The sequence below is a fragment of the Ursus arctos genome, unplaced genomic scaffold (genome assembly GCF_023065955.2).
Source record: "Ursus arctos isolate Adak ecotype North America unplaced genomic scaffold, UrsArc2.0 scaffold_7, whole genome shotgun sequence".
In the NCBI taxonomy this organism is placed as follows: domain Eukaryota; kingdom Metazoa; phylum Chordata; class Mammalia; order Carnivora; family Ursidae; genus Ursus; species Ursus arctos.
In genome coordinates, this window is record NW_026623089.1 from 19,310,181 (window position 1) to 19,598,538 (window position 288,358).

The 288,358-nt window shown below is 41.8% G+C and overlaps 2 protein-coding genes across 25 annotated transcripts; one reads left to right on the forward strand and one right to left on the reverse strand.

Annotated features, from left to right (window-relative positions):
- Window positions 1-24,511: 24,511 nt before the first annotated feature.
- On the reverse strand, window positions 24,512-150,606 carry ADD3 (adducin 3). 20 transcript variants are annotated; one of them, XM_057308902.1, is made up of 17 exons: window positions 150,282-150,488; window positions 148,744-148,841; window positions 148,112-148,339; window positions 63,762-63,984; window positions 50,596-50,734; window positions 46,353-46,504; window positions 45,324-45,404; window positions 44,332-44,481; window positions 43,705-43,848; window positions 43,499-43,597; window positions 42,196-42,378; window positions 41,366-41,623; window positions 39,726-39,845; window positions 39,175-39,261; window positions 37,170-37,293; window positions 30,525-30,642; window positions 24,512-29,811 (listed from the first exon to the last, which is right to left on the reverse strand). In XM_057308902.1, exons 4-17 carry the CDS (start codon window positions 63,954-63,956, stop codon window positions 29,526-29,528), a joined length of 2,136 nt encoding a protein of 711 aa, XP_057164885.1. In that variant the 5' UTR covers window positions 63,957-63,984; window positions 148,112-148,339; window positions 148,744-148,841; window positions 150,282-150,488; the 3' UTR covers window positions 24,512-29,525. The 20 variants fall into 20 exon arrangements, with proteins under 20 accessions (XP_057164885.1, XP_057164887.1, XP_057164888.1 ...); XM_026494079.4 differs by lacking the exons at window positions 24,512-29,811; window positions 30,525-30,642 and adding exons at window positions 32,576-34,820; window positions 35,477-35,572; XM_048218753.2 differs by lacking the exons at window positions 24,512-29,811; window positions 30,525-30,642 and adding exons at window positions 32,576-34,820; window positions 115,397-115,542 and having other exon boundaries at window positions 150,282-150,481.
- Window positions 150,607-223,165: 72,559 nt separating this feature from the next.
- Window positions 223,166-274,710, forward strand: XPNPEP1 (X-prolyl aminopeptidase 1). Of its 5 annotated transcripts, none has more exons than XM_057308408.1 (22): window positions 223,224-223,321; window positions 223,532-223,714; window positions 230,084-230,172; window positions 237,212-237,336; window positions 248,114-248,177; window positions 249,634-249,738; window positions 252,022-252,114; window positions 252,436-252,579; window positions 254,254-254,349; window positions 256,557-256,638; window positions 258,140-258,230; window positions 259,939-260,028; window positions 260,617-260,667; window positions 262,016-262,074; window positions 262,210-262,287; window positions 264,181-264,252; window positions 265,796-265,856; window positions 267,358-267,427; window positions 268,327-268,500; window positions 269,179-269,255; window positions 270,679-270,777; window positions 274,157-274,710. In XM_057308408.1, the coding sequence occupies exons 1-22, from the start codon at window positions 223,290-223,292 to the stop codon at window positions 274,283-274,285; spliced, it is 2,064 nt and encodes a 687-aa protein (XP_057164391.1). In that variant the 5' UTR covers window positions 223,224-223,289; the 3' UTR covers window positions 274,286-274,710. The 5 variants fall into 5 exon arrangements, with proteins under 5 accessions (XP_026349855.1, XP_026349856.1, XP_057164391.1 ...); XM_057308407.1 differs by having other exon boundaries at window positions 223,226-223,321; window positions 258,140-258,350; XM_026494070.4 differs by lacking the exon at window positions 223,532-223,714 and having other exon boundaries at window positions 223,166-223,321; window positions 258,140-258,350.
- The last annotated feature ends 13,648 nt before the right edge of the window (window positions 274,711-288,358 follow it).

Below are 288,358 nucleotides of genomic sequence, written 5' to 3' on the forward strand. Positions count from 1 at the left end.
CAGGGTCTCTCTCCCTCTGCCCTTCCCTCCACTTGAGTGTGTGCTCTCTCTCTCTCTCTAAAATGAATAAATCTTAAAAAAAAAAAAAAAAAAAGATCATCTACTTCTTTTAGGAAGGACAGTAGAAAAGACAGGGCTACTTTCTTTCCTCCCCGCAAAGTCAGAGAGCACATGCAGACACCTTCCAACGGACAGATTTCTGTCTGGGGTGAGATCAGGGGTTGAGAGGTAAGCACGGGGGATACAAAATGTCAGTGAAGCAGTAAGCGCAGTTCTTGACTTCTAGGAGCCCAAATCCAAATGGGTCCTGGAAAACGCCCTTCTGGGAAGCCATCTCCAGGAAACTGGTCAAAAGTTAAAAAGCCATTTGTATAAAGATATTTATAACAGTGTGATTCAGAGTGATGCAAATCTGGAACTTGCCCAAATGCCCAACAAAGGAGGATTGGTTAAGCAAACTTTGCTTTATCAAATTGATGAGATATTACTTCACCATTAAGAAGGATAATAGTGAAATTTAAGCGAATCCATGAAAAAGTGCATAGGAAAGAATATCAGGTAAACGAAGAATGCAGAAAGAGCCTCCAAGCCTTGGTGACATCTGTATAAAATCTTACATGCACAGTGATAACGACTGTAGAGAAACATTATGGAATAAAAATGGTTGTCTTAACATAAATGGGCATGACAGTAATTTTTTGGTCATGTTAGCTTCATATACAACGAAAAACCTGGAAAGTGGCATGAGAGAGACAGGTCATCTGGCTTTCAGAACTCTATGCAAAACACCAAATGTAGATGAGAAGAAAAGGAGCACTGCGGGGGCTGGAGAATGAGGAGAAGCTGTGGATGTCATTATGAGTAGCCCAACGATGGGTCACGGCCGAGTTGGCATTGCTACGGACATTTCTGGGGACCCCGAAACCACAAAGCTGTACCCAAAGAACACTAGCAGTACCCCTGGTGGAGCTTCAGACACAGGGCCAGCATGTGGGGAGAGTTTTGGAGTGCAGGGAGGTCTCTTGGTGCCTTTCAAATCACATCAGTAACTTAGCTGCTCGCTCATCGTGGGGAAGGCTGGTCCTCAATCTGCGTTCAAGTTTTTGTTTTGTTTTGTTTTTAAATATAAACAGCAAACACTACATAGTGAAGAGAACAGAGGTGACCTGGGCATCCCATTTGCTTCAAAGAAGCCAAGTTTTATTATCAGGATGTTCAGTGTCAGGTGTTTCTGGGGGCTAAAGGGAGGCCGGTGCCTCTATCCCCAGTAAATTCTTTCTCGAGCCTGTGATTAGTCCCCCAAAATGTACAGCCTGAGACTCAATCCATCTGTTCTCAAACTTCCGCCTGAGATGTACTTTGGATGGATAAACACACAGAGTCCAGGTCCTTGCCACCTGATTCTGATTCAAACTACAAGCTATTCACCAGTAAGCCTGTCAGGTAGTGCTAATGCATGTGGTCCTGGGACTATACTTTGGGAAGCACTCGGCTAAAACGTTTCAATTTGTTTAAAAGTTCTAATCCTAACCTAGCCCTTACCACCCTGTTTGTCTCCTTAAAGCTTTGTGGGTCATTTTCATGTTTTAATGGGGGAACAAGAGGGTAGCAGGAAGAACAGAAGAGCCCAGGATGCTGAGGAAAAGGGGGCAGGTCTCACCCTCCCAGGGGAGAGGCCAAGACCAGAAAGCCAAGGACTTTGTACACAACTTTCCTGATACCATCTCTGCCCCCACTGGCCAACGGTGTATGACGTCTGCCATTTTGTTAAGAATGGATGGGGGTATGTGTGCATGGGCACTCGTGTGTGTGAGTTTGGGGACTCATGCTGGGACAGGAGCAGAAATAGAATGGGGGTTTGATCTAACTCTAAAGGTGCTCACAGTTAGAGACGAAGAGACAGACTTAAATAAATTATTATAATAAAATAATCAAAATCGCCCCAAGAGAGAGAAACACAAGTATTGTGGGAACCAGGCAGAGAAGGGAATGACTAATAACTCTGTGTGGGGGTTTGGGGAGGGTGGGGCTCGCAGGATGATTAGTCGATGACTTACCACAGACCAGGCACGGTAAATAGTAATTTCATCGTCACAACGACCTTGCAAAAGGAGGTGTTCTTTTATATGGATGAACGTGTATCTCAGAAAGGTTGGTCGTATGTCCGGCATCGTGCAGCGTGATCTGGACACAGCTCTGTCCAACTCTGCAATGCGAGGTGTGATTTCCTCCTAGGATTCATTTGGCTGTAATCTGGGGTGAGTCATTTCCCCTCAGGTTCCCCTTCTATAAAAGTAGGGCCGGGCCCTCTGCGTGATGCCGAGTTCCTCCCCAGCCCAGAGCCCGGAGCCCAGAGGAGCCTACCAAGACCTCCAGTGTGGAATCCCGGGACCTGAAAGAAAGGAGGCCCCTGCTCCCCAAGAGGGACCGCCAGCTCCCCTCTAGCAGCTCTCATGAGACAGGACACTCCCTACCCCCTGCGGGGCTTCAGCGGCCTGCTCCCCACCCGAACAGGAGGGGAGCATGGACATCTGGAAGCCGGGAACACTTCAGCAAGTCCCAGCAAACCCACCGGGGAAGCACGATGAGATTCCTTTTTCTGATTTCCTATTTTGACTTCTGATCTCCCATCTCCGTCGGAAAGTTCACTGATCCTCAGCGCAGTGTGGGATAGAGGAAGTCTTCTTTGTTAGAAGTTAAAAAAATTTTTTTTGGCCACTGGTGGCCCCAGCAGCCCACAGCGGCTACACACACAATACATGGGCTGGGAGGAAGGCAGCGAGGCGGGGGTCCTCTCTGGGAAGCCCTGGGAGGACCACACAGCAGGCCTAACCTCCCATAGTGTGAATGCAAACACAAGGAAAATCGGCCCTGGCTGGTGTCAGATCCCTGGCTCAAGGCTGTTCCAGGAAGAGAAAAGATACCCCTTCACTTCCCTGGAAGCTACCAGGCCATGTTCCCCCCAATTCCTGCCCCAGGAACAGGCCTGCACATGGGCCCCGAAAGTCTCCCACCGCCAGCACAGAGCAAAGCAAAGGACACGGAGACCGATCGCCCTCTCCCTGGGGCAGCAGCCGTGGACAGAGCCCAGGGTCACACGGGCTCAAGGGGGCAAGTCCAGCAATAGCCCCAGGTGTCCCCACTTCAGTGCCTCACCGGAGCAGCTGCTCGGGGTTGGGAACCTTGTGGCCGAGCCCTGGGCTTGGGTCCAGAATGATTTTTCTCTCTCTGTGGACAAACATCCTCTCCGGTCTTCCCAGCCAGCCTGCTGGCTCTAGGGAACACTGTGCGATGCTTTGATACCCAGAATGACCAAATATTTCCCAACTGTGGATAATAGTCTGGCTGGTCCAAACACGGGGAGCAAAGCAAAATACACCTCCCATTTGTTCCCTTCTCCACGTAGGTCAGGCTAGCTTTGGCTTCTACCAGCAGGAACAGTAGCAAAGCCTTGCTAGATACTCTTACGTGGGTTGTCTTATTTATTTCCTACAGTAACCAGGTGAGGTGGACACTAATTATGATTCCCTTTTTGCAGACGAACAAACTGAGGCTGGAGTGGAAAGTGGTGAAGGCACTGATTAGCTCCAAGGCCATCTGGCTTCAGAGCCTGGGCTCTCAACCACCACACCGAGGGGCAGATACAGTTGTGAAAAATCCACCATGCCTTCCATCCGATGGTGATGACCAGTCAGTGCGAAGTTTCCAGGGGCCTCACTCCCTCTTGGGGAAAGAGGAAGCAGTTACTCCAGAGGTCACGGGGCACCTGTTGACGCCATGTGGGAGCGTGGGCATGGGCGGGGGAGGGGAGGGCTCATGCTTAGCGCCAGGAGGCCACTCGGGATCCAGCCACCTTGGCTTGGAAGCCACGGTAGCCCCCTCGGACACTGATCCCAGGCAGAGGGGCCTTCTAGAAGCAAAGATGTGGAGGGTTGGGGATTTGTGGCACCACAGGACGTCTGAGGGAAGATCTCAAGTTGAACCCGGGAGGTTGCTACCCAGCCTTGATAATCCTCACATTCAAGGGGCAGAAAAAACCCTGTGGAGGGGAAGGGAAGGAAGTGGGGTGTGGCCAAGGTATGGAAACAACCTAAGTGTTGTCGACAGAGTAAAGAAAGCGCGTTGTATTTTGTGTGTGCATGTATAAAACATATATATATATAATTATTATATGTATATTATTTGTATGTATGCATGCACACATACAGAATGGAATCTCATTTAGCCTTCAAAAAGAAGGAAATCCTGCCATTTGAGACAATGTGGATGAACCTGGGGGACATGATGCTAAACTGAAATAAGCCAGACACAGAAAGACTCATGATCTCACTTATATGTGGAATCTTACAAAAAGTCAGATGCATAGGAATGGAGAGTAGAATGGCGGTCATCAGGGCTAGAGCGGGCACGGGGGGAGGGGGAGATTCAGCCCAGCAGGCACTAACTTTCAGCTATAAAATGAGTACGTTCTGGGGGCGCCTGGGTGGCACAGCGGTTAAGCGTCTGCCTTCGGCTCAGGGCGTGATCCCGGTGTTATGGGACTGAGCCCCACATCAGGCTCCTCTGCTATGAGCCTGCTTCTTCCTCTCCCACTCCCCCTGCTTGTGTTCCCTCTCTCGCTGGCTGTCTCTATCTCTGTCGAATAAATAAATAAAATCTTTAAAAAAAAAAAATGAGTACGTTCTGGAGACCTGATGTGCAGCACGGTGATTATAGTTGATAATACTGAACTGTACACTTGAAACTGTTAAGAGAGTAGAGCTCAAGTGTTCTCATCACACTCACACATCCCACACAGAGATCACTACGTGAAGTGATGGGACATGTTAATTAGCTCGATCATGGTAACCATTTCACAGTGTACGTGTGGATCAAAACATTGAGTTGTACACCCGAAATGCATACAATTTACATTTGTCCATCATCTCTCAATAACGCTGGAAAGAAAAAAGATAGCATCTGCCTGAAGAGTGATCCCAAGGAAGAGAGCAGGAAGCGGGACTTCAGAGGGCGGAGAGGGATGGGATGTCAGCCCAACCTAAGAAAGCACGGAAGATTACTTTCTTGTTGTTGATGGTATTAATATTCTCACAGAGGCCGGGTACGGAGGCTAGTGTCGAGCACTGTGCATAGCGCTTTCATCTGCACGGGCTAACGTACCCCTCCTGAGCCCCTGGAAGGAGATACCTGCAGTTCATTAGTGTCCCTACACCACGCATGAGAAATTAAGCTCAGTCAAGTTAAGTAACTGGTTGAATGTGGCCGAGTTCGCATTCGGGAAAGCTGAGGTTCCTACCCACATCAGGCTGCGAGGTCCACACGCTTTAACCATTAAGTCCGTCATCCTCTCCCCCACCCTTGAGAGGGGTGGGTGAGTTTCCCATTCCCAGAGGTATTCAAGGGATGCTGTAATGTGCCTGATCATAGGAATCCCCCGAGAGCCTCCTCGACATCCAGCTGCCCAGGCCTAACCGCAGCTGAATCTCTGGGAGGGGTCCCAGAGTCTGTTTCGGGGAAGCACTAAGCAAGATGTGGAAGCCTGGCCTTCGGGAGTCCTGCACTCAAAGGAAGCTGGGCCAGATGCTCTTTTAGGGTTCCCAACTTCTGTGAGGCCTGAGCGTTTGTGATTCTATTTTTAGGCAGGTCCTTCCTGACTCCATGTGTCAGACTTTCTGGCACCTTCTGATGGCTCCGGGGCACCTGAGCTGTCTTCAGAGCTGCCCTGATGCCCCAGAGATAGGTGGAGTGGGCTGGGAAGAGCCCTGGAGAAAGAGGAGGGAAGTCAGATTCACTGACTGGAAGGGGAGGGGTGGGGAGAGGAAGAAGGTCTTTCATTGTCGACTCTGAGGGGCATTCTCTGATTCTCAGCACCCCGAGGTCAACAGCCGGGAGGCTGGTCCTTGTTGCACCCCTCCCTTGCAGAAAAGTTATCCCTTATCAGAGAGTGTGGAGGGACAGGAGAAGGTTTCCATGGGACATTTCCCCCACCGCTTTGGAGGGATGGAAGACGGCTTCTGGGGGGGCTGGTAGAGGAGATGCTGGAGAGAACCCCCACAGTTCCAAAATGGTGGGAGTGGCTGCTGAGCCTTCAGGAGTGCTCCTCCTTCCTCGGTGGGGCACTATGCTGAGCACCTTGCATGCCGCCTCTCGGGTAATCCTCACAAGATCTCACGAAATCAGTACGACTGCTCCCGATTACACAGAGGAGGGGTGCCTAAGCTGAGGCAGAGAGGTTACTTGTCTCCAGCCCCACCGTGACTGGCAGAGCCTTCAGAGCCTCCACGGTGAGGCCACACTACTAACCAGCCCCCACAGGACTTCACTGTTTCTTAACTTCATTTCGGATCATAGACTTTTGAAGATGTGCCCAGAGCTCTTATCTCGTCCTGACAGCTAATGATCAGTGACGCTCACCACTTCCCGGGTCCGCTCTAGGGGCTGTACCTGTACTGATTCACTGAGGCCTGGCAACCACCCAAGAGCGTGTTACCCCCATTTAGCAGATGAGAAAACAGATCCTTGAAAAGGTTGAGTAACTTGTGCCAAAGGTTGTAAACTGGTATAACCAGGCTTCAAATTCAGTGCGTTTGACTCCGATGTCTACACGATTGACCATTATTCTACACGGCTTATCCCAGAGCTGCACCTACTCTACACCCCCACCCCACCCCCTACAACCGTGTATTCTACCAGGGGATTTGGGGCTCTCCTGAAATCCACTTTTGGGGCTCAGCTCTAGGTTAACAATACCTAAGGATCAATTTTTTTCAACAAATCAAAACTCAAAGCAAAGATCTGGCTTTATGCTTCCAGGAAGACCAGCTACTGGGAGAGGGGAGCACAGGCCTGGGGCCTTTGGCCAGGCTGGGCTGAAGCTTGCTTTTCCCTCTTCACCAATTCTAGATTCTGGGGTCTTCCCCAAGGCTGGGGCAGAGATCAGTTCCGGCCATGCCTTTCTTCCTTCCTTCCTTCCTTCCTTCCTTCCTTCCTTCCTTCCTTCCTTCCTTCCTTCCTTCCTTCCTTCCTTCCAGATTTTATTTATTTATTTGACAGAGAGACAGCCAGCGAGAGAGGGAACACAAGCAGGGGGAGTGGGAGAGGAAGAAGCAGGCTCCCAGCAGGGAGCCCGATGCTGGGCTCCATCCCAGGACTCAGGGATCACTCCCTGAGCCGAAGGCAGGCGCTTAACGACTGAACCTCCCAGGCGCCCCTGCTTTGCTTTCTGAGTGACCATGCTACTCGGCAACTCCATCTCATACCTGCCGCCTTGCCCCAAAGTTACTGGGCCTGCATTTGCCTTTCTGGTGGGGAGTGAGCCAGGGGTCCAGTCCAGGAGGGCATCAGGGAGTGGGGCAGGTGAAGGAAGTGCTACAGCCAGATCACAGGTGGCTGAAATTTTCATTGACATCAGAATCACCTGTTCAAAAGCAGATCCCTGGGCCCCACCCCCAAGGACTCTGATTAAGTTGGTCTGAGGTGTTTTTAATACAGGCCTCAAGTGTTTAATAAATGCCCACTGACAAAGACTGATCAAGGTCAGAGTCCACATTATCCGCCCTGTCGGCAGTCATAATCAAGAGAGACAGGGCAGGGGCTCCTCGATTTGTATGCTGAGCAGAAAGAAAGGAGAGGTAGTTCCTGGAACTTCTTTCCAGCTGCTGCTGCCCTGACTCCTAGTGGTGGCCCGCCCCTCCTCTCTCCCCTGCCTCCACTCACCGGCCTTTACCCAGCCTCCTTCCGAGTCTCTGCTCTGAGCTAGGAGAGCTGCTGGGGGATATGAGACTGAATTTGTTAGGGCAAGACACAGTTCCTGGCCTCAAAGGACCCAGAGACGAGTTGAGAAGGTGGACAGGTCAAGTGAGAAATGCCAGTGAACCTGGGGCATTGAACCCAGGGGACCGTAGGAGACAGAGCGACAGCCCAGGGGGCCGGAAGGCAGGGTGCTGGGGAGGAGAAGGGTTTGAGTGAAAGGCTACAACGAAAGAGCGTTGGGGGCGTAGAGGCCACTGGAGGGGAAGCTGCCAGGTAGGGTGACTAACCCACCAGTTTGCCAGCGATGGAGGGGGGTTTCACTTTCAGGGGGCAGACCTTGCAGGGCAGGCAGGTTGAGGTCACCTTCAGAAGGGTCAGAAAGCTCCCCCAAAGCACAGAAGAGCCCACAGAAGAATCCTCAAGACTCCGGACTCTCTCCACCAGGCAGGAGGTGAAAAACAGCTGGGGAGTCTGGAGGGTAGGGGACCCACTTCTGGGCTCTTTCACAAACCTTGAAAAGGCCATTGAAAGACACAGAGGGCTGGACCAGATCACCTCAAGTTTCAAGGAAACAGATGAATTACACTCCAAGAAGCTGTGGGAGGAGTGGTGACTAAATTCGTTCTTAACTGAGCTCTTACTGAGCATTGGGACTGCGATAAGCGTCTGATAGAGGCGGTCTTACTTACTCCTCATACCATCCCTTCGAGGCAGATTTTATTACTCCCACCGGACGGATGAGGAGACAGAGGCATGGAGGGAGCAGGTCACCTGCCTGGTCACACAGCTGGTCACTGGCTGAGCTGGGGCTCCTACGAAGCACACCTTAATTGAGGAATAAATATAGAGCCACGGGATGAGTTTCTCTAATTGGTCGATGTGAAACTCCCCGAAGTTTTAAACAATACTCACCTGTCACAGAGAATTTAGAACCAGAATGAGGAAATGACTTAGGTCATGGCACAGCATTAAAAAAAAAAAAAAAAAAAAAGAAAGAAAGAAAAATTCCAGCCGAGAGCAGGTCAAAATGAATCTCCGTGTTTCAGCTGCACTGGGACTGTCTACGGGGACCCAAGAAGCCAGCACCTCAGCCCGCCTGTTTTCCAGGCAGACAGGTGCTTTCTGATTGGGAAGGATAAGCAGCATTTGAAAAAGGAACGAAAGATGAGTTGGATTTCTGGAACACGGTTAATAACAAAGGGGGCCTCTGTCGTTCTCCGGGTCCAGCAAGGTGACACTGCTAATCCTAAAATCTATCCCACAATCACCCGGCCGGGGAGAGGCCTCTGTCCCCAAAGCCCTCACCAGACAGTCACACAGCTTCAATCGGAAGACGGGGGTGAACCCTCCCTGGTAGTTGCCCTTCTGTCTGGAAGGGACGCTTGACAGCAGCGTTTTCCAAAAGTAAGAAATACATTTTCTGTCACAACCCAGCATGGATCTGCGTGTATACATGTGTCAGAAAACAATGCTTACCTGTGTTAAGTGCAGTGCATTCTGTTGTTCTCCATTCTACCCAAATTCATTTGTTTTAAAGCTGGTTGTGACCAGCTAAATTGATTTCACTAATGGTTTATGATCTGCAGTTTAAAAAACATCTAGCACTGTGAGAAGGGCCAGGGAAACCGAGTAGGAGGTGTTAATGACAGGAATTTATACTGCAATCACTATCGCTACCCTTGGGCCTTTGAACAATGTTTTGTGTTTACCCTACATTCACCTAATTGGCATTTCTCAAACCGTTGTTCCATGGATTACCTTTATTCTGAGAGATTTTTAACAGATATTTTCCTCCAAAATGGTTCTGTGCTCAGACAAGTTTGGGAAATGATACATACTATAGCCACACCTGACATGCCACAATGCACTTAGCCTGTTCAAGGCTCTGAGAAGGTCTGTAGTGAAGGCCCAGCTTAACTCTGTTTATCTAGCCTTTCCCAGACTCTTTTGACCACAGAGCCACTTATTCCTTTATGGGAACACTGGTACTCTCTAGAAACCAGCCAGGGCCTGGCTGCTTCACATGTTCCTCTGTGAGCTTTAACCCTGTCCCTGTGAGGGAGGCGAGGCAGGTGTTATGAGATTGCTGTTGGAACACAGTTCACCTACTTGTCTGATTCCCTACACGGAGTCAGGGCCGGAGCTAGGCCAGAGCCAGGCCTCCTGACTCTCAATCAGATGGGGGAGCCCTCGGGCAGTCCCATGATCCTGAAGGGCTAGTTTCCAGAAGGGCTGAGAAAATCCTGTCCACCCTGACACGCATGCAGGGGCAGTGGAAGGGTGCTGAGTGTCCCAGCAGTTCAAAGCTCAGCCCAAAGGCCGTTTAGTTCTTCAATCTCTCTGGAGGCAAGAAGGAGACAGAGCCTTGTCATCGCCTCCCCTCCTGAACAGGGGTTAATGCCTCCCAGCCACTGTGCAGACGGAATAGCCACCTGCTCCCCTGACTTCCAGCTCCTGCTACGGTTCAGCTCAGCCTTGGCTGAGGAACCCGTGTTCAGATTTGTGAAACAGCTCTGCTGTTTCTTTTATTAATTATTTTGGAATATGTCATGTGTTTCTTTGGATACAAAGGAAACATGGGGATATATAATAAAATTTTTTCTCCTAAAAAATGAAGAAATTTCTTCTTTGTCCTGGTTGTCTAATCACCCAGTTCCTCCCTAGAGCCAGCCAACTGACTGGTTTCTGGTATCTGCGCATCTACAAAGAAAGATATATAGGGGCGCCTGGGTGGCTCAGTTGGTTAAGTGACTGACTCTTGGTTTAGGCCCAAGTCATGATCTCAGGGTCCTGGGATCGAGCACAGAGTCAGCTTGAGGCTTCTTTCTATCCCTCTCTCTCTGCACCACCCCCCGCTCATGTGAGCTCTCTCTAAAAATAAATAAATATATATTTAAAAAAGAAAGAAAGATATATCCTATGTCCCCTGTACATACATTAGGGGTTTAGAAAAAAATTTTTTAAGATTTTATTTATTTATTTGGCAGAGAAAGAGAGAAAGATAGTGAGAGCACGCACAAGCTGGGGGAGCGGCAGGCAGAGGGAGAGGGAGAAGCGGGCGACACCGGGCTCAATCTGGGCTCGCCACCGAGCTGAAGGCAGACGCTAAACTGACTGAGCCACCCAGGCAGCCCACACATTAGAGGTTAAACACAGATTAACACCCTGCACACGCTGTCTGCACCTTACTTTTAAACTTAATGATGGATTTTGGAAATTGTTCCCTATTACTACACAAGCGTTCTTACTCTTTTTTATGGCTCTCTCTTATAGCCCTTGATGGATGCATCATAATGTATTTAACTAGCCTCCCACTGATGGCCATGGATTACTTCCAGTGCTTTCTATTAGAAATGGTGCTGCTGTGGATAATCACGCACACAGGAATCGGGGGAGGGGATAAAGTCCTAGACGTGGAACCGCTGGGTCAAGGCACCAACACTGCTCTAGGTGGTTGGGGGCTGCCTGGCGGCTCTGCTCTGGCTCAGGGATCCCAGGAAGAGATGCGGGGTTTCCGTTTCTCCTTAGAAGTGTTATCCATCCAGTTTCATGCTTTGACACTGGCCTCGGGAAACATGGGGTGTGGTTCTGCCCCGTCTTCAACCAGCTCTGTGACCTTAGGTACGGTACGTTCCTAACCCAGATGTTTTCCCGCCTTTGTGAAATTGGGTGTTGGAGCACAAGCCATGGGGACGCACTAGCTTCTTATCCTCCATGGTTCTTATGTGTGTTCTGGGTGGGTCTTCCAGGGGTGGGTAAGGGCAGCACTAAACTGTCCTTGCTCCCTTGTCTCCATTCTGGAGACACTTCTCATGTAGGACCGGGTCGTTGGTCCAGTTCTTTAGGAGAAGCCGGGGGAGCTGCGTGCTTGCTTCTGTTATCTCCTTCCACAAAAGTCGGGTCTCCACGTGGGCTGGGATCTAGCACGCCCCCTCACTGCTGCACCCCAGCTTCTAGAATGGCACCATTCGATGGAAATAGAATGCGATACAACAACAATAACACGCCATGACACACTTATTAAAATCGTGCAGATCCGGAGCCCTGACGGCGCCGACCGCTGGCACGGCCGTGGAGCAACAGGAGCTCGCACTCGCGGCTGGTGAGAACGAGAAATGCCACGGCCACCCTGGGAGACGGTGGGCAGCTTCTTACGAGACTACACGTCCTCTTACCAGGCTCATTATTTACCCAAATGAACTGAAAATCTATGCTCATAAAAAACCCCTCACATGGGTGTTCACCGAGGAGCTTCTTTCATAATTGCCAAAGCCTGGAAGCAACCAAGATGTTCTTTAGTCGGTGAATGGATTCATAAACCGTGGTCATCTGGGCAATGGAATAACATTCAGCCCTGAAAAGCAAGACCTAGCAAGCCATGAAAAGACAGGAAAGAAACTTAAATGCGTATTAGAAAGTGGAAGAAGCTAATTTGAAAAGGCTCCGTTTTGCAGGATTGCAACTATCTGGCGTTCCGGAGAAGGCGAAACGACGGTGACAGTGAAAAGAGCGGTCGCTGGGGGGCCGGCGGGAAGGAGGGGATGAAAGGGCAGAGCACAGAGGATTTTTAAAGCAGTGAAATCACGCTGGATGACACTGTGATGGTGGATACCTGTCATTGTCCATTGGTCCCAACCAGCAGAACGTACAAACCCTGAAATGAACTAGGGACTCCAGGCCGTCATAATGACTCGTCCGCGTGGGTTCTCAAGCCTGATGAACGCCGCACTCCGGTGCGGGCTGTCGGTAGCGGCGAGGCTGTGCGAGGCTGGTGGCCGCGACTCTGTGGGGAAGGCTGTCCCTTCCATTAGGTTTTGCTGTGAACCTAAAACTGCTCTAAAAAATAAAGTCTATTAAAAAATAGACCTTAAAAATTTGAGCCACATGCGTATTTTTCCATTAAAAAATGGAGATAAAATTCACCCGTTTAAAAGGTAAATTCAGTGGTTTACAGTATATTCAAAAGGTTGTGCATCGCTCACCATTATCTAATTCTAGAACGTTTTTATCACCCTGTAAGGAAGCCCCATATCCGCCAGCAGTTGCTCTCCGTCCCTGCCTTCCCCCAGCGCTCTGGCGCCCAGTAGCCTGCTTCCATTGCGGCAGACTGCTCGGGCTTCCCTTCGTCTCGGGGCTGTACCTAGGAGTGGCTTTGCTGGGTCATAGGTAGCTCTGTGTTTAACTTCTGGAGTACCCATCACACTGTTTTCCACGGTGGCTGCGCCGTGTTCCATTCCCGCCAGCAGGGCACAGGGGTCCAGTTTCTCCACATCCTCACCAACACCCGGTACTGTCTTTTTGTTTACAATCATCCCAAGGGGTGTGAAGTGGCCCAGAGCCTAAACTCTTAACTACTATTCTACGCAGGAGGCATTCAATGACCATTTTTTGAATGAATGAAAAAATAAACACATGTTGTCATTGTCAATGATGAGATCTGAATAATGGACAAATGACACGAAGCTTACTAACCAGGAGCTTTAATAGAAGAGAAGGCTGTGGGGCTCAGTCGGTTAAGCATCTGTCTTCGGCTCAGGTCATGATCCTGGGGTTCCGGGGATGAGCCTCGCATCCCATCAGCCTACAAATAGGCGGAGCAGGGAGCCCGGTTTCTCCCTCTGCCCCTCCCCCTGCTTGTGCTCTCTCTCACTCTCTCTCTCTCAAATAAATAAATAAAGTCTTTAAAGAAAGAGAGAAGAGAAGGCTGTTTTCCTCTCAACAGTGATTTCCTGGTGGTATCCAAGTCATCTGCTATGTTTTATTTTTTATTTTTATTTTTAAAGATCTATTTATTTTTAGAGAGAGAGAGAGCACATGTGCCAGTGAGGGGAGGGGCAGAGGGAGAGGGGCAGAGAGAAGAATCTCCAGCAGGCTCCCTGCAGACTGTGGAGTCCAAGACCCTGAGATCATGACCTCAGCCGAAATCAAGAGTCTGACGCTTCACCGACTGAGCCACCCAGGCCCCTCACCTGCAGACTGTTTTGAAAGTGCAGATTCCCAGGCCCCATTCCCAGAGTTTGGTGTAGTAAGACGTGAGCTTGGGGTTATTTCCCCAGGTGATTCTGCCGGGTGGCCATGTTTGGAACCCAGAACTCTAGAAAGGGCTCGCATTTGCCACAAGCCAGCTGTCGGAGTGCCCTTTAGAAATGCAGAGCGCGTGGAAAGGGTGGGAGTGAGACCGGGCGGAATTTCGGAGCCGAGGCCCGCTCAGCGCTGCATCCCCAAAGAAGACAATAGCCGAGACTCAACGAGAGCTCAGCTCGGTCCAGCTCTGTACATGCAGCACCTCCTTTCAGCTTCGAAACAAGATCCGATGAGGCAGGCACTCTCAGTGACTCCTCCTTTGCAGATGACAACACCGAGGCTCGGAGGGATGGAGTCACCAAGCTCTCACAACTCCGTAGAGCCAGGCTTCCAGCGAGGTCTGTCTGGCTCCACTCCGCCTGTTTTCCTCCCGGGCCATTTCTCTACCCGTGACGTACTCACAGCATTCCGGAGGGTCAGGACACACATTAATACAGGGGGGAGCCAGACAGGCCCACAAGGAAGGAGCAAGATGCTGAGTGGGCGGGGCGCATGGCGTGGTTCTGGGTAAAATGTCGGTGGGGGAAGGCAGGAGGGGGACCAAAAGAGGAAACAGAAGCGGTTCTTTGTGGCAGTGCCTTAGCACTCTTTCTGGCCCTCTAGCTGCCCCAATTACTCCCTGCCGCCTGCATGCCTGCCTCATTTGCCCCAGATGGCCCCCCACCCTGTCCAGAGAGACTCGCATACAGCAAATATTCCTTGGCACCGAAGAATCAGGAGGAGATGCTTCCAGCTGCGATAGCTCATTTAGACATCATTTCCAGATGAGAAAACCAAGGCCCAGAGGCAGCAAATAACTTGCCTAAAATCACACAGCACCTATGTCGCAAGGCAACTCCAAATTCATTTTTGACTCCCAGTCCAGTGCTCTTTTCCTCCTAGTCGTGATTCTTGAGGTGGATTGTGGGTCCCTTTGAGAATCTGACAAAAGCCACCTACCTCACGCTATGCATGACCATCCTGTGTGTGTGCGTTAGGGCTCGTTCCCAATGCCATGATTTTAGGGCGATGCCCAGACTCTGGTTAACCTGCTCTGGTTGGCTCGTGCGTTGAGGGACCCCTCACAGGAGCAGCGGTTTCACAAGAACATATTAACAGCCCCTCAAAGACAAAAGCAACTTAAAAGGGCTGGTTCATCACAGAGCCGGGTCCCTTCTTTGCAGGCCCAAGCGGGCCCGGAAACCATCAAAAGCTGAGTCTGGGAAACCCAGCTTCCTGCTTCTGGCCTCAATTCCCCACCACCATCACCACCAAGACCACTAAAAATAAGACCAAACCCAACACATGTCCCCCCCCAAGTCGTTCCCCTCGTGGTTGATCTCTGCTTCCTGTTGATCTTGAAGTTTGTTTTACTTCACAGCGTCTGACTTCTGTGTACAGCCCGTGGGCACTCCCCCAGCTTGAGAGGAAATAGCGTTTAAAAAAGACCAAGAGAAGATGGCAGGTGGGAAACAGCGTGTACTGAGGGGCGATGTCCTGCCTTTCTTCACCCACTTCGCTGGGAGGGTGGGGACTCCCCTTCCACCCAGCGGTGTGGCAGCCCCAGGGAACTCTGGTCCAGAGCCTACCGAACACTGCCAGGGTCAACCTAGACGAATCTTGGTTTTGGGGTTTGACAAATGGACCCACACTCCCACCAGTGGTTGTGGGGCCCTGGAAGGCATAATTGCTATCTGGACTCACTCAGCGAGAATGGGTGGAGGACAGAGTCACAGGACACAGGATCTTTGGGGACAGTTTATGAGAAGTGCCCCTGGCCTCTCTCCATCTGTCCCTTGGAAAACCAAGGGTCATTGCCCATTTTTCTGATTTACCCCTCAAAAGCTTCTTTCAGCCATAATTTCAAACTCGAGCCCCTCAGTGAGACTTCACTTCACCTTCACCCAATCTCTCAGCCTCCCTTTGCAGCTACAATCACCCGTCTTCCCTTGCTAGATTGTGAGCCCTCAGAGGGGAATGGATGACCACTGAATCATTCTTTTTAGAAATTACACAACTAATATATGTTTGCCATTTGGAAATAGAAAATTCAGAGAGCTCTCCTCTCCCCTCCCCAAAAAAGGATAAAATGTACCCACGATGCCCAGTGGGACTTGTAACACTCTAGCGATCTTTCCATTTTCCTGGGCAGACACAAGCACTGCACACACCACATTCACTTAGAGTGGACCCTATTCTACTTAGAGTTCCGTACCTCCTTATACGCCCGCTCAATAATCTTAAGATATTTTCATTTCGACGTCGTGTGTCATTGGAAGTCACTGCGGAGAGTCCTGTGACAGCTGTATCATGGTTTTCTCAGTCTCCTGTTGCCGGGCCTTTAGGTTGTATCGAGTTCTTTCTTAAAAGACAGCTTTATTAGGAAATAATTCACATACCATAAAATTCATCCTTTTAAGGTGACTATTCCAGGGTTTTTAGTGTATTTAGAGCTCTGCTATCATCCTCACTGTCCAATTTTAGAAAATTCTCAACACTCCCAAAAGAAAGCCCAGAGCCATGAACAGTCATCACACTCCCTAGTTCCTAGAAACCTAATCTCCATTCATTATGGACTTTACTTTTTTAAACTCTTCACATTTCATATAAGTGGAATCGTACGGTGTGTGGCTTCTTTCACTTGTAACGTCGTGTATCAGTACTTCTGTGCTGCTGGATGATGGGCCGTTGTGTGGATAATACCACATTTTGTTTATACGTTCATCAGTTGATGGACACTTGTGTTGTTTCCACTTTTTGGCTGTTATGAATAATACTGGTGTGAACATCTCTGTGTAAGTTTTTATGTGAACACACGTTTGCAGTTCTTTTGGGTCTGAGCCTCGGAGCGGAATTGCCGCATCATAGGGTAACTTGATGTTTAACGTCTCTGAAGAACTGCCGAACTGTTCCAAAGTGGTTGTACCATTTTACGTCCCATGAGCGAAGTAGGGGTCCTCCAATTTCTCCATCCTGGCCATCATTTGCTTTTGTTCACCAATTGGACTTTAACCCCAGACCTGTCCCTTGAATATTGGAACTGCTGAGTCCATGTTTGCTGGATGGATCATGTGCTTTCCCCAAACAGAAAGTTTTTGCTTTTCTGAAGCTCATCTCTACAATCCATTCCCTCAAACACCAAGCCAGATCCAGCCTTTGTACTTGGAGCAAGGGAAGGCTTTATGGAGGAGGAAGCGTTTGGGCTGGGAGACGGTTATAACAGCAGAGTGTGGCTTTGGGGACGCCATCAACCCCTTAAGACTTTGGTTTCATCTCCCACAAAGCAGGGCTGAGAACAGTACCTGCCTCCTGACGTAAGGCAAGGAAACCGCATGGCACAGTGCCGGGCACACAGCGGGGCCTCTTCTCCTTCCCTGTGAGAAGGATGAAGGGTTGGCTCTCCGATGAGCTGGGGAAGGACATGCCCTTTGAGGAAGTAGCACGTGCCAGGACACGGGTGTGAAAGCACGTGGCCAGAGTGAGGGGAGAGGGTGGAGCATGGAAATAAAGCCAGGAGCCCACGGGCCAGACCCTCCTAGGGGCTCCTTGTGCGGGAAGGAAGTTCCATCGTTCCTTGAAGTCACAGACTCCAGGCTAGGAGGGACAGGACCATGGTGTGTTTAAAGGGCTCCCTTTTCAGCAGGGTGAGGCTGGACTGAGAGGCTGGGCCAGGAGCAGCCAGCCCAGCAAGGGGCCTGTTAAAATGAACCTGGATGGGGGTGCCTGGGTGGCACAGCGGTTAAGCGTCTGCCTTCGGCTCAGGGCGTGATCCCGGCGTTATGGGATCGAGCCCCACATCAGGCTCCTCTGCTATGAGCCTGCTTCTTCCTCTCCCACTCCCCCTGCTTGTGTTCCCTCTCTCGCTGGCTGTCTCTATCTCTGTCAAATAAATAAATAAAACTTAAAAAAAAAAAACAACAAATGAACCTGAATGAAAAGTGAGGAGTTGAGGCCGGAGCCGTGAGGACAGGCATCGTGAGAGGGGCCCACAGGGAGAGAGATTCAGGAGGTGGCCTCAGTGGGATGTGACGGCTGTGTGGCCTCTGTGATGGCAGGCTGCCCTAGAGATCTCATCTTTTTGAATTCTCACAACTCTGCAAGGAGGTGCCGGCTTTTCCAGTTCTAGGTTCTCAAACTGAGGCTCAAAGGAAGTTAAGAGATTTGCCCAAAGTCCTCACAGAGGGATAACATTTGCCCCCGGGTCTGCCTGCTTTCCTAGCTCTGCAGCCAAGCCTGGGAGGGAAGGGGGAGAGAGGGAGAGCGGCCAGGGGAGGGCTAGTCCTCTCTCAGTGGGGAGGCTGGCTTGGCAGGTAGCCTGGAGCTCAGGTGGGTCAGTCAGGCTGAGGGCGGCAAGGCCTCTCTGAGGAACAAGGCACACAGTGAAACAAGAGAATTTGCCCAACAGGAGCTGGACTGTCTCTGATCCCCTCTCTTCCTCAGGGCGGATGGGCACCACGCGAAACCTTGGAAACAGAAGTGTGTTGAATGGAGACCATGACCCAGCCAGCCCTGTTTGGAGTGAGGCTGGCCCATGGGCCCAGGCAGAGAACAGGCAGCTCCCCACCTCTTCCCTCATTCAGAACCCCATCCTTGGCCAGAAGCCTAGATCCTCTGGATTCGGGGCCATGCTGGGGAAGGGAGGTGTCACTGGGCTAGTCGCTGAGGCTGAATCTCCCAAGCAGCCTCAGGCCTTTCCCTGAGCATTCCCCCTGGCAGGGCTAAGAGACTCCAACCCCTTGCTGGAAAAATCCACACTCACAGCGTGGGGAAGTGATCCAGGCCTGCCTGGGAGACCCACATGGGAGCAGGTGAGCTGAGGGGCCGTGTGGAGATGGTACAAGGTCCCCCCACAGAGGAGAATGGGGGAGGGGGCACCGAGACGGGAGTCCTAAGCTGCTAGGCCTCACACGGAGGGGGAACCCCTTGCTTCCACTTTCCCCCACGCACTCCCCATGGCTCCCTTTCTGTGCCCATCAGCCTTTGTCCACGAAGCCCTGCTCACTCAGTTTAAAGTTAGCAGAGGCCCAGATGGGGACATGGCAGGGAGCCATCTGGTCTTCTCCCAAGACCCTCAAACCTCCCCCGTTGTCCCCAGGGCCCGGACTGTCTCAGCCCAACTACCCTCTCTTCTCTGCCCTAGAGTCTTTATCCATGTTTACTATCTGCCAATTAGGCGGCCTCAATCCCCTGCGCACAGAAAGCCAGCCAGCCAAGCGTGGAGATCCCTGGGCTCCCTCCCCATGCCTCTCTTTCCTCTGGGTTGGAGAAATGGGGGGTGGGGAAGGAGAAAGGCAGTCTGCAATCTCCCCTTTAGCTGAAAGTGACCGTGGCCATGGTGTCTTTGCAGTCAGCTGTTCCTCACAGACCATAGTTGGAATGCCTGGGGTGGAAGTCCCGGGTGAGGAGGGATGGTGGCCAGCGGGTACCTGTGAGTGAGGGGGTGGGTGGGCAGGTCAGAGGCACGGGTGTGGCTGTCATGGGACACATGTTCCCTGATTGACTCTGGCCTGGCTCAGTCAACCTTTTTCATTGAGGGTTGTTCTAGGCCACCACAAGGTGTGGCCAGCGACCCCTCCCTGAGTGTCTCTGGACACTTGGTCTCATCTCTCTGACCACTCTGAGGCCTCCAACCACGAAGGAGGAAGAGGGAGAGAAAAGGTGGAAGAAGAGGAAGGAGACAGGAGCAGAGGGCAGTGGGGGTGGGGCCAGGGAGGCGCCAGGAGGGGCCTCACGTGTGCTTCAGTGACAATGTCTGGATGCCTGGAGTGGGCCAGCTCAGGGCCACGCACTTGACTCGCACTTGTTTCATCCCCAGCACCACCTCTACGAGGCAAATATGCTCATCCTCACTTTACGGCTGAGATAACAGAGCTCAGAGAAGACACTTGCCCAAGGTCTCTCGGTGGGTCTGTGGGAGAGCCTCTGGCTCCATGCGTGCTCTCTTCCCGGCCACTCAGTGTCTGCTTCTCCTCATTGCCTTGTCCTGGAGTAGAGTCCGTGGGCCCTGAGCACAGCCTTCTGTCCTCTCACCAAACTGGACTCTGCCTTCTGGAGGGATGCATGCCACCTGGTTTTGGGCCTCAGATGTGTTCTGGAAAAGCCTGTCTCACAGCATGGATCACTTGAGTGCCCGACAGCTTCTCAGGGTGAGAGGGCCCAGCTTCATCCTTGGAGGGGGCTGGAATAGGCAGAGGCATAGGAGAGGCAAGAACTGGGGTTCCCAAGCACTGAAGAAACTTCTCCCAGGGGAGACTCAGTGGCTCAGAGATACCAGCCTTTGAATCCATATCCCCACTTACTGATCACCACCTTGGGCAAGTAGTTTGGCCATTATGGGCCTGAGGTTCCTCACTCCTAAGACAGGGTGAGTAATGTCGGAGCCTGTCCCCCCAGCCCCTGGGTAGGGGACATCATTGGAAATTCCATTTTCCAGGTAAAGCACCCAGCTCATTGCCTTAGACATGGCAGGGCCACCGTGCCTACTACTGGAGTTTATCATTCCTGTACTTTCTATGTCTAGGCTGCTCTCCCAGGGCAACATCGCCGTTGGTCAAGGCTGTAGGCCACTATGCAGGAGTTTCACTCACCTGCACGGAATATGACTGGCCCTGGCTCATGGCTGCCCTCCTGGTGGAACTGTGAGTTCACCCTGCTTTGTTCAATGTTGGATGTCCCGGGGACTTTCAAGTGAAGGATCAGCCCCAGCTACGAGGAAAGGGGAAACTCAGTCCCAACTGCAGACCAGTAAGCCAAAAGGAGATCTGAGAGGAAGGTGGACAGCAAGCAGCTGGCTTATGGGTCCAGTCCCTCCCAGGGTCTCCCTCCGTCCCAGCGAGCGGCAGAGCTGATCCACCCCAGAGAACGTGCTCGGAGGGCAGCCTGCCCCATGCACACCCCGGTCCCACCAGGGCAGACAAGCCCCGGGTCCTGTGCGAGCTAACAGCCTGGTGGTGGCTCCGGCTGATAACCTCTCAATATTTGTTACTCCTTTTCTTAAAGAGGAGGCTGAGCACAGACAGAAGGGTGGAGGACCGAGTGGGGAGAGGTGGGAGCAGTAAAGGTCTTTGAATGCACAGACCACACCCAGAAAAAGAAGCCCTGATGTCAACCAGATCTTCCCCTCTGGCAACACAGTGATACAGGAGTAGGTCTCAATGCCTTCCCTCACCTCGAAATAGCTCGTCATCGTGCTCTGCTAATCCCTAACGGGTGAAAGCTACTTCCTAAGAGGAATTCTGGTAAATCGATGTTCTGCATTCTTTTCACCTTTATCAGGACGGTTTTTAGTGTCCGTATAGACTGGGCTCCTGGTGACTGCCCATTTGGCCTACTTCCTCCAGCTCTGGCTCTGACAATAGCACCGGTTCCTCAAACTTCCAACCCAAGGAAAATTCTCTGCACGAGCAAATGTGTCTTAATTGCTGAGAGTACCAGTGGAGCAGAGTTCCAGGGATTCTCCAGGCATAAGTTCTAAAAGAGAGGACAGTGTTGGCTAGAGAATCCACCAGAAAAGTTTGTGTCCTAAGAGGAATGGAGTGGCCAGTGCTGAGAAGGGAAGTGGGGGCAGAGGAAGTAAGAATTCACAGTGTTTCCTCCACAGCCCGTGGCTAAGAGAGCTGGTCCTGCCCTGGATTGGATCCCATCTCATGGTGACAAAGACCACCAGCTACCTTTGGAGGAAAGTACCCATGTGGCCAGGAGGGCGGTGTTGGGAGAAGTCTATATTTGGAAGAGGACGCTAATTTGGGCGGGTGGTTCCCTGGCCTTATCAGGGCCCTGCAGTCCAGCATGGCTCCAGGGCAGATGGGCTGTCGAATCTCCACCATATCAGACTTGGCTCAGTCCCCGTAAGAGGGAGGGGCTTTGTCCTCACACAACCCTGTGCTTAGGGTCACCCTACTCTGTTGACCTCACTGGCCTCCATGTCACAGCCAGCTGCAATGGGAAGAGAAGTGGGTTGTTTTTCCAAGTCAGGGGGGAGCAGAGGCATGGACCTACCTGGACTGGGCAAATCCTGGCAATGGCAGAAGGCAGGGGAGGGGCTTCGGAAGGAGAATGAACACCTGTTTGATTCCAGAGGCTTTAGAAACGAGTTAAACAGCTCCGTCAGAATTCATTCAACTGCAAGTATTAATCATATTTTTCCCTGGTGGCAAAATGGTCATGGCTTAGATGAGTCCAGGCAGCAAGTAAGCAAGAATGCTTTCCATTTCCCACTGAGGTAGGGTGATGGCACAGCTGTGACCTCAGGCTGACACGGATGTCACTGTGTGACCTTGGACAAGTTGTCTTCTTAGAGTCTCACTTTCCTCACCTGTAAAACTGAGAATACTTTTTTTTTAAATTAAGCACAATAATGTGGGTTCAGTACAGAACATCGGATGGTAGGTGTTCAGTAGGTGTTCCCTCCTCCTAAAACCCCCTGTCCTTCATTTCTCATTGTCTTTACCTTCTCGTTTGAGTGATTTGATATTAGTTGACTAATTCTGACTAATTCTGGTGCCCTGTGGTGGTTTTTAAATATGACTACAAGTTCTTTGACATTCCCCTATTCAGAAGGTGGAAACGAATATCCCTCCCCTTGAAGACTGGCTGGACCTCGTGACTTGCTTTTTGCATGAGGACATGGCTGAAGTGAAGGTGACGTCTGAGGCCAGGTCATAAAAGGCACGGTGGTTTCCGCCTTGTGCTCGCCTGGATTGTCTGCTCTTTGGGCCATCCTGTCACTGAGGACACTCAAGCAGCCCATGTAGGAAAGGCCTGGTGGGGAAGATGGAAGGTGTCCCCCCAACAGCAAGTCCCACCAACCAAGCCAGTCAAGCCCTCCGATGATTGCAGTTCTGGCTGACATCTTCATTGCAAACTCTTGAAAGACCCCCAAGCCAGAATGCTCCTGAATTTCTGACCCAAAGGAACTATGAGATATAATAAATGCATATTGTTGTGTGAAGCCTCTGCATTTTAGAGTGACTTGCCACACAGCAATATATTAATATGTATCTACTGAATTCCAAAAAAGCTCTGAAACTGCATCTAGGTAAAGGCAAAGCTGTAACAACATGGAGAGCTAGCGGAACAAGATTTGACGGCTGGAGTGAAGCAATAAACGGGGTGGGTGTGGGGAAGAGTCTGTTTCTTTCAATTAGAAAATCTGATTAAAGACAAGAGTTTTAAGGCTTCTTTCAAGCCAAGGTAAAAACGGGAACTTCATGGGTCACAGTAAAACTATCTTCTTTCTTTTGGCTTTGCATAATGACGCACATGGGACACGTGGGATCTTAAATAGCACCGCTGCGTGGCGAGCGGTAGCTCCGTGTCTTGCAGACACTCGACCTACTGCAGATCATACCGAGCGGGTTTGAAATGGCGAACACACAGTTCACTTACGATGATGCACTTTCTGACGGTTTCCAGAAACTCTTGGCATCACAAAAGTAGGGAAAAATGCACACTGTATTTTGTAAACTTTTTACATAGGTACTAGATAAAAAATGAAGTATAATGTGGTTTATAGGAAAAGTCTCCATCCCACCCCTGTCCCCCACAGGCTAGTTTCCTTTCCCATGGTCAACCCTCTGTGACTGATTTCTGGTTTAATTTCCCAGAGATATTTTATATTCACACAAATAGTATATATTGTTTGCTCCCTTTATTACACAAACGGGAGCATGCGAAAGGCGTGGTTCTGTACTGTGCCTTTTACTATTCAATATTGATATAGGATTTAAAGATAACATTTCCCTTAATTATTCTAATTTTTGATTTTCTGAGCTTTTGATATTTTATTAGTCAAACTTCAGAAATGTAAAAAAGTCAAGAAAATAAAAAGCACTTGTAATCCCACCATCAAGAAGTCACTGGTGTTCAATGCATGCTGTTTGCGTGTACTCTTTCCTGTCTTTCCCTTAGGAATAGGACATGGGTAATATGTGTAATTTTTGTAAACCGTGGGAAGAATTTCACATTTTGGGGCTTTCCTCCCATTTACTTTTACATACTCCCATTCCCTCTCCCTTATCGCTACCATTCTACTCTAAGTATATTCAGGTTTTTCTTAAGAGGCAGATTTATTTTCTCGATAATGCTCTGCCCAGTGCAGGACTGGGGTGAACCTGCCTTCTCTGGGTCTTCTCCAGGCTGCCGTGAGAACAGCGCAGACTAGCCTCTGTCACCGGAGCATCTGTGAGATGAGCAGCTGAGCTCGTGAAGCACCCCTGAAGCGCGGTCATAAAGGGCGTTCTCAGACCGCCAATGTGAGACTGTTGGGGCCACAAAGCCCGAGATGGCCAACTCCTTATGTGATGGCACTCAGCTCCCAAGGAGCACAGAGAGCTAGGAAAGGTCAACCTTGCCAGCCAGAGCTCCAAACTTGGTTGTTCCCCTGAACACGACTTAGAATTACAGTGATTGGCCGAGTCCTATGGGATTCTCCATGAAGCTGCCCTCGGTCCAGGCATCCCCACCGATCTCGAAGGAAGTTGCTGCTCCTTGCCTGGGAACAACTGACATAGTAATTTCCTCATCAAGCACTTTCCGGGGCACAAACCACATCTTCCAGGGAGATTTCTTACTGGAAAAGGGCAAGTTATACAGGGTTATCTACTCATTCCTTCTCATCTTCTGAACTTCTTTTTCAAAGACTAGACATCTGGTCACAGTTGTACAAAGAATTCTGGAAAGAACAGGAATGACCACCTTTTTTTTTTTTTTTTAAAGATTTTATTTATTTGAGAGAGAGAGCACAAGCAGGGGAAGCTGCAGAGGGAGAAGGGGAAGCAGGCTCCCTGCTGAGTAGGGAGCCCAACGTGGGGCTCGATCCTAGGACCCTGGGATCATGACCTGAGCCGAAGGCAGAAGCTTAACCGACTGAGCCATCCAGGCGTCCCATGAATGACAACATTCAAATGGGTAACAGTGGAAGGGGTAAACCAGATGTAGTTTACTCCTTTATCTTTTCCCTAATATGCATTTTCTTCCAGCAGGTAAAGGAGACCAAACAAGTGATAACACTATAACAATACCAACATTAATTCAGGGCTTACAGATACTGGGCTAAGTTTTGTGTATATTATAATCTTAATTTTTATGACCACCCAAAAAGGTTAGTGCAATTATATTATACCCATTTTATAAAAAAGTGAAGCGGTAGGAAACAAAGGTCTCTAAGACCCCAGGGCATAAACTCGTAATTTTAAACTGCAATGCTTTACTGTTGGACAAAGAAAAAAATGCTACAATGTCAGAAGTGGAAATTTTAGGGTATTAGCATAATTGTTCAATAAGATATGTAACATGTCATATGCAAAATGACTTGAGAAAGAAAACGAGAACCCAGTACAATGTAAGTTTACTTAATTGATGTCTGCTGTCTCTAGAGATTCATGTAAATTAAGAAGATAAGATAGCAGTTATCTTTCGGAAATAAAGACAGTAGAAGTATAACCTCTTAAGCCTGATTACGCAGGTTTGGAACCCCAGTTTTGCCACTTACTAATTATGTGACCTTGGGCAACTGCTTTAAACTGTAGTTTCTTATCTGTGAAACAGGGTAATACCATCTACCTCAGGGGTTTGTGGAATTAAATTAATGAATCCATGTATAGCACTTGGTGTTCGGTAAATTCTAGGTATTACATTTAACCCATAGAGTTATGTGCCAATGACGTCTATCAATGACAGCAGCCTTCAGTTAAATAAATAATTGCTTAAGAGCCAATGGACAACACAGAATTGAAAAGCCACACTGGAGATCAGGATGTAGTGGCTAGATCACTGTTCATTTAAAAGCATACCTGTAGTAGGGTTTGCTAAGGCTAGACCAATATGCTCTGTAGATGCCCCAATTTGTCCTTGGATTCCTAACCAAAACCTCACTGTATCCTAGCACAGGAAGCCCCTCCCCACCCTGGATTAGCGAACACCAGCGGGGCTACCCAGGCACTCTGCCCTGGGGTAAAACTCTACCTCACCTAGAAGCCACTTTACCATGGAAGAGACAGGGTGGGGAAGGCTTGTCCAACATTGCGTCAACCTCTAACACTTGATGTTCCTACCAGCTGATAAGCAGGCTGCTTTTGGTGAATAACCTGTCAGGACAGTAAGAAACAGACTTGAGTCTGAATCTCAGATCTACCACTTACTAGGTGCGAATGTAGGATAAGTTACCTGGCTTCTTTCTAAACCTTGGTCCCCCTCAGTGGAGTTAGCCCTGCAGTGCAGGATTGGGGATTAAATGAGATAATGTAATTTAAACATGCAATACAATGCTTACCCAATGCCTAAACTGTAGTAATTATTTGCCTTATAGATCAGACTAGAAACTCCAACTAGGATTTGTATCCCAAGCTACTCCCTGACTTTCACTATTGAAGATATAGGAGAACACCTTTTTGCTACGTACCTATTATTCACCATGTAATCAACACGAACAGTATTGTCTATCATGAGCAACGAAAATGCAGATTCGACTTTGGTCAAACGTGGTGGAGGACAAACGGGTGAGCAATGTACAGTCTCTGCACTCCGGAGCTCACAAGCTTTTAGGGGAGATGGATACGTGATCAATACTGTTAATTTAAGACAGGCTGAGAGAGGTAGGATTCGGAAGCGCTACTGGAGTTTGGCAAAGGAAGAACATCATGCGAGAAACATCGTCGGTGGGACCAGGTGGTACAGGGTGCCTGGGGAGCTAGGAAAGCCTCCGAGAGGTGCGAGCCCTCTGGCCAGGCGTGTAGGACAGGGAGAGGGGTGTGAAGAGGGTCTGCTTGCCAGGGAGTACTCTGTGGACAACTGCTGGCTCCGAGGACCGGGTGATTCAAGCCAATGCTGATGACAGATCTGGGCTTCTACAAGTAAGGGCCCGGGAAGCCATTCTCTCTCTAGTAGCAGGCCGGAGGAGGCCACGGAGAGGTCATTATTTGGGCAAGTGTGGCAAGACGAATCAGAGAGGCCTTCCGACTCAGTGGCAAAAGGTAATTACCACAACCAGAGGGTTATGGAGGATGTACCTTGTAGAATCAAAGCTGTTTTGCTCGTCTAAACGTACAGCCTCATTTAGTCCAGTCGGGGGAAGAAACACAGACCACTCATTCTCTTCAACCCATCTTCTAGTGACTCTCAGGAGGGAGGCCAGAGTCATCACTGGAGCTCATTATCCTGTGGTGAACTGTACTTTCAGATAGGGCAAATGAGTTCACAAGGAACATCTGGCCGTCTTCACAGCTAGTGTGTCGGTAGCACTCGGCCCCTGCTCACTGATCGTTGCTAGTCCTCCCAGGCAGGTTCCGGTGGGAGACAGTAACAGCCCATTCCTGCTGCCCTGCAGCGCTCTTACATGCCGAGGCTGCTGTCACAGAGGGCTGCTGTCACAGAGGGCTGCTTCCACGGTGAGAGTCAGGTCAGGCCCCTTCCTGGCTCTATAGCACTCCTCTCCCCTCCACGGCTGGAGCCCCTGGACCCCCTCACCTGGCTGTGGCCTCCAGGACTAGTCCTGATGAGGCAACTCCACATTAAGCTACGCCTGTCTGTAGGCCAGTCGTGACCTGTGGCTTGGCTACAGCACTGCCTTGCTTTTGGAATTCTGAGTGGTGTCATGTACTTCAAGTCTGATAACAGGATCCCCATCTGTCATTCTCCTTACGTCTGAGTTCCTGTCCTGAGGAACTATCCCCAGGCCCCTTAGGCCTGAGATCCCGCCTTGATCTTGCCATTGCCCCACAGGAAGCAGAGGAAGCGCTGCTCTCGAAGCCTGTGGCTGGGGCTCCTACCCAGGCTAGGAGACTTGCAGTCCCTGCTTTCCTGCTCCGGATACCTGACTGGGACGTACACTTCCCTGATGGAGACCACTTTACCACATTGTGCTTTTGGTTGATTGCCATGTCCTCCAGATTCCATGTTTCACCTGCTGGGCTGGGCTTCCTACTAGCTGCTTCAGCGCAAGCTGTTCTCCCCATGCCTGACTTTGCTCAGTGAGTGGGTAGAATTCCAGAGCTTGCCCCACCCAGTCCGCCCTGTTCCTCTGCAGTTAATTGAGCCATGCTCAGCTTGACTTTAGCAAGGGTATGTGCACGTACTCTTGCTCAATATTAACCTAAAGGTCAAAATGGAGACAGGAGACCACACTTATACAAGATCATTTCACATACATGGTTTTAAGACAGAAAACGATTTAACAGATATTTTAAAAATGAAAAGTCTCAATTACCACAATGTATTTTAAAAGGCTTAACATGATGCAGTGGGAGCCTCTCCCCCCCCCCCCCCCCCGCCCCCGTGGATTGGTAGCTAATATTTGGAAAACATTTTTGGTTGTCTGAATAGCCCCAGATTACCTTTACTTAAGTCGAAATAATTGAAGTCGACATTTTTAAAATAGAAATCAGGTAGGAAGTAATCTTTAACCTTAACTTGTGAGCCTAGTAAACACCCATCAAGAATATGTCTGTGCCTACCAACAAGTTGGCCGTATCTACCTGCTTCTCCTAAAACTGAGTGGGTCACCTGTTCTGAAGTCTAAGTCTACCAAGCCAGCCACCACTGAAATCCAGCCCCTAGAGCATTACTCAACAGGAAAGGGTGAGTTCTAGAATGCAACAACGACTTCCCCCACAGCTCCTGCTCAGTGAGAATCTTCAGAAGCTGTTGCTTTTGGAAAAACCAATTCGAAAATGCTCTTATGTTAAGGACAGACACTAGACTGGCAAATCATTGAAGAGGGTCGAGCAGCACTACAGCTCTAGGTCTGGGCTGGGACAGTCACTACCAACATTTTTTTTTTTTAACCCAGAAGAGTACCAGTGGGAAATCCACAAAACTCTACCTCTTAACTCCTGCATTTTATAATCATTTTATAATCATAGACCCTTTACTCACTTCCAACCAATCTGTTAGAATAATACTGCTGTGGGAAATCCAAGTTTTTCTTAAAATTTCCAGTCTAAATATCAACCTGAGAGGATACTGTTTTGTCTAAGAAGTCCAATTAAATAATAGTCCAGACTGGTCTTTCCATAGGGCTCATATATTTACTGGCTCTTTGAGGGGCAGCCTCCTGCAAGTAGACAAACAATGAGGACAAAGTCTTGTCTATAGGACACAAGACCGTAGATAAGATTTTGCCCTATGTATTCTGTCATTTTAAAAGCGCAGCTAAAAAGTTTTGGAATGATTTCTTAGAAACTTAATATTTATCAGTGCACATCCAAATTAGATTAGTAATACTATCCTGGTTCCTCTTTCACCTTTTACCAAATTAGATTAATAAAATCAATGTTATTGATTTTAAGGTATGGAATTTAGCAAGGAACTAGTATTTTGTCTAGTGATGGGAGTTACCTGGGACTGAAAATAAGGGATTTTCTTTTTTTTTTTTTACACTATTGTACGCAAGATCAAAGCTGGCCTCGGAGAATGACAAAACCTAAAGCAGTCTGTGTAGGAATAAAACAAAAGGTAGCTTAATTAGAAACACTCACCATTGCTTCGGTATCAAGACTTACCTAACCAGAAATTATATAGGGCTGTGAAAAAATTATGGACTGGATATATACCCATCTATCTTTCTGCTAGATAAAACATATGACTTTTTTGCTATGGAAGGAATATCAAAAGGTACCAGTTTGTCATTTAAGGTATAAATGACATTTAAAATATTACAGGTCGCAGTAATAAAAGCAGCATCTTGATTAATTTGAGAGAATGCACAAAACTCTCTATAGACTTGACACTTTAGAAAAACAATTACTGATAACATAATATACAGGCTCAATCCTGCAATAGGTTTCTCTTAGCGATTTCTGTAACAACATATTAAACATTAATTTGCCGGGAACTTTAGAAAACCGTGTATTTGTTCCTAGGTTACGACCTGATGAGCTTCCAGGGGAGACCATGGCACAGTAGAAAAGCAGGAGATGCAGACCTGAAGCCCTCCTGGCTTCGCTGCCTCTGAGTTGCCTGGTGTTAGGCAAGCACAGCTTCTCTGAAGGACTGATCCTTCTTAAGTCAGAACAAGAAAATAATGCTGAAGGAATAAATGAAGTAATATGGTATCTTTAAACTTTCCTCAACCATAAATTACATCTAGCAATGCATAATCAGAATAAAGTCCTAAATGGAAGCTCAAAGATATTTTGAAAAGCTCTCACAATTAATTAAACCTAAATTTAGACCCAGGATTGCCCTCTAATGGTCATCTCTTAAAAATGAAATCCCTTTGAAAACTACTGAATTTGCAAGTTATTTTTTTCTAACAAAAGTTCCCCAAAAGGCTTATCCTTGTTCTGATCTCCAGCATGTATGCTAGATTTTTCTCCAAGAAAGATCATCTCCAAGTATATTTATTTAAATCAAGTTGTAAGTAAATAAAAGTATACTTCCGATATTTAAAACTACTTGTATAGCTAGGGGCACCTAGCTGGCTCAGTGGGTAGAGCATAAGACTCTTGATTTCAGGGTTGGGAGTTCAAGCACCACACTGGGCCTCGGGCTTACTTAGAAAATAAAATTTAAAAAATAAAATGTCAAGGTTTAATTAAAAAAAGTAAAACTACTTCTCTAATTGAACAGTCTTTTCAGGTTTTTAAAATAACACTTTCCTTGGAATATCTCTTCTTGTCCCCAACACTGAAAATCAAAAAGGAAAAACAAGGAAAAGATAAAGGGCTTTTACCAAAATCTTTTCTGTATCTTAAGCAAAGGTATAGAGATACCTTGTCTTCCAGGTGTCATGGTGAAGATTCAAGGCCTGCTCCTTATATGAAAGGACAGTATCACCACAAGTCACTCCTACTTCGTAGGTATCCATCAACTTCTTCATTCTTGGGGTGACTTGTTGAGAAAAAGAAAAGTCTTCCAAATCAAAAGTTAATGTTTTATCCTAAATCTATATCCCATCTTATATCAAAACGTGAATCCAGCATGGTTGGACTTATAATCCAAACTAAGGAAACTGCCTTAAAAAAACCTCACAAGAACGTACACTGGAACCACACTGGGCCTGGCACACAGGTGTCACTAGTACTTTTAGACATCTGAATTTTGATGGGTGAAATGCTAGTACCCCCTTTTCATTTTCTGTAAGCCTTAGTCTCATTATCTACAAAATGGGGATAATATCTATTTTGTTGGGATGTTGGGAAGACCAAATGAGGTAATACATGAAAAGCACTTAGCATAATTTTTGATAACAGAAGGCATTAAAAAACAAGAGATATTATCGATTAATCTCTCCAGTCAAAACATGCCAATTTTTGAAGAAGGCATTATGTTGCCACTCACAGGCACAAGGAGTCATTTTCTACCATGGTTTCTTCCTGAGACCTCACTTCAAATATTGTTTCAATGTGTTCTCCACCACAGGCATTAGAGTCCTTGCTGGTGGTGTCTGTCTTCGTGAAATGGGACAACAAAGTTGAGAAAAGTCTAGTGAAGAGACTGATAAGCAACAAAGGAAATGTCTTCTAAGTTCTGGGTATATCACAACAAACATGGTGCCTACCAACTAACAGGGAAGTTAAGTGCACATAGAGGATTGTTAGGTCTCTTACACCCTCTAGTGGCCAAAAAGAAGATTATGCTTTTAAAAATCTTCGTTTGGTCAAGATGGCAATTTGGACGTGTGTATATGGATCACCCTTGAGTTTAAAAAATAACCAGCTTGCCTTTATGTGTTTTTTGCCTATGTCAAAAAAAAAAAAAAAAAACCTAAAGCTAATGTTAAGAGAAACCAATGCTGTCACAACTGGATCCATTCGGTTCTCTTCATTCCCTGAATGAAAATACTGAACACTAGAGGAAATGGCCCAGGCAGCACACCTTTCATGCCATATTGACTCTCAAACGTAACTAAAGTTAATGGTCTTTGTTGCTTTATGGAAGGGAATCTTGAAATGAGTATCTTTCTAAAGCAGCAATTTTTCACCACAGGGTTATTTACAAGTCAAGGTAATAATTAAATATGCCCAAGACTATGAATCTATTCTTCTCTGCCCAAACCCTTCATTTTTATAATGGGTAATTATAGTAAAAACTTCAATTAACCAGAACCCTCAGTTAACATGATTTCCCCTCCTGCACTCTATTTTTAGGACAAAGTGGAAAAAAAATCACAATAAGTCATTCCTACGAAGGATTGAGTTTGAAAATCTTATAGGATAAATTATGCTAAGGAGAAAAAAACCAGAATAAAATCACATTCACACCATGATAAGCAATATATATGTGATGTATCTATAAATCATCAAGATTTGGAAGGGAACAGATTTATTTTGAATGTTAATGTGCTGGAATCGTAACCTATTTCCTATTCTTTTTATTGTCACGCTGTCACATGAAGACATACAAGGGTAAGTATATACTAAACTCAGCACATATTCTGCAACATTTTCTATTCTACATCCATAGATCTGAACAGTAGAACTGAGACTGAGAATCAGAATTCTAAATCCTTCCAAGATCTTGAGATCCTGAAGATATAGTTAATGTCACCATACACTATCAAGACAGAAAATAGGTCACTTGGGAACATTTCTTCTAATATGAGCTTAAACAAGAAGGGTTTTTATATAGTGAGTTTTCAACTAATTTGAAAATAAATTTACCAGGACATCAGTTATTCAGAACCAACAGTCCTACTCAAAATCTCACTGCAGTAAAAACGAAACACAACACAACACAACAAACAAACAAAAAAAAAACATTCCACAAGGTAATTCAGGCTAAGCAACCACCCCTGAATTCAAAGTTCATGATATCAAATCCATCTATTTAAAATACTGTTTATTTGTGATTTAACATTAATTAGCATTACATCTAAGAGCAATATCAGATAACATTTATACATTTTCCACAGGACACAGAGGCTCATTGGCTCATTCTTTATGCCAAAGCAAGTAAATAGAGGCATTAGCAAAAGGTGCAAATAGTTCACTGTTGCGTTTAAAAAATATTTATGCACATTGCATTCATTTAAGATATATATATATTTAAAAAGTTATGGAGAAGCATAGTTCACAGGTTACTGTTTCTACATACGTTGTAATACAACATAAATGATGTAGAACATAAAAAATCCTCAGATACAGAATTAAGCAACTGAAAGTTTCCACTAAGAGATTAAAACACTGATTCCAGTAGTTAGTGAGATCTAGAATGAAATTTCCAGGCTCTGTTTCAACTTTGCATCATCATACACATACAGTCAAACAGAACCAGCCCCAAAACACACTGTAATCAATGTGATTTTTTACATGTCAACTCACCCTCCAGAAACACTTTGGATTATTTTTATCCACTGATCATTTCGGATCATTGATTTTACATTGATTCGTGCATCACTTGGGTGAAGGGGGGAAAAACTATATTAAGTCTAGGTTTAAATTTGTATTTACATTAGAAAGTTAACTGAAACAAGGTAAGAAAATTTTGTAAAAATCAAGAAGTGGTAGGTTTTCTCACTGGGGGATCAGACCCACTGATTTCTTCTAGTGCTTCCTTCTAAAGATAAAGAAATTAAAAAGAACTGACCCTTTTAAAACTCAAATATCAACCAAGAAATACGATGATTTTGGCAAAGCAAAATTTTAGCAATTTGGGACATGTTTCAAATAAACTATGCTTCAAATCCTATCGTGACTATGAGTCTTTATCAAACTAGAATTCTTTGCATGACACCACTTTTGTTCCCTTCATTTTTCACTTTCTCTCTTCCTTTTCATTTGGTTACCGTATGAGAGCTTCTTCATTTGTTAGCAATACTAGGAGAAAAATACATGATAAGGTTCAAATATGAATCTAGTTATACCTTGAAATGCTCTAATCCCCTTTTGATACCAAGTCCCTGGATTCTTGAATTATATTTAAGTATACTTAGTACCAAGCAGCCTCAAATATAGCTCTACTGTTACATGATTGGCTAATATGCTTATGATGCTTTTATATTGAATGGTATACAAAGATCTCAACATACAAAAATCGTTTTTGCCAGAGTTAAACTAAATAACCCATGTTATGTATACAAAATCCCCTTTGTTGAAAAATAAGGGGCTTTCTAAACTAATAAAAAAGGAAGTTTTCAAAAATTATAGTCTACTAAAATGATTTTTTTTTTTTTTGGCAAAGAAAGTTACTTCAGGTGAGGAAATTTTATACTATGAATAAAATTCCAAATGAATGTTTTCTTAAACTTTTTTTTTTTAAAAATTATGTGCCAGTGTATACTAATGCTATAGATTCTTAGAAGCTTTTAAAGCATTCTGTTAATGCCCACTGAAACAATGGGAACCCAAAAGGTACAGTCAATAATCGTGGTAAAAAATTATAATCTGATTACCCAGTGAAGCAGGCGTTGAGAAATAAAAATTCTCTTGTTTGTTCACTGGTAATTTGTTTCCAACAGATATTATGAAGAAGGCTTGAAGTAATTCAGATATCTGTTTGTGGTGAATTATAGTAATACTTTATGAGGGCAGAGCTAACTAAAACTAGCAAGTGTTTAAAAATTTAAAACTTTTTTTGGACATATAAAATGAGAGATGAATTTGAAATTTTCTTCATAATGTTTTTCTTTTAGTAAAATCTCTTTCCAGTTCTTAAAGTCCAGTTTGCTACATACCCCCAATCTTATCTACCACTGCATATTAATGATCAACTTAAATGTGCTATTTAAATGTGCAATGTCACACTGTAATAATAATAATTATAAAAAGACTTTAGTTAGGCTTCAACTTTCTCCTTTTTTTTGTTCTTTTTCAGAAAAGAAGGAGTACGGAATTTCTTCTTTTTCTTGGATGGTGATTTTGAAGGTGAGCCTTCAGGTGACAGGACTTCTTCAATTTTTTCTGGAGACTTAATGGTAATCTCGATGTTCTCTATGGTCGTGCTTGTCGATAACCTACTCACTTGCTTAGCAAGCTCATCTTCAACATCGTGCATATCATCCTTGCCATTCACTACCATGATAGGCACTTCCATGGAGATGAAGCTCTTGGAAAATAGCTCATGGTTTTCTACAAAAGGGGAGGGTTTTTTTTGGGTTATTTTATATAGTTAACACCTTTGCTTTATTTCACAAAACTGAAATGTTTCGGCAATGTACCAAGGCATTACTTTAATTTCAATAAAGATAAATCATTATGTTAATAGACTATGGATCTATTAGCATGAAGCTAATTTTCTCACATGGTATAAAGGGGAAGGGGACAAAGTTATTAGACCAGGGGATGAAGGATAGATAAGTCTGGTTTGATGATTTGACAGTTTCACTGTAAAATCAAGTCCGTATAAATGAGGAAGACAACATGTGTTTTTCTTTAATTTTGGGGTCATTTGGCAATCAAAACTGAAAAAGATTTCATGCTTCTGATTGGAAGATGTAGGACAAACCACTTTAATTTCACAAATTCTTAAGAACTACCAGTTGCCAAAATCCAGATTAAGGTAAATCAATATAAACTCTGAACAAAAGTAGCACACCATTTAATAAAAAAATATATATATATATTTACATATATATATATATATATAAAATTACTGGGAGCTTTAAGTAAAATCCATGGCAAGCTTATTGCAATCAGGTGTTTGCTTTCTTCACATGAAAACAAATGACAGAAGACAGACTCTTAAGACTAACGCAGTGAATGCTATGGGAAGTTACAGTGAATACCTTCTAATTTTTCAGGGATATTTTGCGGTGACTGAGTTTGAGACTGAATTTGTGAAACAGATGAAGCGTCATCTGAGAGGAATTCCTGCTCAGCATCTGCTGGATGAGAGTTTGGTTAAAAGCCATGCAAACCAAAGAAGCCTAAGACCTCAGGGAGGTTAGCGCATACATCCAACCCCTGCGGACATAGGATAAACTCCTCAGCAATGAGCTGAGCGTGCTAACAGCTATCCCATATAGCAAGAATTATGCATTAAGAGGAGGTTAATGTGTTAACATTTCTGGCTGCTAATAATAAGTTTACATACATGCTTAGTAAGGAAGCATGGCTACGCACAGCACAGGCAAATAATACGTATGCATTTAGCTTTTGCTAGGGCGTTAGAAAACCAAAATATATTGAGCAGCCAGGTGAAAAGAATGATGAAGTCTCACCAATGATGCTACATTCATGAGGCAGAAAGCCTCACTGAATTTTTGAACAATATCCAATTAGTGATTCCTGTCAGAGCAATATTAGTGAGCTAATTCAGAAGGCCATAATGAACGTGGAAGAAACTACTTATTTAAAAAAAAAAATATATATATATATATAAAAGGTGACGATTCTAGAGTGCAGTATTTATTACCTGGCATCTTTAGGCTTTCAAAAAATCAGAGATTAAAGAGGGACATTTTACAAAATAGAAAAACAGAAACTTTCCAATCTTAGGTTAGAATAAATAAATTCAGTAATACCACTTAGAATATTTGGTATAATCACATTAATGAGTCAGGATGACTCCCTCTTGTGACAAAGGCACCAACTAACACACTGATAAAAATCGTTCCCTTGCTGATCCAGTTGTCAATTCTTTCCACACGATACCTAACGTGGACAAAAATTCTTTATCTATTGGTTCTGTTCTGCTTTGGGCAAAATTTCAACTGTATGTTGTAGATGCTCTAAAGCAGATGCTTTTACCCTTTTTTGGGGTCACAGACTTCTGTCCCTTACCCTGAGTGCCCCATTTCCCCAAATGTATATTGTGCAAAATTAAGCACATATTTTTCAGATGGCTCATGGACTGCCTGGAGCTTATCCAAAGACCCAAGATTGAGAACCCCTGCTATAAAGAATTTATTTTTGAGAAGAAAGGGGCTAGTATTTAATTAGCTGGGGTTTCATGAACAACTTTTAAATATAATCCTTACTTAGGGTTCTGAAGTCAGAAAAACTCAACCTCATGAGAGTGCCTACGTGCTTAAAGAAAGCCACATCAAAACTTTGGCAGTTTGCCAAAGATATTGGCACCTTGTGACACCCCAAAACAAGAGATTTTACGAAATATTATAGACACATAATACATGCTGTAATGTTTAAATCTATTACTATATCTGTATTTATTTTAGCTGATAATTCTTTTCTTATCTGTGGATTTCACTTTACTATGGAAGACTTTTTGCTAGCCATCAGATTGCTTTCCGAGGAAAACTGTTTCCTCTACATGTTAACATGCATGGACTACGGTGGCTCTTTGCATTTTAGCTCCACCCACACTCAGTAAGGTCTGGGAGAGATAACAGAACAATCGATTGCAGAAGGAACATTAGAAAAAACACCAACGAAACACTGACTGCCTTCTGCCATTCAACTCAAGGTGTTCTGCTCTTAGTAAAATGGTTATCAGGCTTAATCTGAAAATGAACCAACCTTCCAGGCCTTGCTGTTTACGTTCGACTGTCTTCTTATACTCTTCAAGCTCTCCCTCTGTGAGATGACTGAAGGGGTTGGGAGGGGCGGGCGGGGCCTGATCGTCATCTTCAAATTGCATGGTCTTGCAGAGAAAAACATGGACAGGTCAGAGGTTATTCTTCAGAACTGGGTTGGGGGGAACAAAACACAGCTGAGGGCTCCCAGAATGATGGTGGGAGAACGGTAGGAGACTGAAGAATTCTCCAGATAAATGGCCTCAGATAAAAGAACTACAGATACTAACATTTGGGGATTCCCCCGAGAAACAACCAATGACCCTACAGCGAAGCTCACCAGTTCTGAAGCCCTGCACGCACCCAGAGCATCTGACCGGCTTTCTGAGGCCCATTCTTAAATATCAACAGACTACCGTGTATTACTAGACACCCGAGGAACGCTTCCAACACGGAAGGGAGAAACCAGGGAAGAAAAAAAAGAGAACTCAGAAGAAACCGGGAAAATAAAGGTAGCTGAAGAAAATTTAAAATTGATTCCCTTAGAGCAATAAGAGAAAATGCTGTATCCATGAAAGAGTAGGATGGTATCTAAAAAAGAAACATTCAGGGAATAAGAAGTCTTAAAAATTTTTAAAAATATATCAAAACAGAAAATTAAACAGAAGGATAAGAAATAAAGCCAAGCCAATCTCCCAGAAAGCAGGAAAAAAAGACAAAGGTATGGAAAACGGGAAAGAGAAAAATCAGAGGCTCACAGAGGTTCAACTAACGGCAAATCTTGATAGAAAAAGAGATTGGAGGGAAAAAAACTACTGAAGAAATACATTTAAAAAATTCCCAGAACTGAAGGATAGGACTTTGCAGATTGAAAAGGGTTAATGAATGCCAAGAACAAAGACTAAAAGAAATCTACTACAGAGCACATCATCGTAAAACTTCAGAACAGCAGGGATGTTGAAGAGGTCTAAAAGAATAAAAAAAGGGCCCTACACAAAGTCCCACGAATCATGGTGCTCCTCTCCTACTCCTCAACAGTAACATGCAGTTAGGTGACAACAGAGTGATGTTTCCCATATTTTTAAGGTAAATTATTCTGAACTAGAATTCTATGTCTATGAACATGTGAGGGTAGGACACAGGATTTCAAGCTGTTACCTCCCGTGTATCCCTTCTCAGAAAGGGAGTAAGAGGACATGCTCAATGATAAAGGAATAAATCAAGAAACTGGAAAACACGATGTAGGGAACGGGACACTACACAGTCAAGAATCAGAGGAATCCTCAGGATGAGACTGTGCAGCTGGCCTGAAGAGCACCCAGTCCACATCTGGACGGCAATGACAGTAATGAGAGATCACCTGTTACCTGTGACCCTTTGGAAAACAGTAAGAAGGGCTTTAAAATTCCTCTGAAAAGTTTGGGAAGAACTAAGCCAATGTACCTAAAATACTAAGCCAATGAGAAAAGGAGGCACTTATTAACTCCAGGGGTCAGAGAGTCGTGTAAGAAACGATCTGTAATCATGGGATACTACATGGCTCAGCAGTAAACACTGAACAATGTAAACACTGAAAGCTGATTTAACAAGAAATCTGTAATATAATCTTCCCCCCACATTTTCTCATCTCTGAAATCAGGAATCATCTAATGATGGATGGCTTCCTACAATTATAATTGTGAGGGTTTTTTCTCTTTTAGTGATATACAAAACAACGGTACTTCTTACAGTTGACGACACAGATTCGATGAACTCAACTGAGATCTAAAATTAATAGGCCAAGAAAAAGCAGAACAAAGAAGCTCTTTAGAAACGTGGAGGTAAATGCGAGAAGAAAGTCCTTACCGCTGGAAACTGGGAGTTGAAGGTGGTATTTTAAGTCTTGCAATTATTTGACTTTTTAACTTGTGCTTATATTAACTTTAGTAAAAATAAATATTCATATATAAAAAGCAAAGAAATTCATGTGGTAGATCAAAACCAAAGATTGTACTGCTTCTTGGACTTACAGAAGGAGGTTTATCCACAACGATTCCAGCAAGCAATTGAGATTGCGGTCCTGCTGTTTTCAAGTCATATCGGTTTTGTTCTCGAATCTGAATTGAAATACAATAACAAGTTCTTGGGGGCAACTATACAGATGACCTTTACTCTCTCTTTTCCCACAGGCTTGCTATTTGGCCACCCAGAGCCTATGTCGCTCCTGTCTCCACAAAGCCCTCTCTGACCATCCCAACAACTCACATTCGTCTCCTCCACTCTTCTCAATGTGTGATTTCCTATTGTCTTACGTGGTTAGAGCATTACATTTCCACTAATGCCAGGGATCACTTTCACTAATACAGCAGCAATACGTCAAATATTTCTTCCCTGTGTAGTCTGCTCACCAGTGACTAACACAGAGCTGGAGGTATTCAATACAAGCTAAAATTATACTGAGTTTCAAATTCTTCTTTATTCAAACCCCGAAGCTTGGTATTAATCAGATTTTATTACTAGTGATTTGAACATAAAACGGTATAAAAAATGCCTCCCCTGGCCACAGAAGACCACATCTTACCTTATTTCTCTTTTCTAGTACCTCATTCGGGTTTGTGTTTAAAGGAACAAACTGATTTGGATCTTCAATTTTGATAGGTGTCCCACTACTAACTTTAGAAGAGTCCTCTGCTTTCATCCACTAAAAAATAAAAAATTTTATAGAACGAAGCTTTGTGTTAAGGAAAAAAGGGTAGGTTCTTGGTAACTTTATTGACTCAAGGAGAGGGAGCATATACTGCCAATATTTTAAAGAATTTTACTAAGCAGCATTTAGTGGTCAATTACTGTATATCTCACACTAGTCAGAAAAAGGCTCATGATCAGCACTACTTAAAAAAATGTGATTACTCTTTACATGAATACTCATTTATAGGAGTACTTAAATTTTCCTTTTGGCATTTTCAAACATGATGCTCAAAACATTCCAAGCACAGATACAGAGCTTGATCTTGTATTAACTCACATTCAGAGATGGCACCTGCATTGAAGTTTCTTCAACTGATGACGGCTACGTCACCAAAGCACTCAAGGAATCCCTTAAGACTTAGTTTTCCAGACTTCATTTTTTATTTTTGGCTGCCAGAAAGGGCCAACCCTCTGACCAGCATGTTACAAAGAGGGTAATCTGGTAGTGATCCATAATATAACAGAACGACAGGGGTGGAAGAGCCTTACAGAATTCTTCTTCACCCTGTATTGTATCCCTAAAAAGCTAATATTCATCAAGATTAATAACGGTTGCCCATCAGTCTCTGTCAATAAAATTAATTCTGGCAAACTAAGGAGTTTAATTACGTTCTTTTTCTAGGAGATAAGATATCTTTTTTAAAAATTTTATTTATTTATTTGATAGAAAGTGAGCAAGAAAGAGAGAGAGCGAGCACGAGCAGGGTCAGAGGGAGAAGCAGACTCCCTGATGAGCAGGGAGCCCGATGCGGGGCTCAATCCCAGAACCCTGGGATCATGACCTGAGCTGAAGGCAGACGCTTAACCGACTGAGCCACCCAGGCGCCCAGGAGATAAGAAATCTTATAGACTAGGGAGAAACACTTTGATGCCTAGGCACTTCCATATTGAATGCCACTGATTTATATGACGGGATGAACAATTTTGAGTATTTAGAGGATATTTGGTGATAAGCACTCTAAAACTAAACCAATCTGAAGCAAAATGTTGAAAAAGATAAGACAACCCATTTCTCTCTCTACAAGATCTTGCCTAAGGATAACTATGTGCAGTAATTCATGAAACTTTGGCACCATTATGCTTCCATAACTTTTATAGCTCTGATTCACTGGCATAATATAAAACTGCAAAGCAGTATCAAATAGTGGATTCAGAAGAGGGCTCCAGAGTCATTTTTGTATGCATTCAAATCCTGACTTTCCTACTCACAAATGATTAGTTAAACCCTCTGTGCCTCAGTTTTCACATCTATAAAATGGGGGAGAAAAACAGCATCCTCTTCATATTAAGAAAATTAAATGAGAATTGACTTATGGCCCATAAAACAAGTATCTTATACAAAGTTATACCTGATAAATGACACGTTATTATTATTATATTCTGCTTTCCCAGTATTTTTAACATAGAACATTCAATTCATGAGTAACTAGGCAAAATATTTAGTAAAGGCAAACCACATAAATAGTGACATACTGTGATTTTGGTCCTGGGACTGGTTTCACCATTCCGAGACTCCTCAGGCACATTCACTTTCATGTAAGTGTTTGGGGAGTTCAGCCATCTTGTTTTTTCACGCTGCTGTCTCTGTGCCATGTACTTGAGAGGAGAGAGTGGCACTGTGTCATCCTCAAAGGAAAAAGCAGTCACAGTTGCTGGGATTTCCACATCACTCTTGTGCCTGGGCTTCTCTCGAATGAGAGGATGCCTGTAAGCATAGCCTGTTCTATACCCCTAAGGAAGAAAAAAACCAATTTGAAGCAATCAAACATGTACCAAACACAGCATTTGTTCTTTAAACAAATGATCAAAAAGACTCCTCTGTTGCAAAACAAAGGGGAAAATATCTTTCAAACCCCACATAACCTCCACATAACACTAGAGTTGATATTAAGCAAATTTCAAGATCTGGTTAAAACAGATTCTAGCTGACAATGCAATTTCTACTCACACAACTGTTCCTGACAAAGGTAATTTCAAAACTGCTGACCAGAAACATTTTCCTAGCTATTTTCTAGTTTTCTGGAAGCCAAATCTCAGTGTTCATTTACGTCTTTGTTCCTGGGTATGAAGGCAATCTATCTTCTGACCCTTAGCGGAAGAGGGTAAAATCTCAAGATGACATTTGCATGTTTCACCATTTGATTCTTAAAAATGTGGCAAAATTACACTGGAATGTCTCCCTAGGGTCAAACTCAGCTCCCAGAGGCGTAAGGAGGGTCCCAGAGAGTCCAAAGGGAGATGGAGGCATTTGCTCTTGAATCTGAAGACACAGAATCCAAATTTACGTACAATTTTTCACCTACCAAATTATCCAGAGTCCTCATCAGCCCTTCAAACTCAATCTCGCCAACCTTCCATTTTTGATGGGAACCCATATTCACTCCTCCTCCTCCAGAAGCTGCTACAGTATAGGTGAAAGCTTTATACTTCTGAGGATCCAGCACAAGCAGATTGTCCACTCCACCTGCCCCTGCTAATGCCTGCACCTGTAATCAATGGCAAAACAGAGAGGCACAAGACTGTAAAGATTATAATGAGTATTTTACCTTTAAAAAGGTATAATTTTAATTCAGCAAATACCTATAACACTTGTTCAGGCTACTAAACAACAAAAATAAGGCAATATACTTGTGAAAATTGGCAGCTGAAGTATCTTTTCCATCTATCTGAAAAAGATACTTTCCAGGATTCTGACCCTCCTTGATGGAAAACACATTTAGAGCCATTCCTTTTAACATATTTCAAGAAACTGAATTCTCTTGCCAAATTTTAAAGTTATCTTGCAGTTTTCCCATGGTCATCCTTTTTTTTTTTTTTTTTGCTGAAGTTATAATTTTAAAGGAATATAGACACTGTACTGTGAATTTAAGGATATTTAGGCAGAAGAAGTCAGCTCATTATCTTAAGCTTTTTATAGCTCATTTGAGAAGAGGAGGAGGTACTGCTAAAGCAAAAAAGAAAAAAAAAGTTAAGACATTAAAACTGACAGAAAAGTTTCTTCCCCTTTTTTGTGGCCCTTCCAATAAATTAAGATTATTACCATTTGCTTCAAAAGAATCTTCTTGAAGATGGAAATTAGGTCTGTAAAAAATACATTGAGCTTCTCTGAGGAAAAAAGTGGCTAATAACTATCCAACCCATTATAATAAATCTGAGGCTGTGCAGTTGTTAGAAACTGCACAAGCTCATAAGGCTTCTGGCCCTGCTCTTACACTGTTCATAAAAGTGGCTACAGTACATCTGATCTTTGAGGATTGACAATTGCCTCTGCTTCTCAATTAGCACCACACCACTTCAGGGTAAAAACAGATATGTACAATTACACTCTCTTAAAAGGCAGGATTATGGGGAAAATGATGTTTATGAGGCACTCAGATTTGTGTGTGTGCATCTATATGTGACATTTTCCCCCTCCTATTTTCCAGTCAAGAGATAACGGAGCTGACCCTTTTTATTCACGTAAAACAGAACTTCTCTTAAAAGACAAACAAAACAAAAAGACAACAGGACTTTGAAAATACGTAAACACAAAACCCATCTCAATAAGCAAATTACAAAGCAATAATAAAAAAAAATGTGTGTGTGTGGGAGGATAATTTTTCCTACCTGAATCTCACAGGCTATCTGCACATTAAATATATAATGAAAAGCCTCCTCAACTGTTTCTCCAAGGGCTACCACACCATGATTTCTGAGTACCAGCACCTAAAATAGAATCCCAAAGCAATCACTTTAAATAACTGGCATAGCTCGCACTGTTTTCAGCAACAGCAACAAAAATAGCTCCTTTGATAGAAACTCTACTGACATACCTTACAACTTGGCCCCAGAACTTTCTGCAGTTGAATTCTCTCCTCCTGTTCGTCAAGTGACCCTTGATAGTCATAATAGGCGATATCTCCCAGGATGAGGGACTCTTGAGAAATTGGAAGGATTCCGCACTTCATGGAGGATACCTATTTGATTGGGCCCATGTCAAGAGGACACATTTAGTTACTAATTACACTCTCCTAGGAACCTGATTCTTTAGCCAGCTCAGGAAGCACTGGCCTATTCACTGTGTTCACCATTCCAGACCATCTCCCACTTCAGTTCTTCACTTCTTCCAGGCAAAAAAAAAAAAAAGATTTCAGGGATACAAGTCAATTTAAATGTTGTGCCAAATATTACGAAAGAAACTTTGCTCCAAAGAACTCAGTACTCAATTATTAGCTGATTAGTTAAAAACGCCAAAGCTATCTCTCCACTTGTTTCCTACAATGTCAGCATTTGGTCCAAAGGAACTTTTGCTTTCCGGCTACTCAGAGGGTTAATATTTTGAATATGATTCTGAATGATGGGGTGTGAAAGCGTGCAAGTAGTAAAGCATCACGTAAGAAGAACCATGAAAACAGTATGCTTCCCGGAGCCATTGCTGGCTTTAGCCTTCAGTGACTTACAGCTGCTGTTGCAAGAGTATGGATGTGTATCACACACTTAACGTCAGGACGTGTAGAATAGATTGCAGCATGGGGACTGAAGCCTGTGTGGTCAATTTTCAAATTAGTACTTCCCTGATCAACCACTTCTCCTATTATATTGACTTTCACCTGGAAAAAATCAGAGAGACATATTTAATTGGTATCAGTGTATCGAAGACATGTATCAAAGTCTGCCTGGGGTCCACCAGCTAAACCAGCGGCAAACTTGTTTGTCAAGGACCAAACAGTAAATATTTTAGACTTTGTGGGCCTCTGATGCAACTATTCAACTCTGCCACTTTATGTAGAGCCATAAAGGACTGCAAAAAAAATGAGTGTGGTTTTGTTCCCATTAAACTTTATTTACAAAAAACAGGCAGTCTGCAACAAAACTTAGAATTTAGTAAGAAGTAGTTTCTAAAAAGCCAAATAACTTAAAACTCTTCACTGAAGGCTGGACAAGGTCTGGCGTTTACTAAACTGGCTGGAAAATTTCCATTTGTTAACACTACAGCACCCAGAACCAATGTAGTTCCTACCATTCTAGAAGCCAGTGACACGGGCTATGAGCACCATCACGGAAAAATAAAATGCTACACGGTGAGCCCCTCTGCTCACACCAACTGAACTTTGCTGAAATCTGTCTATAAAATACACATAGACTTTGGGTGTGGGTTTTTAAAAAATTCCAGAGTGTACAGGGTGGAAAAAAAATTCAAAAGATCCCCTTCAAAGCATGGATGGGCTCACTGATAAGACCAACTTCTTTATTAGTCTCTTCAACTACCTTGTTTTTCTTGACCCCTAAAGCTTTTCTTAAAAACCAACATAACCTTCCAAACTCTTTCCTGTTCATTAGCAAATGTTTTCCCATCCATACCTTCTCTTATTCGGTCCTGTACTAAAAACTAAAAGCTGTCAGAAAAGCACAAAGAAGGACAGAAAAAGTAACATAGGAATGAAAATTATACCAAATTGGAGGCTGTGGCTTCAGAAAAAGACAGGCCTCTAGGAATTATTATTATGTGGTCTTGCTCCTTACTTATTCTCACCTGGGAGAAAGAAAAAAAAAATTGGGAATTACTGTGAGGTGTTCATATTTTGCAGTGTAAATACAACTGGATATATTTACAGTGAATAACTGTAAGAGATCGGGGTGGGGAGGGGATGACAGGAAGCAAAGAAGCAGAAATTAAAGGTGTGCAACAGGAAACTTTCCTTGAAAAGTTTTCTTCCCTCAACACTCAAGCAGGTGCTAAAAATTTCTGACATTAGTTTCTCATCTACTGAACTTACCTGAAGTGTTATCCTGGGAGTTCTAAGCTTGCTTGGGGTCAGCTACATTCATGAGAAAATATTAACTGAATGGGGTAAAGACTTTACTCTCGATTTACAACATGGAAATTAAGGGGAAAGGAGCAAAGGAAAGAGAACAGAGTCTCCTCCCAGACAGGAGTTGAGGTGGAGATGGAAGGGGAAACTAAGGAGTGGCTGGGGGGCAAGCAGAGCTGTAAGACTGCACCTGGGCCACTTCCACCACAAAAGTTTCCTATTTTTTAGCTTCCAAATATTGTCTGGCTTTCAAGGGTGACAACATGAAAACAGATGATAATGGAAAAAATATACTTAAAAAATAAAGCCCAGGGAGGAAACTGCCCTGACCCCCTCTTATTTTTCCTGCTCCAAGTGCTTTTTAGTGAGACTCATGCTCAAATATAATTAATATGGAGAGAGAAAATTCTGCCAGAAGAATTTCTTCTTGGATAGGTTCTACAGCTGGTTTGAAGTAGAGGGACACCAGAGACGGAAAATGGAGAAGAAAGCTAGGTTAACTGCAGCCTCTCCCTTGGAGATAAGGTTTAAATCAGGAGTTGGCTGTGACCCAGCATGCTAGGTTCAGAGAATGAAGTCTGACTGGACTTATGAGTAAAGGTGAGAAGAGTACAGCTGCCTTTTAGTTGGGACTTTTTAGAAAAGGAATCAAAAGCCAAAGAACTCACGGAGATATATGTATTTGCCAGCTGTGCCCATCCAAACAAGTCCACGAGTCTGTACAGGCTGGCAAGCTTACAGCGCGTAAGTTTCTCTCCCTTCACGTATGAGGATGTATCTGCCCCAGGAAGGTCATTGATAGGTGTGACCATGCCGAGACCTAAAAGGAAAAGTTGTGGAGAGAGATTCACGTCAAGTAATGCGGTACCTGGAAGCAGCCTGAGTCTGGGACTGTTCTAGCCTGGTAAATAACGATGTGAAACTTCTCAGCCCACACAATGTTTCCTTAGCTTATCTTCTTTCTCAGAAGTACACGGAGAGTTAAAATGAGCATCAGCAATCTTTGCTATTTGTCTAGTACTGAACTTGTGAGGGAGGGGACTTGGTAGGGAGTCAGGCTCACGCCAATGGGGGGACATGGTCACATGATCCTAATGGCGAACGTGTTATTAATACTGAGGTTATGGCTTATTTTATGATGAAAAGATCTCAGCAGAATGCTACTTTTCTAATAGCCCTTTTGACATTTATTTTTTAAAAATTTATTTAAGATGGAGAAGAATACATTCAAACTGCAGTCTGCCTTCAGCCGTCACTAAGCAACAGAACCCAGTCTTGGGCTTTAGTGACCCAACTGCTAACTTCAACTGTGACCAAGTTCCACTTCTTCTCAGCCTTCGTTCTCCTTGACACCATTTACCACCTCTTCCCTGGAATTCTTGTGCAAGCCTGTGTGACACCACCTGGACCTCTCATTCCCCTTTCACCTGCTGCTTCTTTCTCCTTCAACAAGTACTCTTTCCTTCTCCCACCTGTGGCTCCTTCCCAAAGCTCAGTTCTCCACTGTGCTCCCTTCTCATTTTACTTTTTCCCAGGAAAACACTACAGACTCTTGAATTTCCAGTTGTCTCTTCCATGCAGAAGACACCCTGATCTTTATCTGTGACCAGGGCCTCCTGCCCACCCTTCAGCCTGCTGCTTCTAATAGCCTGCAACACAACAACATACAAATTCAAAAGGTCTAAAAGTGATTTTTCTCTCCCCACTTTTTCTTACCTTCTCATTCCTCCTCAGTCTTCTGATACTGCTGGTACTATAATTCCCACAGGCTCCCACCGGAAGTAACCTTCTCTGGGCCCCCACATGTAATTCATCACCATGTTCCACCATCCTTTTCCTTACAAGTTTCCTCATTTTCCATCCTTGAGTTCAGGCCTCGCCTCACATGCAATGCTTGCAATAAGCCTTCTCATTTTCGTCCTTGCCTGTACCCCTCTCTTTGTAAATCCATTCCACATAAAGTTACCTTTTGCCTCACTACTCCCCTGCTCAAAGTTTTGCAAAAGCCCAACATGAAGGCCTACAAGAGGCCTGGAAATTCATGTAAGTGCTTAAACTGGGCCTATAGGCTACTAGCGAGATCACAAGCCTGGGCTGAAGGGGCAGCTACCACTCCGCAATCAGCTGCTAACCTGTGAGAATCTGAGTTCAGGGCTATCAGAACATTTAAACAGAAGTCCCAAGTCAACACTCTAATGTGAGGTCTTCTCATTGTGAAATGTTCTGAACTAATTCAAAGAAATAGTTTCAATATGTAAGCCGTACAAAACAGTATTATTTCTAACAAAATTTCAGAGGAAGCCGTGAATTGATCTCCCACTTTCCTGCCAACTTTAACTTCTACTTTCCACAACACAACATAAACTTTCCAGCCAAACTGGCTGATTTCTATTCCCTGACCTCTGACCCACGGCACATAAATTCCTGCTGCCATGCCTCTGCATATTCCAGCCAGCAACCTTGGCAGCTCAGCTCCCTTTCCTGCTATGGAACCTAGGACACTCACGGTATAGCTCCTCTTACTATTTTGGTCTTCCCTGACCAGTCCTCCTCTTCCAATTTTTGAAATTTTCTCTTTAGACTCTTTTCTTTTCTGCTTATACCCTCCTGAATGATTAGTCAACATACACAACTTTGAGTAACACTTCTCTATGTCCATCTGCCAAGCCACTCCCTTAAGCTCTAGGACTGTATTTCCAACTACTGCCATGACTTGGCAGCTCTTGGCAACTTTGGCATGCCTAAAGTTGAACTTCCTCCATTTTCCAAGCCAAAAAGATCCCCAACTCTGGACATTCCTATTTTTGTCTAATAATACCACGAAATTTCCCAGTTACTTCTTCACACAGAAACTACAGAGGTCTTTCTACATCACCCTCCTGCTTAAAATGGCTTTTCAAAGTTAGAATAGAATCCAAACTTCCAACTCTGGCTGGGAAACCCTGCATAATTCAGCCTCTGCCTACGTTTCTGACTCACTTTGTTCTACTTGTCCCCCCAAAACCATGCTTTCCAGACATAATCTTTAATTTTTGTTCCTTGAAAAGACCACCAAATTCATTCTCATGTCCACCTGACACTTGTACTTATTCCTTCTACCTGGAATGTTTTCTCTCAATCTTGGTACGGTTTGCTCCTTATTACAATTCAGATTTCAGCTTAAATGTCACCTTCTCAGAGAGATTCTCTCTCATCATCCAATCTAAAGTAGTTACCTAGTTCCTCCTATCAAATCGCCAACTATTATTTGCCTAGCACTTCTATTATCTGACCATTTTATTTATTTAGTGTATTTTCTGTCTCCACAAGCACAGGAAACTTTGCCCGTCTTGTTTATCACTGTATTCCCTATCTCTAACAGGGTGCTTGGAACATAATGGATACTCAATATTACAGAAAGAGCAAAACAAACTAGCTCAACCTTCGAATTTCTCTGTTTCTTCTGATAGAGTGTTTCTCCCAAGCTAGAAGAGTGATTTTGGAACTCATAGTTCTTCTCCCATCCATCCCCACAATACCACATCAAACCTGTCGCTAACTCTTCTCTAGTCTTCCTTGGCGATGCCTTGCTCATTGATCTCTTCCTTTTTGTACCCACACTCCTATTGTAGTTCAAGCACTTACACATCACACTGGGACTCTCAAAAAGTTTTTTTTAACCAATGCGTACGTGCCAACATGCTGGTCCACTGTGCATTCTATAAACACACCCTAACCTCAGCATGTTTCCATCATCATGTCTCTTTTTATGCCATTCCTCTATTTGGAAAGTACTTGAATTCATTGACTCCTACTTATATATCTTTAACCAAAAAAAAAAAAAAACAAAGAAAGGAAGAAATGAAGGAAGAGAAGGAAAATGAAAGAAAAGAAAAAGACAATCCTTTGACTCTGACATGAAGCAGTCCCTGAGAGTACCTTCTGGCACTCCGTATCTGTTCTGGCATTGCAGTGAGTTCTGTACGTATCTTGCTGAGATATAAAGTGCTTACAGTGTTCAGCTCACCAAACTGGTGCTCTTACCAAAGAGCTATTATTAAATGAATAAAATGTTTTCACTCCTCTTTTATACCAAATTCTAACTACTCTATCCTCTAAAGCCTGGTTAGTTCAGGCCTCTTTTTCCATAAAGTTTTTCCAGTCTACTTCAGCCAATAATCAATCCCAACTCTGAATTCATAGCATGATGCCTTTTAAAAGGTCATTAGACAATTTCTTATGAACTGCTTTGTAATTTTTTCTTCTATAGTTATCTTGCAGTTTTAATCATTTTTGCATTCATGGAATGTCTCAACTAAAATTACACATTTATTCAGGACAAGGCCCTTGTCTTATAACTATTTTATAATCTTACAAAATCTAGTAAATGCCTGGTTGATAAGAAAAGGTAAGAGATTTTAACACTATGTTACTCTAAGTATTAGATGTTATAAACACAGAATATGCTGCCAGAGATGTACAGTGTTCAAAGTACAGATAAAATTATAATTTTTTAAACTTTCCAAAACTATCTGCAACGACGTGGATGGAACTAGAGGGTGTTATGCTGAGCGAAATAAGCCAATCTGAGAAAGACAATTATCATACAATCTTGCTGATATGTGGAATTTAAGAAACAAGGCAGAGGATCATAGGGGAAAAGAGAAAAAAACGAAACAAGACGAAACCAGAGAGGGACAAAAACCATAAGAGACCCTTCATCTTAGGAAACAAACTGAGGGTTGCTGGAGTGGAGGGGGATGGGAGGGATGGGGTAACTGGGTGATGGACATCAAGGAGGGCCCTTGAGCACTGGGTATTACATAAGACCGATGAATCACTGACCCCTACCTCTGAAACCAATAATACATTATATGTTAATTGAATTAAAATAAAAATTAAAAAAAAAAAAACTTTCCAAAACTGACATACTGAGGGGAGGTGAAGTAAAGCCTGAGAAAGAATTGGCCATGATGTAATCTGCAATCTGCTGTAATGCCAGCAATCCAGTTGGGTTGTGGCCTTTCTTCATCTGTTCTTGAATAAGGCATTCCAGGTCTTCCCGAAAGGCCTGAAACACACAAAAATAACCACTGAGCACATACACCTCACTTGAAGCAGAACGATCCAAACATAACTTTCTCTATAGTCAATCTTTTTCCCATCCCTCTTTTAAATAAGCTTTCATCTACACTACTTTAAAACAAATATAAAACACAAAATAATAAAACACTGGAAGAAGCAACAAGAAGCGTGCTTTCAGGGGAGGAAAAAATCATTAGGAATTCTTAATCTCAAAGAAAATGAGCTACTATAACATCTACAATAGACAGATGAAACAACTCTGTTAACAATATGCAACTAGAGTACCAAGTATAGACTGATGGAAAAAGAGAGCCATTCCTTGTCCAGCAGCCTCATTATCTAGGTTAGGCTAGAGTCCCCATTTGAATGGGCCAAGGCTCTGACTACAGACTGCCTCACAGCAGAAGTCTTCACTAAGACATACTAAGTATATCACGGCTTCCATTTTATGATTTCCATGGCAATTCTCTAGCTCTACAAACACTGAAAGCAAGCTGATAAGAGTTGAGAACTGATTACTCCCCCTCTGCAACACTGTGCTAAAGAAAGGACATTTCCCCCCCAACTTTGGGTACTATATGTTCCTGTTCTGGAATTCTGCTGTATCTTTTCTTTGGGGGGCATATGCACATGGGTGAGAAACACTGTTTATATAAATAAAAATTCTGAACATTAAGAGAAAGTCTCTATTCTACTAACCCTTGAGTTGCTAATATGATTCATCATCCAAAACCTCTCTCAATCCTTCACATGACTTGAAATAGCTCATTTTTAATTTCCATAACACCCAACCAATACTTATTTTATTAAATTCATTATATGTTCTCTTGCTCAAGCCTTTTTTCATTCATTTTAAACATGAAAGCTCTTGCAATATAAATTCTCTAAACCTTGCTCTTTGTTACATGTGAAGCAGAATGCCTGCCAAAAATTAAGTTCAATTTTTTCCCACTTCACCTAAAAGGGAGAAGGCAGAAAACTGCTTTGGAAACACCACCTCCAAGAGGAGTACATACTAACCCCTTGGAGATCACTGGAATGACCTTCATCAGAAGGGTGACTTTCCTTTGAGTCACAAACAGTAGCCTTTCTTGTAAGGCTGGGAATACGATCTCCTGGAGTCCCTGCTTAGATGCAGCCTTGCTTAGAGGATGGCTGAGTAACTCAGAGGTTTTCAGAAAGGACTTCTTTAAAAAAAAAAAAAAAAAGGCACAGGAGGCCCATGGCGGAAAGGAGAAATTGGATTTGAGGCTATGAGGCTGTAGATATTAAGACCAGTCCTGACTCAATGCCTGTGTTGCTTTTAGAACAATAGTTGAGAGGCATCTGTGATGTGAACTGAAAGAGCTGAGTGCTAACAGCTGTAATCTTGGGAGCTCAACCATGGGGCACCATGGAGCCCCTTAACTGAGCTTAGCACAAGAAGGAGGAGGTCATCCTTCCCTAATGCACCATGGTGGCCTGTACAGGCTTCTGGATCAACAATGAACCTGCATCTTCTATTGGACAGGGTAAGACTAGTTTTCAACACCAGGGAGGTCCAGTGGCCATGGACTGCATACTCTTTAGCATGACTCACATATGCACATGCAGACATATGTACACGCCACATCTTGGATACAGAATTCACTGATGAACCCTTTTGGACTATGTAAGCCACTGACGTTCTTGGGACAACTTAAATGGGAGTAGAAATTCCAAGAAGATGCTGTACTTTCTACTAATACAGCAGGTGGATGTTTGAGTGATTAATTTAAAAAGTACTAGTAGTGACCAGGGGTGCCTGGATGGTGCAGTTAGGCATCTGACTCTTGGTTTCGGCGCAGGTCGTGATCTCGGGGTTGTGAAATCAAGCTTCACGTCAGGCTCTGAGCTCAGCACAGAGTCTGCTTGAGATTCTCTCTCCCTCTCCCTCTGCCCCTCCCACTCGTGCTCTGTCTCTCCCTCTCCCTAAAATAAATAAATAAATCTTTAAGAAAAAATACTAGTGACCATATTTGAATTCTGAGTTCATGGAGCAGTTTAAACCAGTTAAACATGGTTTTTCTCTTATAAATTTGAGGCTTGTTAAATGTAAATCATCTGCACAATTATACAAATTCTAAACATCTAATTCCATTGACTGTATCTAGTTCATTTAAATATATGATTTAAACCAGAGAAACTATCCTATAAAATAACCTCTACAAAGACACATTACACTGATCAGAAGACTCCATTAACACATTTCTAAGACTTAGTGAACATAAAATGGTTGTGAGCTGTATATAAGACAGATGGACACCTTCATACAGATGAGTAACATGAGTATTTTACCATATTTAAGGCTGAAAGGAAAAGAATCTTACAGATATACTCATTTATCTTTATATAAACTATAGAAAACTCCTGGACACCTGGCAATGGGCCAGTCTACTCTTCTGAAACCGTATCTTCCCTACAAAACCAAATTCTGTTTAACTTTCTTCAGCTGAAAGCAGCTATAACCAATATTCTTTTATTCAGTAAAATAATAATAATGATACCTACAATGTGTATCACTCATGATTACATTGCAACAGCTCTGAGAAATGGGCACCATTTCACTGAATGCCCCACCTCACATTGTTCTAGGAAGAATTTAAGACAGATTCCATAGATTAAAATGATACAAAAATAAATATGTTAGAAAAATTAAGCTAAGGAAAAAATAATCATAAGGGGGTTAGTCAGAGCCAGGGAGGAGGTTAAGATACAAAGTACATGCTATTTAACTGTAGGCATTTGCTAGAGATGGGCCAAATCTTATTTAAACTCTCTAGCCACCAACATGAATTAAGATAATCTGCTCACTATGCAGATATACAATGGCTTTAAGATTAAAAACCAACCAGTTTTTCAAGAGAATCACAACTATTTATGAACTGATGAGACATTTCTGCTGGGTGAAATGAGAAAGCTAAATAAGAAAGGTTGAAAAATTTGTCCAAGGCAGTAAATGTTCAAGGCAAAAACTGAGGTCAATGCTATTTTCATTAATGAAAATGCTTTTTCCACTTTCATACATCCCACAATACAGTGGGCACTATCCTAAAGCTTTGGGATGTTCCACGGTGTCACAGGGAGATGTATAAGACTTCTAAAATCAATTAAGAGAAAAATATGAATTTTCCCTCTAAGGCTAGTGAATAGCTTCTATACAGTATAGGAAAATGATTTTCAAAATAAATGAAATTTCCTCAGCCTTTTTATACAGTTGAAAGTGCTTCAACACATAAGAACTCTTCTATAACAAAAGATTTAATATTTTTTGTCATGAACATTTATATCTCATTTTCAATGTTTCAAATATTTTTGAAATATTATTCAGATAATTACCTAAGTCATAAGACAGTATAAAAACTAATGATAAAAAAAATTATTTCAGCTGGTTTAAAAAATTTATCTATAAACATATTAAGCTTTAAAATATTGTATTAAAATAAAAACATACTTATCTTTATGATGACAGTTAATCATATTCCTACTAAAATCCAATGTTAATATACTAATCCTTTGTAGTTGGTTCATTCGAATCTCACAACAAAGTCCTGAGATAAGCAATGATTTGCTCAAGGCTGCACAGCTAATAAGTAAATGGAGTAAAGGCTGAAATCTGGAATTCTTAGCCCACAGTATCTTTCCCTAATTTTACAGGAGATGGGCTGAATCACTGAAACCAAATACAACTAATAAGGCAGCAGGCACGATGTGATCAGAAATACAGAGTAAACTTCTTAGGTTAGATTAGAGCATTATGTTGTAATGATGGAGCAAAAAATTTATATAGCAGCAGATGGAGGATCCTCAAGTACCAAAACACTTGCCCTCTTATAACTAGGACTTCTCCCATCAAAGCAGAATCTAAGACTAACTTACACACAGAGCAGCAAGGTCACATGATTAAACCAAGGATTCCTAGAGTGTCCACTAGAGGAATCAGGTTAAAAGATCAAACAACATATATATAAAACCACGGCATAAACCATGTCTTCCAACTCTCTGAAACAGAGCAGAGAAGAGGAGGTTGTGGGAGTTTTTACACCTTGAATGCCTGAATAGATGAACGCGAATAAGCCAGACTGCCATCAGGATGATAGATTCTTTGAGACCTTCAGGAAAACCGAAATATAGTCTAAGGAGTTATGATTATATAATCTTCCAAGTTGTTGCCATAAAATGCTTTAAATCAGCAATGCTGTATATAACTTATGCATACAATTTTCACAATACTTGTCTGCTATGTGCTAGTCACTACACGACTTGCTTTTATGTTATTTCATTTAATTGTCACAACAACCCCACAAGGTTTATTTTACCAACATGGAAACTGAAGCTCAAGTTAACTGAGTTTCCTATGTTATATAGCTAGTATGTGGTGGTGAACCCAGATCCAAACCAAGCACCATGTGCATATATGTACCTATAAAAACATTCAAATAAAGAGATTAAAACTGGAAGTGATGAGCAAATGGGCTGACTCCTAACAGGTCAAGATAGTCTGTTACTCCAGGATCTCTATAATCTGTCATGTAACATTTTGGCTCTATCTACTGTTATTACCTTATGCTGTGCTTTAGCCTATGAGGTTTGTTCAGCACTCTCTGATCACAATCTCTAATTTTCTTTCTTTCTTTTTTTTTTTAATAATGATTTTTTATTATATTATGTTAGTCACCATACAGTACATCCCCGGTTTTCGATGTAAGGCTCGATGATTCATTAGTTGTGTATAACACCCAGTGCACCATGCAATATGTGCCCTCCTTACTACCCATCACCGGTCTATCCCATTCCCCCACCCCCCTCCCCTCTGTAGCCCTCAGTTTGTTTCTCATAGTCCATAGTCTCTCATACACAACCTCTAATTTTCTACACCCCTGCTCATTCAATTTCATCAAAGGGAAACGCTGGCTTCCTCTGTTCCTCTACCTAATCAGTTCTCAACCTTTAACACTCATCTTAAACGCCACCTTCTTCTTGAAGTATCTCCTTTAATCGACCAATTAGATGGGATCTCCAATTTCTTCTCTTCCCACCCTGCTCTAAATTCTTTTAATATTTGCCTTTACTACACTTAGGGTACCTGTCATATGATTATGATTTACTTTTTCTACTCTACTACACCATGATATTGGATGGTTGGGACTGTGACTTTCACATTTCTAGAGTCTCCCTGAGTGTCTAGTCCAATGCTCAATTAATAAAACAGTAGATTAGAGTTTTTCTTTTTTCTTTCCTTTGCTTTTCTTTGAAAGATTTTATTTATTTGAGAGAGGGAGACAGAGAGAGAGAGAGAACGAGCAGGGGGAGGGGCAGAGGGAGAGGGCAAAGCAGACCCCCCACTGAGCAAGAAGCCCAATGTGGGGCTCTATCCCAGGACGCTGGGATCATGACCTGAGCTGAAGGCAGATGCTTAACTGACTAAGCCACCCAGGCGTCCTGAGTTTTTCTTTTTCCTTTCCTAGACTTTAAGGAAAGAAAGTAAAGAGCCTGATCTCAATCTTGATTGAGTTAATGATAGCAAAATCCATTTCAAAGGTTTTTAGCACTGGAATCTGAAGCTCTAGAAACCCACCTTAAAAGTCTGTTACTTGAATGAGAAATTCTTCCCGTGTAATTAGGTCTGTCCATCATCTAACGGGAGAAACACATCTTTTTTTTTTAATAAGAAATGAATCTTCATTGAATGTTATAAATTTTTGAAAAGTCGCTCAATTCTTCAACTCAAACAAAATCCTACTTGAAAACTTGGTTTGTCCCCAGAGCATTATAGTTTGGACAGCTCTCTCATTAAACACATGTTCAAAAAAGTATGTATGGTAAAAAAAAAAAAAAAAAAATCACTTGATGAAAAATGAAAGTTAAAAAAGGGTGCCTTAAAAGCCTTATCTGAATCTCATACCTTTTAATTTTATACATCATCTGTCAATGCTGGGAGAGCGATCCTATAAACTCTGAATTCATAAGGTATGGATAAAAACAAACATGATTATAAATACATGAAAGATCTGGAGACTTGAAATTCACCTAGGTCGGAGTATACTTTGAGTACAAACATATTCATGTATACTATAAACCAAAGGTAGAATTATCTTGAAGTATCAGATCTTAGCCTCTGTATTTAGGATCAGAGCTTTTAGGAGAAAGAGGTATTGGATGAAAGGTTTTTTTAAATCACAGCAAAGAGAAAAAAAAATCACAGAAAAGAGGACCAAGCTGATAAAAGAAACTGACCTGATGTAATTATTTCAGTTAAGGCTAAAAAAAAAAAAAAAAGAAAGAAAGAAAAAAGAAAATCACATGGACTGATTTATAAGTAATGTTTAACTTATGGACTTCAAGTAACAGAATACTGATAAATACCAGAAATAGATTTTAAATATTCATGTCTGGATGTTCTACCTCATAATAATTATGAGAGAGAAAAATTGGAGCAAATAGAAAAAAAGATTACAGACTTGCTGCTCCCAAGACACCCCGCAATTATGTTATTAGATCTCTCCCAAAGCGGGACTAGGAGCATAACAAACTTACTTAGAATTTCTCCATTAAGAAATGTATTCATTTGGAAATAGATTACCACTGGTCCTGTTGAAAGGAGAAAAAACAAACCAAATTTTCTTTGGATGGTCTTTGTCCTCTGCTTAAATCTTAATTAATATGAAGCTAAAGGTTAGAATAATATCTTTTCTTGAAGCTGGTATATAATAAAAATGCAAGCAAAATTAATAAAGAATTCTCGTATCTTAAACTTCCAAAGCGACCAAATAAATCATGGTGGTTTTGATCAACTAATCTAATTAAGGCACCCTGTTAACTTAATTAAAGAGTGAGGGAAGGACAGATGGAGAGGGAGAGAGAATCTTAAGTAGGCTCCATAACCAGCACGAAGCCCGATGCGGGGCTCAATCTCATAACCCTGAGATCATGCCCTGAGCTGAAATTGAGAATTCGGACGCTTTAACCGACTGAGCCACCCAGGCGCTTCATGGTGCCCTGTCAACATTTTAGGCCTTACTTACAGTGATACTCTAAAATGCATATGGCTTTGAAGTTTCTCCTATCTTTGAAGTAAACTTGTAGCATTACACATTGCCCTGTTACTAAGAAATGTTAATGTGTCATGTGCCTGAGCTATCGCCACCTATACACTCCTGCTGTTCTAACTTTCAGAGTAACATTGCACACTTCCATCAACCAGTCTCAACTGCTTCCCACAGTGGTAAGGTTTAAGAACACTGATTCTTTTTCTGAAACCCACCAAATGTCTTCCATATTAGGTTGTCAAGTTCAGAAGGAGGTTGGTGGACAACATTCAAGTGTTTAATGACTCAAAGTCCACTCAGCTATTCATATAGCCATCCATCCATGTATGTATGTGGAATTTTACTAAATATCTACTATGCACAATGTCCTGTTAGTTTTTCAACTTACATGCTTTTTAACGTTGGTGAAACATCATTTAGTTTCAACAGTTTGCCCTGGACACTTCATTCTGAGATAAGGGGGTTAATGATAATCTAGGGTCTCCACAGACATGTATATGAGGAGTATATCGGTCAAAGAAAACCCGTAGATTCTCCTTTGTGCATTAACAAGATCTCTAGCTGAACCTAGTTTAGATTTTGACAAAAGATTGTGAAATTCCTAAAAAGAAGTAATACTTGGGAGTCAGGATGAGACATTCTTTTCTCTTATTTTCTTAGCTGAAGGCAATAAGGTACTGTGTTTGTCATCCAAGTACAGACACCAAAATGTCTTATGATTGAAAACTCTTCTTGTGTTGGGTTGAATTAACCTGAGCAACAGAATTTGAAGATGAATAAAGTAATAATATGTGGGTAGAGTTTTTTTATTGTTATTGAATGCTTTAGCTTTAAGTGGGATAGCCTACTGGTAAAGAGCGTGAGTTTTGGAGTTTACACTAAGAGCCCACCATTTAATTAAACTTCTAAAAACTTCAGCAAGTTATCTAACATCTCTAAGTTTCAGTTTATTCATCTGTAAACTAGAGATATTAATACTTTTTTGATTGAGTTGTTCTGAGAATTAAATAGGATTTGAAACATAACAGGTGCCCATAATAGGTGTTAATAGGGGGCTTAATAAAAAAAGTATTATACTTTGCTTTTATTAGTTTCTCTCTTTCCCTTTCTTCTCAAATAAACTCAACATTTTAAATAGAAGGGTTACAAATTTGTTTCTTACAAACAAGAATTAGTAATAGCTTTGATTTTTATTTTTTTAAATTAACATATAATGTATTATTTGTTTCAGGGGTACAGGTCTGTGATTTACCCATTTTATATAATACCCAGTGCTCATTACAACACATACCCTCCCCAATGTCCATCACCCAGTTACCCTATCCCCTTACCCCCCTCCCCTCCAGCAACCTTCAGTTTGTCTCTTAAGATTAAGAGTCTCTTATGGTTTGTCTCCCTCTCTGGTTTCTTCTTGTTTCATTTTTTCCTCTCTTCCCCTATGATCCTGGGCCTTGTTTCTTAAATCCACATTATCAGTGAGATCATATGATAATGGCCTTTCTCTGATTGACTTATTTCACTCAGCATAATAAATACCCTCTAGTTCCATCCACGTCATTACAAATGGAAAGATTTCTTTTTTATGGCTGCGTAATATTCCATCATAGATATATACCACATCTTCTTTATCCATTCATCTGTCAGTGGATATCTGGGCTCTTTCCATAGTTTGGCTATGGTGGACACTGCTGCTCTAAATGTTGGGGTGCAAGTGTCCCTATGGATTACTACATTTGTATCTTTGGGGTAAATACCCAGCAGTGCAATTGCTGGGTCGTAGGGTAGGTCTATTTTCAACTCTCTGAGGAACCTCCAGACTGTTTTCCAGAGTGGCTGCACCGGCTTGCATTCCTACCAACGGTGTAGGAGGGTTCCCCTTTCTCCGCATCCTCGCCAACATCTGTCATTTCCTGACTTGTTAATTTTAGCCATTCTGACTGGTGTGAGGTGGTATCTCTTTGTGGTTTTGATTTGTATTTCCCTGATGCTGAGTGATGGTGGGCACTTTTTTCACGTGTCTGTTGGCCATTTGGATGTCTTCTTTGCAGAAATGTTTGTTCACGTCATCTGCCCATTTCTTGACTGGGTTATTTGTTCTTTGGGTGTTGAGTTTGACAAGTTCTTTATAGATGCCGGATACTAACCATTTATCTGATATGTCATTTGCAAATATCTTCTCCCATTCTGTCAGTTGTTTTCTGGTTTTGTTAACTGTTTCCTTTGCTGTGCAGAAGCTTTTTATCTTACTGAAGTCCCAATAGTTCATTTTTGCCTTTGGAGACGTGTCTAGCATGAAGTTGCTGTGGCCGAGGTCAAAGAGGTCACCGCCTGTGTTCTCCTCAAGGATTTTGATGGATTCCTGTCTCACATTGAGGTCTTTCAACCATTTTGAGCCTATTTTTGTGTATGGTATAAAGAAATGGTCCAGTTTCATTCTTCTGCATGTGGATGTCCAATTTTCCCAACACCATTTGTTGAAGAGACGGTCTTTTTTCCATTGGATATTCTTTACTGCTTTGTCGAAGTTTAGTTGACCAGAGAGTTGAGGGTTCATTTCTGGGTTCTCTATTCTGTTTCTTTGATCTTTGTGTCTGTTTTTGTGCCAGTACCATACCATCATGATGATTACAGCTATGTAATAGGGCTTGAGGTCTGGAATTGTGATGCTACCAGCTTTGGTTTTCTTTTTCAACATTCCTCTGGCTATTTGGGGTCTTTTCTGGTTCCATACAAATTTTAGGATGATTTGTTCCAGTTCTGTGAATAAAGTTGATGGTATTTTGATAGAGATTGCATTGAATGTGCAGATTGTTCTAGGTAGCACAGACATTTTAACAATACTTGTTCTTCCAACCCATGAGCATGGAACGTTTATCCATCTTTTTGTGTCTTCCTCCATTTCTTTCATGACTATTCTATAGTTTTCTGAGTTGATTTTTATCTTTATTGGTTATGGGTTTTGTCTAACAGTGTGAACCCCAATATTCATAGGAGACCCACATAGATTTTAAGAGAATTATATCTGCAGAAACACCACATGCTTGGGCATAAAAGAACAAAGATGGTTCCAAAGGAAAAGAGGTCTTTGAACCTTAAACCTCTATAAGTAGGAAGAAGACTGAGAAAAAAACAAACAGGCTGCCATTCAAAGAAAAGGAAAGATGATTCAGGGGGTAGAATGAAAAGCCCAGAGGGCAAAGCCACTAGCTAGAGAGAGTCACCCCCTAGAAAGTAGAAGGAGTGGGTTTTCATCAAAGGAACTTCCAAACATTGCCCAGGTGGATTTCACAATTGCCATGGACCATTTATCCCTTTGTACCTCTAATTTCCCCCCTTTTTGAACAGGAATGTGTATACCAGTTAACTTTGCTTTCCCCCCCACTGGCTGTGTGTGGGGGCAGATAACCTGTCTCTTAGTTCTCAGGTGTACAGATTGAGAGGAATTGTACTAAAGGAGCTGTACTTAAGGAATCATACCTGAGGAGCATCATCTGCAGCTGGACCAGATTTAGACAGTAAGATTCTGGATTCAGCAAAATAGTGTAACGAGATGAGACTTCTGTAGGGGTGTTAGGAGAGAAGGTGTATTTTACATGTGGAAGGAAGGTAAATAAATTGTGGCAGAATTCAGTGCTTTTAAACTCAATTGTGATCAGAGAGTGGACAATCCTCCCATCAAAAGGTGGATCTTAATTCCTCTCTCTTTGTGTATGAGCTGAACTTAGTGACTCACTTCCCACTCTAAATATGGTAAGTGATGGTGTTTAATGTCTGAGATTAAGTCATGAAATGCATGGCAGACTCCTCCTGGTTCTCTCTCAGATACATGCTCTGGAGGAGAACACTCAAACTGCCTCAGGTAAAGGTCCATGTGGCCAGGAACTGTGGCCTTTTGCCAATACCCATGTGAATGATCCATCTCAAGAGTGGAAACCTCTAGGCCAGTCAAGCCTTCAGATGATAACAGCCCTGGATGATGTCTTGACTATAACTTTGTGCAAGACCTTGAGCCAGAACCACTCAGCTAAGCTGCTCCTGAATTCCTGACCCACAGAAATGATGAGATAATAAATGCTTGTTGTTTTAAGTTGTTAAGTTTTAAGGTAATTTGTTATTTAGCAATAGATACTAATACAGGTCACCATGGGTTATTTCCTTTGGTGAAAAGTTTGCTGTATTAAAAGAAATTTGATAACTGTTGTCCCAAAACACAGAAGGCAAAATTTATATACTTTTCTAAGTCTTTCACAAATGAGATTTTAAGTTCACTAGCAAAGATTTAGGGAAAAAATGATCAACCCACAATTCTTTTAAATCTTCTTTGTTCCTATTTCGGCTGCAAATTACCACTCTTGCTATGTGAATATGGAAATGACAATCGGTATATATCTGGCTTTTCCCATAATTTCATTAAGTTCCCTAAGGCATAAGTGAAACTGATACTTCTAGGCAATGTACAAATGGAAACACATAGGTATAAAAAAATTGGAACATCTACTCAAAGTTATGCTGTCTTTACTTAAAGGGGGAAATTAAAATAAAAGCCCTGGCATAGAAATGATGCTTAGTACTTTTTCCTTTTAAACTTTATAATTAAAATTGGTCCTTTTTGGAACACTTCTAAAAGAAATCTCAATATTTAACAACTTTGAACGAAATCTGAACTTCAAGTCATTCTCTGTTACTTTATACTATATGCTACTGTAATCATTTGGCTAATAAGTTAGTTCTTAAAAGTGGGGTGTGTTTCTTTATAAGAGGAAATGTATCTATTTTGATCCAAATAATTAATGTGGCCTTCAAGTATTTATAAACACACAAAGTTTAGGTTTGCATAAAAGAAGGCACTGAACATTTACTCCCTCATGATGAATCCTCTGGTTAATCTCCTTTCCATTGGGAAAGGATTTCTTTATGGGCTTATTTAAAGGATAGGTTTAAAGTTAAGCTATACTTAAATTCCTCAAAGCTTGTATTGGTTTTATAACTTGTACTTGCTTTTATCTAGGTCACTGGTAGAGCTGAATTACTCAGAGTGGAATTCCCCTTCGGCTTTGGGCTCAACCTCTGTGATTAAATTCACAAGGGCACAACAAAAATGATTTACCAGGGCCACCTTAGGCAGTTCTATGCCTCGGTGCTTATTTTAGTACTGAAGTTGAAAACCTAAGACAACCCCAACATGGGCATCATGTGTCTATGTTTGCTGAACTCTACCTTAAGGGGTCCACGTTCTTCATTACACATAAAGTTATTAATTCATATTGCATCTTAAATCAAGCTGTTCTCTCATTTTCCATCACTGATAAACGATCTCTGCAATTCCACTAAGGGTTTGTAAGAAAACTAACAAATCACTTAAATATGATTTACAAAGTCTGGATATTACTGTGCAGACAGAACTTTCAGCTTAAGTTTATAATCCACTTTTAACTTAGTTTGGTATGTATGCATATATGTGTGACTGCATTAGGTGTATGTAACATTAGGCTGCCAAATCACAGACCACCTCAAAAACCTTAAGTCTTCCTATGATGCTCTGAGTGTCAAGGTACACAAAGAAAGAAGAAGATATGCGCATGGGATGTACCTAACTCATTTCTTGGTTTGCAACAATTCAGTCATGCCTTTCTTTTCTACAAAGATACTCACTCTGAATTGGGTATCCTAGCTCAGCTGGATCTTTTGTCCTCCTTTTATTACACTCAGAAATCACGCAAAGAAAATTTACACCACCAAGACAATACTAGTTTGTTATTAAAGCTTTGCAAATTAAATATATACATCAGGTGTTCATTTTACCTATGAAAGATGGGGGGCAACTAGGAGTCACTCTTCCTTCACCCCCCCTTCTAATGTGAGCATACTTTAAGATACTTCCTACCTCACTGTATCAAGGTTTCCAGAGAGAAGAAAAATTACAGCCTTCTGATTATTTCAACTCACAGGACTTTGCAGGATCTGAGTAACTCGTTTCCTCTGCTCCATCATATTGAAGTCTTGTCGTAGATCAGGAGACATGTTTCTCTCCCTAATGTATTCTGGGTCATTTTCATTGATGCGGTCAAAATACCTCTCTTTGTGAGGCATGCTGGGAGGAGGAGGAGTAGTGACCACGCCTTGGCTGGCATCTGAACTCATGCTTCAAGTCGGTGACTCTCCTTGTTATCTGCATTAATAAACACAAAGGACATTCACGATAAGTTCATTATTAAATTTGATTTTACGGAGGTCAAGCAGAGCTTTTTCTTTTCTTTTTTTTTTTTTTTGCCCAGAGAGTACCAGTGGCAACTTTCTTTAGAAAGTAGCTTCTCAAAAAATACTAGAACAATTTTTTATTAAGGTAAAAATCTCTTATATTAAAATGCTAAATTGGAAATTGGTATTTTCAGAGGTAATGAAAACTCTTCAATTCAATTATAATAATGTCATCAACTACTAACTGCATCTTTAGAAGGAACAACAATCAAAATCTCCAAAAGCAAAACATCACATCTAAAATGGCAAAATTCCCACAATTAGTGAGTACTGTCACTAGAGCTGCTCTTTTCTCTCTTACTCATGCTTTCTTATATTGGACCAAACTTTGGCCATATTTAATGACCACTACATTTTATAGCGAATGTAATTTACTAATGTTTGAGAGAAACAGTTTTTTAAGTTTAAAAGTTTTCCTTTAAGTTCTTCCAATGATTCAACTTCCTAGAGGAAATCTAAGAATTACTAAGGTTGCCAGACTATTGGAAGAAGATAGTGCTTCAAATTCAAGTAAGAAACAGTAAAAAGCTATTCAGAAACCAAGTGAACAGCTGATTCACTTAATTATCATGATAATCACACTTTTCTAGACGGATTCAGGAGGAATAAGGTAAAGGCCTCTTCTTAGGTATCTGAATCTCTGATAAAAACCAGAGATACCTGATCTCATCTTTAAAACACAGTAACAACCAGTGAGATTACTGTATTTGTCTCTAATAATTGTGTTCTCTGATAGAATTCATCTCTATAGCTGCCTTGGTGCAACTTAGACCAAGCAAACTAACTATAAGATATTAAAAATTCTTGCATTAGATGACATGATGCCATATAAAGAAAATCCTAAAGACTCCACCAAAAAACTACCAGAACTGATAAATGAATTCAGTAAGGTAAGGTCACAGGACACAAAATCAATGTACAGAAATCTGTTGCATTTCTATATACTAATAATAAAACAGCAGAAAATTAAAAAAACAATCCCATTTACAACTGCACCAAAAATAAAATGCCTAGGAATAAACTTAATGAAAGAGGAGAAAGACCCCCCAAAACTATAAAACACTGATGAAAGAAATTTAAGACAACACAAAGAAATGGAAAGACATTCCATGCTCACAGATTGGAAGAATATTGTTAAAATGCCCATGCTACCTAGATTTAACGCAATCCCTATCAAAACACCAACAGCGTTTCTCACAGAACTAGAACAAACAATCTTAAAATTATACAGAACCATGAAAGACCTCGAATAGCCAAAGCAATGCTGAAAAAGAAAAAAGTGGAGGTATCACAATTCCAGACTTCAAGTTATACTACAAAACTGTAGTAAAAAAAACAGTATGGTAATAGCAACAAAAACAGACACATCAATGGAAGAGAATAGAAAGCTCAGAAATAAACCCACAATTATATGGTCAATTAATCTTTAACAAAGAAGGCAAGAATATGCCAGCCACTGAACTTTATATACACTAGTTTACTTACTTCTCTGAATCCCAGGAGGTAGGTTATCTCTTTACAAATGAGGAAATAAATCATTGAGAAGTAACTTGTCTCAGGCCAAAGAGCTAGCAAGTGGTGGACCAAGGATTTAAATCTCGCCTGTAGCTCTCTAAAGCCGGTGGTCTTAATCACAACCCAGACCCAGAGGTAAGCTAGTACTTTCTTTTCAAATGCCAATTCCAGCTACTCAGTAGCACTGATTATTTTTTATTTTTGAGACTGGTAAAACCTTTCCAAACAAACAAGCAAACAAAAAGTACCAGAATTGTCAGGATTTGGAAGGGAGTCATGCCTCTTCACTATACTGCTTCCCAAGGAGGGTTATTTTAAGGGAATAAAGTGGTAGATTTTTTATTTTAAGGGAATAGAGTTTTTCTTAATCCTGAACAACTAAACTAAGCATATATATTTCTGCTTCTAGAGGATATGGAAACAACTCGGTTCCAGGGCTCCTTCTCTTTAAAATTAACTGACCCTATTTTTTAATTCAAATATAATGCAAAGTTATATTAATTTCAGGTATACAATATGATTCAACAATTCTACACATTTCTCAGTGCTCATCAAGATAAGTGTACTCTTAATCCCCTTTATCTATTTCAAGCCCCCTCCCCTCTCCTCTCTGCTATTAGTTTGTTCTCTATATTTAAGAAATTTTTTTTGTCTTTGTTTCTTAAATTCCACATATGAGTGGAAATATATGGTATTCGTCTTTTCCTGACTGACTTATTTCACTTTGCTTTATACCCTTTAGGTCCATCCATGCTGCTGCAAATGACAAGATTTCATTTTTTATGGCTGAGTAATATTCCATGTGGGGGGGGGCTCTGCGTGCATGCACATGTATATGCACATACACATATATCTTCTTTACCCATTCATCTATATTGATGGACACTTACTTGGATTGCTTCCATATTCTGCCTATTGTAAATAATGCTGCCATAAACATATGGGTGCATACAGCTTTCTGAATTAGTGCGTTTGTTTTCTTTGAGTAAATACCCAATCATGGAATTACTGGATCATATGGTAATTCTATTTTTAATTTTTTTGAGGAACCTCCATACTGTTTTGCACAGAGGCTGTACCAGTTTGCATTCCCACCAACAGTGCACGCAGGTTCCTTTTTCTCCACATCCTTGTCAATGCTTATTTCTTGCGTGTTTGATTTTAGCCATTTTGACAGGTGTAAAGTGACATCTCATTGTGGTTTTAATCATCCAATCCTATTTTTAATGCTACATATATACAGTCATGCTTTCTAGTACTTCAAAGCAATATAAACCAGGGCAAACCAGTATGAACTTCACTGGGAGGAAAAACATTCATCTTCTAAGAGGACTCTTTGAATTGAAAATGATACAGGAAACAGATTTTTTACAAAGTAAAGTTATAAAACTTACTGTCAACACTATGGGTTTCCCTCTGGCCATGAAGATTAGAAACAAGGTATCAGGCATAAACAAAAATTCTAGTTTAAAAATCTTATCCAAATATTTATGAAATAACCACTTAACATGTATGTTTGAAGAAATTTAGGTTCAAGGCACAAACAGATGAAATACTCTGGAATGATGGTTTTCAAACTCTTTAAAAATGGCAATCCACAATAAGAAATACATTTTATAGTGTAATCACATACAAATACATGAGATATATAACTGAAATAAGTTCATGGTACTTTCCCTTACTATGTAGTACATTCTGATATTTCTATTTTAATTTTTTTTCATTAAAAAAATACTAGTCATATAGATTCTTGATCTACTAATGGGTTGTGACCCACAGTTTGAAAAAACACTATTCAAGAAACTTTAAGTTATGGTCAGATGGGAAACAGAAAGGAAAAGAGGTGTGTTTGTACAGGACATGGGCGAGGAGGGAATGAATATATATGCTAGAGATAGAAGGGAATTGGATATGCTTCCTTGAGATTTTTAAAAAAATGTTCATGGCAGGCTATAGCAGTTAGAACCTAGCGATTTGGGGGATAATTACATTTTCCTCGTTTGGGCAGTTAGTGCCATCTGTATTACTCAACGTCCATTTGTTTTTCATTTTTTCTTGAGTCTTATCTATTTCTAGTTCATTTTTCCAGATCTCTTTGCTTATGTTTGTAGTCTCCACAGGCAGGGGAGTCCATAAGTGGTAGATGAACTGAATTATTTTACTATATCACAACTCCTCCCAAATCAATCTGGTTTGTATTAGTTCTAGGCTGGGAATGGTAAAAACAATCTTATGAAAAGTTATTAAAGAAAGTCTTTCCAAACTTAATTCTTGGCAGTTTTAACAGCTTCTTCTAGAACATAAGCAAAAAGATGATTGTACTTTCAAGTACCAAGCCTATTGTTCCACATTTAAAACAAAAATCAAAGATATGCCAAGACTTCAAAGCAGTGTATTTGTTTAAAACAACAAAAGCAACAACAACAAATGCTGGTTTATTGAGTTAGAGTTTTTCTTAATGAAATTTACTGTAAAATTGTGAATACAATCTGGACCGTGCACAAACTGTAACAAGCCACAGCCTTAGATTGACCAGTGAGGTTTTATTCATTTTAAATTCTAAAAGGCATAGGGACGCCTGGGTGGCTCAGTCAGTTAAGCATCTGCCTTTGCCTCAGGTCATGACCCAAGGGTCCTGGGATTGAGCTCTGCATCAGGCTCCCTGCTTAGTGGGGGGCCTGCTTCTCTCTCTCCCTCTGCTACTCCCCCTGTTTGTGTTCTCTCTCTGACAAAGAAATAAAATCTTTTAAAAAAGAAAAAAAAAGCTTTAAATTCTAAAAGGCATGAACTACTGTCAACTGCTAGCCAAGGTTTTATATACAACTGACATGGAAATCAACAGACCTGGAAAAATGGAACTAGGCGTAGAGAAAAGTGAGAAAAAAGGAAAAGAAAAAAAACCACAAAAAACCCAAACAACGGGCATTGAGTAGCACCAAGTAATTCAGATAACACTTTCTAAGTGCCCCGATGGAAGAAGATTTAATTATCCCACAAGCACTAGGGTCTTATTGTTATAATGGCTATTGATTCTATTGAGAGTCTGTTGGAATATTTCAGACTAGATTCAAGGATCACACTTTACAGATCAGAGGAAACTACACTCAGAGGTGTTGAGTGATTTTTCTAAAGCTACCAGATTCAAGTATCAGATATTACTATAAAATCATAATAATGACATGTATTAGTATCATCATGTCATTCACAGATTGCCCCATGGTCAAAATTTACTCTTCCAATGAAACACATGGAAAAAAACCAGGCCTATCACATACATTTTATGCAGGAATTTTATAAATATCACTGGCTGTGAGGAATAAGCTATAAAGAAGGGCTACAAATTTTAGCACATGTAAACAGACTTAATGTATGACTGTCCCTCTAGCATGCACAGAAAAATAGATATACAAATTAGGCTTTTCAGTGGTAATCTGCTTCACCTAAATACACAAGGAAACCAGTTAAGTAACTAGACTTTTAAAGATTAAGAAGTATCCACTAACATATTACCACTAAGTCAAGGAAGTGCCTTTCACTTAATTCTTTGAAGCAAAAATTAAGAGACTATCTGGTCCAAATCTCTTATTTTCCAGATTAGATAACTAATGGAAAAGACAAGCCCAAGACCATATACCAAGCATCATCGGAGTGATCTAGGTTCTCTTAGTCCAGGGCTCTTTCCATGACACAATATTGCTTCCTCATAATTTTTTACCCTATATACTAGGTCTTTTCCATCAGTACTTAGGAAGCCAGATATAAAGATGCATAAAGACAAGGAGTATTAGGAGCTGGGCTGATCAAGAAACTTCATGAGACAGGCAAAGACGAATGGCATCATCAAATATCTTGGAACATTCAACACAATTTTGAGTTCCAAACAAAAAGGAATGAAATGCAGAGTAAAGGCCCTTAAACCAGCTCAAATCCATCTGAAGAACTGCTAAACAGGCAATGATCAGTACTTTGGAAGTTCTGCTAACCCCAGATGATTACTATGTCTTAGTTAGAGGTTATCAGAATGACACTGGTTGTGCCCTGGATAACGATAAATTTTGTTCAAGTTTACGCTCTTACCCCTAAAGCATCATTTTGAAAGAGTTGAAGGCCTTTGACTATATAATGAAACAAATTAACCTTCAGAAAAAGATTATGTTGGTAGTTTTCCACTTCATGGATAAGAAAACTGAGGTTTAATAATTTGCCTCAGATTACCCAATGTTCTTCACCAAATGTGGAATTATTCATGGTTATAGATCTTAACAGGTATGAAAGAGTTGACCAAAAAAGATGGAATGGCTCATAGACTGTCATTTTCTAGAAGTATATACAGCCATCACAACCTTGATTACAGCCTTTCTTTATTGTGGTGCCTAGGAGTACATTACAGGATCACAATATTTACCACCAAAATAGAAATGGTAAGTGATCTGAAAGTAGTGAGATTAAAAAGTCTTGCACAGCTATCAAACTGGTATAAAAGTAGAAACTTAATTCTCTCTGGCCTAGTGCCAGAATCTTTTCAAATGACTTCTGTTGAGTATATCTTTAAAATAAAACTATAAATCCTAAACTTCTATATAAAAGTCAGGAAACAATGAATCTACAGTTTATTAGTAAAAGATACTATTAATCTGAGCCTTAGTCTTAAAATTGAAACTTAAAGTCAAGGAAAAAAACAACAAATGATAATAAAATACACTGGTAATTGTAACACCACCCCATCATGTTGCTAATGTCCTGTGCTTAATGGAATCTGATAGTTGGCTCAGTATTCATTAAAAACAAAAACAAAACAGATAAAAGAAAATGGTCATTTGGAGGGCATACTTATGAGAATGTTTTGGTTTCAAACTTTGTTTTATAAAGAAAAATAGGGGCACCTGGGTGGCTCAGTCAGGTAAGCGTCTGCCTTAGGCTCAGGTCATGATCCCAGAGTCCTGTGATCAAGCCCTGCATCAGGCTCCTTATTCAGTAGGGAGCCTGCTTCTCCCTCTCCCTCTGCCTGCTGCTCCCCCTGCTTGTGCTTTATCTCTCTGTCAAATAAATAAATAAAAATCTTTAAAAAAAAAAAAAAGAAAAATAATACACTGCTAATTAAGATAAATTATTTCAGCAAACATGGAAAATACATCCTGTGCTTGTACAAATGGAATATAGTTACATTTTAAATAATGTATTATTATGATTACATCTAACTGCAGAGCAATAAGTACAAAAATTCTGAACAGCTGCTTGCTAGGTCAAAGTTCAGCAGGGTGAGCCAAAGACTAAAAGTATTCATTCAACTGCTGGACAAAGCATAGGATGAACAAAACCTCTTTCTCACTAAAGTACCAATACTTGATGAAGAATATTTCATTGATCAACATTACCTGTTGCAAGGAACAGTGTGCTGGACTCCCGTATTTGAAGAGGAGGGATTGGGGAGAAGGGCAGTTACTTGCCTAGACATTGGCAGGAGTGTAAGTAACATTTACTGGTAACTTGAAAAGAAACCTTTCATTATAAATAGATCAAATTTACAAAATATAATGGCCACACAAGGGGCAGAGTTACAAACTTGAAAATATGTATAAAAAGTTCAGATGAAGTGTGCTTTCTTGAAGTCCAAACAATCATTATCTAGATTTAGCTCAAATTATTCCCAACATGAATCATTTGGAAAAACAAATATGAAACTCGTTTTTAAATAAATAAATAAATAAATAGCCTTATAAAACGGTAAGTAAAACAATCAACCACAGAGAGGCAATCCCTGAAGTATCTTGCAGAATCCAAAAACAGATGGCCTTGGTGCCTTTACCCTCTTTTCTACAAAATTTGATGAATGTTCTGTATATATTCCCTCAGTCATCGTTTGTCTTCAACATGGAGCTTTTGGAAATGATTGGGAAAAAATAAAAGGAGGATTTTTTTCTTCTCCTACGAGAAAGCTGACAGAGACTAGTGGATTGATTACTTGAACGTGCCTCTTAGACATTTAGTTTCTGTTATTGAGTCCCCTGGTATCAGGGAAATTTTTAAAACTGAGATCCAGGAAACTCTCCAGAACTTGACAGCTCATGATAAATGAGAGGTTTTAAAAAGTGCAATCAGTAGAGATTGTGATTTTTTAAAAAAAGATTCATTGCTCTCAATTTCTGGAGATAACCTTCAATCTTTGGTTCTTTACTATATGGTAGCCCTTCTGGGCAAAAAGTTTTTCTTTTCGTTTTTATGAAACACCAACTCTCACATACTTCATGAACTAAAGTCTATTTATATGTGCAGCACTGAGCTTGAAAAATTGAAAGCCCTTGCTTTTGACATTTTCTTGAGAACAATGTTTGAGGTCAAATTCACTCTTACCGAATACTATACACCTATCTAGAAACCTCAGGAAACTTTCCAAAATGAATATCAGAATATAAGTAATATGGAAGACTTAACTCCCCCAAATTCCAATCTTACGTCTACTTATTTCTCAAGGCTTCTGAACTCAAGAAATTCTAGTTCCTCACTCTGAAGAAATGCAAACAATCCTACAAAGCTCATTATTAAAAATGAGTTGAGTTTGCAAAATTAAACAATCACCCAGAAGTCTAGTCTAGAAAACGGATTTGTTACTGTGGACAATACTTCTAATGGTTCATTCCTAATGGGGTCACTGTGACCTGTGAGAAACAAGAGGGGGCTTGGAGGGGCGCGCGTACGTGTGTACACACACGTACGTACACACACACACACACACACACACACGGCAAAGCTCTTTATTGTAAACATTGAAGGAAAAAATATATAAATAGTTAAAGAACACAGGGTATGAGTAAGTCCTAAGAGTTCATTCTGATCTACTATTTCAGGTATTCCAGCTAAAGAATTTTGGTTTTTATGGTTATAACATATAAAATACAGCTGCAAAAGCCAATCCAAAAGCTGTAGGTAACTCAATACATGGTCACTGCAAGGAAGTCTGATTTGAAGGAGTCCCCACCTCCCGATTTTGGCTAGTAAGGAGGATTTCAAGATCATCACAACCCCATCTGTTTTCTTTCTATGGAAAGTCTAACAGTGAGCCATGAAAATGAAATTTATTAAGCACAGGTAACAGCACTTGAAAATCATTTTGAAAAATACTTGGTCGGAACACGCCATTTTAGAAATGTGATCGTTGTTATAAGAGCAGTCCATGAAAAGAAATGTTCATCAACCTCAGAAATCTGCTTTTGTAAAAAAAACTATTTTTGTGAAACTAGCTTTTTCAAATGAATCTAGAGTTCAATTTTACATACTGTACTGGGTTGAATAGTGTCCCCCCCAAATTCATGTCCCTACTTCAGAACGTGACCTCATTTGAAAATAGGGCCTTAATTTGTAATCAAGTTTAGATGAAGTCATACTGGATTAGGGCAGGCCCTGAACCCAATGACTAGTGTCTTTATAAAAGTGAGAGAGATGTGGACACAGACAGCAGACACACGGGGAAAAGGCTACGTGATGATGGAAGCAGAGATAAAACTGATGCTGCCACAAGCCAGGGAACGCCAAGGACTGCTGGCACCTGAAGCCAGGAGAGGCATAAAGCAGGTTTTCCCTCAGAACCCCCAGAAGAAACCAACCTTGCTGACACCCTGATTTTTGGACTTCTGGCCTCAAGAACTATAAGAGAATACATTTCTGTTGTTTCCAGCCACTTGTTTTGTGGCACTTTTTTATGGTAGTTCTAGGAAACAAATACACACACTGTTCCAATGGAATTTCCATCCTGATAATACTGATTTTTTTAGGAGGCATTTTACCATCATAATAATGTAGATAACAATGTGGACAGATAGCACACCTTTGCAGAATCAAAGCTGGCTCTTTGGAAATAACAGACATCATTGATATAAGTAAGGGCAATGCAAGGTAAATATATTCCACAGTGCCATGACTTTTGCAAATTACAATTTTAGACTGAGAAACAATGTTGCCAAGAAAACCTGAAGTCAAGAGGATAACAAATGTTCTTGTCACATCATAAGCTGAACAGAAATTTCTTTGTAAAACTCCATGAGATTCACAATGAATGCTACCCACAAATAAAAGATGCAGTGGGCTCTACCACTTTCATAGCTGAAAGGGTGTTAAAGCAATTATCAAACTATAAAATATTATGGTCTGATGGAATATGTTCTCATTTAACCAAGAATGGATGTAAAAAGCCAAGTGCTCAGATTAGCTGGTTCTTGCCGTGCGTACTTACATGCAGTATTTCTGCCCATCTCCCCACACCAGGGACCACTGAACCCTAACCTGCAGCTTCAACGTCATGCCATAGGCCCTGGATCCCTAGGATTATGAAAAACCATAAGAAACTAGTTAAGCAGCTCAACATCAAGTTAGTTTTGCTGCTGTTTCTACTCTGTTGCCTGACTTTCACTTGAGCAATACTTTTACCGAATTCTTAACGATCAAACTCTGTTGGGTTGCTCAGCCCCTCCAGTCACTATAAAGCAGCCGAAATCCCTTTCTTGTTTCTCTGTCAGGTAACTCCAAATACTTTCAGAATTGAAAGTCTATAACTGAACCTGATACGTCAGGTGTGAGTCTTAGACCCTTAGTTCCCTGAGGTCACCTGACAGCTCGGACCTCGGCTTATAGGGGATTTCTGATGCCAGGCAGTGTTCCCTGGTATTGATTCCCCATCTAGCCTTCTCCCAATCACCAAAACACCCTGTCCCGATGCTCTGCCCATGTGTCAGGGTTTGCCACTTACTGCTGAGCCTCCCTCTGACAGTCTGCAAGCCTGTTGCTGGGGTTCTGCCTAGTCCTCAAGGATCTGTCGAGATTCCGAATTCTTGTCAGGCATGTTTCAGTCACTGCAACTCCATTCCTCACACCATCCTTCTTAGTAATTTAGCTTGTGTGTATCTTCACTAAAGAAATTACATTAGACTTTTTAAAAACACATTTTTTGATAAAAACGTGTTTATGTGAAGAGAGGGCTAAGGGCCAGTAGTCAACATTGCCTGACCATCTGTTGTCTAACACGGTTTTAAGAATATAGCATGTTTTAACTCTTTTAATCCCCATAATAACTCTAGAAAGATAGGTGCTATCACCATAGTCGTTTTACAGACAAAGAAATAGCACAGAGAAGTTGCTTATCCAAGGCCACACAGGAGTACGTGTTAGCTGAGATACACATTCAAGGAGACTGGCTCCGGAACCTCTGCTCTTAACCACTGTGCTTTACTGTAGCTCTACCTTCCACCATCCCATTACTCTCCCTAATCTCCAATGAGGCTGTTAAATTTTGAGTCATTTCAAATTTATACCTGTTAAGATCCTTTGGTAAACGTTTTCAACTCATCCCCTACCCCAGCCCCACCTCTAAGTGAACAACCTAAGTGAACACCATCTAAGTCCCTACCTCTAATTGTGAACTCTTTGGCAAAATACGTATTTTCATAGATTAGATTTTTCTTACAATGAAGTTTACTTGAATATGAAAACATGTGGTACAGGGTCTGACACTTAGGGATTATTAAGTCAATAATAAACGAGCAAAATTTCCTGGGCATTCACCAAATTTAATCTTCCACCAAGTGTAATACAAACTAGAACTACAATTGTAAGCTTTAGGAAGAGGTGGTAGTGGTGGGTGAGTTCTTTGGAACTTAATAACTAGATTATATATGTTCCATTATTTCATCGAGAACTGTGTTGGTCATTTATCGTCATTTAAAGAGGGCTAGGCTCTGACCAAGTATAAAGTAAGATCTAGCCTTGAAAAGTAGGCTTAGTCTATATGAATAAGAACCTTGAAAATGTATGCATACATTTTGATTTTTTATGACAATTCATATAAGGGTAAAGAGATTGAGATTCTTTTCTTGCATGGAGACAATGAGGAGAATGGAGATGATGGAGACAACAATTTAAGTCTCTAAACCACAGCTGGAACCTAAAGTCTTAATAAAAAGGAACTTTGAAAGAAGACCTAAAAAGTCTAATGTCAAAATCAGCGAAAAAAAGAAGGCATTAAACTAATTCATCATTTAATTTATGGAGAAAAGTTTAACAAAGACATCAGAAGTGCATATTTTTAAGGATGAAGAATACCTCTGTAAGGGCAACAGAGAGACAAAACATTTATAAACCCAAATAACAATTGTCCCAAGAAATATATACTGCCCTTCCCTAATATTACTTAATTAGAACCAAAGTAAGAATAGCATCTTTAGAACTTATGTCCTATTAAGCTCTAACACCTTTAAGATATTATTACATCTAATCCTACCCCCTTCAATTCTCCATATGAAGAAACAGGTCCCAAAAAGAATGTGACTTCTCAATGTGTCCGTCAATTTATTTTGAGACTTTTCACATTACCTAGAGTAGCATATGATACACAGAAAGTAGATCATATGATCTGTCAATGTAAGAAAAGATTTAAAATAGAAACTGCATTAAAAAAAAACTCTTCTAAAGATTTTGGCAATAAACTAATTTCAGAAGCTACTACACGTTACATGTTAACTTTCATGAAAAAGAAAAGTCACCTAATGTCTCAAGCTCCAATTTCTTGATTTTAAGTAGTTTGCAGGTATGCATCCAGGGTTAATAATATACAAAACCAGATTTTTTTTGGTGTATTTTCATAAGAATTTAGAACCATTTAACCACTTTTTAAAATAACGAGAATGCTGCTCTTTCTAGCTTTAATGGTAATTCACTAGAGAGAATAAACTTTATGACTCAGCTTTTAGTACCCACTCACACATGCCTGAGGGGTCCACTTAAATTGCTTGCTATATTTTAAATTCAGGCTTGGAGTAGGATTCTTGTTTTTGTGAGGCTCACAAAGACTAGACTCACAGCTTAGTTCTATAGTGCCTATTTAGCTGGACTTAAAGCCTACATCAAGTACTTTATTGTCAAATAAAAAGCAATCTTCATGGAGCTTAGTGACTTAAGTAGCTCTCCACAGAGTTTGTTAAATATTTTGTTTCTACGTTTGATCTCTATTGTCAAGGAAGAGTTCTACAGAGTTGCAAAGTGTCAGAAAGTGTTAAACATCTAAAAGGTAGTATGGACACTACAACCTTTGGGGTTCATGGTTACGACTGAGAAGCACGAAGATACCTAATACATAATTTTCAAAAACACAATTTTCTTAGTCCCTCCCTCAAGGAAAAAAAAAAAAAGCACCTTGAAGTCCCACCTTTAAAAACACTTAGGAATCAGCCTGGGGGTTTCTAAAATTCAGGCTCCGAAAATAGGATGGAAAAGACCTCCAAGTGTATCCCTCATAGACTTAGAGGAAAATGATGACCCTCTCAAACAAAAGCCATTTCCCTGCTTTGCTCACCTTATTTCTCATGTACTTGAACTGTTTTCCCTCTCATCTCCATCCCTCCAAATCTTAATCCATACTTCGAGGTCTTATTCAAAAGCCAACTCCTTCCATAATGGCTTCCCCAATCTCCTCCACAAGAATTAGCCTCTCCCCCCACCAGTATTGCTCCCAAAGCACTTTTTCATAGTCTGTGTTGCCTTTAAATTATTTGTAAAGTAGGTCTGTCTGCCCCAGTAATTGGGTCAACATCTTTTTCCTTTCTTCACTGTCCACTTACAGTTATGCAATAAGGGTTTATTAAACTAAGTGAGGTAAGTAGGGCTACTGAATCATAATATCCCATTCTCTACTTGTCTTAGAATAAACTAGGGCAGAGTATTTAGAGCAACCCTTGAAAACTGGGCTAATCATGGTTTGTTCAGAATGGCCAGGTACCCAAGACTGTTGAGGTAATGAATTTCAACTGCATATAAAATAAATGTCTTAAGCTGACTGAAAAGTAATCACAAAAAAAGAGTGAAGGTATAAAAAGAACAACTTAAAAAAATCTATACTTACTCCTGGGTTTTGAGACTAGGTACAAGTTGTGGTACAAAAATGTCATTTTAAAATAATAATTAAAAAAAAAAAAACAACCGTACTGATCCTATCAATCAGCAAACACTAATTCAGCTGGTAGGTAAAGTCTCTAAAGAAATAAGAGACACAGGTCTAGGTCCTGCCCTTAAGGACTCTTCAGTTTAATCATAGCAGAACTAAGACACGACTACATGGAAAGGTAACGAACAGTAAAAACGAGTTTATGACAACTGCCAAATGAAAGATAAATAAAAAATATCCAAGAGTTGTTGAGAATGGCTGTTAAACAGAATTTGGGGTTAAGATAGTAAAGGAAGACTGAAATGAAAGGTAAGTTCTGATTTGCTTCATGTATAAAATGAGGTGATGGTTTGACCACATGACTCTAGGTTTACCTTCCAGCTCTGAAGCATTACTATATTCTTATCACTTAATTATAGTGGTGACTTGATATTAACGTACCATCCCCTGAATGGAGTTTTCTTCTTCCTAATCATCATGAAAGAAACAGCTTTGAAAAAGTAGACAGCCCTCAAATAAGAAGTACTATAAAATTATTTTAAACACAAATATCCAAAATTGAATGTGATATATCTCATAAGAGCATCTGATATTTCCTAAAAGACCCTGAGTTTGAGGCTTTTTCCTTTGTACTAGCTTCTTGGTGTAGCTTCCAGAACTCGAAACAGGCCTTTAAGTGGACATTTTTCATACCTGAAAGATGTATTTGAAACCATTTAATTTATTCTTGTCTCTCTGCACAGGAAGTGAGTAAACCTGCGAAAAGTTCATCACCGTTATTCACATATTTTTTTCTTCTTTGTTCTTTTTAACTGTTGTGACTTTTATGCCCAGCAGTTACTGATGGTCAAATGTATTCTGAAGCCTGGCCAAAGTTTTTTTTTTTTTTTTTTTTTTAGGGTAACACTCAAAACAAAGCAAATATTGGCTTAGTTATGACACTTGTTGTTCTAATACATTAATAGCCTATTGTTCACTGTGGTTGTCTCAACAAGATAATACATTGAAAAACAGCGTTTCCTGATAGGAAGTGAATTCCCACTGTGTGTCATAGGACCCCAGCCAAAAGCTGGGCTCCAAAGAAGAAACAGCAGTCCCTTCTAGGATTGCATAATGGAGCAGAGTAATGATTCGACTTTTTCTTCTCTGTCTCTTTTACACACACACACACACACACACACACACACACTAAAATGGCTTTCTGCTTCAGCTCAAATTATAATCTATTGGACTGATTTTGCTATCATAGGATTGTTTTTCTAAAATGACTGCAAATATTTTAGACAAAGCTGTTCAACATCCTGTAGACAGCAGTATCCTGTATATTTCTAACTGTAGAGAATTTCCTTAGTCGTAAATGTCACAATGGATGGAGTAACTTGACAAAGAAGATTATCAGGATGTGTCATCAAGACATAGTGTGACCATTTTCAAAGGTTAGTGTCATGCAAGCAATAGATTAAGTCATAATATATGCCGGTACAATAACTGTAACAGGTTTTTATATGTCAGATACATGTAAGTAGGCAAAAATTAAGCCTCAGTTAGTCCAACCATAACTTTATTTTGTTTAGAATCTCATTAGTGAGAAACTGATGTCACTAGCAGATCCATACCCAGAAGAGTGTGCCTCCACAGTAACTGACACTGTCCTAACAAGACATTAAACCTTTTTAAATACTTAAAATACATCTTTTTATCTATTTTCACAGACTCAAAATTTGAAGAACTTTCTCTGCCCAATTCCACTTACCAGTAAATATTAGAAAATTCTAACAATGGAAGAAATAAGAGTTGTCATTTTAATAGATTCCGGTGAGACTCTCTGTCATTTAGGTACTTCCACTGCTTAATGAAGTGCTTGGTTCCCAGATGGTCCTCAATACATTTTGCTAAACTGAACCACAGGTCAAACAACTGATATGAAAATTAACACAGAATACTGGTAGTAATTATGCAGCATTGCTTCGATTAATAAATAACATCTCAGGTTTTAGAGAAGCATACTTATTCAAGGTATATCAAGGTTTCTGCCAGGAAGCTAGGCTAAATCAGCATATGAACACACAGACCTCCCCCCCTCCAGGCTGAGAAAATATCTTTTTATTTTTTTGTTGTTATTACACAAATCAAACAATGAAGTTCTTTACCATTCTGCTCTCAGGACAGCTGTCATTTGACAGAATTGCAAGAATAAAATTGTGAAACAGGCAATCCTAAACATCTTATTTGTGATGCAGCAAAAATTTCTGCTTCTGTTACTTTATAACTTTGCTGTGTAACTTGATAACTTTGCTGGCAGGATAATAGTGTAGAGTTCACCTCTAAGCTGCTTCCTCAGCACCAAATCAGACAACTTCAGCTATGTCAAGCAATAGCAATTTTAGCATTCAATGAAACAAGGAGATGGATTAGAGGACTAGAATGTGAAAACAATTTAAACAAGGGGGCTGATACCAAGTTTCAAAGCCCTGAGGATTAGCCTTGAATGGCTGGATTCATTAAAAATTACAAGGATCCATTTTAAAAACAAACATCACCTCACTCAGAATCTTCTCCTCAAGTATTCAAGCTTGATAAAAGGATCTGCTTTTCTCTGGAATGGGTTTCATACTTCTGAAATTGACTTTTTAGAAAAGGAGAGTTTATATAAAATATAACATTCAACTTCTCTTTTTTACAGTCTTATACTTTAAAATAGCTTAGCCCAAATGGTAGGTCAAATAAATTACACATCACACAAAATACACAAAAGATGTTTTCAATTTAAATAACAGAAACTTAATATAAATTGGGTTATATAGCTCAAATCTTCAACAAAAATATAGGTAAATACTACAGTGTAAAGGGCATTAAAGCTCATCTATTTTAACCTCTCATTTTATAGGTGGCAAAACTGAGGATCAAGGAGGTTAACTGACCTGCCCACAATCTTACACTCAAGTTACCAGACTTTGAACCCAATGTTATTTCATGAATCTGCTGAAAAATGACTTCCAGGGCAGTTCTTACTCATGAATGGCTGGGACAGTGGAGCCTATCCTTGGTGTTCTAGCTAGAGGAGGAGAAATTGATGAGGGATTTCTCTATTTCTGCACAACACTATTACCCCTTTCAGCACCTGGGTTCTGCCCCCAAAATGGAGGTAGGAGAGAGGACTCATTAAGTATATCTGAGAGGGGAGAAAGGGAAGAATTTGGAAATAATCCAGATGTCAAAGGATGAATTAATAAATCATAGTACATCCATCCATACACCGAAGTACTATACAGCCATTAGAAAGAATGAGGTAGATACATAATGGTGTGCATAGCATAATTTAATTTGCTTTAAAAAAAGAAAAGATGTGCACTCATAGAAATTTTTTGGAAAAATAGAGAAGAAACTTCCCCTTAGGGAGTAGGGCTCAGGCGTTAGGGTTGCAAAGAGACATTCTGTCATATGTCTTGCATACTGGGATAAACAGGAGGGAATTTAAGGGCAGCTATATAGAGCTTGGTGAAAAAAAATTCACTCCACTTTATATTACATAATTATTACAAGAGAAAAATAAGATTATTATTATTTTATTTATTTATTTATTTTTAGAGAGGGGTGGCAGAGGGAGAGGGAAAGAGAGATTTTTTAGCAGGCTCCATGCCCAGCACGTGAGCCTGACATGGGGCTCGATCTCACAACCCTGGGATCAAGACCTGAGCTGAAATCAAGAATCAGACGCTTAACTGAGCCAACCAGGTGCCCCAGATTTTTTAATAATATTTTTTTAAAATAAGAATATTACTAGAGATATTAACTACTGACATTGTACAAAAGTTCCAAATAAAATCGATTTAGAAAATTTCCCGATTTCAATATTTAACAACAAAGTGGTTGGCAAGCTTTGCTCTGGAGCAACTATAAAAACATCTAAGATTAAGTGTATTCTCCTAGAGTTTAAAGGGACAATAGAGATCATCTAGCTCAGTAGACTGAAACCAACATTTTAAAAATGAAAAAAGAACAAAAAATAGAGTGTTTTCTGTGCTGTAAGGGAAGCTTATTTCAGAAATTAAGTGGTGTGTATGTGGTTTGTGTACTGGGTAAGAATGCAAAACACAACTTGAAAATTTATTTTCTTGTTGAGGTGATGATTAGCATATTCTACTGCTCAGAGTAGAATCAAAGAGTAAATTTCTAAAATTTCTGATAGACACAGTTTATTCAAAGTAAAGCTTTAGTTTTCATGTCATTTATAAGAATGATTCTGGGTTAACATCTAAACATTTTTGCCCTCAATTCCAATACATCCCCTTTAGCATTTTTGGAATAGGCATGTGTCTTCACAAAGAGAATTAGGGTATTCTCAGCTGGAAAAGATCGTAGAGAGCTAACCCAAATTCCCAAGTTTACAAGCGAGGAAACCAGTGTCCAACGTAATAGCCTTTTGATTCCCAGGCTAGCGCTTTTATCTGATACTAAGCTTCTACTTCATTCTTAACCTTGTGATGTTAGAAAATGGCTAAACACATGGGGCGCCTGGGTGGCACGGCGGTTAAGCGTCTGCCTTCGGCTCAGGGCGTGATCCCAGTGATCTGGGATCGAGCCCCACATCAGGCTCTTCTGCTATGAGCCTGCTTCTTCCTCTCCCACTCCCCCTGCTTGTGTTCCCTCTCTTGCTGGCTGTCTCTGTCTCTATCTCTATCGAATAAATAAATAAAATCTTAAAAAAAAAAGAAAATGGCTAAACACAATTACTACCAAGTTTTAAAGACGAAGCTAAAGCAAGGAAATGCTCACAAGTCTAAGTCCAAAAAGGATGACACAACGTCCCTGCTGCAAGCTTTATGAAAATCTGCCATTTTCAACACTCAGTTTGGATTTCAACTGAAGCAAGTGGTTTAACTTGCTTGTACTGAATGGGTGTGTCTACCCCACAAGGGTACACGATGAGCATGCACGAGAGGAAGACAACAGTCAGTACAGAAGAGATCACAGAGCACAACCTCTCTCTCAATATGCCTACTCTGGTCAGTGCATAATTAAACACTTCACCGGCATTTAAAACACAGCTACAAATGAAACCCCAACATGTGAGGGGAAAACAAGTCAGATCCATTTGCAAAGAAAAAAACTGCTGAATGTGGACCTCATTGAATAACGCAATTCTCCTATAGTTTAACTTACCACTCGCGTCACAAACTCTAGAAAGAACACAGAGGCACAGACAAGGCATGGAACAGAACTTTGGGCTGCAGCCTTCCCCAACTCTTCTGACAAATACCCAACAGCAACAGGACAAAGCATCATTATAACAGAAATAAAGGCTCCTTAGATGCTGCCTTTTTTTAATTCAATGAACCCACTCTTACACACAAAGTTCATGCCACGATGTCTCGAAATACAGTATTGCCAGATTATGCTGTTAATGGGTCCAATAAATTCAGTGCAAAACACTACTTCAAGCATTTTTATGTTAAGTAATTAGCACATTTGGGAAACCACCAGTATTTTCCTTAGTTTAAACAGTCATGGTCATCCCCCAAACAATTAAAAACAACAGTTCAGTAAATTGTTTAAGGAACCAAAAAAAAAAGCAAACAAGTGAACTAACAGGAAAAAATTGAGTTGAATGATAAACCTGCAGGCTCCTTCCCAAGAAGAATACTGCACATTACTAGCAGCTAGCACAAACTAGCCATCTATCTTATCTACGCTTCCCCCTAAATTGTGCGTTATCAGTTTTACAATAGACAATCCATTACTTACAAAAAAAATTTGAAGCTGCTGTACATTTCTTAAGCTGGTTTTTGTGTGGCAATTCTGATGCAATGCTGCCCTAAAAATGAACTTTGTTTTAAACAGTGAGATATCCACACTCGGTGCGGTTAGAGCAAGGGTGGAGCCCACTCTGGGGGAAACAACACACCCAAAGCAGACTTCAGTGACAGCAAACTGCACGTTAATACTGCCACAACATTTTTCAGGGCCTCAGAGTCAAAACTAACTGGTTAATCCTCCTCAAACAGAGGAGAGGAGGGCGGTTCATGTTTGTAGACCTGCTTTCCTGCTGTGAAATAAAATATGGGCTCATTTCTTTTTTGTGAAGAAAGAAAAGATAAAATCCGAGGTAGATCACGCAGCTCACCCAACAGAATGTGAGGTGGAAGTGGACTACTATAAAGGAAGTCCAACGATGCCAACTTCTAAGTTTAGCAACAGCAACTTCTGCATATCTCAAGGTGTTGGCAACATCGCTCACTCTAGAACTTTACTTTTGGCCTATTTAGCCAAATATGGGACCCAATCATGAACATAAGCATCACCCACCCTCCTCTATCAATGCTCTAGTTCTCCTGGTAATGCAGAAACAATAAAAGCATTTCTTATCAACTAACTAGCAAGAGTTGCCTTAAAAAAAAAAAGGATTTGATTTATAAACTCATTTTGGTAGAATTTTAAAATACATTAAAGGGAGAATTATTTTGATGGAAATCACTAATATGCATATTAGACTTTTAAAAATTTTATAGTCACCTGTTTTTTCAAATAGTTTCATAGTTTTGATTTTTAATTTTTTTCTGATTTATTTCCAAATAAGGTATTCTGTAAAATGTATACATACTGACTAAAAAACTTAGTGTCTAAAATAATTTATCAGTTATTGAAATTGTTACCAAACATCTGGTTATTGTTCAAAGTGATTTTAATCAATACTACTTCCTGTATATGAACATTCAGACACACAACCAACAGTTACTTTTAACTGAACTCCTATAACTCGTGGAATAAAAAAATAGTTTTTTTCAGTAAAATATCCACGCATGTAAAAAATAAGCTATATAATCATTTACACTGAATTTAGAACAAAGAAAAGGCTTTTGGAAAAGACCAGGAAAATATTATTTTTAATGATACATGTTGTCACATTACCCTCTGCGCCAACTGCTACTTCCTCACACTGGAACAATAAATCAGTCTGCAGTACTGAACACTGTGATATTTTCCTCCCCCGTCCCCTACCCATTATTTTCAGAGGTGGCCTATAACACCTTCTTTCAGGATCCTAGGAAGGGGGTGCTTGCTGACTGATCTAGCCTTTTGCTGGATTTTGAGGCTGCTTTTACCATAAAATAAATTAACCCATTCAAAAATACTTCTCATAGTTCACGTGCCTGCTTTATTTTTCAACCATACATATAATTACGAATCGCCTGCCATCCCTTGCTTTTCTCTATCTCACCCCTAAACTGAACTCAAAGGTAGCAGTCAGATATATTTGAAGAATCCCATTTTGATACTTTTTGGATTTGCACTGCTGGAAATGTCTGTTTTCAAGTCAAACTTCACTTTCACAGCTGCAAAGGAAATGACAAGAGAAGAAAAACACAGCCAATATATATCAGCAATTAATTCCATCCACAACTGCCCAGCTGTTTGTGCATGGAAGAATCAGTCTGTTTCCTTTTGGGGCTTTCACCACTGAAAACTGATACTGCACATTCAGAGACACAAGCTGTTTGTAACATGTCAGGAATGTGCACAAGATCACACAGAGTTGAAAAGACAAAATGAAATCCAGATCTAGTTTTCGTGGGACTTGCCAGTACTATTTTGTAGCTAAAAAATAAAAAAAGAAATCATAGAAACACCCCAATCAGAGAGCAAAATACATGAAAAAATAATCTCCCTTCTGACTATTATCCTTCCAATAAAGGGGAAAATCTGCCAATGACATCAGATTTAGTATCAAGAATGGACACTGATTTATTGGCATAGACAAGGTGTGACATTTTTAGGAATCCACGTGCCCCCAGTATGTTAAATCCAGCCAATACTTTCTGGACTACACAGTTGCTTGCCCAATGTGTAGTCAGTCCCTTTAAAAAAAAGTCCTCATAAACGTGAAAGTTGTTGGGACCACTGCTTTCACCACAGTGATACAGAAAAGCAAGTTTCTCCTCGTTAGTTCACGCATTATTTGACACTCACATACACCTGCCTGTTTCAGGGATTCATGTAAATTTACCGATCCAATCTTCTAGGGTAACTCTCAAGCAATTAAATTTCTCCTTCCCTCTCTGTACCAGTTTTGTGGATTTTAAATAAAAACACTGTCTACTGAATGCCAGAGGCTTAACACTTATATGGGCTCCTGCACAACTCAAAATTGTCCTGATCTCCCTCCCTCTGCCCTGCCCTCCAATTTTATATCAAATATTTGTTTCATTTAAATGCCATTTTGTTATATTTTCAAACACACAATATTGTAAAATAATGTGTGCTTTCAGTACATAAAGTGACTTGTAACAAACAGTTATGAAAGTCAGAAAAAAAAGATTTTTTTTTTAAAGATTTTTATTTTTTTGACACAGAGACAGCCAGTGAGAAAGACAGCCAATGAGAGAGAGAAGCAGGGGGAGTGGGAGAGGAAGAAGCAGGCTCCCAGCAGAGGAGCCTGATGTGGGGCTCGATCCCAGAACGCCGGGATCACGCCCTGAGCCGAAGGCAGACGCTTAACAACTGAGCCACGCAGGTGCCCCAAAAAAGATGACATTTCTAAAAGAAAATTATTCAAAACATTTTTAGCTATCTTATTGGTCTTTTATATGAAATTAAGTATCCGCATGATTGAACTCATTGTTCTATGGGCTCTCCCCTCTACTTCTGCTGCACAAGAGTTCATGTACTCTTCACACCCATACATTGTCAAACACAACTTGGATGAGACATTCATTTGGGGCACCACCAGGGGCTGGGGCTTAACCAATGAAGAGAAGATAAGCTCTTTGCTTCAAATACGAGAGGGACAATCCATAAGCTTCAGGATGAAGATGCTTTCAAGTGTCAGAACTCAAACCAGCACAATGAGAAGCTGTCTCCAACTAAAGTGCTGGGAAAGCACGAACAGTCATTTGTTAGAGAATAAAGAAACACAAGGCTTCTCAAACTTGTGGTTGACTGAAAATAAAGCACAAAACCAAAAAAAGGGCTTTTCCCTTAACAAACATCACCAGATCAAGGATATTTCTAGTGTGGGAGAGGGAGGGAGAAAAAAGTTTAATCTTTGGCTGATGGTGACATTAAATTCTAGAAATATGGTATAACTATTAGTGACTCAGCCACAGAGATGAGCTTTGCTTGGCAAGCTTCACCTCTGTGGGACATTCAGACTAACTTGAAATGTCTATAGGAAGGAACCTCCCCATTTGCAGGACTGTCTAAGGAAAGGAAAGGTCTCTCTGAGCTGTTTAAATCAGGTTAAATTCATGGTAGCTCAACTAGAGCCTGGGGTGTTGTTAAAAAAAGACTCAAGTGAGGAGGTGACTTTTTTTTTTTTTTTAAGATTTTATTTATTTATTTATTTGACAAAGAGAGAGACAACCAGTGAGAGAAGGAACACAAGCAGAGGGAATGGGAGAGGAAGAAGCAGACTCCTAGCGGAGGAGCCTGATGTGGGGCTCGATCCCAGAATGCCCTGAGCCAAAGGCAGACGCTTAACGGCTGTGCTACCCAGGTGCCCCAAGGAGGTGACTCTTGAGATTTTATTTATTTATTTGACAGAGATAGAGACAGCCAGCGAGAGAGGGAACACAAGCAGGGGAGTGGGAGAGGAAGAAGCAGGCTCATAGCGGAGGAGCCTGATGTGGGGCTCGATCCCATAACGCCGGGATCACGCCCTGAGCCGAAGGCAGACGCTTAACCGCTGTGCCACCCAGGCACCCCATCCGAGGAGGTGACTCTTGATATGAAATTGTTGATTCATTTTAAAAGTGATTTCCCCACCCTGACAATTATAATATTTTAATATTAATATGTTATTTTATTTAGGTTTTTAAATTTACAGCAAATTTGAAAGAATTTTATAGTAAGCACTATACAAGCCCTGTCTAGATTTTACCATTGACATTGTACTATACTTAATCACATACCTCATCGTTATTTTTAGTGCATTCTGAAGTGACAGATATCCATATACACCCCCCAATACCAGCATGCATTATCATTACCCAGAGTTCAATATTTGCTTATGGGTTTTTTTCTTTTGATATAAAACTAATATACAATGAAATGCAGAATGTAAATGTATACTTGTACAAACTCCTCTCAAAATACAGAACATTACCTTCATGTCAGAAAGTTCCCTCAAGCCTCTCCCCAGACAACCCCCTCTTCCATTTCCTCAGAGCAATCATTATTTTGATTTTAAAGTGATTTTAGGGGTGCCTGGGTGGCTCAGTCGATTAAGCATCCAACTCCTGATTTCAGCTCAGGTCATGGTATTAAGCCGTTGCAATAGGCTCCATGATCAGTGATCAGCAGGGAGCCTGCCTGAGATTCTCACTCCCTCTCTCTCTGCCCCTCCCCCCCTCATGCTCTTTCTAAAATAAATCTTAAAAAAAAAAAAAAAGAGTTGATTTTAAACAACTCTGAATAGTCATGCCTTTGCAACCTATGTGTTAGAACATTCCCCACTACGTCACATAACTTGGTTGCACATGAATGAAACAGATGGAAGGAGCCTAAGAAGAAATTATAAAGTTAAAAGGAAGTGTAGACTCATTTGCTCCAATTACCCCACTTCTTAGGTGAAGGAAACAGAACTTCAAAATTTTGGCTGCCTGTACCAGTCAGCCAGCTGGTAATTTATTGCTTGGGCCTAGTCTAAGGTTCTTAGGCAGCAGCTCTACACTTGGCTTTAGAATGAAGAGAACAGAAGCTTGGGAGAGAATGCTGGCTCAGAGGAAGAGCTCTGCCACTTACAGGCTATACATCTTAAAGTTTCTTGGTTTTTTTAAACTCCTTTGAGTCTTAGTTTTGTCCTATGTAAAGCAAGGGAAATCTTAATTCATCAAAATTGTACGGCTTAAAAGAGAGAACTTTTGTAAAGTGCCTGGCATGTAGTAAGCGATCAAAAGAAGGAAACACGGGAAGTGGAAGCAAAATCAACAGCTCTGGGGACAGTTCAAGCCTATGCCCATTCACATATTGCTTCAAAGCTTTTGTGCTACCCCTATGTTTGCTCTCATTTCACATACACAAAGAAAAAATAGCAAATAAAGCAGAACTCTTTATTCACTACAGAGGCAAGTCACTTTTTACGTCTGGAAAAAAAAAGTTACTTGTTTTTTCTTTGCCTTCCTGCTAAGACAGAACTGGAGTAGTAGGGGGAGGGAAGCATAGACCTTTGACTCTGTAGTGACTACTTACACCATATATACGTCTATCTCTACAAGCCTTTTATAGAGAGCTCCCTTTGCCTAGCGTGATCTTTTTAACCACCAAGTGAGAATTCAAGGCCCAGTTAAAATCTAACCTACTTTCCTAATCTACTCAGAACAAAATGAAAGCTTCTTCATCCTGTGTTTCCATTATGCTTTAAATAACAGCATTATAGAACTCACACCAGATGGCTGCTTCCATTAGTTTCCTTTACTTAAATGGGAGCGTCTTTGTATTCCAATGCCTAGCACAAGGAAACTGTCCTTAAGTGCTGCTGAATGGATATGGCTGGATAATGGGTACTCACTTATGATCAAAGTAGCAAAAAAACACTAAGTCTAAACACTCACCAAAAAGGAAAGCAAAGTGCTAGAAAAGTGGGGGGCAGGGAGATGATCACAGGGCATGAAATTAAAGAGATTAAAAGTCAACTGTGTGCAAACTCTTGTGTTCTTGGAGAAGTAACTGCTGTTAAGCAGTTAAAGTGCCACTGGAGTAATTCCAACTGCTATGTGCTGTAAATACCTACCCTGTGTACCACCCACAACTCCACGGGGCAGTACTACTAGGCTCCTTTTAGATATGAGAATACAGAGACTTAAGAGGTTAAGCATATAAGGTCACACAACTCGTGGCAACGGAGATAAAGTAGAGAAGTGATTTTTCATTACAAGTGATTTTCGTAATAGACCAATTTTACAGAGTGTGGGGAGGCTCTGGGTTTAAGAGAACCAAGACAGAGGAGGGAAACCAAACAGCACAAGAGATTCAGCTAAGAGAGCAAAACTCAAGGGGAGGGAAAAGGCCTGGCCAAGAAAAACAAAAACAAAAACAAAAAAAGCTGAGACAATTAAGAGGAGCGTGAGTTCTATGTAGGACTCAACTTCCATGGAACAGTCTGCCATCCTGGAGTTACAAACCTAAGTCAGAGATGGCCCTAGAACCATAGCAGTGTTAAATCATAGCTCTTACTCTTATGGCTTTCCCCTGCAAAACCAACTGTTCTCAGAAGTCATAAATACAACATGGATAACTCCTTGATAAAAATGCCAACCATGGTGTTCATGCTTCAGGAGATAATGAGAGCCTTGCCAAGTTGGTGAAATTCAACTCTTGCCTGCAGGCATCTGGCTATATTCCGTAATTTCCCATTTAGGAAAACCCTGGTTTTGCTTCCCTTGCAAAGATGGATTTGTGAAGGAAAGCCTCCACGTTGAAGTTCAAAGCCTCAAGTGCCACGGCCCTCTGGCTTACCTCCAACACAGCACTCATTACATTGACTCACAATTTTCTGTTTGCTGGTATAGCTCTCTCAGATGTGCTGTGAGCAACTGGTGGGCAGGGCCCCTCAGGACCTAGCATAGGGCAAGTTCAAAAAATATTATGGATGGTAAATGAATAATAACCTTTGCCTATTTAATATCTGATAGATGGTTATTTGTTAAAAATGGTAATCCAGGATTTAAAGATGAAGCAGTTACAAAAAAGGCAAGGTTGGGAGTAAGTGAAATATGGTTAATGTTCAAAACAAGGTTTTTGCTGGATTAAAAAAATGTATACAACATAACCTACAATGATCGGCAAGTTAAGCCTAATAAAGCTGACGGAGAAATTCAGTAAATCATTAGGTCAAGACTGGACATGATCCCCATTTAAAACAAAAATTAACCAAACTAGTGTGCTTATATTGTACCTGGAAGTTGCCAGACTTGAAGTGGAAAAACAGTATGTGGCTTTGACTCTCTCATGGCATAATACTTCCCAAAACAATGCATTTTATTAACCACCTTTTAGAGGAAGACAAAGACTACATGGGATAAAAAAAACATTAAAAAGTGAAGAGTAAATATTTATGTGCTATTAAAAAACCTTTCTTCACAGGGGCGCCTGGGGTAGCTCAGTTAGTTAAGCATCGCCTTCGGCTTGGGTCATGATTCCAGGGTCCTGGGATTGAGCCCCACATTGGGCTCCCTGCTCAGCAGAGTCTGTTTCTCCCTCTCTCTTCCCCTCTGTCTCTCACACTGCTCACGCTCTCTCTAATAAATAAATAAAATCTTAAAAAAAAAAAAAAGCCCTTCATTCACAAATAATTTCTGCTTTAGGGAAAAGTCCAAAAAAATGGAACAGAAAACAAGTAAATGTAAATGTACTATGGCCGTATGACACAGACATTCATGACACATGCAATTTCGTTTTTAAGATTTAATTAATTAATTGAGAGAGAGAGAGTGAGAGCAAGCACACATGAGAAGAGGGAGGGGCAGAGGGACAGAGAGACTCTCAAGCCGCCTCTGCACTGAGTGCAGAGCCTGATGCAGGGCTCAGTTTCACGACCCTAAGATCACAACCTAAGCCAAAATCAAGAGTTGAATGCTTAACCAACTGAGCCACCCAGGTGCCTCTGCAATTTCCTGTTAAAAATATTACTGTTGCTTTGATTTCCTCCATCCAAGGGTGTGGGGGACCAATGTAGGCATTTTTTAATTGCTGCTTTTTCTAAAGAAAAAGAAAAAAATGAGAAAAAAAATCTCTTCAGTTGAAAAAATGTTTCACATTTCAAATAATTTACCCAATTTTTAAAAAGCCTTCTTTTTTAATCTTTGGAAATTAAAGTATTCTCATCCAAAAAAAAATTTCTTCAAGTACTCAGCTTCAAACACTGCTGTAAGATAGGTAGGTGGCCAAGCTGACAAATCACATGACTTAAAGGATTAACGATCTTCTCTCAGATCAAGCTCTGGAACACATGCTTCCTATTCATTACATGAACACATCCTATCCTCTAAAACAAAATGTTCCAAATCCCCCAAATACTATCATAAAACAGGGCACGAGACAGGTTTAGAAATGTTCTCCTCTTTTTCATTCCCATTCTTCAACCCCTCCAGTTCCATCTGCCCTCAATGAAAGTATCTGTGGATAGTTGGTAGATTTGCCACCTTTGTATTTTCTTAGGCAAACTGGTAGTATGATAGGAGGTTTAATTAAAACAAAAACAAGGGGCCTGTGGGTGGCTCAGTCAGTTGGGCGTCTGCCTTCAGCTCAGGTCATGATCTCAGGTTCCTAGGATTGAGCCCTGAGCTGGGCTCCTTGCTTGGCATGGAGTCGACTTCTCCCTCTCCCTCTGCCCCTCCACCTGCTTGCGCTCTCTCTCCTGCTCTCGAATAAATAAATAAAATCTTAGAAAAAAAAAAGAAAACACAAAAACAAAGCTGTCCTATAAACACATCTCTTCCTAGCATTTTAGGAACACTTCAGTTTAGTGCGTACTTTCTGCCCCCAAGTATTAGTATAGTTGAAGAATATCAACTTGTTCTGTGCCAAATCTATAGCTGCATTGATTTTAATCTACTCTGATTTTAGATTTTAAAAATTTACCTTTAAATTTGAAGTTGGAAGTCAATCATCAATAAATCCTTCTACTTCTGGTTAAATTCATTTATTCTTTTAATAATTCATTCAACACCTATCACGTGCTACAGTTGAGGACCAGAATATGGTGTGGAGAGTGCAAGAAATGAATGAGATATTATACCTGATCCTAAAACACTAGCAACTTAGTGAGTTGGGGGGAAGAAGAAGGGAGAGACAGCTTCTTGTCAATTGTATTAGCCCACTGTGTTATCGTGTTATAACACATATTATGGACTCAGAGAAAAGAGCCAATTTGAAAGGTTCCTAGGAAGTTACACTTGAGCTTGGTCTTAAAAGGTTTGGCGGGGGGATGATGTACAACTCTGGCAGAAAGATATGAAAGACAACATGCTTCTTAATAAACTTGTATTTTAACATGTGGCTTTATTTCTTAAATTTATTTATTTATTTATTTATTTATTTATTTATTTATTTATATTTAGAGACAGAGAAAGAGAGTAGGAGGGTCAGAGGGAGACGGAGAGAGAATCTTAAGTAGGGTCCCCGCCTAACATGGAACCCAACACACAGCTCAATCTCATGACCCTGGGATCATGACCTAAGGTGAAATCGAGGGTTTGGAAGCTTAACAGACTGAGCCACCCAGGTACCCCAACACATGGCTTTACTTCAAATAAAAGTATCACAAATGGCAACTAATACAAAAGGGAAATAAAAATTGTCACTAGTTAACAATTTACAGTGGTTTGTATAATTTAAACTACAGGAACCCTACAATCTACTAGCAAACCATACAGTTTTGTGTTAGGAGCTTTTGCTTTCACCCTAATCTTCTGACTTGCGTGCTAAGAAAAGAACCTCAAAAGCCATTTATATATCCTTTCTTGGAACAATGTTTGTTCTTACGCTACACTAACCAATGACTTAGAAATAATTAAGACCAATTATCTTGAAGCCAGTCAAACTGTGATCTGCTACCACATCCTCATGGCAGGAGGAATAAGACTGTTCTAGGTTAATACCAAAGTCAGTATATAAAGACATGGTCAACCTGGAACAGGTACACCATACTCTATGGGCTCAAAACCTTAAAGGTATCAAGTACAAGGACAATAGATTTAATGGGAGGGGCTGGGAAGAAAAAAGAAAAACACAACTAATCACAAGCACTGTGTTTGTAAGTTGCCCAAATTTTCAAGTTCAAGGCTCAGAAAGATGTTGATACATATGAGAAAGGTTACTTTTGTGGGCTAATCTGACAAAAGTAAAAAGGATGCTACATTAAATTGTTGAGAACAGATCACCCATTTTGATCAGGTTACTAACGACATGAAAATGTCATAAGGTTAATGCTTAAGATAGGTTTCCACATGAAAGTACACATAAATAACTATCTTCAATTTTTATGAAGAATAATATGAAGATCATTATTTATAGCACACACTCTACGACAACCTAACTGAAAAATATCCAAAACAGAGAAATTAAGGTAGGATTATATATATTATGTGAATTCTTTAAAGATTCTTTGCCAGGTTCTTTTAGATAGTAATCTCCCCTGCGTTTAACATATTATACTGGGATGCAAGAGTCATGTGCACTTTATATTCGTGAATTCACACCTACGATCCCTAAGCTCTGACAAAGAAAAAAACAAAACAAAACAACAAAACCTGTTACAAAATGTTCAGACTGAGAAGTTTGATCATGGAGTAGGAATTCCTCAGTGAAACACACACCTTTGGACAGTGTATAAGTAATTTTCTCAGAATAATTAGAGAAAAGGAAAAAAACAACAACAAACCTCATGAGAACTGCTCCTGAGCCTTTGAGAAGGGAGGTGACTAGAGCAGTACAAAAACTGGGTGGAAGAGGGCGAAGGAAGAGCTAAGAAAGCAGATGAAGAGACATCCTAAAGCGGCCAAGAGTGACAAGAGATAAGGAGGATCAAGTAACTGTGGCAGCAGCAGGAGGCCGGGCACACCCACAGGGAGCTATGTGGCGTATTTCAAGGGGGTGGAACACTGTGAACAAGTGAACAATTTTGATTTTGTTTAACTGAAAGGCTGCTGTGCAATCCTACGAACGGGAAAAAGAAAAAGGAGTCTTTTTCCAATACAGAAAGTTCGGATGTAATAAATGGCTATCACTTGAAAAAATATTAAACAAAAAAGAATACCTTATAATATATGAAAATGAAAAATTGAGAACTTTGAGGAAAAGCAATATAAAGTCTATGTAAACCCAGAGCTGCATTATTTATTGATTGTCATGACAAAGCTTTTTATCCTGTGGACTATGCCATCCTTCAAGCAACAAGAGCCCCATAAAGCACACTGACAAGAACGTTGGGGTATGGGAATCAGTGTAAGGTTTTTCTTCACTCCAACTTTCAATTTGGCAGCTTATGGAAACAATTCTTAATGGCTGAGTTTTTAAAACTCACTCCAAGATAAGCAGGACTGTGACTCCTGTGGGCTATTTCCAAGTTGCCAAGTCATTAATCTAAAACAGCTCTCAACCCCTTTAAACTGATTCCTGCTGGCCCAATATAATAAATGATACGGTGTTTTAAATAAAAAAGAGGGAGAGGGAAGAAAGAAGGCCCAAACTAGTACCTCTGGAGTTACTTTTAAGTTCAAAAAAAAACTGGAAGCAATAAGATAATACACATTTACTACTATATTTTTCAATCATGTGCCTGGAAACTACAGAAAGGATTTTGGAAAGGCCTTCTGCCAGAAGCAAATTACTTTCTTCAATTTCAAGTCTGAACACTTATTACCTTTGCTACACCCCCAGAAATGAAAGCTGAAAAAAAAAAAAAAAGATATATTTCAAGCTTTTTACAGATGATTTACTACATTAATCAAATCTGTTCATTCCTGTAAGCGTTAATTAATACCTTCCTACAGGAATTGGAAAAAAGGACATCGTGCATTCAACAAGCGTTTGCCTTTGCTATGACACAAAAGTCAAGATGTACCTGATAAACCAGTAAGCAATCAGCTCATCTAGACCAATGTTTTTAGTATAGTCAGAACAGAGCAACCAGCCACAGCTTTAGCGTTTTGGATCACTGGTTTAAAAACAAAGATTTGTAGCTAGGGCTCAAAAGAGGAATCTAAACATGCAAATCTTTCTCAATATAAAGCCGTTATAGAGATCATACCATTACTAGGAAATACTCATGGAAACACTTTTATTTCAGTAATTTCCAAAATAACTAGACAATTTAATCATATCACAAAACAATATAAACAAATAAGAAGTGCTTAAAACTTATGAAGGAATCCTAATCATAGTCCTAGTCGATTTATTAGGATGAATAAGATCAGAAGTAAAAAAAAAGTGCTTGGTCTTCTAAAGATGATGAGCTCAATGTTGTGAAGAAAAAATTGCTAAATTAGAAAGCAGGTTTTCCTCAAGTCATAAGTTACAGGGGTGGAGAGTTCTTTCTATAAGGTAGGGAGTTGTTATAGTCCCCCACCATACGCATACACATAAATCCAGAATTCTAAAGGGTAATCCCCTCAGTTAAAAGGTAAACCAAAAAAATCTATCCACCAACAGAAGGAATTAAAAAGCACACACACAGAGACCAAAACCCACAACACCTTAATCTGTCTTTTCCAGAATGCTGAGTGGGAAAAGAAAAAGTCTCCCTGAGAATCTGTAACAACAGGTCTACTCTTTCAAGAATTTGGTACTTGAAAAAAAAAAAAAAAATACACCGCCCCCCCAACATGGTCCAAAAAATATTAAGCCAAGAGAATAACATAAAGTGGCTTTAGGTTGGTAGCACCCCTGACACCCCACAAAAAGGCAAGATAAACTCTGTCTGGAGAAAGGTGCTCTCAAAACAGACTGCCTAAGGATTTCCACAGATAAAATTCTGCCAAGTTAAAAATTCAGAATTACAAAGCACATGAGTAACAAACCACATTAAACAAAAGTCAGCGGAAACAACAGAGAGTAGAATTTGATACCTCCCCCTAAGAACCGCAGACAACAGAATACTAAGACACAGAACATATTTTATCGTTTTTTTTATAAGTTTATAAGTTTTTTTTTTATAATGTTCAAAATCCTTAAAGATCGAATCGGAAGCATGAGAAACAAGATGTTATAAAGGAAGACCAACAGAGCTGAAAAACTATAGAATAACTGAAAAAACTTAGTGAATGGATTAAACAGAATAGACTAGACCCACGTAGAAAGAATAAACTGGAATCTAAATTTGAAAAAACTAGCCAGAATGGCAGAAAGACAAAGAAATGGAATGTATAAAAGAGAGGCTAAGAAACAGAGAGAGCAAAGAGGTCCAACATACCGGAGTTTCTAAAGAGGAAACAGAATAGGGGAGAGGTGGTATTTGAGGAAATCATGGCTAGAAACTTCAGAGACAAATCACCTATAAAGGACTGTTAATTACATTTGCAATAGACTTCAAAAGAAAAAAAGTCATAAGACATAGAAATAATAGTGCTGAGAGAAGATAACCGTCAGCCTAGAATTATAAATCAAATGGTACTATCAAGAGTAAGTAAAATAAAACACTGTCTCACTAAAGAGTTCTATGAACTCATTAAAGGAACTTTTAAAGGATGACTTTCAGAAAAATTAAAACTAGAAGAATGGAGATGGAAGAGGAAAGAAAATGGCAAACAAGTGAATAACAAGTGAATAATTTTTTTTTTAAGATTTTATTTATTTAGTTGACAGAGATAGAGACAGCCAGCGAGAGAGGGAACACAGCAGGGGAGTGGGAGAGGAAGAAGCAGGCTCATAGCGGAGGAGCCTGATGTGGGGCTCCATCCCATAACGCTGGGATCACGCCCTGAGCCGAAGGCAGACGCTTAACCGCTGTGCCACCCAGGCGCCCCAACAAGTGAATAATTTTTAAACTACCATATAAAATAACAGCAATAACAAATGTAGATGGTTAAAAAAGTGGAACTAAAATCTTGATCAATAATATCACATTAAGATGGAAATGGAGAATGAGAGTTAAAGTGTTTTAAGATCCTTGTATTGTTCAGAATGGGAGAAAGAACTATGGACTTTAGACTGATAAAACTTTAACCTGATAAAAGATTATCCAGAGTATATTTTAAAAATCACTAAAAAAAAAAAAGACAAACTAATCTGCTTATTAGTAAAAGATCTAAACAGGTACTTCCCAAAAGAGAATGTCCAAATGACCAATAAATGAACAAAATGCCTGTCGCCATTAGTCATCAGGGAAATACAAATTAAAACCACAAGTAGATATGCTATCTACCTATTAGTTTGGTTAAAACGAAAACAAAAATAAAAAATTGTTAATACCAAGTACTGGCAAGGATCTGGAGCATCTGGAACTCTTAAATAGTACAAATCCTTATGTCAATTAGTACAAGTATTTTGGAAAATTCTTTGGCATTATGTACAAAAGCCGGACACACATATGCCCTATAATCTAGCTACACCTCTCCGAGAAATACACTCAACAGAAGCATATATGTATATGTATATACATATGTGTATATATATATATACACACACACATATATATGCATGTGCACACACATATACATAACTATATGAACACTAAGTTTATATATACATATACATGAACACTAAAAACATACACAAAATATTTATGGCAAAATTATTTTTTTTAAATGTTTTTATTTATTTATTTTAGAAAGAGAGATAGCGAGCACGAGTATGAGTCAGGGGGAGGGGCAGAGGGAGAAGGAGAAGCAGCCTTCCCACTGAGCAGGGAGCCCTGGGACATGGGGCTTGGGGCTCGATCCCAGGACTCTGAGATCATGACCTCAGCCTGAGCAGAAGGCAGACATTCACTGGACTGAGCCACCCAGGCACCACCAGAATTATTTTTAATAGCCCCAAATTAGAAACTATCTGAATGACCAACCACAAAAAGGACAGATTATTGTACATTCACAACAAGGAATACACACAATGAGATAAACTATTATTACGATGCAACAACATGGATGAATTTCAGACAAAAATGTTGAGCAAAAGAAGCCAGATAAAAAGAGCAGATATTGAATGATTCAATTTATATAAAACTCAGAAGCAGGCAACACTAACCTATGAGGTGCCAAGATTATGGGTACCTTGCCAGGAGGAGATAATGCCCAAGAAGGCAGGCACATCAGGGTGTTCTGGTGTCCATGTCTTGATCTAGGTGATAATACACAGTGTGTTTATTTGAACACACCTGTCAAGCTCTGTCTTATTATTGTGTACTTTTCCATAGGTCTATTAAACTTATATTTAGTGGTTTACCTAAAAAAAATTAAGATAGTCTACAAGAAAAGTTTCCCTTTTCTTCTGTAGCAAGAGCTTTTAACTTGATGCCATCTTTTCTGTTGGCTAGTTTAGCTCTATGGAAAAACTTACATCCTCTTTCTCACAAAACCAAAGCATTTTCCAAATCTAAACTCTTTAAGAAGTAATCCAAGCTCTCTCACACATGTTGAATTGTATATTTCCTATAAAAACAAGAACAAATTAAGTAATCCATATAATTTTAACTATTCAGTATGGAGGAATAAATTGAGAGACTCTCAAGACAGAATTTAGGTCTCAAATCAGTACACTACCTACTCCACTTCTTCACATTAACAATAGAGTGAACAGACTGAAATGTGCAGTGCAGCTGAAATGATCACAACGTTCAAACACTGGTCAACAGCAATGTTAAGTATTAACACTTTCCATTGTCTGACCTATTCAACAGCTTCTCCCATCTTCAGAATGCGCTACCATTTTTCAGTGAGTAGAAACATTCTCAATACATTTAAATATAAATTAGGCCTCATAGTCATTAAAAAATTAAGACACTGTTCAAAGCTAAGTCATTATGTAAAATAAAAGCAAAAAACTGTAATTATTAACGTACAACAAACAATCAGGAATTCTTCCCCCCCACCCCGCCCCCATCGCATGTTCTCCGCTGGGTTAAGATTCTGAAATTCCTATTTAAAACCAACACATGGCACACCTGGGCGGCTCAGTCGGTTGGGCATCTATCTGCCTTTGACTCAGGTGGTGGTCTCAGGGTCCTGGAATTGAACCCCACGTTGGGCTCCCTGCTCAGAGGGGAGCCTGCTTCTCCCACTCCCTCTGCTTGTGCTCTCTCTCCCTCGCTCTCAAATAAATAGATAGATAAATAAAATCAATTTCAGTGTTATACATTCTTACCCTATCATAAGAGAATTTTCTGGATTCTTATTGCATAGAAACATTACATTTATGTTATCTTACTTTTGCTTAACACTGTTTTATCTCATTGTCCAAGAATCTGATAGAGAATGTGACATGAAAATCTATCTGTTGGCAGAATGCTACTTTCTGACGTTACTGAAGAACAAAGGTGGGACGATTCCCAGAAAAAAAGTGGAAGATTTAGTCTCATTCACTAACTTACTAAAACTGCTTATTATTTTGAAAATTTTTGTGGTACATGTCATACTTTCAAATATATAAAGAATAATGTATTCTCAATAATAAAAAACCTAAGAGCAAGCTGAACTGGGTTCTAGTTCCAGTTCTAACTCTGATTCTAACAATTCACAGCATGATTTTGGCCAAGTTATTCAGTCTTTCTGGGCCTCAGTTTCCTCAACTACAAATGAGAGGATTGAATTGGATGTCAAAGATTTCATACAATGCTAACATTTTAAGATGAGTTTGTTGAAACAAAGTATTGCAGACTATAAATTTAAACAGATGACTTTACTACCTAAACACGGTTAACACAAAAGAAAAAGCAAACATTTAATCCTTCATTAGCCAGTCTATTTGCTATGGAAGGTCTTCAAGCAAATGGATATTTTTCCTTTACAAGCACTTGTATTCCATCTATGCATTTGTTTTTATATGCCCTGTAGACAGACTCTGTGAAATACAGTACCAATTTGTTTTCTTCCTTACAAGAGTACTTCTTCGAAGATGCTCTCATTTTAAGTTCCCAAAGGTACAAAGGCTTGACTCTAGTCAGTCCCCTCACTTAGACTTCTCCAAGACCAACCAGCAGTAAGAGAAAAAAAATACAATCCTTTTCTAGACTGTACTACACCAATAAAAGTGAATGTCACTGAATAAGTCAACCCATAAACCCCTGTCCACTATCTACACTGTCAGGAAGCCATCAACGTTACCTGCGTGTACCTTGGCTGTAGTATATGGCTTTGCTTGATGATCCCCACCATCTGGAACACTATGGCTTCATCTTTTTTTTTTTTTTTTTTTAAGATTTATTTATTAATTTTAGAGAGAGACTGTGCGAGTGGGGGAAATCTCAAGCAGACTCTGTGCTGAGCACAGAGCCCAACTTGGCGCTGAATCTCAGGAGCCTGAGATCATGACCTAAGCTGAAACCAAGAGTCGGACACCCAATCGACTGAGCCACCCAGGTGCCCTTGGCTTCATCTTTTTATCTTTCATATTATACACTGAGTCTCTGAGAGTAACAGACACTAATAGGAGAGACACAACTGCATTTTGTGCTAGCAGAGCTCAGGCTCCATGAATAGCAAAAACAGCTGAAAAGACCTTAAAGGTCATCTAGTCTAATTCTCTCTTTGCACTTGTGAGAATTCTGAGGTGCCTGAGGTCACTACCTAAGGTCATACAAAGCACTTCTCTCCTGACTTCAGGCCACACTTTTTCCACTCCAACAAACTTAAAGTTGCTGCTTAGGAGAGAATGCTCAAATTGGAATCCTCTCTCCTATGGAACATGTTGTTATTCCTCTGTATCATCAATGAAACATTGCACCTCAACTGAGATGGCAAAAAACATTTCAAACCTATCTGACCGATGTCAAATATGAAGTTGTGCTAATATACATAACCTACTAGTGTACTAAACTTAAACATTAGAGTATAAAATTTCAAGGAAGGATGGAGCCCTGGGTAATATCATGTCAGTGGCAATTAAAGATGTTTAGGATGGTCAGATGAAAAAAATAACATCCTGAGGTTGTTGTAAAACTTCTGAGAATAAAATAGTGGGATGGTTAGAATACAGAGCAAGTATTTAATTCTTTGTAAAGGAATTGTGTGGTTTATTTAAAAAAATAAAACTACTTCAATTATAGCACTAGTCTAAAACTTTCAAATGCTCTTGGGACCTTCTTTTAAAAATTGATTCAGAGGGGGTTTCTCGTCATTCAGTTTTTGCGGCACACATACCCATATTTAATTCACTCTGACTATAACCTAGTATTTAACCATTGTTCACATTCTTATCTGGGCACATATCCAACCTCTTCCTCCATGAAACACTGGAATAAACTTTAATATATTAAGAAATTAGAAAAATTAAAAGAACAGGAGAGAAAGCAAATGCATTTTCACACAAAGTACAGGATACAGCTGTGATCTGTCAAGCTTACAGACTATCTCCTTAACTAAAAGTAAAATTACAGGACTCTCCTTAGCTGAACAGGAAGTAGCAATCTAAAAAAAACATAAATGTTCCCAAGCCTCAATTCTATTCCCTTCACTTCTCATTTCTAGCACATACTCACCCTTTGACCAGGTCTGTGTAATACACCCATTCAAACAGCCTTGATGAAGTGTCAGTAATCCTATGGATGACAAGTATTTTGAGAGTCCACAGAATAACCTTTAATCATGATGTCCCCAAATAAAAAACCTGTGTTGGCTATACTCGTCTGAAGAAACAGGTTGTAACAAAAATGACAAAACCTGCCTTGGCTCTTAAGAAGTTCATATTTCTATGTATGATCCTTAGTTTCCCATTTCTGAAAGCTGTTTCTATGGTACTAAAATACAACTTAAAAAACCCAGAAATTCCTGTTCTATCCTTTGCAGGATACTATGTAAACTCATAAACATCAGGCACCTTATCCAGGCCCAAGGCAACAGAGGTGGAGAGGAAGAATTTCATAATGGAGCTAATGTGATTTATCAATTATAATTTAAAAAGATAAAAGCCAAGAAAGAACTAGCAAGAGAATGTTCAAGGCACTAGAAGCCGCATGAGCAAAAGCAGCAGTATATCTGAGGCCAAAAAAATTTAATAGCATGGCAGATCCTTCCTACAGCTCCACTCTAAGTCAGTTAGCTGGACACTTAGATGTTTATTAGAGGTGCTCCCATTAAATCAACAGGAGATCATATTCAAAATGGTAGTTCTACATACACATAAGAGGCTCAAAACAAAGGAAACTGTGATATGCTCAAATGGGTGTGTTTACAGAAGAGAGGAAGTGGTGAGCATTTTAACAAAGAAAACACTCTAAAATCACTTTCAAAACCCCTTTCAATCTTTCAATTTTCCCAGCTTACCTTTTCAGTCAATTGGAGGAGAGCAAAGCAGTGTTGCCACAGTTCTCACCAAGTACTATCACCATGGGTCTGACTATACAATAACAGAGCTAACTCTCAAACCATCTTGGGAAGTCACCAGAAAGTCACTGTCTTGTCAATTAGATGGCATATATTAGAAATGAAAAGAGAAGCTGTACAGAAAAAGCACTAAAAGAACACATGGAATAGAGAGAAGGAACTCTTTCTGAGATCTTCCCCTCTCCCACAGCAGGCTCTGCAATTTATGAACAGCTGGGAAATTTCCTTTTCACAGGAAAAGGAGGACTTCTTAGTTCACATAAAAGTGGAAATGACAAAACTGTATCATACAGCAAAAAGGTGTTTCCTGGAGGAAGGAGACAGTACTGCATTTACACACACACACACACACACACACACACAGGAAAAGCAAAACACATGCAGACAACAAGCAGAAAAAATCTTTTTCAAGAGATTAAGGATAAAATAACTAAATCAAGGAAATGTTTCATGGTCGAAGTTAACCTCAATGGGATACTCACCTTGTCCCAGGGGTTATCTCAGTGCAAATACACTTAAGGGGAATCATAAACACATATTTGCACTTCATATTCATGGAGGGATTCTTACCACTATTTTAATAAATACCTAGTTTCAGCTTTCCTTCCACATGCACGCAAAAAGAATTTAATCTGTTTCATCACTAATTTATCACTAGTTCATATAATTCAGATTATTTCAAAGGATTAATGCTTGAATGGTTCATTCTTTAAAATATACTGATTCTTAAGCACACTCCTTCATTCTACAAAAACTATCCTTGCAGTGTCTACTAAGTGCTAGACACCGGTTCATGTTAGGCACACAGTGGAGAACAAGTTTCCTGACCTCAAGGAGCTTACATCATTCACCATAGTGAAGGAGAGGCTTTAAAAATCCCTTTGCCTACTCTCACTTTACTGACTAGGGCAGTGGATTTCAAACTTTACAGTTTTTACTGCAAATCAGAATCACACGAGGAGCTTTAAAAAAAATTCCAATGCCCAGGTTGCACCCCATACAATTTAAATCAGGATCTTGGGGGTAAGACGCAGATACCAGTATTTCCAAGTTTTCTAGATGACTCCAAGAACAGTCTATCAGAGTACTAATGAACTAGAGCATTGGTTCTCAACTTTGGGCCTTTGAAGGAATGGAGAATAAAAATACAGAATCTCTAGAAATAGATTCCTCTATCTTCTCCCTATCATACCAACCAAGTCAGAAGGTTCACTGCGGGTACAAGACAGTTTACTCTGTGGGGAGGTGAGATGTACTTGCTATCCACAATGGCACCTTCCCCATTCCTCACCTTAGTCAAAATATAGTCTCTGCAGAGGGGGCTATCAAGCATGCCGTTTCTGCCTCCAGCTTGGGTATCTAGGCTACACAAAGTGGGGACAGAATAGTTGTCCTGAGATATGTGGACACATATAAAGCATATAGCGGTACTTCCATAATCTAATAATCATAGCATAAATTGTTTAAAATATTCTGCTTATTGTATTACTTTTTAAATCCTAGGGTCAAAAAGTCACACTAGGGTTGAAATAAGCAAGAATGTGTTAGGCACCATTACTCAAGTATATGTTTGGGAAGAATCAAATAATCCCAAATCAAGATGTTTTGGTTCTCAATGGGAAGAATACAGGCAGGCATTAGGAAATGCCCTAACTCAAAGGTAAGTATTATTAATGATGTTGTGGAATTAAGGGACATAAGCCAAAAAACTAACAAAAATTAAAGTCCTTTATAGAACAAAATATAGTCCCTTTAAATTCCATATTTCTATATATTTATTTAAAAAGCAATTTAAATCAACCAGTAAAAGCAAAATGGAGCTCAATTCCCCCCCCCCACAAAAGGGCATTCCCTGCATTTAAAAAATTATCATCAAAAATTAAAGGTTTATGTACAAAATTCTAAAGAATTCACATTCTGGACCAGCACAGGTATGTCACGGATCTCTCCCTTCCTGATTGTTTTCATCTTACAGATGAATCACAAGTATTTCTCAATATTTATACCATGTGTTGTAATATCCACCATACTGAGTTTTTTGTATACCGCTTTTCTCTTCTACATGAATATTCTAAATTCTTAAAGCATGTCCCATCAGTAGGTCCCAAGAATATACTTGGTAAAAGTATTAGTCCATGATTAAAAAACAATGTAGAAGTAATATCATACACAAACAGAAAATACAAAATCCCCATTTCTAAGAAGGTAGAACCATTCATTATAGTGTATTGTTTCTTAACAAACAATACATTTAATGTCTTTTAACATGTAATGTTTATGTATACAGTTCAACAGATGTTACAAAGACTACCTTCCAAGTTTAAGACATCTGTCTCTAATCCATGAATACAACAATAAAAGATTTAGTGGTGAAAAACAAAAACACCTCTTGGTTAAGTAAAAATGCTTTCCTGCATCTTTTCAAAGGAAGGAGAATTTTCCAGAGCAACTATTAGGGAAAATTACTGGCAATTATATTTGATACATAGCAACAATGTATATATTCAATACAGAGAAAAGTCTGTCATCACATAATTCCAATTTAAAAAGTGTAAATGCAATGGGGTCGGGAAGGGGAGAAGTGGGGGTGTGAGGGAAGAATAGGAGTATCACAGATTTCTTAAGAATCTGTGTCAACTGTCACTAACCTCACCCACCTCTTATCAACAAAGACATCAAAAGATTTTACAACCAAAGGAACTCTTGAGGAAATCATTGGAAACTGTTAATAACCTAGTGTTTCCTTATACCACTGACTACAGGAATCCAAACAACCTTCTAATAAAGATGTGGGTCTAAAAAGAATCAAAAGTAATCTGCTTATAATTCCATCTTCCCACTAGGATAGCCACTGTCCAATAGTCCCTTTGAAGGCTGAACACCAATCAAAAGAAAGGATTCTCCATTTGCTCTAGATGCATGGTGAGGGTACTTCTGAGGAAGGCAGACTTCAAGTAACTTCATCAAGTTTCACTTGGTAGAAGTTGGGGATAAAGACCTTAGATTTTAAATTCATGCCAGTGGTTTCACATTCAATACTTTTGTGAATCTATTCAGTGTTGACTAGACAAAAAATCCATTTTGTCCACTTTCCATTTCCTCCTATTAACTCTTGATTAAAGCAAATTAATACTCTATAAACTATGAAGTTCATGTCTCATGTTCTATTCCAAGTCCCAGAATTACTTTGCAAAAAAATTTCATTTCTTCCCCAAACATAAGTTAAAGTATTCTTCTACTTCTAAAAATTATGTCTACTGTTGCTTGTGATGGGGGAAAAAAAACCCTCAACTTAAGCTGGGCTGTCGTCTTCAAAATAATTTTCATTCCTGATATAAAAGGAGGTAAAAACTAATTTTTAAATCCTTGCTGGTTCTCACTTACACTTTTCTGCTTTTTATAAATATTATATTTATAATATATAATTTATATTTATTAGATTTATATGTATTAAACTGATCATCAAAGAACCAATTGTTTAGAAAACAACATTTAATCAAGGAACAAAAGTTTACATATGCAAAATGGAAGTAACTCTGATATGCAACTTATTCATGGAACTACATATTACATACATTTGAGGTTCATTAGAACCCTTCTTGAATTTTGTCAGCTCAAGGATTAAGGCTTCCCTTCCAACCTTAAACATTGAAACTGGGGGAAGGTGACAGTTACACAGCTAGTGATCTCACTAAGAACACCTGGAACTGTGATGTGATTTTAGATTAATGTCTTTACGTACTTATAAAAATCTGTTTGCAATTTAATAGTCTTCAGGTCATAAGCTCATATATGCTACCACAGGGATTATAGTAGTCTGCATGTTCAGTTAGGCCCAAAGCTTTCATAGTGATTAGCATGGATTTACAATAAGTGTTCCATTTTACCATTACAGTCTCATTCCATTAAGAAAATTGGCATCTAATGAAACATACCACGCAAAGAGTCAAGATTAGAAAACGATTACATAGCTCCTTCTAGGTATATAGCGCCTTCTAGGTTACAATACACTTTTCTATTATTTCATTTTATGCTCAAAACAACTCTGTAAAATTATACCTCCATTATATAGACTAAAATCCATCAAAGACACAGTGTTAGTAAATGGCAGAATGAGGACTGGAATCCAAGTGTGTTTTTTTTTTAATTAACATATAATGTATTGTTTCAGGGGTACAGGTTTGTGATTCATCAGTCTTTCACAACAGCCAACACATACCCTCCGCAGTGTCCATCACCCAGCCACCCCCAGCCCCCCAGCCCCTCCCCTCCAGCAACCCTCAGTTTGTTTCCTAAGATTAAGAGTCCCTTATGGTTTATCTCCCTCTCTGGTTTCCTCTTGTTTCATTTGTTCCTCTCTTCCCCTATGATCCTTTGCCTTGTTTCTTGAATTCCGCAGATCAGTGAGAGCATATATTACCCTTCTCTGAATGACTTATTTTGCTTAGCATAATACCCTCTAGATCCACCCATGTTGTTGCAAACGGCAAGATTTCTTTTTTTGTTTTTTTGATGGCTGCTGGAATCCAAGTGTTTTGACATCTGCCTCTCTATTCTTAAGCAGATGAGCTGCCATACTTTAGTCACTTAAACTTTCAGCTTCTTGGTTTTCTTAATTTGGGCTCTCCTTAGACATAATACGAAAAATCACAGAAAAACTGTAAGTTCTTAATACAGTAAATATTTATAAAGACTCTGGAGCTTAGTATTATCCCTTCAGTAACTTATATTGTGAAATCTGGCAATCCCCCTTTTCAGTTTTGTTCTATTGTGATAAAATACATGTAACATAAAATTTACCATCCTGACCAAATTTATGTGTACAGTTCACTGTATTAAACACATTCATAATGCTGTGCAACCATTACTACCATCCATCTCCACAGCTCTTTTCATCTTGTAAAACTGAAACTCTATACCTATTATACAGCAACTTCTCAATTTTCCCTGCCCCAGTCTCTGGCAACCACCATTCTACTTCCTGTCTCTACAGTTTTGATTACTTGAAGTACATCGTATAAGTGGAATCATTATAGTATTTGTTTTTTTGTGACTGGCTTATTTCATTGAGCATGTTCCCAAGTTTCATTTATGTTGTAGTGTATGTTAGAATTCCCTTCCTTTTTAAGGCTGATGAATATTCCACTGTATGTATATACCGCGTTTTGCTTAGCCATTCATCTGTCAATGGACACTTGGGGCAACCCAGATTTCTGATGACTCTGCCAAACACACAACACTGTATTCAGCACTTAGCCCAATATATATATATTTAAATTAATGTTCAAGAAGTAACACATGTAGTATTTCTGAAATTAAGGTTAATTGTGATAAGCAGTTAAGTGGTCTATGAAAAGAATGATTTACCACTATTTTCTATATCCACACCATACCAAAATAATTCAGAACAACTGGGCAAGAAGTTCAGCAGTTCAGTCAAATACTGTGAATACATCTCCTTGGATGTTTTATCACCACAGTTTTTTCTTGTTTCTTGTCCTTCTGGTATTTTTTCCAGTTTATGTTAATTAAGGAAGATTTCAGCAGCACTATAACAACAGTTAATATCATTGGGCACTCACTAGATGCTAAATACTTTATGTGGATTTAAAAACAAGAATATTGTGGGGGGTGCCTGGGTGGCTCAGTCAGTTAAGCATCTGCCTTTAACTCAGGTCATGATCTCAGGGTCCTGGGATAGAGCTCCTCAGCAGGGAATCTGCTTCTCCCTCTCCTTCTGTGCTCTCTCTCAAATAAATAAATAAAATCTTAAAAAAAAAAAAAAACAACTAGCCCCTAAGAGATTAGCTTCCTTCCAAGGTCTTGAGCTAGTCCTATTCTATTATTAGCTCTATTACTTCTAACTCTAAACCCAGTGCTCCATCTACTACACACTAATACTATCATTATCTGGCAGTACTAAAATATTTTGTGACTAAGAGTTAACAGCTCTTAACCTTGATGCTACACTCTTGATTTCTGATAATTATAAAAATAATACACTCATATTTACATACCACTCTCCAGAAGTAAATTTTACTCAGTTTACCAGGTATTCTTTCATACATTTTCTCTGCATATATAAACAAAAACATTCTTGTTCACACTTAAAAAAATAACTCCTTGTTGGGGCACCTGGGTGGCTCAGTTGGTTAAGCATCTGCCTTCAGCTCAGGTCATGATCTGAGGCTCCCCCTCCTCAGTGGGGAGTCTGCTTCTCCCTCCCCTTCTTCCTCTCCCTCTGCCTGCCACTCCCCCTGCTTGTGCGCAAGCTCTCTTGTCAAATAAATAAATCTTAAAAAAAAAAAAAAAGACAACTCTTTGCATTACATATTCTGTTCTACACTTTGGTTTTTAAATTAACAATTATAAGTGGACATTTTATCCTAAGTACGCACACACAGAATCAGGTCATTCTTCAATGGCTACAGTGTATAATCAGTCATCCCCCATTTTCAGTTTTTTTATTTTTATTTTTTTTTAAAGACTCTATTTATTTGACAGAGAGAGACAGCCAGCGAGAGAGGGAACACAAGCAGGGGGAGTGGGAGAGGAAGAAGCAGGCTCCCAGCGGAGCAGGGAGCCCGATGTGGGGGTCGATCCCAGGACCCTGGGATCATGTCCTGGGCCGATGGCAGACGCTTAACGACTGAGCCACCCAGGCGCCCCTCAGTATTTTTTAAAACCAACTCTTCAATGATAGCTATCCTTATACATAGGATGTGGCCATATCCAAATGCACATTTTTTGGAAGTAAAATGTAAGGTAAATTCCTGGAAACGTAATTGATGGGTCAAAGGGTAAGCACATTTAGTCTCTGATAAATATTGACAAATTGCCTTCAATGAAGTTTGAACTTATTAACAGTCTCCTTACCAGTGTGTAAATTAGAATTAATCCTCATTTACAACTTCTGTTCCAGGGGAATATCACCCATTCTTATTTCTATACTCAGTGAAAACATTAATGCTTAAGGAAAAGGAATCAGTGGTTCTATTAACTTCACAGCAAGATTAGACTGCTAATTTAATTACTAAGTGGTTTTTGTTTGTTTTGGTTTGGTTTTTCAGTTCCAGTTACTGAGTGGGGTTTTTTTTTAGGTTATAAACAATAACAACAAGAAATTAAGCTATAAAAATAGATAAATAATTGAAGTACATTCTGTGAGATAAACTATACTACTTTTAAGTTTATATACAGAAAAAGAACAGTCTGGGTACAATATGTACTAGAGTTAATAGAGTATTACTAAAAATACAAACATAAAATATATCTAAACACCCAACAGTGACCTTAAAGAATCCACATTGACAGTTGATGATATATTGAGAAACGCTCATTAGAAAGTGAAAAGCTATATTATGTGCAATTATTTTCTACAAAAGAAATAATCACATTAAACTCAAGCAGAAATTGGCAGTATTTATATTCACCTACTTTAAGGTAAATCTAAAAGCATCCTTTTTATCACCACTGAAATAAATGCAAAAATGTAGAACGATCCCTATGGTAAGGTAAATTGTTGAGTTTATTTTTCCCCCTTCTGCTATGATCTTGTGCTCTCAGCCATCTGGACTGTATTCACTGTACCACTGGGAAAGTATAGTTGCTCACTAGCAAAAGTACAAGCTCTACCTTTCCTATTGTGCTTGCAATTATTCCCATGTCCTTTTTTCACTTTCTAAACTGGGTATTTTGCCCACCTCAGAATATTACTCTCATTATCTGTTAACAGAATATGCTACACATCCTTACGATACGGTTGTTGCTGTGCTATATTTGAAAAATGGTTTCTTTAAGCGCTAAGGAAATCCCTCTTTTCTACTTCAATTTCTCCAGCAATGCTGCCTCTGAAAGGGCCCCAGTGCCTCTGTTAATTTCATTTGTCAACTTGACTGGCCACAGATTGCCCAGATTAAACGTTACTTCTGGGTGTGTCTGTAAAATGTCTCTGGATGAGATTAGCACTTGAGTTGGTGGATTAAGTAGACTGCCCTCTCCAGTGTGGATAAGCATCATGTAATCTTTTGAAGGCCTGCACAGAACAAATGGCAGAGGAAGAAGGAATTCACTTTTTTCTGCCTTCTTGAGCTGGAACATTTCATCTCATCTCCTGCCCTAGGTCTGGGATTTATACCATTGGCTCTCCTGGTTCTCAAGATTTCAGACTTAGACTGAATTATACCACCAGATTTCCTGGGTCTCTAGCTTGCAGATATGCGACTATTCAGCCTCCATAATCACATGAACCAATTCCTCACAATAAATCTCTTTCAATAGACAAGTAATCCTATTGGTTGTTCCTCTGGAGGATTCTAACTAATAAGTCCCTTGCATTTGAATAACTTACTTTATTATCAAATATACATATAACATCTGAAATGCTTTTTAAGCTAAAAAAGATAACTATTCATTTGTTTTTAATACAAGCTATTTGTCAAAATAGCCATGGTATACTTATGCAAAGGAGCCTGCACTTTAACCTGCCTCAGGAAGCTAATGTTTTACCCTATACATTTGGTATCACAGACCATTAGAATGAAGCAGATTATTCTATGAGCAGTGATTCGTTCAAGTTTTAAGAGGGAGGTGGCCTTAGCTCTTACTCATTATCCAGGCTGATAAAGGTTATAAAAAAAAAAATCTCTCTATAAAAACACATTGTTGGTGGACTTTAGACTTTTTTTGGTTGATTTATAAATAATATTGCACATGTGAAACATCTTAAGGCACAAAGTCAAATTGTACAAAGTCTATACGATGACGTTAGTCTTCTTCCAACCTTGAACCTCTTTCTAGAATAAACTATTGTCACTTTCTTGTGATTCTTTCCATATATCTCCTCTTACCCATTTTTATAAAAATTATAGAATGTATGCTCTCTACATCTTGCTTTGTTCCACTTTATAGCATATCTCAGAGTCCATTCTATTTCAGAATGTATAGATCTACCTAATTTTTAAATGGTTGCACAGTAATCCATTTTATGGACATCATGTTTTATATTCCCCCATAATAGGCATGCATATTTTACATACTTTTTTCTTTCATAATGCCGCAACGATTATCTTTGAATGTACTTCTCTGCATATTTGTTAGTCTATCTCTGAGAAATCCCCAGAAGTGGGATTGTTAGGTCAAAGATTATATGAAATAGTTTTTTTTTTTTTTAAGATTTTATTTATTCATTTGAGAAAGAGAGAGACAGAGAGAGCACAAGCAAGGGGAGAATTGAGGGAGAGGGAGAAGCAGATACCCCACTGAGCGGGGAGCCCGATGCGGGGCTTAATCCCAGGAACCCAGAGATGATGACCTGAGCTGAAGGCAGACGCTTAACTGACTGAGCCGCCCAGGTGCCCCACGAAATAGTTTTTTAATTGTGATAAGATATACATAAAATTTATCATTTCAACCATTTAACTCTATAATTCAACGGCATTACATACATTCACAATGTTGAATCCACAACCATGTGCAACCATCACTACTACCCACTTTCAAACCCTTTCATCCTCCTAAACAGAAACTATACACATTAATAACTCCTATTTCCTGCTCGCCCCAGTCCCTAGTAGTTTCTATTACACTTTGTCACTGTGAATTTGCCTATCTATTTTGGATATATGTACAGTATCCTTCTGTATCTGGCTTCTCTTAATATATTGTTTTCAAAGTTTATCCAGGTTGTAGCATATATCAGGATTTCATTCCTTTTAAAGGCTGATTTATATTCCATTGTATGTATGTATGTATCAGATTTGTTTACCCATTTATCTGTCAATGGACACTGAGTTGCTTCCATCCCTTGGCCATTGTAAGTAATGCTGCTATGAATATTGGGTTATAAGTTTCTGTTTGAATCCCTGCTTTCGATTCTTTTTAGGGTATATGCCTAGAAATGGAATTGCTGGATCATACGGTAATTTTATGTTTAAGTTTCTGCGGAACTGACAAACTGTTTTTGACAGGAGCTCTACCATTTTACATTCTCACCAGCAATTTCCAATTTTTCCACATCTTCAACAACTGTTATTTACCTTTTTTTGATAACAGCCATCTTAATGGGCTTGCAGTGGTATCTCATGGCTTCAATTTGCATTTTCCTAATGGTTAGGGATGCTGAGCATCTTTTCATATGTTTATTGGCTGTGTGTGTACATTCTTTGGAGTCTATTTGAGTCCCATTTCTACCCATTTTTTAATTGGGTTGAGTTGTAGTTCTTCATATATTCTGGATATTGATTATTTATCAGATATATAATTAGCAAATATTTTCTCCCATCCTACAAATATTTCACTCTTGATAGTATTTTGTAATGTACAAAAGTTAATTTTTATAAAGTCCAATGTAACTATTTTTTTCTTCTGTTGTCTGTGCTTTTGGTGTCTATCCAAGAAATCACCACCAAATCCAATGTCATGAAGATCTCCCCCTATGTCTTCTTTGAAGAGTGTTGGGTTTTAGCTCCTAGTTTAGGTCTCTGGTTCATTTTCAGTTATTTTTTATACATTTGTAGTCTCCATTTATCTGTGGGGGATAGTGGATGCCCGAAACTGCAGATAGTACTGAACCCTATATGTACATGTTTTTTCCTATACATACATACCTATGATAAAGTTTAATTTATAAATTAGGCACAGTAACAATTTACTAATAAAATACAATATACTGTAATAAAAGTTACATGAATGTGGTCTCTCTCTTTCAAAAATATCTTATTGTACTAGTCTTCTATTTTATTTACTCTTCTTGTGATGATGTGAGATGATAAAATGCCTATGTGATGTAAAGAAATTAGGTGAATGACACAGGCAATGAGGCATAGTGTTAGGCTACTGCTGACCTTCTGACCATATGCCAGGAGGATCATTTGCTTCTGGACTATGGTTGACCGTAACTAAAACCCCGGAAAGCAAAAGTGAGTAAGGGGTGGGTGTCGGGACTACCATATGGTATAAGGGTTTACTCCATTCTTCTGCTTGAGGAGATCCAGTTTTCTGAGTACCATTTGTTGAAAAAGATTGTCCTTTCCTTATAAAATGGTATTGGTACCCTTGTCAAAAGTCAACCATACACGTGAGGGTTAATTTCTGGGACACTATTAATTTTGATAGTGCCAAAGTGCTTTCCAAAGTGTATGTACCAACCTACACTCCTGCTAATATATGAGAGGACTCATATTCCATATCATCCAGAGATATTTTTGAAAGCAATAAAATATGACATGAGACAACATATTTCATATCATTTTAATAAGTTTGTAAATATCATACTTAGGTAACTATTTTTGTAAAATGTTTGTTTCAAATGGGGTGGTGGTTCTCATTAGCTGAATATAATTTTAAAACATACTTATTTTTACCTTACCACCCCAAGATACTCCCAAGATGGTCTTTGGAGATCACACAAAACTAACTTTTTCAGTGAGAAATCACTGGAATTTAAATTGTTTTTTCATTTCTTCTTCTAAAAGGCTATCTCACTAACTTTTTGCTCTGCAATGGAGTCTTTTTCCTAGGTTGTCTTTTCTGATTTTCCCAAAGATCAACAATAAGTAGCATAATAAGAGTTTCTCTCCATTGGCCCCAAAATACAAATTTAAGAGTCAAAGAAGAATAAATATTATAAGATAGGGTTTGTACAAATTTTCATTTGTAAAATGGTTCTTAACCATGGATCCCACATAAAAACTATCTAGGCCTCTACGCACAGATATTCTGATTTAGAATGGAATGGGACCCATATACATAGACTTGTAAAATGCTAGAATCTGATGCTAATGTATCTCCCTGCTTAAGAACCACCAGAATTCATCTGACATGACAACTGTATGCAGTAATTCTGTTACGGTGTGCATTTATAGATGACCAACTTGAGGCTAAGTTAGCCAAGTGACCTGCACAAGGTCATGTAATAGAATCCAAGTCCTAAAACTGTAATACACAAAGCTGTCTAAGCCCAATATTACTTACAAGGTTGAAAAAAGTGTGTTAATTTGGTAAATGTCCTTTTTAGATTATAAGTTATTTATGTGATTTTTAAACAGATAAATGATCTATCAATAAATAGGAAGACTCTTAATACTGCCCGAAAGGTAAATACTAAAGAATAATGAACAACCCAGTCTGCTACTGTGAACTAGCTATCCTTATTATTCTGGCACATCATGACCCTTAAGATATATATCACCAAGTAACCACTGGATTTGAATCCCATACTGCTTTCCAATTAACCAATACATTAAAAACTGCACTTTAGATAGGAGTTCATGTTCTTCAAAGCTTTTGATCCCTCGTCTCTAAGTAGACACAATTTATACAGGCTCTTGATATAATAGCTCAAAAATGCTAAGTAGCAACAAAGGACCCTAAAACAATCTATACTTTCACCATTAGGAACAAAGTCCTGGTGGAAACATCAGCATCAGCGATGTATTTCAAACTCCAGCTGGAAAAAATTCTCAAGGAAAGCAATCTGCTATCTCCTTGTGCTCTCCCTCAGGCCAGAGAGTGCTTTACAGTAAGCTTCCATTGGTAAGACTGCAGGCAAAATCCAATCCTTGGCAAATGCACACAGCAAACTACTTTAAGGCATGACTATGCCACACACACGCCCCCCCCCCCCCCCGCACACAATGAGTACTGTAAGTACAGCATTTTTAGAAACAGCATTTGATAAGTAAGATTATCTACTTCCAAAGTATAAATCACAATCATTTTCCATTTTTAATTAAAGAGGTCATTTTTCTTTTTTAATTTCATGGAAAAAAAACTCAAGACTTCAGTGCTCACTGTTCTGATGTATTATTACTTCTGTAGTTTACAATTTTATTGTGAAGGAGTGTATTTGTTCCCCTCTCCATGACATTACTAACTACCCCTGAAATAAAAATTTCATTAGTATTACTTACCAACTAGGGATGTTCTGTGAATATTTTTAATGTTTCGAAGTTCATGTTACAGAGGGCAGCATCTTTGTTAGACGATAACACAAAACTACATGAAATACTTGTCTGATTCAGTGTGGAAATTTCTGGGTTCCTTGCTGGTTCATTCTCTCAAATACCATGCAATAATACATGCAAAATATATAAATATAAAAAATATAAAAATACATGCAAAATATATCAATCAAGTATGAAGTTCTATAAAAACAAATAGAAAATACACGACTCTTACTGTGAAGGAGCCAATGGTTTAATAGGCCAGAAGATACAATAATACAAAATCATAAATTCTCCCATAAGGTTTCCCATAGGATATACACAAACTATAAAATTAATTTATATAACCAGAAGTTTCCTTTTTCTACTGTTTAACAAATTTCATCATACCAGACTCATAAGAATATCTTCCCTAATTCTCTCATTCTTCCCAAACCAAAAATAATCAGTCCTTCCTCTGAGCTACCACAGCCCCTGATCTGTACCTTACCACTCTGTACTTTATACTGCAGTTATTTAAGTACATAGCAGATCTTCCCCAAGTGACGCAACATTCCTTGAGACGATTTCTGATTTATCTTTGTATCCTCTCTGTTTAGTACCAGCAAGAATTAAAATATTTACTGAATGAAAAATTTAGAACGCCTATATAATAATCTGAAAATAGCATCATAGTTTCAAGGGATTAATGTGGCTCTTAAAATTTCCCAATCTACTCTTGAGAAAACTTATTTAGTGAAAACCTATGGTTCCAAAGATGATATTTTCTACCCCCTCAAAGAAAGGTATTTTTTTTTTTTTTTTTTTTTTTACCATGTCGTTCTTCCTGAGCTAGTCATCCTTGGTTGCAACATAAAAATAAAAAAGTAGACTGGGTAATTTTAACCATAAAAGTGGAGTAACAGCAAATGGGTGAAATACCTAGAAACATTCAAATGCAACTTACAGAGTAAAGTCCTAAGAAAAAGACTAGCTATACTTAAAAACTAAGTAGGGTTACTGGAAAAAACTGAAGGGGGGAATCAGTTCCTTTACATGATAATGCTACAACTTTCTCTAAAAACTAACTCACATATAGTTAAAAATAAATATTAATTTTCTCAAAAATACATGTGCACATTTGAAAAGTTCCTATTACATGATTTTAAAATATCAAATTAAGTTTGATGATACATTCATTCTATTTTCAATGCTTAAAATTATTTCAGGAAAAAAAAAAAAACAACTCATCTGGATTTAAAGGCTAAGACTACCTCAAGTAAAGTTACAAGTACTACAAGAGAAAAAAGGAAGAAGAGCAGAAGAGAAATCCACCTGTAAAGAGCAAGCAATTCAACTGAAAAGTGGACTGAGCCAACAACCACACAGACTAAGGTCTCCAGCACACAATTCAAACGCAAACAAAATTACTATGTCTTCCCCTAGGCTATTCCACAGACTGGAAATAAGCTTTTTAAATCAACATTCTTGACCACTGAACCAAGATTAATCATTACTGGCCCAGTGCATGCAATTTGCCAAAAAGCTAAAATACATGACAATTCATGAAAAATAAAAGGTGACCTATTCAAATTCTGAAGTAAAATATGTATTCTTTTTTCTCAAAATTTTAATAACTAGTTTAGATTAACATCAATTTAAAATATCTAGCATAAGTATAATTTCAGACAAAGAACAAAATCAAATTATTTCATCATTAGTGGAACCTTTCTTATGAAATAATTGGATGACGGAAATTGTTGAAGTAGTACTTACTTGTAATTATCATGAGAATTAGATTTGGCTCCTGAGTCTAAGAAGTGAAAAAAATTGATGGCAAAAAGCACCAAGGCAAACTCAGTTATAAGATTATTATTATTATCATATTAGTGTGCTAATTCTAAACTAAAATCCACACTCCATGTTATTCCAGAATATTTCCTGATTTAAGAAACAGTATTTTAATTGAAATGAATTGTATTTTCTCTTTTTAAAACATGAGGTTTTTTTGTAAAAAGATTTATAGGATATTTCTCAGCTACCTAACACATACTTCGATAAACACTTCCAAGTCACTTGGGCAAGACACTTTCACAAACACACTGCCATGAACAAAAACACTTCTGCACTAGTCAAACCTCCTGAATGCCTGTGCTCTTTGTCACCTTCTGGCTGCCTTACCACCACTGCCCTCACTGCTTCCCTCCCAACAATATAGAATGTTAGTTTAAAATAACTTATTTAATACAGTTGTGTTTTGAATCATCGTATTTTTCTTAATGTTAATGTGCTTGTCCACAGAATAGGAAGCTATTTTCTAATTATGGCAAGCTCCGACATGACAATAAAGCCTTTAAAAAGACAACACTATTTATAAACTACTATGGAATTCCTTACCTACAATTACCTACTCACAAAGTACATTTCCAAAGAATGAGGCCTCCTTTTGCAACACATGAAGTCAAAAATCTTCAAGGAGACTTTTTTAGATAAGAAATTTAACAGAAGGTCCTTGAATCCCAAGAGATTCCATGGATAAACTTCAGAAAAATTTGGGGGGTCCCAAATTAAAAACGAAACATTATCTGTGTATTTTGGGGGAGTCCATAGCTTTCATCATATTCTCAAAGTGTCCTGTGACTCCAAAAGTTTAGGAAGCAATCTAACTAGATTGGGGGTTTTAAGTTTAGTTTCATTGGTACATGCCTCTCAGCTGTGAGGTATCTATCACGAGTAACTAATTTTGTGATTACCCAAGTTTGTGAAATATTTGCTTTTTTTGGAAATATATAATGGAACACTCCCGAAGTTACGTTTATATTAACATAACTGTCATTCACTTGCATTTCTTGTATGACAGAGAGAGAAAGAGCCCGTAATTCAGAGCACAGCCACGGAAATGTGTTGTGCATGTGAATTCCCTATGTTACTTGTAATCCAGCAGAAAAAAAAAGGTTGAGAATCGCTGATCTGAACCACCCCCTCATTTTATAGATGAACAAATTTAGGCTCAGAGATTAATTCGGTCACAGAGGAGTCCTAGAACTTCCATCAGTGTAATCTTAAACAGTGCTGGGATTAGAACAAATGCCTACACTGGTATTCTCTTAGTCTGGAGAGTGGCTATAAAAAAAAAAATTTATTCCTTGGTATTCAACAAAGTTCCATCCTTGGAATACTTCTCTCACTATGTACATTCACCTTGGACAACCTCATTTGCCTCCCACAACTTCAACTATCATTTCTCCTAATTCACAAATCTGTATTTCCAGTCCTGTCAAACTTCTTGCTTGTAGTTCCAGATATGTATGTCCAGCTGCTCACTTTATATCTCCTACTGCTATGCAAGTTTCTCAACCTTTACATGTTAAAAAACCAAACTCATATTACCCACACATTCTTCAAGGGGGAGGGAGAGGGAAGAGATCTTCAATCTCAGTTTTCTTTCTCGATGCCAAAAACCTAGGAGTTTTTTTAAGCAGACTTTTACCTCCCACATCCAGATAGTAACCAATTCCTTCTGATTTTGCTATTTCTCATCTCCATCCAAAAGTAGAAGTCTCTTCCTCTCCATCCCTAGGACTACTGGTTTATTTTAGGCACCTGTTCTCTCTCAGGGTACCATAACGATCCTTTTTGCCTTCAACCCTTCACCCCTCCATCGACTTTCAATACTGCTGCCAAAATGAGATTTTTTTAAACAAATCTGACCACATCATTCCACTTCCTATACATCCTTCAGTGGCACCCCATTACTGAAGAATAAAGTCCAAATTCTTTAACATGGTATTTTAAATGTCTCCATGATATAATCTTTGCTATAAAACTATCTGCTTTATACTACAATGAAATAATGAGTACTTAAATTTGTGGTTAACTACTAATTATGGATAACCATTTAAAAAATTACTGTGCAAGTATACGTATATTAATTGGTATATATATATTAATTGGTTAAACTGTATATGTGCTGTGTAATCCTGCCAGTGCAATTTGTTCAGTCATGTTTCAGGTAAACTGGCCCATTAATCACCTCTCAGTCTTGGCAAAAGTTTTACATCATGTAGGAAAAGCTAGTAAGAAAAGAGGGCTTCTGGGACAGTCCATAACAGAAGATGGCAGGTTTTGATGGCGACAGTGGTAGCATGAGGGAGGAAATGGACAGAAGGAAAAAGAAGATTAAAAAATTTTCCTAGTCTAAAACAAAACAAAACAAAACAAACCAGTGGTACTCAAAATTAGTCTCACACCAACAGTAGCAGCAGCAGCACCTTGGAAACTTCTTAGAAATGCAAATTATTGGGCCTTTCTCCAGACCTACCGCTTTAGAAAGTGTAGGGTTCAGCCCAGCCATCAATGGTTTAACAAGCCCTCCAGGTACTTCCTGGGGCACGCTAAAGTCAGAGAACCAGTAGCCTAAATGGATGGTGCTAGGATTGGCGGCAAGAGCACCAGTCTCACTGTAGGGAGCTGAGACAGCACAAGTGCAGTTCCTGTTTAGTCAGCTGGTCTCACTGAGCTTTAAAGCTTCTGATCCCATTCCTGTTGCAGAACAGTTCCTTTCTTGTGGAGAATTATCACTCTAATCTTTAGACTTCCTCACCAAGTAGTATCTTTTAGAATAAATATTGTTCAGATGAGTCTACTCCCTATTACCTGTAACTCCTTTAAAACCTGGGATGCTGATAGGGTGGGGCTGGGGATGAGATGGAATGGGAGTATCAACAAAGAAGAGTTATTAGCATCAAGGGAGCACTGAGTGGACGGACTCATTGAAGAAAGGAAACCCTATCGGTGAGATAATTACCTTTTGTTCCACAAGAGAGTAAGTGTAAGGATCTCATACCAACATCACACACAAGGAAAAAAAATGTTTATTTTATATTTTGGTATAAAAGAATCCCTCCTTTAAATCCATTTGGGGTTTGATGGTCTAGTCATAAATACTACTTACCATTAAACATGCCATTTTTAGTTATTCAGCAAATGGCAAGCCAAAGCTAACAGACACGCGGTCTTCCAAATACAACTGAAAATAAAATATTATCTCATGGTTTGGTTTGGCAGTTAATGGTAAGAGAACTTTTTCTGGTAGGAGACTACATTTATACATTACATGTCCCAAAACCTGAAACATGGCTGGCTAAACTTTTTTAGTTTAACTGAATTTATGCACTGGCTCACAGTTAGAAGAGTGAATATATTTAGTATTTTCTATTACTCACAATATGACACAACTTTCTAATTTTCCAACCTAGCGATGATTCAAGAACCACATTTAGCTGTAACATTAAGAGAGAAAAAAAGCATGCGCACAGATCATGTTTAAGGAATTCATGGAAAGCAAAGAAATGCTTAAGATCCTTGACGTATATTCAAGTTAGAGAATATAAATAGTAGGCTTTGGTACAGATAAGTAATTTGTTTATCCTTAGAGTGCCACTGTCTTAGTTGATATTGATAGTCTTAAAACCTTATTTCACAGAGTTTATTACATGGCAGTTATCTTGAGTTATTGAAATCTTTGGTTTTCCTTTCAGTTCAAATGAAAACAGCCTATTGCTACTAAAACATCTCTTTACCAAATAGCTGAACTTAAAACAATTACATTTTATTTTACTCTTGAAAAAAATATATAAATTAGAAAATAGCTTGTTAGAGAAATTATCTGGCCTATCAAAAGTCAATGTAAATTTTTAATAAGGAAAGTTACATTCACAAAAAGCATCAAAATGCACCCCAAAAAGATAATATCAATATCAATTTAAAGACATATCCTATGGAAATGAACATTTCTATGTAAAACTGCCTTATAACACTGGCTTTAAAATGAAACTTATAAACACAAGCATTATATCCCCCAACCCAAGATATCTGTAATTGTCAAATAAAATGTAATTGTGATATTTTTGTTATTGTTGTTAAAAAAAAAAAGAGTAATCACAAAAATTCTGAAATCTGCTAACACATTACTTAAAGGCTTTGTTTCCCCCCAAGTATATTCTAAGAAACAAGAGTTCCACAGGATATTAATTACATGTTATTAGAGTGACTGATTTCCCTGGTCTATGGGACATTTAATTTGAAATACACTGAGGTTTTTTGGTTTTTTTTTTTAAATGTAAACTCAGTACCTGGAAATATTTCTCAGTCTTTGCTATGCTAATGTGCATTATGAATCTTTAAGAGAAAGAGTAAAGAAAGTAGTTTTCCAAACATATTTGAAACTATTTCTCCTGGGTAATCTCTTAGAACTACAGAACACAGTGTGAGAAATGTTACTCTGGGGCATGAGGCTTCTAATATGAAAATGAAATGTGTAACACTTATATGGGTTAATTTTAAGGTTAAAAAAAGATCCATATTAGCTCTTCAGATCTAATCTCCTATGATGCTTGAATTCCTTGTCATTTGTGCCAAGTGGTCTTTGATTCAGCCTATCTACCTGCTCACCTTAAACAGAGTATTGGTTTTGAGCTCATACTCTACAGAAACTTGCCTAAAGATATTAGGCTTAATTCATCTGCACTTCAGGATCTTTCTTGTTCACAGAGATTAAGAGGGAAGCAAGTTATGAACCCAAGAACTTTTCAAAATAGAAATGAAAAATAAGCATAATACAATGAAGTTACTGTCACTGCTCTTTATTATTTACAAAATGTATGAAGTATTTGCACTACATGTTACAATGTTTGTACTATATACATTCTAACGTAGCACATGCAAATTTTAAATAGAAAAATTAACTTATTTTTAACTATACTTTAAGAACACTGCTGCTGCTATGAATTCCCCAGAAACAGGCTCATCTGATTAGTACAACTGATCTGCCAGCTGGATGGATCCCAAGTAAATTTCAAACTGGCATTTGGCAAAATATCCCTGTACCCAGCATTTTACATAGAACATAAATTAAAGATGCATTCTAGAATTGCCCTGAGAACGGAGCAATTGTATGGTAACATGAATATATTCAACTTACTCTCTTTATGCTAAATTTGCTAGCTGAGCAGTTTAAATAATACTTCAAATTCTGTGCCTGAATTCTGCTTACATTTATTCTGTATTAGTTTGCTGGCATCCAACACTGGATTAGGAAAGACTGCCATCTGGTAGTTATAGCAACCTTTTACTAACTTGGTCGGAAGTTGAAGACCGTGAGCCTCAAAGAAATGCAAACCAGGTTTATTACTATGAATATACCAAAATCTTTTTTAAAAAATAGTCATTCAATAGGGCTTTTCATTTTAGAGAAACACCGTGTGTGCTTGCACGGTCACGCATTATATAATCAACCTACAAAGGTCTAGTTTTAAAAGGGGTTAAAGGGATGATTAAATAAGCAATTAGGTCCACACTCCCTTCACCCACAAGGCTGCCACTGTCCCTTTGATAAAGCCTAGGGATGAGTGCCAAATTAGCCTTATTTAAATTGGCCATTTAACTCTAACTTCCCTTAATCACATGGGGGTACATATTTTTTCCTCTGAAAGAAGTTTCAGGTGAGCAATACTTCAGATGAAGTAAATAACAGTATAAAAACAGTAACAACATGTATAGAGCATATGAGCACACAGTAAAGGTTTTCAAATTCATCATGATCTTATTATATCATGAAGAAAAGCCAGAGAGGTAGAACGACAATGATTATCTTCTATTCTGTAATTTCACTAAGGTTACCCAGTTATGGTAATGGTAGAGCAGGGAAGATTTAACTACCTAGTTAAAATTTTATTTTCTTCCTACTATATCACAGTTTCTTTCCGGAAACAGTATTTTACAACTTACATAGCTTTTAGTATTATAAATATATGTGTGTGTGTGTGTGTGTGTGTGCGCGCGCGCGCGTGTGTATAAAAAGGCTTTGAATCTGAACTTCTCCCAAACCTCCCTACAGCCCACCTTGTCTAGTTTTACTCCTTGAACCTCTTTGTTCTTCCTTTGCTCTCCTTATCCTCCCAAAGTCACTAACACTTGCTCGAGCCTGAATGAAAGCAGCAGCGTGTAAATGTAGAATCCAGCCATCCAGAGCACTCACAAATTCTGATTATATCTACTCCAACTTACAGACTAGCATGCCAACACATGGACTATTTCCCCATGCTCTCATTCTAAATGCAACAATGTCAAGGACATAGCCATTAAGAGATGACCTAGGATTATTTAAGACTTATCCAGCTCAATACGCTTATTCTATCCCATTATTTTACTTCAACCCTCTTTGTCTATAAAAAGCCCTTTCCTTATATGGTCGGTCTTTGAAGTCTCAGATTTGATATTCCTGGCATTTAGAGAAGTAGACTCTTCTGTATCTCTTCTTGAAGCCCTCTGAAACATTCTTTGCTGATTTTCAAGATGGGAGAGATGTTCTTTCACATGAGGCTTTTACATTACTGATCCTGCTCAACAGGCTGTCACTAAGCCGAAGTCTCTTCATTCATGTTTGCATGTAGGTACTAGCAGGGGAAAAGGGAGGCCTGCAGAATGGGGGGCACTCAACTTGCTCATCAAGAAAAAAGGATCAGCTAACACCATTGGCAAGAGACTCCTTTATGTACAGTATTCTGCTTCATGCTAAAGGACACACAAAGTAATGGAAAACACAATGAGAGCATAATATAGCAGAAAGAACAATGGCTCTAGAATCAGACAGACGTGGGTTGGAATCTTGATTCTGCTACCTGCTAGCTGATCTAGGGCAAAGTCAAAGTGTATCTGAATCTCTTTCTTCATTTTATAGTATCAATCTCGAAAAACTGATGTGAGGTTTCAAGATTTTATGTAAAGTACCCAGTATCTAGTATATGGCAGGTACCCAATAAACCATAGCAATTAAAAAATTGTTTTTAAATCACCTACCTTCAAGAAGCAGCTAGTCAGGAGTTAGTAATCACGGGAGGTAGTAGGCAGAGTAACTTAAAAAAAATGTATCTCATAGACTGGGAGTTAGAGAAGGAGAGGTAGTGGCTGCTTGGAGGCAATAGTTCTCAAACGACTACTGTAATACAAAGTGGCTCAGCCAAGTCAGCTGAAATACCTATAGCTAAGGCTTTCTGAGGGAGCATTTCCCTGAACTTCTAATAAGCTCCTAACAGTAAGAATATAACATAAATTCTCTTATCTTTTTTTTTAAGATTTTATTTATTTATTTGACATAGAGAGACCGCCAGCAAGAGAGGGAACACAAGCAGGGGGAGTGGGAGAGGAAGAAGCAGGCTCCTACCGGAGGAGCCCGATGTGGGGCTCGATCCCAGAACGCTGGGATCACGCCCTGAGCCGAAGGCAGATGCTTAACGACTGCGCCACCCAGGCGCCCCAAATTCTTACCTTTTTAACAGTATTTTCCAGTAGAAACATAATGTAAGCCACAGCTGTTTTTAAATCTTCTAGTAGCCACATTAAAAAAAACAGGTGAAATTAATTTTAATATACTTCATTTAACCTAATATGTCAAAATATCATTTCAACATAAATATTAAAAGCTGACTTATTTTACATTCTTTTTCCTTGTAGTAAATTTTAGAAATAAAGTATATATTTTACACTTAACATCTCAGTTAAGTCCGGCTACATTTCAAATGGTCAAGAGCCACATGTAGCTACTAGGTCCCGTACTCAACAGTGGGCCTCTACAATCCTTGCATCAAGCCGGGGCCCTGTCCAAAGAATCTGCCCTAATACTTGTTGCTCTACTATTCTACTAGGGACCCTAAAAGCCTTGTTAGAGGATCTCATTTTTAGAGGGCGTCTGGGTGGCTCAGTCAGTTAAGTGTCTGCCTTTGTCTCAAGTCATGATCTCAGGGTCCTGGGATCAAGCCCCACATAGGGCACCCTGCTCAGTGGAGAGCCTGCTTCTTCCTCTTCCGCTGCTGCTCCCCCTGCTTGTGCTTGCTCTCTCTCTGTGTCAAATAAATAAAATCTTTAAAAAAAAAAAAACAACACCTCATTTTTAAAATGTAAACATCAGCTGACATTTCAGAAGGGATTATGTGACACAAGTTAGCCACCTGGGAAGTCAGGAAGAAGGAAAACTAAAAGGGGGGTGCCATGAAGGGAATCTTAAGGAAACCAAAGACATGTTTTGCGTAGATCACAGGTTGGCTCAGACCCATGCCACTTAAAACCACCTCACAAATCCTTTCTAGGTTGTCAAACTCTAGATTACTGTAAGATACCTGTGTATCAAAAGCTACACAGCTATGACAAACATATACACAGTATATAACTAGTAACGGCTGTCGGGAGCTGTAAGACATTGGTAGAGGAATGCCAATCACATCAATCAACACCATTTCTTGATTGCCCATTAGCAGAGTATATTCCAATCAGGTCAGCACCTTTAAAATTCCACAAACCTAAAAGAACTTGAAGTAAATAAGACCTCTGTAAGGGGTCATCAGAATAATGTAAAAGTTTGAACAATTTTTAAAAGCTGATAAATAATCCTTTATTCCTGAGGTACTGTGATAATTCATGCATTTGGACAATTATGCCTTCAATTAAGTTTGTTTAAAGTTCAACCGTAACTGTAAACAACTTTCAATCAGGTAAGAAAAGTCTGTGTCATATGGTTTGCTTTTTTGCAATTCAAAAAGTTCTTTCAAAGTATGTAATGTAAAGTGCAACCAGATGCTGTTGGCAAAGAACTGGATTTTCAAATGTGACCGATTTCCAAGAACATTACCACAGATGTGGCCTACACATTGGGTGAGTATAAAGCTTTGAAGAGCTCATATCTAATCTAATCATCTATTTAGAACTCTCCATGCTTTCCCACATTTCAGTGATGTTTCAAATTTTCAAACAGAGTAAACTTCTCAAAAGGCAGATCAAATCACAAATGTATGACTTAAAAACTGCTCCTCCTAAATAGACTCAGCACTCACCATACAGCTGGTATTATAAAAAGCCCCCAATTCTATCCGAAAATATGAACTGATGTTAATGCCTGAACAAGAACAATTGGTCACTTGCATTATAATATAAAGCTTAGTCACTGAGTGGCAGTTTTCTTCCACTTAGAAAAGTCTTCCTTAGTTTCAGATACTACAAAAATTTACAATCATCACTAAGCTATTTGTAGACGTCTTTCAAAGTAGACGCAAAAATCACTTAAATTAGAAAATTGCAATAACCCCTGCGCTAGCATTTGTATCATATCCAGGAAAAGATAAAAAGAAGCATCTTTAATAATTGAGATTTTTCTCTTAAATAGCTGAAATTTAGAAACATGTACAGATGCTATATTAACTGATCAATAGGATAAGTATGTGGAAATAAATGGCAAAATTCATTTCTTAGTATTTAAACATGCAGAGGATGAACTATTTCACACATCATTACTTTCTGAAACTTTCAGATAAGGGTCGTGAATTAAAATCTCAATTAACCACAAAGCTTAGAAACTAGTTTGTTTTGGACAAACACTGAACTGTAGTCAATTTAGTAAACTGGCGAAGTTCAATATATTACCAACATTCAATTTAGGCATGCCTCCTTCCTCTTCCTTTTCTCACAAACAGGGATTTGGGAGTGGTGGATGTAAGTAAACAACAATCATTTACTCAAAACAAATTTACTAAGCACCTTATATGTACCAGACTACACATGAAATATTTTACATGTCATCTTACTTAGTTCTCAAAAGCAACCTAAGAGATGTGTATTTTTGTCCCAATTCTACATATGAATAAAGAAGGTTCAGAGAAGTAACTTGCTCAAGGCCAGCAAGATTTTAAGTCAGATCTATCTTATTTGTACTACCCAGCACTAACTCTTCCCTTTCTATTCCAGCTTGCCTCACGTAAGCTCAGCCAACTGAACCTGCCCTCTAAAGTTCTCATACAATAATATTTGCATTTCTTCAGCAGTACTAGTTTTTGGTTATCACATTATAAAGGGGAAAAATGGCTAAAGCTGAGGACTAAGAATGATTCTTTTTTTTTTTAATCTCAGAAGTGTTCTATTTTCCATTAAATTATAGAAGAGTATACATAGAGATGGCTATAGTCCCCCAAATAGACTTCTACTGGAAGAAACCTCAACATTAATGTAGGACAAAAGAAAGATATTCTAGTGCTGTGTTCTTATCCACTTTGGTAGCCACCAGTTACATGTAATTACTGAGTACCTGCAATGTGGCTAGTCTGAACTGAGATGTGCCACGGTGTAAAATACACACAAAATGTATAAAAAAGAGCAAAATATTTCACTACCTTTTTATATTGATTACACATTGAAAGACAATATTTTAAATACATTGAATAAAATAAAATTTTAATAAAGTATGAAGAAAATATATTTCAAAAATTTCATTTTATTCCTTTTTTAATAACATGGCTACTTGAAATTTTAAAATTATATATGTATTTGGGGGGGAGAGGACAGCAGTATTCTAAGGCCTTCTAAGAAGACTTCAAATCAGACTACGCAGATAGTTTGTACACAAGGCATCCACCTGTACAAACACCATCCCTGAACAGAAGGTCTGAACCCTTACAATTAAACCTCTTAAAAGAAAAGATAGTGAGCTATCAAAAGAAAAACACTGAGAAAACTCACGTAATTATTCTGATCAGAAATAGCAAATAAATGTTAATTCTTACAGTAAAAAGCCAAAGAAATGTAGCCTTCTCCCCCATACACACTCTCCAAAATCTTAAAAGCTGTCTTTCCAACTTTTGATTTCATATACTTTCATGAACATATGTATCTTTATTGCTCAAGAATTGGACAAGATATTACTAGGGCCTTTATTTCAAATATTGATTCTAAGTATACTAGACCACAGAAGATCTAGAAGTCAATGTATACTGACTTTAGGACCCACCTAGAAGTTTCTGCTTCCAATACATCCCTGAAATCCATTTGTATTCTTACTTGGTCTTCTTTCACTAGAGGACCCAAGGAATTTCAGGTAATCGAAGTTCTATCAATCAATGTTTTATTTTCTATTGACCAAAATCTCAGGAAAAAGTACCAATAGAAACTTAAAAAAAGGGGCGCCTGGGTGGCTCAGTCGTTAAGCGTCTGCCTTCGGCTCAGGGCGTGATCCCAAGGTCCTGGGATCGAGCCCCACATCAGGCTTCTCCTCTGGGAGCCTGTTTCTCCCTCTCCCACTCCCCCTGCTTGTGTTCCCTCTCTCGCTGGCTGTCTCTCTGTCAAATAAATAAATAAAATCTTTAAAAAAAAAAAAAAAGAAACTTAAAAAAAAATCAATCATTAACTTAAATATTATATGGTTTTTATAAAAACTGATTTACAAGGTTTTAAATACAAATAATTGCCACCATTTACTATCTGAGACAACACGGATGGACCCAGAGGGTATTACGTTAACTGAAATAAGTCACACTGAGAAAGACAAAACTATTAGGTTTCCACTAGTAAGTGGAATCTAAAAACAAACAAAATCCCACAAATTTTGTCACCATGAAACACAGCTAGTACCCAAACAGTTTAAAATCAACTTACTAAAACGCTGAATTCAAAGTTCTCCAATAAGTACCTTGACTTTGTACCTATTCCTATTAAAATTGATTTAAAAATAGATCGAAAGAAATCTTATACACTCACAGTAAAATCAGAAGCAATTATATTTTATTTAGACCCCAGCCATAATAATGAATCCTTTTAGTTCCTCAGAAGGATCTACTATTAAAGGCCTTATTTTGAAAAAAAAAAAAAAAAAAAAAAAAGGCTATCTTGCAAATTACCTTCTAAAACTGTTGTGAAATCAAATGTTATAGCAAAACATGGAAAAAAAATCAAAACAAATCTGATAAATTCCATTCAAAGTCCTTGGTATGATGCAACATTGATAAAATGCATTCTTAAACACTAAAAATCTTGATAAATGAGTTTATCACAAAATTAGATTGAAACACTAACACTTCCAATATGACAGATTTCTTCCTTCACTGTGTTGTATATTGGTTTGCTAGGACTTCAAATACATTTGTTTAGGACTTAAGTGAAGTTGTTTTGATCGAAGGGTGAATCTGTTTATATTAAGGAATCTGCACTGGGATGTTGTCATCGACATCTGCTGTTGATAAGCACTTCCTAGCTCAACTGTTGACGGGGTGCTGCTGGGGACTCATGCGTAAGATCATATACAAGAACAGCTATGACGTAATGGACACTTAAACTTTAAATACCAAGAATTTTTTTTTTAAAGATTTTATTTATTTATTCAACAGAGATAGAGACAACCAGCGAGAGAGGGAACACAAGCAGGGGGAGTGGGAGAGGAAGAAGCAGGCTCATAGCAGAGGAGCCTGATGTGGGGCTAGATCCCGGAACGCCGGGATTACGCCCTGAGCCGAAGGCAGACGCTTAACCGCTGTGCCACCCAGGCGCCCCTAAATACCAAGAATTTGTGAGGACTTACCAAGAACGTTTTGTGTGGCCAAGGCTACTCTTGCTGATCTAAATAGCTCTCTGAAGATCTCGAGACACTTGCTTCTGCTGTGGCCAGGCTACTATTTGGTCAACAGTGGTGTTAAACCCATGCAGCAGTCTCAGGAAGAGAAGGGATACCTGTCCCTGCCTTGGCAAGGTTACTCCTTATAGCTAGTGGAGTAAATCGTGTAATGGTCCATGGAGTAATAACCTTCAGAGCAACCCACTTTGCTGCCAATACTGGTGCCATCATCCACTAGCCACATGCCCCAGAAGTGAGGAACTAAGCCAGCAGCTGATACCCAAGTTTTTGTTGGAAGGACTGACTGTACCAAGAACCAACTCATAGAAAGGTACACCTCAGGTGCGCCTGGGTGGCTCAGTTGTTAAGCATCTGCCTTCGGCTCAGGTCATGATCCCAGGGTCCTGGGATAGAGCCCCGCATCGGGCTCCCTGCTCAGTGGGAAGCCTGCTTCTCCCTCTCCCACTCCCCCTGCTGGTGTTCCTTCTCTTGCTGTGTCTCTCTCTGTCCAATAAATAAATAAAATCTTAAAAAAAAACAAAAAACAAAAACAAGAAAGGTACACCTCAACTAAATTTGGACTCTGTATCTTTTGTCTCCCCTTTGCCTGGAATAGTGTAATTGATCTATCATTGGTTTTGGAGTAGGTTATTTCTTTATTGGTTAATTAAGAGACATTATCCTGTATGCTACTGGCTTGTGAAATATTATAAATTATAATTCCTGCAGTGAACCTATGTTAAGATATTGGCAGATCATCTTAGTCTCTGAGCATAATTTGCCTCAAACAAAACACTGTGCCTTATGTAATGGCCCACTTAGTAGAAAATAATGGAAAATTGGGGCCAGAAATCCTATAATCTATTTTACTCAAACAAATGATCTAAAACTTTCCCTTTTCTTTGGAGTATGGAACTGTTTCTAATTTAAATATGTTCTTTTCCAAAAGAAAAAAAAAAGTCAAGGCAGCTAAATACATTGTTTGAATTTTCAATATAATGTTCCTAAACATGTCAGAAACATTTACCATGTATATGACTGGCTTCAGTGGTAAGCATACTAAAACTGGAACAATATACAGAAGATCAGCATAGCTTTTTGTGAAAATAACAAGAAAGTGCATGACACATTCTGGAATTTTTTTTAAACTTCAAAAAATTTTTCCTAATTCAATGAAAGATTTAAAAAACAAACAGGTACCAACTATTTCTTGAATGCAGCTTCAAATCACAAAGATAGTGAGATCTCTCATCCTGTCTAAACTCTGCTCTAGGGAAGATCCAGTGAAATTCTGGTGAACTCCCTTATCCCAGAATTGCATGAATGGGTTAAGATTGCTGGTGAAGTCATAAAGCAGAAAAGGCACTGGACTGAGAGTCACAAACACAGTTTTGAGTCCAGATCAGCCACAAGTAACATTATCTTGAACGTGCCACTTCGTTCAACCAGACCAGGTCCTTCATCCATAAAATAAGGTAGGGGTTTTCAAAATTCTGTGCATCTAGATTTCATCCCCCACTTTACTCCAAATGCCTCTCCAAACTTTAAAATTCACAGAGAATTCCCACTTCCAATCACTAATGGAAAGTCTAAATGATTTGCACAAAGGCAGAATTTCAGCATCCAAAGAGACTTGCAAACCTGGGGAGCTCCTACTTCTATTTGTGGGGAAACTTCCTTTTTATTGGGTCATGAAGGCAGAGGTCAGCTAGCACCACTCTGCAGATCTCCACCTCTCCCATAATTATCAAACTCCGTCTCCAACCCACCAACACAGAATTTGCACAGCTGAGGGGTATAATGAGGCTACAGCTCTTCACTTTAAAATATGAATCAGGGGTGCCTGGTGGCTCAGCTGATTAAGCTTCCCGCTCAGGTCTGATCTTAGGGTCTTGGGATCCTGGGATTGAGCCCCATCTCCTTGGGATTCTTTCTCTCCCTCTGCGCACCGCCCCCACACTCTCTCACACGCACTCTCTCTCAAATAAATAAATCTTTAATAAATGAATTAAAGGCTATAGGTTCTGTAACCCTTGTCTCAGCTCCAGGGGCTTGAATGCCAATCATAACCTCTGCTGCATGATACATATCTGTATAGAGTTTCAAATTACAATCTTGATTAGGTATAAAAATAATAGATTTTATATCACCTGAAACCTTGATCTTAAAACAATTTTTTTGATCTAAGAATACAGGAGGGGGGTGGGGAATTATTGTTTAACGGCTACAGAGTTTCAATGCTGCAAGATGAAGAGTTCTAGAGATGGAAGGTGGTGGTGGTTATACAATATTACCACCAAACTACACCTTTAAAAATGACTAAGATGGTAAATTTTATGTTGTATTTACCACAATAAAAAATATTGGAAGACAGCAGATACCCAGGACTCCAAGATGGTATCAGCTGTACCAATGAAGAGGAAACTCATGGATGTTAAAATAGGGAAGCTGGGAAGCTGGATACTGATGCAGGAGTTTGTCCCTAAAGGCACTTGCTTGGAGAGTTTCAGAGAGGTTACTACCAATATTACAAGTATGTCAATGTGAAGAAAGGGAGCACTGCTGAGCTTTCTATGGTGGCAGCTTATGTGCTGTTCTACCTTTCTTACGAGGAATTCAAACAACAGTGGCTAAGTGAATACCACTGAAGAGTGTGTGGCGGGTGGCCTGGCACCCCTTCTTGAGGAACTGGATCATTGCTGAAGCCTTTTCATATCCTAATTGAGAATTAACACCCAATAAAAGATGATTGGTACAAAATAAATATATTGGAAATTTTAAAAAGAATCCCCCCCAGATATAAGACTATTATTTATAGTATTTGCATAGGAATGACATTCTATTAAATACCATTCAAAACAAGAAAAGAAACCAAGTCTAGCAACCCTAAGTTTAGAGTCAGGCAATCCCAAAGCTTAGGAGAAAATCTTATGACTTAGTGGGTGGCCAAAGGCAAGAGTCAACAAAATAATGCCAAGTACCAAAAATAAAAAGTTTTAGAAGAGGTACAGTTACAGCTGGCCTAATGGGGCAGATGCACAATGATGGTAAATTCCAGATGCACATTCCTGACCCCTTCTTTGCCATCCCTCTTAGAGGATGCTTTTCAATGGGAACACTTCTCAAACAGAATTTGCGTTGTTAGCATGTATGCTTTCATAGAGTTATCTGTCATTGCCTAGGATGAGACAAGAGTGATAGATGATTACAATTTCCACCTCCCACTCTTCATACCTCTGCTGTAAGTGGACAGGAAGCTAGAAAAGGACACTCTTGAGGGAAAAAATAAAATAGAGAATGGATTTGGAAACAACACCTAGGAGAACAGGGCTAGCTACTTCTCCAGGCTGTTGTGAGCATAAGGCTCTATTTCTTATGCAGCAATTCATCTACCAGGTGTAGGCAGGCAAAGTCTTGACTCAGGAATTTAAAAATAAACAATGAAAAATGTCTCTGGAAGAATATACAGGAGACCCGAGTGGTTTGGGGGTGGAGTGACAACTTTCTTCTCACTGTATACTCTTTGTGCCTTTTGGATTTTGTTCTATATCCTTAAGTTTCTTATTCAAAAATTAATTTCAAATATCTAAAAATGAAAATAATTTTATAAAAACAGGCCTCACAATAAGTTTACCTTAGAAATCAAGTTAATAAATTCTTGCTTTTAAATAAATCAGTGAGGGCTTTTTACTCTTCTGTCAAACTTTTCATAGTATTTTATGTCAATGAATTATTTTTAAGAATTGCTTTTGAATAAGCTATTTTAATGCTTAAAAATCTTAAGCATGAAAGTTTTATCTTGTAATATTTGAGAAGTTAGTTCTGTCAAATCTTGTATTTTCTTCCATTTATAAAATAACTATGCCCTACTATAATATCGTCTCTGTTACATATCTTATTAAAGGGAGCTACAACCCCGCAAACAAAAATAGTCAATCATGCCTTTTAATAAATAGGAAACATTAGAGGAGACAAATCTTATGTTACTTGTTTCACTATGCAAATATGCAAAAACTTACTGGATTGGATTCTCTACTAACTTAACCCCAAAAATATACATATTTTGAATGTGCTTCTTGACATTTCTAATTGTTTCTTATAAGTACTTAGTATAGGTTTACTTTGAAGTTCCAAGATAAACCACTAAACATAAGGGGAAACCTCAAGATGGCACAATGTCCTGTAATGACAGCATGCAATACTTGACACTGAAATGTCCTATACCTTCAAATCTTTATTACTCCACTACACCAAAGTTTAAGATATAAAACACAGCACAGGGAGGGAGTTTCATTTGGAAACAAAGAATATTACACCAAAATGAGGACTATTCAACCATTTCCAAAGACACAAATGAAAACAAATCCAAAGACTGAACAATTGGGTAATAACTGACAAGCTGTAAAAATTAAGGAAAATTAAGAAATAGTCACATTTCTAAAGTCTCTTATGTACGGTAAGGAAAAGATACCTCCAACAATCTGCCTCCTTTCTAGTTGTATAGGTGCATCTCCCCTCTGTCATAAATCAGAGAATTGGAAATGGAGTAAAATGCATTTAAATTATATCAATGGTGATGGAATGTTCCTTCAACCTTTGCATTATTCAGCAAGTTGCACATATTTTTGCCTCCAAAATGACCCATTCCTCCCCTTCTAATCTCAAAGCCACTGCCTTACTTCATTTGCTTATCTCTAAATGCCTAACTTGTCTCTTTGCCAGCATTTTCTCCATGACAACATTCTTCACACCACCAATCTCAGACACATCTGATTATGCCGCTCAACAGCTAAAATAAGTGCCCCAGAATAATATCTAAATTTCTTAAAATAGTACCCAAGGCCTTCATGACCTAGTGCTCTCAACCTTACTCTCCTGTTTCCTCTCTCACCACATTTATCCTGTAGACCTACATGCCTTTCTATCATCTTGGTCTGTAATTCACTCTCCTCCAACATTGGAGATCCTCTAAAATTCAATTCAAATGTCAACCTCCTTCATGAAATGTTTCTCTCAGTGGAATAAACGTTTCCCTTCTCTTTGCCCCCTGCACTTCCTTTAAATTGCTGCCTTAGCATAGTTCTCAAGCTAGTGTTGGAATCAGCTACATAAGTGCCTATCTCCCTGCCCTATCCTTCTTGTCTGGTTCATGTGTTCCCTTAAAATGCTGAAAACATGTTAAACCATCCAAGTAATATGGACCTCTGTTCTCTAGAAGCTTTCATTCTAATAAGGAATATATAAATACATATACTTCTTCGTAATAAAATTAGGGGTAAATTTTATGGTATGTGATCTATATCTTAATAAAAAAAATAACACTAGTAAGTGGGGCGAAAGTTAAAAGATAATCCTTTCAACTACGTCCTCAGCAGGCAACTCTTTGATAGTAATAATGTTTTTAAGAAGGTAGATATCATCTTCGGTTGGCTATAAAAAAAATTATTGGGAAATGAGTTCTCCATATTTTAAAATTATAGGTACGGAGAAAAAAAGCCATATTTATTGACTTAAGACCTAATAAACTTATTTAAAAACTAGTTCTGTTCCCTAAGACTCACAGAGATGATCATCTTAGAGCTTTCTTTTGCATTATCTAAGCCATCTCCATGAAATTGGGTATTTAAAAAGAAATTAAACTCACCTATGACTTGCCAAGGATAGGATCACAACTGCTTCCTGATTTCTACCTGAACAATCTTAAGTATCTTAACTCTGCCTCTCTAAGCAAACCAAGCCAAACCAAGTTTAGTGTGGTAAGCCTTGCTTTATCAACTTTCGACTGGGAAAGCAGTTCCATTTTAGAAATAAGGTCCACATAAGTTGTTTTCGTTATTCTTGTGCACGTGTACACACATATACTTTTTTTCCTGGTATCTTTTTTAAAATTAAGAATTCACATACCTTAAAATCCATTCTTTCAACAGTACAATTCTGTGGTTTTTAGTGTATTCACAATGTTGTGTAACCATCAACCCTATTTAGTTCTAGAATTTTTTCATCATCCCACAGAGAAACCCAGTACCCATTAAGCAGTCACTCCCTATTTCCCCTACCCCTCAGGCCCTGGCAACCACTAATCTGCTTTCTGGATATGCCTATTCTGTGCATTTCACATAAATGGAACCAAACGATGTGTGACCTTTCATGTTTGGTTTCTTTCATTTAACATAATGTTTTCAAGGTTCATCGATGTTGTAGAATATATCAGTATCTCATTCCTTTCTATGACTGAATTAATCCCACTGCATGGATATACCACATTTATCCATCAATCACTTGATAGACCTTTAGGCTGTTTCCACTTTTACGTTATTACGAATAATGCTGCTATGAACATTAGCGTACAAGTGTTTTGTGTGAACAGTATGTTTTCACTTCTCCCGAGTATATACCTAGGAGAATTACTGGGCCATTACTATTTTTAACCATTAAACAGTATTAACTTTTTGAGGAACAGCCAAACTGTTCTATTGTACATTCAAAAACACATATCAAAAGGCAGTAACAACAGTTTCACATTTTGATTAAAAGCAAATTGTGCTATGCCTAGAGAAAAAGAATTCCTTTGGGACCAAGTGTCTTTAGAAGTTAAAAGTAAATTCAAGGTTTTACACGAGAGATTAAAACCCTTCAAAGCACTAGGATGTATAGCAAGACATGAAGCCCTTACTACAGCAAAATTCATTCTAGTCAAAGGGATTAAATATGCAAATATTTAAAAGTGAAAGAGGAAAAAAGTGACAACTATCAAGTTTATATAGTGGGCAGTAACTGTATTTCCATTCACAGCAACCTCCTACTCAGTATCTCCAAGTGGATGTCTAATAGACATTTCAAACTTAATAGGTTTCGAACTGAACTCCTTATTCCCTCTGCTCCCCAAAAGTGTTCCTCCTGCAAACTTTTGCCTAGACACCAAACCTTCGTCTCAAGTTTGACTCACTTATACCACACATCCCAGCTGGCAAATCCTGTTGTCTATATCATCCAAATATATCTAGAATCTAATCACATCTCACCACCTCTACCAGATACATCATCTCTCACCAAGATTACTGCACACTATAGCCTAGTGTCAGAACACAGCCAAAATAATCCTTTGAAAGGCTATGTCAGATCATGTCTGACCTCTTCAAAGTCATCCAATGGCCTCCCAACACCCATCCCTCATTCTGTTTCATTCATGCCAGATACTCTTGAGCCTCAGGGCTTTTTCCCTCTGCCTGCCTGCCTCGATCTTCCCCTTGTATCACATACATTCTTACCTTCTTCAAATCTTTACTGACATGCCACCTTCTCATTGAGGGCTTCACCTAGCCACTGTATTTAAACTTGCCATTCACCCAAATACTGCATTTTCATTTCCAGCTCTGTATCTCTCCAGAGCATTTACACCAATACAAAACACACTTTGTTTCTATTTACCTCTAAGAATATAAACGCCGTTGGGACAGGACAGTTCTTCTGCTTCGCTTACTGAATTCCCATAACTTTGAACATGGGCTGGCACATAATAAGCGTTCAATAAATATTTGCTAAATGAATGATCAAATAAAAGGAAACAAAGTTGCTCAGAAAAGAAGAGCTAAACAGAAGTCAGAAATACTTATAAGGAACTAATATACTAAATATAGTAAAGATGGAACGGGAATGGAAAACCACTGTTTTTCGAAAAATATGCCATTATGTTTCCACAGTTTGCTTTAGGAAAAATTGCGATCCTTATTTATTTCATTGTTCTTAAAAAGGATCTATCCATTGTCCATTGCCAAGGGCCCTGAGTTTCTGAAGAACTAAAATAAACTTGGGGTCCTGGAGTGATGTCCTTTTCTCAATTGCCACATATACGTAGAGCCAAGGACTTTCATGGTCTTGGCTTTCTATTAGACCCACTCTCAAGATCCTAACACAGTATAATCATAGGTTTCTTGGCCACCTTCCAAGTAAAACCACTAACTGGGGAGTTTACCTTCCTTGGAAGTTAAAATCACAGAATCTTTAAACTGAAATGGATCTTAAGATAATCTATCCCAACCCCTATATAATTTATATATTAGAAAACTAAAGTAAGAAAGAAATAAAGTGACTTGCTCAAAGTATCTTGAATAGTTACACTAAGTATTTTTCAAAAAGTAAGTGATAAGCATTACAAAATCTAAGAGAATTCAGGGGCGCCTGGGTGGCTCAGTCATTAAGCATCTGCCTTAGGCTCAGGTCATGATCCCAGGGTCCTGGGATCAAGCTGTATCGGGCTCCCTACTCAGCGAGAAGCCTGCTTCTCCCTCTCCCACTCCCCCTGCTTGTGTTCCCTCTCTCGCTGTCTCTCTCTCTCTCTGTCAAATAAATAAATAAAATCTTAAAAAAAAAAAATCTAAGAATTCAGACACTTGGAACAAATCCTCCAAAATCCAAAACCAGACATTAACAAAAATTATGTACAAATGATATTTCATAATATCAACAAGTCTATCTATCCATACACTAGATTTAAAAGATATAACAGAGCCATCAACAGAATTATACTCTGGTATTGGCCAAGTAAATGATGGACAAATTCAGATTTTTAAAAAAGGCACACCTCTTCCCAAAAGGAGGCTTTTCTTGTTGAGTGTTGGGAATGATGAGAATTTCTAAAGTCTTCTTCCAAGTACCAAACTTTCCTAAGCATTACTTCAAAGTAACAGTATTAGGATGTTTCTATGAACCAGTCATTTTCATGTCAGGTTCATAAGGAGTGTTATTAAAATCTACATGACCGGGATGCCTGGTTGGCTCAGCCGGTTGAGCAACCAACTCTTGGTTTCAGTTCCAGTCTTGATCTCACGGTGTGAGTATGGGCCCACGCTGGGCTCCACGCTAGGCATGGAGCCTACTTAAAGAAAAAAAAAAATCTACATGCCCTTCACCACCACCCTCTCCCTCCCATCCCTGCAATATTCTAATATACCTTCTAGGGAGATGTGTCCTTGGCACTATTACTAATAAGAGTATATTGTAGCCTTCAAGGGCCTTACAGTGATAAGAGACTGTGAACCAGAATTATAAACTATCTCCCATCATGCTACAGATTAAAAAAAATTATTTTCATGGACGGTAATGTCTTGCCAAAAACTCTTTCCATAGCCTGCACCTAGTGATATCCTATCCTGCCTTTCAAGGCCCACCCTTGTCCTCTTTGCTTGAGATTTTTTCTGACCACTCCATCTGTGGGGCTCCTTTCTTGAGATGACCTATAGCCTTTGTTATCTGTACCTGCCATTCAGCATCACACACTGGCAAGTAACATCTTTTGTGTTGTCATCTTAGTTGTTGCTTTTTCTACGTTTGACTGGAATGTAGAGTCAGAATCCAAGGAGTTATGTAATTGATATTCCTATAGGGGTTTTCTGGAAGGCAAAACATAATCCTCTTACATATGAAAGGGAAGAGTCAGAGGTCCTTATAGAGTGATTGGGTTTAGAATACACACCACACCATCACTGAACTGCAATTTTAGAAGATTTTGGTTATACTAAAACAATGATTTCCAATCTGTTAAAGTAATAAAGATATCTTTTAAGGTCAAAATAGGTTTTAAAAGCCGAAATCTCTCTCAAATAGTAGGTATTAAATATCTCAATTGAGAGATATTTATACATGCATTCAAAACTATTAGTACATATATGAGAGGTATGGTACTCCTTTGGTCCTCAGAGCATACTTCGTGTGCACAAATTGAAGTTCCCCCAAGACCTCAGATTGGCACATGGTTTAATTTTATTGTGCATTGGATATGGGATATTACTGCCATATTAAAAAGTACTACTACCTAAAAATATTTAGAAGCAAAATAGAGAAAGGCAACTAACCTATCTCTCTATCCCCCCCAACTGCAACCCCTTTGGAATCCCAGCATAAAATCCTTCTGTAACTCAACCCCTTCTCCCATGAAGTAGCATATTTTAAGCAACATGAAACAATTCGCTGTTTCAATTATAAACTTTTCTTGTGGTTTTAAATTAATAGCATAGCAAGAGGAACAAAGAAATGAATATTTTAGATAAAACCAAACAGCAAATATATGAAGGTCTATCTCATATATACTTCCTGATTCTCCTGAAATTTCAATACTATTTACCCATTTCATCACCTTTTTAAAAAACAAACAAACAGGGGGTGCCTGGGTGGCTCAGTCAGTTAAGCAGTTAAGCGTCTGCCTTCAGCTCAAGTCATGATCCAGGGGTCCTGGGACTGAGCCCTGCATCCGGGCTCCCTGCTCAGTGGGAAGTCTGCTTCTCCCTCTCCCTTCCCCTGCTGGTGCTGGCTTGCTCACTCTCTTTCCCTCTCCCTCTCCCTCTCAAATAAATAAAATCTTTTTTAAAACAAACAAAAAACTACCAGTATTTTCCAGCAGAGGAATAAACACTATTCTAATCTTGGTTCAAGTCTTTTGTGCATTCACCAACAAGAATGAGGCTAAATGAGCAGTATAGCACCCCATTTTAAGGAGTTAGCCTTGGGCTCAAACCTTGGCTCTGCCACTTACCAACTGTATGATCTTGGGCAAGCTACTTAACTAAATTCCACATAATTTATGTAAAGTGCTTAATAGGATCCTTGGCAGGTTTCAAGAGCTGAGAAAAATGGTTACTGATTAATTATACCTGATATATGACAGAAAAGATTATCATAATTTCAAAGCTTCCTTTCAATTCATATTGTCAAAGTTCCTTCTTGTCTGGCTTCGACAGGCCTATTCCAGGTATCCTGAACCTCCACTGACCTACATCTGGTTCTGTGACCTCCGGTTCTACCATGACTACTACCATCAGCAGTCTCCAGAAGTTAGGAAAAACCTGACAAAATGAAACATGAGGTCACTTGAGTAAAGCAAAACAACAACAAAACCCACTTTGAAACAGTGAAATCACTGAAGCAGGAATCACTGCCTTAGAAAGGGAGACAAAGTAAAAGGACAAGAGAAAAAAATCAAAATATTCAAATACTCTTAAAACCCTTAACTCCAAACAAATGATTTGTTTATTTTAGGACCAAATTTTAAACAACGTCATGGTTGTCTGCAGAAGCCATCAATAACTGGAACCACTAATGAAACATGCCTCATTAAAATAATTTTCTTTACCACTTTTGATAATGATTTCACCATTGCTAGATTATTTAATATGAAGTCTCAACAACTTCTTGAAGTTTCTCCTTTCCCATGCAATCCAACAAGTGGTGAATTAGTTCTTCATCATGTGTTTAGGCTTCCTGCTGGAAAGTATAATTAAAATTCAGCAAGCAACAATTCTACTTGGTACTAAAACCCTGTCAAATTCTTCAGTGGAGTGGAGTCTGGTTTCTCCAGTAGCCAGCTGAGAGTTCTGTAAGAAAAACGTGGGGCTGCTCAACTTGATGCTGGCCATTCAGTAGATGGCACTCTTCCCTTTGAGCCCAAATTAAACAAGCTCCAAGAAGCATGTTCTGTGACAGTCCGGTGGGATACAAAACAGGGTTTCTCTCTTCAAAGCACTTTAACTGATAGTCACAATTCCTCCAGAAATACATTCATCAAAAGCTGATGGTCCAACCAGACACTTTTAAAGAGCCCAGCGAAATTCAGATTATAAAAACATCAAACACGCTATAAAATCACCTAACTTGAGAGATTACCAAGTAATCAGCTTTTCAGAGCCTTCCCTATGTCAAGCAGATACACTGTTCTTATTCAGGTATAAAATGTTCCTTTCCTATTACATTCTGCTCTAGAGGTGAAAGTCTTTGTGGCTTGTGACCAAACCATTGTCTATCTAGTATTTCATCAGAGTATTTAATGATAATAGTTTAGAGAACTATGATTTTTTTGTCATCATCAACATTCAGTAAGACAAAAGATGTATTTCTTTCATATTACTTTCAACTTTTGGTTAAAAATAGTTTTTGATACCCACTTAAAAAGAAACATCCTAACACAAAATTACTGTAGATTTAGTTTAGCAAAAAACTGCTTAAACAATATGGATTTCTGGTTCATTAATACGTATTTTAATTTTAATGCATAATGGCTCCCAAATACTACACGATCAGTAAGGTTTCTCACACTTCTGTTTCAGAGATCTTTTTCTGAAATCTAAAAAACAGTTGTGGACAGCGATGGAAGGAAATTCCTTTCAGTAAACTTTCCAGTTAAAAGCCAAACTTTTCAGCAATCAGATAGGAATCACCTTGAATATTCCACCTCTCTCTAGAAGAGATAAAACTCAGTCCTGGCAATAAAAGTCATAGGAGGATGGCAAGGTGGAAAGAACACAGTTTTAAAGCTTAAAAAAAAAAAAAAAATTGGGAGTGGGGACAAGGAATGAGACAAACATATCAACTACACTGCCAATCTCTTTCCCCTTTCCACTATCTGCGCCGTCCTACGCACTTAAGCCCATTCACAACTCCACTTAAGCTGTGACCATCACCATTCCCCAACCTCTTCCTCAGACATTAAGAAAGGCTGCCCTTATAGAATCTTTTCATGTACTAATAAGACAAATGAGATTAGAAATGACACCCAGCTAACAGTTGCTGGCTCTAATTTCTGAAGGATTAAAAACAGAGAGTTCTTAAAGAGTCTCTGGGAAGGACCTGACCCCAAAATACACATCTTCAGACATACCAAGGAAGCCTAATTAACTTCTCCATGAGGATACAGAGTAAATCCAATTTTTTTTTTTTTGGTATGGCATTTAGTCATTCCAGCAGATCAAAAGATGACAGGATGAGAACACTATATGGAAAAAGGAAAAAGGAAATGCTGTCCTTGTACAGGATAACTGAGCCATTGTGGAAGAACGTCACAGAAACATCGCTGATGGACAAATTAAAGGCATACACCAAGTTCCAAGATACTGAAAAACTCAGCACTTCTCCAACCTGATTGCTTTCTACATTGTTCGAATTCCAGCTCCCCTAGCAGGCGACCAAAAACAGCCTCGGAGAGGAATTAAACAGTCTCCTGAACTCATACCTGTGGTCCTTTCCTCTTCCAAAGAGGTAAGGGGATGGTGGAGTAAAAAATTACAGGAATAAATTTAAAGGAGTGTGATAGGTAGCAAAAAGAATAAAGTGACAATTTCCCTATGTCACCTGGAGTTAGATTTCCATCTTGCTTAATCAATTGCTTGCCTTAATGTTTATTTGCCTTAATGCACCTTGGAGCATTAAAAGTTTTATTAATATATACAATGTACTTCTTGAGACACTGGTTTTAAAAACATTATGTCATTTGCCCTTAAGCTTCCAAAAAGTGTTTAACCCCTGGCTGGCTAGGTGACCAATTTTTATCCTATAGAAAGCATATATGTCTGCTGCAGAAAAAGTGAGTTTCATCACCACAGGTTCAAACTGTAGTCTTGTTTGAGAAGGTAGCAATCTTAAATGCTAGTTAATGTACTGCCTATACACCAATATCCTTAGGCCCAGTTTTGGACAATTTGAAACAAAGAGATTTCAAAGTTCATCTTACACCAGGGAGGTCTTACCATTTCCAATTAAGCTTTACCGCCAACTTTTAAAAACAAGTAAATATAAGGTATGTGGCAGCAGTGCAGATCAGTCTGACATCACGTTAAAGTACAACTTAGATCTAAACTCATTATAAAGATGTAACTGTACATCAAAGCCTATACAATAACAATTCAGCTTTGGCATAGTTAGAAACCAGTCTATACTATCTTCCTAAGAAGGTAATTTATAAGAACAATAACCCTTTTAATATCAAAGATGGGTTTCATTCATTTCATACCTTTGGTGATTATGGTACTACTTTTTGGGTTATACTAGATAACACTGAAAGCCACATTCAATCTTTAAGGTTTCTAGGATACTCCTCATTAAATTGCTCCCTCAGTGTAGTAAGTAATATCCTAGAAAACTGAAAGAGATTATTAATGCAGCTTTTCAAAGATATCTAACAAAAATTAGTTGAAGGAAATAAGAGACTCTGATTCTCATTATTTGTACTATCATCTAAGGCTCCACCGTAAGTTAAACGGTACCATCTTAACATTCAAATACGTGTTCAACTGTGCAATTAACTTAATTTTGAACTGCATTTTGAAATCTGTCCAGATATAAAAGATCAACATTAAAATGCACATGAAATAAAGAGCCCACAAACTTTTATTGCAACACTTATTTTTAATAAACACAATTAATTTTCAGTTAAAATTGTTCAACGCATACTGTTGATACTCAAATTATTTATTGCATGAATGCCAAGCAAATAATTTTTAACTTGACATGAAAGGAAGAGTATCTCCCAAGTAGGATGGTTAAATACGTGTGTGTCCATAACTAGTTACTGATAGAAGGAAAAAATAATTAAATTCATCTAGTTATAATATATAAGGGATGCGTAAGAGTTAACACACGTTTTCTTTCAAGCTGCAGTCAAGAAAGACTTCTAACCTGTATGATAAAAAGGATTCTGTATATATACACCCATTACAGTAAAAATTTGAGATTGTCTTGGCTCTTGGCCAAGAGAGCTTAGTCAGTTGCAGAACCCATAACAATCTCATCTATAAAATACACTGGAATGGACCCCAAGTTCAAATGATAAACCACTAACACGAAAGACATAAAAGTATCAGGGCACTCATTTTGAACCTCAATGACCTAACACAGTGTATGACTCCTTAATTTTAAATAAGGTGTCCATATTTAAAAGAAAGAATAGCACTCTGATTAGACATTTAAAATTTTTTTCCATTCAAACTCTACAAATTTAGCATTTACAAAGCATTTGGAAACAGCTGAATATTAATTCTAGCCAAAAAATTTAGTATTTATGTGAAAAACAGATTAATAACCTGTGTCTTCAATACAGCTCGGGCTTTCTTAATTCAACATATGCTTGCTTTTAAACATTTTTTCCTAACATTATATTCCATTAACTGTCAACAAAAGGACAATTCAGTTCCCTACAGTAATTCTAAACATTACTTAAACCATCTCCTAATTTAGGTTATAATTTATTTGCCTGACCTATCAACTACACTGGTGAAGCAGCAACATACAATTTCATGAGGAATGTGAGTGACAAAGTAGAAGTCACAGTTATATCTTAAGGCTAATTTTAGGAGGCAACTCAGGTGGAATTTAGGACAAATTTAAGTTAAAATCCATCTTAGGTTGATATGATGTTCATAATCAGAAGATCAGCCCTACAGATTTAGTGCAGAACCAGAATCTCTCCAAGGGAAACTAGTGCCTGCTGGGCCTGATGGTGTTCCAACACATCTGGCAAGCTTTAAAAAAAAAAAAAAAAAAGACTAATATCTTCAGTAATTAAAAAGATAACATACTCTGGCCCAAATATAGTATCCCAGCTAAACTTATGAATCAAAAGAGAATCCTCGTCCAAAGTCAAAAGGTGATTCCAGTTAATGCAGATGAATCACCACCATTCATATTTAAACAACCTGTTGGTGGTATTAATACAGGAGGGTGTGGCTAAACAAGACAAAGGCATACCTGCAGTCCCGGGAATACTCCCAAAGACTTTCACTGATTTGTAACTACTTCTTCAAGTATAATAGCGCGGCCCACTAGTTTACATGGGCTCACTCTAGAGTCAGACTCTGGATTCAGATCCAGCCTGTGGCACTTAGTGCCTTTACTCCCTCGGCAAAAACCTAGGTCTCTGTTTAGTCACTGAGTTGCCGTGAGGAATAAGTCAATTAAATCATAAAAACCCTGTCTGGCACAGAGGTAGAGGAAATAAATATTGGTTGTTACAAATATTTGCTTAGTCTTCACCTGGTATGTAGTGTGATATAACTACCCTCTGAAAAGGCTCAATTTATATACCGATGATGATAAACACAAAGCACTTACTGAGTGACAGACTATAATGTAAACACTTTACATAAAACAACTCAGTTAAGGTTCTGATATTATCATTCCCCAACACTCTACAAATTGAATTTGTTCAGATTTGGGTTTCTATGCTTTTATAGGATTTCTTCCCTCAAACAGAAATGCTTCTTATACCCTGATGACATGTATAAGTGCTGCTCAGTACTGCTAACCAACTGCTTTGCCACACAACAGATTAAACAGCTAACAACCTGTATAGGCTTAGGTGTAACAAAAACAGACATGATACACCTACTTCAGGAAGCCTCACAACTGCAGAAGTTGAGTCTCACCTTGAGTCTAGATTTTAGGATTGTGTGTAGGAGGTGAAGCTGATGCTACGTCCTCTTAGTCTCAAGACATTCTGGTTTTACAAAGACCAAATCCACACTTTAAACATCACCGAGGGGCGTGCACACTCTTCCCAGCATAGCATTATTGAAAAAAGGGGTTAGAAATAGAAAAGTGTACAATTTTTTCATTTTTAGAATATAAAACAAATTTTGAAAATACAACCCTTCGATCATGCAAATAAGTATTTCCCAGGTGTCTTATGATCACCTGTCACGTCAGATGTTTACCAACAAACCTCCTGTTATCATATATGTAAAAAGCTATAACATATTGAATGCCCCATAACCAATTATCTCTTATTTTACATTTAAATTGAGATACATTATATTTAACATTCAAAATTGATAGGCCACTTTTTTTTTCTTTAAAAACAACTATCACCAACACACCAGCACCTGAGGTCAATTTTAAGAGTGAACTCTATGGATGGGGTGCCTGGGTGGCTTAGTCCGTTAAGCGTCCGCCTTCGGTTTAGGTCATGATCCCAGGGTTCTGGGATCTAGCCCCACATCAGGCTCTCAGGCTCAATGGAGAGTCTGCTGCTCCTTCTCCTGCGCCCCCCCCCCCCCGCCCGCGCTCATGCTCTCTCTCACTTGCTTTCTCTCAAATAAATAAAATCTTAAAAAAAAAAAAAAGCGAACTCTTTGGGAAGAAAAAAAAGAGCGAACTCTTTAAAAAGATGATGAGTTAAATGTAGCAAAAGTGGCCATTTTTTTTCTGGCCCTCCCTCTGCACAATTAATCTGCTCAATTTAAGCAAAGGAAAACGAGTTAGAGGGCAATTACAATGCATTCAAGATTTGAATACAAAAAAGCTTTACACATATGCTCCAAAAGTAATGCTATAAATGAGTTTGTACCATACCTTAATTACACAAATTTTTTAATAGTCAAGTATTTTAATTTAACTACGGGTTACCCTGTACTCTTATTCTCTTTAACAACACTCTCTTTGGAAGTCTTCTGAAGCCCAAATTAGGATATACTAAGCATGATGTACAGGCACTTCATTCCAAGAAAAGCAACCATTTCATACTGCTAAATCTGAAATACTGTATAATTTAACATAAACATGCACACACGTTTATGTAGCTGGTTCCAACCCCCAGAATCTTATCAGCACCTTCACTACACTTGCATATAATCCCAACTCAAAATCTTCTGGTTGAGTTAAATTCCCTTTCTCTCCTTACCACTATAGTGGTCAATTGCAACAGCACACGTGCCAAAGAAATTAGTGGTTTTACTACGCTCCTATTTTAAGCGGGCACCTACTTGCAATTAAATCTCTGCAACAAAAAAGTTCACCTGAGGCCATTCTTGCCAATTTAATAGAGGCCTAGCTTATTCTACCTGTCTCTGTGGTCTTGCCTCAGCTAAAATAGCATACCTCCAAAGAGGCTGGATGTGCCCCAAACACCAGCAAAGTGGACCCGCTGCCAACTCTGCTTGTCACCCCAGGCAGGAAGCACAACCTTAACGTGTAAGCGTGTGCAGGGCTGTGTGTGCGTGCTGGGAGGATGGGGACGCGGATTACGGGAGAAAGGTGGTTGAACACTTTCAACTAGTCACGTAAGTTTTTTAAACGAGGAAAACAAAACAAACCAACATCCCTTCCCTTTCCTCCACCTTTTCCAAGCGCGGCAACCCCGGGGGCACACCTTCAGAGTTTAAGGTCCCCAGGTCTCCAACGCTTCAACTAGCCCTCGATTTTGAGAACTCCCTACCCTCTCGAGGGAAACCAGAGGACGCCCAAGAGTCGGGCCCACCCGGCGGCGCCCAGAGGCCCTCCCCCGCAGGTCCACTCCCCTCGGACTAGCCCAAGGCTCCCATTCCGGCCCCCTGGACAGAGAGAGGTTCACCTGAGGCCGCAGGGACAGCCAATAGGAAGTCCCCTCGGCCCCGCAAGTCTCCGCGCTCCCCACCCCCGCGCGACCCCCTGGAAGGGTCCCGCCGCCTAGCCCGCGCGGGCGCCAGTCATCCCCGCTGGGAGGAGGGGCTCAACGACGGCGCCTTCTCTCCCCTCAGGATTACCTCGCAGCTCGCCTCGCGCAGCGGGCTTTGTGCTTCCCTTCCTCCTTCTCCGCGGCCGCCGGAGCTGCAGCGGCTGCTCGATCCGCCACGGCCGCCTCTTAAGCACCCCACGGCTCCACCGGGGAGGACAGAAGGGGAGGGGGCGTGAGGAGGGAGGGACCTGGGCGCCGAGCCCTCTGTAGCAGGAAGCGGCGACACCTGGGTCGCGATGCCTCTAGCTCTCGCTCACTGTTTTTAAAGAAAATAATTTAAACCCCCTTCCTTCCCCTCCCGCCCCTCGCCCTGGCGACCGTTACCAGCGGGCCGCTCGCGCTCTGGCGGGACTGGCCGAGCGCCCCCGGAGCGTCCTCTGGCCCCGCCCCCATCCCCGCCCCTAGGCCCCCAAGCGCCTCTGGCTCCGCCCCCTAGGGGCCCGCCCCTCGCAGACCCCGAACGCCCCTGGTCCCGCCCTTTGGGCCCCCCGAGCGTCCTGGCCCCGCCCTTCGGAATCACAGGACGTTCTGGGCCCCGCCTCTTCAAGGCCCCACCTCTCGCGGCCCCTTGCGCCCCTCGCGAGCCTTGGCTCCACAAGCTGCGGCCCCCTCTCCGCCCGCTAGCACCACATCTGTGTAGCCGCGGCCGCAAGGACCTACCGGCCGGCCGGGCCTTTGAGAGGGCCTGGCGCTAGGCGGCTGCCTGGCACCTCTTCAGCGTCCTCCTCCGGCTCTGCAGTTACGATCCGTGGCGTCCCCTGAGGGTCGGAGGGGGAAATAACCCCGACGGAAACCCGACTACCAGGAGGAGGGGGAGGACGCCTCGGAAATGTCGCCCGCCCTAACCTGAGCGAGCCCTCCCCGTCCCGAGGCTGAGCCGCAGCTTTCAGTCAACCTTTGCCGCCTACTCTGGCCGCTGGGTCTTCGGGGGGAGGCAGCGGCTAAGGTTCGATCTCCGCACGCCCCCCATAGGAGGGGCCTAGATTTTCCTCTCGGCATACTTGCCTATTGGGCGCTTCCTCCGCCCACTCACCTCCACAGAGGGGCAGGGCAGGGGTTCTCTCAATCCTGCTCCACTGAGACCGGTGGAGGGTCTTCACCCCTACTTTGGCCCCTGGCCTTGCGACCTTATGAGAGCTGGCTTCTTAGAGGGGAAAAGTCGAGGGCGGCAGCGCCAGCTTGGGGTAAACTTTGCAACATGCAATAGCAGGGATGTGGATCCATCCACAGGTGACACTGGGCCCCCACGCCCCCATCGCCCAGACGTTTCTCACCCCAACCTGTTCTCGAAACAGACCTCCCAGTTATGCACACCTTTCTCTGCCACCCCACGATTTGCACATCCCTCCCGCACACGTGTCTTCCACGGGCACGAATCCACTCGAAAGCACACCCCTCCAAGCGCCATTCTGGTTATTCATGGTCCCTTGAGTCAACCCCACCCTACCAAACAGAACAAACTTCATTCCCCACCCTTATCTCCCTTCGTTCCCAAGGTACTGGCGACAGTCCACTTCATTTCCTTCCTCCTCTGCAGACTCTTCCCCCTCAAATACTTCATGCCATCCCCCTCATCTTCATCCCCTCCCTCTTCCCTAAAAATGTGCTAATTAAAATGTAGTTTCCTCTTCCCACATATGAAGTGTGGAAAATGAATCTTGTGTTGGCACAAACTGTGATTCATTTATCCTCATTTTCTCTCTCCCCTGGACTAAGGCTATAGAAATTTCAGTCTACCACCATCTCCCATCTGCTCAAAATCTAACCATGCCTCATGATTTTTAAATACCCCTAAAGGATCTAGGGGAAGGCTTCCTGGCTTTGGGGAGAAAATATTTAGAAAATGCTCAGCCTGTCATTTTATTTGGTGTTTAAAAATATCTGCAGTATTTGAGAGAGCTATTGGGAGTGGCTGGATTTTTTTTTTTTTTTTTGCATTTATAAAGCAAAAAATGAAAAGCTTTTGCATGCATCAAGGTTAGCCTTTTTGTGAATAGCAAAAAAAAAAAAGTATGTTAAGAGCACTTATCAGACAATAGTCTCCACTATATAGAGCATTTGCCCGTCACAAATCTAAACAACCCCCCCCCCGAAGACAAATTAACATAATCCATTTTAAGCATGTCTGATGAGCAATTTTTCCGTGATCATTCCCTTTCCCACAGTTTCTGGACAAAATGTATAAAAGATCGGCTTACCCGCGGGAGATGCAAGGCTTTCTTGTGTCCAGGGTAGTAGACGTGTGTGTCTTCTGTAGGTGTGGATTCTGCAGTGCTGCACAGGAACCCACTGCAGCCTCAGACCCGCGGCGGCGGCGGCGGCGGCGGCAGCGGCGGCGGCAGCCACAGCAGCCGCAGCAGCTTCTCCCAATGCTGAGTAGTAAAGTGTGTGACTTAGGAGAGACTCCCCAGTTACCATTAGGCGCTGGCTTATAAAAAAAAAAAAAAAAAAGGAGGCGGAATCTTTCTTAAAGGAATGGGCTTTGTTTCTCCACTCTACTATTGCTTCATAAGAAGCAGAAGCAGGGACTTTTTGGGACTGAGTAAAGCAGTACAGCTGTGGGAGGTCAAGGTTAAAATTAACTGGATGATCTAGGGACTGATTTAGTGTGAATCAATGAAATGCTGGAAGCACACTAGTTTTAAAGAGCCCTGCTAACGTCAAAGATTGGGGTCCCTGGCAAAAATAAAGCGGTGTGCCTGGAAACCAGTTAGTATTTTGTGCTAATATTTAATGCACTAAACTGATAAGCAAATAAAAGGGGGTTATTAGCATTTAATACAAGAATTCGAAAAAAGTAATAAAATAAAACTCATTCATGTGACTGGGAGCAATGAAGTCAAGCCTTCTAACTATAAGCATACCTGGAATTTCAGTGAATGTTGGTATTAGAAAATATATTATTTTCAGTGTGTATTCATGTTATAAAAATCACAGTTTTATAGAAAAACTGAAAAAATATCTAAAATAATTCTACAATAATAGCAGAGCACTATTCTATTTCAGTGGCAATTCAAAAAATCAACAAGAAACTCATAAGTAGATTAACTTACTTTAAATGCATGTGAATCTACTATATAGACTACTAAAATATAATGTATCCATACAGGAGGAACTTGATAGTTTACATTATAACTTTAAATTTTATTCAATAATTAATACTCCTTGACTTAAGCAGTGAATAGCTGTGATTATTTTCTTCATAGGTAAATGTAGAGGTGTAGTCTCAAAATATGAATAGAGGAAAATACAGGAAATATTTTGCAATCGATTTTCTTTGCAGGGCCTTTGTTAACTACAGGTGTGATCTTGAGCTAACGTGTAAACTTATTTGGTCTTTAGTTCCCTGTTTTGTAAAATGATGATGTTGGATTGAAATTTTCCTTTAGCATTCCAAAATACTATGATTTTATGACATTTATATGCTTATATTTTTGTTATTTAATGCAAGCATGTCTCATTCTAAATTACTTTTCATGAAAACCTGGATTAAAAATATATCTTATTTTATTTATTTATTTTTTTTAAAGATTTTATTTATTTAACAGAGAGAGACAGCCAGCGAGACAGGGAACACAAGCAGGGGGAGTGGGAGAGGAAGAAGCAAGCTCCCAGCAGAGAAGCCTGATGTGGGGCTTGATCCCAGAGTGGGGATCACGCTGTGAGCCGAAGGCAGACGCTTAACAACTGCGCCACCCAGGTGCCCCAAAAATAAATCTTTGTTTTAAACGTATAACCAGAGTTTGTTATTTACTGCCATTTGGGGAATTATTTTGCAGATCAAATAATCATTTTTGTAAAATGAATAAACTTAATTTTATCTGACTTAAGATATTGTACCTAACTTTGACCAGTTTTCCTGAAGCAGGGCCCTACTATATTGCTAAGGGTATCGACTGATTGGAGTACATAATGTTTGATAATAATGAAAGCATTTAAAAACTGAGCATCTCTGGATGGTAGAGTTGGAATAGAGTTTAGAGCTCACTGACTCCAATGCTGTAATTTTATAAATGGAAAGAATGGAAACCCAGAGAAGCAAAATGGGGGCAGAGTTAAGGACAGAGCTGGGTTTTACTCTCCATTCTTCACGCACGCACACACACACACACACACACACACACACAGACACACGCACAAGACAAATAACACATATGAACATACACACGGTTTCACATACCCACGCTGGGGGCTGAGCAGGACCTGTCACAACAAAAAACGGTAGTTTCACTCAGTGACACTATTTGTGTACATGTAGTATAAAGAATATCAAACAAGTACTTACGATGTGTGCAAATATTAGCACAAATTTTGCCTTTGAGTTTACACTGGAAAGTGAAGAAATTTGTCCAGGAAAGAGTGCGCGCGCGTGTGTGTGTGTGTGTGTGTGTATGTGTTGAAAGTGACTTCCAAGGAAACAACACTCAGCGGCAAACTCTTGCTTATCTTCCACCCAAATGACAGGGACTTCAACTCTGTTGGTTGTTTCTTTGGACCCGTTGGTGCCTCTGTTCCCTTTTGTCTACATCCATAAGTATGCCTGCCAAGAGGAAACGTTTAAGAGCCAGTCAGGGTAAAGTATTATAGACTTAATTCTGGCCTTCAGAGGTGCTTTCTGGAAGTTACTTTTTGTGCTAGATAGTAACATTTTCCCTTCAATCCTGATCTGCTGTTCGTGGTAAAGAACCTTGCACTGACCTAAACCCACTCTCCCCAGTTTCAAGGGGGCATTACAGTTAAAGTCTGTGTTGCATTAGATGACATAGCAAACTTGGTGTTTTGTGTATCTGGCAGGATAATTTATCACCTTAATTAAAAAAAAAGAATGCTTCCTACAGGGAGAGAATTGAAGGAAATTAGTTGCCCAGTTTCTTCATCTGTTTTTGTTTATCTTGCTCTTCTATAAGGAAGGCATTTCATTTACCCGGTGGTAATAGACAATTAATAAAATGGCAATTATCTGCATAATTCATCCTCTTCCCAATTAAATGCAATTCCTTGTATCTCCCTAAAAGTGTTGAGTACAGTCTCTTATATAAAGGCACTTAATAGATACTTTAAAAAATGAATACACAGAATTAATGAATGAATAGCCCCCCAAATATCCAGAAACTCATTACAAAGTGTTTTTGTTTGTTTGCAGTTTGCATTGTCTAAAACAACTGACTCTATTCTCTACCTCCCTTTTCTAACACAGTCATGATCTAAGAGAAACAATCTTCTTTCTGTAGAGCTCCTTAGGCATGCCTGATTTGTATTCTCCAATTAAATTGTAGCCACAAATCTCCACATGAACTCTGGGTAGATCAAGCAGTAGCCAAGACACTTTCTGCCAAGAAAACACAGGCTTAAGTTTCAAAATTCCAGTGCTCTAGTTCTAGTTGTGACACCGACTGGTTATGTGACCTCAAACAAGTTTCTTGACATGCTTGTGCCTCAGTTTAGCCATCTTTTAGGTGATGGCGGTGGTGGATTATAAGACCTGCTGTATCTCCTTCATAGGGCGGTTGTGAAGTTCAAATGAAATAATAAGTGGAAAAATGCTTTGAAGTTTTCAAAGGACTATGTAAATATAAGGTATTATTATAGGCAGATGTATTTAAAAGCAATTATCTAGTTCAAGGGACTTTACCCCAAACAACCTGTTTTACTACTTATTGTTTCAGAAAGCAAACAGGTTTATCTCTCTGTATGCCTCTGTGTGTGTGTGTGTGTGTGTGTGTGTGTGTGTGTGTGTGTTCACACATGCTCACATGCACCCTGCTGCTTCCAATTTAACAACTTCTCAGCTTTGAGGCTTTTGTCCTGGACTGGGGAATATGCGTCTGCAGTTGAATATGAAGGGCTAAGAATTTATATAGAGAGCTTTCCCCACCCCTTTGCCAAAATTTACCTTTTTGAAAAAGTTCTCAAACAGAAAATAAATTCAGTGAAGCACAACAGATTTTTCTTGCTATGTAATGTCATGTACTTAATCTCTGGGGCTAGATGAGCCATTCATTTGAAACTTGGCCATGCTGTATACATCCTGATCCCCTTTTATGCCACGCCTGCCTGGAAAGTACTTGGGGAACAGAGTAGCAAGGACTGACATGAAACTCATGCTAATGAGTTCTTCATTCCCTGAGGAGACGTAATCAGGACAATACGCAAAGATTCATCAACATATTTTATTAGTACTATGTGACCTATATGGTTTATTTTAAAGGAATTATTTCAACTAAATACCTGACAGATCCTTATACAACTGTTTAACTAACCAGGCCTGATAAATTTCTGTAACATTAATGAAATATCACCCTCAGTGGTCTCCTCCTTTTTTTTAAAAAAAGGTATTTATCCTCATTTATTCATTTTCCATTTGGTGAGACTTTTCAAATCACCATAGCTGAATAAATAACTGCCAATAAACAGCTACTGCAAATAAGATACTCTGAATGAGAAGCCCACTTATAGGTAGGACATATAAAATCAGTTTCTGTGAAGAGAAACTGTAACATGAATACAAAGTATGCACTTGGTGTGCAAAACCTGAAATATATCAGTTTATCTTTACATTTCATCACATGGTCATAGGCCTTAAGATTTCAGCTGTTAATCTTTAATATATACATCTTAATTACCTGATTTTAAAACCTGTTTTAATCCTGATGGCACTATTTCTAGAATGTGATCAGTAACCACTTGCAACAGAAATACCTGGGGGTATTTCCTAAAACACTGATTCTTGGGTCCTATCCTTGAAGTAGAATCGTTTAGGGTGAGCCTTGGATTGAGGGTTTTTTAAAGCAGCCCAAGTGACTCTAATGTACCAAAATTTGGGCGCTGCTATCCTATAGGAACAATGCAATGTATGTAGAATCTGGGTCACAATGAATGAAATGCAGATGGGTCCTTTTTCATTATGTGAGAGGCATTCAGAGGAGGGCTAACCCTGGCTCCACCATTTTCTGTGGCATAACTTGGTTAAAATACTAACCTTTCTTTTTTTTTTTTTTTTTAAAGATTTTATTTATTTATTTGACAGAGATAGAGACAGCCAGCGAGAGAGGGAACACAGCAGGGGGAGTGGGAGAGGAAGAAGCAGGCTCATAGCAGAGGAGCCTGATGTGGGACTCGATCCCGGTACGCCGGGATCACGCCCTGAGCCGAAGGCAGACGCTTTAACGACTGCGCTACCCAGGCGCCCCAAAATACTAACCTTTCTGAGTCCTAGCATCCTCATCTGTAAGATAATAAGTTTCACCATGCTATTGTGAGGATTAAATAACATATGGAGAGCTTCTACTCTAATACTGGACATATAATGGAACTGATGTATATGTTCATTTCCTCTTTCCTTGTTCAAAAATGAGTTTAAAGGTGTGTTCTTCTTGTCCAGTATCCTTAGTATGCTTGGTAGAGAAATATGAACTAGTTGTTTAATGATAGCTAATATGTCGTGTTCTTATGTCAGTACCAAATGCTTCATAGGCATTATTTCATCTCATGCCTACAATAATCCCTAAGATTAGATACTATTATTTTCATTTTACAGATGAAGGAACTGAGGCTTAAAGAGGATAAGGAACTTGCCCAGGATCTCAGAGCAAAGCATCAGTAGAACTGCAATTCAAACTGAGGCTTTCTGACTCCAGGGTCCAACTATTCATTAAACTGTATGTTTTGTATATTCTCTAAGTGCTTAGATAAAGCTTATGAGCCAGTTTCTTGGAAGGAAAAAGCAACTGCAAAAATGGGCTTTATAAACATGCCAGAAATACAGACAAACAAATGTCATCATTTCCCTATTTTAGAAGACTTTGCCTGTAACAGAGTATGGTACATAGTAGGTGTTCAAAGTATTTATTGAATGAATGGAAGGTAGTTTTCACCAGCACGCTATTATAGCAGCTGATATATATAAACTCAAGTTTTAAACTGCAAGCCAAATCAGTCTGATTTTTCAGATCAGCTTATATTCTGACATAATGCAAGTCACTAAATTTCAGAGCTACAGATCATCATATCATTTGCAACAAATAGTTCTTGAGCACTTGCTATGAACCATGCACTAGTCTGGCACTGGGAGGATTAAAAAAAAAACAACAACAACAAAACCCAAACCTTAAGACATAGCCTATGCCCAAAACATCGAATTGGGGGGGCGCCTGGGTAGCACAGCGGTTAAGCATCTGCCTTCGGCTCAGGGCGTGATCCCAGCGTTCTGGGTTCGAGCCCCACATCAGGCTCCTCCACTAAGAGCCTGCTTCTTCCTCTCCCACTCCCCCTGCTTGTGTTCCCTCTCTTCTCTCTCTGTCAAATAAATAAATAAAATCTTTAAAAAAAAAAAAAACATCGAATTGGGAAATAAAATACAAATGTATGAAGCAATTAGATTGCAAAATCATCACATAGGAGATAATAAATGTGAAGCTCCTAGCAAATGGTGAATAATCAATAAACATCTGTGTATCGTCGATAACATTACTTTTCATTTTAATAATTATTAAGACATAATTACTATAGTTTTATTATCAATAGGAAGAAATAATCATAGTTATCACTATCATTTAGAGAGTGATTACATGCCAAGCACTGTGCTGGCATTTTATATATGTTATATTTAATCATTTTATCCATCTTGCTCAATCAGGATTATTAATCCTATTTTTCAAATGAAGGAACTAAGGCTCAGAGAGCTTGAATAACTTGACCAAGGCACCCATTTGGTTAAGTATACCAGATTCAGGGTAAGTAGTATATACAAAGAGTCCAAAAGAAGTCAGGGAAGAGAGAGGCCAGTTCCTGCTGAAGAAAGCAGGGAGGATCTCAGAGTAGGAAGAAGAGCAGGACTGTGACAGGGAAAGGTGGAAGAGCAGAGCCTTTGATGATGGAGGTGGCAGGAGCAGATGCGTGTATGTGAGTTTTCTGGGTCAGACCCCCCTACACTTTGCTCAAGGCCATGCTCATGGTGAATGCATGACCTAGGTCTCTCCACTAAATAGAGACAGGAAAGTATGAGGTGTGTTGGTACAACAGCAAGGAAACCTGTTTGTCTGGAATGAAGAGTTTGTGTAAGGCAAAGTTAGAATTTTGTCCTTCCCAAACCCATAATCCTGAAAACTCAGCCTTTGTTTACTGACAGCCTATTTAAGTAGCCCCACCTTGAGTTACTTTCCATTAATTCACTCACTTATTTTCATTCATCGAGACCACAGTATTTACTGAACTCCTAGTATGTGGTAACCACTCTTTTGGGTGCTAGGGATAGCACAGGGAATAAAACAGACAGATTTCCTTGCACTCATGAACTTTTATTGTACTGACAAAACACAGATGCTAACTGATAAATAAGGGTATTTTCAGATGCTACGGGCTAAGAAGAAAATAAAACAGACTATTGAAAATGGGCCACCTGGGTGACTCAGTCAGTTAAGCATTGGACTCCTGATTTCAACTCAAGTCATGATCTCAGGGTCGTGAGATCGAGCCCTGAGTAGGGCTCCACACTGGGTGTGGAATCTGCTTAAGATTCTCTCCCTCTCTCTCTGCTTCCCCCCATGCACACATGCTCTCTCTTTCCAAAAAAAAAAGAAAGAAAGAAAGAAAAAGAAAGAAAAAAAATAGAAAGCAAAGAAAGAAGAAGAAAGAAAGAAAAGAAAGAAAGAAAGAAAGAAAGAGAGAGAGAAAGAAAGAAAGGAAGAAAAAGAAAATGACTAAGGTGGAAGTGGGGGGCTGGTAGAATGCTGAAGAAGGCCTCTTTGAGGAGGTTACATTTGGGCCAAGACCAGAATGATCTGAAGTTGTCAGCTGGAGAGAAAAGCAGGTTCAAAGGTCATGAGGGTGGCACAAGCTTGGTGTGTCTGAGGGGCTGAGGTAAGGGCATGGTGGTTGGGCACTGTGAACAAGGGACAGAGGGGCCCCAGATTTGACCAGAGAGCTGGATGGGGACCAGATTGTGCAGGTCTGGTAGATGAGGGTCAGAGTTGACTTTTGGGTAGTTTTAAATAAAAGAGGGATACATTTTTGAAATTTCACTGTGGCTGCTGTGTGGAGGAAAGACTCTGGAAAAATGTGATCAGACAGCGATGCCAGTTAGGAAGCCATTAAAGTCATCCACACAAGAGGAAATGGGGTCTTGTTGTTGCAGTGGCTGTGGAGATGAGAAGCGAGTGGACTCGGAGATCTGGAGGCAGAGCTGACGTGACTTGCCGATAGAATGCACGTGGGAGGTAAGGGGAAGTAGGGAAAGAGAGGCATCAATCCAGAATGATCTCCAGGCCTTTGGTCTGAGCATCTGGGTGGATGAGGGCACCATTATCTGAGACAGAAGAGACTTGAGAAGAAATAGCGTGATAGGTAAAAATGAACACTTCTGTTTGGTCGTGTTAAGCTTGAGATTACCCTCTTTCTTTCCTTTAGAATCCTTATTCTACTCTATCTTGTTAGTTAATTTGGGGGGGGGTATTTGTTCATTCTTAATTTCCTCCCCAAAAGAACCTTCAAAAGAGCAAGAACCTTGTTAATCGTGTTCCTCGTTGTATGCCTAGATTCTAGAATGCTGTTTGGCACAGAGTATATGCTCAATAAATAGTGGCATTTGTTGAATCTGGTTCAGCGGTTCTTAAGTGTACGTCAAAGCCACCTGCGCAAACTTATTAAAAGTTCAGAATCAGCCTCCATCCTAACACCTCCCCACCATGACTCTAATAGGTTGTAGTCAGCAAACTGCATATTTAGCCAGCACTGTAGATGGCCAGTGGTCTACAGTTGAAACTACTGATTTCGATATACTAGTGTTCATTCATATATTTACCTTAGAAACCACATTTCAGCACCATCCCAAAAGACTACAAAGTATGGCTTCATAGAAGTTAATGGTATTCTTAAATACAGTCAAATCATAGGGTGTTGATTTAAAAGCTTTTGAGAGAAAACCATTGAAAGATTCCTGAGGTCCCTTCCATCTCATTTGACTTGTATGCTATCACTGGAGACCAGGAAGAGGTTTCTTAGGAGGGTCCTTCATGTGAAGAAGGACAGCTCCTTAAGTGCTGAGCCAATCCTCCTCGGATCATACCTCCCACATGTCTGTGCCCCACACCTATTTACAGGTGAGTGAAACTCCTTTACCTGGTGATTATAGTAAATGCATGTTCCTGTTTGCACAGTGTCTATTTTCATTTTCAGTAAGAGTCCTTCAGTATTCCTTTGAGGAACCTTTTTTCACCCCGTTGCTATAGTCTTGGGCCCTGCCCTCACTCTGGGCAAGGTGTGGGCTCCAAGCTGGAGCAACCAGATGTTCTCTCCCTAACATTTGAATATTGAATAGAGTGACACAGAGACTTAAGATCAGAGTTCAAGGTGCCTGGTGGCTCAGTCAGTTAAGTGTCCAGCTCTTGATTTCAGCTCAGGTCAAGATCTCAGGGTCGTGAGATCGAGCCCTGTGTTGGGCTCTGCACTGAGTGTGAGGCCTGCTTAAGATTCTTTCTCCCTGGGATGCCTGGGTGGCTCAGTTGGTTAAGCGTCTGCCTTCAGCTCAGGTCATGATCCCAGGATCTTAGGATTGAGTCCCACATTGAGCTCCTTGCTCAGTGGAGAGCCTGTTTCTCCCTCTGCCTGCTACTCCTCCTGCTTGTGCTCTTTCTGACAAATAAATAAATAAGATCTTCCAAAAAAAAAGATTCTCTCTCTCCCTCTCCTCCTCCTCCTCCCCCTTTTCTCTCTCAGTCTCACTCTCTATCTAAGGAAAAAAAAGGATCAGAGTTCATCTGAGGGAGGTCCCTGAAGAGAATGTGATTAGATACTGCTGCAAAGATCTCACAGAAGTGACTTGGCTCCTATCCTTTCCAAAACCTGATTGTTCAGCTTCTCCTTCAGTTCTACAAGCTGTGAACCTTATTCTTCCAATATAGTTCTGTGTTTGCTTAGAGTGGTTTCAGCTGCTCGCAATATAATCTATGACACAGCAATTAACAACCCTGCAACCTATAATTAAGGCTTTGAACACAAATCCTCCTGGGGAGCAGTAACACTTTGACCTAAGTTTTCACTAAAGTGTAAATGTCTGATAGCCTGAATAACACCCTTCAGCAGGCAGAGGCAGGTAAAAGGGCTCCATGCCTTGACATCAGTTCTACCACTGAGGGAGGAAGGAGAAGGGTGGCTGGGACGTGACACCTCAGTCTCGCCTCAGAATTTGCCCTGAGTTTAATCATGAGACAAATACCTTGCTGGAAACTCTCAAACCTTTTTATTTCATAGTTTCTGCTTAGTCTTCCCCACCCCCGAATTTCTATCTTCAGACTAAACTTTCAGAGTAAGCCTTTCCAAAGCAGGGCATAATTACTAGGCCACATAAGCCTAAGACATCAATTTATGAACATGAGAACTCATAATATTAAATTTAGTTCTCATTTCCTTCAGTGGCCCCTAGGGGAAAAAGAACATCCTGTCCTTTTAATCATTTGGGTTAAATCCTCGTCATTGGTTGACCTCTCCCCTCCCCCCATTTGAAAAAAGAGACCTATAACTCTTTAAGACTCTAAGAAATTAATGACTTAACTCATGTCTTACAAGCAACAGTCTTTGAACAACGCAAGTTTCTCTCAACCTTATTGGTAGTGATTACTGAAATCAAGCCACAACAGAGAGGATGCCAAACCAAGCTCTGGGGCTCTGAGTGGGAGCCACACCCAGGGTGAGATAAGGAGCATGTTATAGTTTAACAGCACTAATAAAAATGAAATCTCATCACTTGAAGATTATGTGCAGTGTAAATGGAGCTCAAATGTAAAAACCAATCTAGTTAATTTTTTATTTTTAATAGTGGTTGCTACTTGTAAAAACCAGAAATAACAACAAAATCTGGGTATAAATCTAATAGAGTCTGCATGACCAATTGTTTTCCTTTCAAATTTGTGGTGGGGGGTGGGGGGTGGGGGATCACCATTCTTATCATTAAAACACAAAATAGTATTATTGAGATTTGCTGAGCACTTATTATTTTCCAAGTACTATTCCATGTGCTTTATAATGTAGATATCTCATTTAATCTTTGCAACAACCCCATGAGGTATTATCCTATTATCCCTGTTTAGAAACAAGGGAAACGAAGCAGTGAGAAATTAAGTCTTTTGCCCAAGATCAAAGAATTGGCAAATGGCGGGTTTGGGTTTTGAGCATGGAGAATAAAATGGCTCCAGAATCTGAACTCTCAACCACCCTTCAGGACTTGTCTCACCCCCTTCCAACGTTGGTTGGCCAATGAGTCAAACAGCACCTGGCCTTTCCTTCTACCTGCCCTCGAGTTCCTTTTAACCCTCACTTTGAACGTTTAAAGTTAAATTTGAACTAGGTAATCGAAACAAATAGGCTTTCCAGCAGCCTAATTGCTTGGATGTTAATTGTTAACTAAATGGTGATCCTTTCCAGCCACCTTGACAGAAATGTCTTCACCTGGATTTTACATTAAGTAAAGCAGTAAGAATGGAAGGATCTCGTTTTGTCTTCAAATGCATGTGCAAGGCCTTCGCTTCTCAAACTCCCCTGAAGGGTTTATACTTTCTTACAGTGGATTTGAGAGGAGGGAATGAGTGGCAATCTCTCTCAGAAAAGTGAGTCCTTTCTCTGAGAGGTGGTTCTTACTTCTTCGCCAGGGAGGTAATTAAGAGACCAGTGTAGGACCTGGCCCCACATGGGAGCAACACGGCAGCAGCGACAGTGGCGCATACATGGAACACGCTTCTCAAACATTCAGAGGCTCTTCAACACCAGTGTGGATTTTCGGAGTTAGTCTCCCTTCACTCTGGCCATGGCACAGCATGTTCAGCCTAGAAGGTGGTAGTTTCTTGAAGACTTTTCTTAGTTTTTTATTTTCCTTTCCTTTTCCATGGAATGGGACATAGAATTGATCCAACCTTGCCTGCTCTTTAAAAGATTGCCCGAGTTCCTACAGGATGTACCTGTGGATGAACTTGGCTTTTCCAATTTCTAAGAGTGTGCCAGGCCCCTTTCTTCATGCCCTTACTTTCTTTATATACAGCATTAATACTTTTTTGCTGCATTAGAAGTCCAAGGTGTTAAAAAAAAAAAAAAAAGAATGTGGGGTACACCAAGAGCTTCTGCCCTTTGTGCCTTTATTCTTAGAAGAGAAGGTTGGGGGGCGGGTTAGGAGCGAAGAAGAGACGGCAGGAGAAAATAGAGGCATCCCTCTCCCTGCCCCAATCATCTGTCGTTCTAGGAAATCAAGGTGGAACCTTGGTTAGCCAAAGTCACAAACAATTACTAAAGGGATTCAAAACACTAGAAAGTCTGCAATCTCGGATGTAGGTGTGTTCTGTAGAAAGGTCCGCAGAAGAGTCACCATGACTCCTGAGTTCTGCGTTAGTTAGCTATGAACTTGAGCAAGTTACTTAATGATTCTGAACTTCTGTTTCCCAATCTGTAAAATGGCTGTGAGAGTCAAATTATATATTTGTAGACTTGGAAGGGGACTTGGAGGTTACTTGATCTAGCAGCCTCTGATCCATTGCAGGAAGTTTGTCTGTAATATTCCTGACAGAAAACCAATTGCCCAACACTCTCAGGAAAGGGCACTCATTATCTCCTTATCCCTCTCACGCTGAGCTAAATTCTGCGTCTCAGGACTTTGACTCATTTGGTCTTGGTTCTTTCCTCTGAAGTTCTGAGTTGGTGACTTTGATGGCAACAGAATGATACAGGACAGTGGAAAGAGAATCAGGTGAACATGAGTCTGGCCCCCCCTGTCAAGTGCTTAACTAGCTATAGAATCTTAACCAAATTCTATCTGTTCTGTGAAGCTCAGTTTCCTTATTCGTCTGATGGAAAAATGGCAACCTCCTCTGTGAGTTTGTTGATGGAATTAGGAATAATTTATATAAAATGCCTTCATATCAAGAGTACTTAATAAAGGGGTGCCTGGGTGGCTCAGTCTGCCTTCAGCTCAGGGCGTGATCCCAGGGTCCTGGGATCAAGCCCCGCGTCGGGTTCCTTGCTCCCCTGGGAGCCTGCTTCTTCCTCTCCCACTCCCCTTGCCTGTGTTCCCTCTCTCGCTGGCTGTCTCTCTCTCTGTCAAATAAATAAATTAAAAAATCTTTAAAAAAAAAAAGAGTACTTAATAAAAAGACTGGGAGGATTCTTTTTCTTAGAATATAATAAAATCAATATTTATTGAGGCTTGAGGTGTTTATGGCATGATTTCAGGTCCTTCTTCCAATGGTTTGTTCTGAAATCTTCTTAACTTTTCCCCTGCTTCCAGTCCTAAATAAATAATCACTTCCGATGTATTTCCCTGCATTTCCCTTCCCAGTAAATTCACATATTCTTTCGCTTATACAACTAGAAAAGGAGAGGGAACCTTGAACATGGACTTTATGAACTTGTACCTGAATGTATATTGACCAATTAGGAAAAAAATTTGCAGTAGAGGTGGAGTTTAATCCTTACTCTGAAGCACGAGGGCCTTCTGAATTTTCCTGCAAAAAAATGTCATTCGCTTCTAAAATAAAGGAAAGTTTGGGCAGGAGCTAGAATGCGCACTGGGAGGAGAGAGTGTTAACTTCACTGGAGTGAAAGGAACTCTGTGAGTCTAAGAGTGAGAGAGTACAGTGCTGCAGATCTCACAGTCAGTTAAAACCTTATAGAAAGTCTCCTTAGGAATGAAAGTTTCAAAGTGTCTCCTCTTGAATTTGGCCATAACTAGAAAAAATAAAAATATGTGACTCTTTAACCAAGCAAATCCACTTAAAAGAAGCTACTCTACAGAAATCCCTGTATGAGCGTTGAAACAAGATAGTTACACACTGCTATGTGTTTTCCAATTACAGACGAAAGAAACAATAATATAAATCTTTCAACAGAATAGTAGAAACAATTATAACAGACCCATAAAATGGAATACGATGCAGCATTAATAAAACATGATGCTGATCTTGGATATACTAAACGGACATGATGTCCATGATACATTATTCCGGAAAAAAGTAGGTTGTAGAACAACAGGTAAAGAGTAATGAATGCCACACTCACATATATGTGTGTAGATAAGTGTGTGTGTATCTGTGCACACATGTAGATATAAATGCATGATCTAGGTTTCAGAAGAAATTTTGGAAATCTATGTAGGCAGCTGTTAATAGTTACTTCTGAGGAGTAGGATTAAGAGGGTGAGGGATGTTTTTACTTTAAATGCTTATATATATGAATGCTTTTACGTGTATAAATATTACTTGTATAATTTTAAAAAACAATGAAATGAGAATAGCTGAATTCAGAAACATCTCTTTAAGCACTTCGCTACCTGCCCTTAATTTCAGGAGCCCTCCCTCAGAGAATACCTTTTCCAGGGAAATGGTTAAAGTTAATCTCTTTCCTTTGGATAAAAGAAATCTCAGCATTGAAAAACCATCCTGTTTAATTCTTGTTTAGTTACTCATTTGTCTCTTCATTCATTTGTCTGCAGTAAGACATAAAAGTTAGCAATCAGCTGGGGGGTTTGGAATTAGAAATACTTGAGTTTGAGGGGCGCCTGGGTGGCTCAGTTGTTAAGTGTCTGCTTTCGGCTCAGAGCATGATCCCAGGGTTCTGGGAGGGAGCCCCGCATCGGGCTCCCTGCTCCACTGGGAAGCTTGCTTCTTCCTCTCCCACTCCCCCTGCTTGTGTTCCCTCTCTCGCTGTGTCTCTCTCTCTGTCAAATAAATAAATAAATAAATAAATAAATAAATAAATAAAATCTTAAAAAAAAAAAGAAAAGAAAAAGAAATACTTGAGTTTGAATTCCTGGCCTAACATTTAGTGGTTGTAAAATTTTGGCAATTTATATAACCCTGCCAAGCCTCTATTCCTCATCTGCAAAATGGGGCCTGTAGTCAAAAGATTGTTGTAGGGATTTTTAGAAGAACATTTAAAGAACCTAGCCCAGGACTTGGCACATATTATACGCTCAACCCAAGTTTGCTATTGTCATTTCTGAATTTGTCATTCAAAAAACCCATTATTGTGCACTTACTGTGTGCCAAGTTTTGTGTCAGGTTCTGAATTTTTAATATAGTCTGGATATGATCCTTGCTTTTCAGGGGGTTAAGTCTAGGTCAGAGGTCAATTCAGGGACTTCCTGAAGTTGGATGAGGAAAAAAAAAATCACATCCCTATTTTTTATTAACCTCTAACTGAAATTTAACATTCCTTCAGTTATGAGCTTATGCAAAGAATCACAGAGGTAGTCACACTGTCTGTGACTTTGTCACCAATAGAAATCATGGACATTTTCATAGAATGTTGTAGTTTTGCAGAAATTTTAAATTTCATCCATGCGCATCATTATTTCAAAATTATCATAGTTACTAGACCCACTGCCAAATCTGGGAATTGTGTTAATAAAAGGCACAAATACAACTATATCACAAATTTTGTTTTATATTTTGAAAGCTATATATTAGTTTAATTATTTTATACTCCTATGTATCTTGCTTTATGCATTTAAAAACAGCGTTCCAGAGTACGTAATATACGTTTTTCATATATGAGGATGTTCATAACTGCACTATTCATCACAACATAAAACCGCAAACAAACTACACGTTCATCACTAGAAGAACGGATAAATCAGCCGTGGTATATTCATGCGATGAAATACCACCCGGCAATGAGAATGAATACACAATTGCTACATTCAGCAACGTGGAGGAATCACACAGACTAAGATTGAAGAGAAGAAATCAGACCCAAAAGGGAACATGCTGTATGATTCAATTTAGATAAAGTTTCAAAACAGGTTAGCTCATCTCTGAAGTTAGAAATCAAGGTAGTGTTTACCATTTTGTGGGGTGGTGGCTGGGAGGGGTGTGGGGGGGTGGGGCTTTTGGGTTATCTATTGATCCAGATATTAGCAATATGAATGTGTTCACTTTATACAAATCCATGGAGCTATCCATCTATAATTTGTGGACTTCAAGTTATTGTACTTCAATAAAAGTTTACTTTTAAAAAGGGCCCATAAGCTTTACCAGTCTGCCAAAGGGGTGTATGGCACAAAAAAGATTAAGAACCTTTAGTCTAGATGGAGACACAGATCCAGAGAAATTACTGTAATACAATGTGTTATACACAGCCTGGATGTTCCAGACCATTCCTGAGCCCAGCAGTCTACCCTAGTGACCCCGTAAGTATAATTCATACTCCTCAGAACAAGAATCCTTTTTTTTAAATATTGAAAGTAGAGTCACTGCAGCTGCAGGAAAGGAATGACGAAGTACTGTGTAAGCACAGAGAAAGGAACCATTAATTTTGCTGAGGTTGGTCAGGAAGAGATCTCATGGAGGAGGGGATATTTGAACCAAGAAACAAAGGGTAAGCCAACCTTCAACTGAAGGACTTCCTGTCAAAGGAGCAGCATCAGGGAGCAATAGGAAGCATGCTGTGTTTGGAGAACATGGAGTCATCTGGTGTGGCAGAATGCTGGGCAAGATGATTGGAGGTGGCAGGGAAGGGGGACAAATGGGAGACAGGTGGAACCCTGTGAGTTGTGCTAAAGGGAAGCAACCAATACTGTTTGTTTTTACTTCTTACTGAAGGAGTAGACATACAGAAGAGTCCGCAGAACAGAAGTGTACAGCTTGATAGGTTTTCACAAACTGAACACATCTGTTTTATTAGCACCCAGATCAAGAAATGGGACATTAACGCCATCCCAGAAGCCCCTTTAACCATCCCTACCAATCACTCCCGCTCCCCACCCCTGCCAAGTATAACTGCTATCCTGACTTCTTTTTTTCTTTTAACCACTTTATTGAGGTCTGATTGACAGGTAAAAAGCTGTCTATATTTAATGTATACAACTCGGTGAGTTTGGGGATATGTCTGTACCACGTACCCATCATCTCCATCAAGGCCATAAACATATCCAACACTTCCCCGAGTTACCCCCCCCCACCCTTTATTATAATTATCTTTCTTTGGGTGCTAAGAAAATTTAACATAAGATATACCGTCAGTAAGTTTTAAGTTTTCGATACAGTATTGCTAGCTGTAGGAATTACACTATGTGGTGGATCTCCAGAACCTAATTTATCTTTCAGAACTGAAACTTTGTACTTTTTGACTATCATCTCCCCACCCCACCTTTCTCCAGGCAACCACATTCTACTCTCTGCCTCTGAGTTTGCCTCTTTCAGTTTCCAAATGTAAGTGAGATTATACAGCATTTGTCTTTCTGTGTCTGGCTTATTTTGTTTAGCATAACGCTCTCCAGGTCCATCCATGTTGTTGCAAATAGCAGCATTTTCTTCTTTTTTTAAGGCTGAATAATATTCCATTGTAATGTATACTACATTTTCTTTATTCATTCATCTGTCAATAGGCACTTAGGTTGTTTCCATAGCTTGGCAATTGAGAATAATGCTACGGTTAATATGGGCATGCAGGTACTCTTCGAGATCCTGATTTCAATTCCTTTGGGTAAGTCCTAGAGGCAGGATTGCTGGATCATACAGTAATTCTATTTTTAATTTTTTGAGGAACTGCCTCCCTGCTGCCCGTAGCAGTGACACCAATTGACATGCCCATCTACAGTGTATCAGGGTTCCCTTTTTTCTACGTTCTCACCAACCCTTTTTATTTTATTTTATTTTTTCTAGTAATAACCATCCTAACAGGGGTGAGGTGACATGCCATTGTGGTTTTGATTTGCATTTCCTCACTGATGTGATGTTGAACACCTTTTCACGTACCTGTTGGCCACTACCGTGATGTGTAACACACCACAGGTTGGGTGTGCAGGGTCTCGGCTTTATTTCAGGTGTGTACTGCTTTGTGTCTGGTGCTTTCACTCATGTTGGTAAGTGAAACATAATGTCATTGCACGTAGTTGTAGATCATTGCCACCTAAGTTTTAAGCAGGGGAATGGTGTGGGCTGACCTCTGTTAGAAAAATGACTCCAGCAGCTTTGAGGATGGTAAAGTGGAAGATAAGAAATTTCACACAGGGAACTAGAGCAATAATCTAAGTGCGAAATGATGAGGGCCTGACCCAAAGCCCGGGCAGTGGGAGTGGAGAAGAGGCAGAAAGATGAGAGTCACCCTGAGCTCTGGAGAAGCAATTCAAAACATATGTTCCATTTACAGTGTCCTTCAAGCACAGAGGAGAGCACATAACTGAGTGCTCAGCACCAGAGCAACATTAATTGACCACGGCATTAGTTTGGGTGCTTGTCAAGATTTAAATGAAACAAGCTGCATCCCTCTAAGAGTCTATTGTCATAGATGACGGGAACGAGACAGACCAAAAGCCAACACAATGGGGATAAATGAAGGGTGTCCCACGAAACTTGAATGACCTCAAATGGTTACTGGAGGAGTTTTGCAGTTGAGTCATTTTTCTTTAATATTTTTTGAGTCGTGGAGTTTCAACATAACATTTAGATTAGTTAGGAAAACAAAATCAGGATCGAAGAGACAACAGGGAGGAAGAGAGTTTTAGCAGACAGTGGGGGAGATGGGCTGCTGGCCGTGTGAGATGGGTGTGCAGGGCAGACGGACGGGGAGACAGTTGGTGAAGCATGAAGTGAGGGCTCATTCAGCATCCGTATTAATCTCAGGCTTCTCAAACTCAGGTATGCACACCTTTGACAGCATGTCAGGAAGAACTCGAGTCACCTGATAAATACGGTACATCTTGCTGGAGTGTTCACTTTACCCTAGGGTCAAGGAGAAGGATGCTGTTTATATGGAAGCAAACAACATGTAATGGAGTAGAATACAAATTTTAGGGGAAGTTTCAAGATAAAATACAAGGCTCCATATGAGTTTCTAGCCAAATGCTTTGGCCTTCAGCCCCAATGTCTCCCTTGCCATTAGGTGGAATTCAGAAGAAAATTTTGAGAAGCCTCAATTCCAACACTCCTGATTCCACGTTCCACTCTGTGGATGCTAGCACCTCTCCTGAGCTCTTTTCCAGACTGGGTGGTGTTATTCAACAACATTCCTTCCTTCCATTACTCATTCATTCCAACAATATTGAGTAAGGGCTTGCCATATACTAAGACCTGAGAGATGTTTTTCTCCTGTATAATACCTTAAGCTCCAAAAAGGATTGTGTCTTTAAAAAAAATTAGAGTTCCCTCAGCATTTGTCAAACCTTGCATATATTAGACCTCTATAAATATTTGTTGACATGAAATGAAATGTGAGCTTTGAAAAAAATCCAAGGAAGAGTTAGGAGGGAGACAATAAAGGAGAGAGAAAGAGATGAGTATATGTGAGCTAACTGCTAACCATTATCAACTGAGTATGTTTCATCCACAAACAACTCTGACATAGACTTTAAATTATATCCATTTCATAGCCAAGGAAATTGAGGTTGAGAATGAATAACTTGTTTGAAGTAACATAGCCAGTAAGTGACAGAGCCCAGATTCAACCCCAGCTTTGTCCGATAGTAAGGTCCATGGAAAATATCTATGGAAATGTAAAGTGCATACACCCTTTGACTGAGTAATTTTACTTCTAGGAACTTATCCTTGAGATATGGTGACTTATAAGAAATACATATTTGGTCTTCAACTTGTTTCTGGCGTGTAGCTTCTAAAACTCTGGGAATTTCTTAAATGATCGGAGAGATAAAGGTGTCCTTTGTTATATTAATGAGATGGGTTTTGGACCACACCTAAGGATGGGTGCTGGTTGCAGCAGAACCAATCATATGATTACAGGGTTGTAACATTCAGTCACACCCTCTGGCCTCTGAAGATGGAGTTCAATCACCAATTGTCAATGATTTAAGCAATCGTGCCGATGTAATGAAGCCTCCATAAAAACCCAAAAGGATGGGGTTCCAAGAGCTTCTGGATTGATGAAAATATAGAGATTTGGGGTGAGGGCAGTATCAGAGCGCATGGAAGCTCTGTGTCCTTTCCTCATGCCTTGCCCTTTGCTTCTCTTCCATCTGGCTGTCCCTGAGTTATATCTTATTGTAATAAACTGGTAATCTAGTGAGTAAATGTGTCTCTGAGTTCTGTGAGCTGCTCTAGCAAATTAATGAAACCCAAGGAGAGAGTTGTTGGAACTTGTAATCTGTAGCAGTAGCGTAAAAGTACAGGTCAGAAGCATCTGGAATTACAGTGGTCTGAAGTAGAGGGCCGTCTTGCAGGACTGAGCCCTTAACTTGTGGAATCTGATGCTATCTCCAGGTGGATGTGTCAGAATAGTGTCAGAATTGAGTGGAGAGACGCTTGGGTGGCTCAGTCAGTTAAGTGCCCAGCTCTTCATTTCAGCTCAGGTCATGATCTCAGGGTTGTGAGATCAAGCTCTGAGTTGGGCTCAGCTTCAGGCATGGAGCCTGCTTAAGAGTCTCTCTCCCTCTCCCTCTGCCCTCCCCCTGCTCTTTGTCTCCCCCCCAACTCTTTCTCTCTCTCAAAAAAAAAATTGAGTTGAATTATAGGACACCCAGCTGGTATTGAGAATTTTTTGGTGGTGTGGGGACACCCCACTGCCCCATTGTAAAACTGGGTGCAGGATCATTAATCCTGTAGATACACTCAAATAAGTTCTCAAAGATACAAACACAAGAATGTTCTTTTCAGTGCTAATTAAAACCACACTAAACTGGACATAATCTAAACATCCTTTATTAGAGAATTGGTTAGATAGCTTAAGGAACATACAGAACGAAGCATACCTATATATACTAATATGGAAAGCTGTTTAGGATATATTGCTAATTGAAGAAAAGCAAGTTGAAGGACAGCATGTGTTATTTGATTATATCTTATTTTTTAAAAACAAATGCATAAATCATATATGCATGCGTGTATAGGCACCAAAAATTCTGGAGGACTACATACCCAACTTGAAGAGAGACTACCTAGGCAGAGGTGATGAGGTCTGCCCAGGCGAGGGTGAAGGGGAAGGTGTCTTTTCTTTCACTTTCTTTCCTTTATGAATTGTGTGAAAGCAAATTTTTAAAGATTTTAGTTATTTATTTGAGGGAGAGCAAGAGCGTGCACGTGTGCGAGCGTGGGGGAGGAAAGGAGGGTCAGAGGGAGAGGGAGAGAATCCTAAGCAGTGAACCTTCACAATTATGCCTGAGAAGTAAAATGAGACCAGTGATGGTTAAAATAACTATACATCTGCTTGTAATAAGTATATAGGACTTAGACACTCCTCGTCTCTCTCTTTCTCACTCTCATTTTATTTTTATTTGAAAACTTTTTAACTGTGATAAAATACATATAACATAACATTTACCAACACAACCATTGCGAAGTTCACCGTTCAATGGTGTTAAGTATATTCACATTACTTACAATCAATCTCCAGAGCTTTTTCATCTTGCAAAACTGAAACTCTGTACTCATTAAACAGCTCCCCATTGTTTCCTCCTCCCATCCCTTGGCAACCACCATTCTACTTTCCATCTCTATGGATTTGACTACTCTAGATACCTCATATAAGTGGAATCATACTGTATTTGTCTGTTTATGCCTGGTTTATTTTACTTAGCATAATGTCGTCAAGATTCATCCATGTTGTAGCATCTGTCAGAATTTTCTTCCTTCTAAAGGCTGAATAATATTTTATTATATGTATCACATTTTGTTTATTCATTCATCTGCTGATAGACACTTGGGTTGCTTCCAGCTTTTGGTTACTGTAAGTAATGCTACCATGAACATGGGTATACAAATATCTCTTTGAGACCTTGATTTCAATTCTTTTGGATGGATACCCAGAATTGGGATTGCTGAACCATATGTAATTCTTTTTTAAATATTTTTGAGGAGGGGCCATACCGTTAGGAAGCTTTTTAGCTGTGATATACTTAGTGCTCAGTTAGGAAGATAGAAGGCAAGAAGGTAGCTGTTTCCAGCATATAAATCACACAAAGCCCAGGAAAGCAGAGTTGCCATCAGTAGAATCAAGAGATTTTTGAAAGAACTCTATGCCATCTAAAGCAAATGTAGGTGCATGCTAGATCGTTTCCCTAGGAAGTGGAGAAGGAAAAGTAATTGCTGACCAAGCTGCATGATAAGGAGCTAAGTATTTTCTACTGGGAAATGGTTATCTGTTTGGTGGAGTTGCAAGTTCTGGGGAGTGCCCTCATTAGGAAACAGCTGACGATTCCAGGAGAACTTGGAAGAATCACCATGGTGATACAGAGTGACCCATTTAAAGTGTAAGGCTTATTGTGAATTGAACTTCAAAAGGTGCCTGCCTAGAATCTTCTCTTTCATTTTTCATTGGACATAACATAGAAAATAAGGTAGCGGTACTATTATCATCTCCAGTCCTCTTGCAGTCCGACGTACTTGGGAGGTAGCTTTCGACACCTTCAGATTCTAGTCCTGGTGTCTCCTTAGCTGCATTACTTTCAGCAGGCCACTTAACCTCTCCAACCTCAGAGCGTTGACCTCAAGAGCCTCAGAAGTCCCTTTAGTTTGTGGGTTTATTTCCGTGCACAGGTGTAAGTGCCTCAGCTTCTTTTTGTTTGCTACTCCTTTTATCTGGAACTGGGCTATCCAGCAAACCCACCTCATCAGACACAGGGGGATATGAGGAAATAGACCAAAAGATGCTGAACGGGAAAACACATCATCACAGTCCATAGGCTAAAGCTCCTTCACCTTCTTGCTGTCCTTGAACCTCAGGTGCATGTGGTTGAATTAATCACACTCTTGGCCTCACAGAGTCTCATCATGAGTCTGGACCTGGTCACGCTCTGACCGTCTCTTCTCCTTCCTCTCCCACCCCTTTTCTCATTTCCAGGCACTGCGCTTGGTGGTACAAGTGGATAATTGTATTTAATTCCAATGAGAATGCTATGAAATGCACGATATAGTTATCACTGTTTTACCTAGGGGAAACCGAGGCTTACGCGGTTTAAGAGACAGAGGCAGAACCCCCCGCCGGACAGATCCAGAATCTACACGCCTAAACACTACGTGAGCTAATCAAGAAAACTTGTTGAAAATACAACTCGACTGTAAGCTATTCTGACTTGTCTGGAGGAACCTCCCCCTCCCATTCTTAAAAAGGAAATGTGAGCAGATCTATTTTGAGGCATTTTGCTTCTCCTCATTCATCTTTTGCAGAACTTTATCACCAGAGGCAGTTTTGTTAAACTGGGATCACGGTCTCTTTGGATTTCCTTTTCTTCTTCCACTTCTCTTGCAAAACTTGGAGCTACCGTTGTCAGCTTGGGCCTTGACTCTATTGCATGCAGGGGATGTAAGTGGAACGGTATAAAACAGTATTTCCTCTCCTTAAAAAGACCCCCTGTCCACTCACGTTGTGTTGTTTCTGCATCTCGTTTATAGGAAGAGGATTGTTAACGGACAGCATATGCTCTTGAAGTGACGTTTCTCATCTGGATGGATAAATAGTGTAGGGATTTATGATAGAAAGGAATACGTTTCACTTTTAAGGTAGATCCATCCCAAATTGATGGCTGTAGCTAGACTGATGGCCCTTGGATGCTCCTGGCATTCTTAGTACAATTCTGATGTGTGATAGCACTAGACTATTAGCATTGGCTAGGTTTGGTTTGTGAGCCCTGGAAGGAGGGGAGGACAATCCTTGGGGCAGATGCAGGGACAGGAGAGGTTAAGGGCTTGGTTGACTAGGAAGATTCTTCCCACTGGAGTCTGAAAGTGGTTTAGCAGGATAGGGAGCTCAGATGACAGTTGAGAGGAGCAAACCAGAAATACTACTAATAATGTTGATGATGATAATAATGCTAATAATAATAATGTCAATCTCTTGAGGGCTTACTATGTATCAGACACTGGGTTATATGACTTTATATGCATTATCTTATTTAATCTTCTCAGCAACTTCTGGTGGGTACTGTTACGGAGACCCGAAATAAAGACTTTTACAATTTCCACTTTATAGTGGGGGAAACTGAGGTTTAGAGAGGTAAAGTTAACTTATTTAAGGTCACATAGCTACCTATGACTCATTGGTCCAAATTTTTAACCACACAGCCAGTGAGCTTTGGATCCAAGAGATAAGGAAAAGATAGAACAAGAGATTGCCTTTTGAAGGGGGTGATTGAGAAAGTCTACAGTGGGACCGTGTGTAGGCCCAGGTCTTGTGATTCAGGATTCTACTCAAATGGGGAGAGAGAGCACCCCAGGATGGTTCTCCTGATTGGTGCCAAGCATCCATGAATCCAGGCCAGGACCACACTCTGTCCTTAGAATCATCTCTTCCCTGTCTTCTTAATTTTAAGGCCATGCTATTATGTAACTTGGACATAAGAGCCAAAGATAATTTTCTGCTTGAAACAATCGTATTTTATATTCAGGAGTTTTGACTGAGTAAAAGACTTCTTTCTTCAAATAAGCATTTTATTCTGTTAATTGTACGAAGTCCTTGCAGAAACATCCTTGCAAATGACGGGATCAACCCCTATGCCTAAGAGAGAGATCCTTAAGACTCCCCAGAACTTGGAAGAAAATCATGCACCCACAGCATGAAATTCATTTAGAGTCCCATCAGAGCTCTCTAATGCAGTTTATATGAAGTGTCTTTTATTTTGGACTTAGCTCTTCTGTAACAAATGAGTCATTGATTTTCAAAAAATTTTAAATGTATCCAGGACCTTTTTTTTTTTTTGGTTTTGGTTTTGAACAGCCTCTCAGAAAACCAAAACCAGTAACCCTGTCCTGTCTCCCTGCTGCTTTGCTGTAAAGATAGCATTCCTCTATATGGATCACAGTGCTTCCTTTGACTAGAATGAACAACTTTCAACCAGCTAAATTGTTGATCCATGTGAAAGGAGTGACTCACAAGTCTTTCTAAAATGTTGCCCAGCAATTATTTTTTAACACTCGTGTGCTAAATTCTGGGAAGGCCTGAAAATAACAATAAAATTAAAAAGGAACTTTAGGGACAATCTCAGTTCTCTTTGTGATTTATGAGGTATTCTGGTCTTGAGTTCCTTTGGAAGCCTTTCCATGTAACTTTAAGTAGGGAAGCTGACGAGAGCCTCCCCATAAAAGCGTGCTTGGGTACAATAAACCCCTGAGGATTAGTCAAAGACAGATTCACTGGATGCCAAATTCTTTTCTATCATCCAAGAGTGGCCAATGAGACCAAGGGTGGGAGTGAGAATTCACCAGGGTTTTCAACAAAGCATTCCAATAAATTAAAAAACAAACAACCTTTGTTAGAATGAAAAGGGTTTGCTAATGCTAGCTGGTTAGAGCGCCCTCATGTGTCTCAGCATGGTAGTATCATTTCAGGGCTCTCAAAGGACATCAAATGCTCTTCTAATCACTCTACCAACACCACTTAATGCATTCTCTTCCCATTGGTCTCCAGAGCCACCGATGAAGCTCCTTCTTCAGGTGTTAGCTGGAATTTCCAGTGTGATGGTGATTTTTTATCAGAGGCTGAAGGCACAAACCATTTCACTTTCCTGAGTCTACTTACCTGTGTGCTTGCTTAATGTGTGCTCATTTCAATCTCAATTCCTACCACAAAGTGAAAATACGCCAAATGCCCACCATCTGGTGAATCAATGAATACGTTGTGGTAACTCATACAATGGGATACTACTCAGTAATAAATAGGAAAGAATTATTGACATTTGCACCAACAAAAGGCTGCATATGATAAGATTTCATTAACATGACATTCTAGAATTTGGATACATATAAGGTTAGTGGTAGCCAAAGAATGGGGGAAAGTGGGTGGGGTTGGCTGCAAAGGGGTACAAAGGAACTTTTTGGGGGAATTGATAGCATCCTGTCTTTTTTGATGTTGGTTACCTGACTGTATACATCAGTCAAATTCACGGAACTGGCATCGGTGGTATGATGTTGGGTATAGCTTCCAAAACTCATTGAACCATACACTAAAAACAAAACAAAACAAAACAAAACACCCACCTGAATTTACTGTGTGTACATTATACCCCAAGAAGCCTCACATAAAAATCTTTAATTTTTAAAAAAAATCACTGTGGACTATTTCCAAAGTACAAATTTCCAGCCCTTCTGGGTTTACCTCTTGGCCTCCTTTTCTTTGCCCATCTGAAAAAGACACCACAGTGATCTCTTGTGGGAGTCTGCAAGTTCCAGCTCAATTCAAAGCCCAATGGGGCCAGACTGCATTCCACACGGTCTGCTCCCTGACTCTGCCATTGTGCCCGCAATGGCGTGTGCAGTGAGTGACATGGAGACTTCCTGGCACTTGGATACTACGAAGGAAAACATCAAAGTTATAGGCCAGTGCTAGCCCTGCTACCAATAAGTAGGAACCCCTTGAGGGGAAATGAGACCTGGGCTCTGAAGGCAAATTTGTATTGTCAGCTTGCTGGCTTCCCTCCACGACAGACAACAACCAGTTGTTTCTGGGCAGAAGTTGTGTCTTGTGCAAACTATCCAACAGCCACAAACTATCCCTGAACCACCCCAGGCAGTGCCCAGTGTCTAATTCTGGAAAACAGTTTTGGTTCGATGGCTCCCAAATGTTCTACCAACCCTCATCCTCAACAATGGTGACCTATGAATGTTAATCCCAGGCCAGTGGTTCTTACATTCTACTGGGCCTCGTCACCCCACTTGCTAAGAGAGTACATCTTAAGTGTTCTCACCACACCCATACACGTAAAAGGTTACCTGTACGAAATGATGGATGTGTTAATTTGATTGCAGTAATCATTTCACAACATATATGTATATATTAAATTGTGTTATACACCTTTTAAAAATCACGTTGTACAACCGAAATACATACAATTTTTATTTGCCAATCATACCTCAATGAAGTTGAAAAAAAAATCACCTAAGGAGTATACTTTCTAAATGCCAGTTCCCAGCCATCTATTCATACCTGAGATTCTAATGCAATAGGTTTGGGATTGATCCCTGGAAACTGAATTTTTAATAAGCACCTCGGGTGATCCAGACATAGGAAGTCTAAGGACCACATTTTAGGAAGTGATGACCCAGACCTAGAAAAACTCCCATATATAGGCCGAACAATTTATTCATAGAAATGTTTGACCCACAAATGGTTTCAACACAGTGACTAGGAGTGGGGCTCTGGAGTGAGGTTCCTGGGTTCAAAGCCCACCTCCACCCTTTGTCACCAATGGCCTCAGGTTACTTCATCTCTCCAGAGTGTGTATAAGAGGGGGCAAGATCAAATGAGTTAACACTTAACAAAACACTCAGAATTGTGCCAGTAAGCATTAGATAAACCTCAATTATCATTCTCCAGATCAATAAAGATGGGGGGGGGTATGGAATGGAAACCATGAACAAAAAGGGTTACTTCAAAGAGCTTTTCTTTTAAAGCTTAGACATCTCCAAATACCTCAAACGGTGAAGAGAAATGTGAACTCTCTTACGTATGCCAACTTTCCTACAGTCCTAATCTCTTTGCCCTGTTTTAAATATTAAAAATGTAAGCGGGGGAAAAAAAAAGCTGAACTTAGCAGCACCCTTCCTTTTTGATTGATTAAGGAGCTTAAGACAACTCCCACATGTTAGCTTATTCATCTTTCCAAGTTATATATAATCTTTGGTGATTCTTGAACAGAGATACAAATCAGAATCACGTGTAGACTCTTGAAAGGTCTAAATTTTGACTCAGCAGAAGTTGGAGCAGGGAATCTGAATTCCTAAAAAAAAAAAAAAAAAAAAAAAGCCTTCTCTGTGATTTGGCTATCCATTCCAGGTGGAGAACTATTCTTACAGGAAGAGGCTGGGATAACGCACTTTGCTTTATAGCTTCAGGAACAGACGCAGAGCGTGTTACATACCGTGCCGACACCACGCAGCAAATCATTTGCAGAGGCAGGAGCTGGATTTTGGTAACTCTAAGGCCAATATTCTCTCTGTTACAGATCACACTGTCGACGCTACCTGATAGGGCGGGATGAGGATAGTAAATTTTCATTCCCTCATTTGTTTATGAAATCATACTCTGATCTGAATTCATAGGAACTAAATTAGAGCTGCTGACCTGGGGTTCTGACTTCCATTGATTCTGCCTTTTACCCTCTTACCCACATGTCCGCACTTACTAATTATCCCCATTAAATCCCTGGAAGTGTAAAAGAGAGTCAGCTTACTTGGAGTCTGGGTCAAATCCCTATTGGAAATACGATCATGAACTTAAGGATTCTTTCTTCTGGTGTCTGAAGGCAGTGGCATTTGGTGGCCTCTACTCTGGGCTGAGGTTTTCGTGGATTCCCTTTTCATTTTGAGGCATATGTGTGACCTATAAAGCCCCTCAGAAACCATTTTCTTTAATGTATTATCAGAGAAGGAAATCTGTCAAATTAAAATCTGCAGTCGGAAGGGGGGCGGCCACCAATCAAGTGAAATCATTCTGTTGAATTTGAGCCAGGGAACCAAACTGGGGCAGTATCATTTCTCTAACAAAATGGCCCGGCGGGCTGGAATCCCTGCCTGCAGACCTTCACACATCACCAACCCCTTGCTAATAAAACAGACCCCTTTATTGAGTTACTTCTTGGCACCCACTGACTGCTTTCCTTTCAGATTTTCTCTTGTCCATATTTCAATATCCCGCCTTTGCATTCTCCTCCTGCTCTTGTTAAAATACTGTTTCTTTTTTTTTTTTTTTTTAAAGATCCCTTTTAATCAGATAGCTCCTGCTGGCATGAGCTGTCAGAGGTATTCATTTCAGTGGACTCTGGCCTTACGCTGCATTACCTTGGCAACAAGATTCAGAGGCAAAGGCCCTGCCTTGAACTTGTCAGAGTCTCCAAGACATGAACTCAGCACATATTACTCTCTAGCATATCGAGTTGTCATGCCAACCGCTAACAATAAAACCCATCTCTCCCTTCTAGGGTTTTAATTCAATAACTTTTCAGATTGGCTCCTTCTGTAATTCAATTGGTCTGAAAATGTAGTGTGTGTGTGTGTGTGTGTGTGTGTGTGTGTGTGTGTATTTAACCAGTAGCTAATGGCCTTCCACTAAATGACTGGAGATTGGAAATACAATTTAGGTCAAAAGTTCATCAAAATGCAAAGAAAAAAAAACGATGCTGGCTCTAACAAAAGAAGCCCACAATTTTGGAAATCCTGACAAAGAGGTAACTCAATGAAATCTCAAGAGCTGACTTCTGCCCTCAGATGTATGTACGTGACTTTCATTGGCACGGCTACGTGCGGCGCACTTGATACCCGGAGTAGTTGCACCCCCACGTGTATTCACAACTCCTTTAGTTAGTTTCAAATACGTAGCTAACTTCAATTTCTTTTTTTTTTTTTTAAGATTTTATTTACTTATTTGAGAGAGAGAGCACGAGATGGGGGATGGTCAGAGGGAGAAGCAGACTTCCCACGGAACAGGGAGCCCAACGTGGGGCTCGATCCCAGGACCCTGGGATCATGACCCGAGGCAAAGGCAGATGCTTAACCGACTGAGCCACCCAGACACCCTACTAACTTCAATTTCTTAAAAGCCATCCTACTTTTATGCTTACATTTCATTTTCCTTTAACCCAGAAGACTTTGTGGGAACCTGTCCCTTCAGAAAGTCTCTTAACCCTGTAAGAACACTTAGATGAGGCATTGCATGGGTCTGGGGGCTAGAAATAACTGAGGGTCGGGGTTTCTCAAACTTAACTGTTTCAATACTTCCTTATCCTTGTGCCAACTCTATGATTATTAACTTATTATTTTTATTCTTTAATTGACTTATTCAAATGCGTAAATTTAGGGGCACCTGGGTGGCCCAGTTGGTTGAGTGTCTGACTCTTGGTCACGGCTCAGGTCATGATCTCAGGGTCGTGGGACTGAGCCCTGCGTTGGGATCTGTGCTCAGTGCAGAATCCACTCGAGATTCTCTCTCTCCCTCCCCTCTGTCCCTCCCCCTGCTGGTGCTCGTGCATTCTCTCGCTCTCTCTAAAAATAAATAAATAGATCTTTAAAAATCAATCAAACAAATAAAAAATGCATGAATTTAGAGGGGCAGCTTTATGTCATGGACTTGATGCTCTGTTTTTTTAGATTCTCTGCCACTGAGGACATGTTATTTCTTGGCTTCCAATAACTAACACATGGAGGGTTGATGATGTGCTAGGAACCCCTGAAATACTTTCCGCACACTAACTCATTTAATCCTGACCGCCACCACCATAGCCCATTGAGGCAGGCAACTGATTTTATCATCTCAACTTTACAGAGGAAGAAAAGGAGACAGAGAGAAGTTAGGCAGCGTATCCACAGCTCCACAGCGAGCACATGTCAGACCTGAGGTTTGCACCTAGCAGTCTGGTTCCAGAGTCTCAGCTTCATATCCTGCTTCAGCTGGGTTCTGGTTGATTGTTTGAGCCTTTTTTCAGTTTTATGTAAGAAACCTTAATCAATGCTAAACCTAAAATGGCAAACTTCTTGAAGGCAGGGACCGTATCTGACACTTCTATCTCCTTCTCAGTATCTAGGTGAGTGCCTTTCACATAAAAATTACTCAGAAATATGGTTAAGGTTGTTAAGGAATGATCTAAGAGAATCCTAGACTATCACATTCAAGGTCACTTTGGAAAGGTAGTTTTTGTTTAAGTTGGAACAATGGAGGCTTTCATCACCATCAACCCACAGGTACATAAGGTCTTCTAGAGACCAAAGTCATTGAGAACAGAGGCCGTGTTTCATGGAGTGATGGATATTTTCTGTTGGCCCCACCAGAGACACATTCTCTGCTCCCAAAGACCGTCGGTTCTACTGAGCAGCTCTTGCTGGGATGGTAATGGGTTTCTGCTAGCACTAAGGCCAGTGGGCCTCACCATTCCTTATTGGTATCCTGTGACTGATTGGAATTTATCAATAGTCCCTTCAATAAATATATATCATTTGTCCCCTGACAGGAATCTGGCTCTTACCGCTGTCATCTGGTGCAGTGCTTGTTAAAATGCAGATTCTGATTCAGACTGGGGTGAGTCCTGAAATTCTGCTTTTCTAACAAGCCCTCAAGTAAGTGGATGCTTCACAGGGCATACTTTCCGCTGTAGTTGTCACTCGATAGGTATTTTAAATTGAATACAAGAATGACTGACTGGCTTGGATGCAGGACAACATTTGTCAACACTGGTGAAGGAAGACATGCCCTTGCCACAACTGTCTTGTAATAACTTACCCGTGAGGTCCCAGTGTGGCTGCAGCAGACCTACCTGATCGCGCCGTGAAACTCACGGCTGGCTGGACGTCCTTATTTCTGTCTTTCTCGTTGTCAGAGCCACCCTGGTGATTCTCATCATCCCGGGTTAATAGTGTTTATAAAAAACAGCAACTACCACAGCTAACCTGCCAGAAATTGAATTCACACACATGGGTATTTTTTCCTCAGAGATAAAAGTAAAACAGATTTATTTCAACATCAGGATTGATCCCCCCAAGGGACAATTGTTGCTGAGTGAAAGGTAATAGAAAAATTCGTAGTTTGCCAAAGAGTGAGTCTTATTTGCTCAGATTCTCCATAGTCTTGTACAAACAGGTTCTTTAGGCAAAGGCAAAGCCAAACTCCAAGACATCACTCAAAATAAGACCCAGCCCAGCGCAACATACACTTAACTGTGCCCGTAAGCAGAGCAATTGTCAGAAGATCTGAATCGCCTTTTACATTTAGCTTAGCAACACACACTTTTTGACCACCTACTGAGGGCCGAATACAGTATCTCTTTGCGGCCCATGAGTATGTGCACGGTAAAATCTTAGGAATTTCGCGTCTGAACAGAGCGAATAATGTGATAATTCTGGCAGATGCTAACCTGCATTTGACTTTTTCACTGACCATGCAAAAGGATTTACTACACCAATTAATAAGTCGAAAAGTTTGTAAAAAAACCACTTAAGGGAATAAATGATTTTCAAGACCTCTCAAGGATTCTAAAAAGGCAAATTTAAGTTTTGACAATGGAGTCACTGATTGATTAACAATGTTGAGTGTTGTGCCAATTAAAAACATTCTTCTAAATGCAATTGACATCCTTGATTATATCCCGGAATAGGAAATTGGGACATCTGGAAAGTGTCAAGTTTTATAGTAATAGTAATGGTAATAGTAATAGTTTATAGTAATATGGATGTGCCAGTGTGGGCTTCTTAGTTTTGGTAAATGTACCACGATAGTATTAGATGTCGACATCAAAAACAATCTGGGCAGGGGCGCCTGGGTGGCACAGCGGTTGGGCATCTGCCTTCGGCTCAGGGTGTGATCCCGGCGTTATGGGATCGAGCCCCACATCAGGCTCCTCTGCTAGGAGCCTGCTTCTTCCTCTCCCGCTCCCCCTGCTTGTGTTCCCTCTCTCGCTGGCTGTCTCTATCTCTGTCAAATAAATAAATAAAATCTTTAAAAAAACAAAAAAAAACCAAAAAAAAACCAATCTGGGCAAAGAGTATTTGGGAACTCTCTGGACTATCTTTGCAACCTTTCCACAAATGTTAAATTATTCCAAAAATGGAAAGTTTATTAAACAAATCTTGTGCATGAAGATTGAAGTCCAATTCTCCAAGAACTCCTAGTAGCAACAATAGAAAAGTATTTACTGAACCCTGTGTTCTGTTGGCACAATGCCAAGTGCCCTCCCCATGTTCTCACAACAATGTTATAAAGTAGGCCTGGTTAGTTATTCTCATTTACAGATAAGGGAAACGTGGTTCACAGAGTGATCGAGCAACTTCTGAAAGACACACAGATAAAAACTGATGGACTGATGGAGTCAGGATGTAACAGGGTTTGTCTAATCCCAAAGCCTGCGCGTCCCCGCAACTCCAGTTCTGCCTCTCCTAGCTTGAGTTTCTCCATGTAAAAGAAAGTTATCACTTATTTGCATTGACATTCATCTTTCATTTGAGTTGATGAAACGTGACAATTGAGTTATTGTGTACGGCACCTTTAAGTAAACCAGAGTATCATTTTGAAAGTAACCAAGTTTAACACATGGTCAAGTCCTCCACCTCTCTCCCTTGTTAAATTGGGCTCTAATTTTCTTGCAGGTGGGAGTAGGGAGGAGAGGCTGGGAGAGGCCTTTATTCCAAGGAGCTAGGAATGTTTTCAGAGCTAAGCAACTGGCCCTTTCCCCTTGCTCCTGTCTTCTTTTGCCCATCATGTGCTCACTTTGGGATGGTGGGCCTCTTGCCCAGTACTTCCCAGTCTGGCTTTGGCCATGGATGGCTTACTTAGAAATGGAAAAAGGTAGCATACCAAGGCATATACGGTTTAGGGTGAAGAATGCCGGCTTTATGTGCAGAGAGAATAACCGGCTCCCTTAACACAGTTACTGGAGAGGCCTCAGCATAGTCTCTGTCCCCACATATCCCTCTGGCTGGTTCAGCAAGGTGCTGGTGATCAACTAATTCATGTGAAATGCCGTGTGCGCTTTGGCACGGGCACGTTCTTCTCACAGCACCTCACACTTTTGCTCAGGTACACCCCTTGGCACATTTCAGGACTCTCAGCATCCCAGCTGGAGTTTGGCCTGGTTGATCTTTCATTCGTCTGAGAAGGGACAAAAATGATGACACAGCAGAGTTTCCACCCATTCCCCCTCTTGACACTCAAATAAGATTGTGTTTTTGTGAATCATTCTGTCCTTTAAGAAGAATATTGTCATTGCCAGATGAATAGTTCTTTGGGCTTTCTTGATACAGAATCAGAAGGGAAGGGGAAGAGGAAGAAGAGGTACATTAACCAATAAGAAAGGTTTTGAGGAGATTGCAGGGTGGGAGCCATTTCAGTAGAAGAAACACAGGAACAGGGTGAAGTTCATAAGAGAGAAGTGGGGCTTAAAGAAATATCACCCTACACTATTTTTCCCTTCTTGGTGTTCAGAAAAAATGCAGATGGGGCGACTGGGTGGCTCAGTCGTTAAGCGTCTACCTTCAGCCCAGGGCGTGATCCCAGAGTCCTGGGTTTGAGCCCTACATCGGGCTCCCTGCTCTGCTGGGTGCCTCTTTCTTCCTCTCCCACTCCCCCTGCTTGTGTTCCCTCTTGCGCTGTCTCTCTCTCTCTGTCAAATAAATAAATAAAGTCTTTTTTAAAAAAAGAAGAAAAGAAAAATGCAGATAAAGGACCATCTTAAATGGGTTAAAGACTTGAACGTAAGACCTGAAACCATAAAACTTCTAGAAGAAAACACAGAGGGTAAGCTCCTTGACATTGGTCTTGGCAGTGATTTTTTTGGATTTGACACCAAAAGCAAAGGCAGCAAAAGCAACTAAAAAGTTTTTTTCACAGCAAAGGTGCTTAATAAAATGAAAAGACAACCTATCTAAAGGGAGAAAATATTTGCAAATCAGCAGCAACTCTTTCTGCCCGTGGATCCTGTCCCCGTGTTTTAATAAAATCACCTTTTTTTGCACCAAAAAACAGAAAAGAATTTGCAAATCATATATCTGATAAGGGGATAATATATGAAATATAAAAAGAACTCATACAACTCAATAGCAGAAAACAAAAAATCCAATTAAAAATGGGCTGAGGAACTAAATAGACATTCTTCTGAAGAAGACATGCAAATAGTCAACAGGTACGTGGAAAGATGCCCATGAACATCACTCATCATTCGGGAAATGCAAATCAAACCAGAATGAGCTATCACCTCACACCTGTTAGAGTGGCTGTCACCAAAAAAATAAGAGACAACAAGTGTTGATGAGGACATGGAGGAAAGGGAAACCATGCGCACTGCTGGAAGGATGTGTGCCAGTATGGAAAACAGTAAGGAAGATCCTTGAAAACAAAAGAAAACAAAACACCACTGCCGTATGATCCAGCAATCCCTCTTCCGGATGTATATCTGAAGGAAATGAAATCACTGTCGAGAAAAGATATCTGCACCCTCCTGCCCATAGCAATATTGTTTACAATAGCCCAGACATGGAAACAACTAAGTGTCCATCAATGAATGAATGGATAAAAATAAGGTAGTATATATATATATATATATGCACACACACACACACACACACACACAAATACATACACAATGGAATATTATTCAGCCACAAAAAAGAAGGAAATCCTGCCATTTGTGAGACCATGGATGGACCTCTATGGCATTATGTTAAGTGAGGTAAATCAGACAGAGAAAGACAAGTATGGTATGATCTCACTTATATGTGGGACCTAAAGAAACTGAACTCATAGATACAGAGAACAGATAGGTGGTTGCCACAGGTAGAGGGGGTGGGGCGTGGGGGAAACGGGCGAATGTGGTCAAAAGGTATTGACTTCCAGTTATAAGATAAATAAATTCTGGGAATGTAATATTCAATTTGGTGATTATAATTAACAATACTGTACTGTATATTTGAAAGTTGGTAAGAGAGGAAAACTTTAAAGTTCTCATCATGAGAAAAAAAAATTGTAACTATGTGAGGTGAGAGATGTTAAGTAAACTTATTGTGTTGGTCATTTTGCAATATAGATATACATCAAATAATTATGTTGTGTACGGTAAACGGATACACTGTTATGGGTCAATTATAGCTCAACAAACTGGAAAAAATTTCTGAAAAAGCATAACTTTGGGGTGATGGATTTCTGAAATTTCTTAGTAATCCAAAGCTTGGAGACCTTGACCTGTGACTTGACCTTTCCCAGAAGCAACAGTTCATTGGATGACGGTGAACAAAGAGACAGGAAAATTGAACACACTGAGAGACCTGGTGTTGAACACTAGTAACTGCTAACAGCACAAAAAAGAGAAAAGTAGCCATTAAGTTCCTCTTGACGGAAGCAACACCGTGAAATAGTCTTGACATGCACCCACACACAGAAAGTCAAACCTGGGTCTGACCAAGCTCTCAGATGTAATTTCCAAGTTTTAGGAAATACAAGAGTTAGGAAGGAGTGAGAGGAACATGTGCCACGATGCCACAGGGAGGCAATCAGCAAAATCCAGACGGAAGGAAACTCTGAAGGAAAGACGTTTCTTCAATAAATAAATTGCAAAGGGGAAAAAAAGAAATGAAGGGAGAGCCTATTGATTTTTCAGAAAAACCTATTGCAATGTATGCATCTTATTTGGATCCCGACTCAAAGAGTCCGTTAAAAGAAAAGATGGCATCCATGAGACCATTGGTGACTTGAACCCTTACCCGCTATTTGATGATGTTCAGGGATTACACGCTGAACTACTTAGAGATGAAATGACATGGTGCATAGTATTTGCTTCAAATAATATTGAGGGGAGGTGCAGGAACATGCAGGGAAATTGGCCATGAGTTGATAGTTGTTGAAGACGATCATAGGCTCATTATGCTGTCTTTCAACTTCATATATGTTTGAAATTTTCCGTAAAAACCTAACCAAACAAAAAATGAGAAACAGAACATGAGGCACCACTTCTGTCATCATTGTTTAAAAAGAATCTTTTACAATATCTCACTTTTCAAGACTGTATGGCCACTTGTTAAAACTCATTTCTTTTAATAGCACTTATTCAACTTTTTGTCTTTTCCCAGTGGACTTGCATACGGAAGGGACCCATTCTCCATTTCTTCCCATTTACAGGTAGGATTTGGATGGGGAAAAAAAAAAGAAAAGAAAAGAAATATCACTCTACACTGTTCCTTCCAGGTATTCAGAAAATGAAGATAAAGGACCAGAAGGCTGAATTTTCTTTATGGTTGCCAGACAGTATTTCTTTGGCCAAGACGTTGCTTGCTGTGAGACTGGACCACACAGTGCCCAACTTCAACAACGATGCATGTACTCACCATCGGTCTCGTAGCAGCTACCGCTCCCCTCCTGTCAGCTGTGGTTTCTGCTGGTAATACTCTGCTGAGCTCTGCCTGAGTCTTCACCGATTTCCCAACTGCCCAAGTCATTGCACACATGCAGGCCTTCCTCACGTAGTCTCTCTGCAGCGTGTGTCTGTTGCCAGCTTTAGGGCTGTGCCCCATGCACCAGTAATCTCCCCGGGTTTGAGGCTCCTGGTGCTTCCCACTCATTATTTATTTAATCCTCACATCTTCGGGAGGGGGGTTTTACTTCCCATCCCACCCTCGGTTTTGCCAAATGAGGAAACTGGCTCAGAGACGTTAGTAACTTACCCAAGTTCTTCGAGCTGGAGAAGGACAGAAGTAGGACTTTAGCCCAGAACAATTTGATTCTGGAATGTTTGTTATTCTTCTTTTTATTAAATAGTTTAGTAAATCATTATTACATAAATCTTTTATTATAAAATGTTATATAATACTGCAATTATTTGTATTATTTTTTAAATTTTTATTATGCCAGCTTCAGTTTTCAGATTTCACAGCTAGAAAAAATTTTAAAATATTTTTGGGCTTCAGTATGAGGCTAAGTGTGTGTGCGTGTGTGTGTGTGTGTGTGTGTATGGAGTCCTCAGGGCATTTTTAAAATGCTCAATTACAGGGCACCTAGGTGGCTCAGTTGTTAAGCATCTGCCTTCAGCTCAGGGCGTGATCCCAGAGTCCTGGGATCGAGCCCCACATCAGACTCCTCCGCTAAGTGTCTGCTTCTTCCTCTCCCACTTCCCCTGCCTGTGTTCCCTCTCTTGCTGGCTGTCTTTCTCTCTGTCAAATAAATAAATAAAATATTTTAAAAAATTAAAATAAAATAAAATGCTCGATTACAATTACCATTACTATCATTTAATAAAAAGAAAAAAATCCCCAAATATACTGACATGGAAGTATCTCTGTAATATGTTAAGTAAAAAGGCAAGATGCAGGCTGTTACCTGCTGTATCAAAAATGAATTTCCATTTCTTTAGATTTTATTTGTTTATTTGTCAGAGACAGATCGAGCACAAGCAGGGGGAGCTGCAGGCAGAGAGGGAGAGGGAGAAGCAGACTCCCTGACGAGCAGGGAGCCCGATGTGGGACTTGATCCCAGGACCCTGGGATCATGACTTGAGCCAAAGGCAGATGTTTAACCGACTGAGCCCCCCAGGAGCCCCCAAAATGAATTTCTATAAATGTATCTGCTTGTACCTGCATACAACATTTCTTGAAGATACAAGAAACCTGTAACAGTGGCCACTTCTGGGCTTGGGAACCAGAATTCTGGGGTAGAAGGGAAATGTTCCGTGTAGTCAATACATACATTTTGAATTTTGTGCAAGGACATTATGTATTCATTATTCCAAAAATAAATAAAGAAATGGAAAATAATTCCCTAAAAGAAAATATATTGTTTATGTCCCCCAGACTCCATTCATGTCTTGGAATCCTAATCCCCAAAGGTGATGGTATGAGGAGGTGGGGCCTTTGGGAGTTGTTCCTGAGGTTGGAACCCTCAGGAATGGGATTATTGCTTTATAAAAGAGACTCCCTTGATATTTCTAGCTTCTTCCACCATGTGAGGAAATAGCAGGAAGACACTGGCTATGGATCAGGAAGTGGAAGCCTACCATGCTGACACCTTGAGTTTGGACTTTCAGCCTTCAGAGCCGTGCACGGTAAATCTCTGTTGTAGATAAGCCAGTCGGTCTGTGGTATTTTCTTACAGCAGCCCAAGAAGAGTGAGGCAGATATTTTAACATCTCTCAAAAGATATGGCCAACATAATTACAAAGCAATTTGAATAAATGTAATCTTACCCTTGTTTTCCTCCTTTGGACATGCTTTGGTGAAAACAGTAGCCTTTGGGCTGACCCTCCCATTCTCACTGACCACTCCCTGGGAACGTATGGATGTGACTTCCTCCATTTCTTTTAGAGGCCCCTTGTAGGTGCCCGAATTTCAAGACAATTTTTGCAGCATTAGAGCATAAATAGGGAGTCGGACGGGTATGGATTTGAGTAGCTCACATCCTGATGCAAGTTCCTTTTTTTTTTTTTAAAGATTTTATTTATTTACTTATTTGACACACACACACACACACACACACACACACAGCACAAGCAGGCAGAGCAGCAGGCAGAGCAGCAGGCAGAAGGAGAGGGAGAAACAAGCTCCCCACTGAACAGAGAGCCTGACTCAGGACTTGATCCCAGGACCCTGGCAGACACTTAACTGACCGAGCCACCCGGGTGCCCCTGATGCAAGTTTCTGAACTTGCCTGCTCTTCGGAATCACCTGTGTGGATTGTAAGACTAGCACCTTCCTAGAGACCGTGCCTTACGGTAGAGCTGGGAATCTGCATTTTAAACATGCATCCTGGGGATTCTGAGGCACCAGGAACCAGTATGTAAGAAAATAGCCCAGAATGTGTATCCTTACGGACGGAGGATGATGACTGAGTTTTAATACTTGTTCAAGCTTTTCCTAGAATATTTTTAGAGCGGAGGCCTTCAGCTCAGTGACAGTCAAAAGTCAAACGGGACAATGGCCCTCCCCGGCTACGCCAGAGGTCAAACAGGATGTGTCTGAGATGGAGTCGCTGATGCAAACAGGATCTGGAGAGAAATAGCCATTTTGCTTTTTCGCTCTGAACCACCATCTGACCAGTTCCGGAAACAGTCCTGATTAGAGCATAATTGATTTGGACTCGTTGAGCAGAGCAGCCAGGCCTGCACACGGCCTTCCCGCGCTGAGCAAGCTGTGCGGGATCATCTGACTCTTCACTGCATTAAAAACAATATGACAGGACATGTGCTGGCTTTTTAACAACGTTTGCAAGCTAAGTAAGATTATCTAGTCCGTGACTGCAACCATACTTGAGAGAAACAGCAGGGCATTTCTCTGTAGCCCCCAACGGCAGCAAACAAGCTTGAGGCATTTGGGTTGCATGAATACTAACCCTGGTCACACAGGATTTGGGGTCTTTTGCTGGTCAGGAAATGGTCGTGTGTTCTTTTCAAAGATGAATCAGCTAATCCTGTTTAAACAAGGCTTCTAAATACTTTTCTTTTTTCTCCCCCCCCCCATAGCATACATCACAGAGTTACTATAATTCAGATTTATTGGGGATTGAAAAGAGAAACCAAATAAACAACAACAAAAAAAAAACCCCATCGTACCAGAAGACTGGGAGGAAATGAGTTGAGTCAGAGAAGAATTCCAGCGGGGATTTTTTGGTCAGTGTGTTAGACTCCTTACTTTCAAGTAGTTGTTTCCTCTTTTTGCCTGTCTGTGAAGACCCTGTTGAACTGCAAACGGGCCACCAGCCAACCAAGTGGTAACTGTTAGTGTGAGCATCTCTCAGATCCACACTACAAATTCTACCCCTTGAACTTACTGCTTCCTAAAATTAGGTCAATGCAATCCAGTTATCCAGGAAAGTGAGAATACCAATAGTACAATATACACGTTCCCCGTGAGTCTGCAGGAGAGTGTAGGCATTCCGCAGCAAAATATTCAGATATGTAAGTTATTTATTTCATAGCTCCGAATGGCTTAATTTTGCTGTGTGCCATTTCATTTTGTTCCATGTAGACCCAAAACCAATGTCCTTCATGTTAAAAAAAAAAAAAAGAACAAAACCCAGACATATATTCTGTTAGATCCTAGTTTGGATTCTTTTTATGATACGAAATAAGTATGTCTCGATAGCTTTTATTTAAATCTTTGTATTATGGGAAATTTCACGGATCGTATATAAAAGTAGAGAAAAATAATATAATGCTCTTGAAGTTTAAATAATTATCAATTTATGGCTAATCCCCACCTTCCAACCCTGGATTACTTTGAAGCAAATCCACATCCTATCATTTCGTCTATAAATGTTTAGTATGTAGTTTTAAAAGACGAAGATTCTTTTAAAAACATAAACACGCTAATGTCAGACTATAAAAATGAACGTTATCTCCTTAATATCAAACAGTGTCCAGTCATGCGCTGACAACTCAGCAATCTTACGAATTCATCAGACTGATGAAAATCGAACAATTCCTGCATTGCTACAGGAACTGCGTGATCTCCCCACACCCAGTGCCCCAAGGCAGGGATGCTTCAGAATCACATGCACAAAAGTTCTTTCAAGGACTTGAGATTGAACTCATGTGTCAAAACCTCCCCGGCTGTGGAGAACGGGTTGGATTCTCCAGCACTGTTGACTTTGGTCTGGATGTTTATCCATTCATTTCTCAGACCTCCAGTCGCTTGTTTATCTTGGCCATCTCTTTCCAGCCCGAGACTTCCCACACCCTGCCATCTGGCACCCTCTCTGGTTTCATTCCCACAGCCCCAGCTCTGAGCAGAAACCCCAGCGGAAGCCCAGATCCTGCAAAAGGTCCCAAGTGCTAGGCCCATGGGTCTGTACCCTAGTCTTCCTGTAGGAAAGAAGGGGCAAAAGGAATTTCTGGATTCTCAAGGTTCATTACCAACAAAATACAACTCTTTTTGTTGTCAACTGATAGAATCATAGTCAATAAATATCTCAATGCCTTGGTTATCTCAGTTTGATAAGCTAAGAAATCAAGTTAGAATAGTATGTGGTGGTTCCCTTTTAAAAAAATTCATCCAATCACCAAATATTAAACTTGTGTCCCTAGATCTGTAAATCGCTGTAAGTCAAGACAGCAAATTTTTTAGCTATGAGGACTTAAAATTTATTTAGATTAACAGAGTATTTTTGATGGTAAAGAAAGTTTTTAATTAATCCCATGCAAACTGAAGCAGCTCATTTGCTGATTTCTGGCAAATAAGTCTCCTCGCCCATTTCCTCAAACTGTCTTCAACTTTCCTCCTCTCTTGGAATTGCCCCCGACTTGACAAATTTACCAGTTCTGGAAGACTCTATTGACCACTCAGGCCAAAGTGCATCCCTCTCCAAACTTCAAGAGTGACACCATCTCTACTACCAAGATGTCTTTAACAGTTCCTGAAAACTTCCCTCACTGCATGATGGGTGCTGTGTTTTGTCCTTAATATATTATCTCATTTACCTCCAATGTATTATGTCAAGAAAACAGTTACAGGAGGAAAGACATCATTTTATGAATGGGGAGAATAAGGAAAGATTAGGTAAGCACCCAGTGTCACGGGGACAGTACATGACAGAGCTAGGTTAGATGGCTTAGAGGACCTCCCCTCAATCTTTAAGCTACATTGCCTTTAAAAAACAATCATATTCCACCTTGTGTTGTGTATAAATGTACGCATACCTGTCCTCTCCTTGACCTTGTCTATGGATTTAGCACAGTATCTGGCAAATGGAGGTGCTCGATGCTTGATCAACGTCAGCCGTTATTCTCGTTGTTGTTATTACCAACAATTATTTACCACGTGGCCTGGAACAGTCTCACTTCCATGCTAAGAGCTGTTGTAGGTGCAGAAGCATGCAGGCTGGCCTTACTGTCGCCAGATGTAGCAGACAAAAGTATGGACGTAATACTTGGGACATACTTATACTGAGAAGGTATTTGTTGCTTCTCTGAAATTCAAGTTTAACTGGGCAGCCTATATTTTATCTGGCAACCCTCACCAAGGGACTTCAGAGCAATCAGGAGCAATGACCACAGCGCTATGGAGCAAGAGGAGCGCTCCCTGCTAAGGCATCTGGTGCTGATTAGCAGTGCGCAGGAGTTCTGGAAAGGGAGGGCGCTGCGGGTGCTGGGCAGCCAGAGAGGGCTTCATGGAGGAGACAGTGTTCTCAAATCAGGCAGAAGGGGGATTTTAAAGTCATCTAGGCCATTGAAAGGATTAATGGAAGCAGCCATAGACCCCGTGGCTTCCAGAATGTGCTTATTGTAAAAATAAATTCAAGAAAACAACTGGAAGAAAGGAAGGATACACCTTCAAGTTGTTTTTGAAAGCACGCAAGACAGCGAATTGTTTGCCACATTAATCCACTTGGTCCAAATAGCATAGAGTTCCTACAAGGCCAGAGATGTCCACATGCCTGGTCTCTTGTTAGGGGGAGTGGAATAAGCCCAGATCTAACATCTGAGGCCCACTAGACCCTAGAGAAAAGTGGCTGAGATGTGTTGAAGAATGGGATAAGTCAGAGCTTAGTTGGGGAGGAATAATCGGACTGTAATTGCTGTCTTGGAGAGATGCTCCCTGCTAAGCAGAGGTGTGGCCCTAATCCCCTCATGCAGAGACAGTAAGTCATGAACATCGGGATGATGCGTTGCACGGCGGCAGAGCATCGACTCCGTGCCTTTTTGTGTCAGGCGCTGTAAATACATAATTTAAGTCTCACGAGAGTCCTACTTTATGTTGTAAGCTTCATTCTACAGAGGAGGAAACAGAGGTTCAGAGAGCTCAGGTAATCCACTGCGGATCACCCAGCTAGCAAGTGGCAGAGCCGGGATTCAAGGTGGGTCTGCTAGATTTCGAATCCTGTTTCTTTCTCCTCCACCATTCTGACCTGAGTCAGTTCTCTGCCAGTCATGTTTAAAGACACATGCCTGTTGTCCTCCACTTAAGGGAAAATGGCAGCATTTTCATCCTGGGCGATGACTTTCTTTTGGCTCAGATTGGCACCTGGAGTACTCCTGGGTGCCGGGGTCTTCCTTCCCGCAGTGGTGCACGTCAGTGTGCCTTCATTCCCATCCTTGTGCCCTGGGGAGGGAAAATTGTCCCCTGGTGCTCTCACCCGGATACTTCAGGCATCTTTTGCTGGAATCCCAGGTGGGTCCTCAGCACCACCCAAGCCCCCTAAGAGGCCTCAGTCTGAGTTAGTAACTCTGGAGGCCCCACCTCCCCCCCCAGGCCCTCTGTATGCAGTGTCTCCACCAAAGAAAAGAGAAGGATAAAAATGCATCTAATTAAAATAACTTTCCAGGTGCAGGGAACAAAATCCAGGCAGATTACAGGTCAGGGCGGGTTAGCCACGAGCTTTTGCAGATGTCTAGAAAGAGTCCACTTACGACACAGAGTAGAGGGAGAGACACTTCCAACCATTAGGAGCCAAATGTTGACGTTGAAGGGCTATGAAAACAAGCTAATTTATTGGAACATGTTTTTCTAGCAGCTTAGGGGTAGAGCTGTGATTGCCTCCTACAGGGATTTGTGACCTCATCGTTTCTCCCCCATCCTCCCCAACTGTAACTGTAGGGTTTTCCGTTATAACCTAACATATGGTTTGCAGCAGGAAGTGCGAAATCCCAGGAATGAGGAGAGGCTCAGGTTTCAGACTGGAGAGAGACTCAGGTGAGCTACAAGGAAGGGCCTTTGTTTCCTATGAAAACAGAGTTGAAAAGAGAGTTCCTAGTGACCCCTTGGTCTGGAATGAGGTAATTAATTCTGCAGAAACTCGCTCTAGTTTCCTGGACAACAAAAATCAATGTTTTGTTGATAGAAAAACTGGGAATAATAAATTGGTTTAAATGACAGATTTTCTTTCTTTTTTTAGATAGTGATTTCCTTCCTACCAACCCAAAATATAAAACAAAGAAAAACAACAACAACAACAACACACACACACACACACACACGCACACACCCCCTCACTCCCTCTTCACCCTTTGATTCACCCTCACTCTTTTTGAAAATTCTAAGTTTAGTGCTGTGTGAATATTATTATGCTCAAGAAGATAGGGGACGACCAAGGCGGATCGAATCCCGTGCATAATTGTACACAGAACAAGAGAATCTTTGGATATTCTTCAGGCCAAAGATTCTCACTCTGAGTGGGGTGACGGTAAGTTCAGCATATCAGAATTCCTGGGGGTGTCCAGGGGAGGGAACCAGTATGAGCTTTTTGTTTATCAAAAAGCATTGAGGATTAAAGAAAAAATAAAAAGACCAAGAAACTGGCTTAGGCTGCGTTGGCTTTTTTTCCATTTCAAAACCAACTAAGTAAAGTTTTGTTTTTTAATGACCAATTTAAGAACTATGCAAATGGTGTGGTCTTCTTGGAAATCCTATTCACAGTACTTCTGAACTCCTGGTTGAAATCAAAGCCTGTTCTTCCCCTTTGCTTCTCGCCGCATGGCCTGAGAACCTGGACTCCAGAACCAAACTGCCTGGGTTTTGCCTTGGCTCTCCCACGCTCCGTATCTCATCAAATTTAAGATGTTATTGACTATAAGACACATCATTGCTTTAAGCATCACCGAGAAAGAAGAAAAAGCTGCCAATTAAATGAGAACACAATGCTAATATGCCAGCAACTGTAGGGCATGTCCTAATTTCAATGGTGCTAACATGTGACAAAAATTTGCTTTAGAACTGATTGACTATGACCCTTATTTTGGGAATTTAGTCTTCTAACTTAACCTCTCTCTGTTTCATTTTTACAGTTAAAAAAATGAGAGTACTGATGGTATCTACCTCACCAGGTAGTTGTGAGGATTCAACGAGTGGGTTAATGTAACATGCTCAGAACATTCCTTGGCTCACAGTAAGCACTGAATCAGCTATTAGCTTTCTTCAATAGATACCCCTCGAATTGACAAACACATGCTCCAGTGCAGTGTGGAGGTTTTCATGGTTGTTATTTCTGCTAGGGGAAAAAACCCAGCATGGTAACACCCACACATTGCAAACTGTGGTTTTAGAGAAATAAAATCAAGCCAAATTGGGAGAATGGTAGCAGATCATTTCTCTCTGCCTTGGTCTCTGAGTGATTTCTTCAAGCACACCCTGGTTCCCACAGAAAAGTGCCCGGCTTGTCTGGTAACTGTTCCGCTGTGGAAAGGGTTTTTGCATCATGATGCTCTTGTGGGTTATTTTTGCCAAATTTTTCGTGGCTCTAAGCACTTCCTGGAGGCACCGCGGCCATAGGAGGATTCTGACCTCAGAGGGATGCCAGGCAGGGTTTGATGCAAACAATTCGTGCTGTGCATGAGCCAGATGGTTCCACACAGCAAGCACTGCTATTTCATTCACAAAAAGTCAGAAACAAGCTGATTTCACCATTTTAGCCCTAAAAGATGGGAAACGTAAACAACCCCATCTTGACAAGCAGGCCCATGTTGATGAAACTCATTTTTGCAAATAGATGAACATAGGTGCAAACGAGAATTCCCAGAGTAGTTGCTGCTTAGATGAGGTTGACTTAGAATTAAAATCCATAAAGGCAAGGCTCCAAGTCCACATATGTTTTCCAGACTCTTGGAAACTCTTGCATTTTGTTGTTGTCCTTAGCCTTTGCTATCCCTAACTTCCTCCTGAAGTTATTGAAGAAATAGATATTTGGATGATTAGAATGTGATCTAGCTGGCTCTCATTTAAAGGCATATGTCTGTTTTTACACCCCACGAAGTTTGATCAAAAAAGAAACTGTGTGGGTGTTGGCACTGGGGCCCAGGATGCCTAGCTCCAGAGTTTGAGAAAAAGCGCTGGACTGGGGTTTAGGAGACCTAAGTCTGTGTTTCTCTTTTGGATGACCCAAGGGTCACTCTTCACCACTGTCTGGTTTTTTTGTTTGTTTGTTTTTGTGTTTGTTTTTGTTTTTGTTTTAAAAACTCTATAGAGTTTCTCCTAGCCTTAAATCTCTGTGATGGAAGGAACTTAGTAAGCATCTGGTTCTGTTTGGTGTCATTAAACACCACGCGATGGTTAATTTTATGTGTCAGCTGGCTAAGCTATGGTGCCCAGGTGTTCGGTCAAACACTAGTCTAGATGTTGCCAGGAAGCACTTTGTAGACATGGTTAACACGATCAGTTGACTTCAAATAAAGCAGGTTACTCTCCATAATGTGGGTGGACCTCATTTAATCATTTGAAGGTCTCAAAGGCAAAGACGGAGGTTTCCTGGAGAGGGAGGAATTCTACCTCAAGACTAACAGGAATGTCGCCTCCTGCGTTGAGATCCTGTTGGCCTGCCCTGTGTGTTCTGCACTCAAGCTGCAACAGCAGCTCTTGCTAGAATTTCTAGCCTGCTGGCTTTCTCTACAGATCTCAGTGTTGTCAGCCCCCACAATTGCATGAGCCAGTTTCTGAAAATAAATCTCTCTTTCTTCTCTCCCTCTCTCATTATATTCATATTCTTTTCTGGACCATTTGCCCCGACTCACCTTGCGCTTGACCTCCCTACCTGACCTTCTCAGGTTCCGTCTTATTTTTCGACACATGAACTAGCCTCGCCCCTCACCTCGACATCTCTAGATTCAACCTATGTTTCTCTCCTAGCTGACCAGGATTTAAACTTTCGTTTTGGCCTACCTACTGTTTATTTCCCTGAGTCAAACTTCCTCTGATCGGCCGCCAATCGTGAGTCCTCGTCAATTGACTCCGAGGAGGGGCCTGGGCACGTCTGACTGAGCTCAGCTAGGTGTACGCAGGACTGTCCACACACTCACGGCCTCCTGGGCTTCTGGCTTTTTGTGCTTCAGTGGAGTAAAAATTCTTGCCCTGTGTACTTCCGCTCAGAAACCACATTGTTTACACAGTGGTCCCATACTTTCACAAAGGGCTAAAAAGCGTCCAGACCCATTTCCATCTCCTGGGTGATATATTTCTTATTTGTGTCACAGGCAATATATGGTTATAGGAGTAGGTGTTTGTTAATTAAAAGGGAGTGTGTATCATTATTTTTCACTTATTCACAAGGGAGATTCTAAAGAGTAAGTATGGTTGTAGGTGTGTATGTGTGTGTGTAAAGTTATTTTGTAGCAAATGTTTGCAAGGCTCTTGGAGATCCTTGGAGGGAAGTTGCTTGGCCAAAGCCAAAAATTATTAGAAATACAGGCTTTGCTAACCTAGTGTAGAAGGTTCTTATCCCATAACAAGGGTTTGCCTTCATCAGGGGGCACCTCACAGGAAGTCCAGGGCATATTATGACTTCAATGCACTGCTCGTCTGTCAAGGTCTAAAGAGTCCTATATATGGTCTGTCTGCTATGTACTGAGGACAATGAGATATTTTGCTCTTCCTTGTACTCTAGCAGAATTAGGCTGAGTTTGTGTTATATAACACCGCCGTCTCGCTCTGTAATGAGCAACTTCTAAGGAGGAGGCAGCAGGGGGAACAAAGCCACCTGCCCTTTGCCAACCCCTCCATGTTCTGCCAATGCACCTGCAGAGAACTCTGAGGGCTCGTCCTGGAAGAGAGACTGCTTATTATGTTTCATTGTGTAGATGACATAGGGCCTTTCCAGGACAGGCCAGACTGAAAAAAAATCTCTGCTTTGTTTCTTGGCCAGGTTTTATCCAAGGTCTCCTAGGGCTAAGGGATGATTAAGCAGCTGCCTTGTTGAACCCTTGCCTTTCACATTCACCTGCTTCGAGAAATTCGATCTGTTCAGACAGAGACATGAAACATTCAAAGGAAGCTCCCAGTGATCGGTGACTCAATAGCTTTGCAGGGTTACACTGGGGAAGTGTCACATGTTGGTCATGCCTCAGTAGCTCTCGTCCACAGTTCAAGTGTGACCTATTGGTGGGCTAAGTCAGACTGAAGTTTTAGTACTATTCTTAAGTATAAGATAAGTATCGCTTTCTAGCCCACTCCCTGCCATTGCTAGGGTAGGAGAGGTTATCAGTTAGGTCCCTTTCTGTTGAGACAGAAACTCATTCAAATTGGTTTAAGGGAAAAAGGAAATGTATCAGATCAACTAACTAAAAAGCCCAAGGCTGGGTTGGCTTCAGGAGTGGCTGGCTTCATGGCTCAAATTAGGTCAACAGGACTTGGTTTCTCTCCATCTCTAGGCGCTGCCTTCTGTTTGATTGGCTTATTTTCAGCAGTCATGTGGTGGGGACCAGCACTTCCAGACTCCCCCTTGTGGTGGCAAGATGGCTGCAATAGTTCCAGCCTCCGCCTTAAAAAGCCGGGGTCAGCAAACTTTTTCTGTAAAGGTGCCAAATACGAACTACTTTAGGGTTTGCGGGCCATATAGTTTCAGTTGCAGACACTCAGTACTACTGTTTGAGTGTGGAAGCAGCCATAAGTAATATGTAAATAAATGAGCGCATCTATGTTCCAATAAAACTTTATTTAAAAAACAGGCAATGGGCTGGATTTGGCTTGACAGCTATAGCTTGTGGATCCCTGGAACTATACAGTTGTTATTGCAAAATGGCTGCTCAGGATGGGGGCTAAGATGGTGGCATAGTAGGAGGACCCTAGGCTTGTCTCGTCCCTGGAACACAACTAGCTACCTATCAAATCATTCTGAATACCCAAGAAATTGACCTGAGGACTAACAGAACAAACTCCACAACTAGAGGAAGAGAAGAGGCCACATTGAGGAAAGTACGCAGTGTGGAGACGTGGTTTAGGGGAGAAATGGAAAATGGCTGCTCAGCCAGGAACTAATCTCCCAGCTTCCCTGTCATTGGATATGGTCACATGACTGAGTTCTAGCCAAGAGAACACAGGTGGAAGTTGTGTGGAGCATTTCTGGGTCAAACCTTCGATAAGCAGGTATGCCTCCTCACAGTCCCTTTACCTCCTGAGACTGGTTGCATATGATGAGGAAGTTCTGGGTGAGTGGGTGGGGGCGGGGCACGGAGCCTCAGGACAAAGGAATCTGATTCCTGAATTGCTATGCAGGGGAGTCACCCAACAACCAGGAACAATTGCCTCAGACTGTTAGGAGAGCGGAAATAAATTTCTATTTTGCTCAAGTCATTATACATTTTGAGTCTATTTTTAACGGCAGTTTACCTACCTTAGGTATTACAGAAATTAGTGTTAGAGAGGGAGTGCTAACGTAAGAAACACCCAAAACATGAGCCCTGAATAGTTGTGCTATGAGAGACAAGAAAATAGAGTAAGCTGCAAAAATGGTGACCCATGTTTTGCAGTGGCAAAGTACTTGTTAAAACTGTTGCCCCCAGTCATTTGGAAGGCCGAACCAAGATGAGCCTGTAGCTCTAGGGGAAGCCATTCGAAAGAGACAGAATGTTAGTGTGTGTTCGAGTTGAACTCCTTGCTGCTTTTAACCAGTGACACTGCTGGAAAAATATGGTCCCTGGCAATAACTGACCAGTTTATAAGCAGAAATGAAAGGAATGGAGACAGCCCCCAAATCTGGAAAAGCCTATTGATTCTGGATCCCAAACAGAAAGAAATAAGGCTAGAAGAAATAAAAAAGTAAACCCTAGACTTGGAGAGGACAAAAACCCATTAAGAATTCTTAGTTAAATATAGCAGCTCAGCCCCTGCAGCAAAAATCAGATTAAAGGTGTAGCCTTTCCACTCAAGTCTATTGTTCAGATGGCCTCAAGGTAGCTGCTGTTGAGAGAAAGCTATGGAGAAGAGGAAAAAAATAATTTAGGCTTCAGAACTATGTCCAGGAAAAAATTCTGGGTGTGGTTACTGGCACTTGGAATTCAATGGAAGCAAATAAGTGAGACACTTACAAAAGTTTTGGAGGGAATCGTATTACTAAAGAAGTCACAAGCTGGGATGAAATCATCTTTATTGGGTCAAGCTTACCCTTTGTTCGCAAATTTGCATGAGAAGAAAGTGGGCTATTGAAGGCTGTACCGTCTTCAAGGAGAATACATCAGAAGTGGCCAAAAAGGATAATGGACAAGGAAGGATGTCCAGGAGGATGGAGTAAGGGGTCCTAGAGAAAAACAGACAATGAAATCCTCCCAGACAGCAAAATAAAAGAGTAAGCAAGACACTTACCCTTCTTACCAGGCGGAGGGTCTTCGTGCTGCCCACCTAGCAGGATCCTATCACGCTGTTAAACAAGGACTCTTTCCCATTCTTCCTTTTTCTTTTCTTTTCTTTTTTTTTTTTTTTAAAGATTTTATTTATTTATTCATTCGACAGAGAAAGAGACAGCCAGCGAGAGAGGGAACACAAGCAGGGGGAGTGGGAGAGGAAGAAGCAGGCTCATAGCGGAGGAGCCTGATGTGGGGCTCGATCCCATAACGCCGGGATCACGCCCTGAGCCGAAGGCAGACGCTTAACCGCTGTGCCACCCAGGCGCCCCCATTCTTCCTTTTTCTGAATGAGAGTGTTACTGCAGTTATCAAGTCCCTGTTCCCCCATGACATAGCGGATGTGAGTGAGTGGAGTGGATAACTGGTCTTTTAGTTAGTGAATTGTGGGACCAAGAGGAGCCACATGTAGGCCTGATTGAGAAGATACTGTGTTCTCAAGAGTCCCAGACTTTGAAGTGGTTGTAGTGACTGAATGGAGCTCTGGGTTGTCTTCCTTGAGGATTGCATGGGTGTAGGCTCTCTTTGTGAGAAGAAGGGTGCAAATGGACAGCTGTGGCTGGAAGGGCGGACTGTGATAGATTGACAGCTCCTTACTAAAAGTCCATTTCCTTTTCTTCCTGAATGCACAGCTAGACCACAATTCCCAGGTCACACATGCAGCTAGATGTGTCTCTACGAGTGAGTTCTAGCCAACAGAACGTGAGTGGAAGTGATAGAGGCCATTTCCAGGTCAAGAAGTTTGTATATCCCCTCCTTGCTTCATCTCCCTTCTGTTGGCTGGACACAGATAATGATGAGGTCCTGGACCCTAAGGGATAGTATGGTCACAAGTTGGAAGGAGTCTGAGTTTCTGAATCATCACATGGAAAAGAGCTGTCTTCAAACTATTGAGTAAGTGAAAAATAAACTATTGTCTTTGAGCAATTATAAGGTTTTGTACTTGTTACCACAGCTTAGCCTACTTAATTAATACAAGAAGCAAAATGGTCTCTCCGTGTGTCTGCTTAACCCCTTCTCTCTCTCTGGAGGCTGGCTTTCATTGCTCTACTGTATGTAACCCAGATGTTAACTGGAATCTCCTTTTTCCTTGAGTTCTAGGTAAAACTTGAAGAACTCTCAATTCCTTGTCCTATGGGTATACCAAGCCTTTCCCACAGTGTCTCTGAATTCCCAGTGGATCTTATGGATTCCTTTCCTTCTCGAGTTCTTCAGTTCATACGGTCTCTGTTCTGTTCCACAGTGATTAGACACTCAGACACTTTTCTGACTCACATGCACATACACACCCCTCACACAAATTATTTACAAGCAAAAAAGTTTGTACAGAGGAACTGGAAAGCAAGAAATGGAGGAAGAGCTTACAACTCTGGTGGTGTGACCCTTAAATGAAACTGTAGGTGTTGCCATTCTCAAGTCACGCACCGCTTCACTTCACCTCCTCTGAGCTCTCCTTAGTTTCCACTCTTCTCTCTCCCTCTTTCTCCTTCCTCTTATACCCGGAACCAGACAAAAGCTCTTAGATACTATGGACAGATCAACAATCTGTCACTCTGGAAATACTAATAATGAGATGTCTTCTCAAACCGATATTTGGAAGGGAGGTAACATCCTGTGTGGAGTGTAGGGGGGAAAGCGAAGGATGAGCTCACACTTGGCCTCTGCTGTCCTCCTGAGCAATTCCGCTCCAGCCCCAAACATGCACGGCTCACTTAGTAAAATAAGAGAATTGTGTTTAGCTTGACCCACCCTCCTAGGAAGTTGTTTTAAAACCAACTATCTGCTGTTGTGCAGCCATGCCCATGGTGACCCATGTGGCTAAACAAAATACCTGTTACAAACTTACCCTCCTATTTCTGAAGGAAGTGTTGGTAACTTCAAATTTTCCATTTTCTTCATGTTTCCAGTGGCATTTTTATGCGAGGTTTCACTGCTGCTTATAGATTGGCATTCCAGGCAGTGGCCTACCAGCTGCCTCCTAATATAGCATTGTTCAACTCTTTCTTGATTTGAGGAGAAATACAAGAAATATTTCTCTTTCTCTCCAGCAGTGTGGCTTCCCTCCTCTCCTGATGTCTCAGCACCAACTTGTGTTTGTTTTTGAAAGATTCCATAAGTAGCTTATCAAGGTACTTTCCCATACAGATATAATTCTTTCCCTAAAATGAATCCTGGTTCTAGCTGATAATATAAAAATGTTTTTCACTTTGTTTTACGTGGAAATGATAGAATATGGCCACTTTATCCCTGGAATTAACTAACTTCCAGATCCAGGTGGGTTGTCATGTAGAGTTGTATACACGGTCTACACTAAGCAACTCAAGGGGGGACCTTTCACACTACGCTCCATGTGATTGACAGCCCCTAACATTGCGTAGTCCACAACCTATACAACTATATGTTACAGCCCTGTCTCATCTAACTAATTATCGTCTCAGTGGTCCAGTTTCAAATTCCTGGGAGAAACTGTTGTCCATTTTGGATCAGTTGTCCAATCCTGTCCAATGAGACATGGCCAGAATGGAAACATCATGCTGTAGACACATAGATCTAAAGATTCATTCCTTTGGGGGAGACTCCCTGGGGGAAGCTGGAAACAGTTCTCAGAGAAGGGGTTGTATGGGAAGGATATACATCTTAGAACATGGCATTTACTGGGGTTCCTGGGTGGCTTAGTTGGTTAAGCCTCTGCCTTCAGCTCAGGTCATGTTCTTGGGGTCCTGGGATTGAGCTCCGCATTGGGCTCCCTGTTCAGCGGGGACACTGCTTCTCCCTCTCCCTCTGCTGCTCCCCCTGCTTGTACTCTCTCTCTCTCTCTCTGTGTGTCTCCCTCTGTCAAATAAATAAGAAAAAAAAAGGACATGGCATTTACTGAAAGATTTTGACATTGGCATTGCCAAGGGCCAATGATAGAAAAGAATAAATAGCCAAAGGATGCATATAAATATAGCCAAGCCAATGTTTTCAAACAGTGAGCTATGACCTATTAATGAGCTGTGAAATGAATTGAGTGAGTCACATTTTTTAGAAACATAAAAATGAGATAAAAGAGATAAGAAAATAACAGCAGGCAAGCCATCTAGCAAAGGTAAACATTGTTTTGTGAAGTTACGTTTGAGTTATCTATTTGTATATGGGATCAGTATATAAAGTGTGGATTGTATTGCAAAAGGATCAAAAGCCAAATCAAAGTCCAAACCAGACAGTGACACTCCCTCCTACCTGCTGGCCCACAGGTTTGGTGCGGGCCCTGAAGACATTTATCTCAGAGGGTCTCCCTGGGCCTTGCCTCCCCAGCTTTTCCTGCCTGATCTTCTTAGCTGACCCTTGGTTTTGTATCTGGTTCTTGCTCCCCATTCATCCAGGTCTCAGGCTTCCTCTTGGCTCCATGCTCAGGCCCAGCCCTGGGAAGTCCAGCCGGTTAGACTCCCCAGCATTCCAGGAAGGGAAGGTTGGATGAATGACAGTTCCTTGCAGAAGAAATGGTCTTAAGCTCTTCCTTAAGCATAGATAGGTGGTTCTGTGTCATAAGACCCCAACCCCCTCCCACCCACCCCCAAAGTCATAGCTGATTAGAACAGTGGTGAAAACTTGCCCTAAAGGCAGCTAGTCCACTGGCTGGCCTGCAGGCTATAAGGTAGCCTGGTATGGAAGTTTTGCACAAGGGAACTAATAATGATTAAGTGATCTAAACAGATATTCTGTCTCAGGGCTTTGAACTCAGAGAAAGTGAGTCAGTTGGTAGGAGAAACACCCCCAGCCCTACCTCCTGTGTCTTACTATCATGCAAATTTCCAGATACTGAAGTCTGCTGGGACCAGCCTGAAACTGTGGACCCTGTATCTTGTGCCACTGTCTGCCTATCTGAGATCTTGGTTCTGGAATCTTCCTGCCCCTCTGTGGGTCTCAGTGTCCAGCTCAGTGCCTGTACCTGCCTGGAGGTCGATGGATGTATGCACGAATGTCCTTCATCCCTTTTGGGTTGAGGTGCTTGTGTCTGAGGGGTTAGAAGCGCTGCTTATGGGGGGCGCCTGGGTGGCTCAGTTGTTAAGCATCTGCCTTTGGCTCAGGGTGTGATCCCGGCGTTCTGGGATCGAGCCCCACATCAGGCTCCTCCGCTGGGAGCCTGCTTCTTCCTCTCCCGCTCCCCTTGCTTGTGTTCCGTCTCATGCTGGTTGTCTCTATCTCTGTCAAATAAATAAATAAAAACTTAAAAAAAAAAAAAAAAGAAGCCCTGCCTATGGCTTCTGGCTCTGCACCCTCCAGCCCACGTAACCTTGGGCAAGTTACTCGATTCCTTTAAGCTTCTATTTTCTCCTCTGGAAAATGACGGTGGTATTACCTACTTCTTAGGCTGTTGTGAAGTTTAAAATCACAGATGTGTGAAAGCCTACACATAACAAGCCCTCTAAAACATTTAGTGCATCTCAGTACAGGGAAGTTTCTTATATGAGAGCTGCACTTTGTAAGACCTCTTGTAAGTAAAAAACAAACAAACCTCATGATCCAAGGCTCCTCCTGACAAAGGATGGCGGCCTTTTATGTTGGCCAGCTGGTGAGAGAATAAGCAGAGTTCAAAATTTTGCAATTTTGAACAAATTCTTAATTTTGGAGTATTCGTATTTTCAACATTTCAAAAACGAGTCTTTATTATCACTTTTCCATTACACACTTTTAAATAGACCCCAATCAGATTTGCTTAAAATGCTCTGAACTCTGTGATTTGAGAGAGAAGAAACTGGAAAATGCACTTTGTGATGCAAAACGGCTCATTCTTCCTTGTCCTGCACAGCTGTGTGTTCCCGCATCGCATCAGCCTCTAGATCTGCTCAGCACTCACTCTGGAATTTTTTAAATGTCATAACAGTGTGCTTTCAAAATAATATGCTTGTGCTGCCCCATCCCCAAGTGTGTAATATTGTCAGGATGTTTTATCTGATGCCATGTATCTTGCACATGACGAATCCATTTCCCCAAACAAACCATCACACATGTCCACACTGTCTATAAATTTTGAATCCTGACATCTACACTATTACCCTCTGACGTTTGGATTGGCTTGAGTTGGGCACAACTGGGGGAGGGGGGAAAAGTGATGTTTTCAAGGAGTGAAGGAGATGTCACTCTTTCCTTCCTGATGGGTCCCCTCTGGAGAAAGTGATGTCAGGAACATACAAGACTTCGCCGCTGGAGAAAGCTGCAGATGCTCTCCCCAGGGGACCAGGAGATTAAGCAGGCCCAGTCTGTAAGCATCCCCACTCCAGGGGTGATAACAAGGTCATTCTGTACTTAGGTTTGGCTTTACAGTAATACATCTGGCATCGATAGAGTTTCCTTCTTTCCAAAGTGCTTTCCTATTTATGATCTCATTTTGCCCTCACAGGAGGAGGAAAGGTTGCTGGTTAGAATGAGCAAAACTGGGTTCCTCCTGCTCTGGGGCTGGGCAGGTCCCTGCATCTTTCTCAGGTTCAGTTTCTTCGTCCGTCAAGTGGCATCATAACTTCTGTTGGGCGTGTAAAGTGCAAATGGGCCTGTGTGTTGAGCAGAAAGGGGCTTTGGGAAATCCAAAGAGCTATAGGCAGCAATGTGCTGTGATGATAAAAGTCCTTTATACAATCTGGAAGGAACCTTAAGCAACGACACAGTAAAGAGGTTTTCAGCCTTTGTCTTGTGAAGACCCTCAGATGAATCGTGGTCAGGAACAGGGCACGCTACTTTGGCAGGCTCGGATTTTTGGTCTCGCACTTCAAGAGGCACCTAAACTGTAGGTTGAATGCCATTGCTGGTGTTGGCTCCTCTCTTTATCACTCAAGACAATATCAGAAGGTAAGCAAGAGAGATGTTATTATGAGGGTAACCTTGATTTCATTCAATTTATTTTCGTTCAATTTATTTTCCCAAAATACAAACCCAGGATTCTTGTACATAAAAAACCTTGACCCAAACCGACTTTAGCAACAGATAAAATTTGTGGACTTCTGTAATAAAGAATGGCCAGGGGCAGAAGCTTCAGTCATGGCTGGATCCAGGGGCTCAAATGGTTTTATCAAGACTTAGACTATCCATCTCCAGGTTCTGCTTTTCTTTGTATTGACATTTTTAGACAGAATCTCTTCATGAGTGATAAATGGCTGCTGGCAAGCCTTAGGCTTGCGTTCGCAAAGCTTAGCACCGTCTGTGAAAAGAGAGTTTATTTTCCCAATAGTTTCAGCATAAATCCTAGAATCAAAACTCATTGGAATGACTTGGAAAGCAGTGCCTGCTCTCCCTGAATCAGCCCCTGGGTTTGGGTCAATGGGATGTGCTGATTGGCTGGGACTGTATTTTCTCTTGACCATGGAAGGTGGAGGATGGAGTTAGGGCCAGCTTTATCTGAACCACATAGTCTAACAGTGGGTGTGTGGTATTCCCCAAAGGAAAATTGAGGGGCTGTTACCAGAAACCAGGAGAACGGAGGCTGGGTGGGCGAAACTAACAGATGTTCATTATAGTAAACATGGTACTTAGACAGTTATTAGTAAGAAATTACTTACAACTCACATTACAAACGGGGTGTGATTTACCAGTATGTTAGAAAAGTGTGATTGAAAACCTCTATCTAGTTCATCCATCTCCTTTTCCAGATTTTCTTATAGCTTGATAAGTTTATTTTGGGCCTAATGAGTTGTTTGTGATTTTGATACCTCATCAGAGGTTTTCTTAATGTAAGGAGCCAAACTAAGGGGTCTCCTGACAAGTTTCCAAGAAACAAATGGCCCCTCCAAAGGTGAAGAGGAGATTACTAAGGCATACTTTCTATAGATAGCATCTGTACTTCTTTCTGTGAAAACAAACAAACAAACACAGAACACCTTACAAAATTTAATACCTCTGATTTCTCAACTTTTTCATGACCTGGGGGCAGTGGAAGGAAGTGCAAGTTTTGGAACCTGGATTTAGAGACAAGGAAATTGAAATAGAGAGAGAAAACCAGGCTCAAGTGTTAACAGCATGGCTAGTTATTTCCATGGTAAGACAGGAGGCACTTCGTAAAGCCTACTATTTCTGGAGATCTCTAAAATGAACAGTATCTGCCACTGACTTGCTTTCTTAACGAGATGTGTGTAGTTTAACTGGATCAAGGCATTATATTGCTGGGAGGTCAACACATAATGCATTTTTAGGAGTCAGTTCAATTCAACAAATAGTCATTGTGGGCTTATTACTAGTTGTATCACTTAGGGTGCTTTTGGTTGCAAGTAACAGAAAATCCAGGTCCAGTAGTCTTAAAATTAAAAAGATTTTTTTTTTTGACAAGCCCAGCGGTAAGGTGGCCTTCAGGTGGGGCTTGATCCTGAAGTTTACCAAAGACCCAGCTTCTTCTCTTTCTCCTTGGACTTCCAGGCTTTCTACTTCACCACAAGACTGGCTGACTTATGATCACAGGATGGCTTCCAGAATGTTCTGAGAGGTTCATGCTTCCTTATTTACATCCGTTAGGATAAAAACAACTGTTCAAGTTTATAAGGGTGAGGTATCGTTTTTTCCCCCCAGAGAATATCTCCTCATATGTCACTAGCTCGAACTGGGGCATGTACTACCTATTCCTAAACCAAAATTTGGGGCCAAGAGGATGGCATACACTGGTAAACAAGGACCAGCCCTGGCACCATCTTCCCCAGACACACCTGGGCTGGAGGTAGGATGGGTTGGGCAGGGGTCTTGCCTGAATGGAAATCCATGTATTGTCACTGGAAGGAAGGGAAGTAAGTACAAAAATGCATCTCATTAGGCTCTGGCTTTTTATTAGTGAACAGAATGGTATTGAATATCTGTCAATACATGAAAATCAAACTTAAGGACAGAGCATATAATTTTAGTTTTGGACTTACTGAGTTTCAAATGCCTGCAGAATATTTGGGCAAAGCTGTTGAGCAGAAAGTTAGGAATAAGGATGCAGTTCTCAGAAAACCAGATTTTGCTGGTGATATAGGTATGGGAGTTAAAGGCATGACAGTGGAGGTAAGCAGGTTCAGGGCGGGCTCCCAGGGGCAGTACAGGGCCAGTGCCCAGGAGTGCAGGGTGAGTGAGAAGGACCCCTGACACCTACAACAATGGGAAAAGGAAGGGGGACCCAGGAGGCTGGAGAAATTGAGAGAACACTGTATCCAGAAGGCCTAGAGGAAGAGCAGTTCCTGAAGGAGCAAGGCGTTGTCTCAGAGGCCAAGTTAGATCAGGCCTCAGCAGTGTCTGTTCAGTTTGGCAGCTGGGAGGCCATTGGTGGTCCCTGTGCAGGGATGCGGTAGGTGGAGGTGAGTCAGCGAGGAGAGAGGAGAAGTGAGGCAGTGGTGGCAGTGACAGGAGACCCCACCGTGCAGAGCCCGTCTGTGAAGGTCAAGGGAGAGAGGACAGAGTTCAGGGAAGAGGGAGAAGGGGATCTTTTTCCTCATAGGGGCTTAGAGAGGTGGGCCTTTCATCTGTTGATGCCTTTCTCTCAGGACAGGTAGGGCAAGTGTGGGAGATGGGGGTGGAGTTTGCTACAGATGGCAGACTACAGCCTACAGACCCCAAATACTTCCTCCTCCCAGATGAGGTAGGGACACTGAGCACCCCAGGGTGCCCATCTGTAACACACCCAGGTACCCAGGTACCTTCCTGCTCTTCCTTTTGCTCGGCCAGCCCAGAGACGTCTTCCAGTGACAGTCCGGGCATCCTGGGGGATAGAGGGTATCCCCACTCCTTTCCACCTCCCCCCTTCCCCTAAAGGAAGGTATTGGGGACTCTTTAAACTCTACTCAAGGACCTCCCAGACTGCCTAATGTGTAGACTACTTGCCACAACATCCAGGCTCCCCAAATCCTCTCACTTTCACTCCTATCTTCATCTTGCAACTTAACCTATGTCTGCTTCAGCATCCCGTTTGATCTGCAGGAGTGCCTGTGCCTTGGGGGGATCTGATGAACATTCTGCAGCTGGCCTTAGTCCCTTTATGTCCTCCATCTTCCCGTCTCAGTGGACTCAGAGCCCCTTCTCCTTTTCTGAGAGTGCCCTTCCTCATGTTGTCCTCACGGAAAACACCCTGGACTGGTGGGCAGAGCCTAAGGCCAAGTTGCGGTGACTGGGCCCATATCAAGGTGTCCCTGGCCCCCCTCTTCTTCCAACCCTTGCCGTTCAGTCAGCACTTCAGGGAGCAAATCTCAGTGAGGGTGTTCCTGAGGCTTGGAGAAGAAGCGAGAGTTCACAGCTTTCCAGGATTGCTGCACAGTTCGTGCCTGTAGCTAGCACCTGGGGAGCGCTGGGGCTCCCTCCCGCCTGCTGCAATGGAACCATCTCTGCCCTCAGCCTCAGACCCAGGCGATTACTAAAAGTGTGAGCCACTTCTGAGGTGCAGTATGAGGGTTCCAGGAAATGCAGGAGGCCTCAGAGGAGGCTCGGTACTTGGCTAGAGCGAAAGCTGTCTTTATCTCTATGTGCTGGCTTCTCTAACAGGGGAGCTATTAGCTTCTTCCCGGAATCTCACCCCACCCCGCACCACCCCTCGTCGTGGAGCATCAGCTACTTTGGGTTCCAAGCGCCCTTGGCTTTGCATTTTCCCTCTCCGTGTTCGGAGTGACAACTGATTTTAGCAGGATACCAGCCTGCGCTGTGCTCCGCACTGTGTACCAATAGTAGGGCCACAAAAGTAGCTTTTTCCTCTCTTAACTCCCTCTCTATGCTAACGGTCCAGCCCCAAAGGTTAGACTTATGGAAATAAAACCTTTAGAGAACTAACCAACTTTGTATTTAGTTCTTGGAGAGGGAATTAAGTCAAGGCAATACAGGAAGTCACTATAGTCCAGAGCTGTGCTATCTAATATGATGGCCACTAGCCACATGTGGCTATTTAAGTGTAAATTAATCAAGATGGAATGCAATGAAAAACTTAGTTTCTCAGTCATCCTCACCGTAGTAGGTACTCTGTAGCTACATGTGGCTAGTGGCCACCATATTGGACAGTGGAAAATTAATATTTTTATTTTGCAGAAAGTTCTATTGGGCAGTGCTGGCCTAGAGTGATAGATGTTGACTTCAGAGAATGGGCATGGCTCTGGGTGGGCCTGGAAGGATAGCAGAACTAGACTGAAGAGAAGCAGAAGGGACTTCCAGGTAGGAGAAGCTATTAAACTGTGTTCGGAGGTTGGAATGAACCTGGCATTTTGGGGCAACCCCCAGGGGGAGAGGACTAAGGGATGATCACAGTGCTGACCACCGGGTCATTATAAAGGTTCAGTGGGTGATGTTTGCAAAGGGCATGGCATAGTTCATGGCAAAATAAATGTTACCTAGTCCTGATGTTATTCCTTATCATACCGAAGCTGTTTGCAGGTTCACTGCAGTTATTATTTCTTCTTCTCTCTTAATTAAAAAAATTTTTTAATATGATTGATTAATCAATTTTTTCTTTAATGATTTGTGTTCTTTATGTCTTATTTAAGAAAAATTTCCTTACCCCAAGATCTTTCCTTACCCCAAGGTAGTCTCCTGTATTTTCTTCTAAAAGTATTTTTAAGTGAACTGTTCATTGAAGTGTAATATGCTTACAGGGAAGTGCATACATTATAAGAGTTCAGCTCCTTGAATTGTGGCCCAGTGGGGCATTGGTTTCTGAGGTCATACATTCCAGCATCAGCAGAGCCAGGTCTTCTAAGAGCCAGGGCTCATTCTCCTTCCAGTTCGGCTTGCTGCTTCTCTGAGAGATCAGTTGGATCCCCTTCTCTTTAAGCTCCATGCCAGTCCCAGCCTCCTCACTCCAAACACTGTTGTTCTTTCAGGGAATATGTGGCTGCTTGGGCATTTACACTGTGCAAAGGTCCTGAGGCACAAAGGAAGTTTCCCTTGGAGGAACTGGAAGGTGGGGCTGGAGCCCAGAGAGAGGGGCATTGATGAGGTAAGGGGGGGGGACGGCTCTTACCCAGCCCAGCAGCTTCAAGTTTTTAGATCTTTAAAGCCTGTCTGTGGTTGTTAGGCCCTGAGAACTGGTGATTATGACAGACAACAAAATCTTTAGAGCTTTTTAATCTATAACTTTTTTTTAAAAATTTTATTACTTAACACCCACATGATTCCAGTTCTTCCTAATTCCAAAGAAAGGAAGAAAGACCTGCTTGGTGATGAGGTCATACAACAGAAACTTTTTGTTTTACTCTCTCTCCACTTAAGAGCAGTTCCTGCTTGGCTCTTACTTCCTTAAGCCATTCCACCGCTCCTTTGTGTCAGAGAGCTCAGGGGAAGCCATGGGGATGGGCTGTTTTTACAGCTGTGCTGAACTCCAACCTGAGAGCCGTCCATCCCACTCCTCACACACTCAGGCGACTCCATTGAGGAGGGAGAGGATGTAAATCATGCCCTCCCCCATGTGTTCCGAGCTCATTTGTCTCTGAGCCTCGCCAGGGGCCTCTTAATTTCTGACTATTAAGTAGTGAGCCGAAACTGCCCAGAAAGGTGACTCTTCGGCATAACAGTAAGGCTTACCCCTTGGGCCAAGCTCGCCTCCTATCTGCAGGTGTGCCTTGCTTTACACAATCAGAGCATTGACAAAACCCCAGACTGATAGGGCCACACACTGCTCAGAGCCACCACCTCTCTTCTGGAGAAGGAATCCGCTTTTCTCATAAGTTCAGTGAACTAGAAGGTCTCCAAGGACTCCAGTTTTGACAGTCATGATTTTATGAAGATGTATAGATATCAGATTTTTAAAATGCACTGTGGGAGTTCACCAGGAATAACAGAGCTAACATTTACTGTGTTCTTTCTGGGCTCCAGATACAGTGCAAAGTGCTTCTGATGTGTTCTTTTGTTTAGTCTTCAGACAGCCTTTAGGGTCACCGATTCTTTTTCCCAATCAGCAATGAGCAATTGATTACAAGAATCGATGCGCTGAGCGGCAGAGCAAACTAGATGGCACTTTCTGGAAGCAAGGGAGGCCCAGCTCCTTGCACCCGAGGAGGAGAAGGCCCCAGCTCACAAGACCACATGCTGTTCCCAGCCTTTCTCCTGTGGGGACTTGTGCTCTGAGGCAGCACTGTCGTGATTTCTCTTTAAAATCTGTGTACGTCTTACAGCATCTGCTGCTTATTATGCGAACTTTGGCCAAAAGGAGGTCCTGCGGAGGCCCCACGGCCTCCTCCTCACTCTACTCTCTCAGCACTCTGGTGCTCCTCTTTTGATCATCTGCTCCCCTGATAAGCCCTCCACGCCTGCAAAGATCTCAGGTGCCGACCGGTATCTGTCTGTCTGGTGTTTGTCTTTCTATTAACCAGAGCCATGTAGATTGAGAGCATTCATGCAGCATGTCTGGTATTGTCACTGTAAGCATCTTGGGCATAGACACCTTTGCCATAAATGTTTTCGCTGCATAAGTAATTGGCCATAAGGCATTTGTGTCATAAAAGAAAAAAAATTGGTTGACAGTTTGGTTTCATTTCTCTACTGATGCAGCACTCCCATTTTTTTATTATATAAATCTTAGCCCTCATAATGGTCTATACAGTGGTGCACTTTTGAACCCACATTTCCCGTAGAACTTTAGAACATCTTATCAACAGACGTGTGATAATATGCCAACAGCAAATACCAGTATGTAAGGCTTTCACAAGGGGCCCTGGGTGGCTCAGCTGGTTAAGCATCTGCCTTTGGCTCAGGTCATGATCCCAGGGTCCTGGGATCAGCAGTCTGCATCTCCCTCTCCCTCTGCCCCCTCCCCCCTCCAGCTTGTATGCTGGCACACTCTCTCCCAAAAACATAAATAAAATCTTTAAAAAAAAAAAAAAGAGAAGTCTTTCACAATGCAATACAAAGCTCGGTAACAAATATCCATCCTGGTATTTCGAAATGGCTCCCTCTTTTAATGAAGGAGGAAATTTTGGTGGAAATGAAAAAGTACGATGCTGAATGAAAAGACAAATTAATAAGAACAAATATATATAAAATATTATAAACAAAAGACTTGGAAGACAAGTGCATAGGTACAATCCAGAAAATAAAATCAGTTATTTGTGCAGTATTGCCATGAATCTATGCTATATGTTTTGAATATATTCAAATATTTTGCATTTTGTAGCAGCTTTTTAAATTTTGTCATTCATTTTTCATGTTTCATTATGTTCTTTTAAATGACTGTCCCTCTTTAATTTTTCGTGATTTTATCTTGTATAGCAAAATTGCCTTATGGCCAATTAGTTAATGTGGCAAAAATGCTTGCAGCAAAGATGTTTATGGTGAAACTGCCCAGAACCCTCCTGCGGACAGCAAACACACTAACACTTTACAGATGTCTCAATTACCTGGATTAAGTGTCCCCAACTCAGTACTTTCAGGAACAAGGCAGATAGCATGATGCATGAGGCCGCTGGCTGGGCACTGGGCACCATTGCTCAACTCCACCATGTTTGGTTGCAAAACTTTAGCAAAAACCACAGGCCCAATCTTAATAGATTGTGTGTGTGTGTGTGTGTGTGTGTGTGTGTGTGTGTGTGTGTATGGTGAGGTGAAATCCCTTCATTATTATGTGTTGGCAACTATTTTTAAAAAATTTTAAAATACCATGTGGGATGACCTAAACATATCTATGGGATAGACTTAGCCCTTGGGTACCCAATTCACAACCTTTGATGGTGGTTTTCACTTGCGTGAGTTTTGAGGTAGAAATTATCCAGGGAATCACCTAGTTCTTCATTTTGCTTCGTGTGTGTATGGATGTAGCCTTTGCTCTTGAAATTATAACTACCCAGGGTTTGCTACGCTGGGTTTGCACAGCTGACTGAGAGATGGGGCTGAAGAAAAAGGGGAATAGAGGGGAAGCAGAAGACCAGTCTTCTGCAGTAACCTGGCCATGTAGCCTTGCTTACATGAGTCTCTTGGTTTGAACATCCTCATTTATCAAATGAAGGCATTGGTGAAGGGATTCTTCCATAAATCTACGGCTTTAATGTAAGTGATTGAATTAGTGCTTCTTTTTTTGTTTGTACCTAAAATATCTAGACTAGGTGCTTAGAGACTCAGGCTTATGACGCCCTAGGGAAGCAGATCTGATCTACTAGAGTATAGGGAACTCCGAGGTGTAATTTTTCCTGCCGGTTTCCCTAAAAGGAGAGGCTAAGTAAGGGGTCACTCTAATATGAAGTGCAACCTCACTCTTCCCAGTGGTAAAAGTCATTAAGAATTTCATTTGAAATATGGAGAGAGCTGATGGAGGAAGGACAAATAGACTGATAAAGAATAGTAAGGACAGACCAGAATGTGGAAATCCTCAGCAAATTTCAAATATATAATACATTATTATTAGCTATATTCACCAAGTTGTGTATCAGGTCTCCAGAACTTATTCATCTTATAACTAAAAGTTTGTATCCTTTGATCAATATTACCTCTTTCCCCCTTACTCTCAATCCCCAACTAGCCTCTGGTAACCACCATTCTACTCTGTTACTATGAGTGCAAATTTTTTTTTTTTTTTTTTTAGAATTCACATGTGAGTGAGATCATGCAATAATTGTCTTTTTGTGTCTGGCTTATTTCACTTAGCATAATGTCCTCCAGGTTCATCCATGTTTTCTCAAATGGAGGATTTCTTTCTTTTTTTAACGCAGAATAATATTCCTTTGTGTATATATTATTACACTTTCTTTTTCCATCATCTGTTGATGGACCCTTAGGTTGTTTCCATGTCTTGGCTATGGTGAATAATGCTGCAATGAATGTGGGAGTGCAGATATCTTATCAAGATGGTGATTTTTGGATATATGCCCAGAAGTGGGATTGCTGAATCATATGGTAGTTCTATTTTGATGTTTTGAAGAATCTCCATACTATTTTCCATAACTGTATCATTTTATATTCCCATCAACAATGCAGAAGGGTTTCCTTCTCTCTACATTCTCCCCAACACTTGTTATTTCTTGTCTTTTTGTAATAGCCATTCTAACAGGTGTGGGGTGATATCTCATTGTGGTTCTGATTTGCATTTCCCTGATGGTTAGTGATGTTGAGCACCTTTTCATAAACTTGTTGGCCATTTGTATGGTTTCTTTGGAAAAATATTTATTCAGGTCCTTTGAGCATTTATAAATTGGATTATTTCTTTTTGCCATTGATCGTATGAATTCCTTATATATCCCAAATATTCATTTTAATGGATAAATAAAATGTGGCCTATCCATACAATGGAATACTGTTCTGCCATAAAAAGGACTGAGACACTGATACAGGCTACAACACAGATGAACCTTGAAAACATTATGCTAAATGAAAGAAACTGGACACAAAAGGTGACGTATTATATAATTTCATTTATATGGAATGCTCAGAAGAGGCAACCCTATAGAGACAGAAAACAAATTAGTGATTTTGTAAGGCTGGGGAGAATGGGGGAAATGAGGAATGATACTAAAAAATATGGGTTTTTTTTTTAGGGAGGATGAAATGTTTTGAATTAGATTGTGGTGATGGTTGCACAACTCTTTGAATATGCTAAAAACCACTTACTTGTGTACTTTAAATGAGTGAAATATACGGTATGTGAATTATATATCAATGAAGCTGTTTAGAAAAAGAATAGTAAGGATAAAAAGATTTAAATGAAGGGACATATGAATAGAAATTTAAACAAAGGTTCATAAGAAACAGAAGAAAAGAATGTTATAGACTAGGTTAAGTTACTAATATATATTTTTAGAGCTCTTCATTTTATTCTGAGAAGGAGCTGCTTTTAGCAGGCAAATTGTGGTTAGAGGAAGGGATGTTTAACAATCAGAAATTGTGATTTTTACTCTTGGCTATGGTCCTAAGCCTGAAATTGTTTTCCTGATATTTTTATGCAGTGTTTTGAAGCTCAGGCAGACAGCTCCTCTGTTTTTCAATTCCATTTGTTTGAGTTTGGCTTGTTTGAGTTAATAATGAGGATGCATTATGGCAAGGGACACTCATGACATAAGTACCAACAGGGCTGCCGAAATTCTGCAGACCTTGCCAAGCCCTAGTGAGTTGCCCCATACCTTGCAAACTCCAAATCACTAAACAGGAAGAGTGAAGAACTTGGTTGGTGCTAAGTTTGGGGCATTCCGTGTTTAAGTGCCAGAGGTGAAACATCCCGGCAAGATGTTGTTGATTTAACTCAACTGCAAGGACAATTTCAGTGGAGTTGAAATCCAGGCCACACTTCTCTAGAAGTCACAAACTGGGATGTCCATAGGGGTCTGGCAGGTAACAGAAGAGCCTACATGGTCAAATGGGACAGCCTACTGTCCCATCTTGAGGGAGAAGCCCTGCTCTGTTCATGCTGCTTGTGTTGCAGAGAAGGAAGGGCCAGAGTTGCCAAACCAATCTTCTGGTTTTTCAAAAGAAGCTGAAGATAGGGATTTTTAAATAGCAAACCCTTCCTTTTTTAAATGTTGCTATCTAACTAGAATTTAAAAATGCAACAACCCACGAAATGGTAGAAAATATTTGCAAATCATATATCTGATGAGGGACTTGTATTTAGAATATATAAGGAATGCTTACAACTCAATACTGAAAAAACAACCCAATTTTAAAATGGGCAAAGGATCTAAATAGCTATTTCTCCAGCGGAGATATGCAAATGGCCAATAAGCACATGAAAAAAAGCTCAACATCATTAGCTATCAGGAAATGCAAATCAAAACCACAAGATACCATTTTGTATCTACTATAATGGATGACTAAAATAAAAAAGAAAGATAACAGCAAGTTTGATTAGGATGTGGAGAAATTGGAACCCTCATAGTTGCCGGTGGGCACATGCAATGGTGGAGCCACTTTGGAGAACAATTTAGCATTTCCTCGAAAGATGAAACATAGAGTGACCATATGACTCATCATTTCTAGGCCTACATATCTACTCAAGAGAAATGAAAGCATGTCCACACAAAAACTTGTGCCTGAATGTTCATAGCAGCATTATTCACAATATCCAAAAGCGGAAACAACACAAATGTCCGTCAACTGTTGAATGGATAAATATTACATGGGATATTATTTGGCAGTAAAAAGGAATCAAGCACATACTACAACATGGATAAACCTTGAAAACATTACGCTCAATGAAAGAGGCCAGTTACAAAAGACCATATACTGTAAGATCACATTTATATGGCATGTCCAGAAAAGGCAAATCTATAGAAAGTAGATTAGTGGTTGCCTAGAGTAGAAAGGATGGAGGGAAATGGGAAGTAAATGCCAAGGGAAATGGGAAATAAATGCCAAGGGTGATGAAAATGTTCTAAAATTGAATATACTAAAAGCCATTGATTTACATACTTTAAATGGGTAAATTGTATGGAGAGTGAATTATATCCCAATAAAACTGTTATGAAAAATGACTATAGTGAAAGCCATGCAGAACATCTGCCAGGCTGCCAACTTGAAGTCTTTTGATTAGAACTTGATCAACTGCATAGCAGGTCTGGACCGGGTTGGTCAAACCCAAATTCCTAGGAAACCAGAGAAGAGGATGACCTGCCAGTTCTAAAGTCACATGCCTATTTAGTGGCAGAGCCACAACTTGTCTCTTGACCTTTACCTCTAGGCCATGCTGTTTCTATCCAAAGCCCAGATTTCGAGGCAGAGCCAGGAAGGGATTGCGAAAAGTCAACATCAGGAACAGCTGGATATACTCTCATCCTTTTCCCACATTTTCCAAAGGCACCTCAAAGACTTCTTGAGAAAAGGATAAAATATGGTAAAAAGGAATCCTCCTTAAAGGAAGAGACAGACATTATGCTTCCCTGAGCCTCTATTCTTATATCACGGGGAGGTCTGCATGTTTCAGTCACTTACTCTGTATATTCCCGATTCATTTACACTTAGCTCATCATTGTGTTGTTTGTGCAAGAACCATTTGATGTCCAAGAAATTCTTTGGGTCTCTTTAAGTTAAAAAAAATTTTTTTTTCATTTGAACCAAAGAACTGAACTTTGCCAAGAGTAAATAGAACTCAGATATCAAAAGGTCTGAGTTCAGTTTTCAATGAATACAAAGGGTGAGTAGATTGTGAGCTGAGCCAAATGCATTCTCCCACCCTTAATTTACAGTACATTGTTTTGGCAGACTCTACAATCCCAAAAGTTGGCTTTTCTTCTTCCATTCCTTTCTAGGGTGTAACCACAAGCCTATCTTTTGGTTAACTTTACAAAAAATAAGGCCATATTGTAACAATTTATGAGAGCCTTGCTCATCACTGGTTCTATAGCTATCAATTTTATTAGAACAAATTGAAATGTTTGAAAAGGTTAAAACCCTCCTCTGAAATTGTGATTTTGTTTGATAGCCAACAAGAATTTTTATTTTTTCAATCCTTTCATCTGGGGGTTTATCAAAACGGATGTTGCTCCCTTTCCCCCATCAATGGTCAGGCCATCAACCAGTTATTAAGTTGAATATCGGAGAGCTACTCTGCTTGTGGTGCTCAGATCTGGAGAATGAAACAGGTCTTTCATTCTGTCTTTAAAGGAGAAAGAGTCAGAGAAATGGGTAGTATTTTGAGTTTTTAAAAAATGACAAAACCAATCTCCAAATAAAGAAGCAGAGCAAAATTAAGATCACCCTAATTCTGCCACTTCAAGATAAGCATTGTTAGTATGTTGTGGATCATTCTTCTCTTATTTGAAAAAATGTATCTATATTAGTAGCTATACATGTATACATATAATTATAAAAATGGATATTACATTGTTTTGTAATCGACTTTTTCCATTTCTTAGTTCATGATTAATTACCAATATTAATAAAATTCTATCTACTTCATGCATAACATTGAGTTGTTATTTGGATGGAATGTAACTTACTTAAATGATTCAGGGAGGAATCTTTCAATTGCAAGTGGCAAAAAACCCATGTCAAACTGACTTAAACACAAAGGGAAATTTTTTGGCTGACACTTGAAAAGTGCACCGGGAGATTTGGTTTCAGGCATGGCAGGATTCAGGGCTCAAAGAACGTTATGACGTTTCTGCTTCTCTTCCTCTGCTTAGCTCTGCCTTCTGCTGCTTTGGTGCTACTCACATGTCGCATGTAGAGCAAGCGGTTTCAGAGAACAGGCATGCAGGTGTTTGCCTGGCAGAGGAGAACAGTTCTGTTCCAGCACTCACCATGAAAACTGAGTTGCCCTAGCCCCATAGCAATCTCTGTGTCTTCACTGCAGCTTATGCCCAGGTGATAAAAAGACCCCTGGAATCCAAGTATTTCACCGGAATAACAGAGATTGAGAATGAAGGGGTGAGGAAAGGAGGAAAAGGATGGGTCTTCTGAAGGAAATAGAAGGATGGTTACTGGAAGGAGAATGGGTGAGTATTATGTGGCCAAAATCAGTCCCACAATTCATACACTTGAACATTTAGAACTCATTTTGTATTGTTTCCTGGGGCTTTTGTCACAAAGTACCACAAACTGGATGGCTTAAACAGAAATTTATTTTCTCACAGTTCTGGAGGCTGGAAGTCCAATCAAGGTGGAGTTGGTCCCTTCTGAGGATCGTGAAGGAGAACCTGTTCCGTGCCTCTCTCTCAGCTTCCGCTGGTTTGCTGGCAATCTTTGGCTTATAGATGCATCACCCTGAAGTCTGCCTGCATCGTCACATGGTGTTGTGTCTGCGTCCGAGTTTCCCCTTTTTCTAAGGATACCAGTCATATTGGATTAGGGGTCCAGGACTTCGGTATGACCTCATCTTAATAATTATACCTGCAATTGTTCTATTTTCAAATACTGCCGATCACATTTTGAGGTACTGGGGGTTGGGGCTTCAAAATATGAATTGTGTATGTGGGGGGCACAATTCAACCTGCAATGTGTTTTTACACACTTCATGCTTCTGGCTACATGTAAGGCCCATGCAGTCTGAGTTTGAATGATGAGTCTGGCTACTTCTCTCCTTCTGGTGTGTGGACTAGCAGGTTGGATGAGGTGACCTTTAGGGTCCCTTTGTGTTTAAGGGTTCGAGGGCTAGGAATCCATTCTGCTGCGTGGATGTACCCCACGGCGCCGCACCACTGCCTAGCTTGGGGACTTTGGGCAAGTGACTTAACCTCTGCAAACCTCAGTAAAATGAGGATAACGGCCCCCTACTCATTGGGTTGTTGTGGGCTCGGCACATAGTGCTCAGTAAATGTTAGTGACTGTTCCACCTCTTTAGACATGTGAGGACCCAAGACTCAGAAGAGCCTGACATAACCCCCGTGTTCTCACTTTTTGTGATAATTTGGCTCAACAACTTCTCTTTGAGTTTGTCCCAAAAGAAGCTTAAGAGGGGGGAGGGGTGGGGCGCCTGGGTGGCTCAGTCCTTGAGAGTCTGCCTTTGGCTCAGGGCATGATCCCGGGGTCCTGAGATCGAGCCCCACATCGGGCTCGATGCTGCTAACTGGGAGGCTGCTTCTTCCTCTCCCACTCCCCCTGCTTGTGTTCCCTCTCTTGCTGGCTGTCTCTCTCTCTGTCAAATAAATAAATAAAATCTTAAAAAAAAAAAAAGAGGGGGGAGGGGTGCCTTGTTAGACAGCAAACCGGAATTCAAATCCAGTCCAGGGAACACAAAGTATTCTCTTTTTCTGCTAAAGCCAGATGCTGTAAATTCTGAGCACGCTCCTCCTAGGCAGTATGATTACGAAACACCTGTTTCTTTTACGTCCCACTTATCTGTCTCTCTGACATTTCCTTCTTTCTCTTACAGCTTGATCTTTCCCACCATCTATCAGATGTGGGCTGGAACCAGTCATTTTATTTACAATCTCTCTCTTTTTGGCTCTATAAATTTGGGGATATGGAACAGCCGTCTGCTGCTTTCCAAGGCGCCACATCTTTTAGTTCTTTCAGACTTTTTCTACAGGGCCTAATTCAGCTTGTCTAAATGCTTATTGAATAACAACCAGAACTTCAAGTTCTTACAAGCTGCAGGACCTATTTGATAAGGTGTATTAAGGCCTTCGCCAAGGTCAAAGCAAGAAGTGTAGATCACCTTTAAAAACTTTCACTTTTACTGGTTACTTTCACTTAGTAAGTATTTCCTAGGTGCTGACTCTGTGAGAGGTGCTGTTCGAAGCGCCAGGGACACTTACCCTTGAGGACTGCACATTCTAGGGGCATTCGTGCACACAGAAAATATGTAATGAGAACCTACTACGTGGCAGGAATAGTTCATCATTAAACAACACAGACACAATCCCTGCACTGATGGTTATTTTGTGTGTGTGTGTGTGTGTATGTGTGTGTGTATGTGTGTATAAGAGGTGATAGAATACAATACACACAATTAAATTTTTATCATAGTAAAAGGTGATATGCATTATGGAAAAAAATACAGTAGGGTAAGGGGGATTAGGAGTGGTTAGTGGGGTTGCATTTTAAGTAGGGTGGTCAGAGAAGGTTTCTTTGAGAAGGTGGTATATAAGGTGCATGGGGGCACAGTTGGTTAAGCATCTGCCTTCAGCTAAGGTCATAATCTCAGGGTCTTGGAATCAAGCCTGGCAACAGGCTCCCCACTCAGCTGAGAGTCTGCTTCTCCCTCTGCCCCTCTCCCTGCTCGTTCTCTCTCTCTCTCTCAAATACATAAATAGAATCTTTTCTTTTTTTTTTTTTAAAGAGAGAAGGTGATATATGTAAGCAAAGACTCAAAGGCAAGGTGAGAGAAAGGTGAGGAAGAGAGCCCTAATATTTGGGAGAAGAGCAAGTCCAAAGGCCCTGGGGCACCAGTGTGCCTAGTTTTCTCAAGGGTAGCAAGGAGGCTAGTTTAGCTGGAGTACAGTGAGCAAGGTGAGAATAGAAGGAAGTGAGGTTAGGGGCAGATCAACTAGAGCTTTTGGCTTGAGTGACATGAGGAACCATCAGAAAGTGCTAAGCAGAGTAGCAACATGACCTCAGACTTCAAAGGATTGACCTGGCTTCAATGTTTAGGCTAGAATGTGCAGGTGCCGGTGGCAGTAGGGAGGCCAGTGAAATCAATCACACAAGTGCGCCAGACCAGAGCAGGGACAGGTGGCTGTGGTGACAGGGGACGGATTAGGGATTCATTTTAAAAACAGGTCAACACCATTTTCTGACCGAGTGGATGTGGTGTTTGAACGAAGAGGGCAGGTATGACTCCAAGATTTTGGCCTGAGCATCCCGAAAGAATGGAGTAGCCACTGACTGAGATGGCCAAGACTGGTGGAGCACAGTTTTTTGTTTTGTTTTGATGCTTTGGGCCAGGAGCGCGGTTCAGACATGTTAAGTTTGAAGGGCTTGTTAGCTCTCCAAGTGGAGTGGCCAGCTGGGTTTTGACGTTGCCTGGGGAAGTGATTTTGGGGGACATCTCTGAAGCCTCAGGAAGTGAGGCCCTGCTGAAGTACTATCAGAACTGGCTCGTCTCTCTCCTCTCTGCGCTGCTAAAGGCCGGAACCTCCCTGGAGGGCAGCTCTTCGCGTCACAGCCCTTTCAGCCGGCAAAGCCCCTCTTTTTTCTCTTTGGGGAACAGTGAGAAAAATAAACAGAAATGATGCGCCGCGGCATGGCCTCCACCCCTTACTGGCTGCAGAGAAAGAGGCAAAGCCTGTTGGGGTGGAAACGTAGACCCGCCTCCAGCTTCCCGCGTCCCAGACGGGACTGGGGGAGCTCCAGGCTGGTGGGCGGGGCCTGCGGGTGGGCGGGGCCGCGGCGAGAGCGCACGCCACAGAAAGGGGCGTGGCCGCTCGCCTCGCGCGCCAGCAGCGTGCGCGCCGCCCTCGCTCCTTCCTGCTCTTCCCAGGGTGATCAGCTGGTCTGCGCTCCCCTGACGTGGGCCGGGGCACGTCACCGCCGAATGGCAGCCTCCAGAAAGGCACCGCGAGTAAGGTGAGGGACTCTGCCGGGGAGCCGGCGTCTGGGCAGTGCGCGATCCCCGGGGCCCGGACGCGCATGTTGCACCCCGGAGGACAGGAACGAGAAGGGGAGAAGCGGCAGGCGGCCCATCACAGTCTGGAGAGGGCGCCGGCTTGCGGGAGCCCCCCGAGTGGGAGCAAGGGGAGGGGGCCATGCAGCCAGGCAAGTTCCGGTTCGTTTCAGGAGGGCGGCGGGCACCCTCTGGCAGTCGGATCTCGGCCCCCGGACGTGTGTGCCTGCGGAGCTTCGGCGTTCAGCGCGAGGGGCGGTGGCCGTGTTTCACCTCTCCCCCTGGCTTGGCAGGAAGGCCCCCGCTGTTGCAGGAAGTTGGCCCCTCCAGGCGCCTCCGGGTGGCCAGAGAAGTGGGTGAGCCCCTGCCGTCGCCCCTTTTCCCGTGGAGTGTAATTTTGAGATTATAACCCTGACAATGCACCAGCAATTCGCCTTATTGATCTACCATTGCCAGGAAGATAGGCAAGCGCGGGCCCATCCCCACCCACATGGTTTCAGAGGTTGGGTAAGGGAATACTTTGGCATAATCTCTAGAAAGATCCCACCAGTAACCTGCCCTGGGCTCTCCCTGGGGACAGGGAGGTGGGAAGGATAATCTCCTGGTCTCAAACACATTTCAGCCTATACTCCCCCCACAACTAGGGTATACTTATTACAGCAGCTAACAAAGTGGGAGACAGAAATGTTCGGAGATCACAAAGACTGGAAACCAAAATCCCTGGCGATCCACACGGGATCAGGGATCAGCCATCCTCAGCCTGGTTGAGATTTAAATGAATAAATTTGGCAGCATGGTCAGGCTCACTCGCTGAACACAGACCATGGCTTGTACTTCTGATTGTGAGTGGACAGACCCCAAGCTGACCTTGACCTGGCCTTGGCCTTGCTTTGTCACGTTGGGGATGAGTGGAGAACCAGACCTATCCTGTGGAAGGATGTGGGGAGGTGTGGCAAACCTGGTGTGGTAGGAGTTGCACCTATGTTAAGTGCTGGCAATGGGGTTAGGCAAGTGGCTAGTGATGAATTAGGTCCTAGGCACATAAATAGCTTTGAGGACCGAGATTAGATTTATAGAATCACAATATTTTGGGGGCAGAAGGGTCTTTCGGTGTCAGCTGGCAGAGCTTCCTTACTGCACACAAAAGGCAACAGAGGGCTGAGAAAGGCCATTTGCCCCAGGCCCTTCCCCTAGTGGCAGAATTTAAGTGCTCTTCAGTGTAAACAAGTTCTTGTAGTTCAGATAAAATTGACTTAGGTAAAAAGGGGTTGATCTGGCTTCTAGTGCAGCTGAGTCCAGGAGACCAACACTGGCATCAGACTTGGCCTCTTTTTTGCATCTCTTGGCTCTGATTTCTTAAGTATTGACTTCGTTCTGAGGCAGACTTTCCTTCTGGGAGGTATGACCATTCTGTGCTGGCAACCCCAGCAGAAATAGAGCCCTCTTTCCTAATGGAGCACAAATCCCAGATCTGATTTCCAGTGGGCTGACTTGACCTTATGTTTATTCCTGAATCAGTTGTGGCCACAGGGATAGATTATCCAGGCCTGGGGCCCAGAACTTGGTGGGTGAGGGGATGAGATTCATCCCAAGTTCGTGGACTGAAAATGGAGACGGGACAGTTTCGGATGGAAACCATTGTGCTTTGACCAAAAGAGGGAGGGATGGATTTGGGGTGGGAAAAGACCACATTTCCCACTACTGCACCCTAAAACTTGTTTCAGTCTACCTTTATCTGAACTCCTGAGGTGTGATTGAGCAACTTGGTCCTTGTTTTGCCCCATCCTGAGTGATAGATGTGTATGATTTTCATCATGGACCAGGGTGTGGGGGATGATAAGCAACAGCCCTGGATTTCTTTAGAAAGAGAGAGAAGATGTACCCTTCCCATCTTATGCACAGATTGAACAGGGAGTTCTCTGCTTCTTTCCCCTTACCCACCTCCTGGCACATGGCCCATGGCACATGGCACATGGTGATGTTGAGAAGGTGTAGGCTGAAGAAGTCCTGGGAAGGAGAGAAGCACTGTGCTGGCAGTTGGGAGGCCTGGACTGTAGTTCTAGGCTACCTCTGTCACCAACCAGCTGTGAGGCTTCCAGCAAGTTGTTTGATCTCTGTTTCTGTTTCTTTGTCTAGAGGAGGGAGCTGAGTTGGATGGTCCCTGAGGTACATTGTAGCTCTAACATTTAAATGGTAGCCCTGCTTCAACTGAGCCTGAGAATGTGTCTGTTCACGTAAGTGAAGGGTGGCTGGATCTTGGATTCTGCAGTGACCAGGGTAGGACAGGAGCAGAACAACTGTAATGTTGAGCTGCTTCATGGCCCCTTTGATCCTGACAGGAAGGTAGAGGTAGTGATGCTAAGGGAGAGAGCTTGAATTCAAATTCCCCCATGAGCATCAGGGTCAGACTTGATTTCTTGACTTGATTTCTTGTTTCCGCTTTGCAGCGGAGGTATGTGGCCTGTGGCAAGTTATCTTTGTTCTCTTGTAAAGAGAATGAATAGAGCTACTTCTGAATAATTTCCCTCCAGCTCTCTTGCCTGTGTCCTAATTAGTCACTTCACTGGGACCAGTCAACTCCAAATGTACACAAACCGACTTCCTTGGCTCACCATCTTGTCAACAGGTATATGAAGTCAAGGGAAATCAGGTGACTATGTTACATGGATCTCTGTCCAAAAAAAAAGAGGTTTCTTACTTTGTAAAATGTTATAAAACACCTTTATTGAGATTTAATTCATGTACCACATAATTCATCTTTTTAAAACATACATTTCAGTGGCTTATAGAATATTCGCAAGAGTTGTACAATCATCACCACCATCGATTTTAAAACATCTTTATCCCCCTGCCAAAAGAAACCCTGTACACGTTAGCAGGCACGCCTCATTTCCCCCAGCTTCGCTGTAGCTCAGGGCAATGGCCAGTTACTTTCTGTCTATGGATTTGCCTCTTCTGGACATTGCATGTAGATTCATACAATATATGGTTCTCTGTGACTGGCTTTTTTCACTTAGCATAAAGTGCTTTCCAAGTTTACTATGTTGTAGCATGTTCTCATTATTTGATTCCTTTTTATTGACATAATATTCCATTGTATGGATAGACCACTTATTTATCTGTTCATCAGTAGATGGGCATTTGGGTTGTTTCTGCTTTTTGGATATTATGAATATGCTATGAACATTTGTATACAAGTTTTTATGTGGATTTAATGTTTTCAATTTCCCATACCTAGTGGAATTGGATAGGATAATTCTTTATTTAACGTTTTGAGGAACACTGGACTGTTTTCCAAAGTCACTACGTCACTTTATGTTCCCACCAGCAATGTTTGACGGTTCCAGTTTTTCCACATCCTTACCCATACTTGTTATTGTCTGTTTTTTTTTTTTTATAACTTTCCTAGTGGATGTGAAATTATATCTCATTTTGGTTTTGATTTGCATTTCCCTAGTGGATAAAGATGTTGAAAATCCTTTCATGTGCTCATTGGCCATTCGTATATCTTCTTTGAAGAAATGTCTATTCAGAAATGTCTATTCAGATGCCCTTGACCATTTTAAAACTGGGTGGTCTTTTTATTGTTGAGTTGTAATAGTTCTTTATATACTCTGGGTGTTCGACTCTTATCAGATATGAGTTGCAAATATTTTCTCTCATTTTATTGGTTGTCTTTTCACTTTGGTGGTATCCTTTGAAGTACAGAAGTCTTCAGTGAAGTCCAGTGTATCTCTTTTCTTTGGTTGCTTATGCTTCTGATGTCATATCTAGGAAATCATTGCCCATTCCAAGATCAGGCAGATTTATGTCTATTCTTCTAAGAAAACATTTATGTTTACGATCCATTTGAGTTAATTTTTATATATGGTCTGAGGGTAAAGGTTCAACTTCATTCTTTTGCATGTGGATATCCAGTTGTCCCAGCATTATTTGTTGAAGAGGCTATTTATTTTTTTCTCCATTGAGTAATTTTGGCACCATTGTCCAAAATTGACAATAGATGTGAGAGTTTATTTCTGAACTAATTCTGTTTCATTGATCTATAAGTCTGTCCTCATGCTACTATCAACACTATCTTGATTACTGTAGTTTTATTAGTTTTGACATCGGGAAGGATGAATCCTCCAACTTTGTTCCTTTTCAAGATTGATTTGGCTGTTCTGGATTGCATTTTCATATGAATTTTAGGATCTGCTTGTCAATTTTTGCATATACAAGCGAGTTGAAATTTGATAGGGATTGCCTCTAGATTATTTTGGGGAGTATTGCCATTTTAACAATATTGAGTCTTCCAGTCCATGAGCATGGAATGTCTTTCCATTTATTTAGGTTCCTTTAATTTCTTTCAACAATGTTTTGTAGTTTTCTGAGTATAAGTTTTGCATCTATTTTGTTAAATTTATTCCTAGGTACTTATTCTTTTGATGCTATTATAAATGAACTTTTCTTAATTTCATTTTTGGATTGTTAATTTTAAGTATATAGGAAAACAATTTATTATTGTATATTGATTTTGTATCCTGCGGCCTTGTTGAGCTTGTTTGTTCTAATTTTTTTTGTGTAGATTCTTTAGGATTTTCTATTTTGAAGATAATGCCCTTTGCAAGTAGAGATAATTTCACTTCTTTTCTAATCTAGATGCTTTCTATTTCAATTTTTGCCTAATAGCCCTGGATAGAACCTCCAGTACGATGTTGACTGAAGTAGCAAGATTGGACATCTCTGTCTCGTTTTTGATCTTAGGGGGAAAACACTCAGCCTTTTAACATTAAAGATGATGTTAGCTGGGGATTTTTGTAGTATTCTTGATCAGGTTGGGGAATCTCTCTTCTTCTGGTTTATGGAGTACTTTTATCATGAAGAGGTGTTGGATTTTGTCAAAATGCTTTTTCTCTGTCTGTTGAGGTGATCATGTAGTTTTTATTCTTTATTCTGTTGATAATTGTGTCTTACATTAATTTTTGTATGTTGAACCAGTCTTGCATTCTTGGGATAAATCCCATTTGGTGATGGTGTGTGATCCTTTTTGATGTTACTGGATTCAGTTTTGCTAGTATTTTCTTGAAGATATTTGCACTTATATTTATAAGAAATATTGATATGTCTTACTTTTTAATGAAAAAATGTATGATTCCCTCAATAAAGAACATCCCATTCTGTCCAACAAAATTAAATTGTCCATCAGAGAACAGGCCTGGAGTGATTGGTGAAAATGTCTGGTCTTCTGGTTCTGTGTGTAGTAGACTGAGCTAATTGCAGGCTCTTCTCCCTCTACTAACACATAAAAATGTGGTAAAATTATAACAGAATTACTTTTAAGTTCATAATTGAATAAAATCCAAGCCCTTTGTATAACCTGTAACAGGCTCCTTGTTGCCTCTCTGATCTTGTCTCCTAATCATGTACCGCCCTACCTGCCAGCACACGCAACCACACTGGCCTCCTGGCTTTCTCTGATGTATACCAGGCTTTCTCTGATGATGCCTTAGGGCCTTTGCACTTACAATTCCCCTTTTCTAGAACATTCTTTTCTTAGACATTCACATGGCTTGATCCCTCACTTTTTTTTTTAGGACTCTGGTAAAATATCATCTGTTATCAAAGATACTTTGCCTAGCAACCCCATATAAAATCACCTTTCACCTTACCTCTCTGACACTCTTCCTCTTGCCCTGCTTTACTTTTCTTAATAGAACATATACTTCCCGACAGACCATATTCTTGTTTTGTATCTGTTGCTGCTCTTCCTGGATCATCCTCTTTTCAGCATCCTCCAGCCCCTACCCCACACCCTTGTAAACCTCCTGAGATCAGAGATGTTGTCTATTTTGTTCACTGTTGTGTCTACAGTATGACCTGGATTATAGAAGAGTCTCAATGAGTATTTGTTGACCGAATGGACTTGAAAGAGAGAAATCCTCGCATGCCAGAAATGTAGGGGAACTTAAAGCTTGAATGGTAGCTGGTAAGCTGAGCCTGGGGAGGTTATCAGAATCTATAGGTCTTCACACCTGGGGTTCAGGGCATCAGACTATCACTGTATGGGGATAGGAGACTTGTGGGTAAATCTCCTATCTAAGAAAGTAAAGTGGAAATTAGTCTTATAAGCAAACAGCAGTGACAGTAGTGCCTGTATAATGCAGGACATGTCTAATTTTCATACATAAAGTAGTGTCTACTGAAGATAAGCTCTTAATAAAAGATTACAAAACATATAAGGAATAACTTACTGAGGGGGAGCCAGCAGACCCAGCAAACTTGAAAATTACTATCCCAAGACCACCTAATGGAGAGTCTGAAATGAATTCTAAAATAAGGGCCCCAAATAATTAAAGCTAAGAGAAGGAATAGAAACCATAGTTTCTATGGGATGTCATGAAGAAAGAGCAGGCAAATTTAAAAAGAACCAAAAAGAATTTATACATATGAAAAATAAAGTCATTGCAAATAAAATCTTTTTAGACTAGTTAGGAGATTAGACATAGCTGAAGAGAATTCAAGAATTAGAGGTTAGATCTGAGAATGTTTGCCTACCATGGTGCTGTTTCAGCTTTAAGTTTGTTTTATCTGAAACTTTTACTTATTTCGTTATGATACTGGGGTGAGAGTCCTTCTGAGTCACGAAGGAAAATTGCTAAGTCAAGTAGATATCCTCTCTAACTAAGCCTTGCCACGTTTCCTATGGTCAAAGTCTGCAATATCCTGTTCTTTCTCTTCTTAAGGGCGAATCACCAGGATTTTCAGCTGAAAAATTTAAGAATAATTGAGCCTAACGAGGTGACACAGTCAGGAGACGCAGGTGTGGAAACAGGTAATATTTTGCTTATTAATTAGATGGAATGTCTCAAAAGAATTTTAGGTCCCTGTACCCTAACCCTAAGTTGGGAGAGAAGAGAAGGTAAAGGATGAATAATTGTTCATGGCTGGGACGAAGGGGACATATATCTGGAAATTAAAAACCATTTTGTTCTTTGGGTTCTAGGTAGTTGGTTACTATTTATATATTTACCACTTTTTTAAGGTAGTAAGTTAGAGAATTATAATGTTTACATTTCCTATTTCTGGGGATTGGGCGGTGGTAGTAGAGGAGGAGATAGGTTATTATAGAAGATGCCCTATTCTGGGGTCTAGGGGTGCCTGGGCGGCTCAGTTGGTTGAGTTTCCCACTCTTGATTTTGGCTCAAGTCATGATCTCAGGCTTGTGAGATTGAGCCCTGCGTCAGACTCCAGGCTTAAGAGTCTCTCTCTCCTCCTTCTCACCCCCCTGTCCCAAAAGCCCAATTCTGGTTTTCCCCATCTCCAATGTAAACTTTTATTGACTACCTTAGAGATTGGCTTTCAATTTTTGTCATAAGATTTTGAAACAAAAGTTTATAGTCTATTACTCTGCTGTATAAATTATGCATTCAGGAAAGTCTTTTTGGGAAAAATTTCTGGAACCATGCTCTCTTGCCAGAACTGGTTAGTTGTGTTGTTGGGTTGCCAGAAACCTGAATTCTGAAAAGTGGTGTATTACTATATTTCTATCCCTTGAAAGCTAGTGCTTTTCTGTGGGCCACCCAGGAGAACCAGAGCATTTCCTTTTAGTCGACTGCAAAAATTGATTACCTGAAGTTCATAAACCACGACTGGTCTCTCTTTGGCAGAGCAATGCTGTAATTGCATGCAGCGAGGCCCCGTTTCTTTAAAAATATAGATAAATATATCCAACATATTTTGGGCCATATTAGGAGGGAGGAGAGCAAGAAGGAAGAAGGAAGGGGAAAACAAAGTAAGGAAAGGGAAACAGTAATAGAATTATCAAATGTACAGTTTAAAGAGAACTTCTCTTTAGTTTGTATGAAGAAATAGAGGTTCAGGGGACATCAGTTGTCTGAGGTTGCAGATCCCAACTGGAAATTGGAATCCACTTGTTTTGATTCCCTCGGTCTTAGAATACTTTAAGAGAGCCTCTCTCACGTCCTCTAGATAATATGGTATAATAGAGCATAGACTTGGGAGTTGGATAGATATTAGGTCCTGGTGCCTGATAATCCAGTTGACTAGGGCGAGTATTTAACTCTTGTTCCTTTATCTGTAAAATGGGAATACCGAAACCTCCCTTGGGAGGGTTATGTTGAGAATTAACCATGAATGTATGTAAAGCCCTTGGTCCTCGCTCAGCAGTGAGAGAAGCAGACCACTGCCTCTGAAGCTGTTGATGCTGGAGGAGCAGCCTGGCATCTATGCGTGTGTTAAGATGCTGAAATTGGAGTAAACTAGCCCCTTCTATTCTTATAACAAGGCGTGTAGGAAACCCAGCTGGTGCTGCAGATCCAGGTTCAAATAATATTTCTTGAGCTTTTATAATGTACCAGGTGCTGTGCATGGTGCTTTCACACGTGTTGTTTCAAGTTGAATTCTCCTACCCACCCAGTGAGGTAAATACGGTGTGCTTTTCATGTACTTCTAAGCAGTGGAAAGTTTTGTTTATGATAAATGCTGAAGGTTTCGGAACTTCTAAAAGCGGGCCCACATATGCAAGAGACTTTGAAATGAGTCATTCTCTTTAAAGCATGATTTAAAAATACCTGGCAGCGTATGGGCTAATGTTACATCATGGACTAGGCTTGTTGCTCTTGGCTTCCTACTTCCCTGCACACCCTGATTAACTCTTGGCTGCTTCTAAATTTCTGAAAGTAATGGAATGTGGAATGAGCAGGTGCTGTAATACGGCGTCATCTGATATCCTAGCTCTCTTCTTTCGCTGAGGATTCATTACTGTTGATTCTATTGAGTCTGAAAAGATCATGACATGAAGTTGGGGCATTCCCTCAGCCATCTTTGAGTGAGCATATGTAAGTGTTAGGTGGTGGGCTAGATCCTGGGATTCAGGAATGTGGATGACATGTCCCTGTCTTAAGGAGAAGCAACATATATACCTGTTGCACTGTTTATCACTTGGCTTTCAGAGTTAGTTAATTGTGTATCTAACTCTGAATTGCACACACATAACATTTACTACGTGCCAGGCACTGCTTCTGAGGGCTTTTTTTTTTTTTTAAGATTTTATTTATTTATTTGACCGAGAAAGAGACAACCAGCAAGAGCGGGAACACAAGCAGGGGGAGTGGGAGAGGAAGAAGCAGGCTCCTAGTGGAGCAGGGAGCCTGATGTGGGGCTCAGTCCCAGGACTCTGGGATCATGCCCTGAGCCGAAGGCAGACGCTTAACGACTGAGCCACCCAGGCGCCCCCTGAGTGCTTTGTACATAGTAACCTGTTTGGTCTGCGTAAGACTCTCATCTCTGTCTTGGCTGCTTCTTGTACTTGTACCAGCTTTGTCCCCTCCTCAGCTAGCTGCTCACCCCTTCAGTCACTTTCACGGCCTCTTGTGCTTGTGGCTACAGCTGCCCCAGTCACCTTTGTGCATTGTCACCACCTCAGTGGAAGCTACTTCCATGGCCACAGCCCATAGCTTTGGCTGCTGCCCATCACTGTCTTCCTCACCTTTGCTGTGGCTGCCGCTTACCATGTCCTAACTGTGGGTTGTGTTATTGGGAGTTCTTTCTTTGGGTCTGATATGGTGACAAAGAAGTGGCTGCATCTGACCCAGGACGCCAACCAAATGCGAAGGGCGTGGAGGAGGAGGAGAAGGGAGCAGGGGCAGTGGTGATGGCAGGTGGCATTGTTTAGGGAAGTGTGAAATGCCACTGTAGTGGAGTAAGTCCAGTCAAGAGGAAGAAAGTGACGATGAGGCAGGAGTTGGTGATGAAGGCCAGAATGTGGCGGTGACGAGGCAGGTTCTGGTGCCCAGGAGCCAGAGGATGCCTTTGACCAGTTCCATTTCGCCTTTGATGGTTTTCAGTTTGTAATTGAGGATTTTGTGCTTGCCATTGGTTCTGTTGACTTTATTGATGAAGTCTGTGACTGATAATGTTGATACATACTATAGTCATTGATATGAACACCCGGTCAGTGCCATCGAAATCCTTAAGTCAGAATGTGCCCATGTAGAAGCCGAATTCTATAAGAAAATTAATGATCTTGACAGAAAATACATTGGCTTCTATCGTATATTTGCTTTTTAAGATTCCAGATGCCCAGGCTGTACTCCAGACTAATTAAATTAGAAGTCCCCCAGGTAGGTCTGTTTTGCAGCCAAGGTTGAAATACTGCTCCAAAAGAAGTCTGCATTTTGGCTTGACTCTTTTTAATGTTAACTTGCTTAGAAACCCCTGAAAAATGTCATAATAAAGTTTCAGATGCTGGCAGGCTTGCAAGGTCACAGTGGGCTTTATTTTAAACCCAGTTGGAGGTGTTGACATATAAACTTAGGTTGGATCAGGGAATCGTGATCTCCCTTTCTTAGGTAGATGAGAAATTACAGGTTCAGTAGATTAGACAAAAGGAAAGGATGCTCCCCTGTAAAGTATTCAGAAGCAGCTATAATGCAGGGAACATGGGCATGTTTGCATTGTGACTAGGACCATTTCCAGTGACTCTGTCTTTAAGTACTTCTGGCCTTTGGAGACTCTGAGATGGAGTTCTGAGGCTGGTGGTTGAAGCTTCCCTTGCAAATTAAGAATGGGGCACTTTTTCAATGAGTCCCAAGATAAGTATAGTACCTCATAGGGAAATCTATGGGAGGTTACCATCATGACTGAGACTTCTGTAGCCCCAGTTGCTGGTGATGATGGAGAAGAAGCAGATGAAAATGTTGAAGAAAAAGAAACTTAAAAAGACCCATACCTAGCAGAGTTCAAGCTACAGTGAGTCAAGGTGTCAATCCTTGAAGGTAACTGGTAGTTTAATGGCCCTAGTATAACTCTTCATTATGTACAGCATTGTTTGTTAGGATGTTTTTGGTTAAGTAAAATATTTTTTATTTGTTTAAAAAATGAGTTGGCAAAATCTGAAACCCTGGCAGCACCAGATGCTGGTGAGGAAGTGGAGCAATAGGAGCTTTCATTCATTAATGGCAGGAGTGCAGTATGGTGCAGCCACTTTGGAAGACAGTTGGCAGTTTCTTACAAAACTAAATATATTCTTACCTTACGATCCAGTGGGCAGGCCCCTTGGCATTTACCCAAAGGCGTTGAAAACTTACGTCCACACAAAAACCTGTACATGGATGTTTATGGCAGCTTCATACATAATGGCCAAAACTTGGAAGTAACCAAGGTGACCTTCAGGAAATGAATATGAATTGACTGTGGTACATCCAGACAACGGACTGTTATTCATCACCAAAAAGAAATGAGCTACCCAGCCATGAAAAGACACAGGAGAACCTTAAATACATACTGCTTTGTGAAAGAAGCCAGTCTGAAAAGCCTATGTATTATGTGATTCCAGTTGTTTGACTTTTTGGAAAAGGCAAAACTATGAAGACAGTAAAAAGAGTAGTCATTTTCAGGGATTGGGGGGCAGTGAGAGGAGGGATGAAGAGATTGAGCAGAGAGGATTTTTAGGGCAATGAAAACTATTAAGCTATTTGTGTCATACTGTAACACTGGATACGTGACGTTATGCGTTTGTCAAAACCTATGGAATGTACCACACCAGGAGCGAATCCTAATATGAACTGTGGGTTTAGGGGGATAATAACGTGTCAGTGTATGTTCATCAGTAATAACAAATATACCACTCTGGCAAGAGATCTTTTTTTAAAATTTTTTAAGAGAGATTTTATTTATTTATTTGACAGAGAGAGACAGCAAGAGAGGGAACACAAGCAGGGGGAGTGTGAGCCGGAGAAGCAGGCTTCCCGCTGAGCAGGGAGCCCGATGTGGGGCTCGATCCCAGGACCCTGGGATCTTGACCTGAGTCGAAGGCAGATGCTTAACGACTGAGCCACCCGGGCGCCCTGGCAAGGGATCTTTTTAAAAAAAATTTATTTTATTTTTTTTCAAGTTTTTATTTAAATTCCAGTTAGTTAACATATAATGTGGTATTAGTTGCAAGTGTACAATTTAGTGATTCAACACTTACTTACAGTGTCGGGTGCTCATCACAAGTGCTCTCCTTAATCCCCCTCCCTCATCCCTCTGCCCACTTCCCCTCTGGTAACCATTAGTTCTCTATAGTTAGGAGTCGTTTCTTGGTTTTCCTCTCCTTCCCCACCCCACCCATGTTCGTTTGTTTTGTTTCTTAAATTCCCCATATGAATGAAATCATATGGTATTTGTCTTTCTCTGACTGACTTATTTCGCTTAGCATAATGCTCTCTAGCTCCATTGGTGGGGGGTCTTAATTGTGGGAGAGGCTGTGTGTATGGTGGGAGAAGGGACGTATATGGGGACTCTGTATTTTCTGCTCAGTTTTGCTGTGAGTCTATAACTCTTTTAAAAAAAAAAATCTATTTAAAAAATGAGCTGGAAAAACTCACTATTCTACCAGAATTCTAACAGTATAGTTATGTGCCACTAAATGGGATATAGGAAAATATGTATGGTCACTGTTTTATAATTGGCTTTTTGTGAAGTTGTTTTGTTATATACCCGGGACTATAGCTAGAAATAGTCATGTGCTCTAGTGAATACCTACTATCAGCTGGGTGTGTGACCTCAAGGAGAAGCAGATTGGAGCCTCAGTGGTCTCTGTTCACTGCTCTAAAATATGGCGGGAGTGGCGCGCCTGGGTGGCGCAGTCGTTAAGCGGCTGCCTTAGGTTCAGGGAGTGATCCTGGCGTTCTGGGATTGAGCCCCACATCAGGCTTCTCTGCTGGGAGCCTGCTTCTTCCTCTCCCACTCCCCCTGCTTGTGTTCCCTCTCTTGCTGGCTGTCTCTCTCTGTCAAATAAATAAAATCTTAAAATAAAATAAAAAATAAATACATAAAATAATATAATATAATATAATATAATATAATATAATATAATATAATATGGTGGGAGCAGAGTAGATCCAGGGTTTTCAAACTGAGCCCTAAAGGGGTCCCTAGGAGTCTATCCCAGTAAAGCTGGATTTTTTGGGGGAGGGAGTCACCAGCTCAAGAAAATACAAAATAGAAACAGAAATAGAAAAATCATTAAAAAAAAATGTTAAATGTAGTCTTACTAGAAAATTTTAAACTTTTACTAATTTCTGTGTACTCAAAAAGAGCATTGTCTCTGAGTGAGTAGACTATTTCTATGTGATAAAGGCACAGATGATGCAAGCTGACTTTTAAATCACTTTAGTTAGTTCTTCAAAAAAACCTTTTCTCAAAAAAATATTGATATCAGTGAGCAGTTCTGATAAATCATACTATATGACACCTATAGATATATGACTAGATAAGATTCACCACTGAGCAGGGAGCCTGATGTGGGGCTCGATCCCTTGACCCTGGGATCATGACCTGAGCCCAAGGCAGACACTTAACCGACTGAGCCACCCGGGCGCCCCTTGTTATCTGTTTTTAATTACCCACCAGTGTTGGTGTCTTTGCAAGTTAAATAAAGGTCTGTGTAATTTTTTTTTTTTTGGTTTGTATAACTTTTAATGATTTTGTAGTGTACTATTGTATGTATTATAGTATTTTCCCCCATTTTTTTTTTACTATAAACAAATATAAACAGGTATCTTTGTGCATTTATTTATCTCTTTAGAATATAGTTCTGGAAGTGAAAGAAGTAACTGACCAGTTTGGAAGTGAGCATTAGTAGCGCAACCTTTCTTGCCACAAATGGCTATTTGGAAGTTGTACATGAGCACTGTGAACTGTCAAGCTTCTGGGACCCTTGGTTTTGGTCTGGTGGTGGGGTGGTCAGTTTGAGGATGCGGCCGGGTTAGGTCAGCTGGCACGTGCGTCTCTAGGGCTCCCTTTGAACTAGTCATTGAGTCGCATCGGGCAGGCTGGTTTTGGAACTAACTCTCCTGTTGTTGCAGACGGCGGAATGGCTCCAAAGGTCACCTCAGAGCTGCTTCGGCAGCTGAGACAAGCCATGAGGAACACGGAGTATGTGACAGAACCGATCCAGGCCTACATCATCCCGTCGGGAGATGCCCACCAGGTACTGAGTGGAGATGGGCTGGTGATGGATCTCATCAGCCTCTCCTCTGTTTTCATTCTTTTCTCCCATCCCCAGTGTGTTTGTAGGATTCTAGTTGTCAGTCCACAACTAAGCATGTCCTCCAGGGCTTGGCACAGGGACCTGTGTCTAATAGGGTCTCACCGAATGCTTGTTGATTTGGCCCTGGCTTCCTTATTTCGGGTGAATATAGCCAGCTTTCAATACCTTGTGGAAGCATTAGTGGACAGATGAAGGAACAGAGGTCTGGGCCTTTGTGTTGCTGACACATTTTACCCATCTCTTCTGCCACACCCTGTCCTTACAAGAATTGTCTGTCCTCCCTTCTCCCCACCCAGATGGTCCCATCCCTCTTGATGTGGCTGGAGGAACAGCCAGAAAGTTGTCATGGATCTCTACACCAGCAGATTTTAGGGGTAATTCTGAATACCACCTTTCCTCTCCTTCCCCTCCCCCCCACAACCATTACCTTTGATGGAAGCAACTCGGTACGTGCCTTTTACCTGTGAGAACACTAGTGACCTAAATATGGAGGGACTCGGGTTTGGAGAGGTAGAGACTGCATGTGATGGGGCAGAAGGGTGAAAGGATTCTAGTATCTACTCTTGCAGGTCATTGAGTCAGCAAGTGTTTGAATATCTATACCATGGCCATGGGACTGCAGGGTTCCAAAGACGAATTGAAGATTGAGTTCCTGCCCTCACTATGCTTATGGTTTGATAGAGGGATGAGACAACTTCCATAGAGCTCTTCCATAGAGTTGTCTGTACATATATGTTTTATAGCCTTTGCTTATGTGCAAGGCACTGCCCCAGGTGTGGTGTAGGACACGAACATGAGAATGGTCCTGTTCTCAAGAAGCATACAGTTGAGTAATGGCGTAAAGACATGTCTGTATAACGAGGTGGAGTGTGGATGTGCCATCAAGAAAATCCCGACAAAGCACTGTGGAAGTTTGAGGGTGAGAGGGAAGGTGAGAGAGAAGATGACGGAAGTCTTCACGAGCAGGGGAGGCATTTGAACTGGATGTTAAAGAATGGGTAGAGTTGGATAAATGGAGGAAGTGGAAAGAATTCTAGGTGGGAAGGTTAGTAGGAGCAAAGGCAGAGAAGCAGGGAAGGTTGGAGTACTTTTCAAAAACACTATGGCAAATTCCCCTGGCAGAAACCCAAGGAGGGCATAAGCAATAGGGGGAAATACAGCTGGCGCGGTAGGATCCTTTAGTTGCAGGTAATAGAAACTGCCTTGAGATCCTTTGAACAATAAAAAGGCTTTCTAAGGGTTTAGGGGCAGGGCCACTGCTTTGGCAGAACTCCAGCTTGTGAATGGTGGTCTCTGGACTTGTGGAATGTCAGGGCCTCAGATGGGGTATCTCATGGAAACTGAGGGCAGGAATGCAGCTGGCCCAGAACAACTGGGATGGGAAGGGTTTCAGCTCTCGCCATAGATCAGTTTCTCCCTTTTTTAGGCAACAAGGTAGACGGTAAATAGGAGGTCATCCAACAGTTCCCACATTTATATCTCTTGATCTTTTACTTTCAAGATACCAGATTGAGCTAGAACCGTAAGCCCAAATCCAGAGTCCTGGGTGAGAACTTGAATAGCGTAGTAGCTTGGGGTTTACCCTTGGTCCTGGTGTGTGTGTGCGTGCGTGTGTCTGTCTGTCTGTGCATATGTGGGATGGCATGTGGTGCAGACATGACTGATGAGGGTCTACCGTGATGGAGGGGCAGCATGTAAGAAATTACTGTAAATTGAGCAAAGTTGCCAAAAGGTGTCCACTTTAACTAGCCCCTTTTCTGCCCCTCCCCAAAGGTGTCAAACCCCATGGTTGTGACAATAGTGTTAACCAGGGATAGCAGGAAGATTGGACCCCTGCCTGGAAACAAGATTTCCTGGCCTCAGGAGCAAATGAAGGGCTGAAATGAATAACCAAAGGGGTTAGATAATTTGAGGCAACAGCATAAAGTTCAGTATACTTGGATGTTTAGAACAGTATTCTGCAAACAGCATTCTACAGTATTCCTGTTGTGTCTCATAAGGTGTTCTGCAAAAGGAGTATTCAGTGGTCAAGAAAAGAGTGAAATAAACGGAGCAGCTTCTTTTTATTATTATGGTAAACAAGTGTAACATTAAATTTATAATCTCAACTATTTTTTTTAAAGATTTTATTTATTTATTTGAGAGAGCGAGTGAGAGAGAGTGAGCCCAGGTCGGGGGGGGGGGCTTCTGGGGAAGGGCAGAGAGAGAGGGAGAAGCAGACTCCCCACTGAGCAGGAAACCCAACATGGGGCTCAGTCCAAGGACTCTGGGATCATGACCTGACCTGAAGGTAGATGCTTAACTGACTGAGCCACCCAGGCGTCCCCATCTCAACTGTTTCTAAGTATACAGTACAGTAGTGTTAACGGGTGCACATTGTTGTATAATAGATCTCTAGAAGTCTTTCATCTTTTTTTTTTTTTATTTTTTTTTTAAATTTTTTTTTTAAAGATTTTATTTATTTATTCGACAGAGATAGAGACAGCCAGCGAGAGAGGGAACACAAGCAGGGGGAGTGGGAGAGGAAGAAGCAGGCTCATAGTGGAGGAGCCCGATGTGGGGCTCGATGTGGGGCTCGATCCCATAACACCGGGATCACGCCCTGAGCCGAAGGCAGACGCCTAACCCCTGTGCCACCCAGGCGCCCCTAGAAGTCTTTCATCTTATAGAACCGAAACTCTGTACCCACTGAACAACCCCCACCCTTGCCTCCCACTAATCACCACTCTACTTTCTGTTTGACCGCTTTATCTACCTCATATAAGTGGAATCATACAGCATTATCTTTTTGTGACTGGCTTATTTCACTTAGTATAATGTCTTCAAGGTTTGTCCATGGTGTAGCTTATGACAGAATTTCCTCTTTAAAGGCTGAATGATAATCCATTGTATGTGTATACATTTTTTTTTTATACACCACATTTTAAAAAATCCGTTCATCTATTGATGAATACTTAGGTTGCTTCCAGCTCTTGGCTCTTGTAAATAATGCTGCAGTGAATATGGGTGTATAAATGTCTCGTCAGGATCCTGTTCTCAATTCTTTTAGATATATACCCAGAAGTGGAATTGCTGAATCATACAGTAATTTTTTTTTTTTTTTTAAGTAAACTCTACCCCCGTGGGGCTCAACTCAGGATCCCAAGATCAAGAGTTGCATGCTGTATGGACTGAGCCAACCAGGCACTCCAGTAATTCTATTTTTAATTTTTTGAGGAACCTCTATACTGCTTTCTGTGGTGGCTGTACCATTTTACATTCTCACAGCCGTGCACAAGGGTTCCAGTTTCTCTACATACTTGCCAACACTTCTTTTTTTTTTTTTTTTTCAATAGTGGAATGCTAACAGATATGAAGTAATACCTCATTGTGGTTTTGATTTCCATTTTCACGATGATTAGTGATATTGAGCATCTTTTTATATGCTTCTTGGCCGTCTGTATGTCTCTTTCAGAGAAATGTCTATTCAAGTCCTTCGCCCTTTTGAACAGTTCTTAACTGCAGGACTTCTCAGGGCCTTTAATATGGAAATGTGCACTGTGCAACTCTAAGGAGAGAATGAAGTATTTAGCATTTTCTAGACTTAAATGTCCATGGAATTCCCACGGTCATCTCAGGGGTAGGCTCAGAGACTCAGTGTTCCGTGGAGTTCCTTGGTCTGTTGATCCACAGCAGTATGGTCTGTTGATCCACAACAGTACTTTTCATGCTATAATGGGTCAGAACTTGATCCTCGAGGAGGTGAGAGGAAAGGCAGATCCTTGTGTGGAGAGGAGAAGCCGCTGAAGACGAGGGTTCTGCATGTAAAAGTGGGTGAAGGGGAGGCAAGAGAATGTGAGATAGGAGTATCGGAGAAGTAGCACATCTGGCTGGAGCGGGGGTAGTGGCCTGTGAGGAAGCCATGGTGGCGGGGTACATTACTGTTAGATTTGAGTAGGCGGTGGGGAGGTGGGGGGAGGTGGGTACGGTTTAGGGTGGGGGTGGTCACAATTCTTCCACTCACCTCTGTTCTCTGGGATAGACGGACAAGATTGCCCACCTTCGCAGGCACCGGAGTCTCATCGTGGTTGAGGACTAGATGAATACGTAGGTTGGCCAGCACAGCCTGAGCTGAGGCACGATGGGAGGTCTGGGTAACAGGCACCCCAGCATTTTAGAAGGACCGCCTCTAGCCTTGTCCCTGAGGAAATCCTTCTTTTCCCCCCTGCCTCCTGCCAGGGCCAGGCTTTAGCCTTTGAACTTGGGCTTCATGTCATGTGGATTCTGTGCTGATGTACCAGTGGTTTTCATTTTCTGCCTTTCAAGCACCAGATGGTTGCCCTGGACTGATTTGATTGCAGCTGTTTTATCTCAATATTGAGCAGGATGGTGGATCCTGTGGTGGGAGCACATTATATAGCAATTGGTGTGGGGTCTTCTCTAAGTCCCTGCCTCGGTCCGGGTTCTCCAGAGAGACCGAACCAATAGAATATATAGAGATATCTACGTAGAGGGAGACTTATCCTGAGGGATGGGCTCCTACATTAGCTCCCCTGGTTCTCAGACCTTCGGGTTTGAACTAGAACTATACCACCAGTGTTCCTGGCTCTCCAGCCTGCAGACAGCACCAATGGCATGTGTCCCTGTCTGAGTTAAAGGCCTGAGAACCAGGAATGCTGATTTCTGAGGGCAGAAGAAGACAGATGTCTCAGCTCAAATGAGAGAGCAGATTTGACTTTCCTCTCTACTTTTGTTCCATTCAGACCTTCAGTGGATGGGATGCTGAACACATTGGGCCATCTTTAGTCTGCTGATTCAGATGTTGTCTCTTCCAGAAACCACCTCACAGAAATAGCCAGAAATACTGTTTTACCAGCTAGCTATCTGGGGATGCCTTAACCCAGTCAAGGTGACAGAAAATTCACCATCCCAGTCCCCTAGCACAGTGTCGTGTGAAATTGGGTCTCTCCTCCGAGAGGGTCACACAGCCTGTTGCAGAGTCCCAGTCGAAGACTTCTTATGGTTCTACTTCATTGGGGAGCCTTCACCTCCAGGGGAGGCCTCGGTGTAGGAAAGGCTGGACCGTGAATGTTATTTGAATTGAAGTTCAAAGTTTCTGGTTAAGGGTGGGTTGGGATTTCAGTTTGTATTCTTCTGCCTGGAGTTAGGATACAATCTATATGTTTACTGGTAGGGGATGTCCTTGTAGCCAAGATAAGCCAAGTTTGTTTTGATATTCGTGGTTCTGGGTGCTGTTTGTGAGTTGTGTTTTTTTGTTTTTTTTGGTCTGTGTGTGTCATTATAAAGCTGTTTCTAGTCTGATACCCTGATTTGGGCTGAATATGCCCAGAGCAGTTCTTTGTTAAACTGGGGGCACGGCAGTGAGACTGACTGAAGCACAGGGGATATTCCAGGCTCTCCCCAGCTCTTCATCCCCTGCTCATGATCCCAGCATATTAGAATTGGATGGCTTCTCCCTGGATGAGGAAGCTGAGAGTCAGGAATTTAGTTTTTTTTCAGATAGTTACGGGACCCACTGAGGACTTTTGAACAAGAGGGTGACGTGATCAATCAAAGGAGTAATGGTTAGTGTGAATTGGAGAAGGGACGTACTGGGAACTGAGAAGGCATTGGGAGACCATTGCAGCATCTTGGGAGTCCGGGTATGGAGGGCTTGGACTTGATGCTGGCCTTAGGAGCAGAGAAGAGGGGAAGGATTTGGAGGAGAAGCGGTAGAACACAGATTGAGTGTGGACTTTACAGGCAGATGGCAGAGGGGCTCGGGAAGGTTGGAACCTGGGAGGGTTCGTGATGCCATCCAGAGAAACAAATGAGAAGTCCTGAGTTCCTTGTTTCAGTTCCTTTGGCGAGGTGGGGTGTAGTTGGGGTGATGGCTAAGTGGGACTCTGGGCCCTTGCCAGGACTGTGAGGACAAGGAGCAAGGGTTGGCTTTGTGTGTGACCTGCCGCAGCAGCCTTCTCAGTAATAGAGAGGCTGCTGTTCTCTGTGGCTCTTGTTCCTAATTGTTTCGTTTCAGACTAGATTCAGGGTTGATGGAATTTCTCCTACGGGTGGGGAAGGGAGGGTGTTGGAGAATGAAGGGGAATCTTGAATTCTGTCCTTTGTGTACTTTCCAAAACACAAATACACACACCCACACACTGTTCCGTGCTAGAGAGAAAATGCACCCCAAATGCATAATTGCGCAAGGACCAGGCACTCCGGGAGTCTGCTTCTCGCTGTCCTCTGCAACTCTAAGGGTTCGTTCTTTGTAAACCCAGAGCAAGGCTTGTGGTAATCATGAATTTGGGCCCAGGGGGACTTTCACAGTGAGGAATTGTCCATTCTTTCTGGTAATCTGGATGCTTTCATGTACCATCTAAGTCAAACATTGAGATTTGTTGGTGCCACTGGCTCTAAACCAGGAGAATCATTGGTTGGGGCCAGAGCTGTGCCAGCACTGCCTTTTAGAAATCCAGATTCTTTATCCTCCCCATCTTTAAGGCTTCATATTCTGCTCTTGGGCGTAGTTTAACCAAAGGGTCATGTTCTGTCAGAGGCGACTGCCAACTTGAGTTTTTGGCTATTTTTATGGTTCCTTCTTCTGGAAGACTTGAATCAGATTTTCCTAACCTCTGTCCTACTCCCATTCTTCCTGGAGTCGGCTTCCTGTTTTGTATTTCTTAAACAGACTCTCTCGTAGGGTGGAGTAGTGATTTTTATCATAGAGTGATTTTATCCACTGTATTAATTAGAGTATTGCTAGCTGTGGTAACACATCTTACGGTTTCAGTGGCCTGGTACTTGTCTCTTGTTTATGTAGTGGTCTGGAGTGGGTGTTTTTGGTTAGTGGGTGATACTAAGAGCAGAGTGATTCAGATATCCAGGCTCTTTCCATCCTCTGATGCCATTACTCCAGCTGGTGGAAGGGGGGAGGAGTATGGAGAGGCCACACGCTTTTTAACTGTCCTGACCCAGACATCACCTCGGCCCCACATTCCATTGGTGAGAACTAGTCATGTGACCCCACCTAGATGCATGGGGACCTGGGAAATGAAGTCCTAGATGGGAATATAGTTGTTGGCAAGAGTAGGGGGTTTTGTTATCATCACCTAAGGCAGGGCATGGTCCTGAAAAATTCTGATGCGTGGGAGTTCTCGGAGTGGAGTGGGTCAGAAAGCTTTGTGGAAGAGGGCATGTTAGAGCTGGGTGTTGAGAGGTGGCTAAGGCTTTTTTTTGTTTTTTTTTTTTCTTATTTGTAGATGTGCTTTATTTGGCTGTGTATTATTAATGTTGATTGAATTAGATGCCAATGCTTAAAAGTTAGGTGATCTCTCATGAATGCATATATATTTAGCTTCTGAAATACTGAGGGGTGGGAACATGTGGCCGGCATTCTATGAGAAGAGCTGTTCTCTGGAAAAGTCACTTCCTTATCCTGCTTTACTTGTTTAGTTTACTTGCCTGTACCCTAAGACATTTGAGTTTGAAACCACAGTTACAATCCTTCCGGTATGAATAATGTATTAGTTTCCTACTGCTGCTGTAACAAATTACTGCAAACTCAGTGGCTTACAGTAACACACATCTATTCTCTTAGAGCTCCGGAGCTCTGGAGTCTACAGTGGGTCAGTAGGGCCATGTTTTTTTCTTGAGGCTCCAGGGGAGAATCTATTTCCTTGCCTTTTCCAGTTTCTAGAGGCCACCTGCATTCCTTGGGTTGTAGCCCTTCCTGCATCTTCAGAGATGGCTCAGGTTTTAATTAGGTAGAGGGAAAAATGTTCATCTTGCCTTCTACTTGTTTGTTTATTCAGCAGATAATATTGGTTGAGGACCAATATGTGTTACCTATGCTGTGATAGTACCAGGGACAGGGACAAAAAAACAAATACCCCAGTCTCGTGGAACTTATATTTTGGGGCAGGATAATACGATTATAATGTGAGAAAGAAGAGAAGCATCTAGAAAATGCTATACAGAGAGGTAACGGCCAGGTGGCCACTTTGGGTAGTCCAGGCAAGCCCCTCTGCAGAGGTGATGTCTGATCTGAAATGTAGTTACGAGAAGGAACTAGTCATACCACGATCAGAGAGTGCCTTTGATAGGCACAAGAAAGAGCATGTGCAAAGGCCCTGAAGCAGGAACCAGCTTAGGAAGTACAAAGAGCAGAAAGCAGGTGGTGTGGCTTGAATGTCTCGAGTGGCTGGGAGAGTGGAGGAAAGCTCTTAGAGGACAGCAGGGCCTAGGCAGGCTGTGCCTTTGGGACTGGGCTGAGGTTTGGATTTTATCCTAAGTCTGATGGGAAGCTATTGGTGGGTTTTGACAGGATGCTAAAATGGCGTATATAGGCATTTGAGAAAGCTCACTGTGAGTGTGTGCGAACAGTGGATTGTTGGGTCCCTGGTCTGGGTGGAGATGATGGAGGCCTGGACTGAGTGCTGGTCTTAGAGATGGAGAGAAATGGTGGTTTTGTAGAAAAAGCCAATAGCTCTGCTTCCTTGTTTCTTTTTCCCAGCATGCTAAGGCTTTGGATTATTTGAGACCTTTTTCTGTTCTCTGGGGAAAATGTTCTTGGGTTTTGCTAGCTTCACAGCTGGGGGAAGAGTAGCAGGCCTAGGCCCAGTGCTTGTCTGGACTCTGCCTAGCCCGTTGCTGTGGAGGTGACAGCTTCGGTCAGTGACGGCTTCCTGGCATGTTGACTACTTAGGTCATGTCTAGACATTCTTGCCCAGACCTTGTCTTGATCCCAAACCAAACATGTTCACCTGCTGTTAATTCCACCTCCCTCTGGAGAAACCTGCCTTTTGCCTTTGCTGATAGCAGCTCCTTTGAGAGGCCCTGTGCCTCCTCTCGGGCTTGCCCGGGTAGGGGTGGAGCATTCCTGGAGAGCTGTGTCCCTGCATGGAAGAGTCTAGCTGGGCCGAGATAAGCAATACCTTCCCTGCCAGCCCTTTGCTGGCATCCTCACTGTGCATCACAGGTGGGTGAACCCCAAGCAGGGGAACCTCCGTGTCCATCAGGAGTGTCCCCTGTGTCTTCCCCATTGTGTACTGTGAGTTTTAGCATGAGAGTTATTTTTGTTGACTTAGTTTCCCCAGCCTCTTGGCTGCTTTTGCATCATTCAGGAGGAAACGAATACTACCTGTTCTATTGCATATACGCAGCACTCTCAGCTTTCCGGTGAGTTGTTTCAAACATTAACTTACTCTTCCTCACAACAGTTCCTGGAGAAGGGTGGGAACTCTCCTCTGCCCTCCATTTTTGCCGCCTTTTTCTTTAGTCCTGCACCCAGTGATTACTGGGTTATAATCAAATAAGAATTCTACAGTTCATAAATGCCGCTGGCGGCCATCTCTTCTTGTTCTTACTGCTAAGATCAAGTGTTCCTCTATGTGTTGGGGATAAAACATGTGCCTGCTGTTGCTTTCAGCGGTCTGAGGGGACCTGTTTTAGAAATGAGGAACGGAGCCTGTGAGATGCGCTGTGACTTGTTGCAGACCACATAGCGGGGCCTGCTGGAGGGCAGGTGTGACCTGGAGCTGTGTCGTGGTTCCCTCGCTGGCCCTTCTGGCATCTCTGTGGGTAGTGGTCCCGTGGCTGCTTTAAGGCTGTGGCTGCAGCTGCCTTGGTGGAAGGACAGGAGTGAGACGTGGATGCCCTCTCACCCCTACTTCATGTTGACCTAAAAATGCCCTGATCCAGCAGCCCCATTCTCCATCCTCAGCATTCTTAACCCTGCTGGGCCCTTTAGTTCGGGAGAAACCTGCCAACAGTAGAAGGAGCAGCAGGTCTTGTTTCCAGCCTACCACGTCCTGGCCCTGCTGCTGACCTGGGAGTGGGCAGGTTGCTTAAAGACTCTGTCTCACCCTTCAGTTTTCTCATTTGCCAGTAGTCTTATCCTGGAGGGTCGTTATGAGGATGAGAGATAATGTGTCATATGGGAGCAGCATGGCAGAGTGCTTCAGAGCCCAAGTTCAAAGCTTGCCCCTGCTACTTGTGTGACTTTGGGGAGGTTACTTCACTCTCTGTGTTTCACTGGCTGTTCGTGGAAGTGGCACCCCATGGCCGTGTACCCTCTGCATGGGAATGAGGACCTCCTGTGTTCTTCAGTCTCCAACCCCTTCCATTTAGAGGCAAGGAGATGGCAAAGACCTGGTTTGGGACGTGATGTTTTCTTTTTCTGAAGTCTCCTGGATTGGAGGGAGTGTTTCCATTTATTTCCTAATAGGAAGGGACAGGGTCTGCATGGGAGCGATTGATGACGCTGCCTTGGAGGGGAACACACACAGGAAGTTGGAAAACAAGCTCATGCCTAAAGAGATCCCAGAATTATTGGCACCTAAAACAGAAATTCAGCCTTTCTTTTCAGAAAAATAACAGATGCCTAAATGTCAGTGGCAAGGAAGGGGGATGGCTGTTGGTTTGTTTTTTTGACTAAGATCTCAGTGAGGAAAGAGCAGTTTATTATGTTTTGTCTTAATTTGCTTTGTTCTGCAGAAGAAATAGAGGCTAGCAGGCATAGCTGTTTTAGCCCATAATTAATTAGGGTCTTCTGCAGCGTGTACTAATTTTTTTTTATGTTCAGCTTGACTTTTCTGCTAGGCTGTCTGTTCCTCGAAGGTGCCAAGGCTTCACCAGCTTCTGTGTCCCTGCTGGGCTTCGCACACAGCGGAGCACGTGGAGCGCGGTCAGCACGTGACCGGTCGAGGTCCACTTCATCATCCTTTTTGTTTTCCAGAGTGAGTACATTGCTCCGTGTGACTGTCGGCGGGCCTTCGTCTCTGGATTTGATGGCTCTGCGGGTGAGTTGCTAAATTTTCTCTCTGTTCCTTCTGTACTTTTGTTTGCTTCCCAAAAATAACCGGGCCAAGTTTCAGCCTATGATAGAACCAAAAAGAAAATGTATACCAGACGCTTCCCCTTGAGCCTCTGCAGAAAGGTGTGAACTCCCAGCATCCCCCAGCTCTCCAAGTTCACCTTTTAGTGGCCATTTTCTCGATGCTTTGGCTATTAAAGTTTCACTTATTTTATTTCAATTTTTATTTTTTGCTAGTAAAGTTTTAAAACATTTTTATTTAAAAATATTTTGAACTTTTCATTGAATATAGCATACATAACAGAAAATTGTATCAGTGATTGGGGTGCCTGGGTGGCTCAGCCATTAAGCGTCTGCCTTCGGCTCAGGTCATGATCCCAGGGTCTGGGATTGAGCCCTGCATTGGGCTCCCTGCTTGGCGGGAAGCCTGCTTCTCTCTCTCACACTCCCCCTGTTGGTGTTCCCTCTTTTGCTGTCTCTGTCAAGTAAATAAATAAAATCTTTAAAAAAAAAAAGAAAAGAAAAGAAAGAAAAGAAAAAAGAAAATTGTATCAGTGAAACTGAAAATACCTGTGTAACTAGCACTCTCAATAAGAAATGGGCACTAACAGCACCCCAGAACCTCTGCCTTAGCTTGCAGATCCTGTGTAGTTCTCTAAGTGGCTTTGGGGTTCAGTAATTTCACTTTCAGTTTGAATAACAAAGGTTAATGTTGAGCTGCACTGGTGCCCTGCCCGAACGTTTCCAAAACTGTTGTGCTGTTGAGTTTTAGGGTGACCCCCCCCCCCTTCAGACTCCCATCTGTGAAGCTAGCTAGACTCGGCAGGAACTGCTTCCTTTCATAAAAGTGCTTGTGTTGGTTCGCACCTCAGGATTGCTTTTGGGTGGCACCTCTGCCGAAAGCCCCAGTCTGCCAGGCCTGTAGGAACCGAGGGCAGGTTGGGGTGGGAGGCGTCAACTCCCTGCTGGTGGCTAGTGAGTCACTGTACTTAGAGTCCAGTTGGTTTCTCTCAGGAAGGGTGAAGCAGTTCCCTTGGGGTATTTGGTGGAGCAGACCGCTGTGATCACTGTGCTGGAATCCTTTCCACCTCTGTCTTGTTGACTATGAGGCCGTTTTGACCATAGGTGCATAGCCCCCTCCTGTTGGCCTTGACTCGTGCTGGGCAGATGGGGTACCGTGCTGGGACCGGTCAGCCTGGGCTGCCTGAGGACTGCTTCCTTCAGAGCTTGACCCACTGCTGGTTCTCAGTGGCATCGTCTTCTCTTGCCTAGAGTTTTTCCTGGAGTCAGAGGCCCATCTGTCCCACTAGAGTGAGTGGTGGTGGGAGGCTGGGCTGCACAGGAGCCGGTGCTTCTCACGGTGCTTGCCTGCCTGCTGCTGCTGCGTGCAGCTTCTGTGTGGTTTCAGAAACCTTTCTCTTTCTTTCGTTCCCCTGCTCCAGGCACGGCCATCATTACGGAAGAGCATGCGGCCATGTGGACTGATGGACGCTACTTTCTCCAGGCAGCCAAACAGATGGACAGCAACTGGACGCTCATGAAGATGGGTGTGTAGAGGCATGGCCAGCCCAACTTTAGTTGGCCAGCTTTGGGAAGCGACGCTAGAGTTCCTCAGGGTTTCTGGATCTTAACCCTTTGATGAGGTCAAGGGTGTGTTGGTCTGCTTGGACTGCCATAACAAAATACCGTGGACTAGGAGACTTAAACAACAGAAATTTATTTGCTCAGTTCTGAAGGCTGGAAGTCTGAGATCAGGGTGCCAGCCTGGTCAGGTTCTGGTGACAGCCCTCCTCCTGATTTACAGACGGCCGCCTTCTCACTGTGTCCTTACCTGGCAGAGAGATAGATCTCTCTTTTTCTTCTTAAAGGGCCACCAATCCTATCAGATTAGAACTCTACCCTTATAATTTCAACAAATGAATTTTTGGGGGACACAATCCTGTTCGTGGCACAAGAAAGCCCTCTTTCTCTCACTTATACATGCACACGCACACACAGAGGCAGACGTTTGTTATAAATGGACAGGCTCGTGGCCTTTAAACTTTTTGATTGCGTGCCTCTGTTAATGGCGCACGTGCCCTCAACTTATATGTATACTTGTTTATATGTTTATACATATGTACTGGTGTCCATCTGCATTTCAAATGTGAGTAAAGATACATTTCTTTATTTTTTAGAAAAAAATAAATACAAATAGACATCTTAATACTTTCTTCTTGCACTCCAGTGGATCATTCAGTGTACCCCTGGGGTATGGGTATCTCTCTTTGGGGCCCACATCTCCAGCTGTCAACACTGAGGGTCAGAGTGTCAGAGGAGCGAATTCTGTCTGGCTGTTCTTTCACGTAGGTATGTAGTGGCCCCAGGGGATGAGTCCTCCTTCCTTCCAAGTCCCCCTCTACTTCACTGTGTCTTCCCTAAGCCCCCCTTTCCTCAGGCATTTCTCCGGTGAAGGGAAGTTCTGGTGGGTTTGGTTGGGGAGTGATTCATCCGTAGGATTTTGCCAGATATCTGTCTGCTAGGAAATAGCATGACTTCATCCTATAAAAGTCATACTAGGAGCATTAAAAGAAACTTCGTTAGTAAGTGGCTTTAGCGGTTTGGAAAAAAATAGCAAAGAATCAAATAGCAAAATAACAACTCAGTGCCAGCTTTTAGGCAGTTTTTTGGAATTGAGATTCATGAGCTCATTTCTTTATAAACCTTTGAACTTCCCGTCTGTGGTTATGTGGTTATCAGCAGTCAGTAGGGAAAACAGTAAAGATAAGTACTGTTTTAGAATATATGAACTTTCACTCTAAATACAGATCTATTTCACCAAGACATTAACTTTTTAGTAAAAATCTGATCAGTTAGGAAACATACATCCAAACGTAGAAGGTATTGGCTTAAATGGAAGAAAAACTGGAATATCAGAAATAACTTCAGTTCCTTTCTTGAAGCTTATTTGGTGCCCTGTGACTAGTGTCTTGGAAATGGGAAGGGCTTTTTGCTCTTGGGAATTGGGAAGCCAGGGAGCCATCGTAAAGATGATGGTGACCTTTGTGGCCCTCTTGTCATCTTTGGAAAGATTTCTTTGCTGCTGAGACTGGTGTTCAGCCCTCCAGTCAGGCCTGGTTCAGGGGTGGGAGCCTCCTGTCTGCCACCCTGCCTTCCAGTGCGGGGAGAGCGCCGTGGCATGTTTCCCTTACCTGGTGTGAGATGTTTGAGCGAGGTCCTCCGCTCCCCGCCTTCACCAGTCGCCACCCAAGTGCTCATCACGTGCGCAGTGGTGGTAAAGTGACCAAAGTGGAGAAGATGTTCTTCGCAACGACTCCTGTGCTGTGGTTTCAGTGATGCTCAGGAAGCCGTTTTTACCAGGAGTCGAATGAAAATCTTGCCTTTTCTTTTTTTTTTTGTCTTCTTACCCCTATGTTTTTTTTTTTTTTTTAATTAATTTATTTTAGAAAGAGAGAGGGAGAGCACGAGTGGGAGGGGCAGTTGGAGAGGGAGAGAGAATCTCAAGCAGACTCTGTGCTGAGTACAGAGCCCCATGTGGGGCTCGAGCACACAACCCTGAGATCATGACCTGAGCTGAAACCAAGAGTCAGACACAACCAGCTGTGCCACCCAGGTGCCCCATCATATGCTTTTAAATACGCCATCTTACCCTTCTTACAGCCTTCCAGGATTAAGGAAAATTCAGATTTTTCCAAGTGCTGCCAATCCACCTTATAGAAGGTGCTTCATAAGACCCTGTTATCATCATGTTGGTGAATTGCATCCTTCTGGGTAGGACTGTGAGCTTGGGTCCATTGGGAATTGTTTCTTACATGTTCTTCCCTCTGTAGGCCTGAAGGACACACCAACTCAGGAGGATTGGCTGGTGAGTGTACTTCCTGAAGGATCCAGGGTTGGTGTGGACCCACTGATCATTCCCACAGGTGAGTGAGCTGGAGTCCTTCCAGCGTGGGTGAGGAAGTGGATTCTCGATGGTTCTCCATACTTTGTTTCCTTGTGGGACTTGGATCATTTGGGGGCTCAGCATGACTTGATGTCACGATAAAGGTCAAGGTGAAGGAAAGAGGCCTGGCAGAGAGGCAGGGGAAGGCTGTTGGTGGTGAAGATAACTTTTTTACAGTTACTTATCGTACACCCCCAGCGCTAGGCCACGGGAGGATCGCCTCTCAGAAGGCACTGCTGCCTGCCTCAGCTGAAGCGGCATTCGGTTCATGCATGGCTGGGCCACGTGTATTTCTCCCCAGATTACTGGAAGAAGATGGCCAAGGTTCTGAGAAGTGCAGGCCACCACCTCATCCCTGTCAAGGAGAACCTTGTGGACAAAATCTGGACAGACCGTCCTGAGCGCCCGTGCAAGCCCCTCCTCACACTAGGCCTGGATTACACAGGTCAGAACCCTGCTGCGCCCAACAGGGCCCCCAGCCATCGTCCCCTCCACCTGTCACCCTTCTCCCCGTCCCAGTCCTCTGTACCAGAGTTGAGCTTGAGTGGATGGCAGAATCTTGCCCCAGGCTGGCACAGTGTGGCATTTGATGAAAGGAGCAGCTCTATTTGTCTCCATAGTGGCCACCTACTCGCCACTTATTTTGCATAATTTATTCTTGCCACGCTCTTCTGGGCAGACCTTTGGCCTCTGCTCGGATGGCTTTTTTACCACACTGTTGGTAACTGCTTCTCTAACATGTCTGATATGGAAACAGGGCCCGGGGGTTTCTAGGTTCCATTTCCTTTTCTTCTGCCTGCATTTGTAGGTTTACCTTCGTAAACCCTCTCCCCCGCCCAACCCTATATCTGGTACCTTCTGCTTTAGAGGCTTTGGGTGTGGGTGGGTTTCTTTGGCCTGTGTGATAGTGGTCGGTGACGAGCGAGCAATGTGAACTGTTAGTGGGAGCTGAAAGTGAGGATTTATGGAAGGAACAGCGAGGGATGCAGAGAGAGGCCAGGGAGGTGGGGCCAGGAGAGGGAGCTGTGTGGTAGAAACAGAAGAGGAGAGGTGGATGGGGGATGTCTGGAATGTAGGCAAATTGCCCAGAGGGGTCCTGGGAAGAAAGCATTACAGCCCAGACTCTTGCCAAGTTTTAAACAGCATTCCCGAGCTGATCTTCAAAGCGGTGTTGGTTGTGGGGGCAGTGCCCAGCTTGCTTTCCCTGTGACGCCCTCACCGGAGCGCGGTGCAGACTGAGGGGGATAGGTCCAGTGAGTGGCCCAGGGTCAGCTAAACATTTTCCATGAGCATGGTTTGAATTTTTTTTTAACTGAATCAGAGGCTTGGACCTATTGCTTATAGGAGAGGGGAGATCAAATGTTGGGGCTAAGACTTTTGTTTAGCAAACATGAGTGCCTAGGACACTGTGCCAGGTGCTGGGTGAGTATGGCAGACGGTTACCCTATTCCCAGGGGGTTGTAACCTGAGTTGTAAGTGCCTTTTCATAGCACATGAGGGTTGTGTTCGTGGTGGTGATGGGGTGAGCTTCTCTCGGGCTACAGTTTCATCTGGAGAGCCGCAGGGAGACCCTGGCTGTGACAGGGCAAGTGTCATTTGGAAGCAGTAGTCACAGTGAGTTAGATGGCAGGGAGTTCCTAGGTCTTGGCACCAAGACACGCGTCTCTGGGCTCCAAGAACGTAAAGTGGTAGGTGATATTCCCCTGGCCTCTTAGATTGGCTGAGTTTTCTCTGCCAGGCAGTATGTTCCAGTGTTGCTGGATTAATTGTCTGTCTTCCCTTCTAGATTGTAAGCCCCGTGCGGGCAGGGGCTGGGTATCGCTCAGAGCTGGAACTGCAGTGACCAGCACAGTGCCTGGCAGATATCTGTGCCTGGGAAGTCTCGAGACTTCACAGACATTTGTTAGACTAACGGATGCATTAATTTTGTGGGTGAGGCAGTCAGGGCTCTTGAAAGCCAACAGGCTTGGACAGAGGCTTGAATCCAGGGCTCCTGTTTGCTCAAGTTAACATGCTCCCTCTAAGATGTGGTGCTGGCTAACAATGTTTGGGATGGGTTCTTTCACTTGGCTCCTGTGGGTCCCTGGAGCCAGATCGAAAGCACGTTTGTTTCTTGCAGGCATCTCCTGGAAGGACAAGGTTGCAGACCTTCGGTTGAAAATGGCTGAGAGGAACGTCGTGTGGTTTGTGGTCACTGCCCTGGATGAGATTGCATGTAAGAGCTCTGGCTTTACTGTGTGGGCGTGGCACCCAGTCTCTCCCTTGGTCCTCTGGGAATCTGTGTGTTCAGGCCAGTCAGCTTTCTGAGTGGCCAGGGAGTAAACAAAAGACTATGTCACCAAATGGGTACATGATAGACCAAATAGGATGGAGAAAGAATTATAGAGAATGCGGAGAGGAATGTGGTTTTGCCCAGAGTAGTAGTATAGCCAGGGGCTGATGTTGAATCAGTGGTAATGTCCACCTCTGGCCAGTTTCTTCAGGACTGTGACCGCTGAGGAAGGACATTTCTTCTTAACATTTTGTGTCTGTCAACATTCACGTGTCTCTCTAGCTGAAGAAGTGGCATCATAGGAGATTATTATTTTTCTCTACACTTTTCCTCTAGTTCCCTAAGTTCTTCACAGTGAGAATGTTCTAGAAATACTTCTACCTCAGAAAATTCAGGAGCTGAAAATTCTTCACCAACCTTTTTGATACAGTAGCAGTTTGTGAATCTTTATGTAACCCTTACGTAATTGTTCAGTACCGTGTCATTCCCTAGAACCCGAAGGAATCTGGTTGAACCTTCCTGTTCTGTCTTCTGTTTTCTGATTGGATTTGACCCAGGGTAACTGAGAAGAGGCACTACCTTCTCTTTTTATTTTCTCACTAGAGAAAGAGACCCTACTACACAGTGTCCTATCTTTCCAACCCCAGCCCCAAAACTTTGTCAGATATCAGTGATTCTTGACATGTGTGTCATGTATCAGTGATTGATATCCTTAATTAATTAACAACCTTGACATTAGAGCAAATAACGTATATAAAGTTAATTTCTCCCTTTGATTTTAAGAAAACACATTCCTGTTGTGGAAAACCTGGAAAATGTAGAGGAAATAAAAAGAAGAAAAAAAAATCACCCATAATTTTGTTACCCAGAGATAGTCACTGTTAGTTAATATTCTGTGCATATATAAATATTATAGCTTGATTTTTCCAATGTATCTGTATACTCTAAGCATATATAATCATAATTTAAGTAAAAACAAATATCCTATCATATGGTTATACCATAATTTACTTAGCCATTCCCCTAAGGATGACCTTTGGGTTATTTTTGATTTTTATCATGATTTTATTATGATGCTACCATCAAAATCTTAGTGCATCAAAATCTGTGTTTTGGTTTCCGATGATTTTCTTCTATTTGTGGTTGGCTTTTAGGGGTGGTATTACGGGTTAGAGGGTATGTGCATGGTAGGGCTTTGGACCCATCTTGGCCATTTACCTGCCAGAAATGTTTATGGTGGATATGAATATGCCTGTCCTGCCACACCCTCACCAGTCCCAGCTAGTGTCGTTTTTAAAAAGTGCTAGTCCGACAAGTAAAAAATGTTGCTTCATTGATTTACTGTGAGAAACCATTATTCTAAAATAGAGGCAGTGCTTTTCTCACCACGGTCGTCTTTATACTGTGTTCTTCAGGAGAGCAAGCATCAGGCAGCTGGAAGCTATGGGACCATAGGTAGCTATGCTCTCTGCTGGCCTGTGGAGTTTCTTAAACATACAAAGACCTCCCCAAACCCCCCTTGACACTGGCTGTAGGCAGTTCCTCCACTCCGATTTGGTACCACAGCCTACCCTTGGGTGGGCTCGGATTTGGGTTTCATTCATGGGCCTGAGCCCTGCTGACTCATTGCTTTTGTTCCTGTGTTGGGGAGCTCCGCCTCCATGGGGCTCCTTGACTCAGCCAGAGGGCCTTGTTTGCGCTCCCTCATCGTGGGTGGGTCTCAGTTTTTCTACCCTAGTCCTTTGCTTCAGCAGGGAGAGAGCGCTTGGCTGTTTTCCCTCACTTGGGAGTGCCAAAGGTTTTCCCTGCAGCAAGGCCAGGCCTGGCAGGTCACCACCAGGCGGACCATTTCAACTCTTTGTTTGGAGGATAATTCTCAAGTTTTTTTTACTAACTTCCATTCTGTTCCCGGGACAGTGATGTGGCAGCATAAGAAACAGTTCTGGTGCCATCATTTGGCGGACATGAGCAACTGCAGCTCAAAGGTGGAAGCAGGAAGTCAGGTTTCCTGCTTTTCTGAGAGATGCCACCAAATCTTTCCACGGAAGCCTACCACGGAAGCCAAAGTGCTTCCCTCCCCCTATAATCTATCTGTTAAAATCTCAAGTCAGGCAGGTGACAGGGTCTTTTTTTTTTTTTTTTTTTTTAAGGGCTGTTCAATCTCCGAGGGTCCGATGTGGAGCACAATCCGGTGTTTTTCTCCTATGCAATCATAGGATTGGAGACGATCATGTGAGTGTTTGCCCCACACCGGAAGGGCCTCCCTTCCTCACAGCTCCTCAGCTGCCCCGTCCCTCTTGCTGGTCAACCCCATCACTGCCTGAGGTCCTGCCGATGTGCTGCTTTTCCCCTGTCCTGCCTCCTCTGCCTTGCCCTTCTGGTCTTCCTAAACACGAGGTATTTTTTACATCCTGCCTTTCTCTCAATCTCCCAAATGACTTGAAATCTGTGAGAATATCTCTCGTACTAGGAGATAAAAAAAAAATAAGTACGCACGGACATCAGAACAAAACCAGAATGAGGTTAGTTCACAAAATTTCTGCCGCAAGGTCTTGGTCAGGCCGCACATTTGATGCTGTTTTGTAGCAGCCAGTGCAAAGGGATTTATAGGCTCTGTTACACAGTCCTGGGTCTACAATTCAAATAAACCCAGGCATTTGGAAGGTCAGAAATGACACAGGAAAAGCCCCTCAGTTGTGCTTTGTCCAATTGCCTAGCTGTTAAAGAATTGCTTGTGGCCTTCCTGTGGTTGCTTTTCTATTTGGCTGTCACTCTTTATTCTGATAACGTTTATTAAGTTGATAGGATCTCTGTTGGGTGCTAGGACGAATGAGACAGGCTGGGTCCTGGGCTAGAGTTGGGGAGATGAGTGTCTCTTCAGGGGATTCAGGCATGTAAGTGGGCTCTAACTTGTCAGTGGGATGGGTACGGGTGTTATCGGAGGGGCCTGGCCTACACTGGAGGGTCAGAGGAGACTGACGAGTAATATTGAAGCAGAGATCAAGGGCACATGTGAGTTGGCTAGGGGAATGGGGAGCCAAAGGAATGGTGATCTAAGCAGAGGGAAGAGAATTGGCAGTAGCTCTGGGCAGCAGAGAGCACCATGCCTGCTGAGGACCTGGAGTGGTTCAGTGTGGTTGGAACGTGGAGTGTGAGGCCGGAAGGTGAGCAGGGACCACATAAAGGAAGGCCTGTGAGCCAAGTCCAGGAGCTCGGACCTTTATTCTGAGGACACGGGGGAGCTATTGAATGGATTTTTTGCAAGGAACCACATGATCAGGTTTGCAAATCATAAAAAGTACTGTGGCTGTGAAACTGGGATGGCTAGGGCAGGACTGGATGCAGGGAGATCAGCTGGGAGGCTGTGGCACTAATCCAGTGGAGAGACGGTGCAGCCTGAACCTGGCTGGTGACTGGGCAGAGCTAGAGGCAAAGCTGGACAGATTTGATGGTGATACAGACTGTAGGTCCAGAGATCTCAGTGGAGGGAAGGAAGGACATCAGGGGCAGTGCCCAGGTCCTGGCTGGGGGAATGAGGTGAATGGTGATAACATACACAGGGAAAGGGTCACAACTTGGAGAGCAGGATTTGGGAAAGGAATGGGGAAGAAGGAGAAGCTGCTTGGTTTTGATTGCTAGAAGATGGAGCCCGTTGTATACTTGTGGGTCCGTGTTCCCCCCCTTGCTCACATGCCCTCCTTTCTCTGTCACTTCACCTCTCGCCCCCCTGCAGGCTCTTCATTGATGGTGACCGCATAGATGCCCCCAGTGTGAAGGAGCACCTGCTTTTTGACTTGGGTCTGGAAGCTGAATACAGAATCCAGGTGCTTCCCTACAAGTCCATCCTGAGCGAGCTCAAGGCTCTGTGTGCCAATCTCTCCCCAAGGGAGAAGGTGTGGGTCAGCGACAAGGCCAGCTATGCCGTGAGCGAGGCCATCCCCAAGGTTGGTAGCCCCACTGAGGCCCATTCAAGGCCGACCACATTCCAGCTGCCAGCCCCTTCCCAGTTCCGGCATCCTGCAGCTTTGTCTTCGAAACAGAGGTTGTTCTGGAAGATCTCTGGGACTGGCTGTTAGGTGCCCTGTCCCTGGAAGAGCCCTTTGAACTGGAGTTGTATTGAGAGTCTGAGGGCCCTTAGAATTCATGGAGTCCTCTGTGTTTTCTGGAGTGTGGCACGAGAGATGATTTTAGGCAGTGTATGTTAAAACTTAGGTTTATTTAAATGTTAATCTGTTTTAAAAGCAATTTAGTATATACTAGAAAAAACATTTTTAGCATTTGAGACCTCGAGGTTATAACAATTATTTCTTAAGACAGGGTTTAACAAACTAAATTGATTTAAAGATGGTCTAAAGAAAAGTATTAAGTAAACAAAGGTCTAGAGGGCAGGCAGCCAGGGTAAGAGCTATGTAGGTGGTATGAAGAGGCCTGAAGTCTGGAAAGCACGGTGTGCGCCCCCTTCCCACCTAATTTTACAGCTGAGGAGACTGGAGGCCCACAGGGGCTTGGGAAGTTGGGGACCTGTCGGAGGTCAAATGATAGTGATAGCCTTGCCCTTTACTGAGCCCCTGCTGGATGGTGCTAAGCAGTGCACAGCTGTCTCCTCATTTTAACTAGGGCTCAGGGCAGGACTGGAATCCAAGCCACCGTGGATATAGCCTTTTCGACTGTCCTGCCCTGGGCCTCTGGCTGCCAAGGGGATATCCAAGCCCAGGGGTATTCTCTCTTCTCCATCTTGGGAAGAGCCTAGGCCTGGTCCACTAGATCTGCCTTGCCAGTGCACCCTGCCACTCTCACACTGTGTGACCCTCAGTTACTCTGAGATTTGCTTCCTTGAGCTAAGTTAGGGGGTCATGCCTGCGTTCTCTGTTTCATGAGGGATATGCATGTGAGAACGAGGGACTAGGAGAATGGAGAGAACAAACATCTTTCAGCAGGCTCTGTGCAAGTACATGGTGGTCCTGAATCCCCCTCCTGTAACTCAGGGCTGGGTTCTAACTTGTTCTTAAATCAGAAAGGGTCTTCCCTAGCCCTTTATGATCAGACCATGAAGAGCAGGTGATGTGTGATTCCTGAGTAAGACAGAGGAAGGAGTGGGAGCCCTCTCTCATCAGTCATGTGTGTCCTCAGACAATGGGAAAGGCCTCCTTTGTGCAGCAAGAAAGGAGTTATTCGGTCAAGCTTTGATCATTAGGGAACTCTGACCATGACCATGGAGGCTTGAAAAGCAGTATCTTCCTGATGGCCAGCAGCTGGCAGTGTCAAAGAGCTGAGGATGCAGGGGATAGAAGAGAAATACCCTGTTTGATGTACTTTATCGTTTTGGAAGAGCTCAAGCCCCTTTCATCATGCTCAGAGTCATCAGCCACAAGGGGCAGGCCTTCGATCCCCAGGCACAGCTAGGTGGGTCCTGAGGGGGAGCTCTTCAGGTGATTTGTCTGAAGTGTGATGTGCCGGCTGAAGAGGTGATTGCCTTGGTCTTGGGTGCGTGGAGCCAGGCTCGACTTCCCATACTGCTGCTTTTGCCCTTAGGATCATCGATGCTGTATGCCTTACACCCCCATCTGCATCGCCAAAGCTGTGAAGAATTCTGCCGAATCAGAAGGCATGAGGCGAGCTCACGTGAGTAAAGCAGCCTGTGCAGAGGAGGGGGTGTGTGGTGGTCTGAAGGCCCAGTCCCTCACCTGCTGGGTGGCTTTGAGCCTGGCACAAGGTCAGAAATTCTTTGAGCTTCTGGCGTTAAGGAGAGAATGAAATAAAATACTCAGTGGGCTTGATCTTTACAAGGTATAGCGTATAGCACAAAAGGAAGTGATGATGATGATGGTGATGCTTCTTAAATGGCCCAGAGTATGTTCCAAGGGCAGCGGTGGGTCTAGAAAGATGCAAGGCCCACAGATGGCTTTTGCCAGTGGCTTGCCTTTCCTGCCTCTGGAGGGCGGGAGTGAACCTGGTGAGGGATTAGCCCCTGCTCTCCGGGGGCCCTTTCCCGGTTGTGCCAGAGCTGCGGAGCAGCTGAGGAGCCCTCTCCCTGCTGGTGGGTATTGCCGCAGACGTGTTTACAGGGCGCGCCTGCGTGGAAAGCCCCGATTGCTGGTGGTTATGCCCTGTGGGTCCAGCCTTCTCAGTCCCGCGTTGGGGCTGGGCTCTGAATCCACCCAGCTGATTTTCAGTAATAACTTTTAAAAAATGTCTCTGTTGTTTGCACAGATTAAAGATGCTGTTGCCCTCTGTGAACTCTTTAACTGGCTGGAGAAAGAGGTTGGTTCTTAGTCTTTGTTTAACACGTGGATGTCGATTATTCAGAAACTCAACATGTGATTCTAACTGTGGCCCCCTCCGTGCTCTGGTGACCATGAGGTCCAAGGTCTTGATCTAATTTTAGGACTCTCTCTTGGTAGTTCTTTCGGGAAATCTGGTGTGTATTTAAAATTTTTTGATTATAGAAAATAGTAACACAGATGAAGAATTTCCTTAAGTGAGAGGATCCTTTTTGGATCAAGGTCTTGTCTTGTAATTAAGTGGAATTTCATTATAAGGAAAAATGGCTCATAACAATAATTATCAGCAAACTGATTGTATTAAGAGAAAAAGATCTTTGTGTACATTTTGGACTTCAGTTTAAGATGTAACACTTTTGACAGTAAATTGACTCTGGCCATTAGTTTCTTGCCTTTTCATTCCTTAATGGTTGACAGCAGGGGATTTCTTTGTGCTGTTATTAAACAATCTCATGTTCCCTTAAATATTATATAAACAACTCTTTAAAAATAGCTTAAATTGGAAAAAGGATATCACCCTTACGCCCACCTATGTAACTAGTTTATTCCCTCTGGCTGTTGTTCTTCTGTGTAAATCATTTTTACATGTCTCTTAATGTATAGAAGTGATTTTGTATTTTATTTTATTCACTTAGTACCATAGTGTGAGCCTTCTCCACGTGCTTTGAGGCCTTTAAAAAAGGATCCAAATTGTAAAAGCGTTGTGTGGTGACAGATGGTAGCTACACTTGGGGTGAGCACAGCGTAACAGAGAGATGCTGACTCACTGTGTCGTATACCTGAAACTAACATAGCGTCGTGTGTCAGCTCTACTCGCATTAAAAAAACCCCAAAAACAGAAAAAATGGATCCAAGTAGAGAGGTTGCATTTAGTGGTTACACCGATTTTCCATTCCTCTTATTTTCAAGTGTTTAGATCATTTTTTAATTTTTTTTTTGCTATTATCAATCACCTTGTAATAATATCTTTGCATTTGTCTTTTTTATTTATTTAGGATGACTTTCTTAGGATGATATCCTAGCAGGCGATGCTTTTGAATTTTTAAACTTAGATGGATTAAGTTTGGGGGAGGTTTTAGGATATAACACTGAGAGAAATAGTTGAGTGAAAAATTGAAAGGATAGAAGTCCTTCTACCTTAGATAGCTTTGATGAGAGTCTTTGGATAGTCCCTCCGTGTTAAAGATGAGACATCAGCTGTGTCCTGTAGGTGGGACAGTTGGGACGTGGGAAGTGAGGAAAAAATCAACATTTAATGCATCCCCTTTAACTTGTATGAAGCCCAGGAATTTTTGACCCTAGATGATTTAGAAGCAACTCCTTTGCAGGTGCCCAAAGGTGGTGTGTCAGAGATCTCAGCTGCTGACAAAGCCGAGGAATTTCGCAGGTGAGGATCCATGTGTGGGGGGGGCCCTGAAGCTTGTGGTCGTTTCTTTGGCGAGTTAGATGAGGCTGAGGGCCCTGATTCTTGGCACAATCAAATCCTTTAAGCCGCCCTGCTTTCTGTGTCTTTCTGTTCTAGGCAACAGGCTGACTTTGTGGACCTGAGCTTCCCAACGATTTCCAGTACGGGACCCAATGGCGCCATCATTCACTACGCGTAAGGCATGCGGAGGAGCACGCTGCCTGGCTTTGCTGCTGCTTCTGCACAGGAGCCTGAGCAGGGGAGAGCCATTATTTTACCAGAGGCCCCAGTGCCCACCTCCATGTGTCTTTTGAGACTGTTCTTAGATGGGAAATGAGGACTTGTTTTCTCTCATTTCCTCTGCATCTCCAAGTCTCTGCCTTTTGGGAGCCTCCTCTTAGGCTCAGGTGTATGGCGTTGACCTTCTCTGTGAGGTAGTCAGATGGGTTGTCCCCCTCTTTCTTTTCTGAGGCAACAGAAGCTGTATTCATAGCTCTTGATCATGGTGGTCAGATTCCTTTAGTGTTTGTCTTTCCTGATAATGGCAGCCTTCTTGATGCATGAGTCCAAAACATCTTGTGAGCGCCATCGCCTCCATACTGAGAAGCTTAGCACTCGACGAGCATCCCGTTGTGGTGAGGGAGGTAATTAGCACCCTTTCTTCCCTCCTTGCGGGCTTGAAGCTGGGCGCCTAACCTGTGAGGAGTTTCAGCAGATGACCTCCAAGCACCTGCGGACTCACAGAGCGGAGCATTCCCTGTGCTGTGAGGTAGAAGGGGCACTGATAAGTTTAGGACTGATCTGCCTGTGGACTCGGTGGGAAACGGAACTTGACTTGGTCATTGGGCTCCAGCTTCAGATTTGCGCAGTCGAATGGTTTTGCCTTGTGTTGGGCATTTTGAGTTCTTTGCTCCGTGTCTATGATGTACACAATTAGTGGAGGAATACTTGGTGTCTCTCACTGTGCTGTACCGAGGCAGATATCCTCCCTCCCCCCCAATTTTAATAATTGCTTTTAGAGCGTTTAGTCTTGGGGCACATTTTGAAGCCGTGTGTGGGAGACAGTCACAGATGTGATTGTGCAGTTCTCTCCTATTAATGCTTCTGTTCCAAAATTAAAATATAAAAAGGACTTCAGTTTTTGTCTTATGTTTAATTCAGGTGGTGACTTTTTTGGCTGGATACTATCCTAGAATTTTGCATGTAATTAATACATTAAAAAATTTCAGATCAAGGAGGGAGAAGTCTGCTTCTACTTTGGCATTTTTTTTGCTGTGGGCTGTTGGAAGCCTGTTGAGAAGAGGGCCTGGAGCTGGTTCCAGTCATTTGGCTGGAGTGACCACTGATGCCCTTAGTGCCAAAGAGAGGGGGTGGTGCCTGGAAATGAAGGAGTCCCTCTCTGAGCTGCAGGGTAGAGACTTGGAATGCCTTTACTCTTTCTAGCATTTCCCAGTGCATTTGTACTGTCTGGAAATGGCATGGGGAAATCAGATCACTTTTTAAAAATACTTCATGTTCATTTAAAAAAAGTGCTATGGCATAAGAACATTGTGATTCACTCCTTTTCCTAATAAAAATCCCTTTAATTTTTCTCCCAAATTGAGACATTTACCTCCTGTCTGTCTGGTGGTCTGGGAAGCACATGGGGAGGCCCCTGACATGGTCGCTGAGGCCGGGTCCTGGGACCCCCACAACCAGAGACAAGTGACTCCTGGCTGCTTGTATTCCCAGTTCTCAGGACTCTAGCTTTGTCCTCTTGCATCTAATGATTATTATTTTTGTAAATTTTACAACTCTTTCATGAACCTGTTTTGTTTCAGACACAGATGGGATATAGATATGAAGAAATATGTTATTCTTCCTTCTCTTGAGCCCTTTATCCAGTTGGAGAGATAGGTTGACTTGGGTCTTTGAGTAGTTCTAGAAGATTAATTATTTGGAATAATTAATTTAGTGGGTAACTTTTAAATTTGACATAATTTCAGACCTATATAAGTTGCAAGAATAGTATGAAGAACTCTTAGATGTCTCCTCGCAGATTCGGCAAGTACATTTGTGGAATAATTAATTTTTCATTAACTTTCTTAGGCCGGTCCCTGAGACGAATAGGACGTTGTCGCTAGATGAGGTGTACCTGATCGACTCGGGAGCCCAGTACAAGTAAGTGAACTAGGGCCGCCGTAGAACTGGATGGTGTTGGGTCAAAAAAGTTGAATAGGGGGCAAGCCAGGCTCCAGCTGAATCTCACTCTGGGAATTTCACTCTGCGCCAGTCCCTAATGGAATCGTTCTCATGTCTTGTCCTTTTTTTCACCCCTGCTTGAAGTTGTCTGGTGGTGACTCTTCCCACAAAAGACTGTTTGATAGAAATGTTTAGTTCTTGGCCGGAAGTTGTTAAATACTAAATAAATAACTGAAAGCAAGCTTTCAAAACCACTGGAAAGACTTCTGCCCTAGCTCATAAACTGCCTGCTAGTTCTCTGGGCCTGCAGCGGCCTCATGGCTTTGGGAAGTGGGGGAGTAATTTTAAATGAGTAAACGAGAAACTAGGGTTGCCCTTGAATTTCTGAATTTCCATCTTCATGTCTCGCTGCTTTCATATTCATCCTCTAGAAAGTTTCTCAGAGGAGAACCCAAGATTTGGCTGGGTCTCGATGTGGAACCCATGAGAAGGAGCTGGAAGAGGTGTGGTCTGCATTAAGAGCACAAGCAGTTTTAATGTTCCATTCCCACTACAGTTAGGACTGTGGCTGATGGAGAGACTGCTTATTCTTTTTATTATTTAAAGACTTTATTTTATTTTAGGGAGAGATAGAGAGCAGGGGGAAGGACAGAGGGAGAGGGAGGGGGAAAGAATCTCAAGCAGACTCCACGCTTGAGAGCCTGACGCAGGGCTCTACCCGATGACCCTGAGATCATGACCTGAGCCAAAGCTAAGAGTTGGATGCCTCACTGACTGAGCCACCCAGGCGCCCGTGGAGAGCCTGGTTATTAAGTGGGTTCCGCCACATAGGTGGAAACCACAGCCTAGCCTTGGGACATGTGGGTTGGTGTTCATAATAACAGCTTAGAGTTCAGGGTGTTGAGTTGGGTATTGGTGCCAGTTTTGTTTCACGTCTAAATTTTAGCAGGATTCCAGAAGCTGCCCTTTTTATGTCAGGGGTATGGATTAGTGCATTCTAAGAGATGTCTTTGGGTAATTGTAGGGTCCAGTCCTTTGCTGTTCTGATGGGAGGAATTGGAGGTTGGTCCTCTTTTGATAGAAGCAGGCTCCTACTTGCTCCTATTTCCTTTGTCCTCCCCTCTCTCATTTAAAACCCTATGATAGTGTTGCCCATGAAACAGTCCTCACATTGTAGACCAAGAGAGTGTATGTCAGGGCCTGTCCACTCTTAACTACCTCAGGCCATTGTTCTTTCATACTTTGTCTCATGTATGTATGTATTTATTTATTTATTTATTTAGAAAAAGATTTATTTATTTATTTTCGAGCACGAGCAGGAGGGCCAGAGGGAGAGGGAGAGAGAATCTCAAGCAGATTCCGTGCTGAGCACTGAGCCTGACATGGGGCTTGTTCTCACGACCCTGAGATCATGACCTAATTCAAAACCAAGAGTCAGATGCCTAACTGACTGTGCCACCTAGGTGCCCCTGAGCCAAAGCTTATTTTGAGTGAAAACTAATTAGTCCTTTCTTTTGGAAAGGGATGGGACGACAGATGTGACACGGACCATGCATTTTGGGACCCCTACGGCCTATGAGAAGGTAAGGTGGGGCAGAAAACTGGAAAGCCCTCTCTGCTTTCTTAAGAACAGCATTGCTCTTATGAAAGGAATTGTATAATGAAGGAAAATTTATATGTGGGATAGTACAACAGCTCATTACTGTGGAGTCAGGCTTATCTGCTTTATGATGTCCATTTAATTAATAACTGGAGGAATTTTAAAAGCATTCTGTCTGCTAAGGTCACAGCAACTCAGATTCAAGTTTAAACAGTGTCAGTATTCTCTTGAATCAGGAAATCTCTTTGGGGATGGGAGTGGGGTAGTGAAATATATACCTTTTACAAACAGTGTCTAGATTTGATTCTGAAAGCCATCCCCCCTTCTTTTTTCAAGTTCAGCATTTCCATTTATAGGCTTAGCTCAGGAAGCCTCTAAAATGGTATACACTGCTCAGTTTCTGGTCTGTCTGGCACGGAGAGGAGGAGATGGTGAGGTGGGAGCCTAGAGGCTGGACTTCAGGTCTTCTCTGCTGTTTGCTCGCTCTGTGACCTGGAGTAAAGCACTTAGACACAACCATAAAAATGGGGATAAGAGTACCTGCCTCCAAGGCTGGTTCTAAAGGTTCCACAACCCTTGCAAGTTCCTGGATCAGTCATTACCCAGCATAGTGACTGTGTAGTGACTCAACTATTGGTTGAGTCTCTGAGTGAATCTCTTTTTCTGCGAGCTCCTGCAGGAAGTTTGTCCAAGGAAGAGAGTTTTACACAGTGCAGCAGAGCAGATTTCGTAGTTTTAGGCCTGTGCCTCATCTGTTCGAAGGCACGAGCACCTTAGAAGAATCTGACCTCGGCTCCATATACCTTTGGCGTGTCTCTTCTTGTGCTGGATAGAGAGCTCCAGACCAGATCGAAGAGCGTGGGTTTAGTCTTGGCTCTGCACCGCATCGGCAAGCCACTAACCTTCCAAGCAACACTTTTCTTATCACGGCAGTAGGGGTCGCCCCCGAGTTAACATTGGAAAGGGGCGCAGATGTTGACGCATGACTGCCTGACTTCAAGGCCAGATGCTGCCACTTATGAACGACACCACCGAGCAGGCTAGTTCATCTCTCTGTCAAGTGAGGACGACAGCAGCATCTCCAGCATCAAGTGTGGGATTAAGTGTTCAGTGCTTAGTTCCATGCCCGGCACAGAGGAGTAGCTTGGTAGATGTTAGCTAGCGTCATCAGTAGTTTTATGACGTTTGCTCGTCTTTCTCAGGTTCAGATAAGAGTGTGTCAGAATGTTCATTACAAGGGAAGGAATGGTGGGGTCATCTCTCTGACTGTTCTCTTTTAACTAAATTTAATTTTAAGATTTTCTAGAAAATTGGTCCTGTGGCCAACCTTTTTTTTTTCCACCAGAGTTTTTTCTTTTTATTCTGATTTTCTCTGTGGTATTGCTAAAAACCTTCAGAAGCGAGGTTTTCTGAGCTGCCGTAAAACTCCGGGACTGAAGCATCTGTCCTCATTCTGCAACGTGCCCCTGGGTTTTCTTTGGCAGGAATGCTTCACATATGTCCTCAAGGGCCACATAGCTGTGAGTGCAGCCGTTTTCCCGACTGGAACCAAAGGTAGGTGGTTCCTTCTGTCATATGGCAGGCTTCTTCTTGTTCAGGCGCCAAATGTGTCTCAATTTGAGTGGAAGAACATGTCTTTTGTTTCATGTCCGCCCTGGCCCCTTCAGGCCCAGCCAGGGCAAGTGCTGCATGGAGTGAATCTCTTAGACCCACTCACTGAGCTCAGCGGGCCTCCCAGGGAGCCAAGCTTTGGTTTGGGCTTGACGTCAGCCGTGTACCTCTCTGCTGGCCACCGAAGGTGTCAGATGATGCAGGCAGGTGGCTTCCAGGAGAGGGCGGCCAGGACACGAAGGCCTCCGGGCCCAAGTGGAAGTTGGTTGATGCAGCCTCCTGTCTGTCCTGCCGTGTTGGGCCAGTGCCTCCTTTTGGGATCCGTGTCGGGATTTTTTTTACTGGGAACCTGACTTCGGATATATACCAGTCTGCTTGAGAACTGGTGGATGGGGCATTGGACGAGGTGTTGACAAGACCTGGGCCTTGAATCTGCTTAGATGGGGTCTCAGATCATCTCCCTGGGCATCTGTTTCCTCGCAGTCTGGTTAGAGTCTCATCTTTGAAATTCTGAAACCGCAGGGTCCCAGAGCTGGGAAGGCAACATCCGCATCGTGCACACCCTTCGCTGCTGCAGGCGTCCGGCCCCTTTACTGGCCTCCAGGACAGACAGTCCTCCAGCTTCAGACTGAGCTCTGGCCGGCTGGGGACTGGCTGTCTTGGGAGCTCTGATTGTTCGTTCTTTCTTGTGCTGGGTTGAAATCAGAACCCTCCAGTAACTTTTACATGCTGGTTGCTGTTTCACTTTCTGGAGCGAAACATAATAAATCTAATCTCTAAAGTGCTTGCAAATTGAAAAGCACTGGACAAATATCACAAGTGGTTCTTTATGTGTCTTTCAGGACACCTTCTTGACTCGTTCGCCCGCTCAGCTTTATGGGATTCTGGCCTGGATTACCTGCACGGAACAGGACACGGTGTTGGGTCTTTCCTGAATGTTCACGAGGGTCCTTGTGGCATCAGTTATAAAACCTTCTCTGATGAGCCCTTGGAGGCAGGCATGATTGTCACTGATGGTGAGTGTCCCTCACATTCGGGGTGCGTGGGTCTTCGGGCCTGTTGGGGGGCTCTCTGTTGTTTCTTATCTTCTGATTATCTTAAAGTAAATTGGATATAATTCCCCCCTCTTGTCACCTTGAATTAAATAAGAACAACAACTTTTTATGATTATAAAAGTGATACGTGTTCAATTTAGAAAAGGTGAGGCTGTGGGACAGCGTCCAACCACCCAGGGGAAACATTGCTTCATATTTTGATGTATTAGCTTTTGGTCTTTTATCTACGTTTATATCTTTTTTCCTAATCATTCAGATTATACTGGATGTATTGTTTGTATTCAGCTTTCTTACTTAATGTACTTCCTTTTCCCATGTTGTTACCAGATCTGTGTGCATATATTTTAATGCCTGCATCGTTATGTCTTAGGAATATGCCCTGTGACTGACTTGGTGGACCCTCTGTTATTGTACCCCTGACCCTGGCGCAATTTTCAGGGACTTTAGAACCTTTTGTCTGTTCCTTGAGTACCTGTTGGAAGTGGCGGTGTGGGAGGAGGGGGCATCTCTGGGCTCTTTCCCCTTGGACTGAGTGGGCTGTTGACCTGCTTCTCGTCTGTCATCCCAGGAGGGAGCACTTCCCTGTGTGTCCGTGTTCATCACAGGCTGCTTCTTATTTCTGGGTTTGATTTCTTTCAGAGCCAGGGTATTATGAAGATGGGGCTTTTGGAATTCGCATTGAAAATGTTGTCCTGGTGGTTCCTGTGAAGACCAAGGTAAGTAATTGTGTATTTATTTATTTTTAAATTTTCCTTATTTCTTAATGAAGGAAGATGAAGATGTTTGTCTTTGGAGCCAAGAGTGTGCCGTTCTGGAGCCAAAATGGAGCTTCCTTCCCCTGATATCAGGGAGTCTCCTAGAAATCACTCTTCTCTGCAGAAGCCAGAAAGAAAATCCTTTTTTTTGTTAAAGATTTTATTTATTTATTTAACAGAGAGAGAGACAGCCAGCGAGAGAGGGAACACAGGCGGGGGAAGTGGGAGAGGAAGAAGCAGGCTCATAGTGGAGGAGCCTGATGTGGGGCTCGATCCCAGGACTCTGGGATCACGCCCTGAGCTGGAGGCAGACGCTTAACGACTGAACCACCCAGACGCCCCAGAAAGAAAATCCTTAATGAACTGGGACCCGGAACTGGAATTCCTGGGCCCCAGGCAGGCCCCTGCCTGATGGGATTTGGAGCTCTGAGTTTACTAGAGGCAGCTCCTTGTCTTGATGCTTCCTCTACTGGGGGCAGGTGCTGGGGTGGGGGAGGTGCTTGTTTAAAGGCCCCTCCCAGACCCGGGGCAGGGTCTGAAAACTGTATTTTCAACAAATACGTCAGATGATTTTTATCGGGTAAAGCTGAGGAGCCCTCAGTTACACCCTGGGTCAGGCCCCACAGGCTGGCGGTTAGAGAGGTCTGTTGCCATCCAGAAGACAGGCGCTTCACCTTCTCCCCATTGCTGTTATCAAGAGGTAGCAGGGCTGTAGGTGCTCGGCTTTTCAAGACCCGTTTGCTCCTCTTCTGTGGGTGATGGTGGAAATCGAACATTTGGAGGGAAGTGGCTTCCTAAGGCTGCAGGGATCTGCTGTCTGCTTCCACATCGAAGTCACCATCCTTGAGAGTGGCCTCTCACCTCGTCTCCAGAGGCCTTGCCAGGAACAGAGACCCAGCATGCCCTCAGGTGCCTGGCCATTCCGTACTATGTGGAATGGACAGACCTAATGTCTGTCACCGGATGGGACTGGCTGGTCGAGGCAGGACACATGGTTAACTGTTAAATAAAAGTGATGTTGGGAACTTCCACTCCGGTAGAGTCTTGAGAACCAAAACGCGTGATGCCCCTCATCCACACCCTGTCATGCTATGTCCCTCCTCCTTCTCCATCACGGGGGACGTTAGCCTGGGGATCTGCTGCCGAGAGCCCCTTGGCTTTTTCCGATGGCGACTGTTGGCACAGCGGAGCAGCTCGAGGACGATGGCATCAACTGGGTTCATCGTGCCTCCTGGGCCTCCTGAAGATGCCGACCAGCAAACCCCTTCTCGGTTCCCAGTCACACCTGGCCCTGGGGGGTGGTCATGTCTGGTGGGAATGATCTCATGGTGGTTCACTCTGGTAGAGAGGAGTAAAAGCTTCTGTTTTCTTCCTTTTCCAACAGTATAACTTCAATAACCGGGGAAGCCTGACCTTTGAACCTTTAACTTTGGTTCCGATACAGACCAAAATGATAGATGTGGACTCTCTTACAGACAAAGAGGTAATGAGGGTGGCTTGGAGGAGACAGAGTGGGAATGGGGGTGGAGGGCGACCTTACGTTCTCTCATCTGTTCTCACTTTCTAATTTAGAGATCTGTGCCACCTGAGTCTGAAAATCCTAGGTCTCCTTAGGACTGTAGTTGCTTTTCCTGTATTTCTTGGCTCTCCACATAGAGATAGTCGTCCCTGCACCATTGTGGGGCTGTAAGGTTTCATGAGTGGGACTAGTTCGCTGTTGCTTTCCTTGAGGGCGCGAGCCATAGCTGCGCTGAGGAATGTTTCGCAAACCATGGGCCATGTGTCTTCCCTTTGAAAAGCCAGATGGGTGGTAGGGCCTGTTGGCCATTGCATGTACCAGATTGTTTTCTCATGTTGAATGAAACATTAAGGGAATGAAAAGCAAACTGTATTATCATAAGCCCAGTTTTCAGACAGACAAGGAGAGAGGTGGTGCCTACACTTCTGGTCACTCCGGGCTGTGAAGCTCTTCACAAAGCTAGGAGCACAAGGTGCTCATGCTGCAGCTCAGAGGGATACAGGTCTTGCAACCCCTTCAAGTCCTGTGGTCCCCAGGCCCACAAGGCTAGGTGAGGTGGCAGGCCCTGGGACCTGGAGTAAGGCTTGAGGTATCAGGCAGTGATCAAAATCAGAGCAGAGACAGGGTCAGAAACAGGGCGGGAACAGCCAGCCCTGGACAGGCCAAACATTTCCCCAGCCACGAAGACACAGCCAGAAGGACACAAGTTTCAGAGCAAGGCAGGTGGTCAGAAGTCCCTGCAAACAGCAAATGATTGATGGGAGCCAAAGGCAGGACAAGCATGGCAGGTTACTGTAGGAGTAAGTTTTTGTTACCCAAAGCAGCCACTGGCCTCACCCCGGGGACGGTGAAGTGCCTCGTTAGGCATCCTCCGTGGTGTGCACCTGGGCCTCATGCTTGGCACTAGAGAAAAGTGCCCTGAGGCTCGAGGAGGCTCCTTCTGTGGGGCTGTGGAATGGGATTCTCCCAGCCAGAATCCTCTTCTGCCTGACGCCGCTCACAGAGGGGTGACAGAACACGCTCATCTGCTTCCTGCTGAGTGTGGGCACCTCTGCTTAACCATTGGTGTCCTTGACCAGCCAGATATCCCCACTCACAGCACCCGAATGAGGTCAGCTGATGCGGGTTTATTCAGCTTGTCGATGGTGCAGGACAGGAAACAACCTGTTAGCACAGTGTCAGGTGTGTGTCTGGCAGGAAGAGTCCCTCCAGTGGTCCATGGCTTAGGAAAGGGGGACAAGAACACATGAGTGGGCATGGAAGCCACCTGCTTGAATCCTTCGTGCACCGTAGGAGCCAGTGTCTCTTATGGCCTTGGGTACAGCTTCCAGGGTCTTAGCAAGGGACTCTCCAGTATGAAGTCACTTTGGTCTCGGAAGCCCAAGGCCGTGGCTTGCTACCATGTAACTCTAGGTCACGCAGTCCTTGCTGTCCACATAAAGTGTACTCATCAGGAAGCATTCCTCCCAGTGACATTCTACTTTATCCACAGAAGTCGCGCATGAGGAAGGTTGAGTGAGGCCATTCTTCCTTGAGGGAGAAATTTTGTTAACTTGACTTAGGTTAACATTGAACATAGACCAGTGGGCTCTGTTGTACTCAGTAGTTCATTACTATACCTTGCATAGCCAAATCACTGAACTGTTTTTTCTGCCAATTAGTTTTTATAGGGCACGTAATATCTTCTTACCCTTAGGTCATAAACAAGTTCCTACAAATAACAGTGGAAGTATTTAACATACCAAGCAGAGTACATTTGTTGTCTCTTTTAGCAAAAAAAAAAAATCTCTCTCCGTATACCACTTAATCAGTCTGGGGCTTCATTCTGTCTGAAGGCACAGTAATACCCCACAACCAGATTCTGTCCACTTGGCTTTTAAAATCCTTGGTCATGCCCTTTACCGTCTCCTGAAGAGAGTGTTTTCCGTTACTTTAGGGACTTTTTGGGTTGGGTTTGCATTCCCATCATTTATCACCAGATGGCAGCTGAGGACTTTGGTCACGAACATGGGCAGCTGCAGACTTTCAGGGCCTTAAGGATGTTGGTCAGGCCCCACTGAGGCCGTGTGTACAACTGAAAGGGTCTTGGGAGTTTCACTTTGGCTCCAGGCTTGACTGCTTTGGACTGCAGGCTGTCTCATAGCCCTGCCTGAACCACAGCAGTTTGCTTGCTTTTGATTCCCCATCCCGTTCCCCAGCTGCCAGCAGGGGCTAGTAGTCTCTTACCGGTGGGGAGTGGAGCCCTGCTGGGTCAAAGCCCGTTGGCAACACCACTGCATCTGTCTGCCCATCTCAACCCCTGAGCTCGTCCTTGGTACTTGATCTAGACTGTAGTCCCCGATGCCCATGCTTTTGTAACACCACTGCCTTCCCAGATGGCGTGTGGCTTATTGCAACAGCAGCCCGAATGGCGGTGTCCATCTTGCCAGCTTTGCTGCAGCTGAGAGTTGGGTTGGGCCCACTTCATGGCCAGTGAAGAGAATGGGTGGTCGTCCTCTGGGTAGAACTTCACTCTGGCCTTCACACCCACCCCGCCCCAAGGGGAAGAGTTCCCCTTTAATGGCTGCAGAACTTTCACCGTCAGGCCCTGTGGATCTGCCCCGACCCAGGCAGAAGTCCTGTCAGATCTCCTTCCTTCTTACCTTTTTTAAGAAATCTCTTGGGGCGGTGGGCACATCCCATTGAGTGTCTGAAAGTTAAGCTCCCTCCCCACTCTACAGCACCCACAGTCCTTGGTCACCAGAAGTCTAGACAGCCACACTCACAAGACCCACGGGGGCTCGGCTGATCTAGTTTATTCAGCGTTGTCAGTGGATATGGGTAGGAAACTCGGTGTATTGGTGGGACACCTTCAGGTGTGTCTCTTAGCAGGAGTCTTACCAGCCATCTAGTTTTCAGCCCCCCTCTCCTCCACTGCAGCCCCAAGATGGTTGAGGTGCAAGGGAAGGAGGCCACATAGGTGGGTGTAGGACCTGCCAGACCCCCTGCCCCATCCCTCTCACAGTGTCGTGTGGGTATGGCTTTGGGGTCCTGTTGGGAAGAATACGTGGTTACAGTTTACTCTGCCCTCAGGGAAGCCCGAAGCCATGACTTGTTGTTCAGGTATTTACAGCTCCTTCATAGTCATTGCCAGTCCACATGCAGTAGACTGTTCTGGAAGCATTTTACCCTAAGCAGTATGGCCTTGTCCCATCAATTTCTAGGGAAATAAAGCGTAAGGAAGTCACTCGTCCCTGAGCAGGGGAAAAGGTTTTGTGTATGTCTGCCCTCAACTTGTGATCTCCACACACAGGGGCCTTTGGGAGAGGTGTGAATACTGCCTTTGTCTTTCTCCATCTTCTAGTGTGACTGGCTCAACAATTACCACCTGACCTGCAGGGAAGTGATCGGGAAGGAATTGCAGAAGCAGGGCCGCCAGGAAGCTCTCGAGTGGCTCATCAGGGAGACGCAACCCATCTCCAAGCAGCATTAATGCCTCCCTGGTTTTTGTTTTTGTAAAATGCTCTGGGGAAGGGAAGAAACCTGGCAGATCCCTGACATCTGTCTCCTCTCCTCTCCTTCCTTACTTTCCCTTTTTACTTTGAGATTCTAAGAAGAGCTGAAAATCTTCTTATCCTCTTTGATATTTTCTTGCAAACACTCAATCTTTTATGATTTTTTTAATTGTTGAGAACGAGCCAAGAATAAAATCGCTGCACCAGAAGGAGGGTCCCTGCAAAGCTGAACACTCGATCAGGGGAGACGCCCTGAGCAGCCGCAGTGAGCTCTCTGGCCAGTAATGGTGGAACACTGAGTGCTTGCTCTCTGATGGTCAAGTTCCAGGTGCTAGTACATTATTTTGATCACCTTGATTCATGAGACTGTATTTATGATCAGTGAATAAAATGTCAGAATGTGCTTTGTCTCAGCTGTGTCTTTCCTCTCAGCACTGTCCACCCTGCGTGTTAGGTGAGTTCATCTCCCGGGCTGGTGGCCTTTGGGGGAGACATTTTCTAGATAGAAGTTCCCCTTTGAGGGGAGATCCCTGGCTTCCCCATGTATTGTCTGGCTTAACTGAAAAGCTTTTTTCTTTTCTCTGGAAAACCTAATATTTGGTGAGTATAATGTTGAAAGTGAGTCTTCCATGGTCCACCCTGTGTTACACGTTGTGGGGTCCCCCCCCACCCCCTTCCCAATAGCATCACAGCCCTTATGTCTCCTCACTCGTACACAGCGTTCTGTGGCAAGTACCTGCGACTTGTACACGTGGGGCGAGCCCAAAGGGCTGCAGAGCTGATGTCCCTGTGACCTCAGACCATTGTGGTTGGGCATGGGTGAACAGACTTCTTCAACCCTTGGCTGGGATGTCTGAGGTGTGGTCTACGCTGTCTCATGCGGTTGCCTAGAGGGATGGAGCCCTTCTGCCTACCATGGTAACTTGTTCAAGAACACACCCTTTACTTTCTTCCTTTCCTTCTGTGTTTCACTTTAAGCTTTTTCCCACTGGTATTTCCTGGGGCCATCCCCCCAACAACCAATTACATATAAATCCTTGTCTTAGGGCCTGCTTTTTAAGGAACCCACCCTAAGACATAACCTGGAGATACGGCCACTAATCTGCTATGTATTTTCTCCAATTTCTTTCTTTGTGTTAAGTGTTCAGTAACACGTAGAATGAGTATATGTGTATAAGTGAACATGTATGCGGAAACCAATATAACATTGTATGTCAATTACATTTCAATTAAAAAAGGTGAAAAAAAATTGGAGCTGTTTCCGGTCTGAATTTAACACTGAACATTAGACATGGAAACCTGTTTGACTGAATTGAGAGTGTTGTGTACATACAGCCTAAATCTAGTTTTAATCTGTTAGAAAATTCACGTTGTGTTTGGTTTGATGGATTAACCAGTAACTTCCATAAGTATGTCTTCCTCTTCTCTACTGCCAAGCTGAGCTTATCAATTCAAAACTCAGAAAATCTAAGTTCTCTGAAACTGAGGGAAATTTTTTAAATATGTGAGTATTTTCCATTTTTGGATTTATGGTTTTAATATCTGAAAAATGTTGTAATTAAGCAACCTCCTTAATCATAAAAGAGAAGGAGTATGTGTGCACACACACGCGTATGTCATATGCATACACATTGGGTCATGCTATACATATTACCCAGTATGCTTTCTAACTTGGCAGTATGTCCAAATTATTTTTCTATATTGGTGCACATAGATTTGACTATTTTTGATATTTCATTGTATGGCTAGTTCTTTTTTAAACTAGTCTCATTAAATCTTAAACCATATCTTGGATTTGGATGACTTTGAAAGATGAATAAATATAAGCATACTTCGGCCGTCCACCAAAGCATGGCTGGCTATGCCCGTTACTGTGCGGCTGGGGAAGCAGAAAATGAAGTGAGCGAATCTATTTTTACCATTCAGAACCAGGGTGTCAGCAGGGAAAGTTTCACTGATAGGATGAGCTTAAATTGACAGAGTGCCTTCAAACACTTGCCAACATTTCCGTTGTCCCTTCTCTCTTCTTTTCTCTCAAGGATCGTTGGTTCCAACTTGCTGCGTGGGAGGAAGCGAGATGCACGGCTAGTTCTCAGGTTGTATTTGTGATGTGGACTGAATAACAGGATGTATTTTGATCCACCAAAGATCGGTTTTTTAATGTGTTTGTTTCACCCTTGCTCCTATTCTATGTCCCATAGGATTGTTCTTAAAAAGAAGTTTCTCCTTAAATGATAGGATGTATTAATCGTGTTTCTCCTCCATCATCCCTCTAAACGTCAGAAGACCTCCCCTTTAGGACTCAGACCATCATCTCTGCACCCCCGAAGGTTTTCCTCTCTCAGGGAACGGGAGCTGTGGATTACAGTTGATTTGGAGTGCAAGCAGACCGTAAGTCAAGTGTGACAGCAACCCCACTGTTTGTTCATCAGGCTGTTAAGCCTGTCACTTCCCAAGGCAGCCTTAGAGCAAAGTCTGATTTAATGGGCTCAAGGCCAAGAAGCAAAGGTTCCCGGTGCCGGGGGCCTACAGCTTCCTGCCTGGGTCTGCATGTCTTGGCATGAAGTCCAAGAATCAAAACTAGGCAAGCTGATCCCAGAAAGATGGAGAACCGGAATAAAACTGCAGTGTACAAGTGCTCAGAGGGAGGGAATGACATACACGAGAATCAAAAGACTCTACTTTTAAATAAATGATTAAAAAAAAAAAAGGTTGGATATAAAAACAGGCAGTATGCTAGATTTATGGAATAACTCCAGGGAAGCTGATTTTCTTTTTCTTGCTCAGTTTATCCCTTGGTGAAGTTTAATGTACAAGAGGGTACAGATGTGGGGCCTAGGCTGTGGACACCCCATCGGGGGCTGACTTCCTTCTGGTAAAATAAATCATCTGTGTCCTGTACAGTGCGAGGGGCCTGCCCGCCACCCAGCCCTCACTGCTGGTCCCGCCTGAGGGCCCGTCCTGGCATCGGCTGCCGGCACTGAGATAGGAGTGGGCAATTGTGTAAGGAGGCGAGGTTGTACCTGGGAGCCGTGGCGGAGGTTTTGCCCTCTTGTTTCCCTACAGCTGGGGGATTTGTGCCCGCAAAGACGTGAAGACTCAACAAGCACTTTGTGACATGTTTCATGCAATAGCTTGAGTGCTTTTGGCTCCGAGGGGAGATGCAGGGGGGCAGGGGGAAGGCTGGGAGAGGGGAGGCGGGGGCTTGGCAGTTGGAGACCATACTGTGGTTGCTAGGTGTGAAAGTGTTTGGAGTACGGAGTCAGGATTAAATACACAGCGTCCATGTTTAGAAACAAAAATGCAGATTTTGGCAAGGTGATGGCAGTTGTGTTATCGTTTTTGGATCTCCCCAAATCACGCCATAAAAATGGAGTTTTGCTGGGATAGCCAAACCAAAGCTCATGGAGGAGATCTACACCGGCTATAGGTGACAAGTATCCCCACAAACCCTTAATACAGGCATGTCGTCAGCGTCTGTGCAGGAGGAAGCCGAAGAAGGTCTGGTGGACCCAAGAACCCCCAAATAACCATCAGGAAGTTGAAATCTCAATGAGCCAATTTGAGAGCAGCCACTGGAACTGGGGGGTGGTTTGCACACTCCGGTAGGTGAGCAGGAGGGATTTGCGGTAAGCCCCCTGGGGCTGGAGCCGTTAATGTCCCAGGAATGCCTAGGACAAAGTTCCACAGTGAGGAGAAACTGCTGGGGATAGGATCCCAAAGGAAGCAGGGTTGGTGCAGGAGAGACAAAGGAAAGACTCCTCTTTCCCTCCAGTCGGAGGGAACAGAGCCAGGACTTTGCAGAAAGTAAGAACTGTAATTTTTAACACATCACAAAGTCAACAGCAAAGGGGGCTCTAGAGCCCCGAATAAAACGACACTAGTTCAGGTCTCTCTTCCAGAAGTTCAGAAGAATTAATTGCACCTAAAAATGGGCAACAGAAAAAAAGATTGAGGTAAAGTGCTATTGCAGACTTAAAAATTGTGTAGAATGACCTGCCCACAGTGAAATCCCATCGTCCAGACATGCCCATAAAACAATGAAAACGATAATGTTTCCACAACGTATCTATAGATTAAAAATAACACGCAAGAACCACGTAAGCCAGAAAAGACGGGAAATTGAGAACCCAGGAAAGAATTAGAAAAAGCAATCATTTCAAATATGAAGGAAAAACCAGAAGGAACGCAGGAGTGAATAAATGCAACAATGAAGATTAATAGAAGATGAATAAGAGGACAATAAAAAATAAAACCAAAATGAATAAGAAGGATTTAAGAGAAAATGACAATTGTAAAAGATAAGCAAAAAATTTTAACATTTATGCAGTAGATTTCCCCAAAGAAGAAAAGTAAAGCAAGGAAATAGGACAAAAATTAGAAACTATCACTTTAGAAAACATTCCCAAGATTAAAAAAAACCCCAGAAGTTTGAAATTACACATTGCAGGAGAACACCCCAAAACTGAATAAGTAGATTCAGAATGACCAACAGGACATATTGTAATAAAATTATCCTACTTTAAAAAAAAAGAATAAATCCTTCAGTATTCTATCAGATGATCCAGTAACAATAGTAGGAAAAATGTGGGATTGCCATCCAGGATTGTTCACAGCAACATTTTTGGTCAGAAGGAACATGGGCTTATGGTTGCCAGGGTGTTCGTTATAATTCATTGAGCCCCACATTTTTATCTTGTGTGTTTTTTGTGTCTGGTGTGAAGGAGGCAGGAGGTGCCTGCAGCTCACATGCCCTGCAATGAGGAGGGCTCACAGGAGACATGTTAAAATGTGGTTTTATTTTTATGTTTATTTTATTAATTTTTAATGTGATTTTAAAGAGGAGCTAAAACTCTGTGTGTGTGTGAGAGAGAGAGACATGTCCCAGTTTTAATTTTTTTAATTTTATTTATTTTTAAAGATTTTATTTATTTATTTGACAGACAGATGGAGAGCACGAGCAGGGGGAGCAGCAGGCAGAGGGAGAAGCAGGCTCCCCGCTGAGCAGGGGGCCCGAGAGGGGGCTCGATCCCAGGACCCTGGGGTCATGACCTGAGTTGAAGGCCAACACCTAACCGACTGAGCCACCCAGGTGCCCCATGTCCCAGTTTTTAAACATCCACAACCAGTTCCCCATAAAACAAAAAACAAAAACATGTGCGGGTTGAACCAAACACATGGGACCTGACTTTGGTTCTTGGGCAGCAGTTGTGTCTCCTCCTTGGACTGTCAGCTCCAGGAGGGGCACTGAGGCCCTGCGACCGCGCCCAGCAGCCCTCAGACACCCGTGGCTCACGTGCACCCAGCCACTGTCTCTGAAACATGCTGCAAAAGACACACCGGGTCGCATGGCTGAGGGTCTCTTTCTAATTGTTCATGTGAACGCTAAACATCTTTTCATTTTTATTGTTTTAGTATTATTTTTAAAGAGGTGGAAGGGACCGTAGGAGGAACCAGGTCAGATTGAAGGCCTCCACCGGTGTGGCACCGATTCCGGGGCTCCTGGCTCTCCAGTCGGGGCTTTCTCCACCAAGGCGAGCGCTGCCCCAACGCCTGACCTGCCAGCAGGTACGGAGCCCCCCTGCAGGGGACCCCCCTCCTGTCCTAAGTCCTTCCCTTCCTCAGAGTATCTGCTCTAAGTTTCTGTTGCACTTTCTTCACAGACCGTAGTAGGTATTTCCTCATAAAACCAAGCTTTTCCCATCTCCCCAGCTAGACTTGCGGCTCACTGGGGTCCAACAGCAGCTGTGGCCAGGACTGGGCACACACTAGGTACTCGATGAATGCTGATTGATAGAGTGGTGAAGACATGCCAGACATGTTTGCAGCAGAGTGAACCACAGGAGTGAATTGAACTCGGTCCCACCTCTTAATCACTGGTGGGGGGCAGATGACGTATCTTCTCTGATCTCATCACCGTCTGTAAATGGGGATGATATGATATTTAATGTTAGCACATGTGTGGGGGTTACGTGAAAAATTGTGCACAAAACACACTGCTGCTAGACAGGTGAAGTAGTAAGTACTCAATTAGCTGGGACACCTATATTTTTAAGCAGAAGGTGAGGTGCTGGTTTTGAATTCTCTGCTTCTTTCCCATTTCTTCCTTCTCTAATTTTCTCATATCATTATATAACAAAATAAACTTTATTGTTGAGAATGATTTTAGATTTACGGTGATGATAGTATAGGGAGTTTTACATCCTGCCCCTGGCTCCCCTGTTATTAACATCTTACGTATTATGGTACATTTGTCACAATTAATGGACTGATGTTGATGTATTATTAGTAACTATGACCATAGTTTCCTCAGATTTCCTTAGTTTTAACCTAACGTCCTTTTTCTCTTCCAGAATCCCATTCAGGGTATCACCTTCCATTTTGTTATCATGTCTCCTGAGGCTCTTCTTAGCTGTGTTTCTTGGACTTTCTTTGTTTTGGGTGACCTTGACAGTTTTGAGCAGTACTGTAGAATGTCCCTCTGTTGGGATTTTTCTCATTACTAGCCTGTGGTTGTGGGTTTTGGGGAGGAAAACCACAGAGATGAAGGGTCATTTTTATTGCATCATGTCAAGGGTACAGACTTGGAACGTTGTTGATCTCGGTCGTCTGGCTGAGGTCGTGTTTGTCAGGTTTCTCCACTGTAGTTACTCTCGTAACCTCCCATGTCCATACACTGCTCTTTGGAGGGAAGTCACTATGTGTAGCCCACGAAACTGTGCTCACTTTCCTTGAGGGTGGACTCTCTGCATCGGTTATTCGGAATTCTGCATAGAAGATTTGTCCCTTTTCTCACATTCATTTATTTTTTCAATCATTTCATATCCAAATTGACTTGTGCTTTGGCTTCTAATTAATACCACTTATTTTGTTGCTCAAATTGTTCCAGCTTTGGCCGCAGGGAACTCTTTCAGTTGGTTCCTTTGTGTTTTTGATACACTTCCATAATTGTGCGTGTGTGTGTGTGTGTGCACGTGTGTGTGTGTGTGTGTGTGTGTGTGTGTTATAAGCATGTTCTTATTTTTTGGCACTCCAGGAAGACTCAGGCTCATCTTGTATATTTCTCGCCTCGGTTCTAGAATCAGCCGTTTCTCCAAGGAGACTTTTATTGGAGAAAGGGATTTAAAATTACCATCTGGGCTGTAGATGGGTTCTTTGCTACTGGACTGTCATTGTTTGTAGGCTGTCTCAGCCGAGTGCAAGGAAATGTATGTATGTACACTAACCCATCTCATCTATCTATCTATCTATCTATCTATCTATCTATCTATCTACCTGCCAATTTCTACGTGTAACCATCTGTGTCTGTATTCAGCTAGATGGAGTTTTACTGATGTCTCCAGCTCTGATCATGATCACCTCCCCCTGCCAATCTGGAACCTCCCACTCCACCAGTGAGAACCCGGGCTCCCACCATCCCCGTCCATTTGCCGAACTGTTGAATTCTGATGTCCATGTGTGGCAGTATTAGGGTTGGGAGCCTGTGCCACTGTGGGAAAAACTCAACTCGAGTACAGTGTTTATGTGCAGCTCCTTGTGCTTTGGTTTTGCAGACAGCACTCATTTCCAAAGTGACTGGAGTCAGCTCCCTCCTTCCTCTCCCTTCGGGGAGCTTGTTTCACACATTTGCATACAGTTAGAGTATCTTGTCACAGTCTGCGTTCCATCCTGGGATTCTCGCAACCTCTTAAATGATTTTTCCAATGTGCATGCATTAAGATCCACTCTTCGTGCTGTCCGGTTCATTGAGTCTTGGTGCAAGCACAGCGTTATGCATCCACGCCGACAGTGTCATACAGAATAGTTTCACCACCCTCAAAACGTCCCCTGGGCTTCACCTATTCGAACTTCCCACCTCTTCCCCATGCTGCTGGCACCCACTGATCTGTTCACTCTCCCTATAGTGTTGCCTTTTCTAGAAGGTCATACATTTGGAATCATACAGTATGTAGATTCTTTCAGAATGACTTCTCTAACTTAGCAATATATAGATTTATCCGTGTCTTTTCGTGGCTTGATAGCTTATTTCTTTTTTTCACTGAATAATATTCCGTCATGTAGATATGCCAGTTTGTTTATATGTTCATCTATTGGAAGATGTCTTGTTTTTTTCTATCTTGAATTTTTTAAAAGATTATTTATTTATTTATTTGAGAGAGAGAGCGTGAGCAGGGGGTGGGGCAAGGGAGAGGGAGAAGCAGTCTCCCCGCTGAGCAGGGAGCTGGATGCGGGACTCGATCCCAGGACCCCAGGATCATGACTTGAGCCAAAGGCAGATGCTTAACTGACTGAGCCACCCAGGTGCCCATCTATCATAATTTTTTTAATAAGAGGGAAAGTTTTTTTCTTTCTCAGGGAATTTGTATTTTATTTTTTCATTATAGGAGTAACATGTGAAAGGCAGAGTGTTGTAGTGACTAGGAACCTGGTTCCAAAGCAGATGGTTCCCTGCACTTGCTGTGAGTCCTTGGGCAAGAGCATGACTTCTCTGAGCCCCAGTGTCCCTTTCTGCAAAGGGAGATTAGTGGTGGCCTCTCCCTGTCCTTTGGTTGTGAGGACTGAATGAGGAAGCTGCTATAGAGCATGTCCCCAAATGTAAGCTCAGCCTGGACGCCCATGGCTTCCAACCCCGCCTGAGGGACTTGTTTTTGAAATTGCAGCTTATTGAGATATAATTCACACAATGTGCAGTTCTCTATTTAAAGGGAGATGTTGATGCTGGTGCTTTCTCTCGATCTCCCCAGAAGGTATCAGAGAAGGTTTCCACACAGAGACGTTATGACTTGAAGATGCATCCCCAGGTCTGAGTTGTTAAGAACGTGAAACAAACCTCATTACGGAAACCCTGACCAAGCCTGCTTGGGGATCTGCGGCTGTGGTCAAGCCTCTTGGAAGAGGAGTGAGTGGGAGATGGCTTCTCTACCACCTCATCCTCTCTTTCCTTCCTCCCCGGGTCAGAAGAGTATGCAATAACCTCAGGGGGATGGAGGAGGACACATTTCTGAACAAGAGAAGTGTTTTGGTTTTTAATTTCTTTCTTTAAAGATTTTATTTATCAATTTATTTTAGAGAGAGGGGTAGGAGAAGGGAGAGAGAGACTCTCAAGCAATCTCTGTGCTCAGCAGGGAACCGGTGTGGGGCTCGATCCCACGACCCTGAGATCATGACCTGAGCTGAAATCAAGAGTCAGATGCTTAACTGAGCCACCCAGGTGCCCCAAGAGAAATGTTTTTGAAGAAAAGGATGAATCGCCCAAGGAGATGCTTGGAAAGCCAGAAGGGAGAGATCCTGGAGCTTCCACAGTTGAGAGGGTCGCACCCCAGGGCTTAGGAGGGCATTACCCCGGGAGTCAAGCCCCAGGACTTCGGAGCAATCCCGGAGCTAGCCTCTGCCGCGTGGGCACAGGGGCATCCGAGGCGCTTCCGTGCGTTCTGCCAGCAGATGGCAGTGTGGTGCTTCAGCGAGATCAGACGTGGCCAGCCGCCGAGGAAGTGCATGGAATTCTAGATACTAGGAAAGACCCCAGAAGGATCGTCATGGGCTCACGCGGCTGCCACTCAGTGTCCTCTCAGAAACCATTGTACCCAGCCCACATCTGTAGGCAGGAATGTCGGTAGAGTTCACTTAACAGAGATGGACCGAAATGCCAGCTCTGATGGAACCCTCCGCTGGGTGCGATGGGCGCAGAAAGATGCGTCCTGTGGGGCCCCTCACGGAGCGTGTGCTTTAACGGAGACACATGTCCAAGTGTGACTACAGCACAGGGGGGTTTATAGCGTAGGTGGGGCAGGCAGGAGGTTTCTACACCCCCCGCCCCCCCAGTGCTGCCTCAGACTCCGGCTTGTGTGCGTCCATCCAGCTAAAGTAGCGGAGCTCTGCCGGCCTGTGCCAAGCCGGCTTTCCGTGCTGCGCGCTAGAAGTCACCACAGCTTTGCTCTCCGGCCTTTTAAAAAAGACATAGTGTTTTTAAGAGAAGTTTTAGGTTCACAGCAAAATCGAGAGGCAGTACAGATTTCCCATATACCCCTGCTCCCCCCCCCCCCGCAGCCTCCCCCATTCTTAACCCCCCCAACCCCCCGGAGTGGTGCATTTGTTATAATTGATGAACCTACATTGATGCATTACAATTGCTAAAATCCATGGTTTATATTCTGTTTTGCTCTTGGCATTGTGCGTTCTGTGGGTTTGGGTCAATGTGTAAGAACATGTATTCATCATTATGGTGTCATCCGGAATTTTTCACTGCCCAAGAAGCCTTTGTGCTCCCGGATCCCCGGCCAGCACGGATCTTTCACTGTCTCCATGGTTTTGCCTTCCCTAGAATGTCCTAGAGTCGGAATCACACAGTATGTAGCCTTTTCAGATTGGCTTTTTCACTTAGCCATATGCATTTAAGGTTAGTCCTTGTCTTTTCATTTCTTTTTAGTGCTGAATAATATTCCATTGTCGGGAGCTCCCACCGTGTATGCATTCACCTTCTGAAGGACACCTTGGATGCTTCCACGTTTTGACAAACATGAATAAGGCTGCAATTATGAATTAAACATTCATGTGCAGGTTTTTGTGTGGACATGTTTTCAACTCCTTTGGGTAAATATTAAGGAGCACAGTTGCTGGTTTGTATAGTGAGAGTATGTTTGGTTTTGTAGGAAACTGCCAAACTGTCTTCCCCAGTGGCTGCAGCCTTTTTATCATCACCATCAACAATCTCACCTCCTTTCCCTCCCCCTCTGGGACTCTTACTTTGCCACCCTTTGTGGCTTTCCCCTAACTTTATCCTGTTTTGTCTTGAACAAGGAAACTCCATGTGGATTTCATTATCTGCAGCAGGAAATATACAGCTATGGGTTCCTGTCTACAGTGCTGTTTCCTATCTAAGCAAAGGCATTGGGGTTATGTTCACTCGGACCCTAGAAACTTTTTCTGCCCTCTCCACGTGTTGTGTTCTATACTTTGTAACCACAGGACTCAGGAAGTCTGGTTAGTTTAGTGGTTTGGAGCTCAGCACCAACAAGATCAGAATCCTTTGTTGCGACCGCAGGTGAGCCAGTAGATTTCTTTTATTCCATGATCATAGCCAATACCTTCAAACTTGCCACCAGAGTCATGGTGTCCGGCTTCTCCTCTCTTATCCCCATCTCTTCAGTCTAAAAATGAGGTCCTTTAGCTCCCACCTTCAGGCCCGGCCCCTCTCAGACTCAGGACCACACCCGTCGTCTGCCCAGCTGAATGCTGAGTTGATTTGGAGTGCTTTCTTCTGCCAGTTGGGTTTCTCCCCTGTGCCCACTTCTAGAACAGGGCCTGGGCTTCTGAATGATCCTCCCTGCTGGAGGTCCAGCTTTTTCCGGCTCAGCTTTCTGGTGGCTCCTTGACTTCACAAGGGCAGAAGTACTAACCTGGTGGATAGAGTATATCTACCACTCACCCACTGTATGACCTTGGCTTGGTTCCCTGGCTTCTCTGAACCAGTTTCTTCCTTTCCTACAGGGATGGGAGTGGCTAGTAACACTGCCTGTACAATCTTCCACAAAATATGTTCAATCAGTGCTAGTTACCATTCTTCCCCTTCTCTGTCTTTGCATTCCTGGGACCTGGAATGTTCCAGCTTGATTGGTGGAACCCCATGTTCCTTCATACCTGGGGACACTCCCCTTTTGCTGGACTCTGCAGAATGCAGAGCTTGGAACACTGCCTCTCATCTGTCTCTAGCACCACTGCTCTGCTGCCGTTTTGGCGTTGCTGCCTGCCCCAGAGATGTGTAGGCTCTGATCCCTGATCCTGCCAGGCCACTCCCTGCTGTGGGTGATCCTTCTCTCTCAAGGGCATCAGGAGCCGCATTGCTTACTAACTTCTATAGCACTGGACTTGGTTGCAGTGAGGTGAGGGCGCCTGGATGACAATGCAGCCCATCACCATCCTGGGTTCCTGGTTCGAAGAACATGGTTCAAAGAACAATGTACCTTACGAAGGTACATTGCTTGCAAAACCAAACCAAACCAAACCCTGACAAAATGATTGGGAACATTTGGGTCTGTCAGTTTGCTATAAAGACTGGCAGAAAAATCTCTACAAAGTACATATGTTGGAGGTAGAGCCATAGAAAAAACTTATTTTTCTGAGTACTTCCTAAGTGTGGGTCCTCTTCTAAGTACCACACATTTCTTCCTTCCTATAATCCTCCCCCAAACCCTATAGGGTGGGTACTACTAAGAGTCCAATTTTGTCTGTAAAGAAGCTGAAGGGGAAATGAAATAGTGACTTGTTCGAGATTGCACCACTAGTGCGTGATGGAGCCAGGAACCTCACCGGGCCGTCTGACTCTGGACACTGCTGCCCTCTGAGACGCTATATTGCCCTCACCCCAACCCTCATACTGATCCCACATAGGCAGCCAATGTTTGCAGAGCTGGACGCACTCCTTGCACATGCTGGATGTGATGGGAGGTCGTGGGGACCTGGGGGAGCACTCTTGCTGATTCTGCTATGAAGGGAATTATATGTGCCATGATCATGGGCCAAGGGGTAGCATCGACAGATGCAGATGTAGATGTCCCAGCTGTCCTTCGGCAGAGAGGTGACCAAACGTGAGGTACCAGTGGGTGAAAACACCCATGAGCATGAAGTGAAAGGGAGTCCTTGCCTTCTGTGCCCCCACCCCCGTGTGCAAGTGCAGAGTTGGAGGACGTGAGTAGAAGGTAGACCTGATGCTAATTGGCAGAAATGCTTTCATTGCCTTATGAAGCAAGGTTCATTAACTAAAACATAATGTTCAGTGTGACTTTAAAATTAAATACCTAAGACATAATGTCTCCTGAGGCAGCTGGGAAGTGGGGTTACTTATATTCTTGCACTTGCTCACTTATTATTTAAAACCAAATCCACTCCGGGAGACTTAAGGTGAATATTTGGCCTCTTTTCAGAGAACTTCATAGTAAGTTTTGGTGCCTTGACTTGTGAGGTCATCGAATCCCTTTCTCTTTCATTAGTATCAGCTAGTGTCGCCCAACCCTCTCATTGAGCATCTATGGGAAGAGGTAATAGAACGTGTCTCCACTATCGAAGAATCTGTGATGTTTTGGAGGTCGAGCTTATCGCGCGGACATATGGCCACGTTATACATGTGGTAGAAACTGTACCAGCTGCGTTCTCATTTGTAAGAATCAGAAATGGACTCTCCATATTGAGGGGAAAAAGTGGAAGGTGAAGAGATTTATGGAGGGTGGTTGGTGGCACTGGTGTTGGGCGTTAGGAATAGTTGGTGTCAAAAGGTTGCAGCCCTGTGCTGAATCTGCCCTTCAAACATTCTCTCTGACTTAGCACCCCGTGGCCAAGGCTCAGGGTCCCATGAACCTGCCCTGTGAAGCCTGGGTTGCTGGCCTGCCTCAGGGGGCAGTGGAGAAACAACGCGGCCCCTTGACTTCCGCTAGTAGGGGAGATGGCGTGAGGTGACAGGGGCTGGACTTACCTTCTGCTAAGGCCTTGAAAGTTGGGGAATTCTCCCAAACAGGAGGTGGAGGGGCTACCAGGAATGGAATGGTGGGTGTTGAAGGCTGGATAGCCAACAACAAAATAAAACCGCCCCCTGTTGACCCAGTGGCAAAAGCACCAACGATAAAGAGCCACGGATACATATTGTACTTCCCGCAGTATGTAAGGTTTTTAAAAAAGTTACGTTTGTAAGGAATCCTATGTCAGATGGACCAGGATGCTACCTATAAAAAGGAGCTCTCGTGCATCCTTTTGCAGGCTAGTGATGTGAAGCATAGCCTCACATGGGTTTGGTCTGAGGTGGATTGCCTTGTAATGGATTGTTCTGAAGGAGATTCAGCTGCGTGTGTAACTGGGCACCCGTGGGGACGGTAGAGCTGTTTTCCCGTGAAGGCCCCTCCCCTTGAGTAGATCTTGATGGAAGATCCCATCACAGGCTCCATAATCTCCTTAGGAACTGGGCACACGGGGATTCCCGTTTTTTCTTTCTTCCATGGTTATCCTGTTGCCTTCATGGCTCCCTTCAGGGCAGTGAGTGAGCCTGAATTTCTTTAAGGGTTTCT

What these genes read in the sequence shown, in the direction of transcription:
- ADD3 (XM_057308905.1), bottom strand. Translation starts at nt 63,956, where the DNA reads ATGAGTTCAGATGCCAGCCAAGGCGTGGTCACTACTCCTCCTCCTCCC. An exon ending in AAGCCACAGCCTCCAATTTG is followed by an intron (nt 44,482 to 45,323) that starts GTATAATTTTCA and finishes GATTTTTTCCAG; the next exon opens with GTGAAAGTCAATATAATAGG. An exon ending in TGAGGACTCTGGATAATTTG is followed by an intron (nt 41,624 to 42,195) that starts GTAGGTGAAAAA and finishes TTTCTTCCTTAG; the next exon opens with GGGTATAGAACAGGCTATGC.
- XPNPEP1 (XM_057308407.1), top strand. Translation starts at nt 223,290, where the DNA reads ATGGCAGCCTCCAGAAAGGCACCGCGAGTAAG. An exon ending in AGAAAGGCACCGCGAGTAAG is followed by an intron (nt 223,322 to 223,531) that starts GTGAGGGACTCT and finishes GGTTCGTTTCAG; the next exon opens with GAGGGCGGCGGGCACCCTCT. An exon ending in AGACGCAGGTGTGGAAACAG is followed by an intron (nt 230,173 to 237,211) that starts GTAATATTTTGC and finishes CTGTTGTTGCAG; the next exon opens with ACGGCGGAATGGCTCCAAAG.